At 41.3% G+C, this 257,623-nt stretch overlaps 1 protein-coding gene across 5 annotated transcripts; it reads right to left on the bottom strand.

Moving 5' to 3' along the window:
- Window positions 1–27,495: 27,495 nt before the first annotated feature.
- On the bottom strand, window positions 27,496–241,056 carry TEAD1 (TEA domain transcription factor 1). 5 transcript variants are annotated; one of them, XM_084630088.1, is made up of 14 exons: window positions 240,790–241,056; window positions 239,978–240,109; window positions 166,807–167,060; window positions 91,784–91,848; window positions 87,725–87,787; window positions 87,573–87,635; window positions 75,846–75,980; window positions 75,593–75,639; window positions 74,408–74,469; window positions 72,005–72,129; window positions 52,944–53,117; window positions 34,238–34,378; window positions 32,504–32,656; window positions 27,496–31,702 (listed from the first exon to the last, which is right to left on the bottom strand). In XM_084630088.1, exons 3-14 carry the CDS (start codon window positions 166,952–166,954, stop codon window positions 31,589–31,591), a joined length of 1,290 nt encoding a protein of 429 aa, XP_084486214.1. In that variant the 5' UTR covers window positions 166,955–167,060; window positions 239,978–240,109; window positions 240,790–241,056; the 3' UTR covers window positions 27,496–31,588. The 5 variants fall into 5 exon arrangements, with proteins under 5 accessions (XP_084486214.1, XP_084486215.1, XP_084486211.1 ...); XM_084630089.1 differs by lacking the exons at window positions 239,978–240,109; window positions 240,790–241,056 and adding an exon at window positions 231,343–231,359; XM_084630085.1 differs by lacking the exons at window positions 239,978–240,109; window positions 240,790–241,056 and adding an exon at window positions 167,234–167,249.
- Window positions 241,057–257,623: the final 16,567 nt, after the last annotated feature.

Below are 257,623 nucleotides of genomic sequence, written 5' to 3'. Positions count from 1 at the left end.
CCATTTCCAGAAATGGCTGGCCACTGTAGAGCAGGAAGTTCTTCTCCACAAAAGGACGCGAGCTGGAGAAGACTGTAAAATTGTATTAAACTGTTTGCTTTGCTTACATGCTTTCAGATGTCACCAGTCACTACTAGTTATTTCCCCAGCTCACTCCTGCTAGCTGCACACTGAAGGTGGACTCCCACAGCATGACATCTTCTGGGATGGTGTTACAGCTCACTGTAACCATGGTGGGATGACCAAATCGTCATCTGTGATATTTAGGTTAGGTTGCCAAACTCAGACAGGCCTAGTTTGATCTGCTTGGTATTTGGTTGCAAACCAAGGGCCAAATTCAGCTTGGACTCCAGGGATAAATTTCTCCTTATGGCTAGTCCTTGCTTCAACCTTATTCAGAGGGACCATCTTGAAAAGTGAAAAGGTAGTCTGTGCAATTTTTCATGTCACTGTTTTACTAATAAATGCTTTCTCAATGGGGAGGCACCGAAAAGGTGTCTTATATCCTTAGCCCACGAGCAATGTCAGCTGTTGAAGCATATATAAGAGAGGACCTACAAAAGGAATGAGGTATGTGGTTGTTAAGCCAATTTACAATGCTGGTAAATCCAGCAAATAAAGAGCTAAAGGTTGTGTTCAGGAAATAGTCTTTGGATTTTACCAACTGTAAGATTGTATTTCCTCAGGCAAAACAAACTATTCATGCAAGGAGATGATAGTTTCTTTCATGGAAGGAAGATTTTTCTTTAACTTGGTGCACCCTTTTCACTAGGAGGGCTCAGTGTGCACTGTGTATTCAGAACAAGGAAATTACTTTTTGTATAATTATTACACAGCTCAAGAGTTTCTGTATCTATCTATCCATCCATCCATCCGTCCTCCAGAAATGGCTGTAGAGATAACCAGAAATGAAAATCTTCAAAAACAGAAAAACTAACTCACCTTGGCCCTACACATACATCTTCCCGGGGCCTTCTGGAAATACAATTAGTCACACAATTAAATACAATTGTTTTTCTTTTAAAAATATACCCTATTATTATTGATGATAAATAGTGAAAATGTCGTTTCAGTTACTGCACTGACACTTCAGCTGTATTTTATATTTTACTTATGATCTCTTTGGGATGATGCTTTATGCTTGAAATGGGCATTCTCAGTGATTAGTGTGTGCATCTCAACATACTCCCTCACTGATCCAATAAAGCCTGAGTTTGCTGACCTTCAGGGCATGTTCCTGGGTTTATCTACTTAGCTGGACTTTCCACAGAAAGAGTAATGCCTAAACCAGGGTGAACGGAGAGAATCTCACTGTTGCCAACTCTCATGATTTTACAGGGAATTTCATTACATTTGACATTTAATTTAAAGCCCCAGTTCTTAGAAACAGGTGCTTCTTTCTCAGGAGGCATAGACCTTGTCTTTCTCTGTCTGCTATGCTCAGTGGCCACTAATGCTTCCAACAAACTGGGAGGCAGGTGAGAGACCAGATACTCTGACCCTTTCACAGGTATGGAACACCTCTTTTTAGCTCACTTGGATCCTGGTGGGAATCTGCCAAAGAATCCTGGCAGATTTGAGGATGCCATCATTAATCGGAAGTGCTGCTCTTCTCAGGCTCAAACTATGCAAGATGTCCAGCAGTTTGTGTGGTGGTTCTGGGACATCTTTGAAGGGGATTTGAAGTGACTCTGACACCCTCTTAAATAAGTTCAGAAAGGCTTTAGAATGTTCCAGGTGTGGTGGGAAAGCTGGAACCACTTCCTATTCTGAGGAAGACCAGTGTAGCATCCTGCTGTTCCTATTGCTCTTCGTCCTCATGTTGCTGAAGGTGTACCTCTTGAGGAGGCTGAGGAAGCTCCTCCTGTTCTCTGGGAGCCCTGAATCTCCTTGGGTCCCTTGCCTTATGAGGTGGGTATACTGGGCAATGGTCTCGTGGATCTTCTGGGGCCCAATACTGCCACTATGAGATTTCATCATACCACAGTGAGCAGGGCACCAGGGTGCTGGGTACCAGTGGGTATGAGGAGGTATTCTCTTGTAAGAGAGTAGTGAGATACTCTGGAGACTCACCATGTTCTATCTGGGCTCAATACCTTCAAGGGACTCTTTGGGTCATAGTTCGAGAGTGGGTGTCTGCCTTAACCCTCTCCTGACTTCAGAGATTTGGAGTCTGGATTCAGTGGGGGAGCCCTCCATATTGGAAGAGACAGGGATGACCTGCCTCTACTCTTTGATGGAACCAGTGACAGTCTGGCTTGACCACTACTCATAGGTGGGGACAGAGAGAGGTACTGCAGGAACATTGGTGTCAGCTGACGTATTGGTACTGGGCATAGATGGGGGAAGGGAGTGGGGACTCTGGTTCCAGAGCACTAAAAGATTATCCAGAGCCAAGTAGTGAGCTAGAGTCGAAAGAGTCATTTTTATAGCTCAGGTTGCTAATGTAGAGGGCATCTGATCTGGAGGTATTGATGTGGATTTCAGTGTCAAAGAAGCAGTCCTGGTACTGGAGACTGCTGCTGTTTTGCCCTTTGAGGAAATCCCAGTCTGATACTTCTTGGTGCCAGATGGTCCCATGCCAGAGCATGAAGTTGCAGATGACTTGGCATGGGATGGGATTTCTGCCTCTTTTTAGGGGGTTTGGATGGGGAACCTTCCCTCTTTTTCTTATGGGAGTGTTTATGATTCCCTTCTCCTTGTCTGCCATGGCTCTACTCGCCCAAATCTTTTGGAGCTAGAGGGGAGACAGAGGTCTTGGAGCGTGTGACGTTCCCCTCTGGATTGGTGATCTGCTAGGTCACTCCAATCCTTGCCTCTGGGAGCCAGCGTTACTCTACTCTGCTGTGAGAACCCCACTCCTGGGCTGTTCACGCATAGCCTCTGGCATGTAAGCTGCTCCTTGGATTGTTCAACCGAATGACCCAAGCCAATATCTCCGGTCCCAAACACAACCCTAGTAACCTCCGGCTTGCAGTATCCAGTTATGCCCACTGGATGCTGCAAGCTTATATGAGTTCATCGATTTAATAAAGAAATTGATATGCACCAGGCTTGTTATCCCAGGGGGAGTTCCTGACACACTTCAAACCAAACGCACTGCTTCAGGCAGAATAAACAAACAGATTTATTAATGATAAAGATAGATTTTAAGTGATTATAAGTCAAAACATAACAAGTCAGATTTTATCAAACGAAATAAAAGCAAAAGGCATTCTAAGCTGATCTTAACACTTTCAAAGTGCCCTTACAAACTTAGATGCTTCTCACCACAGGCTGGCTGGTTTCCCTTCAGCCAGGCTCTACTCTTTGATCAGTGCTTCAGTCGCTTGGTGGTAATGTCTGTAGATGGAGGTTGAAGAGAAAGGAAGAGCATGGTAAACGTCTCTCCCTTTTATCATGTTCTTTCTTCCCTCTTGGCTTTGCCTCCTCCCCCTTCAGAGTCAGTGAGCATTACCTCATTGCAGTCCCAAACTGACCAAAGGAGGGGGGGTGACTCACTCAAGAGTCCAACAGATCCTTTGTTGTTGCCTAGGCCAGTGTCCTTTGTTCCTGTGAGGCTGAGCTGGGTTTGTCCCATACATGCCCTGATGAGATGTGAACTACTCCTCTGCTCTTGGGGAGTTTTTGCCTGGTCTTGCTTAAAGCCATGAGGACACATTTTCAGCCTCATAACTATATACATGAAATTACAACCGATAACATAACATTACTATAACAACAATGCTCAGGACATCATGCGCCTTCCAAAGACACCCGACATGACAAACTTTGCATTAGATACCACACAATCATATTATAAGGATGAACATAGGGGTGTAGGGTGTTCCCACAAGGTACAAAACATCACAGAGTGCTCGGGACTGAAAAAGAGGGACCACTCCTACCTATTTCAGGTTGATGTACAGAGGGAGTCTCCCAAGTTAGAAGTTGTTCTTGTCTTTAAGGTCGCCTCCATGAGGAACTTTTGGAGCTGAAACTCTCTGGACTGATTTGTCTTACTTGGGAACAATCTACACTGCACCCGGATGTGGCATGCACTCCCCCAGGCAGTACAGGCAGATGGTGTCATGGAAGTCTGTGACCCATGACTTGAGGAATTTATTGCAAGTATCACAGCTTTTGAAGCTAGGGTCCTTGGTGTACTCCCCACAACTGTTGGAAGGCTGAGGCTTTCTGGGGTGTGTACAGAAATTGCTCCTCACGCCAGAGTGGGGTTCCAAAAACAGGAAACCAAAACTGTATCCTATCTCCTAACTGTGAAACTAGCTAGAAAATGTAAAGACTTTTAAAACCATTTGTCATCAGATATTTGGCTGCGTGTGTGTGTCTGTGTGTTCTCCCGGTATGTTGTCCCAGCTCTGTGCAGATAGCTGGCACAGAAGATCTTGAGCAAACCACCCAATGACCACAAAATCCGTTAAGGTGCAAAGGTGCTTGGTTAGGTTTATTGTCAGCAAAGCACGGTCCTAGCTCCCTGGACCAATGTTTACAGTTACACTAGCACGTGTATGCCCGTGACAATGGACTCAGCTCAGTCAGTGGCGAGATTTTCCACTGCCCCCTCGGCTGGACAAAGACACTCCCTCTGAGATACATCTTTATACACCAATACAAGTTACATATCACTCTTGACGTATTAGGGTGCCACCTATTGCCTTGTACCTGTAGGTTCGATCAAAACATCTATATTCATTATGCTGTCATCCTGACTTTATCCTTAAGATGGGTCAGCATGTTCCTGTTATCTTTGGATAATGTGTTTATCGGGGTGTTCTGGTACCACCTTTCTCGACTGTGCTTGCGTGAGTGATTGGTGCCTCGTATCTCTTAGGAATATGTGTTTTTGCAATATCAGCCCTATGCTTGCCAAATTCTGTGAGCAGGGCCTGCCTTTTGCTCACAACTTAACATTGCTTTATATCTGTGAGGTTTTGACTACTTTAGCTAAGGAGGAACTAAGATGGCGACAGACCAGCAGTGCCCCTTTATTCCCTCATTGCAGAGAATGGGGGGAAGGGGGGGCACATGAACAAATGACATGGACACTGATAGGGAACCTGAAGTGCACTACACATAGGTACAACCACTCAGAGCTGCTGCCTCAGTTTCCCCTCACTGAGGCTGGATCTTCTGATCTTCCAGCATGGTTTGGTTGCTGCCACGACCTGCTGCCATCACTTGGCTCTCTGGCCAAGTCATTTAAAGAAAAGAAGTCCAACCCTTCTGGGGTCTCCAAGTCCAATACAAACATACAAAAAATGTTCCGCTCCCAGTCTCCAGGTGTCCACACAACCCCTCCGTCCTAAGGGCCTGTCAGTCTGTCTTCCCCCCTTCAAACTTCAAACACTCTATAGCCTACCCTCTAGGCTCTGTTCTCCTCTCAGAGTCTCCCTGGCTCCTTTGAGTCTCTACCAAGAATCAACTCCCAGGGCTTCCTTCACAGGCTTCTGTCTTAACCTGCCTGTCATGAGGCTTTGCTCCTTTTCTCTACCTCAGGAGGTGAGCTAAGTCTAAGTGGCACAGGTAGGACTGGACCCATTTCCCCTTCAAGGCTCAATCACCCTGTGACAGCGTTATAATGAAACAGTAAAATGTAAAAAATATATAAAATGTTTTTAAAATGTAGAAGTATAAAAATGGAAAAACATCAAATAAAATTCAAAACAAAATTTCAACAATGTCCAAATAAAACATTTTCTGACATTAAATTATTTTTGTTTAGAATATTTTTCCTGCAGGAATTTTAATCAAAATCTGCACTTTTTTGGAAATGTTTCAATTTAGATGAAAATGGCGTTTTCCATTAAGGACACTTTGACAAATGTTTCTGATCAGCTGTACTGTGGGCCAATGAGAATATTTGAAAATATTGAGCCCTGGCAGAGCAGCAATGGGCCTCTCCCATCCCCCATGTTAGGCAGGTACCAAATCCTTCTGCCACAGCGGGAGATCACTAGAGACAGGAATAACTCTTCTTTTTCCAGGTTTCAGAGTAGCAGCCGTGTTAGTCTGTATTCGCAAAAAGAAAAGGAGTACTTGTGGCACCTTAGAGACTAACAAATTTATGAAGTTGATAGATTTCCACTTCATACGGCTAAATTCAGTGCCTTGCATAATGACAGAAGTTGTTAAATTTGTTAGTCTCTAAGGTGCCACAAGTACTCCTTTTCTTTCTTCTTTTTCCCTTTGCAAGACTTGGGGTAGCCCTGGGATCAGATTCTTTTATGGGATGAAATCCCATTCTAACCCTTGTAAAGGGGAAAATAAAGTCTTGGGAGCAGCATCCACTTTACTGATCAACTAAGCCAGAGGATCAAGGTTCTGTGTTTCCCCAGCTATAGCTTATGCCCAGACCTGAGGCAGGCTATCAGTGGTAGCAAAGGCAGCGTAGAGACCTCTGAACACAGGTCTTGGCTACCTGTCAATTCACCTTCAAATTCCACTAGATGTCATCCTAGCACCATAGAAATGTGCGATATAAACTTGGCTACACTTGCTCTTACAAACATACCACATAACCCCACTGACATGAGTGAGTCAGGTGCAACCATGGTGTAACTTCCTTGGAGTTACACCAGATATGAATTTGGCCCCATGAAACAAATTAAAACGTGCATAGTCATACTTATTTTGCCAAGTCACCTGTTCTGGTGCTGTTCTACAGTGAGACCAAATTCTGCTCTCAGTCAGCCCTGTGCAATCCCACTGAATTCAGAAATTGTCCTGCCAGATCCACATTATGAATAGTCTAGCTCAAATATAAAACAATTTGAATATGACCTTTTCAATTACTGGCGGCATTTTTTTAAAAAAATGGAACTTTCCATTACTACTTCTGACTTGCTATTCAGTGGCAGCTATACGTGCAGCTTCATGATATCTGAGGGTGCGAGAAAAATGAACAAAACAAGCCAAACATTAAATTGCCAACAATAAAGACCACAAGCAATTCGCCATAATTATTGCACCCCTAGTCACAAACTAGTTTCCCTTACCCAGGCTGCTCAACTTCCCTGTTTAAACTGCTCTCATTTGGGCGATATCTCACTTTCATTTTTCAAACAGGGAAACCAAGGCATGTGGTGGTGAAGTGACTGCCTAGGGCCACCCAGCAAGCCACTGGCAAAGCCAGGACTAGAATCCAGCCTCCTGAGTCCTAGTCATAGGTGCTGGAACTAGAGATGCTGGGGGTGCTGCCGCACCTCCTGCCTTGAGGTTGTTTCTATTATATATGGGGTTTACAGTTTGGTTCAATGGCTCTCAGCCCCCCCACTATACAAATTGTTCCAGCACCTTTGGCCCTAGTGCAATGCCCTAGTCATGAGGCCAGACTGCCTCAAGGTGGTCACCCTGAAAAACTTGCCACTCTGTGGACAGTCTCAAGAGAGAGCGCGGCAGGGATGGAGGGACGGGACACGACAACTGCATTATCTTTTCACCCTTACAGATGTTCCCTCCAGGACAGAAGTTATAGTGAAAGGACTGAGGAACCTAGTACGGCTCCTGCCCAGTTTGTATCTGTTTTGTAGCCAAAAAGAGGCACGTGCCTTCCACTGTCTGCTGTCACAGGCACAAAATTCACTTTAAATTAAAATATGCAATTGGCTAACAAATATAGTCTGTGTGGATTTCTGGAGAGTAACAGACAAATAAGTGGCTACTGGTAAATTAAATAATATAATCAATTATAGCAGTAACTAAGTGAGAAATTGTTTAAAATATTATTTGACCTCTTTAAAAATGCTGTAACAATCTTTGCTGTTGTTACAGTCTGAGCTATTATAGGTAGAAACCCAAACTGACCAACTGCATAGTGCATAAGGTGAAACAGGATCACAACCTCCCCACCTTTGTGAACCTAACAGATTTCTCAGCAATGACAATGCCAGTATTTGTAAGACTTTTTTTTGATGGAGGGGGACTGAGTGCTTTGCAACATGAAACTACAGCTAGAAATATTCCTGGCAATAGGAGTCAGTGTAGTCATGCAATCAAGTGAAAGTGTTTTAGCACAATCAAACTGCTCACCCACGAAAAGGGGAAAAGATATACTGGATCTTCACCAGGCACTAGATCAAAACAAAGGCTTTCAACATCTGTGACAGGAAGGTCACCAATTGCCATATGTCGCTCTGATATAGATATGCTAAGATGGACCCAACCAATCAAATGTCCGCAGATTCTTATGTGACCCATTGTCCTACACAATGAATGTCCTGTTGTCACCAGTGATAATGCTATGCAATCTGTTTTGCCATACTGCAGCAAGTAACCCAGCTCTAAGTAATGTAGCACATTTTGCCACAGAGTAACCCCGCTACCACCGGATGCCTTGCAATCTGCTGCTCCACAGAGTGGAAACCCTGCTGTCACATTTGATGCAGCCTGTTGGGCCACAAAGGAGTAGCCTTATTGTAATTAATGCTATGCATTCTGTTTTGTAGTCATGTTGTCAGCTGCTGTCTCGGAGCTATACAGTGGCAGTCCTATACCATCCGCCAACAGCTTTGGCTGTTCAGTATGAATAAAGCACATAGCAGAACAGACCTTGTCTGCAGCAAACTTCCCAAATCCACTTCCCAAGAGCGATCATTCCCATCCTTCATCTTTTGAGTTCTGTTTTCTTCATATATAACAAGACTACCACAGATTCAGATAGCGCAGTCTGACTTGCACCATTGATTGAGGGGAAAATAGAGAAATAATAAGAGAAATAATCGATCACCTGCCTTTATGTGAGGCGCAGTGTCCCCTGCTGCATACAAGTCTGCTGTATGCAGACAGGAATCCAGCCTTACTCACACAAAAATCTTATTGGGAGCTTAGACTTGGTGAGGACTGCCGGAACAGGCCCTTATACCCAATAGTTCATTATAGCCATGGATGATAGCACCACCTATTATTAAGGCTTTCTGACACATCCCATTGTAAAATCCTGTTTTCAGTTGCTTATAACTTTGTCAAACTTCAACCATTTAGGCTGACACTTTACATGGCAGGCAACTGTCTCAGGCTGAATGATTTTTGGAAAATTTCAGTCAGACCAGACCAGCCATTTCTGAGAATGAGTGTAAGGAAAAAATTGTTTTGTGCATTGTAAACATTCTGGGCATTTTCTTCGAACAGCTCTAGCACCCCCATGCTTTGGCGCAGGGTCTTGAAATTTGGCCTTTATATCAGGGATGTGCCTTTTGCCCTCCCCAGGAAAACCTGCTCACATTTGTCGATGTTATAAGCCTTTGAAAAATTGCAGTTCATACCTGCTCAGTAGAGATTTTGATTTTAGCAGATAAAAATCTCCACACGTTCTGTCCTCACTGAGCATGCACCAGCCCCTCACAGTTCCTAGTGCTGCCAAGACTGTGCATGTTCCATTGCCACAGAGTGACTTAGCAGGCTTCCTCCAACCCAGAGCCACAGGGGTGAAGCCATACTTTGTCTGTAATGGCTGCTTCCAAATGCTTTGGGCTGGGGTGGGGCTGGGCACCAGAACTGAGAGCAGGCAGCCTCTCTCTCCTGTGCTTTCAATGACCCCTCCCCCCATCTGTTAGTGTGGCGTTAGGATGGAGTTCATCTGATTCAAATTAGAGGGGCAAAAGCCAGAGTAGGGGGAGGGAAAGGAGTAGATTGGGACAAGGGGTCTGATGAGACTGGGAATGGAAGGGGTAGAAACTGGAACTGGGATCCAGGCAGGAGATTGGGATTGGGGGACAGTGAAGAAATGAAAAGTGGGACTAGGAGTTAGTTGGCTGGGGATCAAGGAAGGAACACTGAGCTCAGACAAGGAGCTGGAAGCAGGGTAGGAGAGTAGGACTGGCTGGACAAGGAGATTGGGACTCAGAACCAGCGAGGGGGACAACAAGGGAGGGGAAATAGTTCTGACAAGGAACTGGGGTGCAGGAGGGAAACCGAGACAGGCTGGACAGAGAGACTGGGACAAGAAACCAGAGAGTAGGGAGTCAGGAACTAGGCTGTGGGGGACACACTGAGACTGGATGAGGAGCCCGAGAAAGAAGACTAGGACTGGGTGCCAGTGGAGGAGAAGAGACCAATTGGACAAGGAGCAGAGGGGGGAACTGTGACTGGCTGGTCAAGATGATTCAACCTGGGTGTAGGTAGGAGGAGATTGGGACTTGGACAGTAAACCAGGAGCAGGGGACTAGGACTTGCTGGGCAAGGAGACTGGCACAAGGATGAGAAGTTTGATGAGGAAACTCTGGGACTGGGTAGCAAGGAGAATGGTAATGCAACAAGGTGACAGGTGGAGAAGAGACAAGACAGGGTTAGGTTGGAGTGGATGAGTCAGAAGGGGTCATACTTGGGAGGAATAGGCAGAAGAGTCTGGACCCACCAGAGCACATTCCCCTACAGAGCCTGTAATGGAGCCCAAGATTCCTGACTCTCACCATTCCTCTGCTGTCAGTTACTATCCATGAAACCAACTGGTAAATTATTTGTCTCATCTCCCACCCAGTGCTGGTGCACATAGAGATGACAACCCATTACTGCTGTCACGGACTCCAATTAGCTCAAGTGACAGAGGGCTGTGTGGTTCCAACTCTGCTTATGACGCATGTGGGTGTTAATCAGAAGCCACATGATGTTAAACAGAAGCCATTCCTCAGTTTGCTTCGTTAAGAACAGAGGAAATTACATAAAAAGAAGTACATTTAAAAAACGTTAAGGTTGCAAGGTCAAGCACTAAAAAGTTAGGAAATTCCAGAATTAGGGTTGCCCATGCAATTTAGCCAATGAAGCAGGGGAACCCTGTGGGAAAATATATGTGATCGTGTAGTTAAAGGTTGTATTACAATGCAGTGGTTCTCAACCTGTGGTTTGCAGACTATGTCTAAGGGGTTCGTGAAAGACTTAGACTGAAAAGAATTCAACTATATATACAGATAATAGATTTCCAAAGAGGTCTGCACCACCATTCAACATTTTTTAGGGGTCCGCAAATGAAAAAAGGTTGCAAAGCATTGTTATAATGGATATGCACAACAGGGGATGCATTAAACTTGCACAGGACACCACAGTTCTGACAGTTTCCTGACTTTTGCGTGCTTGACTTTGCAACCTGAATAATGTTCTTTTAACATTGTATATCATTAGACACACAAAACTAGCTCCTGCAAACCATTTGGGCCTGCTGACATACCATTTTGCAGAAGATCCTTTTCTTGTCTTTTAGATAATTTGCATTTCAGGGTATGCCACATCCCTCAATATAAACAGACTCGTGAATGTTACACAGTTCTGTTAACTCAGGATTTGTGTTCCTATTTTATGCAAATTGTATGGCTAGTGCCCAGATCTGCCTGCATAGTTAAAATGGGCTGGAAAGACAGTGCTAGCAGCAGGACTGAAGATCAGAAAAACGTTACCTCTTTTGGTGCAATTAGCTGAATTTGCTCAGGAAAGGCAGCGAGAGGGAAAAACGTTGATGCTGCAGGTCAGGGCTGAGGTGCCTGGGCAGAACCACTGGGAGAATTTCATACATGTGTCTGATTAAATGACTAACAATAGCTTGACCTCCTCCCCACTTCCTCCTCCTCCTCCCCACTTTGTTCTTCCCCCTCCAGCATGGCCCAGCAGCACTAGGCTTGGGTACCTTTCAGATTTCAGTTGCTATTAAAAAAAGCTAAATTGGGAGCTGTTTAATGAGAAGAACCCTGCCAGGAAGGCACTTGAGAGAAAAACACAAAATGCCATTTTATTCCTTGCTTTTAAGCATAGGACCCACAAAAGGTGCCATGTTAAGAAGGCTAGTGACCTGGAGGAAAAAGCTCTCTAGTCCTTTACCAAGCCCCAGACTGCAACCCCTTGAAGACAAAAAAATAATAATAAAACCAAATGCTCTTTTAAAACTGACTACACTAGGCTGGCCACTGCCACTTTGCACCCTATTTTTCCTCTAAATGTAGCGTGCTAAATTCTGCTGTCAGTTACTGGTGTAACTGCTGACTCACATTACTCCGCATTTTTACTGCACTGCAACTGACAGCAGAAGCTGGCCCAGTGTCTCTTGGAAAATGAAATGAAAAACATTAATAAGCTGTAAGCCCTTAGGTCTATCAAACCAGGAGGTGCGAATTACACAGACAATGGTTGTTTCTCATTGCTTAATTAAAACACACCTCAGGCAAGTGAAGGCATTGGGCTTGATTGTGTGCCTAAAGCATTTATTAATGGCTCCAGAATACATGCCCTGTCATGCCTTGTTATGAATTGTAAAGTATACCAGATACCTTTGTTACCTGTAGAGATGAAAGTAAGTGAGAGCCTGCTGTGCTGTAATTGTTTTAAATCCATCTTCCATCTGAGGGTCCACTGAGCATTAGGTGACACAAACAAGAGCGTGCACAATGAAATAGATGTTGTTTTCATATGAACTGTTTTGCATTTCCCAATGTCCTACAGAAACAAAGCACACCGCATTAAGCAGGTGTTGCACTGCACTACATTCTGCACACAGGGGCTTAATATTGGTATTCAGCTGGGGGGGAAAGGGGAGTGGAGGCCATTTTGTGGAAGTCAGAGAGCATGCTATTGGATAACTGCAAAAGCCTGTTGAGTGAGAATTTATTTTTGGCTCGTTAGATAGCTGGATGCATCAATGCGCAGTGGCCACATTTCACCCTGAGCTGTTCAGGTCCATAGAAATGGCTGATTCAGTGAGAACTACTTCCCTGGGACAGTTAAAAAAAGATGTAATGATGGAGTAAGTCACTGAGTGTTTCTTACTTGATCAATACTTCGCAACACTCACTTTTGATCAGGGTCTCAGTGTTAGATGAGGCACCCCTATTTCTTTGTCAGTCAGAGAGGATGCTCTTCCAATGGACACTTAGGAGGCACATTAAAAAGCTGTTGTACACAGGCGCTGAATTCTAGTTTTCCCCGGGGGGTGCTCCACCCCCTGCTTGCCCTGAGCCCCTACCCCTACTCCACCTTCCCCCAAGGCCCTGCCCTCACTCTGACTCTTCCCACCCTCACTCCACCCCTTTCCTGAGGCTCCCGCCCACCACTCTCTGCCCTCCCCCCAACCCCTCCCTGAGCTGCCAAACAGCTGTGGCTGGTGAGTGCTGAGCACCCGCCTTTTTTTCCCCACGGGTGCTCCAGCTCCGGAGCATCCATGGAGTTGGCGCCTATGCTATTGCATGTCAGGGATACACTACTCCTTCTTTTCTGTTGAATCTCTTTTGTGGCTGACCACAATGCCCCATTTTCTCAAGCCCGTTGCAACGAAAAGCCACCTGTGCTGCTCAAAATCCTAAATCTTTCATCCCAAAGATGCAATACTATGGCCCAGACATAATTTCCAGAGGCTGGGGTGCATTCAGCTTGCCCACTGTAATAGTGTTAAGCCCAGAAAACAAATTGTACTTTAAAATTATTAATATTTTTATTCTAAAATAGGAGTACCTAGAGGCCTCAGTTAGGGATTGGGGATCCATTATTCTAGGTGCTGTTCTAGGTGACACAGGATGTCACCTGGTAACTGCTTAGGAAGAAGTTAGGCTCTGTGACCTCTAGCCAATAAACCATTGAATATAAGCTTTGCTGGACTTGCAGCTATCATAAAGAGGCGCAGTCATCCAAGTAAAAATGGTGTGAGCAATTATGGTTTTAAAAAACATGGTGCACCATTAACTCTGCTCGCTCTGTGAAAGGCAATAAAGCCAAACATGAACATAGCATGCATATTGGTACGGTAGTTACTTGAAGTCGAGAAGTAGTAGTTCATCTATTTTAGCTGATGTTTAAGGGCATTAAGCGCTGGCAATAAGGAGGAGGAGCCAGCTTTCTGCATGTATCAGGGTATGCTCTGAAAACCATGGTAAAGATGATGTACTATGTTCACCAGTACACTAGGTCCCATAAATGTAGGGAGGGATAGGTTAAGAAGGCTAATGTTAACTGATACATTAGCCAAACAGCAGTTTGAGAACCTTTGATCTAAACAGACCATAGCAAGGAAGGGGAAGAGCATGTGAGGAGGAAGACTGAGGATTTCTTTCGTAGCTGAACAACGGGTGAGCCAAATCTTTCAAATGTGCGTGTCTAAACAAATGGACCTCTGTCGAGAGACAGGTTCTTCAATATGAGCTCACTCAAACTTTGTAGCTACTGGGGACTGAGAAGAAAAGTCAAAAGGTTCCAGGCCAAATCCTGCTTGCCTTATGCCAACTGTCCTATTGAATACTTGGGTAAGTAAGGCGGGAGGGCTTTGGCCCAATGCTAGAGAGGAATCAGAAGGTGGCTGCTTTCCTTGTGACTGTTTGTAAAGGAATCTACAGCCTTCCTTTCTGGACGGGTACCCAGAGAGCAGAAGGGTGCAAGCCTTCAAGAAATGATAGGGTAGCAAAGAGGATTCACTGGCCACCCGGAAAACAGAAGAATAACATGAAAGGTAAGAAAATGTTCTCATTTATACAGGACAGATCAGTTACCAGCAACTTTTGTAACTCAATAGTCCTTTTCTTTTGCTTTAATTTCTAGCGGTTAGCAATATATGCACCTTTTCCATCAACTTCGACTCACTTAAACTCATATGTATGTGCATAAGACCATGGGGTGATAGGCTAAAGATAGCTCAGTTCTTCTCTCATTTGAGATCCTGGCAAAACTCCCATTGACTCAGTGGGATCAAGAGTGGGCCCAGAAAGATAAAAGAGGTGAAAACCAGTTGCATTCTTGAGAATTTCAGACTTGTTGACTCTAGGCATACAAATACACAGTATAGAAAATGTACTGTCCATGATTCATTTGCACTTCTTATATGTCTTGATTCCTATTTAAACACTATTTAAAATGGTTCCCTTTAAAAATTTCTCCATATTGATTTCTGCTGAGGCACAAACAAGAAGATACAATCACTTTCTGGGGCTTAACAAAGCTGTAATACAAGGAAGAAGAATGTGCTCTTCCCAGAAGGGAAAGTAGGAGCCTCGAGCCAAAGTCCAAAGGTTACATACTGGAGTAATGGGCTTGCCTAACCTGATTAAACCTAGTACTTCCAGCTAAACAGATTGAGACAAGCGACTCTAATGAAATGACTATAGCAAACCCTTATCAGATTTAGAGTCAGCCACTACTCTGTAGTAGAATGTATTTTCTGCAGCCGGCACCAGGTCAAACTATTATCACTGAGCCATATTCTCCTTGTGGTCACACCAGTGCACCCCTACTCATTTTAATGGGCATGTCTCAGAGGAGACTTTAGAACATGGGTGTGCACCAGTGCATGACCTTATGTTTGGATAAATTTGTGAGCAGCTCAGAACAAACTAAGATGTTCTGTGAAACTGCAATTGTTTTTACAAGAGTGTGGGCTCAACAGTGTGTCATTTGCATAAATCTTAGCCATTACAAAGTGAATATCAACTTCTTTAACTTACTGAGGCTAAAAGCAGAATTATTTTAGTTGGCTCTAATTAAAGGCATCTAGCTATGTACTGATCTTGTGGAAACTTTTTGATTTGTATTTTAATCAACCTTTCAAGACTATTTCTTCACTGGACAGCTGGGGAATCCAAGACCTCCCGAGTCTCCCGGAGACAGTGGTTGAAATCTCTAACACTTATCACTGGGCACCTCTTGGCTCTATAGTTTCTATTAATACAATCACATTTCTCAATCAATTTAGTTGTTATAAACTGGACACTCCAAGACCGCACCAGGCACAGAAGAGAGTGGTGAAAGATGGTTACCTAAACTAGTAAGTCAGCTAAGATACCTTTCATACTAGAGCCAATACTTCTGAGAAAAGAAAAGGAGGACTTGTGGCACCTTAGAGACTAACCAATTTATTTGAACATAAGCTTTCATGCTCAAATAAATTGGTTAGTCTCTAAGGTGCCACAAGTCCTCCTTTTCTTTTTGCGAATACAGACTAACACGGCTGCTACTCTCAATACTTCTGAGACTTACTTTGCTTAGGAAAACTGTGCATTGATTTTGGTGCTGACTAGAGTGTTTTGCACAATTCTCATAGAATACTACAGTCCCGTAAGGGATGTTATTTATGGCTGAACCTATTATAGGGCAGTCAGTATCTTGAAATCAGCTGTTGCCTGCATGATCTGTTGTTTTGACAGTTACTGCATGTCTGGTATCCATCTATATATACACCTGACATTTCTTGTGCCAGCCAAGCCAGGCTAATACAGACTGAGCCCTGAGCACACAGTGTCAGCCTCTTCTGTCCCCCAGCATCTCAGACGACTACTTTTCCATCTGCTTTAAGGCTTAAACGGCTTGGAAAGCTCTTTGCAGGTTAACCATTAACCAGCTTGCTTAAATGGCATACAAACAATGACGCCCCATTTTTCTGACTGTTAAAACAAAGCATTTCAACACACATTACAGGAGGTAGGTTTTCGTCTCTGTCATTTGGTGCCCATGAGGGTAACAACCAATCACACTGTGCATAAACAATTGTGTATGTGTTATTAAACAGGCATCCCCGAATGAGCTCTAACTAATATAATTATATGTGACCATACATGGCTGTTTAGTTTCTTGTTTCCTCCTTCCCCTTCTTTCTGGAAACAAGAGCACTATGTTACAGTGTTACTATAGTACCAGTTAGGTTGACAGAACATTTCTTTATTGTCTTTTCTTCTTTATTGTCCTAGATGCTCTAATTCCATCTCCTTGCTCATCTCTGACATTCCAGCTGCCTCCTGTTACCATGAACCTGTGGTCATCCCTGACCATGAACTCTCCTTCCCCTCCCACATCTGTAAATCTGCCTATGGCTGCTTCCACAACATTTCTCATGTACACTAAGGCCTTGGACCCTCCCCCAAACTTCTGTTAAAACCCTTATCCATGCACTCAGCTCCTCTGGCTTTGGCAACTGCTGATCCCTGCCTCTCTTACTCCCAGCTTCCTGAATGTGCAAAGTGTTGCTCCTACTTCTTCATCCTGTGCCTACGTTAAAGCTGTACCACTGCACTTCTGTCCACTGGCATCTCATTAATTTAATGTCACTGAGAAAAATTGCCTGCCATAGGCTTGCTCCAGCTTGGCTCATAGGCCTTCTCTTGCTTGCTCAGTCTGTTACTTTCAGCAGCTGTCTCCAGTTGATTAGCACAGGCCTTATCTCTGTTCCTCCATGCAATCTCACATTGATGGTGCAATAGCCTTCTTCTCTGAAACTCTTGCAGTCTGGAATAGCTTCCTGTATCGCTCTGCTTCATCAGCTCTCTGTTTTCAAATCACATCTATCCCCCCCTTCCCCCCAGTCTTTTCTCCCTGGCTTTTAACTCTTAGGGCTAGCTTGGGGAAAGGTGACTCATCCTCTGATCCTGTGGTCTCCAGAAATCAAAATGTCTCCCACTGCTGAGCTGCTCTAAATTATGCCAGCTGGAGCAATTCCATAAAGGCCACTTCAACAGCCAAGGGTCAGCTGGAATGCTGTCCACTCCATCCTTATTTTCCACACCATTCCCTACCCTGATACTACCCCTGAGTGGGGGCTAGAGGTGGTATAAAGCAGACCAAAGGGGCCTCAGGTAATATCTTGCTATTAAGATATGACTGAATTAGGGCTGTCGATTAATTGCAGTTAACTCACGTGATTAACTCAAAAAATTAATCTCAATTAAAAAAATTAATTGCAATTAATCTCAGTTTTAATCGCATTGTTAAAAAATAGAATACCAATTGAAATTTATTGAATGTTTTTCTAAATTTTCAAATATATTGATTTCAATTACAACACAGAATACAAAGTGTACAGAGCTCACTTTATATTATTTTTATTACAAATATTCGCACTGTAAAAATGATAAGCAAAAGAAACAGTATTTTTCAATTCACCTCATACAATTACTCTAGTGCAATCTCTTTATCATGAAAGTGCAACTTACAAATGTAGTGTTTTTTACATAACTGGACTCAAAAACAAAAGAATGTAAAACTTTATAGCCTAAAAGTCCACTCAGTCCTACTTCCTGTTCAGCCAGTTGCTGCCCACTTCTTATTTAAAGTGTCACCTGAAAGTGAGAACAGGCATTTGCATAGCACTGTTGTAGCTGGGGTTGCAAGCTATTTATGTGCCAGATGCGCAAAAGATTCATATGCTTCTTCATGGTTCGGCCATCGTTCCAGAGGACATGTTTCCATGCTTCCATGCTGATGAAGCTTGTTAAAAAATAATGCATTAATTACATTTGTGACTGAACTCCTTGGGGGAGAATTGTATGTCTCCTGGACTGTTTTAACTGCAGTCTGCCATATATTTCATGTTATAGCAGTCTTGGAACATGTTGTTAGTTTTAAGAACACTTTCACAGCAGATTTGACAAAACATAAAGAAGAATGTGAAATTTCTAAAGATAGCTACAGCACTCCACCCGAGGTTTAAGAATCAGAAGTGCATTCCAAAATCTGAGAGGGATGAGGTGTGGAGCATGCTTGCAGAAGTCTTAAAAGAGCAACACTCCTTATGCCGAAATTACAGAACCTGAACTACTGAAAAAGAAAATCAACCTTCTGCTGGTAGCATCTGACTCAGATGACGAAAATGAACATACGTCAGTCTGCACTGCTTTGGATCTTTATTGAGCAGAACCCATCATCAGCATGGATGCATGGCCTCTGGAATGGTGGTTGAAGCATGAAGGGACAAATAAATCTTTAGAGCATCTGGCACATAAATATCTTGCAATGCCAGCTGCAACAATATTTAAATAAATGATATTCTATTATTGTTCAATAGTGCAATTAATTTTTTAATCGTGCAATTAATTATGATTAATTTTTTTAATCGCTTGACAGCCCTAGACTGAATATCTCAAGTTCAGTTGGGCTTAAAAGTAATTATATTATTGCAGCACCTAGATGCTTCCTCTGAGCTCAGGATCCTATTGTGCTAGCACTGTACAACTAGTGGTGATCATTGTCCTGACAAGCTACAATCTAAGTACACAGACAGATACAGAATGGGAGGAAAAACTGAGGCACAGAGAGGTGAAGTGACTTGCCAAAGCAAGAGGTTGGTAGAAGAACTGCAAATGGAAACCATAGAGCCTGACTCTCAGTACAGTGGGCTATCCATTAGACCATGCTGCCTCTCTATAAGTGAGTGCTTTCATTCTTATAGCCAACTCTTTTCTATCATTTATCTGCAGGTTATTTACAGTCTTGACATTTTTAACTGGCAAGCATGGTGGGATAGAGTTTGTATGCGAAGCATGACAACAAACACAGTTGTTTTCTTTAATGGCCTTCTCCCATTCCACTATCTGTACCGCCATTGTTATCACTGTCTGGACTTCCTAAGTACTCAGGAAGGACCTTGCCACCCCTTAATCAGTCTGCATTATCTCATCCGCCTGTGGGTCAGCAAAATGTCTGCAAGAGTCAGCGCCATCAGTTAGTAGCATGATGTGCTTTTTCTTCATGGCACTTTTACGATTTTGTAACCACTCTAGCTGCCTGATCACCAGCTGTGCATATTAATCCAGCTGTTACATCATCAGGGTTCCAGTCTTATGGTAGCACAGCCTCTTCCCTCCATGCCCCTGCTCAGCCTACAACTGGAGAGGAGACAGTGGAGAGGGAGCCCTGTGGAGTCAGCAAGTGTAGTAAAGGGAGTAGGAAGGAATAAGGACAGGACCAGGGATTCATTAGGGTAGCAGCAGAGGGCTGGGTATGAAACAAAGCATGCAGCATTGACGAGTGAAGCCTGGATAATAATACTGTAATTAGCTATTTGCTTAGCGAGACCTTCCTGGTCAGGGAAGTAGTAGTGGAAAATACAGCCATTCATATCTAAGGCACCGGGGCAAGTCTTAATTCAGTTTCCACCTGACAGACCCATTACCACAACTGGGACCTCTGTTGCCAGGCTCAGCAGCTAAATAAATGGGCATGAGGCCTGAACTAGCCTCCCATGCCTGTAAGTGGTTCCTGTGGGGAAGCTTGCACATGCATTTATCTGTGCCATGCCTACTGTATTCTGGGGCTCTGACGACTTGGCTAGAGCCTATCACCTCAGAATCTCAAAGCACCTTCCAACATTAATGAAGGCTCGCAATACCACTGTAGACTAGGACTTGCAATTAGTGTTGTTAGAGCTGGGTAAACTGTGCGCACGGAGGTTAGGTGACTTTCCTAAGGGCACCTAGCAAGTCCCAGACAGAGCTGGGACTCAAAGCAAGGCCACCTGCTTCCCGAAGTGTTGTAATCCCTGGAGCAAAGTGAACTTCAGCCTGCAGGTTTGTCAAATTGGCACCCTTCATGGGATGCATGTGATAAAGCTTAACTAGCACATGGCTAATCTCAGGAAAAAGTATGGTAGTGTGTAAGTCTCTAGGCATGCTACAGCTAATTGACTGGTGGCTACCCTTAATGAGCCATTCCCTACATCATTCTAGAAGACTGTGAGCTGCTATGCAAATCAGGCATGACACTTTGTTGCATAATCTGGAATGAGGAAGAATGTTATATGGGCATGCATGTTCATACTACTGGAAAGGGTAAGTATTGGAAAAATCATAGTAACCATTTTATTATTAGTTCACAACTCAATCAATAGGAAGCAACATGCGAGAAGAAACATTAACGTGCAGAACATTGTTCTTGTATGGTTTATTGAACAAGTGCACGTTATAAAACAGTCCAGTGGCTCAGGTGAAAACTGAATTGAAAATGAATTTGCTACAAATGCTTTAGAGAAAATATGATTTCAGTTGAAAAATTTAAAAAAAAAATCAGAAAAAATATTAACTATTTTGGTGACAGCCAAACAAGAGGAAAGAAACAAACATGCCTAGTAAATGTACATTTTTGTTTGTCAAAAGGCCAGCAAAGTGCAAACGGCCTCTCTTCTGAAACAAAGTCACATCCACATATAACTTGGCTTTTCATGCAAAGAAAAAAAAAATCTGCTGTAAGAATGGTGAGAGCCATTTTACTGGAGTGCCTTAAGCAAAGCGCTCGCATGGGATCGTGAGGTGTTTAGCTATAGCCTTTGCATCAGTTAGTTGGGAGCTACTCCAGTGTAAAACTGGTGTAAGTGGGAGAAGAGCAAGGGAATCATGTCACTGACCTTCACTCCCTTGGTGGCCTTGGGAAAGCCTCGTACCCTTTCTACCACCAGCTGTAAAATGGGATCACTGGAGACTAGCAGGAAGCCATCACACTCATGTTCATCTGCAGCTCAAACGAAGGAGAAGCGTGTCTAGCAGTCATGTTAAAGTGCTGCCTCCCCCCTTGATTTCTTAGTACAATATGGACACCCAGGTGTACTGTGTAGAGAAGACAGATATCAGGCCATTGCCCATTAGAGGCTGAATTATATTCTCTTGGAGAGAGGTGAGTATCATCCAGGGCAGCAACATGAGGGTTTGCCAAATGAGTGGGGAAAGAGGAAATACCTGATGGTGTTTGAAGACGGGGGAAGAATAGCAGAGGAGAAAAGCGCTATGAGGCAAAGGGCTCACAGACTGCCCGTACTGGGTATGTTCCCCAATGACTTTAATGGGTGGGTATAGGGCAAGAGCCGGCACAATGGACACTAGCATTTTGGCCCCGGCTTGTGGAACAATTCGTTGACTTCCTGTAACTAACTCCTGCCTCTTCTGTGCAGACCACAATGCACAGGGCCAGCTGTAGGACTGCTGGGGAAAACCAGCAAGATTATTTTTTGTACCTAGCAAATTAATTAAATCATTATGGGAAAGGGTGTGTGTGCATGGGGGGGGGGGGGAGGGATGGCGCTCTGGGACTCTGTCCCTTGAATTTTAGCAACTGTATGGACCCTAGCAAAGTTGCTGGGCTCCAGCAACGGAGTACGATAGCAATGTCTCAAATAAATGGAAGATACGAAGCTGTTAACACTCTATCTGCCATAGGCTTGGGTGTTACATGCCGATGGATTTTAGGTCTTCTTCCCCCTTCATCTATTTAGAAACCAGTACAGAAAAATAACAATGCAACAGCTGCCTAAAACACCCCTCCAATTTCTTTATCCCCACCTTACAGAGCGAGAGGCCGTTTCTGCAGGAAGTACAATAAAAGAGCATAAATTATGTTTATTAACTTAAAAGTTGTGTTTCTTTTCTCATCTTCCATTTCTTAGCTGCCCCTTTTTTTTCTTTTCTTTCTTTCCTTCCATTTTTGGCACATTCTCTCTTGCCCCACCATTTCTTTCTTTCCCCTCATTTCTTACTACTTTTCTCCCCCTCTCCTTTTTCTCTGCTGTCCCTCTTTCTTTGAAAAGCAACATCACCTTTATTCTTGTCCTCGCTGTCATTTCAACCCAGGTTTTGCTCACCACCATTTTGCTATGGTTTTCCTTTCCCGTTGTTCCAAGTCATCTCCGTCTCTTCCCCCCCTGTATTCCATTGTTTCTGAAATCCTCACCCATGTTTCTAATGCTCTTAAAATAGTTCTTAGTACTTCTATAGCACTTTACAACCACCAAACAATTGTCACACCCGCTCATGAGCTAGGTTAAGTTATGTATGCACAGTGCAAAGCTACCCCCAGTTGGTGTGACAGCTTGTGCCACTGTTTCTGCTCAAGCTGGCTCTCACACAATAACAGGAAGGTTGCAGAAGGTCAGGGTTGAGGTGAATGGACAGAGTTGTACGTGGAAGCCATCAGCATCTGCCAGCACCATGCTTTGCTCTGAACAGTCTTATGAGCAAGAAGTTTTCTGTATGATTTACATATGATCTATGAAATCTTTCCATAGACTGCTAGTGTATTGTAACCCCTATTTTCATATAGCTGTGTGTTGTAAGAACTTTTTCTTGCTTTCTAGTTCCTTGACAATGCAATCATATTCACACGGAGAGAACTGCACTTTGTCTAATTAACTAAGTGCCTTGATAAGAAGCCAACTCTTGCTCCTTAAGTACCATGGGCATGGTGACTGATGTGCTCAGAATACCAACACTTAAAATCTCAGGGAAAATTTTCAGAAATGTTGAAGACTGTATTTATTTGTTTTAAGTGGTGTTTTAATTCGGGATCAGGTTGGTTTTGAGGTAACTGCTTCCATTTTCAGATGCTGGAACCATACAACATGGTACAAAAAAGATGCAAGCTAGATAAAAGCAGGTCATGTCTCAGGCTACAGCTTCCCACACAACTCCTCCTCCTTCTTCCTGTTTAGAAGTGTGCTGTGGCAGTATCTGATAAGCAGTAATGGAACGTCTATGAGCCACAAAGAAGAGTGGGGGGCTGGTTTAGTGGGAAGCCAAGGTTCTACGTTTAAAGCGGCAGCAGTGCCGGTTTTTCTGTGCAGAAAGTGTGAGACTAAGGGAGAAATCCTGGTCCCATTGAAGTCACTGGGATTTCACCCTGAGTGTTGTTCATGTACCGTAGTATAGGTTTCACATCATCATGGAGCCAGCGAAATCTTGTCTAGTCTCCCATCCTTCATCTCACCAGGTATTGCTACTAGTTTTTGGAAATCCCCATGAACAGGATGAAAAAAGAGGGTCCTAAAATATTACTGCATGTTTCTAGGAACTCACTTCAGCTCCTGGGAGAAGTAGCTCATCAACCCGTAGAAGAAACACCAAAATCTTGAGCTAACCAGCATGGCAGCATAAGCTGGTAAGGGAACATAATTATTTATTTCAGACACATTCATTACATTTGAATTTTGAACACATCACCATTCCTTTTGGGATTGGGGAGGCTTTTCCTTCATTGCCTAATGGCTTCAGTATTCTTTTCAAAAATTGCTCTGTTGCTTCAGGAAAACAGAATAGCTAAAGGGGGTTTCTTCTATTGCTATATCGCTGAAGTACTTGCCATTCCCTGCTGACTACTTTTTTCCAGAGGTGTCAGCAGGGAATGCTTCTGAAGCTGATTTTCTAAGTTCCCAGTATACAAAAGGTTGGCTAGATTTTGGACGAGGAATTACACAAAATACATTTCTTGAATGTTTTCAAGAAATTCAACAACTGCAATTTAAGTGATACAAGGATTAGACAATAGCAGGTTTCAGAGTAGCAGCCGTGTCAGTCTGTATTCGCAAAAAGAAAAGGAGGACTTGTGGCACCTTAGAGACTAACCAGTTTATTTGAGCATAAGCTTTCGTGAGCTACAGCTCACTTCATTGGATGCATCTGATGTAGCTCATGAAAGCTTATGCTCAAATAAATTGGTTAGTCTCTAAAGTGCCACAAGTACTCCTTTTCTTTAGACAGTAGCAGACATTCTCCAAGCTATCAGCTGGCAATCAGGAGATTTTAACTCTCTGCCCAAATACCTTAAGAGTTTTTACTTTTAATGGTTAGATGTTTAGTAGATCTATTGAGATTGGACCACTGCTCCGTTGAGATAAGCAAACTTGATTATCTTCTTTTTCTTATAGCCTCTTTTCAGTTTTTAGGTGCAAGAGGCCATTGCAAAACTGCATCTAATTCCTCGGTTGCACTGGATGCTTCACACAGGCAGGCTTTGTCCCTTTTTATTATGGCACACATTCATTTAGAACTGGGTCAAGCTGCTTCTCTGGTGCAGTAGAGCATGGCAGATTGTAGAACAAGGCAAGTTGGAATTTACCAAGGTTAGGCCATCAGTGGGTTACTAAGTATGTGTTAATGGAAAGCTGTTAACATCTGTTTTGGTTCAAAACAGCAGGCAGAACCCCCACCCCTGCCCCTGCCCCTCAGCACTTATGGCCTGCATATACTTTCAATGTTTAAAAAAATGATCCATTCACCTGTGGCTGTGATCAGCGGATGAGTGTTGAAATGGAGGATATAAATGGATAGAGAACAGAGGAACTATCTATGATTAATTAATATGGATTAAATGTGTTTATCAGCTCTTAAAAGAAGTAGGAGACAGAAACTGAAATTCCTGATTAGATATCCTGTATTAGTACTGGCCAGCACCACATGCTTAAGAATAAAGTATTAACCCCACCCCCACGCAAACAAGCAAACACACACAGAGACTGGACACAAAGTGCAGCAACAGTGGTTGCCATTAAAACTTGATATTTGCAAAATATTGCTGCTGTGGAAAATGTAGACATTTGAATGGTAACCACGGATAGCCTTAATTAAGTTTTCAGTTAAAATGTACAAAAACAGAGAACTGATGGTGCCGGAAGAGACTGAACAAATATTTCATAATTGTAACCCTCAAAACTACAGATTAAGAAATAATCTCAATATTTGCACACACAATTTTGTGCTCCAATGAATTGCAAGTGCAAATATTAAGACATTTAACTACTCATTTGTATCCACACATCATTACTCATCTAACTGCTAAAAGTACATAGCCATTTATTTTCTATCTGCATAAAGGGAGGTCGGGTTGAGGCCTGGCTGAAAAGGAGGCTCAACGGGGCAGATTTTCAAAGGCTCAAACAAACATTAGGCGCCCAACTTCCACTGATTTTCAGCAGGCGTAAGGTGCCAAAGTGCCATTTGCACTTTTAAAATCTACTCCGAACGGCCAGATTTTCAAAGGCATTTATTTAAATAGGAGTTAGCCACCTAACCTGCTTTCCTTTTCCTAAATCGCACTAGATGTCTATTTGCATCTTTAGGCATGTAAATACCTTTCTAAATCTGGCCCTATCTTACTTTTGAAAATGGGGCTTAGGCACCTGGGCAATTTTACCTCAAATATGTAAGAAGAGTGATTTCCATGCAGCTGAAAATAATGCACCAAACACTTTCATTTTCTTTATTTTCAATCGATACTGTATGAATACAAAGTTTCTAGAAAGCTACAAAAATTCTACCACTTTATCAAGAAGGCATCAAAATGTGTCACGTTGCAAAGACATGAAAACACCTGCAGTAACCGACACAAAAATAGCATTTTTAGAGTGATGAAATAATTGCACTTAACTGTCATGGATATTAAAGTTATCACACATATGTACCGCAAAAGCTAGAATACATTTTTTTTTACAAAGCACTTTATAAAAAAATTCTCTGCACACAAAACCTATAATTTTCATATTACTATCATACTAAAGATAAAGTCACTTTAAAGCCAACACTTAAACATTTTTTAACAAAAAAGGTACCAGTACCTACACACAGACAATAACAAATACAAGATTACTGTACTGCCAAGAGGTTTGACCGAAACTCCTTTTGAAAGCTTCTGCAAATATGTTTAAAAAAACCCAAACATTTGAGCACATTCACTTTTCTCAGAGCTTTCCCTCCCTGTCTAATCAAGAGGTACTTTATCATCAAAAGGCAGGTTCTACATCAAAAGTTACCAGCAGCAGTACAATATTAAAGTAACCACTGACCATATATGAATATGCTTAAGTCACAAACCCAGTTTATACACATTACACAAATAAACATAAAGTGAGAATTCCATTAAGTCATTTACAAATGTGAACAAATGCACATGGCAAAAAAAAACAAAACTGTTTTACATAAAATGTACTGATATTGAAGAATTAAAGGCTATTCAGGTTTTTAATGTTATAAAATTCTTTTGTCTTTTTTTTTCAGGCACATATTGTATTTTTTGTCTGCAGTCAAGAGCCTGAAGCAAAGAGGCCCATAAAAAAACAAAAACCAAAAACACACACACACATTTTGTAAGGAGGTAAGAGGGACACATCTTTTCTTTGTCAGCTGAGTGCATTTAAGAGTTAATTTACACAGTAAAACTAATCACATGATCTCAGCAAGACTGACCTGAAAAGTTAGAGACCAAGATCTCCCAAGTATTTTTTGTACTTTGAATTACGCAGCCTCAATCTTTTCAGAGAGTTAAAAAAAAATATCTGAGAATAATGAAAGATAGGGGGGAAAAAATCATCCTGAGAAACTAGAATCTACTACCATGTATGTTGAGTGACTGGGTACTACATTAATTTTATTTAATGTGGGTCATGTTAGATATTACATCAAACATTCCTGGGTCTGAATGATCCAGTAAAACTTGATGGAAAGCAAGCATGTCTAGAAATTAAAATGGGAAAATAAATAGAAATGAATTAGCTTGTCAAATGTTATATCTGACATCTATTTGTCAGTTACTTGCATTTAATGTTAACAGATACCCTTTCGTTGTTTCATTAAGAGCATATAAAGCAGTGAGTTTGTTGAGTATGGAGCTTTTGCCAAACTGAATGGCTGTAGCTACAGTAGAACAGGAAAGTGGGGAAACAAGCATAAGATGTGTAACTTCTTTAAAATAGTGGTACAGTACCTAAATAAATCACTTTGGAATTCAAGTAAGTAAGACTACATTTGTTAGTAGTAATTCTTTGAACTGCCAAAAATGGTACCATTATCCTTATTTGAACTTTTGTACAATGAGACAGTAAATAATAGGATTAAATTGACTTTGCAATAAACTGTTGTTCATCACAATTGTTATCAAATGTTTCTCCCAGCAGTTATATTTCATAACTGTAAACACATGCTCTACGTCTGGGGTCAAATCCTCTTTACCTTATCCCAGCCTCATAAAGTTCAAGAGGGCTATTTGTGTGAGGAAGGTAAATGAGATTTAGACCTTGGGGGTGGGGGTGGGTGGGAAGTATTTTAGAGACAGGGAACCTGATTTATCACAATATTTACCATATAGTGTCACAATATTTATATATAAAAAGTTAATCTTAGTTTTCATCAAATATTTAAAAATCACGTTAAAATTGTATTCACAACTATATAATCCATTTGCCAGCTTTTAGTTTGGCTGATATTTGTTCTTTCTCTTTTTTTTTTTTTTTAATCTTGCTCCTCTTCCTGTCAGTTTCACTTCTAGTGTTCACTATGGCCCCAATTCACAGAATGTGTCAAAAGCAGACACATTATTTAAAGGAGCTGCCTTTCCTGCACTGAGACAGTGCTTGGAAAAAAAACAGAGTTGGGAATGGTGCTGCACACAGGTTTCCATACAGCACCTTCACCTAACAATGCTCATGCTTAACATTTGGATGCTAATAAGCACATGTCAAATTACATTTACTCCAATTAATTTTTGTTCTGCACTTTCATCTCAACTTTTATGCATCTGACTTTCAGAACACTTGACTTTGTAAACAAAATAAGTGCAAAATTAGGATACAGAAGAAACCTTTACAGATACTGAAATATTAATCAGAATAGAATAATAAAGTCACATTTATCCACTGTCTGAAATTCAGTCGTTTATATGGAAGTCACATTACTCAGATGCAAGACTGGATGAAAAGATGGAAAAGGTGAATCATTGATCATTTTTATATTATAAACAAATCAGTCACTGGGTTACAATGTTGCAAAACTATATCCAACAGTTACATGGCATATAGATTATTTCCCAGCATTATGCAATCTGGTGATTTGCAAAATGACATTAGTATAAATGATGCTCTTTCATGAATGGAGGCCTGTAGTTTTGACTTATTCCAATAAACCAAAGGCATTATGGTGATCACTTAATATTTTTGGTCTCTCTATAAATAGTCGTTATTATGGCAGCACTTTTCTAAGCTGGAATTTCAAACCAAAGGCACTTTCATGCTAGAGTGCAGAAGAGTCACAAATAGTTAAGTATTTGGTAATGAAATTTAAAAAGGCAGCATTATTAATACAATTCATTTTTCACAGAAAACTATGAAGTTGTAACCTTTCATTTTGGTATAGGCATTTAATTGTGTAGTAATGGGTCTGACTTATGCTGAAAGTTGGTTTAGACCAAGTAGTCAAAGAGCTTCTCTGTGGAGGGGGAAAAGATTTTTTTTTTTAAATAGAACCAATTAATAAAACAACATATAGAATCGATGTAAGAGGCTAAAGGTATTTCTAATACAACACTAAGGCACTGCATATTGTAATGCTTTGGCAGCTCTGAATTAAAAAGTTCCTAGAAAAAGTAACAGTAACAAGATAAATTCTTCCAGCTTACAAAAGAGCTCACAGTTTACAGGCAGCCTTTTGGACGACACACTCCACGATATACATTTGAAGGACTTAAGGCTTTTAAGAATGAACATGTGCAGGGTTTAGATCATTTACATAAGTGTAAAGTAAAGACAATGCAAATCTTTTTCCTAATGTTACAAATGTGAACACCAATAAACACTGTGACTTCTTATACCCCATAGTTATGACATATGTAATGTGCCCGAATGTATAAAAAATCTGTACCTGGTTTTGCAAATTGAATTCTATATTTTATACTCCTCAAAGAATTTGTTATAAAAAAATCCATCAAAACCACAATTCGAAAACCTAAATAAGAGACAATTTTAGAACAAAACAAAAGAAGTAGTTTTTGACTTGTAACACCAAGTGCTTAGAATAAAGGGCTACCGTTAGGCTGTTACAATGCAGTGCTTTTCCTGATGTGATTGTTAGTGTTATAAACGTATGAAGAGACCTCATGACATGGACATCACATTTTATGCTTCCCAGAATATAAACTAAAAGATTCATCAGCTCTAATATCCCCAAGTGGATAATATGACAGCTAGACATCACAGCAATCACCCACCTTTTATAGTTAGACAGATCAGAGGTTTTATAGCCTAAGGAATTTCAACCCCCCCCCCGCCCCCCCCGATGCTGGCCTCTTTCTCTAATGTAAATCCTAACAGTATTAAAGATTAACACAATGAAAGGCAAGCATACAACAACTGACAACTTGCTGCACATGACAAATACTGATTGCTCTTCCAGCTGGTATGCTGACTAAGACTATTCATCTATATTTATGTGGCTATAACTGAGGGCACGTTTTAGAATGACAGTGTCAAAAAAATTAAAACTGTAACCAATATATTATACCTGGGGGCAAATTCAAGCTTCTAATTACACATAGGCACATGCCTGAAAACTGCAGCTGAGAGGGGAACTGTTGAACAAATTTCTGTGCCCTACTCATGGCTCCCCAAGACTTACCGAGCCCCTGATACATATGATTATTGGAAGTTTGCAGCAGCCATGCATCTTATCTTGTAACCGATGTTTCATATGTCCTGTTAGGATTTGTGGTTTGCCCAATGGATTGCATTGTTTTAGCCTAGTTATTTCCCATTAAAACCCATTTCTCCTCCCAATACTTTTAATATTAACATTGAATGGGGCAGTGAAAAGGCAGTGGTTGAACGGATGGCAGAGGAGAGGCTGAGTAATACTAAGGACAGGCCGTGCCAATAAGAATCAGAGAACACAGGACACGTGTGTGTCTCCCAGAAAACTATTCACACCTATGACCACATTTTTAATCCTTATTAGTATTAAAATCTCTTCAATTCACTCTATAATAGAATCTTCTCTGAATTACCTACTTTTCAGTTTATTAATCAGAGGGATGAACACTGCACATCTGTGTATTCTGGATGTGAAAGGCACTCAAACCCTAAGTGGTACTGATGGGTGTGTCCCACAAGCCCTGTCTACTAGTACTAAATGCACCATGTCCTGTTTGAGACTGGAGTCAGAACTGGGATAATATATGTGACGGAAAAACCTTAAGAATGAGAAGAGGAAGAACATAACCCTTCGAATCTGTTTTGCCTGATGATGGTTGTGATTTTCTAGCATCCCTACGACATTAAAGCTGATGAGGCTTTTACTGACCTACATATTCTTCTCTCAACCGCACTACTTTTTCTCGCTTGCAATTTACAGATTATTCACGAAGCAGTAATAATGTCAATTGTTTCCCCCTATGTTTGTTAATTTCGGTATTGCAAATTTTTCACTCAACAGAAAATATAGTTGTCCGTATAAAATATAACTGCACACACAAGACTACATACAATGTAAGTCTAAATTTTCAGTATTTACCTACTTATTGCAAAATGAGCCATCAGTTTTTCATTAAATAATCAAATTTCCATATTAGTACAACACAACTTTATATTTTTAAAAATACACTAGATACGTTAAGTATAAGGGATGACGTTCTCTTTCTCTGCAATACCTGTTGGAAAGTTTAATGAATTAGAAGATTAGTTTTAACATTGAGAAAAAAATACAAAATTTGCCTAATTTTAGGACCTGCTTGTTTCTATCAGGCATTTCTTAAGGCTATATTTATCATTTGGTTTCAAACAGAAAAAATGTTTCATTTTAAAAAATAATTTAGCGAATTACATTCGTCCGTATCTTCCACTCTAATTAGTTACAAAGATAATTCTATACAGATTATTAACTTTGTGTACTAATTTACAGTTATAGTTAAAGATTCATTTCCATTTCCCTTGCATCGTAAAATAAGTATTTTATTTTGGAAAAAAACAAAACAAAACCCTAAATAAATTCTTATAAATGCTGTTAAGTTTTCCCCATGGCAAATGCTCTGTCTTACATTTTTCTATCACAATTAAAAAGAGGCCTCCACAGACAAAGGCATTCAGCTCTTAAATACAGTCTTCCCAAAGAACTGTCGTTTACAAATTTGCAGAACACTTAGTTTTAGAAATAATTTTTTACAACTGTACCAGAATTTCACAGCTATAATTATATATGAACACATTAAAAATGACTTCACTAAAACAGGATTTAGAAAAATGCGGGTGAAAGCTGGGCCAGAGGCACTGCCATTTAGTGTTGAGGTTTACAGTCTGTGTTTTTGATAAAGAAAAGAAGTGTAATGAAGTGTATATATAAATAACTGCTCAGTCCTTTACAAGCCTGTAGATATGATGTTGTGCTCCATGTTCACTGTTCGAAACTTCAAATACACAAGCCATGCAGAGTAGGGTTTCTTGTGTATCCCTGTTTGTTACAACCTATTGGGAATGGGGAGGGGACGGGAGGGGAGGGAGAGAAAAGGTAGACAGTAGTGTTATAAACTTGGAAAAAAGGATTTGCACCAAAAGGTATGGTAGGCTTGAAAAGAGAAGAAAATATAATTGTAACTTGGTGTTTCTCAAACTTTAGAAAGCTGAGACCCACTTTAGGCAAATGAAATTGACTATACCCTGTCCAGTCTCAAAATGTGTTGTTAAAAGCCTGCCCACATTTTAGATCTTCATACTGTGCTACTCCTCTCCTTTCTTACATGCTTTGATGAGTATTGAAATAGTTAACAATGTTGACATTTAAAGTATCACCACTGGCAACTGAGTTAGCACCCACTGAAATGAAATGAAAACTTTACACCATAGAGCTTGTGTTTCAGGCTCTCTGCAAACTAAGGCAAACATCGCTGCACTGTTTATACCCGAGTTCTGTTTTGCGGGTTTTCTTTGCAATCATAACACTTACTTAAAAACATATGAAAAAAAGTAAGCTGAGACTCTGGAAAACAACTGAGAGGTTGTTCATGCTCTCACCCCAACAAGCCTTTTGTGTCCTCCCACAGGACTGAGACCTGCACTTTTGGGAAACAATGAGACTAGACTCTATCGCTCTTCCTCAGGTTGAAAAGGACCTAACACTGTGAATAGTTTTACTGAAGTCAATAGGACCACTTGGCCTTGTATAAGTAATGATTTCAGAGTCTGGTCCTTAATTTCCAAGTTAATTGATCCCTGCCAAAACAGAACATATATTTTAGACTCAGTCAGTAAAGAATAGTGAATGCTTACCAACAAAATTGTAAAATTTTCCAATACACTGTTCATCATATATTTCTCTGGTAAATGCTTGAGCTTGTGTATGAAGTTGATCATATATTCACACATTGGAGAGCGGTTTATTCTGTACACAAACCGGCCATTCTCAAACCTTGCATATTCCGTCTAAATAGAAAATGAAAAACATTTAAAGACTATTTACCAACAAACATATTTCTACAGTGATCAACAGCGGGAAGGCAAAATGTTGGGTTGGTTCTCTTTGTTAGTTTGGAAACAACAACATGTACAAAGTAGAGTTGTTGATCTGAAATGCTAGTCTTATCACACAAGTTTCCTTCCATAGCCTAATTTAGGAAATTATATATTGGGTATGTAATCTTGGTTTATATCCAAGTTTATAATTTTAAATCACAGAGGATGAGGACTGTATAAACTAACAAGTGAGTATAAATGCACTGAGAAAGAAACTTCCCAGCAAACTTGATCTTCAGTGATTTTAAAGCCGTTTAAAGATGACTGGGTACAAAGGAAGCAATTTTACCCAGATCTTGATGTCATATTTTAATTACTATATGACTCACTAAGCAGTTGTTTGCATCAGAGGAAGAGAGTCAACTGTGATGGAAGGAGGGAGAATAGACTAGTACCTGGCTCAACAGATTCCACTAAGGGGATGGGTCTGTGATTCAGTGCTTTCCTGCCCTCCACCCCCCAACTCTCTGTTACCGTGATAAATAGTTCTTAATGGCTGGCTGGACTTCTTGGGCTGCTGACTTCAGCCGGGATCGGAATAGTGGAGGTGATGCCAGAAGTTGTTGTTCGATGGTGGTCACCGTTTATGGGGACCACACCAGCACAAGTAGGGCGTGCACAGCAGTTGCTGGCCTTGATAAATGCTTAAATTACAGCTTTAAACTGGAAGTCACTGAGCAACAACTACAATGTAGCTAACAAATATGGGGGGGAGGGGGCTTTTGCTACTTTAAACAAAAGATGCATCATTGTAACATCACAATATGACCCACCCCCCTTACCTAGCCAACTAAACTATACAGTGCTGTGCCTTTACCCCCCACCCACCCAAAAAAAGCAGCCATTGTACCCCAAAGGAAAAACAATGTTGCAAACTTATTTTTTACCCAAAGGCCAATGGTGTTTGTAGAAAGTGTGCATTTCACCAGGTTAAATGACTGTGGGCATGGAAGAAAGCCATCACACTACACATTTAAAACACCCAGAAATCTAGAGAGTGGGAGCTGCTTGCCATCTTAGTAGGGTTCCCAATATGTTACAGGTCTGGCCAAGTGTGAGTCTGAATCGTCATGAGAGTGATGTATCCAGTTGAAAATGGGAGCAAACTTATTTCTGCTTCATTGCTCTTTTGCTGGGAGATGCAGGAATCAGCATTGGCATCAGTTCCAGGCTCCCCAGCTGAAGGTACGTTGCTGTGTTGCCAGTGATTGCCAGGGGAAGGATGGAAGAGGTACTCTAAGTCAGTAAGTAACTGGGATTTTACTTTCGCTAGTGTCACCATAAGCACAGTAATTCAAACTAACCTAAGCACTGTCCGGAAGGAAAACATTCCTTCAAGAAAGATGGGAGGAGGGGAGGAAAGTGAGATAAGAGTAATAAGTAAAATAAATCAGAGTCAATTTTCCATTTTTTACTGCCATTACATTGGCAGAAATGTACTGTATAATATCATGAGTCAGCAGAGTAACATCATCCAGAAGGGCATCCTACCTCTACTTTTTCTACTACTTGCTTTCCAAATGAGCAGACTTTGGTGGAACAGGTGATTGTCATGTTTTCTGAGCTCTCATATTGGCTAGTTACTCCATAAAATGCTCCTGTATCATCTTGAATGTTGCAGTTTAAGTCAGCCTGCGGGGAAAAGTAACAGATGTTGAATATTATCTTTGTCATCTAGCAGGGCCATAGTAATGAGCAGTAATTAACTCCCAGCCTGCCCCCTTTTTACCAACCAAAAGTGGGGCAGGAAAGAGGCAAGTCTATAAACATAACTGCCACAGAGTTAAAGAGAGAGAGAAAAACTTCAGGTGTTCTTTTTTAATAAATAAAAATACATTTCTTTCATAGGTTTAAGTTCAGTGTAACAGTAAAAACCTTAGGGAAGTGATAATTTCTTCAACTATAAGAAGGAAAACAATTGCACACCTATTATTAAAAGACCCATTGTTCCTCTTAACTATAGGCCCATTAAGGTCTTGTCTACACTACAGGGAGATCGATCTAAGTTATGCAACTTCAGCTATGTGAATAACGTAGCTGAAGTCGACATACTTAGCTCTACTTACCGTGGGGTCCACACTACTCTATGTCGACGGGAGACGCTCTCCCGTCAACTCCCCTTGTGCATCTCATTCAGGTGGAGTACAGGAATTGACAGGAGAGCAAGCTGTGGTCGACTTAGCGGGTCTAGTCCCACTAAATCGACCGCTGATGCATCAATCGCTGTGCATTGATCTCCCGGTAAGTGTAGACAAGCCCTAATTCTGCCCATGAATACAGACAATGAATTAACTGAAGTGAATGGAAGTGGCATATATCATGACCCATGGGCCTCAAGTCTGGGCCTGCAAGTTTTATGGGAAAAGCCACACTCCAAGCCTGCTGGCAGTAGCTTACCTGAGGCACAGGAAGCCCAGCCCACCTGCGAGCACCTGCCCCTTCAGTCCGATTGGCGGATTTCCAGAGCATCTGACTGGCCCACTGGTCCTACTTAAGCTAGCAGAAGGAACAGGAAGCTGGGTGAACAACTGGCTTTAGCCTGCTCTGGACAGTGTGCCTTGTGCTTCCTACTATTGGCTCCTGCTTCCCCCGCTTTATCTTCTGGCATTCTGACTCAGCTTGGCTCCTGGCATCTGACTTGTGATTCCTCGCCTCTGGTTTGTCCCCTGCTTCTGACCTTCCAGGATCTTGAGCCAGTCGACTCTTGACTCCTTTCCCATGACAGTGGATTCTGGCTCTGACTACTAGGTCTGGCTGCCCACAACTCAGCCATAGCAGCTTGTCTGGACCTCCTAACCCTGTGGGACGAAGCCCAGTGCAAGAAGGATGGACCCAGCAGCACATCTACAGCCACCAGAAGCACTGGACTTGCCCAAATGGGCCTCTTGCCGCTGGGTGGATGATCAAGCACTGCAGGTTCAAGTTGCACAGTTGACTTTGGACAACCAGCAGGTGCAGGAGCAAGTGAGGCAGGTCAGTGCCAAGAACACTGGTTTGCAAACACAGCCTACAGCATCTTGCCTGAACAGGGGCCTATGATACCCTTGCTCAAACAGCTCGATGGGAACTGCTGATGGCTACAGGGATTCACGAACCAATGCCGCTGTCTGTTTCTGATAGGGCTTCAAATCTATTCCTCTGACTTGGCCAAGGTGGCCTTGTAATCAGCCTGCTGGCAGGAGACCTGTTACACTGGGTATCCCCCATGCTAAAAGGCCATAGCCCCATGCTGTCCAACTGGGCAGCCTTTCTCCAATTGATGTCAACTGTCTTCAGTTACCTGCACTGAGCCTGAATGGCTGAGGCCATCCTGAAGCAGGAGCAAGGGGCAGTAGCCTCCTGTGCAGTGCACTTTTACCACCTTGTGACAGATACAGAGTGGAACAAAAGTAGGTCACTTTCCCGTCAGACATTTGCAGACAGCATGGCCAGGGACCAGAGAACATTGCACCCAGACCCAAGAAAGCTCAAGCACCCACTGGGGCAGTGGCTCTCGACCTCTCCAGACTACTATACTCCTTTCAGGTGCCTGACTTGTCTTGTGTACCCCCAAGTTTGACCTCTGTTAAAATGTACTTGCTTGCAAAATCAGACGTAAAAATACAACAGTCACAGCACACTATTACTGCAACATTGCTTACTTTCTCATTTTTACCATATAATTATAAAATAAATCAATGGGCATAAAACTGTTATACTTACACTTCAGTGTACAGAGCAGTATAAACAAGTCATTGTATGGCGTTTTAGTTTGTACTGACTTCGCTAGTGCTGTTTACGTAGCCTGTTGTAAAATTAGGCAACTCTCTAGATGAGTTGCTGTACCCCCGGAAGACCTCTGCGTACCCCCATGGTACACGTACCCCTGGTTGAGAACCACTGCACTGAGTGAACTATGGAACTCTCCCCACAAATATCACAACTAGGCTGACGTCTCTGAGGCTAACAAGGCAGAAAACTTCCACCACATCAGGACTACAGCCATCACACAGAACTGTAGCGAGGGGCAAAGATAACATTTGGGCAGATATATGTAATGCCAGAAACCAAACTGTCAGCATGGCGAGAATGTTTCCAACAGAACCTGGTCTGGGGGTTCATCTGCAAATCAACTTCACTGGCCGATGCCCCAGTCCTTTTCGTAAAAAGGAAGGACAGCAGCCTCCAACTCTGTTTCAGTTACTAAGGCCTAAATCAGATAATAATCTGGAACAGTTACCTGCTATCCTGTTCCCTGAGTTCTTGGACTGCATGGGAGCTGCCCACATATTCACTAAACTGGATCTTTAGGGAACTTACGACCTTATTTGTATTCACAAGGGGGATGAATGGAAGACTGCCTTATTGACTTGCTATGGCCACTTTGAATATTTAGTTATGCCATTTGGATTGACGAATGTCCAAGCGATGTTCTAGCACTTCATTAACAACGTGCTATGAGACCTACTGGACCAGTTTGTAGCAGTGTAATTAGATGATATATTGATCGTCTCAGACGATCTGGACCAATACACCACTTATATCTGCACAATCCTGGAGAGACTACAAAACCATGGTTTCTATGCTAAACTTGAGAAGTGCACATTTGATCAGGCCCGAACTGAGTTCCTGGGGTTTCATCCTGTCCCTGGAAGGAATCAAGACGGATCTGTGCAAGGTCCAGGCTGTTTGTGACTGAGCACCCCCACCCTCTCTGCAATGTGCAATACATAAGAATTATTTTTAGGTATTGCAAACTTCTACCAGATGTTCATTTTCAATTTTTCTGAAAAAGTCAGGCCCTTAAATGCCCACCTCTGGGAAAACACCCAGTTCCACTGGTCCCCCAAGGCCAAGCATGCATCCCAGCATGCACTCAAGCAGTTGAAGCTTGCCTTCTCCACTGCTCCAGTATTGGCCCACCCAGATGTGACACAAGCTCTTGTTGTGGAAGCCGATGACTCTAGTTTGGCAATCATGGCAGTCCTCTAATAAAGGCCTGGACCCAAGCAAATACTGCACCCCATTGCCTACTACTCAAGGAAGCTCAAGCGCAGGAGAAACTATGAGATCTTGACAAGGAGCTCCTGGCAATTAAGACCACCTTCAAAGGGTGGTGACGCTATTTGGAAGAGGCTCACCATCTAGTCCAAGTGTTTACTGACCATAAGATCCTGGAGTACCTGCGCAGAGCCAGGACCTAAACCAATGACAGCTGCGGTAGGCCCTATTCTTCTCCCAGATTAACTTTACCTTGACCTACCACCCTGGAACCAGAAATTGCAAGGCTGATGCCTCGTCCTGAAAAGACAGTTACCTTTTCCGTAACTGGTGTTCTTTGAGATGTGTTGCTCATATCCATTCAACTTAGGTGTGTGTGCTTGCCACATGCAACTGTGCCAGAAGTTTTTCCCTCAGAAGTATCTGTAGGGGATCAGCTCCAGTGCCCCATGGACTGGCACGCATATGCTGTGGTATACAGGACGCTGCCAATTTCCCCCACCCTCAGTTCCTTCTTGCGGGAAACTACAACAGTGGGGAAGGAGGATGGGTTGTGGAATGGACATGAGTAACACATCTCTAAGAACACCAGTTACGGAAAAGGTAACTGTCTTTTCTTCTTTGAGTGCTTGCTCATGTCCATTCAACTTAGGTGACGCCCAAGCAGTATCCTTTGGAGGTGGCTATGAGTTCACAGACATGTAGATCTCAAGGCAGCTCTGCTGAACCCAATGTCACCCCTGGCCTGCTGAGTGATAGCATAGTGGGCTGTGAACGTGTGCACCAAGGACCACGTCACAGCTCAACAGATGTCTTGGGTCGGGAAGTGTGCCAGGAAGGCCTCCGAAGATGCCTGCACTCTGGTCGAGTGGGCTCTTAATTATTGGTGGCGGAGGGACTCCCGCCAACAACATAGCAGGGCCAAATGCAAGAGGTGATCCATTTAGAAATCCTCTGCATGGACACCAGGAGGCCCTTCATCCTGTCAGCTGTAGAGATGAAAAGCTGAGTCGACTTACAGAAAGGCTTTGTCCAATCTAGGTAGAAAACCAGGGCCCTTCTTACATCCAAAGTGTGAAGGCGCATCTCTTCACTAGTCTCATGGGGCTTAGGGCAGAAGACTGGAAGGAAGATGTCTTGGCTCATGTGGAAAATAGACACCACCTTGGGGATGAAGGCCAGGTGGGGCCGGAGCTGGACCTTGTCCTTATAGAAGACCATGTACGGCGGTTCCGAGGTCAGGGCTCGCAGCTTGGAGACTTGCCTCGCTGACGTCACCGCCACCAGGAAAGCTACCTTCCACGATAGGTGAGACAGGGAGCATGAGGCCAAAGGCTCAAAGGGCAGACCTGTGAGCCTGGACCGAACCAAGTTGAGATCCCACTGAGGGGCTGGGGACTGAACTTGAGGAAAAAGTCTCTCTAGGCCTCTGAGGAACCTGACGGTCATGTCATGGGAGAACACCATCTGCCCCGGATTGGCGGATGAAAGGCAGAAATGGCTGCCAGATGTACCCCGATAGAGGAGTGTGCCAGGCCCTGGTTCCTCAAATGAAGCAGGTAGTCTAAGATCGACTGCACTGAAGAATGCGAAGGGGAGATGCCCCATTCAGCAGCACAGTGGGAGAACCAGCAGGTCCGGTCCGTTCGGCAGGGGCCACGGAGGGATCGCTGACAAGCTTGATAGTGTACCGAACCAGTGCTGGCAAGGCCACGCTGGGGCAATCATGATAACCTGAGCCTTGTCTCTCTTGATTTTTGCTAGGACCTTACTGATGAGTGGAACTGGAGGGAACGCATACATCAAGCTTTCTGCTCACAGCAGGAGGAAGGTGTCTGGAGCAAAACCTGTGGCACCTCCAGTTCTGCCTGGTGGTGAACAAATCCACTTGGGGAGTTCCCCACCTCTGGAAGATCATGCCGACTACCCACTCGTGGTGAGAGGAGAAGTCCCTGCTTAGGTGATCTGCTAGCGTGTTCTTGGCACCCAGAAGGTGACACGCTTCTAGGTGGATTCCATGGCCAATGCAGAAGGCCTAGAGACAGAGTGCCTCTTGGCAGAAGGCTGAGGATCATGCTTCCCCTTGTCTCTTGATGTAGAACATCGAAGCTGTGTTGTCCGTCAGGACTCTGACCACGCTGCCCGACATGTGAGGAAGGAAGAATGTGCACACTCTGCGCACCACCCTGAGATTTTTGATGTTTATGTGTAGCGTCATTTCCTCTGGGGACCACATACCTTGGGTCTGGAGGGTGCCGAGGCGTCCCCCCGCCCCCCGCAGCAGAGGTGCGAGATGTCTGAAACCAGCTCAACTGAGTGCAGAGTGCTGATGACTGGAATCCCTTCCAGGACTTTTCCGGGGTCAGTCCACCATCACAGCAAGGTAAGTACCGTTGAGGGGATGGTAACGAACTTTTCCAGGTGGTCCCTGGACTGGGAGTAGATCGTTGTCAGCCAGGTGGTCTCCTGATCTGGCCTAACTCTGGTTCCTGACTCTTCGTTCTGATCTCCAGTTTGTTTCCTGCTTCTGACCTCCTGGTATCCTTACCCAGCTGACTCTTGACTCCTGTCTCATGACTGAGGATTTTGGCTCTGACTACTAGATCTGGCCATTCGCAACAGCATGCAAGTACTAAGGGCAGAGGCTGATCCATGTGTTGACTGCTGTGAAGAAAAGGAGTAGAACCATCTTTTCCTCTTCATGAATCCTGCCCTGAAAGGAGCTTGTCTGCACCGGAGGATCAGTACCATTGTATTTCTTTTTCCTTTCTGAAAGCAAGGACACCATCACCACAAAGGAAGATGTTTGAGATGATAGAAAAGAGGGGGTACCATAGAGAGAGGATTCCATCCCTGATAATAAGTAATATGGCTTTGATCCAGCAAGGTACTTAAATCCCCTTGACTTAGATGGGATTGCTCCCTTGCTTAAAGTTAGGCACATGCTTAAGCTCCCTACTGAAGTTGGGCCGACTGGAAGAAAACTATTTTAAAAAATAATTATATTTCTTTCGCTATTTCTACACAGAGTGAACATCTATCCAGCCACTCACAGTCTCTATCACCACACTATCTTAGCATAGATTGAGGCTCACAGGTTAAAGAGAAAGAAGAGATCACGGTTCTGTTTGCCTCACTGCTACCTTTTCTTTACTTAAAGCCACATCCTAGTCCGTGCGCACAGCATGACTAAATATATTAGAAAGGGGCATCGTGGGTCAGAGGCGGAGTTCTCCCTCCCAATGCTTGCAGCAGGGAAGCAGCTAGCGAAGCTGCTCTGCCACTGTGCCACCTCATAATCTGGGAGCCATTCTTTAAGGTCTCCTCATAATCAGCCTTAAAACGGCTGATTCAGGGATTCAACACATCCATGGAAGTCCTCACAGCTAGATTTGTTCGTTCTAGCATTGACGCTGGCAACGGTCACATATTCTGTGCCTGTAGGGAATGGGCAGGATTTGCCCCATTATGTAGAAAGTTGTTTACTAAACCTCTCAGAAAATAATAAATTTCCAGGTGTCACAGCATATCTCTGGCCAACTACTGTAAAAGAATGCCCAAGAATCAGCTGAATCTTTGGTGGGAGTTTCAGTGGGCAAATGTACTTTCCACCAGTTTAGCTGTTTAACTCTTAATTCCAGTTTTGTTTTTATTGTTAACAGAGATTTAAGTAACTACTACAAAAATCTCTCCTGGTACTTTCTGAACATGTTCAGGAAGATCAGGGACATCTTCCTTTTTTTTATATGGTTACTTTTTAAAGCCCAGCTTACAAATATGTTTACATATTCTAATAACTGCTTGTTAATCCACACTTCTGATCATATCAAGTCACTTGTGTTCACTATTTCATTTTTAACTAGGCAGCAATTCTTTAAATTCTACTTAGAAGCTACATTCCATTTCTGTGGAACAACCATTTGCAGGCAATATGCCGATAATGGCACATATTGAAGTAATTAGTGGCGGGGAGAAGAAATAGGAAGTCTGATATTACTGCAAGCTTGCTTTGTAAATTAATCAGTGGAGATGCCACTTGAGAGTCACATACAGTAACACAAACAGTCCTATAGTCATGTACTAACCGAAGAGAATTCTATCTTTATTCCTCCTTGTTTCTTGCACGTTTTTCATTAGTTCACTGGTTAATGTTAATACAGTGTTCGTGGTGATCTGTAAGAAACTGTTCTGAACTAAAAGTGATAACCAGTTTGTCATCTTAGCTGGTCCGGAGTTATATTCGAACATGAAAAATAGTGACAGCCATTGAACCATGCCAGGGCTGCTCTACTGGAATATCTTAAGAACAGGTATTTCTTAAAAAATAGTTATCTCATGGTGGATGATAGTAATAATCTCTCAAAAATAGTCATTTCAACTGCCCCCACAGTTACAGTTTTATAATCAGAGCATTTCCTTTCTCCTTCACTTATGTCCAAAGTAAATAAGAAGTCATCTCTAAAATGCTCCTCACGTGTTCATATTGTCAAAAAGGTCAACCACATAGGCCTCACTTTTCAAGCCTAAATAACAAGTCTAGAGACACAGAAATAAGGCAGAGTAATTTAATATCTGCTGCTGTTTGGTCTTAAAATCAGCAAAAAACCCCCACAACCACCACCAAAAACTTTGATCATCATATTTATACAATGATCTTCTGCTTATAGTGTAAACGCTGCACTTTTGGATTTTAAATGTTAAGATCAATGAACTAAAAATATAACTTCACACATTTTCAAACTATTATTTTTAGGTTATATATAAAAAGGACAGTTATGCATTTCATGTTTGAGTTTTCTTTTATCACTGAACTGTAAAGCGCTGAATAAGTCTTAGGAGATGGATCTGCCCTGCTTATAAGCACTTGTTCCTTTTGTACAGCAATGCGCATGCAATATAGCAGATTCACTCATCACTACAATGTATTTTGCCAGCATCTAGCACTGAAAACTTTGTATATCAACAATATCAAGTGTTTGACATGATGCATCACAGCACGTATGGAAACAGAACTGGCTTCAAACAAACAACAACTTTACATGGATCATTGCTCTGTCTCTACAGCAAGAAGGGGATAGGTTGCTTGTGTCATAATGGGTTCGGCTAACCAAAAGGCAGCATTGGCAACAACTGCGGGGAAAGACTCTAAATTCTCCCCGCCAAACAGAGAGAAAAAAGCACTTATTAGTAACATAGGGGTATTTGGGGAGCAACCAGCATAATTTACATGAACATTTAGTAGCTAAAATTAAATGTATAGTGATTTGTTAACAACCTACAGGTTTAACTCCTACTGACTGCAATGTGATGTCATTCATATGCTCACATTATATCTCTCCTCTTTCTCTCGGAACAGTGATCAAAGGCAGAGATTCCAAATTGTGAAGCAATGTTTTCCAATGGTAGCATCTGGGTCCTTGGCACAGAGTTACACTGCAGCTTTGGAATTGCTTCCAGGTCTGCCACATGGTTAGGCTTGTGACGGACAGGCCAAGCTGCTTCCTCCTCCCAGCTGCTCTTCCCTTTGGACTCATTATTGATTCTGAGCCACTAATGCCCTTGTATCAATTTGTGAAGAACTCCTGCAAAAGCACCACATGAGATCGCTGTGCAGAGTGGGCCCAGTTTTAAAAATAAAAGCAGGGGAGGAGGGGAGGAAAGGGAGGGGAACTGCTGCTTTCTTCCATGTCTAATGTCTTCTGAATACATCTGCATGCTGGTTGTAGACTAATCCACATCCCAGATTACATGTATGAACTGCAAATCATTTGCCAATCAGAAGTGGTGAGCGAGCAGAGGGGATTCCAAGTTTTACTTCGTTTGTGCACGCGCACACACACACAATCATATTTCAAAAAGAAAAAACAGTAGCAACAACTGTTTTTGTGATGGAAGAACACAAAGAATTTCTGTGTCCAGAAAGTCGGCTGCAAGCACAGGGAGAGGAACTGTGGGGGGTGATCATGCGTATGAGCCATTTTTGAACACTGACTACATGGGTAAATTGTTTGTTACAGCATATTGCAAAGAGAAGCAGAATTATTTTTCATGCCACAGCTGTTTTAAATAAGAATAGGAATAAACTCAACCATCCTGCTCATGTTACTTACCACTAATTATGGCATATATTTACATCTATAAAACAGTGATTCTTTTTTTTGGAGGGGGGGGGAGAACATAATTTAATGTCCCTTTATTGTGCAGATTCCTTTATTTCCATTCCACATTTGAATTTCAAAAATGTTTAGGACTTCAAAGCATCTTTAAAAGCTTGCCCTAATTATAATATGTATTACTTTCTAATAACTGCTTGTTTGCATTGCAGATTCCTGCAAATGGAGGCATTCATTAAAAAAAATCAATTAATATCACCCAAACATCTTCAGATGAGTTTCATTCTCTATTTCACAGAGTTGCACTGACATATGACCAAGCTTTCATCAGTTTGTAACATAATGCAAACTATTGCAAGCATTTAAAATTAAGGTAGCTAATGTAGCAGAGTAAGAAAGCAATAAAGCCAGACATTAATTTATAATGATTGTTCTTTCCTACTGTGTGACTATCCAGAGACCAGTCTTTCACTCATTTTAGATATATTTAATCATAGGGGTTGTTCTTGTTCCTGCAGAAATTTATGGTCAAAATTAAAGCTGCTTTCCTTGGGCGCAAGATCTGGCCCATAATGCACAACCAAATTACTATTTTTTTTACTGCAGTAGCACCTCAGGATTCTCAACAAGGATCAAGACTCATTATACAGGCACTAAGCACTGTGCAAAGTAGTAACACAAAAAGAAAATCCTTGCCCCAAAGAACTCATAATCTAAGATCCAGCCAAACAAATAGATGAACAAGAGCAGGAAGGGAGTGAGGTTACAGCACAGACAGGTGTGCATGGATACATTAGTGATAACAGTGTGCTTACTAGTAATAAGCGCTTGCCAGCCAAAGTAGTGCTAAATGGTAGTGATTTGTAGGCAACAGAGTAAAGGTGGGAGGATAAAAAATAGGATAAGGTAACAGCTTTACAAATGTTGACATGGGGGTGGCCTGGGAAAAAGCACAGAGGTGTTTGTGGATAAAAGCAGTCATGCAGGCAAGTAAAGCCAGTTAGTCAGGAGGTTGTTATTACTAAAGCTATTACATTTGAAAAGGGTGGGGGGGGAGGGAGGGAGCAAAAGGACTAAATGGTGAATGGCATTAAAGGTGAGGTTAGGAAGCTTGTACATGATGTGGTAGTGAAGGGAGAGCCCCTTCACATAATGTACAAGCTTCTTAACCACACCTTTAATGCCATTTCCTTTTAGCCCCACCTTACCTTTCAGATCTAGTAACTTGATGGATACATGTACAGAGAAGGGAAAGGTGGTTAGCATAATGGGCCAGGCAGATGAGTCTAGCGATAGCATCTGCAACAGCTGTAGACATCAAGGGCAAAGAGGAGTAGATTATAATATTCAAGATGCAAGATAAGGGCCTGGGCAAGTGCTCTGAACAGACAGAAAGGGGTGGATATTTGAGACAAAGGAAGAGGCAGCAAGATTTAGACACAGATATGGAGGAGACCAAAAACCACACCATCCAGATTCTTCACCAAAATTGAGGCTGAGGGCTTGTTTACTTGTCGGTATCATGTTGTATGTCAGATTAAATGTAATTCATATGAAAGAACAAACCCCTGCAGAGAAATATGGTAATTTGCTTTGTAGTTGATACTTTGCAAAGCCAAATTCCACGATGGCCAAGTGTTTTTTATAGATCTCAACCCTTTTTTTTTTTTAGCAAGTCTTTATATCTGTCACAGAGAAAATTATAGAAAACCAATCTGCTGTAAAGCCCAAATCCTAACTGAAGAGGTAAGATAAAAGAAACATTCCTTTATGACTTCATGGCTAAGCCACTTGTCTATGTCCTGGTTATCTATCAACTTGGTCATTCCTCTCTAGTCTCCCTGCCTTGCACCCCACTGCCTTCCTCCTGATTCAAAATACTACAGCTAATACAAAATACTCTTCCTCACCCGCTGCTTGGACCATAAAACCCTCTCTTTGAATCCCTCCATTGGCTTCCCTTCACCTTCCACAACAAGTTCAAGTTTCTCCACTTCACCTCCTCAGGTGCTCACACCACCACCATTCCTGCCTGCCTATCTGCCTTAATGTTTTTCTACTTCCTCCCTCTTACTTTTTGCCCACACTCCCTTGTCTTCTTTTGCCTTCACTCCTCATCAGGCTTTCTTCCATACTGCCCTTAGAAAACTGGCTCCTGAGGCACAAACTGACCACCTTCTCTCGATTCAAATCCCTCTTTTAATTACGTGAATTCCACCAAGCCTAAAAATAGCAATGGAAATTGTCAGTGTGATTAGGCACCTGATCATTTAAAGTAGTGCAGTACTGACATCCGTCCCGTAGGTATCCCGAGTTGTATCTGTATTGTCTTGTTGGCCTGTTTTGATTGTTTACTCTCAATGGGCAAAGAACTAAATAATCCTCTGCATTTTGTACAGGGCTGAGCACACTGTGCTTTAACAGTACGGAGCAGGAGAGGGTGGGAGACAAAGAAATGATGGAAGGGGTACAGCTGCTAAGAAAGGGAGAAAATGCTAAGAATAAGCAGAAATACGCTGCATTAAGGGTACCTGTGAAGAGTTGTATTTCTTAAAGTAGAAATGGCTGATATTGACTCATACGTGTTTGTGTGTGTGTCTCTTTGTACACACACGCACATGTTGAAAAACAGGGAAAAAAAGAACAGGAGTATGGGAGAACTTTTTTTTTTTTTTAAACATTCATGAACTTAAAATTCCACAAGTGTTCTGAGAAGTCAGGGTTGCTCAGCATTTACTGATGATAACCCAGACCTTGCCAGCATTTTAGTAGTAATACTTGTGAATGGGCCAACAGTTCTAGAGCAGCTTCTCTATGGCTCCCATTAAAAAAAAAAAAAAAAAAAAAAGACATTAAAATATTTTTTTCTGTAGAATCATCATATCATGATCAAAATTAAGAAAAGAGAGCTGACAGTTTGCGATCTAATTCTCATGACTAATGACCTAGATGTGTATCGTTCATTTTACATATATTTCTAGCCAAAAAGGACTGACGCAAAGTCTATTCTTACAGGACCACGCATCACGGCTTTTGTTATACACAGAACACTGTTCTAAAACTGGCACATTCCCTTCTGCCTTAGCTAAACCCAGGAAAAAGTAAATCCTCCAACCTCATACAAGTTCATGATTCAAAAACAAATTCTCATCAATATTTTTAATATATAACAAACAAGAATGTTGGTATTACATGTTCTCTAATCTGTATATTATTACACACAAAAAACTATGTTAAAACACCATTAAGTTTGCTTAATTCAGCCCCCTTTTGCTTATGCAGTCTTTAATTATCTGATCACATATTTTTGCCACAGGTTCCTGCCTCCTCTTGTGCACAGTTAATGAGCAGCTATTCAACATTCAATGTGTCCCACTAGGCTTTATTTACTGCATACTATTCAACCCCTGTCTCAAAGACATAATTATTATTAATTTCTGCATGGGAAAAAATGGTGCTGTCATGGTACAGTCTTGGATCTTTACAAACATTAATTAATTTATTTTCCCAACACCAATGTGAGGTGAGGTGGTAATATTCCCATTTAGCAGATAGGGAACTGAGACCCAGAGAGATTAAAGCTAATTCACATGAGATGATTACAGTGGTCCCTTGACTGTTTAATCTATGAACCTATGAAAACTGCCCACTAATTTTGGGTGCCCAATCTGAGATGCCGAGGACCTGATTTTTCAGTGTATGTTACGTCATAGAACAGTTTATATGTTTAAAGCACAGCTCCCATTGACGTCAGCTGCAGCTGTGGGTGCTCAGTAACTGCCACTCAGATCAGATCCCAAATCAGTCATCCAAAAAATGAGGAACACACAATTCGTAAAAAGTCTGATTTAAGTGAGTTGCCCAGCATCACACAGGGACACTGTGGCACAGGCAGGAGTGCTCCAGTGCTCCAGGGCAGTAATCATTCCTTTTAATCATGAGATCATCCTTTATCCTTCTCCAGTTCCTAGCCTCATTCACTACACACATTCCAGCTTCCTCAAAAAATGAGTCTGGTGTCATACAGACAACAGCCTCATTCATTACACCACCCCGATTCATCCCGAGCGCAGGTTCATCCTGTGCAGTTAGTGAGGCATCAGGCCTGTAGAAAAATAGGATGTGATCATGTACTTAATGTCTGTATCATAATGCATATGCAAAAAGGGGCTGAATTAAGGTTGCATAGGTTCCTCCCACTGTGCTCAGCAGACAACCTTAATTCTGGCATTTACTAACTTTTGAGTGTTCAACTTTGCAACCATGAATTTCTTTTACCTGAGTTTTTTAAATGGAATTTTAGCATTAAAACAAAACGAACAAAAAACAAACCACCTAGAAATTTCATCATGTGGAACCATATTTTCACCTACAGGATTCATCATAGGTGCTGGATCCTCTAGATGCACAGCACAGACCTCTACCACTTGAGCTAACAGAGAAATTGATAGTAGTAGTAGCAGGTTGTCATCCTCTTTGTGGACCAGCACCAGAGGGAGACGACAGACACATTTTGCCTGTAGGTTTCACAGATATCTTCTGACTGCAGTGGAATGTTGAGACTCGGGAATCTTGGGTTTCATTCTAGTTTCTGGAGGGGACTACACTGTAGGGGAGGTCACAGACTCTTCTGTCCCTATTCCTTCAAGCCTGATCCATGCCCCAGTCATGTCTTTACTCCTTCCATCTCTGGCTCCTTGTCCCAGTCACACAGGTAGTCCCAGTCAGTCTCCCCACCCCTCGGGCTCCTCATTCCAGTCCCAGTCTCCCTCCTTGGGCTCCTCATCCCAGTTCCCCCTCCATACTCCTCGACCAATTCTACTTGCCTGGCGATTCCCAGTCTCCCCATCCTGGCTTCTCCTCTGATTTCAGTTCCTCATCCACTCGCATTTCCCCACCCAGCTTCTGCTCTTGGTCTCTTTGCTAGTCAGCCCCTGTCTACTCATCACAACCTCCCTCCAACAGGCTCCATGTTCCAATCTACCACCCCCACCCCTCCAGGTTTGGCTCTTATCCCCTCTGCATGCTAGTCAGGCTGTCCTGGCAAGAGAGACAGTCTTCCTGCTCTCACTTCCTGCACCTGATGCCACAGCAAAAATCTCACCCTGAGGCAGACACCTGGCATGGACAATTTCAGCCTGAATAGTTAAAGTTTGGCAAAGATATTAGCAACTGAAAACAGGGTCTTTTAGTGGCAAATGTTGGGGAACCTTAACTATACGTGCACTACCATCTCCACTGTTAATGATTTCAACACCAACTTCTCCCCAACTGTAATTAGGCCTTTAAAACTAGCCCAGTTCCTCTTGGGGCTTTAAAGGTCCTTTCTGGAAAATGCCTATTAAAATATTTAAATTGCCAGTGGTTAGGATAATGGGTGTATACCTCATGTACCCATAAAACCCCACATGTGCGAGTACAGAAGTGTAATTGTAAGCACAAGGTCCAACCTGCATAAGTTGGGACTCTCTTGTACAAGCATGTGTTAGCACAAAGGTGGGGTCTGGTAAGTGAAATAGGGGTACCTATATTGTTGATGGACTGTAAGTTACACCCTCTTTTGAAAATTTGATCCTTAGAGACAATTACCCACTCAAAAAGGGGGCAGCAGAAGCAGAAGTGGTGCTGAGACCTAAGGTTTAGCTGAGTAATGCTTGAAATCCTGGTAATTAACACTGTGTTTTGAAGGTGCTGAATGGGTAGTTTGGTGTTTTATTGCCCATGAGTCCATCCTAGGAGGTACACACATTACTTAACATAAAAAACAACACTGGAATTAAATTGGAATTTAATACCAATTTTCAAGACAATAAAAATCCAACCCCTCTTCAGCAAACTCTGCCCAAAACATGGCTCCATTGAAGTCAACGAAAATTTTATCATTTGCTTTAATAAGACCAGGATTTCAGCCCTGATCTCTGCAAGCATTGGCATTAGCAAAAGAGTAGGGCACATTTTGTTCAATGCATTTTCTGGGTAAATCTGCAATCTGAGGCATGAATTCAGCTCGTGGAGCCATATACAGGCTAGTTTTATCCATACAGCATGGCTAAAAATAGCTGCATAGCTGGGATGGCATGGGCTTTATCATGGGTTGCGCAAGCACCCCGGAGACCCAGGGCACCTACTCTTGTTACTGAAGTCCAAGCTACCACATCTACAATGCTATTTTTAGCCAGGCCAAAGCTGGCATGGATGTGTCTATCCAAGCAACAATCACACCTTGGATTGCCAGGCAGACAATACCTTAAGTGAAATAGCTGGGTAAAGGCCAGAATGGTCCATCATTTGGCAGAGCAACACTCCCACTTGCATACAATGAAGTGAGCTGTAGCTCACGAAAGCTTATGCTCAAATAAATTTGTCTCTAAGGTGCCACAAGTCCTCCTTTTCTTTTTACTCCCACTTGGGGAGCAGGATGAAGTCTCAGGTAAGAGCAGCAGCAGCAAGAGCTATCAGGGAGAAAATAATCCCCCTCTCAGAGGGCTGTGACTAGAGACATTATTTCATGCACGTTTCGCTTCCCTTTACTTTACTTACATTCAATTAAGTTCTTAGCAAGTTCATTTTGAAGCTCAGGCTCTGCTTTAAGCGGGAACATTAATGAAAACCAAGCAGCCCTAATTTATATCTATGGGCATGTTCTTAAAAACTGACATTAAACACCACACTAGCTTTTCAGACCCTGTTGTGAGTGTAATAGTTCGATACAGAATTTCTGAAACTTACTACCGGATGATTTTCCAAATGCTTCCACAACTTTAGTGGTAGAAAACCTTATTTTTAAAACATTACATTTTAATTCTTAGAGCAACATGCACTTGTGAGGCAGCAGGAAATGTCTAACAGGTCAACGAGGGCCTAATGCTAGTCTGACAGACCACACAAGCCACCTTTGTTCATGGACAAACTTCACACGTTCTCATGATAGACCCACTTGATGACCTCACAGTATATTTATTTACATATGCAAACCACAATATAACCATGGCAATACAATTTTTATAGGACTGTAAGCACCTAGTGGCAGGGCTCTTGTCTGCACATGCTTAACATGCTTTTGGTGCTAAGCCCACCACAAATGATCACAACAATTAATGTATGCCAAGTTTATACTTTCAGGGAGTATTTTCCTGGCTTAAAACATGGTTTTGTTTATGTCACTATCAAGAGAATGCTAGAGCAGAACACCTCTCCCCGCCCCAAACCCCCGGTCCTCCTGGTAGCAAAAGCTTCAACATAAATTATATAAAGCTAAAGCAACCCTTTTATTTCCTGGAATATGCAAATCTTGATATGAGGATTTCAGATTTTTGCACCTTTTTTTAACTGCTAAGAAAAAACGGGGAGCAATCTTCTTTACTTATACTTTTCAACACAGTAGTAGTAGTATTGAAAGGCAACACATTATGCTCCTGTAGAACCTCACTAATAGGCACTAATGAATGACTGGGAGTCCCATTGTGAATTACTAAATTTGACAAATCATCAGGGAAGTGGAACACATACAAACAAACCAAACCAAATGTTTTGCATCACAACATGCATTTTTAGAATTCATTTTGACAATTATTTTTTAGGATTTTTCACCCTTATAATAGTTCATAATGTTTAGTCTTGAGAAAAGAAGAGTGAGAAAAGAAGCCTTCAAATATGTGAAAGGATTTTACAAAGAGGACTGTGATCTGAAGTAGAAGTAATTGACTTAATCTACAGCCCTGAAGATTTAGGACAGATAGTAGGAAGAACTTTTTCATATAGGGTAATTAAGTACTGCAATAGGTTACCATGGAGGTTGTGGAGCCCCCATCACTGGAGGTTTTAAAGAACAGGTTGGACAGGGCTGGTCTAGATATATCTGGTCCTGTCTCAGGGCAGGGGCCTGCAATAGATGCCCTCTTGAGGTCCCGTTCTTAGGCTGGATATTAGGAAAAACTTTTTCACTAGGAGGGTGGTGAAGCACTGGAATGCATTACGTAGGGAAGTGGTGGAATCTCCTTCCTTTGAGGTTTTTAAGGTCAGGCTTGACAAAGCCCTGGCTGGGATGATTTAGTTGGGGATCGGTCCTGCTTTGAGCAGGGGGTTGGACTAGATGACCTCCTGAGGTCCCTTCCAACCCTGATATTCTATGATTCAGCCCTACACTTACGATTCTAGGTATTAGTAAATGTTCTACAGTAGATACTGTAAAACAAATGGTGTCTTGCTAAAATGAGATATCATTATAATGGTCTGGTGTTAAATCTTTTAGAGAAGCTTGGAGGATTACTGCCATTTATGTGTGTGTCTCATAGAGTGTGTGATCGATTGAACTGTCCAGTGAAATCCAACCGTATATGTACAGCGATGTACATGGATAAAGTGACACCAATATTTTGGGTATTTTTCAACATTTCTGATATCTAGTTTTTATCTTTCCTTCATTCTAATCCTCTTTCAGCCCCTCCTCACAGCTGCTTTGGGCAGGTATAATTCCTCTGCAAACAGAATTCCATGTCACTGTCCCAAATGTACTTAGAGAAATTGAAGGCAGGTCTGCTTCAACAATGAAGCAGAAATTAAAGCAACCAAAACCATTATACAACAGCACTGGAAATATCACAAACTCTTAGATAATTTTTTAATACTAATTTTAAATATAAGTGTGTTGTGAAAACACTGGCTCATCTCAAGGCTAAAAACTATATTACCTGCCTTCAGCAGAGTCCAACATACAAAACACTCAAAAATACACAGAAGTCTCAGTTTAAGTTGCTTATATTGCTCTTCAATCAAACCACTAGATGGCAGTTCACCATTTATAAACAATGAAACTTATTACCTGTTTGTCAATGGCAAAGGATCGTGTATAACAAAGTGCTGGCAGGCACTACAATTACTACAGTTGTTTTCTAGGAACACAGACATGTTGTGGGAAACATCAATAGAAGTGGCTTTGTGCTAGTGTCCCACATGAAGGATATACACAAACGATAGAGACTCAGCTTCACGTTATTAAGTGGTGACAAAATAAATTCCTGTGTACGTGAACATTTAGAAAGAGTAGGGAAGCACATAATGTGAACACACAGTCAAAATTAACTTCCATGGTATGTCTTACTCACCCAGAACTTTACTAGGAAGAAGGCATTTTGGGGGCCCTTCCCAAACAGTTCCTTTAAACCACCTTTCTTTTCAGGGAATTTGTCATAAATCTGACGAATGTCCACTGATTCAAGCAACGGGTCACTGTAAGAATGGTTGGCATGTCCAATGTGCACAAAGAGGTGTTTATTGTACTGTAAGAAAAAAAGAAAAAGAAAAATCACTATTGTACAAGAAGAACAAAGGTTTATTTAAGATGAACAGTAAGTCTGTGTGTTCATGCTAAGATTAGGGTGCGTTGGTGGATTAGAAAAACCTGCCCTCGTCTACCTTTGGGGCCACGGTTTATTTGCAACATGATTTCCATGAAGTTACTTAGGTGGTCTTGGTACAGTCCCTAGTGAACAAGAGTCAATATCATAAAACCAGTTCTCCAACTGTAAACCTGCTAAGCATGGTTAACTGCAGGTAGGTGTTTACCTAAAAGACCAGAACAGCCAGCAAAGTGTTGATCAGCCCATCCTGAGCACAGTAAGATCAAGAAATTTATTTGAGCATAAGCTTTCGTGAGCTACAGCTCACTTCATCGGATGCATCCGATGAAGTAAGCTGTAGCTCACGAAAGCTTATGCTCAAATAAATTTGTTAGTCTCTAAGATGCCACAAGTACTCCTTTTCTTTTTGCGAATACAGACTAACACGGCTGCTACTCTGAAACCAGTAAGTTCAAGGTCATTAGAAAGAGTGATGGTGTCTGCACCATGCAGTTTAATGTCTTATGTATAGAGATCTTTAGTTTCTGCTAGTGCAACAGCTCCCTTAAATCGTTACATTACAAACATTTCTGTCTTTAAAAAAAAGTGTGCTGTCAGTTGCCTAAAGGAGAGGGAGTAGATTTGTCTTTAATTCCTAGAATTACAGTAAAAAAAAGGAACTAATAGGTCAGCTAGTCCATCTCCCTGCCAGAGTAGGATTTTTCCCTTTGGTATATTCCCCAATGCTTTGTTGAATCCACTTTCAAATGACCCAAGCTTCTACCACTCACTGTGGGAGCTAGTTTCACAGTTTCGCTGCCAGAATGTGTTACTTGATGTTCAACCTAAATTTCCCCCTTTCTAGTTTCATTCCACTACAACTAGTTATAGCCACCACCGGTACCACCCTAAACAATTCCTCTCCCTTCTCAGAAATCCTGGCTCCAATGAAGTCTGTCGTTAAACCCCATATTGACTTCAACGGGGCCAGGATTTTACTCATACTGTTTACACCCTGCATATTTGTCTGAGACTATAGCACATTGTAAAATCTGAAGTGAAAAAGAAGAGGACCTGATACTGTATGATGCTAAGTCCTTCCCAGAGGAGTGCTCCACACCTCATAAGACCAGATGAAAAGATGAAAGGAGCATGGTTGTTTTTTAACCACATAGATCACAAACAACATTTTGCTAACTCAGTTAAAGGGGAACCAATGTGCAGTCACTGAACAGCTGAAAACTTTGCAATATTTGATAGCTACTGGCTACAAGGTGGCAATTTCTAACAGGTAAGCATAAAATAATGTTGAAAACGCAGAGTGGACATTTGCCTGGCTATTTTGTTCACAATACATCTGCACACAAAACAGATTAAAATAACAGTTTCATACCTCAATAAACTGAACATCCAATCAAACCATGTAGCTGGCCTACCAAGCTAACCCATATTATCTCACAGTTTCTTTGTATTACCCTGTTTCCATCTCTTGTCACTTGTCTTACACTTTGACGGTAAGCTCTTTGGAGTGGGAACTGTCTTTTTGTTCTGTGTTTGTACAGCACCTAGCACAATGGGGTCCTGGTCCGTATCTAGGGCTCGCGATAAAAATAAATAATAATAATTGAATGCAACTTTCCCGAACAAATGTGCAAAACCAAGGAAAAGAAAGTAGACTGACTAGAGTTTTACCAACTGTACTTGGACAAGTAAACAAGTAAAACTAGTAAAATCATCCAGAGCAGCGAAATCTGAATTTAGAATACACTGGTGTATTTTATTTAGTGGAGGTGGGGGGGGATGGGGGGGGAAGAGCTTAACACTTCAGGCTTTAATAAACCTAAGCTCAATTCGTAAGATGTGAACATCAGTTATACAGATTTTCCTTGGAGCACTCTTTCAAAATAGCCCCCTCCCTATTTCCTCGGTGTGCACGTGGAAAACTTTCCCAATCTTTGCTTATAGATGCAACAAGCCCCAAAGGGGGAGTGTAGTCAAAATAGGGTGTTTCTACTCTAAAGAGCAAAGCACATAGGTCAGAAAAATAAACAAGTGAATGGAAGGGACTGAGTGCATGAATGAATGAATGCATGAATGAAAGTTTATCAGTAAGGCCTTACCATGAGCAGGTTTAAGTCACATACCAATCATTTACACAAGAATTACAGTAATTATCGTACTATTCAGTAACAATGAGGGATTATCATAACAATATCTTCAGAGTCGCTAGATTTGCCATTTTACTTGATAATTGAATGATAACTGCAGATGAAACATGCTTGCTATACACACAAAATACACACACACTACTTCACTTACATGTGATCTACATACAGTTACACATCATTGTATTATCTTGGAGCACCAAGCACATACAAAAATTAATATATGATATTGTTGGGAACCACTGCTGTTCTTGGTTTACCTTTTAAATGTCTGGTGATCAGGGAAAACAAGCAAGCAAGAACACTGGATTTTAGGTGGTGACTATAATTCAAGATAAATTCACACTGTGGGAAGATAACATATGAGAATTTGGGGCACGTAACTGTAGGCATAGATCTTGCCGGACATGAGTAAAATTTGAGTGCAAGGTTCAACTCTAAACAATGATTTGACAGGCTGTGTGCCGGAGACAGTGTTTCCAGGGCTAGTTGAGATAAGTGGGAACGCGCTGAACTGATTAACTTGAAATGCAGATAAAGGGAGGAAATAAGCAATCGGTCCTTACACAATCTCCAAAGTTATTGGTCCTTACATGATCTGCACAACGTCCAACCCAATTAGATCCAACAAGTAGAGATGTTAGTGGCAAGGAAAAATGTACATAAACTGTCTAGCATGTGACATGCTTGAACTGGAACTGGTATCACCCAGTACTTAAACCCCTGCACCTGGGTGGCCTCGTCCACGTGGTCATAGAGCTGTCACATGCCTAATAAAGTAACTTGAGTGATGAGCAGGAGTCAAATTGAGTTGTTTGGGATCCTGAGAATGGGATAAAGTGTTCTCTCAGAACTGGATGAGGTATTCTGGATAAGCCAAGTGCAAGAAGTCTTGGAAGGAATCCCAACATTATTGTCTTGCAAAATAACCTGGTAAAACATTTCTTCGGACATTATACATTTTTACGGTCTGGAAAATAATGTAGTAGAGTCCTCAGAATCCAAACTTAAATCAAAGAGACGTTATGTATATAGGACTACAGAGCAGATCACAGAGCCTTTATGCTGCTTAAATATAAAAGCAAAGTTAAAGACAGCTGTAAAGTTACTCTAGTTGCCTGCAGATCTTGCCAAAGTACCAGATGCTGCTGTAGCAAAAATTCTGACAGGATATAGTGGCACAGATGATATGACGTCACCTGAGAATATTCTTAGGACGTAAATGTTTATTTTGACATTGCATGTGTGATTATTTTCCGCTTATGTTGCTGTAATTCCTACATGAAATAGAATCATTACTAATCTAATTAGATAAGGCATATTTCTACAGGCTCATAAATGACACCACAATATTAGGCACAAGACAAATTTGTTATATGGGCGGTCTCCATGAAAAGTGTGTATATATGAAAGCGATGAGGTTAAGTTACATGGCTATATCTTCTGAGCCTATTAGTGTTTGAAAAGATCAAGAACATCTTCATTGTAAGCAAACTTCACTATTATTTCAGGCTGCATATTCCAGAATTATTGAAGTACATTAGTACTGAGGAATTTGCCCATGCCACAGTATTTAAAGGATTTACATTTGACATATACATTATTATATACTTTAAATACTGTAAACCACAGTGGGTCAAATCCTGTGTTTTTTTTAAGCATAGCAACTACATCAAAGTTTACAGACTACATTCCTGAGCTATTTCATCTGCAGAGTCTGCATTACACTCCATGCCCTAGAGATGGCTGCCTTTTACTGAACTCCTTCCCTTAAAAAATTCTAAATATCTGAGGAATGCAGTAAAGCCATGAAAAATGACTGCTGTCAACTAATACCACGAGAAAAATTAGAATCCACTTAGGAATTTAAAGGAACCAAGACAAATCGCCAATGTCAGAGGATGCTAACGTACAAGCTGCAGCAGAACAAAGACAAATCACCTACATTTGTTTTACTGTTCAATACATATACTGGCTCTTGTGAAATTATGTCCTTGTGTTCTACGGTTTTGCTCTTACATTCCACAAAACTAGGAGATGTGAGCTGCTACAGCTCTCTCTGATGCATTCTTGTGCTCCACAGTACCGGGGAAGGGCTCCCTGAATCTCATGCAACACAAATACACGTCTATTAAGCAAAGTTCTTTCAATTTCAGTGTCAAGATGCAGGCTGCACTGTAATTTGACATACACATACTCTCAAAGCATGAAAGCATAGAGTTTCAACCTGCAGCCTTCTACCATAGAACCAGTTGTTCCAACTATATCTTACAAGGCTAGATTGTGCCAGTTAGGCACAGCCTAGAGAGAAAAGAAATGTGGAGGTAGCACTGTCCTAGAGGATGTACTGGAAAGCATTCTGCTTACCTGAATTCCCTGGTCACAGGTGAAGCACGCTCACTATGAAAGCCCTTTGTAGGATACAGCCTCACGTCAGAGCCATAGATCCACCTCCTCTATGCCCATTTGGAATACCATGCACCTTTGGAGGAACAGGGAGGACACAATCCCTGCATTTCCTTGAACTTAGGGTCTGCAGAAATGACTGATCCTTAAAGGGGCCACACAAAGAGATGGCTCCTTGCTCCTTCCTCCCACTCCATACCCACATAAAGGCCAGACAGGCCTCAACCATCAGTTGTGCAGAGGCAAGATCCCGTGATCTTGTCTCACCCAACCTGGGACAGTTAGAAATACCTCACAAGCCAGGCCACTCCATGAAATTGACAGGCTCTTGCAAGTTTGTTCCAGCTCCAGTGGCCCTGATGACAGTGAAGCTCCAAGTTTTCAGGCGGAAAGGTCATGCATGCAGCAATGAAACCAGGGAGATTGTCTATCATTTCAGCCACAGCAACAAGGCATTCGGTGAAACTGCCATCATCAGCAGTAAGGAAGGGAGAGAACTGGATTAACTGGTTCTGTGTCTTATGGATCAAAACAAAAACCCAACAAAGCAGCTCTCTCAAATGGCCCTGTGCTGCATGTCTTCTATCCCTGCTGAAACAAAAAGAGGCCCTCTCTGTTCACTTTGGGTTGAATGTACTCTACACCAGTGGTTCCCATTGGGGGCTCGCGAAATATATCAGGGGGGTCTCAGAAAAAAATTCTGTAATGGCGGACAGAGCCGTCCCTAAGGACCCTGGGTGCTGGGACTGGCAGCCCGAGCCCCGGGACCGTGACTTCCTGGCAGAACAAGTTTAAGCTTTGTTGTTGTCGTACACTGTTTGCCTGGACTGCTCAAGACCTGAATACTTGTGGGAGGAACTCTTTAATTGAGTTGGCTTCTTAAATACCTTCATGCTGTTTCACATCTGTTACTCCTTGATGAAACATGTAGAAGGCTTAATCGAAGTGATATGAGCTACAAAAGTGAAATCTTGGAAGAGTGTTGCCGTTTTCATAATGTAATAAAATTAATAATGTAATGATAAATAATAATGCAATAATAAATGGTGTGTAATAACTGTGTCATAAAAAACCAAAATTATTTCCAAGATCACTGCTTCTATCATTTATGCTTAGGTAAGGGAGAAAATCCCTGGAAATATTCATTTTTAGGAGGGGGTTTGCGAGATTTGATATTTTTGTGAAAGGGGTTTGCAGGGTGCTAAAATTTAGGAACCACTGCTCTACACCAAAGTGAGCAATGGACTAAACTGGAAGCTCAGAAAGAAAGGGTGGGTGAAAGGCTCATGGTCTCGCTTGGCTCTGCCCAAGACACTTGGGGTATGTCTACACTGTGATAAAAGACCCACAGCACAACAGCAGGTGGTCTGGGTCAACTGGCTCAGGCTCGTTGGGCTTGGGCTGTGGGGCTATAAAATTGCAGTGTAGTTGTTCGGGCTTGGGCTGGAGCCTGAGCTCTGGGACCCATCCCACTCAAGGGGTCTCAGAGCCTGAGCTCCAGCTCAAATGTCTACACTGCAGGGGTTTTATTGCAGTGTAGACATACTCTTGATGAGGCAGCAAACAACCTTGTTCTAGTGGCTGGGGTTCTATAGATGTATCCTGTTTCGTGATCTGCTGTAGCTGAGATGTCTATCTACAAGGTACTACTGCTTGTGTCAGGTTAACAAACTGTACTATCGGAGGAAAAAGGAACAAAATGGGATAACTAAAAAATAATCGCCAAGACAAGAAGAGTCTGCATGCTACTGTAACCTGCATTGCCTTGGCTCTGAGGCATGGCCTTATCGGTAAATCTGACACCCTTTAATTTCCTGCTGATGTGAGAAAATAACTTACCCTGCCAAGAATTCCCTTTATTTCTAATAAAATTTTAGTGACTAAAATGTTCATTCCCACAGATTTAGCTTTCCACGGAAGGGGATCAGGACAGAGTTGGCCTAGCAATATTTTAACATAGCACGGGGGGCTGGTAGCACTGCCTATTGTTAAGGTTGCCTAGCACTTCCCATTCTAAGAACCTGGTTTCCATTGCTTATAACTTTTTCAGACTAACTATCTGGGCTGAAATTTTCGATGGTGGGTGTCTTGTCAGGATGAATTGTTCTGGAAAATTTCAGCCGAAACCTGTCAGCCATTGCTGACAATAGGGCTAAGGAAAAATACAGTGTTTTGCCCATGTTAAAAATATCCCCCCAAACTTCTTCGGAGAAGCTCTAGCACCCCCATGCTTTAAAGCAGGGACTTGAAATTTGGCAAGGGGTGGCCTTTGTGTTAAGCACATGCCCTTTGCCATCCCAGTGAAAATCTGCCCAAATTTGACCAAGTTACAAATCTCTGAAAAAATGCAGTTTGCACATGCTCAGTAGAGACTTCTTAGATTTTTAGCAGATGAGTAAGACTTTCCCTGACATTCCCGCTCTGGTCTGTTGCGGGCCATGCCAGGTCAGGGTCTGAGCACCTGAACTGAAAGCAGGGGGCCTGTCTCTCCTTTGCTGTCATTGGCTCCTCTCCTGGCAGGGGGGCGAGAGCCAGATCTGCAGGGTGGGGCAGGAACAGGGGAACAGAGTGGGACAGGAAGCTTGGGGGTAGGACAGAAACTGGAAATGAGTGGGATAAAGAGTAGGAACCAGTTAGCTGGCTGGGAGGGCGGGGGGGGGGGGTGAGAGGGGGAGGCCTGACTAGGAAACAGGGTAGAGGGGAGAACCAGGACTGGCTGGGGACAGGGACAAAGAAGCAGGCGGGCACTGAGATTAGATGAAGAGCCTGGGGAGGGAGATTGTGCCTGGGAGCTAGTGAAGACTGGAAATGACTGGAGGGGGAGTTGGGGTGTGACTGGAGGCCAGGGTAGGAGAGAGAGACAAACCGAATGAGGAACTGGGGAGTGGCAGAGAAATTTGGACTGGCTGGGCAAGGAGACTAAGAATGAAAAGCTGGGGGAAATGGAATGACTGTGCAAGGAGACTGGGACTGTGATGGGGAGTTAGGAGGGGTGAAACTAGATCTTGCTGGGCATGGAGATTGTGGAATGAAGACAACAACTGTCTGTATGAGGACAATGGGACTGGGGCCAGATACCAGGGTTAGAGAAGAGACAGGATAGGGAGCAGGTGGGGGACAGAAAGGGTCCTGTTTGGAGAAAACAGGTAGAAAAGAGTCTCTGCTCACTAGATCACATTCGCCTCCAGAGCCTGGAATGGACCCCAAGATCCCTGATCCACTATTCCTCTGCCCCCTCTAGTGCTGGGTCCACAAAAAAGATGACAAGCTACTATTGCTACCAATTACTCCGGTAGCTTAAATGACAGAGATCTGTGGGTTGAAAGGTTCCAAGCCCACTGAAGAACCATGGCATTAAGATGATGGCACTGGATGGAATTTCTGTTGTTTCAGGTTTGCCTTTTAAAAAAACTAGGGAATTACACACAAAAAGCCCCTCCTTTAATTACAAGAACATTATTAAATTTGCAAAGTCAAACAACTGCAATTTAAGAAACAAGCTAGATCCTACAGCTGTGTTTGGCAGGGTTAGCGCATGATACAGTGCTCCTGGCTAGCTACCAAGGTATAATTATTTGCATTTATCCCCACACTGATACACTTCCCAATTCACATCTTGACCATTAGTGAGAATCAACAAGGGTTCATTGTAATTTTACATCCCTAAAAACCCACTTCCATTATTTGCAATCCTCTCTTAGGAGTTTTTGAAATAAAATATCTCTGCTGATTCCACTTTCCACTTGTCAGCCGTGGTCCCCTATGCATCTAATGAAGTCAAAATTAATATGGTTATTTTTACTCCCTGGGTTTTGCACAAGCACCAATAACGATCTTGGCAGAGCTCTGGAAGCAGTGTTTGCTCACTAATTGTGACTGCAGAGCAAGCAGGGGGAGCCAACAAAATTGATTTTTTTTTTTGGGTAGGTTCTGCCAAAAAAAAAAAAAAATGGTGGTTATTATTTTATTTTGAAAATGTTTACCAACAGTGACAGATTTTGAACAAGAATGATGTGGATGATCTTTCACACCTGGTCACACTAACTTTAAGGAAGGCCAACTTTGGAGAATTAGTTACTGCCATGTCTTTCTACTCATTCCCACCAATATTTGCATACTGGACAACGAAGTTTGGGCACCTATGGTCACAATCCTGCCACAGGTAGAGGTAGTCACAACTATGCAGGTAGATGCCCTACACTTGCACAGACCCCCTTGAAGCCAATGGGGCTCCATGCAGCCACAAGGGGCTGCTATCAAATAGCCTGTTTCAGGATTATATCAATACTAAACCAATGGGAACTGTCCGTTCTGAGCACCTCTGAAAAAATCAGGGCACTTTAATTTAGATGTCTAAATACAGAGTATTTTGACAATTTACTTATCAAAGTAAAGTTTTAAAATTTTACAGAGTATGACATATGTTCATTTCACAGTGCAGACGCATACTCACTATACACGTCAACAGAAGTGAACTCCATATTTTTGTGTACTTAATTCAACTTTATATTAAAATAAACTTGAATCTAGAGTCCACCACACTAAATTAATTCTTTTTAAAAGATTGATCCATCTACATTTAAGTGTATTTGCTCTTCTTTTTATGTAAGAAGGAGGCTAGACAAAGAGTTTCATACAACCAAAAAGTTGACATCTTTGATATGCTGCCTATCAAGAGTACAAGAGGATAAACTTCAAACACAGCTTAAGATGTGTTGATAATATAACGTAAGTAAACTCCTGAGCCTCTGCAACATTTTACACAGTTAAAATGGAGAGAATTTTTAAAATGTCATTTTTTTTTTGTCATCAGCTGAGGTGGTTTGGTTAACTTTTTGCATTTTATTGCATTTGCACAATGAGAACAGGTTAGCAGTTTCACTTTTATGATCCATTTCTAGTCAGCTTCACTTTGTGGCTCTCATTCACAATGCTCTCTGACTCACAATACTACAGGATAATGTTTAAATGCAAAAGCCTTGTTTAAAAAAAACAAACTCGGAAATAAAAAATAAGAGACATTTCCATTAAGATTATATCTCCCTACCACTGTTTCTTTTTAAAACAAATTCTGATTTTTGGACCTAATGCTATTACCCCACATTACGGGTAGGTGGGTTAATTTGGAAAATTTGCTCTTCATGCTATTCTTTGTAGCTGTAAGGAATTTTAGATGTAAAACTGTTTCAAGTGCTGGAAGTTGCTGTGAAAGCAGTCATCACAGTTGAATGCTCAGGAGAGAGGGAAGAAAAAAAAATTTTTTTGGAGGTAGACTGACTAACAGATACGTAATCAGATCAATTTGGGCTGCAACAGGAGACTCAGACAGGTAATATATATTTAGGAGAAGGTCTATTGTATTGAAATTATAATAATTTAACTTTTTGAGTCTTTGCATGTTAGAAACACCTGTGAGGAAGACAATAGTTTAGGCTCTCTCTAATCTGCCTGAGGATTCAACTTCTGCTTGTTAGAGAACACATTTACTTGGTTTAACCATGAATAGAAATTTGTTCTGAACTTCCCAGGAACTCTTATAGTGAAACCACAAAGCACCTAAGTAAAGAGATCTTAGGCTGACAGTAACATACTGGTAAATATGATCATTTAATTTGGTGAGGTTCCAAATATACAGAGTTGGAATACAATTAAAGAAAAGTACTTTTTCTCTTACAAAGTGAGATTTCTCTGACAAGGTGAAATTCTATAGTTTGTTTGTAAGGACAAAGGACCACCGAACTAATAAACGACCAGAGAATTTGGAAGAAAAAGCAGAAGGAATTTGGCACGTGTATGTTTAGTTGTTTTTCACATTAAAGAGGGAGTCACTTTATTCATCCGGAGCTGCAGAATCAATATTCAGAGATGTTCCAAGTGTGGCATCCTACATCTTACCTTGCAATTTCCAAAAATACCGAAAGCTAAAGTAGGCTAATTATTTCCATTCTATAATTTTAGAAGGTTTTTGCTATTTAAAATTTCACCTTTAAATGGAATAATTCTGTGATTTGGAAAAAGAATCCTCCAAGGGACAGGAGTCTATGGAGCAGGTTTGAAATCTACTAGAATACTGACCCTGAATTCATAGAACTGCCTGATAGTTACAGGCTCTTGTACTTTTACATGTTCATTACCATTGGAAGGGCACCAGAAATCTTTAATGCCCCAGCCCTGCAATAAGTTCTGTGTGGATACACTTTTAAAACACACTGAAGTCAACAGGACACTGTTCAGGCAAATAAGGCCTAAAGTAAAAAATAGTACTTAATTCTATTTACTGTGAAATATTACTGGTAAAAAAGTACTGAAAGACTATTTCATGGGTTGCCAAACTACCCCACACCTCCCTACCACCATTCTCCACCTACTAGACTGGGGGTGGGAGGAGCTCAGGACCTCTGCTTGCAGCAGGGTGATAGGGTAGGGGCTTCTGCCCAGAGGGGAGGGAGGGTCTCGGGGCTTTAGCAGGAGCAGGGCTGAAACCCCAAGCCCCGCAGGTGCCTCCCCTGGGGCAGAAGCCTTGAACCCCAGCAGGCGTGCCCTGGCTCTCCAATTTCTGAAGATTGTCATATTCGGCACAGAGGGTCAGTAAGTTTGGCCACGCTTGGACTATTTCAAGGACGGAGTAAATTGTTACATGATTCTGGTTTAAAAGCTTCTGTAGATTCTTGTTTAAAAGCTTACATATATTCATTAGGTCAAAAGAGGAACAAAGCAGTACAACAACCTAAAACTTCATTGCTTAAAACGTACATAACTATTGTGCACTTCTTGTTTGTAAATTATTTCTATATTAGGAAAAAATTAACACTGATTTCCATACTAGCAGATTCCCATAGCAGAGATAAAGAGCCACAACTGCAGACACAATCAGAATGTTGTGAAGCAAAGCTAAACAAGGTCAGGGTGTAGGGCTGGCATTTCGTCTCCAGGGATGGCTTTGGAGTTTGTTGGAAAATTCTCTGTCACTAAAAAAAAAAAAAAATCCGAAGTGCCCAAGATAAATCCAGACTAAGTTTTATCAGTTGTATTTCTTGCAAAATCCAAAGAGTTCTCGGGTCATTATGTTGCCAAGGCAGAGTGCTCCCTAAAATATATATTTTTAAGGCTTTGTTCATTCTCCTTTTCAATGTTCTGAGCAAGGAAGCTTCCACTTTTGCCCTTGGGAGACTGTTCCATAGTCTTTGGACTATTCTGCATGCAATTATTTACAGTAGGATCCAGATAATCAAACCATATTAATGGTAAACTATCAGCCACCCTCAAAACTGTAAGTAACGAAGTGGGAGCTCTCACGTTTTCCCCATGAGAAGAGGACAAATTAAGTGAAGCTGCCAGAGTGACACTTCAGGAACAGCTGGATGAGCAAAGAAGCACAGCACCAACCCCTTTTATTACACAGAGCCTGCCCTCCCTGGCTAGCTTTGCGGTTCCTCGCCAACCTCTTATGGATGGCTCGTCACCCTTCCCCTCTGCTGGTTAGAAGAGCTGCAACTCCTAACATTCTGCTGACAGGCCGATCAGCTAGCTACAGCTTGTGCCCTGCTCTTCCCACACTGCTCCTGTCATTCTCCTACACAGCTTCTCCCAGGTTGTTTGATGCTCCCACTCTTCTCCCTTCAACCCACCTCTCTGGCTCCCTTCTATCTTCTCTCCTTTCAGCCTTCTACTATTACTCCACCTCAGAGATTTTTGTCCTATTATTCCTACCCACTTGCCTTCTGAACCCTCTCCCATTGCCACTGACTCGCTGCCCAACACACAAATGGTTGAGCATTCAAACTCTGGTATGAAGGGTTAACATTTGAATTGGGCAGAAATGGAAGGAAACTGCCACAGTGGGACTAAAGAATTATATGACTTTGGGTTTATAACTGACAATAAATTTACTTTTTTTGTGCCTTATTTTTGTAAAATACAAATACTGAAGCAGCTGGTATTTTTTTTTAAAAGAAAGATACAAGTAGTTTCATAATACTGGTACTCTAGTTAACCATTCAGGTAAATGTAGTGCATTGAAACCGTGGGAGCTCCTTGCAATGCACTCCCAATCAAAGGCAAATGCTTGTGGGGTTCTCACCCCTACATGGCAGGAACTCTACAAGATATTAGGCTACTCCAAAGAGGGCTTTGTGGTATTTATCCAGGCTTTCTTCACCACTGTTTTTCAATTCAAGTCTCTAACTTTTCTCTGTAATACAAGTGTATGTGTTACATTTCCCAGAAAGTCTGCACCTGCCTGGAAAATGAGAGCTCAGAGGCCTCTGCTGAGCCTTAGTCTCACTTGTACTGTACTAGTGCAATGGGTTTCATGCTGAGCTACTGCACGTAAAAATAATACTTAGGACATGACTTTTTGATACCCACAGTTGCCAGAGCAGTATGTTTTGACCATCAGTAGTCGATTATGTTGCAAATCTATTCACTTAACTCAGCTGGTTTCATATTATTAATTCCAGTGGTGTGAGTGCAGTGCACATATAATCTGGCAAAAACCTATTTGGTTAAAGCCGTTCTATTCCTCAGAGGGAGGACAATGTTTACTTTGTCAGTGAACTGCTCTATTATTCATTTTTTGAAACTGTAAGATGGCCTAGAGATACAAATGTTGTATGCTGTATAAAACAGACATGTTTTCCAAACTTTGATACATATCTATTAAACTAAATGTTACATCTTAATGTAGAATAATAATAATTCCATTATGAAAATGATATAAAGAGGATGTTTCAATTACATGGTTTTAACCACTCAGAAGTTAGGAAAGAAAATTCATTTCTTTAACTTTGCCACCCTGTGCATGTGCATCATGATGCTGTTTTTAGTTACACAATCACATACTATTTTTCAAACATACATTTTCCCTACAACTTTGGAGACACATGTGCAACATCATCTATTCCTGTGTGGCATTCTGTGTATGCCAGAGCCCATAAATCACTAATATACTAGGTGTACAGTGAATAAGCCACGGACTTCTATGCTGTACATCTTACAAGGCTGCATGAAGACAAAACCTATATGATGATATACTTCTTTATTAGGAACTTCTTAAGAGGAGGCTTTCTTGAGAACCTCCATAAATACTTGCAGAAATGTAAAACAATTAGGTCAACAAGTGTCATATTCTGACCTTATTTTCTCAACACACTGGCTCACATTTCTGGGTAGAGTGTGGATGTGGGAGCGATAGGTTTACCCTTCTGTCATGCACAGACCATCATCTCCTTTGATTTGCAATGACAGGGCAATGGAACTGGTTTGCTGGTGTGCCTTTGGAAATTGATGGAACTTAATGAGTTATCAGGCAATCCTGAGAGATAAGACTACTCTGACAGATCACTCTATGGGTTGGTAGCACTTAATGGTAAATTTTGGCCTCTGCTAGAGATACAGTAACCATGAGATTTTGTTGGTTCATTTGAAAACTCTAGAAAGGGTGGCTGGAGCTGCTCTGGAGTGGCCCTGCTCCTATCTCACTAAGAGCCCAAAGGACAGCTGTGAGCAATTGTCCTCTGTGCCAAAGGTTCTCTTGTGTGGGTGTTGCAGGGATCTACAACTGACACCTTTCCTGTATAGTGTGAATATGAAGCCCCTGGAAGGACAATGTCTGCGCTGCATTCAGTATGGCACCCAGCTCTATGACACCATCACATCTGAGCCAGCCAGAACATTTGAGCAAATTACCCATTTAGATGGAACTGGGGCTTGTATGAGAGTCTTCTCTCTGTGAGTCTGTCTACATGAGGCTGACAAAGTTGGTGGGTTGAGGGAAATGGCTGGAAATATTGGCTGCACTGCTGTCAGCACCCTTCATTGAGGAAGTGTGACTGTCATTTGTTCAAGTTGGGAGTGGTGTTGGATCTTGGATACCCAGGTAGCTCCTGCAGCCAAGAGAGTTGCAGAAGCTGAAGCTAGTACAGAATGCTGCATCCCACTTATACACTGGGAGCAGGAGCACTTTATAACCAGTGCTCTGTGATCTTACTGGGGCTCCCACTAAGTTTCCAGAGGGAATTCTCCATAAATTGGTTTTAATCTACAAAACCCTAGATGATTAGGGACCTTGTTACCTGAGAATCCACCTTTCTCCTCATGAAATACAGCCACCAATGAGACTAGCAAAGACACTTGGGTGGGCGCTCCCTTGATACAAAAGACAGAAAGCTGCTGATAGTACATTGTCTGAGAAGAGTTAATGACTTTGGAACTCATTCTCAGACTTGGTATTCCAGAGTCTGGATTTGTGCATGCTGCCAGGGGCATCTCTTTCCCCAGGCTCTTGAGGAGGGGAGTAAGTTGTTATATTTATGGGCAGTCCTCTTGAATGTTTTTAAATTATGGTATAGGTGCTCAGAGCACAGGATGGGGGCCTATAGATATTGTATCTCTATACATTTAAGAAAAATAAAACATTCAGCATAAATTTACTGCAGGAGTAATTCCACTGAGTTCATAGTCTCTAAGGTCAGAAGGGACCACTGTGATAATCCACGCTAACCTCTTGTATAACACAGGCCCGAGTGATTCTCTGAAGTAATTCCTATTTGAACTAGAGCATCTTTTAGAAAAACATCCATTCTTGATTTTAAAACTGCCAATGATAGAAAATCCACCACAACCCTTAGTAAGTTGTTCTAATGGTTAATTATGCTCACTGTTAACAATTTACACCATATTTCTAGTGCAAATTTGTCTAGCTTCAGTTTCAGCCACTGGATCTTGTTATACCTCTGTCTGCTAGATGGAAGAGGCCATTGTAAAATATTTGTTCCCCATGTAGGCACTTATAAACTGTGATCAAGGCACCCCTCAACCTTCCTTTGTTAAGCTAAATAGATTGAGCTTCTTGAGTCTATCATTTTAAAGCATGGTTACTATTCCTTCAATCATTCTCACAGCTCTTCCCTGAACTCTCTCCAATGTATTAACATACTTCTTAAATTGTGGAGACCACAACTGAACACAGTACTCGAAGTGCAGCTGCACCAATGCTAAATACAGGACTCCTTGCTCCTACGCAAGATTCCCCAGCTGATACATCCAAGGATCGCACTATAGCCCTCCTGGTCACAGTGTCACACTGGGAGCTCACATAACCCCAGAATCTTTTTCAGAATCACGGTCTCCCAGGATAGAGTCCCCCATCCTGTAAGTACAGCCTACGTCATTTGTTCCCAGATTTATACAGTTTACCATTCCCTCTCAAGGAAATCACTCCTGATTTACACTGAGGTAAAGGAGCTCAGAGTCTGACCCCCAGAGTATATTAAAGCCACTGCATTAGGCAAGAACATAGAAACAAGGGTGCTACTTTTGATCCAAATGAATAATGGAATTGATGGAATGCATAACCAGGGGGATAAAAAAACAATAGTATAAATATACAAAAGTTAGTGGAGTTACTCTGGATACAGACCGGTGTAACAGAGTAGAACTGTCCCTCTCTCTAAATACAGACACTCCAGTTAAACCAGCATGCCAAAATATGACAGTTAGCAACCCAACATATGGTCATATATTTTAATATCTCACTGCTAAAATATATTGCACTTTTTAGTTTAATGTTTCTCTGTTTTAAGGATTCCTTTGATGTAAGGTTGCTGTACTATGTCTCTGATCTCTATTATGCAGTGTAAACACTCCCTTGATAACATCACCTAGCTATAGCCCATAAATTCTATGGTTTCCAGAACAGAATTATAAACACCATGTAACAGCTCCATGCTACTCCAAGCTACTGTATTTTACCAGCAATCTGAAGAAGAAAGGACTGTCTATACCACATGCTCATCAGAGTATTTGCTTTTCAGCAATAATCTCAATAAAAATTCACAGGTTCAACAACATGTTTTTCCACTGCAAACTGACACAAGCTCTTTTGATTCATGGTGTTTTGTGACATGCAGTAGGAGAGTTAAGCTGATAAGTTTTCATGGCAAAGACACAACACAGTGATTAATATTAGGAGCTATTTCATCAAATGAGCTCACTAATGGTTGGATTAAATAAGAAATATTACACTCAGCTCCATGGACTTGCCTGAGATTTTGCAGTGCAGAATCTAGATATTTTTTAAATATTGAATTTGGCACTGAGAAACGGACTGAAGTCAAAGCAAGCACCATATTTAGATCTCTAAACAGGTAAGCTTTACAAACTACTCAACTATTCTTGCTCTCTTCATCGGAGCAGAAATTTAAACAAGTTTAAAATCAAATTAGGTTAGGAAGGTTTACGCTCAGCATTTGTTTGAAGCAAAATAACTTCTTGTCCAAATGGCTGTTCCTTAAAAAATATAAACTAGGTGACTCAGTGGAATGATATGCTCCTGGAGACTCAAACTGAAAGCAACAGAAGTGATTATGCTCTTTTCTTGGTATCTAGAGAAATTTTTGCCCAAATCACAAAAGCCTGGGTTTAGCAAAGCACCTAAGGACATGCTAAATTGTAAGCATGTCCTTAAATTATATCCCTGTTCCAGAAACAACTTAAACACAAGCTTATCTCTAAGTATGTGCTTAAAACCCATTGATTTCAACAGGAATTAACCACATGCTTAAGTACACCTCTACCCCGATATAACGCTACCCTATATAACGCAGGTTCGCATACAATGCAGTAAAGTTCCAACACGCTGCTCTGAGCAGCATGTTAAGGGTGTTGGGCTGGGGCCGAGGGACTGGATAAGGGGCAGAGAGTCTTGGGGGTGGTCGGGGCTCCCCCCCAGGGTCTGGGAGGCAGGAGCTGTGGGGGGGCACTTTTGGGGGCCCTGCAGGCCCAGAGTGGCCCAGGGGATTAGCAGGGGGCCGGGAGCAGCCCGCTCCGCTTCCCTCGCCCCGGCCTCAGCCATGTCGCTCTGGGGAGGGGGCTTGAGGGAAGGGATCCCACCCGTAGGAGGCGGAGCAGCCTGGCCCCAGCCTGCTCCACTCCACCAGCTCCCAGCCGCAGCGCTCCGCTTCCCACTGCAGGTGAGTGTGGGACCTTTCCCCAACCCCCCAGCGACATGGCTGGGGCTGGGGCAAGGAAAGCAGAGCAGGCTGGGGCCGCATTGCTCCACTTCTCGCCGCCGGTGAGTGCAGAGGACGTCCTTTCCCCAATCTCCCCGCACTCTCCAGTGGCGGGAAGCGGAGCAGTCTGGCCCCAGCCCGCTCCACTCCACCAGCTCCCAGCCGCGGCGCTCTGCTTCCCACCACAGATGCGTGCGGGACCTTTCCCCAACGCCCCAGCAACATGGCTGGGGCCAGTGCAAGGAAAGCAGAGAGGGCTGGGGGCGCGTCGCTCAGCTTCCCGCCGCTGGTGAGTGCGGGACCTTTCCCCAACGCCCCAGCAACATGGCTGGGGCCAGTGCAAGGAAAGCGGAGAGGGCTGGGGGCGCGTCGCTCAGCTTCCCGCCGCTGGTGAGTGCGGGACCTTTCCCCAACGCCCCAGTGACATGGCTGGGGCCAGGGCCAGGAAAGCAGAGCAGGCTAGGGCTGCGTCGCTCCGCTTCCTGCCGCTGGTGAGTGCGGAGGATGTCCTTTCCCCAACCTCCCCGCACTCACCAGTGGCGGGAAGCGGAGCGCCGCGGCTGAGAGGTGGCGGAGTGGAGCAGGCTGGGGCCGTGTTGCTCCGCTTCCCGCCGCTGCTGGTGAGTGCCTGTTGGGGGGCGGGGGATGTGAATAGGGGTCGGAGCAGTCAGGGGACAGGGAGCAGAGGGGTTGGGTAGGGGGTGGAGTCCTGGGGGTGATTAGGGATGGGGGTCTCTGGAGCGGGTGGTCAGGGAACAAGGAACAGGGGGGCCAAAGCAAGTTCAATATAACGCGGTGAGATATTTTTGTCTCCTGAGGACCACGTTATATTGGGGTAGAGGTGTACTTTGCTGAACTGTGAACCAAATCACCATGCAATTTTGTATAACTGGAAGATTGGGTCAGCAAGCCATTAAGACTGGACAGCAATGAGGCACACTGACATAGCTATGTAGTGCAGCTTGCAGTGAAGCTGAAAGGAGGAAAACATGACACAGCCCCTCACTTTCATAAGCAATAGCTTCTATAAAAAAAAGTTGAACAGGGAAAAATTGTACTGTAATCGGAGTAATATTACAGTGCATTTATCGATATCTATCATAGCAGCCTTGAGAAATATGGCCTCAAAGTGACATCAGTGCCAACAGTGGAAAGCATGCAGGAAGAGGCTAGAAATGGGTAGGTATAACTAAGAAGAGCAGAGAACTATTTAAGTTTACTGGGCATTTCTTTGGATAACACCTACTGATTCTGGGTCTCTCTGTTGTTCAAGAAAAGCTGAGAATTCCACCAGTCTGAGTTTGGTGGTACCAATAGATCGACCCTGCCAAGCGGGAACTGAGGGTGCTGGAGCTGATGCAGGCTCAAACCCTGAAATACAAAGTATTATTGTTATGTACAAGTCAGTCAATTTCTCAACTTCCATTTTCTATATTAAATTTAACTAGGAGCCATAGGGATCTTCTTAATTCAGATTAAAAAAAATCTAAATCAACGTGGATTTATTGTTTGTTAAAGGTAAACAACATGGAAAGATGAGGATCCAACCTAGTGATCACAGTATCAATGTGGTTGGTCAATCTAAGGACAGTGTGAAACAAAAGTGGAGCTTCCTTGATTTATCTAGCTAGCGTGTCACTTTATAATCTTTGCTTAAACCACGATATGCATCTGAGGAAGTGAGCTGTAGCTCACGAAAGCTTATGCTCTAATAAATTGGTTAGTCTCTAAGGTGCCACAAGTCCTCCTTTTCTTTTTGCGAATACAGACTAACACGGCTGTTACTCTGAAACCTGCTTAAACTATATTATTGTACACTTTACACAGCATTACAACTGACATTTCATTGGCAGCATGGTCATTCATAGGTAGCATGGTCTAATGGGAGTCAGGAGACCTGGGTTCTATTCCTGGCTCACCACTGACTTGCTGTGTGACCTTGGGCTTTCCTCTCCTGTTCCTCCTCCCACTCTTGCCTATTTACAGTGTAAGCTCTTCAAGGCAGGGCTCTTCTATGTGTTTGTGCAGAGCCTAGCACAGTGGGGCCTTTAAGCACTACTGCAATACAAATAATAATTAATGTAGGGAGATGAATCGTAACTTAAAGTGAGAATAAAGGGTCAGTGACTGGACCCATTATGAGGAAGCATGTCTACCATCAGAACTGATTCACCACAACTAAAACTGTAACTGTTCTCCTCCTTCAAATTGTGGAAAGTCACAAAAGGAGAAAGAATAAAGAAGGAGTGGAGCAACTGACCAGGGGAGATAGACAGACAAGACACCACAGAAGGTAGGGCAGAGCTAATCCCCTGAGATTTGAAAACCAAGAACGCATTTCTGAAGTGGGTTCAGAGAGATGGACAACAAGCCAGTGAAGGTGAAAGAGGAGTCAGGTAACACGTACTCCCTGGAATGGGAATCTGACTGTAATTCTTCTGCACCTCAAATCTAGATAGCGGAGATTTAGGAATCCTATATAAAAAGGGGAATTGCAACAGTCAAATGTGAATATGGATTTTAGTAATGCTGAAAATTCTGGCAGTGTTCTAGCAGTGGCAAGAAACAGATTCCAAAAGGAGATGTGAAAAACTAAAAGTTGAAGATGACTCATAATTTCTGGCATCGGGAGCAACATTACGTAATTTAGGAAAAATGAGACAAGAGTGAGATATGCAAAACTACAAAGGAAAGTTTTTACTTGGAAAGATGGCTAGCATCTTTCAAGTAATCTGTAGTAGGAAATTATAATGTAGAGAAGAATGGATAGAATCGAGAACAGCCAATAAATGACAAATAAAGGGATGAGGAAGTTTCCTGAGGGACACAGTTTGTTGACATTTGCATAGAAATAATGCACATTATTGAAACTTAGAATGAAATGTACATGAGATGACAAATTAGGGGAAAGATCACAGGCATAGTTTTGGGCAATCATAGCCTTTTTTGCTTTGAGATATAAGGCTTCTACCAGACTAAGGAATAGCTAGCAGAGGAGAGTTCTAGTGGCACTGGCTTCTAGGGTGACCAGACAGCAAGTGTGAAAAATCGGGACGACGGTGGGGGGGTAATAGGAACCTATAAAAGAAAAAGACCCAAAAATCGGGACTGTCCCTATAAAACTGGGACATCTGGTCACCCTACTGGCTTCTAACCTGAGATGCTCAGGAAGGAGAGAAAGATCAATAGTGTTTATATCGGCAGTGACATGTTTTATGCCTTGGGGGACTGAATATAAATTATTTTGGTACAATTTTAGTTCTGATTTTAAGTAAATGCAATTTACTTTCCATGAGTGAGGGAAGCAATATTTAGCCCTTAAATTGCAATATGCAGCCCATTACCCAGTATCTTCTTCATAAGTCATTTTCTTGCATCACATAAAATACCACCAGGTGATATACTTTAGTGCCACAGGAACTGCTGGCATGTATGGCAGTGCTTGGACTAGGAGTCCCTTTTTCCTACCTAAGCAGTGATTTTTCTTCATAATTTATCAATTGCTTGTCCATTGATGTCTGGAAGGGACATATGAGACTCTGGACACAGATTAGTGGGCTCTGTGGGGCTCACAAATTAACACAACACGCTCATTACTTTTCCTTATGCAATTCAGCTCTGTTTAAAGGAAGCTAAAAAATGAAGTTACCTGAAATGGGAGCTGTGACTGTTGGCTGAATAGGATATGCCTGCTGAACGAATGGCTTCACACTGGAAAAAATAGTTACACAAAATCACATACTATACAATTCACAGTTCATTCAGTTAGTTATATAGCACAAGGAAATACATTGTTAATAATATTTATACACCCAGATGTCTCTTTCCTAATAGGCATATTTAAAAGATAGTCAACAAACAGGTTATGAAGCAAGGAGGGGTCACCCCAAACGTAAAACAGAGCCTGATTCACAAGTTACTGGGCTTGACAGTGTTCACTTTAGTCAGTGGTTCTCAATCTATTTGCCATTGTGCGCCGCAGATGCAGCTCTCTGTGTGTTATGAGGACTGCATCCACATAATATATATACTACCTGTATGGCCCTGAGGATGTCACATGGGCTGCAATTGTGTGCTGACTGGACTGCAAGAGAGTTGAGAACCACTGACTCAGGTAGTAGGGAAGAATAATTCCCTCCACTGCAGGAATGACTGGATAACAGTAACAGAGGTCACACTAGATGATCATAATGGTTGCTTCCGGCCTTCTGTGAATCCAAATCCCACTGAATCCAAGAGAAAGACTCCCACTGATTTCAACGAGCTTTGGATAAGGCCTATAAAGAGAGCTGGGAGGAGGTATTCCACAGATCACGCTTTCCTGTAGGGCTGGGGCTGAATAGTCAGGTTTACAAGTCTCTTCTCTACATGAAGTTGCTGTTACCAAGGGGCCATGCAGCTTCAAACCCCACTGAACAGGGCCAGGCCTTTCATCTAGTTGTGGCTCACATGAAATGGTCATTCCCTGCCCTACAGAAAAATAGATGTCTGAGCTATCTTCCTCTACATCTCCCCCCATGTCCTGTATATAAAATGAGTGAGGTAAGATTTGTGTTGGAAACACACATATACATACACACAATTTATAGTGCAAATCTATACCATGGGGTGATTATTGTCCACAGTTAATATTCAGCTTCTGTCTTACAGAGTGTTATCACTTGTAATGTTTTAACAGGAGCGATAGGAGCTTTGTAACTGAAAAGGTTAATATAATAGTCTAATCTTCTATTTTAATCTTGCTAAGTATTTGCCTGAATAATATCCTCTGGCAATGAATTCCACTGACGAGTTACATACTGAATATAAAAGCATTCTTATTTTTCAGACTTACTCTTGTGAGGATCCCGGCTGCCCTGTTTGTATCATTCCTGGCCAAAACTAGACAGGGGGTGGGGGGGAGAAAAACAACTTTGTAATTGCCTTCTTTGTAGACTAATTTAATATATTTATACACAAAATTACTTATTAATTTTGCAAACACAGATGTAAGTACAATTTGCGCATAAATCCATTGATCTAGCCTTTATTTCCTACTGATCGTTGTTAGGAAATAAACTTTTTATTGGCATCAGTTAACAACTTACCCCGGGTGCACCAGGAAATGTAGGACGGGGAATTCCTGGCAGGCCCAACTTGTTGTGTATAGCAGTAGCTGATACTATCTGAGCGGATGACATTGCTGCCATGTGCTGGAGTGCCTTGTCCTTTGCAGTCTGATCCTTTAACATGACAATTACATGGATTCGTAAAACATTTGGCACAGCAAATCCTGTTAAATAAGTGCAGCTACAAGCACATAAGCCAAACTTAAAAGGCCACAGAAATCAAAAAATAGAAAACCATGCAGAAAAATATAGCATGAAGGCTAAAATACACTCAAATTTCCTCAAAGCAAAAATCTTCTCTCAGAGATGCATGGCAGAGCTGAATTCTCTCAGTCTGCTCTCCTGACATGCAGAGAACTCTGGAAGAGCAAATTGTTCCCCAAGTTCTGCAAATCAGATCCACATAGGCAGATCCCTTTGCAAATGCAGTGCTTCACTGACTTCATCTAAGCTTTGTCTTCAGTAGAGGTCTCCATGTATGGCTCTGATTGCAGTACTGGGACCTATGAGAGTTGAGCTCAATCATGCGGATCTGAGAGAATTTGCCCTTAATGAAAACTTTTAAGGAGAACATAGAATTACAGTCACTTGAAACAGGGCATTATTTCTCTTCATGTTTATACACAGACAAACATTTCAAATTCTGATATCCTATATATATATATATATTTTTTTTTTAAAAATCATCACAAAAACAAGGAAATATTTGGTAACTTCCAATTTGAGAAATTTCCATTAATAATTTGCAGTGCTTCCAAAACAACAACAAAACCTGCTTTCAAGCACAGAGACCTGGCTTTTTAAAAAAAATTGTTTGAGTATAGATTTAGGAAAGTGGATGTATTAGGACAGTAAAAATAGGCACACAGTAAATTTTGTTACTCAATGGCCAGATCACATTCCTCGTTTGTAAATACTGTATTAATAAATGCTACTGTTTAGGTCCATGACTTACAGTGAAGGAACACAAGCAATAATAGGCAAGTTCATTTTTACAAGCAAAGTAGCAAGCATGCTGGCAAGGGATGCATGCTTTTATATATGGTACATGAATGTGCATATATGTTCCCTCTAAAGCTTATATGTAGTGGTATTATAGGTGAGCAGTTTCTTCCTTTGAACAGCTCCTTTAGAAACAGCACAGGCTGAGAATACAGTAAAAGCTAGCCAAAAAATCTGCCAAGCACAGCTAACGTATATAATACTTGGTTTAGTTAAAATACTTACCATGCTTGTTACCTGGATACAACAACAAACAGGTTGTTAAAATGCTTGTGTATAACAGAAGATTTTAGTAAAGTACTTCACAGCGTAATAAGAGACAAAGGAAGAGCGGTTTGCCAAATATTACATATAAGGTATAACCAAATAAATAATTTTCACCGAGGGACTGATTCATTAAAAGATAAAAAAGTAAAAACACTTGGGGAACTATGCTCTTCTCCACTGCAGAGAGCAGCAGATCTTGGGTGGTGGGTACTGGCCCTTCAGCATGTTTCCATGGCCTTGGTGTGATCCTATGGAAGCGCCTCTGTTGGATGGAGCTTTGTATATTTTGGCCTCTGCTGGTTTATAAGGGACCTGACGGCAGGTGGAGCAGGGGAGTAGCTACTCTCAGCAGCATTCTCCCTTGCACAACCTGCAGGTTTATAGGCAGAAATCCAATCAAATGTTAATGCTTCTTGAAGCAGCATTAACACCTGTGGACCCATCCATAACTGCTCCTGCACAGCCACAGGGGAAGCAGCTGAGAGCAACACGGTTCCCGTAAAAACCAGGCTGTCAGGGAGAAAAGGACAGTGGAGGGGACACTGGGACTCTGAGGCTCCTGAGGTCTCAGGAGATCTGCTATTGAAAAGGCTGACTCCACTAACAGTCCTGCACAGTGAGAAGGAATCTTCTGACTGAAAACTCTAGTAAAAATATAATATGGCCCTCAGACAACGTGTGTGGTATCCTTGATTTCTGACTTGGTGAATATAGATTTAGGGGCTAATCCTGCAGCCTTTACTCAGGCAAAACCCGCACTGAAATTTTGAAATTAGTTGGTTTGAAAGAACCAACAATTACCTGCACAGCCTCCTCTCTAGGTATGATATATCCAGTGCCTTCACATAAACAGTGCAGCCAATTCATGGGCTTCTTTTTGAATTCCCAAATATACATTGCTCTGCTGTTATATGGAATTTGCTCCTCTGTGAATCTAAACTCTACTGGGGGTTAAATATTCAAATGCTCTGTTTGGGATATAAATGCCTAACTGGGCATTGCTCAAGCCCACAATGAATTATGCTCTTACAGACAATCAAAAAAAAGAAAAAAAAAAAAGAAAAAAGCTTTTAAAGATTTCTATTTTCCTACAGGAGTCGCACTTCAGAGGAGCAAGTCCAGAAATAGCACGTGTCATTTACCCTTTACTAGTGATACGTCTGACAATCATGAGTTGCAGGAGCTGTCATAGGGGCTGTGCAATGAAGAGAAAATTTGTGTAAGTTATCGTGGGGGACGAGAACGGGTAATTTAAAAAAAAATCTGATTGTGAAGAGCTAAGTGTATGTGTGTGTGTATATATACGAATAATAGAATGTACTGTTGCTATGTGCATTTAAACACCCTGCATTTCATCCCAGAGGTGCATGCCTTTCTGTAGTAGCAATGCATTTCAGTCTCTTTGACTAGTTACATTTTGAATTCTGCTAGGCTGGAAGAAGACAAGATCAGCACTGGCAATGCAAGAATAGCCCTGAGGGCAAATGTCTCACAGAGTTATAAAAGTCTATATAAGTTCTTCAACTGGTTTCAATGGAGCCACACCAATAAACATCAGCTGGGAGTCTGACCCTAGTTTAGGATTCTGAGTCTCTGGTCTGGCATAGTTTTTTAGCTGGTTAGAAAGGAAGTTTTTTCCGAGTTAAAAAGTTGCCTGGCTTAACTTCTCTTTCATTTCAAAATCAAATACTGTACAAGTAGACAAGAGGCTCCGATTTCCATTGGTCCTGAGCACACATAACTCTAGCGGAAGTCAATGAGAGCTACAGCTGATTGACACCTGTAAAATAGAGCCCAAGACACTCATCTTTCAAAAAATCTCCATTTTAAGGTTCATTTTTTACTTGGATCAGAAAATGAAGCACTAGCCATATTTACCTTAGCTCACCTAAAAATAAACAAAACTAAATAAAAAATTGCAACAGAATGTATAGCCACATCAATTCTGCATAACCAATACAAAAGCGATCACATTGTCACTAATGAAATGCAGACACTTCTGGGGTGAAATACAATAACTAATTAATAATACATAGCAATACTCAGAACAGTTTAGGCAGAAAGTGAAGAATACTATATCCAATTAAAATAGCAGGGGGAATTTAGGCAGGCAGATTATAGTAATTACCCAAATTGGAATTTGGCCAGGACACATGGCCTACTCTAACAGAGAATGCCATGGGATCTTTAATGACCACAAGGCGTCAGGACCTTGATTTTACATCTTATCAAAGACAGAGTGCCTCAGTTATCCAGTGTATAAATTTGGAATAGCCCTACTGAAGTCAGTGAAGTTACAAATATTTACACTGGGGTAAATGAGAGTAGGATTTGGACCAGAATATCCAGGAGCACAGATATTGGTTCAACATAGACTCAGAAGAAGAGGTTCCCTACAGCATTATTAACATTAATTCCTGCAGCAGCTTAAGGTATTTCTTGGATGAGTCCCATCTGGTACTGACCTGCCCTTACCCTACTTAATTTATGAGCTCTGATGGGATTACTGGTGCCCGAGAATGACACTGAAGTAAATCATGGATTTCACTTTTAAAAATCCTCTCTTCTTTTTCTCCCATTACCAAATTCTTGTATTTTGTGATATACAGTTAGAAGAACTAGACTAGATTTAGAGCTCAGTCATACCAGTAAAAATCCGGAATTGTATTGAAATCACTAGATTTTCCATTGAGCTCAGAATTTGTCTTGCAATTTTTAGCTGTCTCCAACTTGAAGTTATAAGCCTTTTGAAAGATTTTGTGTGTGTGTGTGTGTGTGTGTGCGCGCGCACGTGTGCACACGTGGACAAGGGGTAAATTGTCAGAATCTAACAAATGGATTACACAACTTTTAATGAACCAGACCCCTAGCGTTTATGTTACACACATTATTTTGGAATGTGGATCACTGTCACATTAACAGAGGACAATTCTCCAGAATCATCCACTTTACATCCAAATTACAAATTTAAATACATTAAAAGAAACATAGGGTAAAACAAGTTTTACGTAACCAGCACATTAGGATTTGTGCTTGACTTTCTTTTAATCCAACATAAACAACAGAATAATCAATCAGTTTACTGTAGTTCTACTAAAAGAAAAAGGATCTGTTATCCTAGAATGATAAATGGGGCTTTCAATACCACATTGACTAGATGGATTTTGAAAAAATATCTAAGACATAAGAAAATTAAGGGCAACAAAAGATCATGTGAATTCAAAACGCCCTAAAACCTATTGAATGATTTTTTAAGACAAAACTTTTCTTGTAGGAGAAAAACATGATGTGGTGAAGAAGAAACAGCAATTTTGCTCACAAAATGGATTTTACAGTGTAGCATAAGACACTGACATAAAATAGTTTCCTAATAAGTAATTTTGCAGATGTTATTTCTGCTCATATATTATATTGATTCAAATAACCTTTGCAATTATTAGCTGTAGCTCAAAAAAGATAAACAAATCGTGAAACTATACAATTTTTCTGGACAAAAGAGAGAGAGCACTTGAATGTTTCTAGCCCTGCTCTCCAATTTGCTTATTATTAGAGAAGACAGTAGTAAATACAAAAGCTGGCTATTTCAGCCAGGCAATAGCTAATGCCAAGAAGAGAATGCGCATTCAAAGCTGTCCCAACTTGCTGCCTAATGAGTAGCAATTAATCCATTTTATTGTATTTCAAAATGCTGAAGACTCCATTCACATCAAAGGGAATTTTTCAAGGCTTTTATCATTGTTCATTTAAAACGTATAGAGCTATCTTTAGCATTCTATCATTGTCAACAATAATATTTTTTTATCCCTCAGTGTGGAATGTAGAATAATGGATTTTAAAACATGTAATACGTATGAACTGTAGGCATTTTAATGTTTCTTTTTTGCTTCTCTTTTAATTAATCTTATACGATGAAAGAATATCTAAAATCAAAGTCAAAGATAGGAGTGGATTCTGGTGTATGGACTTTTACTTGAATTCTGTATCCTTGCTCTTTATTTAGGCAAAACTCCCACTGGCTTCAATAGTAGTTTTTCTTGAATGCGGCGTGAGGATTCAGTTCACCATTAGCATGGAGAAGGGAAAGTAGAATTTTTATCTGATAAAGCTGTTTCTGCATCTCAGATATACCAGTTCAGAAAGATGGGTTGCAGCATTTCCTGTCTGAGTGACAGTAACCATCACCAAGAGGAACTGCCTCTGAGTTTTGTCTCCAAGAACATCACTCTCCCACCCTCTCTTGCCTCTTTCTCCAGGAGGCTTCCATAACCTTAGAAACTGTTTAAAGATGCGGGTGGGGAGGCTAAGATCCCTAAAAAAACCCTACAATATTTGAAATCCTGGCCTAAAGGAAATAGGATGCATTCCCCTCCCTGGCGAGATCTGTGGGACACTTCAGATTGGTGTATTTGAGATGCAGTAACAACGATTACAGGTAAAAATTTTCCTGCATGCTAAGATTCACCAATCCAGAGTGATTGTTGGCATAGTGCCAGGTAAATTATTACAAGGACAACCATACTGCACCCTCAAAAATACTTTCCGTTGAGACTTTCCTCTCACTATTCAGGAAGAGGACGCTGGCAAACAGCCTTTACAAGGAGTGGGTAAGAAATATTATCTGTCAGGTAAGCTTCAACAATATGCCAGCCAATTCCTAGAGTAACCATAGCTTTGCAATCTTTACATCCAGTCCTAGGATACTGGCAGAGGACGAACAGCTAATTGGATGCCTTAAATTCCTTAGCAGGAGTGCCAAGTACTCTATCACTGGCTGGATCTTCAAGCAAAGGCTAGGTAGGTAGAATGATCTCTTGATTTAAATTAAATCCTGAAGGCATCTTGGGAACAAAAATTATTTACTGCCTACTTTACAACACTAAAAAAAACAGGAACTAAGGTCACTGGGACTGCTCCCAGAAGTCCAACCCAATAGTTATATGGAAAGAAAATTATTAGCCGTGAGTGGGCCACAGCCAAGGCCAGTGGATCCACCACTACAGAGTTCTATAGGCCTGAAGCTCTGGATCCTAGATGTCTACTACAGACCACCAAATTAGGAGGAGGAGGTGTATGAGATACTTCTAGAACAAACAACAGAAATATCCAAAACACGAGACCTGGTAATAATGGGGGACTTAACTAATAATATGGCAAAACAGAACTTTTTGTTCCGGAAAGCGGATAAAGTAACAAGGGGGACAGCTACTTTAGACTTGTTTCTGACCAACAGGGACGAATTGGTAGCGAATCTGAAGGTGGAATGCAATTTAAGTGAAAGTTATTATGAAACAACAGATTTCATGATTTTAAGGAAAGGAAGGAGTGAGAGCAGTAGGATAAGGACAATGGACTTTAAAAAGCAGACTTTAACAAACTCAATGTACTGGTCGGTAAGGTCCCATGGGAAGAAAATCAAAGGGAAAAAGAGGTTCAGGAGAACTGGCCATTTCTCAAGGAGCCAGTATTAAAGGCACAACTACAAACTATACCAGTGCGAAGGAAAGATAGGAAGATAGTCAAAGGTCAAAATGGCTCCATCTGAAGCTCATTAATGACCTGAAAATCAAAAAGGATTCCTACAAAAAGTGGATACATGGACAAATTGCTATGGAGGAGTACAGAAGAATAGCACAAGCATGTAGGAACAAAATCGGAAAAGCTAAGGCACTAAATGAGCAAGGGACATAAAAGGGAATAAGAATATATTAGGAGCAAGAGAAATAGGAAGGAAAGTAAAAAGAAAAGGAGGACTTGTGGCACCTTAGAGACTAACAAATTTATTTGAGCATAAGCTTTCGTGAGCTACAGCTCACTTCATCGGATGCATTCAGCTGGAAGTTTAGATCCTCTGCTTAGTGGGGAAGGAAAGCTAATAACTGATGACATCAAGAAAGCTGAGGTCTTCAATGTCTATTTTGCTTCAGTCCTCACTAAAAAGATTAATGATGACCAGATACACAACACAATTAATATTAACAAATAAGGGAAAGGAATGCAAGCTAAAATAGGGAAAGAACAGGTTAAAGAATATTTATATATAAGTTGGATGTAGTCAAGTCAGCAGAGCCTGCTGAAATTCATTCTAAGGTACCTAAGGATTTAGCAGAAACAATCTTGGAACAGTTAGCGATTATCTCTGAGAACTCCTGGAGGAGTGAGGTCCAGAAGACTGAAGAACGGCAAACCTGGTACCTATTTTTAGAAAGGGGAACAATGAGAACCTGGGGAATTATAGACCTGTCAGCTAACTTTGATACCTGGAAAGATACTGGAACAAATATTAAACCATCAGTTTGTAAGCATCTGGAAGACAATAGGGTTATGAGGAATAGCCAGCATGGATTTGCCAACAAATAATCATGCAAAACCAATCTGTTTTCTTTCTTTTACAGGGTTACTGGCCTAAAGAATGACATGGGGGCAGGGGGAAGCTATGGAGATGATATGTCTTTATTTTATGGATTTGATATATCTTGACACAGTCCCACATGACAGTCTCATAAGCAAACTAGGAAAATGTGGTCTAGATAAAATTACTAAAAGGTGAGTACATAACTGGTTGAAAGCCCGTATTTAAAGAGTAGTTATTCATGGTTTGCTGTCAGACCAGGAGGGCATATCTTGTGCGGTCCCACAGGGGTCAATCCTGGGTCTGAAATACTATTCAATATTTTCATTAATGACTTGGATAATGGAGTATAGAGTATGCCTATAAAATCTGCAGATGACACCAAGCTGGGAAGTGTTACAAGCACTTTGGAGGACAGGATTAGAATTCAAAATGATCTTGACAAATTGGAGATTGATCCGAATTCATCAAGATGAAATTCAATAAAGACAAGTGCAAAGTACTGGGATGCTCTAGTTTACTGGGTCCTGCCACAACACAGAAGGCTGGACTTGACAACTGGAAAACAGAATCATAGAAATGTAGGGCTGGAAGGGATGTCAAGTAGTCATCATTTCAGCCCAAAATGCCTATAGGAATAGCAACAAAGCAACTGCACAGCTGCTTCTCAACATGCTACCAGATTTTTGCAAGAGAATTTTGTTAGTGGAAGCATATTTAGGGAATAATCTTGTGGCAAGGCAGGAGAAAAGGAGACCTAGGAGACTAAGGCCATCAGGCATCTCTGGCTGAACTGGTAATTATGGACAGACAGAAGGGATATTTGGATTCTTTCCAAAAGCAAGAAGATTCTCCCCTCACACTATAGTTGAGAAATGTGATGCTCAGATACAGGTTGTCTTAAATGTCTGTTGGTCTCCTGAACACTACCCATAGCACATTATATAAAAGTTATCTTTGGCCTTTGGTCAGTGCTGGACCGCTTGATTCACCGATAGGACAACTGGATAATACAAGTATGAGATACAGGATAACTGCATTCCCTTGTTATCCCAGATACTCTGACACTGGCTGTTTTTCATGTGCTGGCTAATACTAACCCAAAAGATGATTTTACACGGGATGATCTGGTTATAGCAAAATACAAGTAACTGGTCTTTACTGTAGCATGGACAATGGAATGTAAAATCAGGGATGCCAAGAAGTATCCAATCCTTCTTCCACCCCAAACAAATGACATTTCCCTAAGGTAATTTTCAGCATATGTTGGGAAGCATGGGTGGTTAGATATAGAAATTTTAGTTGTTCCATAAATCAGGTAATTCCACTAATACAAAATCTCTGGAGGAGTGAGGTTTCTTCTAAGGTCCAAAACAATCGGTTTCTTCCTCTTTCTGAGTGAGTTGTTTCAGCTACATGAGGAGGTAGAGCGGTAGATGTGTTCCTCACCAAGATTAGAGTATTTGTATCATCATCTTCTTCCTCAAAATTTCAGCCCCTCCTTTTTTTTGTGTGTGTGGGAGGGGAAGTGGCAGCTCTAATTTGTTTGAAGATGATTGTGCAGGTAGAGCAGGAGCCATGTTATAGACACAGAAATGTCAAGTGCAACCAGATGGCAGTGAGGGGCCATCTGCTTGGGCAGAGTCTTGGCTTCGCCCCTCCCCCTCCTCTTTCCCTTCAAGGTGCTGGACACTCTTCTGAACAAGGAACTTGAAGAGAGGTGTCAAATTGTGTCACTTCCTCCTAAAAGCCAGTCATATAAGGACGGTATTCTGAGTACAGTATAAATACTTCCCTTGAGGCAGTTAGGTGGGGAATAGGCAGAGTCTTGGCTTTGCTCCTTCCCCTCAATGTGCTGGCAAGCATACCTGAGCTTGCATGTGTTAGTAGGAGGGGGCTGGTCATAATTTGCTGCTGCTATCAGTTAATTTCTCCACTATGGAGCAAACAGAGAGTGGAGGGAACTGTGCCTCTCAGGGACACATTTCCTTCCTTTTGCCGCCCCTTTCACAGGGTTTGTTGTGAAAATTGAAATTGCCCTTTTAAAAAATTAATTTCTCCAACCTTGCTGTGTAATTGTTACACAGACTTGAAGTGAATGTCTTCTGTAGAGCAGCAGGGATAGTGAGACCTGAGTGTGAAGGGAATTCTTAGCACCAGAAGGGTGAAATAATTTTCACTAGCCCGTTGCTTGCTACTCAGCTCAGGTAGAGCTGCAATCCATCAATCTGCACTGATGGATCTGAGAGTGTGGGAATTAAAGAAACCATTACACAATAAGTTGTTGTACTAACAGACTGTTCATTCTTTACACAGCTCCTTAAAACCAACAGCCTTAGCAGGATACTTTTCTGAGCTCAATTTACGGTAAGTGTCTAAAGAAAGTCAACTAGAAAAGGAGACTTTTAAGTATCACTGGAGTTTAGTTTTTTGCCTTGCTCTGTGAAAAGCTTCAGTAGGAATCGTACAGCAGGTGCAGTAATAAAGAATATTTTTGTTTTAAAAATAGTGTCTTTTCATATTTGATGGTATTTTAGGGTCTGGACAATTTTTTTTTTTTTCAAGTTTTCCAAACACGATGGCCAATTTTTTAGTTAGGTTCCTAGCTCTATATTTAGGTATTTCAATACGTTTTCTGATTTTCAAAGTGCTGAGCACTCACAGCTCCTATCTATGTCAAGGAGAGCTTCAGGCGCTCAGCACCTCTGAAAATTAGGCCACTTATTTAGATGCTTAAATATGGATTTAGGTACCTAACTTTAAGCACTCAGTTTTGATAATTTTGGCCTAAATTGCTACATCTCTCTGTATTATTGCACCTTTGGTTAAAAAGCAGTATGTTTAAGTTGCCTTAGTTCTTCATCAACCCCAACTGCTTAGCCAGTGCAGCTAAAAAGCCAGCCACCACAGCCATACAAGCTTGCCAGCATGCTGCCCACTACACACTGAAGACCAAATGCTTCTATCACGTAGGCCTGTTATAAAGCCAGTCTGTTATTTACATATTGCAGTTCCAAGATCGTGGTAAGCTTCCCCAGCACTCACCACTTTGTATTGTGAAATTATTTTCTGAAATATTTTGCTTTTCAGCTAGAACAAAAACATGATTTGTTCTCATTCATAGCCGGGGTGGAGGTGGAGGTGGGGGGAGGGGGGAGGGAAGACAACCCATAACAACTCAGAAAAAAGAAAGGGGGGGAATAAAAGATTTATAAGTTGCTTTGCTTTTTGTAAACAAAAAAAATTTAAAAAACTCTAAAACCTCCTTGCATTTCTAAGTAATGTGAGGTAACTTTAAAAATGTAACACAAGATCTCCCTTGGAAAATATGCAAAGACCCTTATTAAGCATTTCCAAGAGGTTCCTTTTAGGTTTGGTAGATCTTTCACGGAAAAATGGGGACATGTACAATTCATCAAGTCAGATTAAACAAACATATTTATATTCCCCCAACATGATGCTGACTGAAAATCTCCAAAGATTAACTAAGATAAATAAAAATATTTTACTTTGAAAGGAATATATCTTCAGGGAATCATGTACAGTAGTTAATTTAAAGTTATATTAGACTGTACTGTGGAAATTTCAGCCTGCAGTTTCTAAAGCAATCTTAATAACTATACTGTCTGGCTCTTAAAGTAAATAATCTATTTTTAAGTATTTTTGAAAGCATTTCAAAAGCACAGATTAAAAGCATTTTGGAACAGAAAAGAAGCATCACAATCCCAATTACCGCTGTGGAAATGTTTTTTGTGTACAAGCGCACAAAAAAAACCAATCCCTCCTTTTATTTAAATACACTAACAATCTAGCACTAAGCTGTTAAAAAAATAACGGGTTAAAAACAATCATGTTTATGTGCTGAGTAGTTACAAAGAGTAGCTCACTTTGTATCTAGAGAGTGTTAAAATTTTTAATATGGATGCTAGTGCAGAAATCAGAGATTAAACACAAAGAAATGTAAACAGCTACCACATGCAAGAAAACTAGGTTACAAGAATCACAGCACCAGGCATTCACCAATCACCATGGAAAACAGGAAATGAAATGCATAGCAACCACAAGCCCAAAAGCAGAAAAGCGCATACCTTCAGCTTGGAATGAAAATCACGAGATTTCCTTCTGGCAAGAACCTGAATGTGACTAGACACCTGCAGGGTAGGGGAAGGGAGGAAAACAAAGGAAAAGCCTGTAACCATGGAGATGAAAAGCCCCCTACAACTGGGCAAGCCAAACGTACCTTAATGGCGGCTTGAATTTCTCGAACTTTCTTTCTTGCTAAGACCTGTATGTGACTAGACACCTACATTGTTCAGATTTATAAAAAAAAAAGAGAGAGAAGAAAAGAAAAAAGAAAAAGAAAAACAAAAAGGAAATCAAATTTAAAATATCTTTTTAAATTACTTTTTTTTGTGGGGGGAAGTTATTTACATCTTCAGTAAGCTCTGCTGTTAAAGATACCACGTTCCCAGCCAGATGCCTAGCTCTTAGCACCAAGGCTTAACAACACAGGCCATCATTGCAGTGACGTGACTAAGGAGAAAAAAGTTTAATCAATCAAGTTATATAGTCTTTTACAGGAGAGAACCAATGACACTGTTCAGAATTAGGTGTGGACCACCTGCTCTTTTGTTACAAGTCATACAACCCCTACAGACAGCCAAAGAGTCTTTGCTCATGCAAAGAGTCACTCCTTGCAAGAATAAGGACTAGCCATATTTATAGGGTTTGCAGAATCAGGCCCTTGTAGCATTCAGCATTGAATGAGAGACTCTATTTGACATAGCATCAAGAAATATTACCAATAATTTATCGCGTTCTATGACTTCAAATGATTACACTAAGGCTGTGTTTTGAGCGCATTAATAGCGCTACATTTGTTAACAACTGATAAAATATTGACACACTATAGGTCTTAAGGAACCATGAAATAATGCTACATTTCTTTGTAATATGAATATCAGTCATGTTTCTAAAACATTGATAATAAGTGCAGGCAACTCCTTTGAAGTCAATTTATACCAGGTCTGAATTTGGCCCACTGTCTTTACATGCACGACATCAGTGAAAAATATGTGCAAGCATGAGACCCAGTCCCGCACTGGATCAATTGTACTGGAAGTTTTGCCTGACTGATGAGTGAGAGATTGGGGGCCATGTTTTGCATTCATATTTTCTCAAGTATGTGTTAAAATCTGTTGTGATGATAATGGATTAAATCATAAGAACATAAGAATGGCCAGTCTGAGTCAGGCCAATGATCCATCCTGCTCGGTATCCTGTTTCCCAACAGTGGCCAGTGCCAGATGCTTCAGAGGGAATGAACAGAACAGGGCAATTACCGAGCGATCCATCCCCTGTCATCCAGTCCCTGTTTCTGGCAGTCAGAAGTTTAGGGACACCCAGAGAATGGGGATGACCATCTCGGCTAATAGCTATTGCTGGACCTATCCTCCATGAACTTTTCTAATTATTTTTTGAACCCAGTTATACTTTTAAATCCTGCCAAGTTGCTGAGCAACCAATCTAAACAGAAGCTGAGGGCACTTAGAACAGAGATGGGCAACCTACAGCCCACGGCCCTTGAGCTCCTATCCGGGGAGGCTAGCCCCTGGCCCCTCCCCTGCTGTCCCCGCTCCCCCCGCAGCCTCGGCTCAACATGCCACTAGCGCTCTGGGCGGTGGGGCTGTGAGCTCCTGCCAGGCAGCGCAGCAGGGTGGCTGGCTCCAGCCGGCCGGCGCAGCTGCCAGTCCTGGTGCTCTGAGAGGCACAGTAAGGGGGCGGGGAGCGCGGGAGGAGGCAGGTTGAATAAAGGGTAGGGAGTCCCAGGGGACAGTGAGGGGCAGGGAGCCGGGGAGGTTCATAGATCATAGAATATCAGGGTTGGAAGGGACCTCAGGAGGTCATCTAGTCCAACCCCCTGCTCAAAGCAGGACCAATCCCCAATTTTTGCCCCAGATGGCCCCTTCAAGGATTGAACTCACAACCCTGGGTTTAGCAGGCCAATGCTCAAACCACTGAGCTATCCCTCCCGCAATAGGTGTTGGATAGGTGTGGGAGTCCCAGGGGGCCTGTTGGAGATGGGGTGTGGATAGAGATTGGGGCAGTCAGGGGACAGGGAGCAGGTGGGGTTGGATGGGGGTGGGGTCCTGGTGGGGCAGTTGGGGCATAGGGTCCCGGGAGGGGGCAGTCAGGGGACAAGGAGCAGCGGGGGTTGGATGTGTCGGGGATTCTGAGGGGGGCAGTCGGGGGTAGGAAGTGGGAGGGGGTGGATAGGGGGTGGGGGCCAGGCTATTTGGAGAGGCACAGCCTTCCCTACCCGACCCTCTGTACAGTTTTGGAACCCCGATGCGGCCCTCAGGCCAAAATGTTTGTCCACCCCTTACTTAGAACCTCCAGGAGTTGCTCAGCCCCCTGCAGGGCCCAATAACAAAAATTGCTAGAGAAACTTCTCTACCACCATATTATTTGTATTACAGTAGCACCTAGAGACCTGAACTAAGATCAGGAACCCAATGTACTGGGTGCTGTACATACACATAGCAAGAGACAGCTCCTACCCTTGAACAGGTTTGAATCTAAAAAGACCTGATAGATAAAAGGAGGGAGAAATGAAATATTACTAACGTCACTTAGAAAAATCCTTTTGTTGTGGTACCTTAAAGCAACTCATGTTTGTTAGGAAAAAAATGTATTGTAATATGTAAACAAATTCTGATCCCTGAGGGCCAACTTTCCTAGGTTTCTTAATGAAGCAGCCCAGGAACGAGAGTCTGTAGTTATTCAGACTAGTAAGCAGGTTGATAATTCAACATACATACATAATTTTCACACGTGGTAATTTTTGTTTTCAGTTTCACAGGATAATGGTGTGAAAGGTTACACGGTACGCCCAATTCTGCAATTTCAATTTTTTTAATTTTAATTTGTTGAGAAATTCTCAAAATTCTCAGTTTGGTGAAACTCAAACTGTGTCAAAATATTCATGATGTATTCATGTATTTTATTTATATATATGGGGAGGGGAGGCAGAACCTCTGGTGTGCAAATCAGCATATCTCTACTGATTTAAATGGAGCTAGGCTGATTTACCCTGGCTGAGGATTTGGCCATGTGCTTGAAGCCATTGAGTTGTACTGTACTCTTAGCTGCACCTGTGCAACCTCAAGTTCATGGGGGTTGCCCAGGTATAACAGAAGAGAACTTGGAGCTTTAGTCCTCTGCTATGGGTTTCTTTGTCAATGTGTTGTTTGTTCCTTCTCTATGAATTGCAGTTTCTCTCCTTCCTCATGGCTTTTTTTCATCCCTTGTACTTTATACTGCTTCCTAATTGACAAAGAACATCACCAGGGGGAAAATGTCACTCAATTCAACGTGCTTTAAATACAAGCATTGGCAGCAGGCCACCTTCGTTTGTGCTGACTCAGCATTACTTTTCACCACAGTACAAAACACGCATTGCAAGTCTGCATAAAAGCCTCCCCCCCTCCCCCATAACACACAAGGAGACCTGGAAGCTCCTGCTCAAAGTTAAAGAAGGAAAGGGACAGTGTAATTTGCAAACTTTTTACACTAGTGAACCAGTTTAGTAACTTCAGCACAAACTACACAAAGGTTATGTGTGCATTTGTGAGATGGCTAACCACTGTGAATATAATAATTAAAGGATCTAGTCATATGTGATAACTTAACTGATATGTGATAATCTTCTGAAAAAGATTAAAGACTGGTTAGAGGTTTATGCTGACTTATTTATGAACAAATCTTATTGTGGTTACAGAACAACAGCACCCCTAGCTCTTATTTAAACTACTCTATTTCACCCTATAGCAACCACGGACCATGAATAGGGAGCATGAGTAGAATGAGTCCACTGAATGCTCATTATTTATTTATTTTCCATATCCACAGCTAGTAACTTTCTTGTTTAGGTGAAGTGAGCGGACATTTAATTTTCCATTATTCACTATATGAAAACAATTGTTAAATTCTATATTTTCTTTATATGCAAATGGTGCAAGAATTAATATGGCTTATGTTAGTTTGACTTCTGAAATGTTCTTTTCATTATGAGGTAATAGCTACATATGTAGAGAGATTAATATGGAATGTGCCCAATAAATGGTCACTGAAATGATGAACAGATCAAACAATGGATTTTTAAAAAGCACATACTTAATCATAACAGTGAAATCAATGCATTATCTCAATAGAGCTGAATCACCATCAGCCATTGCAGCCAAAAATGCCATGTTTTGTCATTCGCTGACATGCACGCTTTCCAATTGGGTTGTTTTACCTGTTTCCTGGTCCGTGTCTTCCCCGTTCTAAGTTTGATGTATCTGGCTATCAATTCATTCCTACCTGAAATGAAGAAGAATTTACAATGAGGGCCAAACAGCCACAATTCTGTAAATGGAGCTATCAAACTGCATGATTTAAAAATATAAGCTCTACAAATATAAGGATAATCTGATTTTTATATAATCTGATTTTCATTTATAGAAGTGGCATTCATCAATATTTTTACCATTTACTTTTCTTTCCCTAATACAGTACATTACAGACAAGATATGTGTATATAAATAAAATATAATCCTACTTGAGTCCTGCAAACACATTAATGGAAACCCCAGCTAGACAGTGAAAATTTGAAGACACATGTCCCAGTGACTGTGCAGCTCCCTAGTGGCTGTAATCCTCGATCCCCCCTGTGTTAGGAAAGGGTTCCCGCTTGCTGTGAATTTCTCAAGTTCTGCTCTGTGACTTTAGACAGTCACACAGGCCAAAATTTTCAAATGTGAGTTTATAAACTTGGACATCTAAAGGAGCAGATGATTTCCAGAGGATCTAATGCCTCTACAAATTCTAAGCTGAAAATCTGGTCTCTTCTTTAGGTCTCCTACTTTTGGAATTCAGGTGCGAGCATTTTGGCCTTAACTACTCTGTGTCTGTTTCCCATGTTTAAAATGAGGCTCAGAAAATATATCCACCTTACCAAGGTTTTGAGATGATTAGATAATTACTTTGTAAAAGTGCTTTGAGATCCTCCAATGAAAGAAGCTACGATCCTGATTCAGCAAGGTACTTGGGCACACACTTAACTTTACGCAAACAAGTTCTTGCATTTACCTGCTTAATTGAGGACTGTCAGCACTTACTTATTATTTTAAAACTCTAGTTTGGTTTGAAACATACTCTTTGAACACAGGATTTCAAAGTCTAAAGTTGGTCTGCTTTCTCAGCCAGAGAGCAGGGTGTTTAATGAAAGTAAAATTTTCTTTAAAAATCTCCCTCCTAAACATTACTGACATCAAGGTTAATGAAGTTTCTATGATGGCCTATTCATTTTCACTTTATATTATATAATCTCTATTTTACTTCTCATCATGTTGAACAAATGTTATGCTAACTTAGAATCATATTTCTGTTAAACACAAGGTAAAGTAAGCAAGGTACCAGTGACAATGAGAGGACTTAAATTAAGAGGTTTTTTTTAATTGCAGGTTGAAGACTATGGTATTAGAGACCTTAAATCTCACCACCTTCTGGGTCACTTTGAAGTTAACTAGGAGGGTCTCTGACTAGAAGGTGCAGGTAGGTGTTATGCCCATATCAGACAAGTATCCAAATTTGTATTGGTTTGCTGTTGTGGGGGCAGATACAGACATTTTTAAATAAGGAACCTGCATTGGAAGGGGCACCTGTTAAATGGAGCATGTAACTAGGGCCACACACAAGTTTTTGGGGCCAGGGTAAAATTTAAAACTAAATCAACCAACCCAAAAAATTATCAGTGCAAAAACACTGAGGGAAGGCTGGAAAGGGGGAGCATGTCGGAAAGAGAGCCTGCCTCACACTAAGCTACTGGCCTGCGGGGCTGGGCCTGGCTCCACATAGGTGTTGCAACCTGGCACATGGGATCAAAGCACCACGCATGATGGGCAGTTGGCAGCCAGACCAAACTTGAGTGAGAGATATGTGACTCGGTGCACAGGGTTCCGGTTGAGCCAAATTTGAATGGTGCTGTGACCCTGTGCTCCAGGTCATGAGCCCATTTACTCAAATTCCATGGGCTTGGGGGCCCTCGCAAACAGTGAGTCCAGGGGAAACTACTCCTTTTGCCCACCCTCTCTGGGAGGTCCTACACATAACACAATTATTTAACTAGCCAGGAAGGGGAAATGGGCCACTATGGTCTAGTTTTGCTCTGAAGCACCAGTTCATGGAGAAAACAGCACTAAAGTGGAAAAACAATTAAAAGATCATCCAGAAGTAAAAGGTGGGTGAGTGGTCAAGAGACTGAGGCCTGAGCAATGGGAAAGAGCAGAGAAAACACAAATAAAATAATAGTTCCAACACACTATATTGCAGATGCACCAGGTCAGCAGCTTAAAGCAACCTTCCTGCAATGGTTTGGTACCCTTACACATCCATATTGTCCCTATATTATGTATAGGGTAATACAGTGAGTGAAAACTGCTGCGAAATGAAACGAGAACAAGGAGGGTGAAGGATTATCACTGCCTTTAATTAGGGAACATGAACAGTGCAAAGGCTCTGGAACCTGGCAAACTTCAGGTTGCAGTGTATGGTTTATCTGCTTGGCCAGGACTTAACAGAGCTAATGTGTCCCTCAGTGTGACAAGCTGTGAGGAAATTTTACTTGATTTAAGTGCACCTTTTGTTTAAACTAGGGGAGGTGCCCTGCTGTGGAAGCAATGGGGGCCACGTATATATCTTTCAATAAACACATGAATAAAATACTCAGGCCCAGTTCTTCAATGCAACAAGGTAGAAAAAGTTGCCCTAGAGGGACAGCTGGTGATTCCCATCATGTAAGAAAATCCTTAGTGTAAAAACAGTGTCACCAGCTCTACAGCCCCACATTCTGCATTCCTGACAGGCTTGGTGTGGGGGTAAGAGTGCTCTCATCAATCCTCAGCCAATGAAGTAGTCTTCATGAGATCATGGCAGTTGGCCTAAGTCACACTTGAGGAAGGGGCTGTTAAACAACTTCAAAAGATATATTTGTACCACTGTGTGTAAATATATTTAAAACATGGCCCTTTACTTATCTAGAGTGAGTTTTTATACTAGGATTAGGCATTGCCTTGAAAATGGAGTTTAGAATGAAAATGGTGCTGGTATCTAGGGGTTGAAAATTTTACCCAACACACAACAGCTCAAGAATTAAATCTAGTCACCTGGCCTAAACTCACCAGCACCCCAAGTCATTCCCCCATTCTAAACTATCACCAATGGGAAAGCCACATTTTCCTTGATCAGAGTCAGGGTAAAGGCAACAGAAAGATGGCTTAGAGCCATTGAGCATGAACTGAGCAGAGCTGATTGAGCCCTAGCTGCCACCTGCCCTTAGGAAAATTTCACTAATCAATAAGCATGAACAATAACACTACTTAATACACACAAATTACACATTCACTGCATATCTAGAATTGCAACCCCTCAATATTAACCAAATTGTTGAAGCTGAGATGCAGTAGTTCACCTGAAAGAAATTTTAGCCATTTCTATTATTTCATTTAAACACTGTTATAATCTGTACATAATTCTCCTCTGATCTAATATTGCCACACCCAAGTATTAAAACATAAGATTTTTTAAAAATTGTCATGATTTTTAAGTCAAAGTTGGTTTGAGCGTTTAGTGGTCATGTTTTCAAGCTTTTCTCCTCAACCCTGAGGGCTAAAAACTTTTCTTTTTAAATGAAATTTGTCATATAATCACCTGGCAGGAGCTGAAGCTTTTCAAAAAAATCCACCAAATATTGCAAGGTTAATACTCAAACGCTGCCCCTAATCTGACTCCCATCTGCACACAAGCTAGCTGGCCCATCCCAGGGCCTTCACAGTTTGGTTGTTCTGTCTCATGTTAGGATAGCTTGATTCTTGCATGAGTGTCATTATTTGAATGTAGTAATTTGAGCTAACAGTTGTATGTAGTGAGACAAGCCCTAAGAGACAAAGCATACAAGATGACCAAGACCTTACAAATCTTCTAATGGCCATAGTTTTCCTCCAGGGGAGAAATGATCCCCAAGTCTAATCAGGGAAAAAGATACTTCAGCCTTAGAAGTCTCAGTAACATACCAATATCAGTCTAGCCAGTGTTATCTGAGAAGCCTTAACTAACTAAGCCTTTCTTAGACTCCACCTGTAAAATAAACATTACCTAACACATGAAAGGAACTAGGATTCTCCAAATAAAAGTTTAGGGACTTTGTGTTATCTGCCAAGCAACACATTCTCTCTTTTTCTAAAATCAGACTGGGTCAGAAACTGACCAAAGAAAAACGCTTCTCTCTTGACTGACATGGAAATGGAGAGAATTTTAAGGAAGCAAAGGCAGGACAGGATCCTAAAACACACCCTGTCTTTGTGAAGTAGCAAGAGACCGAAACAAAATGGGACTCAAGGAACCACCTACATCAGACATTAGAAATCTTAGGAGTTGCAAAGTGTCCCTGATTAGATATGAATGTGCTTCTCCAAGAAGAGTACGTTTGTGGTACTGTTTTCTCCACCCTTCTCCTAAAGGTGAAAAATAATATATATGGAGATTGCCAAGTGGAAAAGAAACCTCACGCTCATGAACTAGAAATCTTCTATTCCTTCTTGTCTTCTGTTATGAGCCAGTCTCCTCCTTGGAATTTTTTGGTTCAGGTATCAGACAGTCTTGGGAAGGTGCCCAGTGAGATGAAGCACATCTCCAGAGCAGAGGAATCTTACTGAGCCTATTCCAAGGGATATGAAGAACGGGAGGAAAAGCCTCCCTTCCTCAGAAAGGACCAGGACTGTGGGGGATTAAATTTAATTTTTTTAAAAGAATGTTTGATGTGGGTTTGTTTAAAAAAGAAAATCCAAGCTCATAGGCTTCTTCCATAGTCATCTGTAAAATAAGCTCAATTTAAAAAAAAAATTACAAATTGTCCATTGGTTGATACAGTGGAAGATACATTTTAAAACTAGAGCAATATTTTGTACTCATTCTAGAAACTACTTGGAAAATGGTAGCATATCAAACTTTTCTGCCTGCAGAGTTAGGAAGACATCAATGCATTAGTTATATTTGGAACAAATTTGAAATATTTCTTTCACAGCCATGAGGGTTAGTGACTTTTTTTTATTTAAATGAAAGATTAAATTACATGAAAGTTGACAGCACTCAATCTGAAGAGATTCCTATTCTCCATGGGAAACCAGAATTTTCAAATCCTTCTGATATAAGCATGCTTTACAATGCAAAGAAAACTCTTAATAATTGTGGCACCAAGCAGACACTGATATTATGCAGCATATATTGACACACAAAATGAATGGAGCAACATTCTGTTTTCAAAATATTTTTATATTAAAATAGTTGTAAAAATAGTATTTTCCATAATTCACACTTCAGCTGAAAGTCACACACTCACACTGAAACTATGGATGCTCAGCTGCAGATGCTCAGCTGGGGTAAATTGCCACAGAGCTATGACAATTTGTACCAGCAGTGGATCTGCCCCATAAACTGGCAGGCCAAGTTTCATTCCACTCTCTAGGCATGATCTATCATTCCAGTATTATGTTAAAATCCCGTCGAGTTACACCAGCGTAAAACTGGAAGCAACACAGGGATAAACTGTGCCCTCTAGCTTTATAGCTGCAGGGCAGTGTGGAGTTTTGCAATTCCTTTATTTGGAAAGTTAATGACACAAATTAAAACACTGCACCCAAAGCCCACAATAATAGCTGCCTTCAAAATGTGTGTACTAATAATAAATAATATATTAAGTACAGAAAATTAAACCATTTAATAACTTGAAAACGGGTAGTGAATTAAAAAAAGTTCTCCTATTCAGTAGCAAAATACAAGTAGCTAGAAGGAAAAAATATGCAAACTTGAGATTCCTCTTTTTATGTGACTATATATTGTTAATTTCCCCAAATAACAAACGGTATTTCAGATACATGCATGGGTATTGCTCTGTGTTTAAAACCTCATTACAAACATTTATCTACAAAGATTTCATACCCAAAATGGTATTCTCACCATGGCCAGGATTTTCAAAAGTATTTCGTGGTTTTTGGGTACCTGAATTTTTGACTGCCCAAACAGAAGCACCTACGGAGGCCTGAATTTTAGAAGTGCTGAGCACCCAGCCTTAGACCAAATCTTGTTGTCAATGGGAATTTTCCTTGACTGAGGACGCAGTGCCAAATCCTGATCACCTTATGCTAGACCTCTTACAAACTTCACTTGGACAATTCATGTGAATAAAGGAAGCAGGATTTGGCCTCTTTGTTTTGTCGTGCAGGAGGGCCTGCTCCAGATACCACCAAAGTTAATGAGAGTTTTTTCACTTACTCCAGTGGGAGGTGGATTGGGCTCTATTTGTGGTTTTGCTCTACGAGAGCTTGATTCTGAGTACACTTGATGTCAGTGGGAGTTGAGGGTGCTCAACACCTCACATGAGTAGTCAGCACTTTGCAGGATTGAGCCCTGAACTTTTCCACTCCATTTTGCAAGCACAAAATGAAGCTCTTGGAGCATTTGCCCAAAAGTTTATGTGATGTTTTCTAAAGACATTGTAAAGCTAAATTAACTAACAAAAAGTGTCTTGGAGATAAAAGAGCTGTAAAAGTCAATGACTGGTTAAACAGTTTAAATGCGTAAGTAAGACATCCTCTATTTAAAAGTTATGGGCAAATCTATTTTAAGCTTTTAAAAATACTAAGGGCAGGTGTTTAAGTCATCCACATACTGAGTTTTAAGAAGGCTTAGAGTAGGGGGTTGGGCTCTGCTTCCTATGCAGGCAGCATTTTGTTCAGACAAGCTTACTGCAGAAGGTCATGTGACATAGGCCAAATAAACAGCATCTGGGGATTTTCAATTACAGACCTTCACCCAGCATGCCTGCACTGTAATCTCTACCAGATGAGGCTCAGGCCTCACTATTTTCAATAATTCACACACTGTGTACACATAACATGACAATAAGGGCATTCATGCAACCGCCTGATTCGCACATCAAAGCTCCCAAATGGCCAGCTGTAAGCATGCTTACTGCTGAATAATTCATTCTTTTCACAGGCTTGAAAAAACGCTCAGCAGGAGTTGGCAAGCTTGTGTTCTTTCCTGTGTGGTATGCTAAACTCAAATTTTGAAAGAGGTACAGGCCCACTAAAAAGAGTCAGAGATCCAACCATTTGAATATACATTTGTGAGCATTCAGATGGCCGATTTAAAAAAGCAATCAACTAAACAAGCTAAATTTCCAAGTGGAGGAGAGGGAGATAAGATGAAAAAGCATACACATTTCTGGGGCAGGTGTTTATTAAAAATAAAACAGCTCTTCTAATGTAAGATTTCTGTATTGCATAAATCATACGAACATGAATATCTCAGGCTCATCAGATGCTTAACAGTTTACAAATTCAACGAACTTAACATTTCCATATATCTAGCATAGTTTTTTTTACTGTATTACAACATGGGTTTTATTTCACTCGTACATAAAACACGAAATATGCAAAATCACGGAAGCCAACCTTGAAAGTCCTGAGTAGGGTTCTCATACAACTGGACATAAATAAGTCCTTTCTCTGTTTGAATTTTTAACAACTTATTTGGAATTTTGCAGCTATATATTTCTAAGCATTCAGCTCACTATGTCTTTTGATAATACTGACAAAATAGTGCACAAAATTTTGCAGATTCTAATTACTTTTTGCTGTTACTTTTATATATACTAAAGCACTATTTCGTAAAGAAATAGCCTGCTCCATAATATTAAGTTTTCTTATCTGTCAATCAACTCCAGCACCAGCAGGATCAGCTAGTCATGACCTCCCCTCATAGCAAACACATGCTGCTTACCAGCTGTGGACTGTGTATTTTTACACCCTTTTCTCTATCATTCAGAATGGTTTCCTCTTAATCACAATAATCCCAAAAGTGCTAAAACATATCAATCGTCCTTTAAGCCCTGCCTACAAAAGGCCAGCCGTCCTGCCTTTATAGGCTTGTCCGACAGCAGCTGATACTTCATTCAACTACAAATCCAATTTAGCAGTTAACAAGAGGTTTAGCATCACTGGAAAAATATTGGTGTTGATCCTGTGCTCTTAAGTCAGCAAATATTCCTCTGCCATATTGTTTTGCTTTTTCTGTCATATTTGCATTTCAGATGAATTTCCCAAAGGGACTCCAACAGAATGTAACCTCTGAGCTGACAATATTTATAGCCAATCAAATAGAGATTTTTCAAATTCATTTACAAGTTACAGAAATATAAAGCTATTAATATTCCAAGTGTTTACCAGTTGTAACATAATTATTCTCTCAAAACCATACATCACATTTCATATAGATTAACTGTACAAAAATTATTTGCTATATTCCTGTGGTGAAGTAATCTTTCACTTTTATATGGAAGATAATTTAAATTTCCAAATTATCTGATGAACACAATAATTTAAATTCACTGCTTTTGTTTGTTATTTAAAGAGCACCAGAAATACACACAGTACTTCACAAAACAAAGACAGAGTCCGTGTCCAGGGAGTTTACAATTAAAGGGCCAGATTCTGAAATGCCATTCTGCAAATCAACAGGATCACATGCTTAGGTCTAGATTAGCACTTCACAATGCGAGTTGGGGCAGCACATAGTTGTGCTGCCCTAGAAACAGAATAGGGACCCGTTTTCCCCTGGTTCCACAGGGAAAGTAATCTGCACCATACCAATACCTGGCAGAGAATATTCATTCCTCTGTGCTCACTCATCATTGCAAGGCTGAAACCAACGTTATGTCCATGTCTCTACCTGTGTCCTCTCTTGTGCAGACGGGGCACAGTGGACTAATGGCTGCTTTCTCCTCTATGTTGCAACCTGTGTAGTCTGCCAACATAGGGAAGTAATGGGATGTCTTACATACCCTTATTCCCTCCATAGACACAAGCCAGCTCATGAGTGAACCCACAAGGATGTGCAGAATGTGGCCCTAAATTTATACAGGAACAACAGGAGGAAGAGATAGACATAGGAAGGAGTTGTGAGAACACTATGATCATGGGGTACTTAAGGTGGTTGCCATTTGTGTCATGAGAGTCATCTAGTTAGTTTTTATATTAAAAAAAAAATAAGATTACAATAAGCCTTTAAAGTTTAATTATATGAAATGAACTGCTAGGAAAGTGTACTGTAAAAATGGGTACCCCAGCAAGACAGAAAAAGGACAAGGCACAGGAAATAGAATAATAAAATAATTCTCCTGGGTGTTAATGGACTAATATCCATAACGTAATGAAGTTCTAATACAATTATGTTCCTAAAGAAAAGAGCCTTTTGTGATTTTTGGTTATTTAAAAAAATACCAAAACCCAATAATCTCAGATTTAAGCAGAAACACAAAATAATTTACAAAGCAAAAGGGAAATGACCTACCAGGAACATGGAAAAATTATCCTTTTAATATTAGGCCTTGCACTCAATAGCTTGTTATTTATCCCAGCTTCAGTTTTAAAGACTTAAAAAAAAAATAACCACAAACACATCTGGTTCAAAAAGGTCTTCAGTGACACAAATGAGATTCATTGGACTCTGCTTGGCATGTTTTCAAATCATGGAATATTCCATAGAAGCAATGTTTATTTCATGTGGGTTTCAAATTTTATTCTTTTCTTTTGGGTCTTTAAAGCACACCCAGAATAAATATTTCAAAGACAGCAAAGAATGGTATAGGGATTTTGAGTTTGTTTAAATTCCAATTCATTAGATTAATATTTTTTCAGTGTCCCAACAAAAGAAGCATTTATAATTTGCCTGGCTTAATTAAAATACAAACATGACAACAAAGCTATATTGAATTTCATTTGCCACCTTGTAATTATATAGTTTGCTACATACTATAAACTGTATTTTATTACATCCATAAAAATGCATTTAAAACAAATGGAAAATTTATAGGTTTCAGAATATACAATGAAAGAGAAAGAAATCCCCAAACCTGCCCTTTGCACCTATCTGAATCTGCTAAACGATGTTTAACAGATTATATAAAACATAAATGTCCTTAATCTGACATATTCAAGAAAAGAGCTATTATTGTTTTTGTTACTATGATAGGAAATCTTAGCAACCTAGTTGTGAGCAGCTTACGTGATATTCATGTTACCTTAGTGTACGTAGAATTATTGTATTGCTTTCTGTAGCAGTGCTGATATTGCATGGCACAAACAGGTTCAAAAACAAGATGACTTTTGACCAAAGCTACTAGTAAAAAGTCTGATTTCAACAGAAATCTTTCAAATGTACAGACAATAGACTGGCTGACCTGTCATGCATGATGGATGAGTTAAAAGGATTAAAAACCACTATTTGCATCACAATAGATAAAAATTAGCAAAATAGAATTTCTCAGTAGGTGGTTTCAGTTCCGTTTGTTCCTTGAGGAAAGAGAAGGTCCATTTTTAGAGGAATTACAGTTGATTTAAATAATATTAATTTGCAGAGGTTAACTTTTAGGTGCGGCTTTTTCGTCTGTGGGTAGTCCTTAAGAATGATGAAGTAAATGTCACACTAACAGTTAAAAAAGCAACATTTTTAGCGCCATATGAAATATTTAAATTCTGGGGTTTTTTTAACATGACAAAATGTTTTAAGATTATATTTAAATTGTATATGTTGGTTTTTGAAATTTGCTCTTTAATTTTTGCACATACACAAACTGCATATGCAAGAAAGTATTAAATACCAAGGAATGTAAACTGACCATAATGCAAATATATTCATTTAAGAAACACTCATTCAGTTATTGTAAAGTTTGCACATAGTGTTTCCTTGAGTTCCAAATCCATGATTATGACTCAGCAGCTGAAAAAGGTGAGATGTTCAAAATAATGCATATGTATTTCTTTCACCTAGATTTATAGCACATGGTGGTAGCTTCTAGAGATTTGAAAGCTCACAGCACAAAACAGCATAATGAAAGGCTTGCTTTTCACTGTAACTTCAAGAATTAACATTAACAAAAGAGAAAATATATATGACTAAGATAACAATGAAAATGCATATGGTATGGAAGTGCTAAAAGTGTTGATACAACAACAGAACACACCCACTAGGGTGAAGCGAAGACTCCTACTGAGGCCACTCCTGCAGAAGGGAATAAAACAGAGGAACTCAGGCCTGTACTAAGGTGGTTGTGAGAAATCTGTCCTTCCCCCAAGACTGGTCAGTTAAATATGAGCACACATAGTTTCAAAAGTAATGGAGCATGGATGACGCATACAAAGGTTTAGCAGCCAGTGAGCAGCAGGTTTGAAAAATAATGTCATTGCACAGCCAAATCTGTCCTTGCACATATGTTTACACTCCCAATGGTGATCCATGGTCACTCTAATTGGTAACACATTCTGCTGTATATTACAGTGACATTAATGCAGAACAGAGTCATGGCATTATGGAGGTAGATTTCTTCCAAGGACGATATTACAAATGGAAAAAACTGTGACATGACTTTTCAGTTCAGCATTTACTATAATGAGATTGTAAGAGAGCTGGTCACTTCCCTTGTTTAGCGATTCCAAGTCTGACCAAATGCAATAGCTCTTTAAACAAGGCAAATATCAGATGCCTCAGCTAAGGACTGTTATGTCTATCTTATTGCTGGGGGGAGGAGTGGGTGTTAATTTACATAAGATTGATGACAGTGTGAGTTGCCTTCATTTCCAGCTCCTCAGATTCTATAGTCCTGGCTGTTGCTCACAGTTGTTTGCAAAAGCTGTTTATTTAGCTTATGAATTATTTGGTGTAGTGAAGATGTTTTGTGTTCACAACAGGTGCAAAGAGATATTTAAACATACCTTATGTCAAGTGTTTTGGACTCCGTTTACATGTGATGACAGGTTCTGACAGCATATGGGCCAAGTTGAGAAACATTTGACCAAGGTATGAAAGATACTGGGAATTATCCAACCCTTGGTTTTCTAGTTATTTCACAGGCAAAAGTAACATCTTGTGGAGATTTTATAGCTAGAAACATAGTTTGAGCTTCAAGTATAAAAAATATTTGCTCCTATTTATGAACCTACATGAGAGATTCACAAACATACTTAAACTAGGGAATATTTCATCTCTTTTATCCTAAAGAGAAAAAGGTTAGACTTTGTCTCTACTTCCATGTACAATATGAGCCTTTCCAGGATAATTCTCTATGTCTGCTTCCTTAATACCAGCCCTACACCATTAACCCCATCCTGTGCCATCCGATATAAAATAAGCAGCTGCAAGGCATCCCTGGACGTACTGCAGGATTCCATCCTGAAGGGAGAGGATTGATCCTTTTGTTACTTAGGTAAGGAAACTTAATGTGCTGTTGCAAAACTCAAGATGCTACTCCTTACTGTAAAGTGTGGCTGTGAGAGTTAGCACTGCAGAGCTAAGTAACTAATATTAAAGAATTAATATTGCATTGGAATGTATTTTGGCAAGGACTGAAAATGTTTCTCTATACCTATTAGCTACATTGAAAAATACCTGCATTTCCACACCCCTTTTCTCAAAGCCAAACTACCGATAGCCACACCTCTTGTAATTTAAAATAATACACGAAGAATGTAATTGTTTCCAAATAATGTATTAGAATCCCCTAGTTTGTGGCTTTCCCACAGAGACCTACTCAGTAAAACAGCAACATGAAAGATCAATGCTATTTCCCACATGATATATCTCCCTTCCACTTGCGTTCCTTTCAGCATGGTTATCACACTAAATGGTTTTAGCAAACAGTAACTAAAAATCCTGACAGCAACAACTGATGTTTCAAGATGAGCGGAAGGATTCCATTTAATAGTTTATATGTGCCTTACTGGGGATGGGGTAGCGGTTGAATCAGATCAAGGACAGGTGATGGACTGTTCCAGTATAATCACCCTTGTTAAGATCACCAGAACTATAGTAGTTACGCTGGCAGGAGCTGCAAACATGGTAACCTTATTTAACAACATCATCAACAATAAAGAGGAATTTAAGTATAAATGCAGAGCTTTGGAATGGCATTATACATCTATATAGATTGGTCAGTTACAGATCTTTTGTCCCTCTCAGTTTGCTCCTGTAATCTTACTTTTTACTTACTTCGTCAAATAATATAGTGACTTGCAGCCTTATTGCATACGGTGATGGGGTTTTGTTTGTTTTTTAAACCTGTGGTTTGTAAGTTTTCTAGGTATTTTTCCTCTTGGAATTTGACACTTTTTAACCTCAAAACCAGTTAGTAAGCAAACAATCTAGAACAGAAAAATTAATCCTTCCACCTCCTTCCCTGCTCCCCACTTGCTCCTGCGTGGTAGTAATCTGCTACTTGTTCCTCTATCACACACTGATTCAGCTGTGCAGAATTTTGGCTCCACCCATTCTCTTCCCCTCTCTCCACCCCCTTGCTCACCTTTATACACCACACCCAGTGAGGTTGTTTGGGGCCTGAGAGGGTGTGTGTTAGTTCCACTTATGCACCTGCATGGCTGCACAGGCCAGGGCACAGTCTAGCTCCTTAATCAGAATCTTACACATTTTAGTACTAAAACAGAAGGTCAGATTGACAATGATTCTAGTTACACTAGTGTAAATCCAGAGTAGCTCCACTGACTACAGCAGAGTTACTCTGGATTCACAAGGAGATTGGAATCTGCTTCATACATACCAGATTAGTATGCAAGTCTGCAAATATAGAAATAAAGATCAAGCTACCTTGCCGTGTCCTAGCATACAAACCAATGCATATACTTATTTTTTAAGATTAAAGTATGCACTTAGCTTTGCAAAAATATTTGTTTTATAAACATCTATACACTTTATCATATTACATTTCAATCTTTATTACTGTGGTATGTACATGGGTCATAAACAGAGCTGCTCTTTACATTTCTCCACAGATTCCATAAGAATTTTACTAGTGTGTCCATTCTCTTCTGCCTGGAAACAGAAATCTATCCTTTAAATATAGTGTGTTATCTGGCAGAAAGAGCAACTGATAAAACAATAGATCTATCGTCTACAGCTTAAGAACGTATTGTGCCAGCCACCACTTGTACCTAAGCCACTGATGTACAATTCCTAACATGACATTTTAGAACACACTAGGTTTTCTATATTGGGAGATTTTAATAAATAAATATTTCTATCCATAGTTCTCCCAAGGCATCCGACATGATGATGGGTAGAACTATCATAGTATACACATATAAGGGGGCTGAATTAAGGTTGCACAGACAACCTTAATTTTGGCATTTCCCTACATTAGAAGGCTTAACTTTACAATATTAACATTCTTTTAACACTGCATGTGTGTACACACGTACACACACAAGTTTGAACCATGGTTTGATTCTCTTTAGGACATAAAAATGACTGAAATAAAAACATGTTTAGTTACCTTAAAGGCTCACAGAAGCTTATATAAAGGCACTAAAAACAAGAAATTTAAAACAATATATTTATTAAGAGCAAAATGAAAGATTGTTTCTGGTGCTGTTGATACAATGATGTGTTTTCTGTTGGGAAAATTTATAGTTACGTTATTCCTGTCAAGCAGGGTAGTGAGCCACAAGGATTTCCAGATGCCATGTGTGAAGTTTCTCATTTCCCCAACTATAGCGAAGTACGCTGTCACACTAATGCAAACAAGCCTTTAAAAAGTACCTATCATTAAAACATGTGTGGCTCAGTTGCCTGGACTTCAGAAGAACCACAGCTTTCTTTAGAAAAAGTCCTCTGGGGGACTGTGCCGCAGTGCTCTCGTAGGGCCTAATCCTGATCTCATTGCTGCAATACTTCAGGATGTGTCATGTCCCTTAATGCATGCTTAACAGCACTGGTGGGGAAAGTTTGTCCTAGTGACTGGATTTAACTAGGGTACCTCTGGCTTTCAGAAAGTCAATCAAAAGGATGGAAGGACTGAAAAAATAATTCATAGAATAAACTGCAAATATGATAATGTGAGTTTAAAAGGGACCAGCCAAAGATATGCTGAAAACTGTTCTAAAAATCCCTTCAGACCTCAGCTTTCAAGTCTCTTGTCATGTGTGATTACAGTTTGCCACCCAAGAACAGAACTACCTGGCACTTCCCTGAATCACAGAGATATTGTAACTCCAGTGTACAAGAGACTGAACTAAACGCAGAGGAAAACAAACAAGTAATGAGTCAGCGGAAACAACAGGCCCACAAGAAATGGATGTTCAAAGGCGAAGACCATCACCTCCTCACGAGGAAAGAGACACCCAAGGAAAGTGACTTATGACTATTTGGGACAGCTACACTATCAGACATGGAGCTCACAAATGAGCGAAGTAGCTACAGGATCACTGTAATCAATGATCTTTCCAAGAGCAGATGAGATTTTGCCTTCCAAAGCCTTTAACATGAATGTCAGAAAGTCTAGGACAAAGTATAACATTTTATAGTTTCCCCACATTTTAAAAATATATTAGTTTCATGTATTTAAATGTCTAACACAACATTTCTAAAGGGGAGGGACTGATGAAGGGCCACAGAGGAATGAGGCCAAATTTCAGTGCTGGTGCTTATTAATGAAGAGTGATAGTCATGTCCTCGAAGCAAGTTTAAAACTATGTTGAATTGAACATCTGGCGAAAAAGGAAAGTTAAAATGGGAGGAGTAGTTCAAAACTGGAGCTATCCATTGTGACTCCCATCTAGGAAGCCAGCAGCAGTCAGAGATTGAATGAGGGCACAAAAACCTGGCCTGGGAATTTTACTGTGACTTTTCTTCCTCACTGAGTTAATTGTCAGAGGGTCAGAGAAACCTAATATGAAGGGGTTTTCATGGCAAACCAAGGTTAGGAAGAGTTCTGCACAGACAGACAAGCACTACCTGGAGAAGTGACTTGAAGTAACTCACTGTTATTGTAATAAATCCTGTTCAGCTTCCCAAGCGTTTCTGCACCTGCTAATTCTTACCAACACTCCTTCCATTCAGAGTGCAACATAAACCTCAGCTACCAAAAGGACATGAACACTCCTCAGAGCATTATAATAACTGGATGCAAAGTAAATCCCGTAAATGATGTTTTCTTAATCATATCTCCTATCAGATGCATTGGTTGCTGTTGGTATATAGATGTTTCTAAATGAAATATCTATATAGTAAGTAATAAGAAAAAAAAATCTCAAGAAGTTCCCCATTTCAGATTAATGCTTCAAAAGAAGGGGACTGATTCCTTCCCTGTGTGTGCAGGCACAACTGAGAACAGTAGAGGCGTTCATGGTGTTTTCCTTTAACTATGTCTGTGGGACCATGTACAGTGTCCATATCTTATAAAAAAAGAAGTATTGCCAATTGCAAATGGTTCCACGCACCGAAACAAAGGACCACTCTGTGTGGTGAAACACCTTTTTACTATGCAGATAGTGCATATTGTTGCCTTGTTCTGGCATTATCGATCAGCATAACTAGCCCTATTGAGTACCCAGCGCATTCTCCTACCTAGCAAAGAAAATTCTGCTTGATTAGGTTCAAGTGCTGCCTTGTCAGTACCTGTTAAACTGGTTATGCTGACAAGCTGACCTAATAGGGTGAAAATAAAAGTATACCATCATCAGGCTTTGACCATAACTGTTTTGGCTTCTCTTTTCTTGTTTCAGGTGTACTTCCATTTCCACGGGATTTATTAAATATATTGATCAAAATTTAGGTCAGTTTATCAAAGTTTTTTTATATATGTAAAAATAAAATTAGATTTTTTCCATTTAATATTGTTTCTGCTTTATTAACTCCCACTATTATGAGTAGTCCTCTTGTTTGCTCCAGCTCTAATCTGGGCAGATGGGTCTTTTTATTCTCCGAGAGAAAACTTTAAATGCAGAATATTTACATCTGCAGAACTGAGATCACTGAACGATGAAAACCACATCAATCTCTTCATTCCTAAATTCTTTCTGATTGCCTGAAACATGAGTATGTTTCCCAAGGGTGGGCCCCCTTATTATCTATACGAACAATGCCACTTTCAACTCGGAGTTTCCTTGATATTTTTCCCTTGGGGTTTGAGTTTGCCCACCCAGCCACGGTTCCCAAACCCAATATGGCTTTGACAAGAGCTGTGTTACTTGGGCCTCTCTTAAATACCCTCTGAGTGAGAGGGTCCATAATACAGAGACTAAGTGTGCAAATTTCCTCTAGCTCTGTATGGAACAATTTGAACTGCTTTGCCTGGTAGGTTGAGAAGAAGAGTATCATGAGGATCCTGACTCCCCGCACACTAGCCCATCATCTTCACAGCCAAGACCCATAGGACAGGTGCTCTCTCTGCTTAAAGGAAGAGAGAGAATTGTGAGGGCCTAAATATCCAGATATTTAAAAGACATACAAAAGTATACTTAAAAATTTAGACCAGCATATCCAGGACCATAAGCAAAAATCTCCTGTTCACCAGTCATTTTGTTTAAATATCTTATGAGCACCCTACTAGAGAGGCATAAGAGAATGTTATCACAGGATCAATGTCTTCTACTTAAAAATGATAAGTCTCCAAAAATGTCTCCATTTGGTCTCTGCATTTAGCTAGTAGCAGAAGACTAATATTTTGTGCCAACATTCCATCCCATTAACATTATCTCTTAATTTAACACTGATTTGTCACATTTTCTATGGCTGAATTGTACTTGTATCATAGCTGATAGTAGGTTTTAAGAAATATTCCTAAGTTTTTAATGAGCTATGGTGCTCAAAGGTAACAAACCAATATCACAGGTCATAGACATACATGTACAATTCCCCATATAGATCTGCCAATGTGTCTCATATGGATCTCTTCCAATTCTGTGAAATTCCTCTGCAGAAACTTCTGTCAAATTGTGGGCTGGTCGGAAATTATTGACAAACGTTCAGTCAGCACCAATTCAAGACAACCAATCCCTTATCACAGAGCTCAGATCAAATTTGAACATAAGACCCAAATGTTTAAAATATGTATGCTTGAGTCAGAGCTATGGATGAGTTGGGTTTATGTGTGTGCACCCCAGCTAAGCCCATCCTGACTTGTAGCTGCTTCTCTTTTCCTTGTTGTACAAAGAAGAATAAATGTAGTCCTGCTCACAGATTATGGTCTTTTATATGATGGCTATAGATGCTGCTGAGACCTCTCTTACTATGGTTTGGTATAAATGGTATAAAATATTTGGGGAGTGGAAAATATGAATCATTTGTACTTAATATCAAAATGCTTATGGATAAGATTAAGATAATGAAATTGTTGGCCTTAACTCACTCAATAAAAGGTTATCTAACTTAGATGGGTAGGGAAGAAGAGACAGAAAGACACATACACTCAGCAGAAAGTAGCATTAAATTAACCATCATACTATATTTTAATCTAAAAATCAGTGCAAATTATACAGAATAAGGATTCAATTAATCCTACAATTATAACATTTGGGCCAAATCCTGCATTTCTTGTGAATTTACAAGTCCCACTACAATTGAAGTCAGCGGCATTTTTGGTTGTGTAGAAAATACAGACTTGCACTTCAAGAGAGCACGTTTTACAAAGATCACTTCCATGAAAGAAAAAACATCTGGCAAATAACAGTTTCTTTTTTATACTGAGTGAGACATTCTTTATCTCATGTTATTGACTTTCTGCTATGACATATAGAAACATAAGCCATATTAACATGACTACTGTTGTCAATGTGGAGAAGAAAAACTATCTAAACACTGGTTATTGGAGATTCAGAATATGTCAGTAAATAATCACTGGTATGCAAGTCCACCAGTGCAATTTACAACACAGAATCCACCAGGTCCACTAACATATTATGATAACCTTGACCTTACCACTAGGCAGACCTCCTTATTCAGGAATAACATCCTATTGCAAAAACAAGTTACTGTAGAGAACCAGATGGTAATGTAACATAAGGAAATGTAACAGCTGTTGTATTCCAAGGAATATCCCAACTTAAGCAACCTCTCATATGCACATCCAAATGCGGCGGAAACTGACACTGATCAAAATAGGAATAGCACCCCAAAAGTATGATCACCCAATATTCTCTTCAGTATAAGAGGGGAGTGTTGACTTCTTGGTCTAGTAATAAAGTCTGATCCAAACATGGGGCAGTTTGTAACGCTTTCTAATAAAACAGACATAGAATCATAGACTATTGTTAGGGGGCTTATTCCTTCACCCGCTTACTTCCCTGGTCCTTCTCACATGAACAGAGAGCAACAATACCCAAAGTCCAAAGGTGCAAACAATTCAATATTTATTGCGGTGAAATTCCAGCAAGCATGATTCCAGTTTCCTTCCTTAGTGTCCCCCTTCCCAGCTCTGACACCACAGAGCCTTACCTGTATCCCTGTTCCCATTCCCCACCTTAGCAAAACTTGATTCCAATTTCCCCACCTCCGTTCCCTGTTCCCATTCCCCCCCTTAGCAAAACATTATTCCAGTTCCCCACCCCCATTCCCTGTTCCCATTTCTCCCCCCTTACTTCCTGATTGACTGCAGACTGTATAGTAAAACTTGAGTTCTGCTTAGCTAAACCGTAACCAATCATTTTACTGAAATTTAACTAACCAATCCTAACATATTGTAACATGATTATTTAACCAATTATATCCTACCACCTTAATTAGTTTACACCCAGCAAAATTAATTATACAGCAGACAGAAACAATCACAGAACCAGACAGAGAGCATGCAAATAAACAATAGCAAAGTGGGAACTATAATGACAAAACAATACAGAAGTAAGGATTTCACAGCTACATCTATAAAGACATAAGGGTTTCCCAGCTGTGTCTATTGATAAGTGAGTTCTTACCAGACAGAAAACTATCAAACTAAATTTCCTTTTACATCTTCTAGGCTCTTCCCTTTCTCTGGAGGTGATAGGCACTATCAGGACAGGACTGTATTCCTAACAGCCCAATAGCACCTTATTTCAATGCCACTAGTTTGGAATGTAAGGATGTGAACATTTGCTTCCCAGCTTCTGGGAAGATCTTAGCCTAAGAACAGGGCCTCAGAATGTCACAGTGAGAAAAGGCCTTATACAGTCAGACAGTGATTTTGATTCTCTCTTTTATACCTCTATAACTACCTAAGTGATAAGAATACACCTAAATTAGAGTATAGGCCTTTACAGACAGGCCTGAATATCTATATCCTAACAACTATAAGGGTTGGAAGGGACCTCAGCAGGTCATCTAGTTCATCCCCCTGCTCAAAGCAGGGCCAATCCCCAACTAAATCACCCCAGCCAGGGCTTTGTCAAACCTGACCTTAAAAACCTCTAAGGAAGGAGATTCCACCACTTCCCAAGGTAACGCATTCCAGTGCTTCACCACCCTCCCAGTGAAAAAGTTTTTCCTAATATCCAACCTAAACCTCCCCTACTGCAACTTGAGACCATTACTCCTTGATCTGTCCTCTGGTACCACTGAGAACAGTCTAGATCCATCCTCTTTGGAACCCCCTTTCAGGTAGTTGAAAGCAGCTATCAAATACCCCCTCATTCTTCTCTTCTGGAGACTAAATAATCCAAGTTCCCTCACGCTCTCCTAATAAATCTTGTGGTCCAGCCCCCTAACCATTTTTGTTGCCCTCTGCTAGACTCTTTCCAATTTTTCCACATCCTTCTTGTAGTGTGGGGCCCAAAACTGGACACAGTACTACAGATGAGGCCTCACCAATGCCGAATAGAGGGGAATGATCACGTTCCGCGATCTGCTGGCAATACTCCTACTTATACAGCCCAAAATGCCATTAGCCTTCTTGGCAACAAGGGCACACTGTTGACTCATATCCAGCTTCTCGTCCACTGTAACCCCTAGGTCCTTTTCTGCAGAACTGCTGCCTAGCCATTTGGTCCCTAGTCTGTAGCAGTGCATGGGATTCTCCCAACCTAAATGCAGGACTCTGCACTTGTCCTTGTTGAACCTCATTAGATTTCTTTTGGCCCAATCCTTCAATTTTTCTAGGTCCCTCTGTATCCTATCCCTACTCTCCAGCGGATCTACCACTCCTCCCAGTTTAGTGACATCTGCAAACTTCCTGAGGGTGCAATCCACATCATCCTCCAGATCATTAATGAAGATATTGAAAAAAACCGGCCCCAGGACTGACCTTTGGGGCACTCTGCTTGATACTGGCTGCCAACTAGACATGGAGCCATTGATCACTATCCGTTGAGCCCAACAATCTAACCAGCTTTCTATCCACCTTATAGTCCATTCATCCAGCCCATACCTCTTTAACTTGCTGGCAAGAATACTGTGGAAGACTGTACCAAAAGCTTTGCTAAAGTCAACGTCCAATGCTTTACCCTCATCCACAGAGCCAGTTATCTTGTCATAGAAGGCAATTATGTTAGTCAGGCCGATTTGCCCTTGGTGAATCCATGCTGACTGTTCCTGATCACTTTCCTCTCCTCTCCTCTGTGTGCTTCAGAATTGATTCCTTGAGGACTTGCTCCATGATTTTTCCCAGAGACTGAGGTGAGGCTTGACAGGCCTGTATTTTCAACCTTCCAAAATGCCCTCTTTAGACAAAAACTAGCTTCTTCTAGCTATACAGCTCTAGTGGGGCTGCACCAGGCATACTGGGTTCAGTACCAAAAAATATGGACACTTTGGAGACAACTGGTAGAAGAATAGTAAAATTATTAGTGGGTTCTGAAGAAAGATTAAAAGTCATCTGGAGCATGTAAAACTAGACTGGATAAAACAATATAAAATGTACTGTAGGGAACAATCCTTTATTAGCAGGGGGATGGGCCCCAATGTCCTACAAAAGTCTTTTCCAGCTGCAATTTAAAAAAAAAATTGTATAAATTCCTCCCTGTATGGTTGTTGGTATATCAGTTTTGGTCCAGGCTGTGGTATATTCAAATCATGGTATCACAGCTGTCCTCTGGAGAATCCAAAACAGGAGATAAATGCCTCTAACACAATCCTTGATGAGAATCCCACATAAACAGTGCAACCCCTCTGTAATATATCAAACAACAACAACATCAAATTCCAGCATACTCCATTAGTCTGAAGAGTTCACCCTCTATATTGTTGATAATTCTACAGCTTCTCCAAGAGAGGGGTGGGTACGATGACATTTTCTGGAGGAAGTCCTGCTATACCAGTTCTGCCATTCACTTTTTAATCCTTTCCAATCACACGCCTCTTACTCTGCCAAACCCTGGCTAAGGCCCACATCATAGAGAAGTTCCTCCCCTCTTTTATTTCAGGCTTTATTCAATGAAAATGTTTGCCACACACAAAGAGCAGAGGGAGAGTAGGAGATACTAAGGGACTTTCTTTCTAAGTCCCTTCCAGAAAGCAATAGTGCAAGTCAGTATTATACCAACAATACATTCATTGCTTTTTTCACATGTCCTGACAAGTCAGCTTTTTTATTTGGATATATATTCTGCTGTCCTTACTCATTTTGAGTGATATCTTACTCCACAATAAATCCCATTGGTTTAATGGGACTATTGATGGAATATGGTACTGCAGGGGGGTATCTGAGTAAGGGACGTCGAATCTGTTGTCTTTTCATCCTTTGTTATCTTTTTAAACAAGTTTAACTTTATAACGATTGATGCCAGATTTAAAATGCTCTATGTAAAAGGCCTGGAAGCAAAAACATCAGCAGTCCTTTCATCTGCTTTACTTTACACATTAAACCACGATCAACCAAGTCCATTAAGGCATCTAAATGTGACTTTCCACGGGTGTTAATTGGAAAGAAAAAAAAACCCACCCAAACTTTGAATGTGGACGTTGATGTATTTCCATTACTTAGACCCTACTGATGCCACAATCTCCCACTCTTATAGTTTATAAATGTTTGATTTAAAATATAGCCATTTTATCATTTGTACCACATTTACCTCATCTTACCACTATTCTGACTGGATGAGAAGCTAATGTAGCCTACACCGTCTGGTCAATTATTGCATGGACACGAGGGACCAATTAATGCCATCCATAAAAGCCTGAATCATTCTGTCAATTAACTAGAACTAACTATGTCATCAGATATATTACTGGTGAGCAAGTCTATTTGGTTGCAATATATCTTGAAGGAGAGCAGTATCAAATGAATCACAATTGACTTGGACAACTGCTAGCATAATTTCAGAAGATGAAAAGACAAATGTGGTAGTTATTAGTGGTCCCCTGAGGAATTACAGCCAAGCAATTGTAATGTGCTAAGACTGTACTAGCAGGTGCCCACAGCACAAATCAGGCAGAGGGTTAAATCAATATTTTCAATTTCTTAGGATCAATCCAGTGTTTGAACGAGATGGAAACTTGTTAACAATTGGCAGAATGTGTAAATGAAAAGTCAAACTTCGTATTATTTGTTAAAAAGGAATCAGTGCACTGCATCATGCCCTTGGCACAAGGTAATGCTTTCATGATCCAGTTGCTTGGGCATTCACTGAAAATCAAGCAGTTCTTAAATTTTAATAGAGTGCAAAAGGTTAGTTTTAATATACGCTGAACATTCAAGATCTTTAAAAATGATTGAAGTGTCAATAGAAAAGTTTCTGAGCTGTGACAACAGTATAGTTATTAATGATTAGTGCAAGAAGGAGGGAAAAAAACCTTGATCGCTTAGGAAAAAAGTCCCACCAGGAATGCAGCTTGACATCTTATTGACATTTATTCTGTTTCATATGGAAGAGTCCTAGGATCACTAAGTGGTTCTTTTGACAATTAAACATTAAAGGAAAAAGAAACTTTATATAAATTGATTCCATTAAGCACTGCTGAGTTTAAAGTCTCGTATACAAAGAATCAAAGACTTTGCATCAGATTCTTTAATTTTAACACCAAGATATACAACTGATTCTATACTCTATTATTGTTTCACAAAGGAAAGTCTAAAATTACTCTGACAGTCAGGTGGGATTTAGATGAACTTTTTTTTTTTTTTTTTTGGTAAAGAAGTGTTTGGGGAAACATTCCTTCACGCCTACCCTCTGTCCATGCACACACTGAACATATGGAATTTTAATGCCGATCTTTGTTAAAATCAGTACTAGTGAATGACATTATTACTTTCACCACAAAATCCTAAAAATAGATACATACCTTAACCCTTTGTGCCCACAACTTTTTTCAGATGAAAAACATGAGTCTTCAGTTTGTAAAACCAAAACTGTTTTAGTCAAAACATTGAAAAAAACTATGGTAATTAAAAAAATGGAAATTTACCAAACTACAGTTTTAAAATGTGTTACCCAAATTTCAAATAGATGTATTTGAAGCATTTGATATTTATATCAAAATTTATTTGATATGCTTCCCTACATATTTGGCTGGCAGTGGGAATTCCCTGAAGTTTGAATACTCTCAGTGCTGTACCAGATGCAACAGTAACAATTGTTTTCACGAAGAGTTGAGTTGGAAGGGCATGTCTGCCACAACACCCTCATAACACCTCTACACTGACACAGCCTGGGTTGAATTACCATTCACATGGGCCCCCCAGCACAACAGAGACAGTCCTTTTAAGGGTTGGAGGAGTTGTGATGCAGCCTTAGTAGGGCAGTTTCATTGATGCAGCCATGCCAGGAAGTGAAAGGGGGGTATCTGAGGCCTTGGAGACAGTATAGAGATATGATCTGCGGGGTGCCCATTCCAATGGGGGGTGGAAGATAGACAACCCTTCCCCCATCTGTGGAATGATTATGGGGAAACTATACAGGAAAACTCTTGCGGAACTGTCTGCAGCAGTGTGATCTAGCCCATATCCAGTGACCTTTGAAATGAATGGGAGCTTTTCCACTGATTTCAGTGGACATTGTGATCGGGCTCAGAGTGTCTTGAAAATAATCTCTAGTCACCTAACTGAGAATGCCCTGGATTATTAAAATGAACAGACTTGACAAAGTTATTTGTTCCTTACCAAGTGTCCTGAACTCATCGCGGCCAATGAAAAGAGATGGGTCAGGAAAGTCAGTTGTCACTTTTTGATTCTCAGACCTTAGGTCGATGCTTTTGTGTTTGAGTTGCAGCAGACATTGTAAGATAGTGTGGACATTTAAAAAAATACTCATTAAATTAAAACCAAGATGGAAACATCAATAAAATATTAATTATAATACAAGCAGAACTGGACATTTATAGAATGCCTTTCATCTCCAAGTCTCCCAGAGGACATTCAGAACCAGTGAAGGGAAATACTTCTTCACACAGCACATGGCCAATCTGCGGAATTTGGTGCTATGGGTTTTGTTAAAAGTCAATAAAAAACTAGCAAGAAATTAAGTGCATATTACTTTTAAATGAAAAAAAAAAGGAAGATTTGATTACATCACAACTTGGCTCACTAAACATTATATATTCAGCCCAGTTTTATTCAGAGCATAATGCTTTATGCATGAGAAATGTTACCTAACTTTACACCACACAGATTAAGAACAACAGAGAGTGTATACATTGCCTTGTTTTGGACGCAGTGAAATCAGAGAACCGGCACCTTTAAGTTCAGCTAACAAACACAATCATTTGAAACCATGGTTCAGCAAAAAGGAGCCAATAAAAATGGTGTAACCTGAAACCAACCCACGCACTGCCCAAGAGAAATCTACTGCTTGTCTCACTCTCTGACACACCCCTGTAGCTCTTCTAGAAAAGCAGTGCCCTGTTCACAAGACAAGAAGCTAATTGATTCATTCCTCTTCTGTACGAGCAGCTATAAAATAAGTACATAAAGAACAATATGAACATACAGTTCAGTTGACTACATGAAAAGACTAACAAACAATGTACTGATCATAGAACAAGAGCAGCGATTGTTTAAACCAGATGCCAGAGTATGAAGAATGCATAATTTAGGAACTTGTGAATCATACATCCAAGAGTAAAATGTATCTGTTGTGGAACAGCAAGCAGGCTTTATGTTCAGTTATCATTAACATTGTCACTAGAAATCTAAGGAGTTGTGCAGAGAATATAAAGACTGGCTAGTCTATACGCCTCCACCTCATAAACAACCTTCTGCTACCCCACAATCCCCCTGGCTTCATACTACAAATGAACAGATTTTGATCTTTAATAAAAGTATACCTTTTTGTTCTACCTAGAAATTTAATTTCTGCAAGTTCGTCTATACCAATCATCTGCAACTAAGGAGTTTACTCAACGCTGCCAACAACAGGTGAAAACAGAATAAATCTTGTTGGACTGAAGTTAATATAGTACTTGCTGGTGCCTTTTCCTCAGTTTGATTTATTTCAGAGCTGGACAAACCCTTCTGGTTCTGACCAAATTACTCACCAGACCTAATGGAAAACATCGCCATGACCGAAAGCAGTCACCAAGGTTCTATGCAAGAATTCGCAGAGGCCTACAGGGGTGGAATACATACTACATAAACATAGGAGAACATACCCTTTCTACACTGTGCCATCTACCAACCCAAGGCTAGAGGACTAAAGAATGCATAATGTAAGTACTTGGGAATTGTACATCCACCAATAAAATGTGATGAAGTGGGGTAGGAAATTTACTATCCATTACATGTAAGACTTATCTTTCAACAAAGAAGATCTTCTTAAACTGTATGAGGAAAGAAGAGAAATTTGATTATTTGGTTTTTGCATCTCTTAGAAGGGAGCTCACTCTGACACCTCTGAATCCTAAGGCTGTTCTACAGACTACACGCGGACTGTTGAGAAAAAAAGGTTTATTTTCATCTTGCATAGGGAAGCCACCTAATACCTAAGAATGGGCTGCGCTGTACATGGACACTCAGTATCCTAAACTCAAACCTGTATGTTATTGTTAAAGTTTTATGTTTTTTCCAGAGAAAACAACATTAAAACTACGTAGAATACATATTTTTGAAAAACTCTACTTGAGGCTCCAAAATTAGAGGAGTAATACATGGCAGCAAAGAGATTCTGAACAAATTTCTGAAAGATCATTGAGCCTAACTCTCCTCTCACTTATGCTGGTGTGAATCAGGAGTAATTCCATTCAAGCCAATGGACTCACAGTGACGTAAAATTGGCATATGTGGGAAGAGAATCAGGTCCAGCATCTTTATCAGACTTCACAAATATAAGGGCATGTAACTCAGATTCCGCATAATTAAATTTAGCAGAAACCAGGGGTTCTTTATCAGGTACTCAGAGAGTTAACATTTTGATCAAATCTGAAAAACAAGTACATAAACAAACAAACAAACTTACTTTCACAGAGACACCTACAAGTCTGACCCTTGGACAGATCAATTTAGCAACTCAGAAAGATGAAGACAAAAGAGAGTGATCCCATGAACTTTACTATTGGATTTGTCAAAATCACTTAAATACCAAGGGTGAAATATTGGCCCCACTGAACTCTCCGGGACATCAGTGGATCCAGGATATCACCCCAAAGTCTCAATTCTCCCGTCACAGGAATTTTGTGGAGTGGAAGGAAATCAGTCCCAAATATTTTTACGTTGATGGATCTTTGGGTCAAATTCAGCCTGGAAAAAGTGAGTACAACTCATCGAAGTCAAATTAGATACAGAGAAATATATTACACCTTGTACCTGGTTCTGATCCCACACTGGTGTAACTCCACTGAAATCAGCTTGGCACAATGCAAGTGATATCAGAATCAGATCCTGGATCTTTTATTCTCCCTATCTACTCTAGCTAAAAACTCTGTGCCACAGATGGCTATGGCATGCACAGTTGGCCATGTGGGATCTAACAAGACTTTGAATTTTAACCGTTACTAATTCTCTGCACCTTAAACCTGGGTTTGGGTTCAGGACATTAATCTTTAATACACCTCAGGTCTGATTTTCTCCCACACAAATTTTACATCAGCATCACTTTACATCAATTGACTTTTAGTTTTGTTGCTGATTTACATCTTTCCATGTGAACAGAGAATCAGGCCCTTGAAGCTGTCTTCCAAGACGCTGTATTATTCTTCTGTTTGGGGGGGAAATGTTTATGTCCCTCAACAGGCTACCAGCTTGGAATACCAGACTGAAGAAAGAGAAAGAAAACAGAATGATCAGAGCTTCACAATCATTCCTTCTTTCAAACTGATGACTGTGACCAAGTGTCCTCACCACACTCCTATTTCCTTTTCAATCAGTCTTGACAATCGACTTCTTCTGGTCTTCATTGGCTTCAGCGTGATCTGTCTTGATCTTTCTACATCAAGTTACTATGGTGCTTATATCATCACAAGTTCAGGGGGAGATAAATATAGGAAACAGAAATCCCTTTTTTGAGAAAGACGTATGGTATATAGTGCAATTCCCAGTATTTTAAAACAAGCACCGTGCAGCCATATCATAAGCTGAGAGTTCACATGGTTCAAACAAAATACCCAACTGACACATCTCCATATGAATAAAACAAGAAATATTTGAAAATAAAGTCAGACAAATTTGAAATTCTTGAATCTATTGCTAGCAGCAACCACATTGTTGAATACTGTCACAATCTATTATTTGCCACTTATTATTTGTGCTCCTCACCAATATTTTTACATAAGATAAAAAGAGAATTAAAATCTATTTTTCCAGAACGAAATGCTTAGAAAAGCATAGCCATAGCTCCACAGAATCTCTTTCCCTACCATCATATTAGTGTCACGTTTAAGTTATTTTGCCATGTTGCAGCTGTCGTTTTGGTTTTACATGGTGCTATAACAACATTTTTAATTAAAATGAAATATAGCAACACTTCTGAATGCTAAATACTACACAAAGGACATGAGTACCCAATGAGGTTTTAGCAAAGATTTCCTGCCTTGTTTATTGTATAAAAAATTTCAAAAGTACCATAACTAATATCAGTACTAAATTAACTATGATCTTTTCATGGCAAGTTTAATGCCCTACATTCAATTAGGGCAGCCTTCAAAATGTCTTTGTAATTTAGCAAAATGAAAAGGAGTACTTGTGGCACCTTAGACACTAACAAATTTATTTTAGCGTAAGCTTTCGCGCTCACAAAAGCTTACGCTCAAATAAATTTGTTAGTCTCTAAGGTGCCACAAGTACTCCTTTTCTTTTTGCGAATACAGACTAACACGGCTGCTACTCTGAAATTTGTAATTTAGATACAGTTTGTGTCCAGCATTCAAGATTAAAACGTAGCTTTATATATTCTGAATCCCATTTAGGAGTGGGGGAACTGTAAGGAGCCTGTGGCTAGACAGGCTCTAAATTTTTATGTCAACTTAGAAGATTTTCATATTCCTACACAACTGGTCCTGAAAATTGCTCTGTCCTGACTCCTGGTCATATAATGTGCTGAACTAATTGAGTGAATATACACATGCCAGTCAAATATCGATTTTGTCTGTAAGGCAATGTAAACTTTCAAAAATTCACATTGCAGATTGCTATATGTTGTCGATGAAGATGCTCTGTATGACAGCTGTAGCATACAAAGCATGATCCAGGACATAGCATGATAAATATCAATTTAAATGGAATATTAGAGTAAACCAGTAAAATCCATTATAAACAGATATCAGTGAGAGATGTCATCTCCTGATGCTCCTTCACAGAAAGAAGTAAGCTCAGCAGCTTACAGTTGGGGTCTCATGCAATCTGTACATTTAAACCAGACGTCACCTTTTCTGTATAAACTGAACTTTGAACAAGTATACTCCAGGGGAAGTCCATATATTATTGGTGGAATAGAAGATGCTGAAGAACAGAGCTTTTCAAATTTAAATAGAAACCCTAAATACACAAAGCATACACTTAGCTAATCGGATCAATTGCAACTCACCAGCGAAGCACATTCTCATTATCAAGAACGATGAAATTTTGTCACCTCTCAGTAGTGTGAGACCCAGCTTCAGGTGAAAAGTAAAGGATGGATGTCAGTGAAGGATGTCTTCCAGACACCACACGGCAACAAGTTTTTGTGTTTTTATTTTACAGAGATATCCCCTGTGGATTTTGATTTGCTAAAGCTGGTTTCATCTTACCGATTCTCTCTCAAAAGACATCCACTCTTTCAATGATGGCAATCCTTTTTAGAAAGGGTCTCACTGTCAATGCACCAGCAAGGCAGAGGCTCAGTTCTTCAGAGCCTCAAACAACCTGGCAAGACTTTAATGCATTTTAGTGGGGGGAACCAGACTCTCTCATAAAGAACTATATGGATAAATCTCAAAATAGCCTTTTTTTAATTTTACTCTTAAGCAACGATTTGCTGGTTTTGCTATAGAACACTGGTAAAGAGACAGAGGTAAATCTTTTTCTTTAAAGAGACATACAGATAACATTATTTATCAACAATGTTCATTTCAAAACCATGCTTAGGGAACTCAGACATAGAGCTGGGCCAATAACTCCGATGTGCGTACCAAGCGGGAGGACACACTTACAGTTTATGAAACTGAGCATTTACAGTCTGTTAGAGGAGTCATACTTAAAGATCAGAGGACATTGGTTCTCATCCTGGCGGTTGTGGACTCCCAGGGAGGGGGCATGGGAGATCACAAACAGGTCCACAGTGGTCATGTCCACCCTCCCTTCCTTTATGGCAAGACGGAAGGTGGGTCCCAAAATGATGTTTGTTACATGGGATGAAGTATGGAAAAGGCTGAAAATCACGTTTATAGCAGGAGACCATACTCCATATTGTAATCTGTGTAGGTATATTAACATACCTATAATCTTACTTCTGCCCTCATTTATACCACACCAGTCACATGACGGACTGTTGTTCTCTGTGTAACTAAGGCAGAGCTGAGCCCAAAATATCTAGTTTGAAACTGTTAAATTACGTACAGCAACTGATCTACTGTATATGTAGAAATTAGCACATACAGTAATTGCCAGATAATTACATGATTGAATTTCTTTTTATTGTAAACATTATCATAAAAGCTGTGGATGACTCAGCAGTCATATTCTGAATTGCTTTCACAGTGTAACATTTATGCAGTCCACACAACATATAATCACGGCTTGCTCTCTGGCCTACATAAATGCACTCTGAAAGGAATCAATTAAATGGTACCACACGACAATTACATAGCTCTCTGCGTCCTGTGAACCATGGGGTAACCAATATTTGGATAGGTTTTATCAGTTTTGGCACCTGTGGAAACAGAAGAAGGGCTCTAGCATTGAAGACCACTCAAAAGGATGACATGATTGTTAGCACAAGAGGGCAGCGTGAAACTTGTCTCAGTGCCAACAACCATACAAGGCTTCTGTGCCACTGAAATCCTACTGGAGCCTAGGCTCTGGAGATACAGAGTATCCTTACCAACTAACTAAGATGGGAAGTACGTCGGGTGCGAGAAGGGAAGCAGCATAGGGAACATGAGCTAAAACAAACAACAGAGGGGTCAGGAGAGTACACCATAAAGTGAACCATAAGGAATACACAAAGTGAAAAAAAACAGATAGGTAGAGTGTTCTTACCGAAGCAGCTGAACCCATGTATAGTGATCTGGGGTTGGGATCAGACAAGCTATACTCAGACTGTCTGCTATGGGACAATTAAGTACTCAGGCATTTTCTGTTTATGTTCAGACAAACTCAGATATTCATTTACCATTGAAATTTACCATTTACCATCATTTACCATTCATTTACCAAATTGAAACGACCACAGCCATGCAAAAGGGTGGCCCAAGTGTTGCATTGGGGTAAAGGGAGAGATGAAAATATACCTTCTACGATGCTTCTTGCTAACTATCAATACTAACAAAAATCCAAGAAAAAAACAGGTAGAATATGTTCAAAACAGCATGAGAAATACTGTGCCTGTATCAAAGTTTGGAACAGCTTTACAAAACTGTCAGTAAAGTTCACTAAAGCAAAACTAAAACACAAGCAGCCATGGGATAGTAGCTCATATGATAGTAGCTGTATCTAAAGTGCAGTGTAACAAATCTGAGTGAGGGAGTTCAGTTCACTATGAGAGATCATGTAAGAAACGGTGTTATTGAAGACTTGAGCTAGGTGGTGCAGACGGAGCATTCTCTAATGGGCATTAGTTGAATCTCTGTGGCTTATCCATGGAAATGAAATTATTGGACACAGGACACAACCACTCAATATACCCAAGCAGATACCCAACTGACTACTACTAACCAGACTTGCCTAATTTTGGAGATCAGGTACTTGATAGACTCTAACTGCAACAATATCCCCAGTTAACTGAACATTTTATATTTGATTGAACTGAGGAGAACTAAAGTTTCAGCTTCAACAATTTGTAAGTTTCCACAGTGCTCAACAAGATATGACCACAATGAGTTAGGAGAAAAGTGGAGTGCTGACCTGCACTGTAATATCCATACTAGAAGTGGGAAACAGATATGCAGTTATCAGTACTTTGGTTATAACGCTTAAGCTGATTCAACAAAAAAGATATACAATTCACTGGACTCCATCAAGGGTGGAAAAAGTTAACATGTTTTAAGATGATAAATGCTGGAATTCTGGCAAAGACAGAGATTAGGTCCATATGTTGTGGGAATGTAAGCAGGTTAACAGATCCTAGAAATTAGGAGTGTAGAGACTAAATATGATACTTAAAACCAACATACCTAAATATTAAAAAATATTTCTTTTAGTTGATTTAGACTTGTTAGTAGATCTAAGGAAGACACAAAGAAAGGTTTATTACTGAGGAAGGCCAGCGGCAAGAAACCCTATTACCTCTAAAATGGAAGAATATGTAATATCTTAGCATTTTAAATTGTGTGATATCCTAGAGATATGGGTATTGCTACACTGGTTTGACCAGTGGTTCATTTAGTCCAATATCCTGTCTCTACTAGTTGCCAGTACTAGATGCTCCAAAGGAATGTTCAACAAACCTTGTGATGGAATAAATTGCCCACAGGGGAAGTTTCTTCCAGCCCTCATCATTTTATGCCCTGAAGCATATAGGTCTATATCCTTTATAAAATGCTTATCTTATGTAACTGGATGCTCCCATTATCCGTGTAAATGTCTAAACCCTTTTTGATTCCCACTTAGTAGTGAAAAAAGGTTCATTGGTCCATAAATCTCAGGGCAATCGCAGACTCCCTTTTTATAGATAAACCTGCTACCTTCCAGCCCTCTTGGCTAGGGTGATCATCAATCCCTAATGGAGCAGGACAATCATGAAATGTACATTTCAAGACTCAGTCCTGGTCTGAATGACTCTGGGACAGCATCTGTCCTGGACTCCCTGTGACCCTGCTCAAAGCTCAAGGGTGGTGGCAGCCTTAGCCCCCCTCACCCTCAGCATGATGCCCTGACCCTGCTTCTCCTATTCCCCCTGAGGCCCTGCCCCTGGCCAGGCCAGAAGCTGGACTCTGGCAGTAGTAAGAGTACTTAGTGCGCCCCAGGGAGCAGGGACCCGGGCCAGGGAGCTGTTCTTGGGACCCCCCCGCCATCCAGGGCAGGTTGAGGGTCCGGGTCTCCCCACAGCGGCCGGGGCTCCCTGGGTGGCTCTGACTATTGCCTGGCTCTGACTTCTGGCCTGACCAGGTGATGGGGCTCCTGCACGTGTCCCGTTTTTGCATTTTGAAAAGGTGGTTACCCTACCTCTGGCACAGTAGCTAAAGTTTAAAAAGAGATTGCACAGTTTTGTTAAGAGCTAAGCCACTTCATTTTCCAGTTGCTTCAGAACTCTTGCATGTAGACCTATCCAGTTGTGGTGATTTGCTGCTACTTCAAGTCAAATTCTGCAAACATTTATGCACTGGATTAACTTTATCCATTAAAATCAATGGGATGACTCGTGTGTGTAAAGCTAAATGGCCATCTGAAAGTTTCCAGGACCGGGGCCTAATTGATTGATTTGTTCCAGGGCTCCCCCTCCTTTTTTGATATTTCATTTTCTAACAGTTCCTCATCTTTATCATCTCACTAACCTAAGGCCAGAATGTGGCCTAAGCTGCATACCGGTGCAAGGGAGTAAGTGGGTGTAAGGAGCCTCTTATTCCCTTGTGCTGTACTGATGCTTCCTGTACGAAGAGGGTACCAGATCTTGCAGAGCCACTTATGCCACCTCCCCTCCCCAGCACACACACACACAGGTGAGTGGGAAGAGTGAGAAGAGGTGAAGCCTTGAGTTCATCCCCATAGCATACTCCATCCCTGGGGCAATTGGGAGACTGGGGGGGAGAATGTCATAATCAGCCCTGCCCCACCCCCAGCTGTTTCAGGGGCAACTGTGCTCCCTCGGAGTAGCCCCAAGATGAGTTCAGGGTGGCTCATCCAAAATTCCTCCTGGACCTCTCACTGCATGATGGTCCCACTGCTCAAATGTGCTTTCAAGGCACCACCTAGCCCTTTATGACGATCTAATGTAAGTTCAGCTGTCAGCATTTTCTACGTTTACCAGGAGAGATCTGTACTCAGAATATAAAAACCTTCATATTCTAAACTCCTTGATCACTACTAGCTGCAGCTACAATATACAACAGGTTTAGGTCCAATATGGAGGCAGTAGAAATACTTTGGGAACCAATCCGACCCAATGAACTATATATGTTTAAAGTAAGGTAGAAGCAAAAAATGGGTGTTTAGTGTACTACGCACTAGCTTTTCAGGCATGAGACAGGTTTATGTTGAACATTAATTCTGAATGGAATGAGGTTGCAGTTACAGCTGTCTTTAATAGTCTACATTATAAAAGCACCACAGATTATATGCCCTAATAGTGATTTCTGATCAAGAGAAGCCAAGAAGTAACTCTGATGCATTTATTGAGGGGGGTGGGAACTAAACTACCTTAGGAGGTGGTAAAAACAAACAAATCAACAGAGTGGTCCAGGAGTGTCAAGAGAACACAGTGGCAAAGCGCAATTTAAATGGTTATGATGACATACTCAAATCAGTGACAGGGAGTTTGCCATACATCTTCCTTTGAAGTTAGTGACAAAATTCCCAGCACTGCTCTGGAAAGCTCAAACTTAGAATTTTCACGGTGTACACATCTTTTATTGCTGCTTAGCAACAGTGACACCCTCACCTCCACTCCAGAAGAGTAAAAATATTCAAGGGTCAGATAAATTATTACTCTTTAATCTGCCTGGTGCGAAAAGCTGTTAGAACGAGCAGTTGAATTAATATTAAAATCAGTTCAGTTAAGAAAGTTTACACTTCAAAATTAGGATACCTTATTACTATTCATTTGTGAAGCACACGCCATGTGCTCATTGCTGCACTAGGGCCTGATCTCATATGGACTGAAGTCAATGGCAGTCCTTCCACTGATTTTTATGGGGTTTAGATCAGGCCCCCAGACACAAATTTCAGATAATCCTAGCTCCAAATATCTTAAAAGCTAAACAAGGCAAACACAAGGGACCCACTGGGAAGCCCAGAGGAATGAATGACAAGAAATTTTGTAAATTTATTATTAGTATTATTGTTGGTGGCACATTGAGGCCTCTGTGTCCAAGTGACCTTCTGGAGATAGTTTCTTATCAGCTACCTGGGTAGGTAGATGCAGAAGGGATTAATCCTATAAAGTTTGGGTTTGAATACTATAGGGCTTTTGAACAGTCACAAGGCTTTATAATCACAGTGGCCTAAATTGTTACCAGCTTTTTGTGGCCACACAAATGAAAACAAAGGAAGACAAGGTGCCCTTTACTACCTTGCATGGGATACCTGTACCACAGGTGGCAGCATGGCTAGGGAGCAGACTCTGCCGTGTTGCTACTTCCCCTTACCAGCACAGGTGGGTGGGATTGAGTGCTACAGGGTGCCCAGGCTCCATCCCCCAATGCACACGAGGTATAGGGTATAGGCCTGGCCCAAATTACTTCCTCACCGGAGGAGGGGGAAGCCAGGTACCAAGTCACAATCTGCATCCCAGGGTAGTGCAACTAAGCTCTCCCTTGCTCAGGACAGACTGTAGCTAAAAGAGCCACTTTGGGTACATCCAATTTACAGCTGGGAGTGAGCCTCCTCTCCTGGATACGCAGCTTTCTGCTAGCGGGGCTCGAACTAGCTCCCTAAAAATAGCAACATGAATTCTGTCTCAGGCTGATGATTGGGCTTTCAAGCCTATCAGGTCGGGTTGACAGCCTGAGTTCCCTCCCCCGCTGGAATGTCCACATGGCTATTTTCAGTGCACTAGGTCAAGCCCCGATAGCACGTGTCTATATGCCTGAGCTAGGAGACTTGCTTCCAGACATATCTTTAAGCGCTTGCGGTATGTTGTTGTGCAAATTATTGCCCCAACGGTGCAGCTGCAGCTTTTAGTCTTGTGCTGACAATGCAACTCAGATATTATGCCAGCATACCCCTACAACATACCCCTGTATTGGAATCTCACTGTAAAGTAGTTGTAAATGTTTATCTTTGTTATGTCATGCCAGCATGTTCATTTGCAAGATATTGAGATCAGTATATCACTAAGGCTTAGTGTACACTTAAATGTTTTGCTGGCATAGCTATATCGGTTAGACGTTTGAAAGAAAAATCACACCGCAAACCAACAGCTGTGCTGGCAAAAGCGCTAGTGGAGATGCAGCTATACCAGCAAAAAAAAGTCCTTTTGATGATATAGCTGATTTTGTTTAGGGAATTGATATAAGCAACACTGGCAAGAGAACACTGGTATGGGCTGTGTCTCCATTAGGAAGGTTTGCCTGTATAGCTGTACAAGTATAACCACACTAGCAGTCCCTTTCTAGTGTACACAAGGTGTAACAGTAACAAGGATATACTTCCATCCCAGATCTCAAAAAGCACATTTATTCCCTTTCAGGGGTGACTTAATACTTAAAGTTTAGTTGAAAAATGGAGGAAAAGTAGGGATTTTGAATTTGTAAGAAAACAAAACATTTGCTCCCCAGTATAAGCAGGTGCAGAATGAGAGGTGCAGAAAGGATCAACCCAATTAATTTAATGTACCATTTTTTTGAAATGGTACAGTTACTGTAGTAGACCAGCTGGGAATCTGGTAAGACTTGTTAATGCAGTTTGCAACTCACTAATGCTAATAAGAACATAATCAGTAATTTACACATCTGTCCAAATAGCACAGATACATTCAAGTATGCAGGAAACAACACTCATATTGCTAGCACTTTAAAGGGTCCAAGGGCTACTAAACAACTGTTAACACATGGGGCCTCATTGCCCACTTCCTTGAATCTTGTGAAGCAGTACACCTGTGCAAAGTGGGTATAAAATGCTACAGTTCTGAATTGCTAAGCAACAGAGAATCAGGACCACGGCATACTATACAATAGTAATCAAGATCAGCCCCATCTCCTACTCTTGACCTTGACTTGAACTTCAGTGACTGGGAAGCCAAAACCACCAAATAAATCAAGAATTCTTAAGTCTCTACATCTGGCCACCACTTTTTAAACCAGGCTTATCTAGAAAGCCTCTTGAATCCACAGGAAATGCTGGCAGAAGAATCAAGCAGTGTATGTTAAACTAGGACGCAGTCAGGATGGCCTGAAAAAGATATGACTTAGGAAATTTCACGTGTTGCTGAAAGATCCAAAAAGCATCATCTCTTCTCTCTTCACTCTGCTACAGTCTAATATGTGGCTAAACTTTTGAGAGCAAGCTGTGGCTGCAGTTTAAAACAGGAAAGATTTTCTCCCTCACCAACTTTCTACGCCTAGCACAAGTAATTGAAATGCATATCTGTTTTTAATATCCTTTGGTGAACCGTAAAATCAGTGAGGACACAGAAATAATCCTTTCTTTGGTCAACTGTCTGTGATTTTACTGAACCTTAAGTTATCTCCTAAAAAGCAACTTGTCCTGGCAGCAGTTGATGATTAAAGGCCACAGTCACCCCTGGATGTCAATGGCCCCTCACTTTTTGATGCCAAAATCCATAACATTCTATCATTTTTTGAGCCAATCAGGAGTGCACAATTCCCAGACTTCACCAAAAAGACATGGTCCCATGGCGAGCCACTGCATGAGGCAACCAGCAGGCCTCAAAACCCATATCTTGTGTAACTCAGATATGTAACATCCAGCACCTATGCTCCCTTGTGCACATCATCCTTATGCTACTGGAGCTGTGGCAGGCCACATTTTTATTGGCCTCCCAACACATAGTTGAGATAGCTGAGTCAGCTATGACCAGAAGTGTGCACAAGCAGAAAATATGGTCTGCAGGAAGACAGCTACCTTATACAGAATGGGGGAAGAGTTGGAGAAGAGCTACCTCACACAAAATGTTCACTCTTTTAAACTGATGTAACTAAGCTAGAAAATTCTGTATACATTCTGTAAACTCCACTGGCATGCTATGGGGAGGAGGGTCACCACAAGCCACCATGGCATGGAAAATAACTGTGCTTCCAGTGTTGATAAAGACTGCGTGATCTTGTGCGTGTGTGCAAGGGAGCTCAGAGGTGGCTGAGCAACACAGCTTAGTCCAGTCATTCCAGGGAGACTGAGACACTGTGAATTTGACAACATTCAACCATGCCCCTTATGTACCATCAAGAATTCACTGCTACTGATGAGAGAATATGGAAGCTCCAGAATAATCAGGCAGAGCACAGATCAGTCCAACTCATTGCTTACCTTCATTTTACCCTGTATCAATACTAGTGTTGTTATTTCTATTATGGTGGTACCCTAGGATCATGGATCAGGATCTCACTAGGCTAGGCACTAAACAAATACAGAAGAGAGACATGAACCCTTCCCAAAAGAGCTTACACAGAAGCATTGGGTGAAAAATCTCATTATTGACAGATTAATGACAACCTGGCACAGTGACCACTCATATTCATGTGGTATTGTGCAGAATGGGAGCATATAAGCCCTTGTAATTAGCCTGGAATAGCTAATATATTGTTAAAATTACAAAGGTAAAACTGTGGATTTACCTATACTGTAGTATTATATAAAAGCATACTGCGTATGAAATGAATATTTAAACACATTTAAACTTTGCACCTCCTAGAATAAATTTTACCCTAGGATGTGCAGACAATTCCCACAGAAGCCATTAGCAGCCCTCTATATGCATTTTCTGCAATTTACAGTCAAACTATCAAGAGTTTTCATTCTCAGACCAGGCCTTTTAAATAACATCTATAGGTGTATTTTTTCTTTTGAAGCCAGGATTACAGATCCAATTTAGTTTCATATTAATACAAAAAAAAACAACAACCCACATTGCTAGGTTACAGGACTTTCCTTAGCTCAATAGCAATATTTATTTTATATATTAATGACTAAAATAAGATTTTCCTCAAATTAGTGCTTCTGTTTGACCGTCTATAATTTAATCATTAAGTGTTGGTCACACACAGTTCTAAACTGAGTCACATAACTTTTATAATTGCCACAGGTTCGTATGATAACGGTAATAAGTATTTTACGATGCATGAATAAATTACATTTGCACGCGTAGCTTTTAACTGCGTAAAGACAATCTCACACTATTGTAGTTCAATGTCTCCCAGAGGCCATCCAAGCTTGAGAAGCCTATTGCTATTCAGTACAATCTTTTGGATAGTGCAGGCACTCACATGATCTCTATGTACAAGTCAAGAAATAAAACTAGAAAGGGCTATGAAAAAAAAGGATTATGAGCCAGATACTCAAGTGGTATAAATAAGCATGGTTCCATTGAAGCCAACAGGAGCCACAGTAAGTTGATTTACACCAGGGTGAGGATCTGGCCCTATACATTTTATCTAGTGATTTTGATTATAAGCGTGCAGAAGTTCTTTTAATTGTTGTCTACGCTGGCTGCTGTGCCTTCAATACCCCTGGTTAATGATCTAAAGTGCTACTTTGTATGCTCCATTAGAATATCGCTCATGTGCAGTTTCATATTCTTTATTTTTCTTGTTTGAATTTTTACATATTGTGAACAGCCTTACTTTTAACTAGATCCTTACCACTGCCAGACTGCATATTGATCTCTTTAGATCTAATCCTACATTCTTTATTCAAAGAAAAGTCCATTCACTGAATAAGGAAAACAGGATTGATCCCTTTACTGGATTTCTGTAAAGTATGTCTAAATTCAAATTTCACAGAAGCAGGAAAAACTTTGGACTGATTTTTTTAAAGTATTTTCATTAGGTTAATAAAAACAAGGTAACCTCAGATGATCAATAGCGTACAATGTACTAAAAAGGCTTTGAAAAGAAGAAAAATTAGTCTTACAATAAGTGTTACAGGTTGAAACTACTGCAGCAGGTGTTTAAGAATTCCATTTATGGTATATGCACTCAAATGAAACAGCCATAAAAATAAAAGGAAACTGTCTCCAGTTTTCATATAGTTACTGTATTTTACCAGTTACTCTCGATTTTTTATTTGCATTGACATACACAGGTATACATCATGTCACTACAGCAAATGGCAGCTTTGTTTGCATCTAATAACTACAATGTGTGGGTAAAAAAACAGCTCCCGCAAAAATCCCTAGGGGCAAATTTCATTGTGAGCATTAAATAATCGTTACAATGTGAAATTGGTCAGAGTTTTGTCATTTAATATCTCTTTTTTACTTCAAAAAAAGAAGATTCTTTTCAAAAAAGGTTTCAAAAAAACCCTATCGGCTTACTAGGCTTTGATGAGGATTATGTTCTTCAAAAAATGGCCAATGTGAGGCATTTCACTATTTTGTGATTGTTAAAGGGACACCATCAACTTCAATTTTGTTTTTAAATCCTTTTTAACATTGTTATACGGTATTTCTTCTCCTTTGTTTAAATTCACTCTTTTTCTGTAAAGGAAAATCTGACTCTATGGGAGAAAACAGAGCAACTTCTGATTATACACTAAAAAGTGTCAAATTAACAAACTTGGGGAAAAAAGAAGTAGAATGTTCTTTTGCTAAACTCTTTTCCTAATCTAAAGTCATTTCTGATTCCTATGTAATAGTAGGTACCACATTTTCAAATGGATACAAATGGAATCTTCAAATTAATGGTGTACTTTTAAATAATGCTTACTATTTAAAGGCTGTTCTCTTATTTTGTTAAAAGAAACCTGTAACCAGCTAAGGAATATTCATGTATCCTTGAAGCTACAAAAACATCCATTAATAAAAGTGCTGCCACAGATAAGTCATCGATGTAACTGTATTATTAATTATTATTATTTGTATTCCAGTAGCGCCTAGAGGGCCCAATCAGGGATCAGAGCCTCTTTGTTCTAGAAGATAAATAAATAAATTGCAGCAGGGTCACAAAAAGCAAGGCCATGAGGGCTAATTGCTGCCAACTACAGCCTTGGCTAGCACCAAGTAGGAAACATCGTGTGGACGACTTTCTTGTTTGACTTGCCTCCCACAGCCTGCACCCAACGGTTTTCCCCTCCTGCAAACGGGTCCTCAGCTGTTGGAAAGGCAGCCGCATTCTCTGCACTTCGCTTCACAGAGCATATGCAGATCCAAACTGACGACAGCTGAAATGTGTGTCATTATAATGCATTCTGTCATAACTGTGCAAAACACAGTAATGTTAGAAAGCATTTATCAAAGATATGACAGGACTTTCAAATTATGCTGCTGCCTTTCAAACCACTGCTTAATAAAAATGTGTGAAGTGATGGAACACTCTATTTAGTCTACACCACAAGCTGCAGTGGACTTGTTTTCTTTGGGAGCAGTTTTTCAAAAATTAACTTTTGACTGGAGTTCAGATTTATAATTACAGAAACTACAGCTGATGGATTTTCAAAATGATGCAACAATATAAATATATGAATCTATTATTCTTAAACAATTGTTGTCACTTGCTTTCCTTTCCCAAGAGAGGCTAAAATTCCTTTGTCCACTCACTCTTTCCATTCAGATTGAAGCTAATGGGAGTCAGGACTGCAGGAATGGACTCTCAGTGCAAAATACTGTCATTGTTAAAATATTGTTATTGTTCCAGGGACAACTCACCTATGTATTTACTTAGACTGCAAACTCTTTAGGATAAAGGCAATCTTTGTTTTGTGTTTATACAGCACCTAGCACAACGGGTCCATGACTGGGGCTCCTAGATGTTGTCCTCATACAAATAATAAATAATAATAAAAATAATTTATGCTTTTGAGGCCTGATCTAAAACGCACTGAAATCAACTGATTGTTGTGGGCTTTGGAACAAACCCTTGAGGCTGGACTCTAATCCTAGTGAATTTGGTGGCAAATTCCCACTGATCTCAGTGATTATGGGATTAAGCCTACTGATCTTGCTGTTGTCCTAGTACTCAATCTAGGCCTCAGTTCAGCAAGGAACTTAAGCACGTGCCTAACTTTTTAAGTGTCCTTTTAACTAAAATCTATCTATAAAAGCTAAATTATCTGTAACGTGTCAGTCACTGAGATAAAACGATACTGAATGTAAAACAAAACAAAACCAAAAAAGTACATTTTGCAGTTAGATTAACTATGAAGGACTCCACTATTTACCAATGTGTTTACATGTCCTTAGTTAGAATTCAGTGGATTTTTGTGTGTTCTGTTTTGTTTCCTTTTTGTTGTTGTTGTTTCTTATGAACTGTCCGCTCATTTTCCCGTCTGTACTGTATACTGCCTCATCAGAGTTATGAATATATTGTTTACATTTTGGTTCCACTGATTAATCCCCATGTGGTTTAAAGTTCCCATATATTTGGTACCCTATTCCATATTTTCTCTTTACACGAAACGAATAAAGCCAAAAGTCAAACATACCTTAACTTCTGAAGTTTCTTCCCCAGCTCTCCAATTATTTATTTCATTCCCATATTCTGCTCTGGGTACATGTGGTTTCAGATTTCACAACCAACCTTGATATATGAAACCCCTTTCAGAGCACTTTAGAAAATCCTGTGACATATGCACTGCCACTACTGACTTTCCCTATACTCTCTTCAAAATGCATGTAGGATCACAGATGTCTGTCACTTTTTAACCTAGACTGTCACTTTAAAATGCTGGCGCCTAAACTCTTAGTTTTTCCTCTTTCTATTGCTTATATTGTTCCTCATCATATATAAAGCAACAATGGACTTTTACCAGCTACTAAGTATTCTGTATGCAGCAACAGTCTAAACCAATTGTGAATTTGTTACAATGATCACAGGGTTAAACTCACCCAACATCCACCAGCAGTGATGCTGCAGCAATGGAAAGAGACAACTTCCCTTTTGCTCTGGGATCTGAAGGAACCAGGACAATCCAAAAAATATTTCCCCAGGAGGTGGTCTGACCAGAACATCATGGAATATGCTGATTTAGCACATTCCTCACTGCAGCTTCTACTTGCAGGGCTCTAGGCAGATTTTACAGCTGCCTCCCCGGTAGAACCCCTCGCATGGGCAGGAGGGAAGCCTGGAAATGGGCCCATTATCTGGTACTTACTCATGGTGTAGATAAGTTCATAGTCATTGTAGGGTACGAGGGGAACAGAACTTGCAGCTAAAGCAGAGGAATAAGAGTTGCTGGGAGAAGCCAGTGCTCAGCACCTGTAAAAGCCTTGTGATTGTCATTTAGTAACCTAAATATGGATTTAGGCGCCTAACTTTAGACACTCAGGTTTGAAAATTTTGGCCGTTGGTTCTATGTCTAAGTTCTACCATAGATTTCCTTTGTATCTTTGGCATGAAGTTACTTCACATGTGTGTTTGTGTTATATGTATCTTATGCGATAGGGGTTGCATTCTGGCTCCATAGGGGAGATAAAGAGTTTCCTCCTGGAACTTAAATCACCGGGAAGGGGGAGTGGGGGGAGAGATTAATACAACTCCCTAGGCAGGTAAAAAGTCTGGAGAAGCCTCACCCCCCTTGGGGGAATTGCATAGACTGGTTTAACCTGGATCCACAGGCATGCAGGGAGATGGCTCACCTTCACCCGAACTAATAACTGACATGAGACTGTGACCCAGACGGACAGGCCCTGCAAGAGGGCCTGAAGCACTTTGGTCTGCATGTGGAAGATGGGTGACACCTGGTGAGCCAGGCATATGCTATTTATTGCTTTTAGGGTATATTTTTTTCTGAATAGACACTACTTTGCTTTATGGCTGGTCCCTGATTACGCCTGTCACTGCACCTGAGAGAACAGGGCTGCAGGTGCTGAACCAGGTCAGACTTGCTGAGGTGATCGCAGAGAACTGCAGGAAAAATTACAGCCTGAATCCCTGGTCTTAAAGGAGAAAGTCATGGGACTCTGCTCTGAGAAAGATGGCGGCTAGAGGCCTGAAACCCAAATGGGATGTCTTCAAAGAGGCCACAAAGTGACCAAAGGTATAGTTACCTCAGAAATTGTGACCCCTCAGTTACCCCATTTGTAAAATGGGAATAATGATTAATTCTCCTCACCCGGCTGTAGCGCAGCTGAATTTATAAATGTCTCTAACATGCTTTTAGATGCTAACAAAGAAAAGCCTACACACTACTTCAGCCCTAGAAGTTAGTGAGTCTGTCCATATCAGAGTACGTACACCATTACTAATATCTCCAATATAGACCTGCGCTAATTAGTGCACAGTCTGTGTTCTGCCTCTCTGCAGAGGCTTGAATTTCACCCTAAGTGAGGCCTTAGCAAGCATAGAGGCAGAAAGCCCAGAAGGAAGCAAATATATCAGACTCTTTTCCTGTGGTTTTTAGTGACTAATTGGTCTCATCAGACTAGTCACTTTTTAGTGACTAATTGGTCTCATTTTGCCTTACCTTGGTACCTATATTTCCAGATAAGGGCTTGTCTACATGGGGACCCTCAGGAAAGTTAAGTCGAATTAACTTTTAAAGAGGATTAGTTAAACCGCATCAAACCCTTGTGAGGCTGCTCTTATTCAGAATTGAAGTGACTTTAATTCAGTTTAGCTTAATTCACTTCAAAATTAACTAAATTAATGTCACTTTAATTCTGAATAAGAGTGTCCACACAGGGTTTAATGCATTTTAACTACAGTACATTCCTGTTTATCTGAAACCCTATTATCTGAACCTCTACATTATCTGAATCCCTTCTTTGTCCCTCAGCATGAGATAAATGCCCTCTGCAGAAGCATGTATCTCATGCTGGGGGAACAAGGAAGGGATTCGGATAATGCGGAGGTTTGGATAATAGAGCAGAAACCCCTATCCAGAATGTGAGGAGGAGCTCCCAGCTGCACGAGAGGCCACCCAGCTGAATGGCTCTTATGGAGTGAGTGAGCAGAGATGTGACAGCGGAACTGAAGAGGGCTTCCTGTACTGCTGCGGGGTCGTGACACCAGATCCCTGCAGGCACAAGAAACAGGGAAAGCTCCAGTCCTGGCAGGGTGAAGCAGGGCACAGTCATGGCCAGGGGTCTCTGCTCTGTCCTGCCAAGACCTCAGCTAGCCTCCCTCCCGCACCTTGCACCTGCAGGGATTCGGTGTCACCAGCCCTCTGGCAGCGCAGAGTGAGTGGGCAGAGCAGAGACCCCCCCCCGGCTAGGACTGCGAGGAGGAGGATGACAACAAGCTCCAAGTTGCAGAGGAGACCACCCAGCTGCTGAATGGATCCTGCCTTCTTGATTATCTGAACTCGCGATTATTCAAATAAAATCCGTGTCCTCCATGCTATTCAAATAATCAGAAGTATACTGTAAATCCCCTTTAAATGTACAGTAACTCCTCACCTAACGTTGTAGTTATGTTCCTGAAAAATGCGACTTTAAGTGAAACGATGTTAAGCGAATCCAATTTCCCCATGAGAATTAATGTAAATGGGGGGGTTAGGTTCCAGCGAAATTTTTTTTTTGCCAGACAAAAGGCATTATATACATTTTAAACAATTTTAAACAAGCAATTTAATACAGGTATAAGTTTTAAACAATTTTAAACAAGCAATTTAATACAGGTATAAGTTTTAAACAGAGGAGGTGCCCCTGCCTTACCCTACACAGGCACAGCCCACTGGCACTGGAGCCAATGAGTCAGGCAAGGAGGCTGAAGGTGGTGTAGGCTAGGAGATGCACATTGCGCAGCAGAGGCAGCTTCCCCTACTCTGCAAGCACCAGGGGCGGGGGGCCTCAACCCTCAGCCCGCCCACTCCCTCCCTTCCCCCAAAGCCCCATCCTTGACCTGCCTCTTCTCCCCCCACACCTCCTCCCTCTTTACTTCACATGCTCCGTCCTTGCTCCTCCCCCCTCCCTCCCCTCCCTTCTAAACGCCACAAGCCAGCTGATTGCCGCGGGCAGGAGGCGGGAGAGGAGGGGGAAGGTGCTGATCCGCGGGGTCTGCTGGCAGGCGCTATGGGAAGGAGGGGCCGGAGGCATAGGGAGGCTGCCAGCTGTGGAGAAAGCAGGCAGCCAAACAACATAAGAGTGGAGCATTGTACAACTTTAAACGAGCATGTTCCCTAATTGATCAGCAACGTTAACAACTTTAACCGGGATGACTTTAAGTGAGGAGTTACTGTACACCTTTAATTAATTTGGATTAACTTTCCTGAGTGCCTCTCTGTAGACAAGCCTTAAATATCAGGGCTTGACTATACAGATGCTTAGGGCTTGTCTACACAGTCAGGTAATGCGCACTATGGGACAGTGATTTCTAAATCGCACTAATCTATTGCAAATTAGTCTGTGTAGGCTCTCCTGCTGCACACTAAAGGTTTCCTAGTACACTTTAACATAGTACTATTTCAAACTGCTCTACATTAAAGCTCACTAGAGAAAATTTAGTGCACCAGCAGGGTCTACATGGACCAATTAATGAGCAACACATCAGTGCCCTTGAGAAATCACATCCCCATAGTATGCATTATGCCCCCATGTAGACAAGCCTTTAGTTTGTGGCAAGCTGGGTTGTAAATTTACCTCACACTAGCGTGCTGTGAACTAACTGTCTGTGTGGACCCTGCTGCCACACACTAAAAGTTCTCCAGTGCACTTTAATCTACTCCCATTTCAAAGCAGGGTAAATTAATCCACACGAGGGAATTTTTAGTGCACAGCAGACAGGTTCACACAGATAGAATCATAGAATATCAGGGTTGGAAGGGACCTCAGGAGGTCATCTAGTCCAACCCCCTACTCAAAGCAGGACCAATCTCCCATTTTTGTCCCAGATCCCTAAATGGCCCCCTCAAGGATTGAACTCACAACCCTGGGTTTAGCAGGCCAATGCTCAAACCACTGAGCTATCCCTCCAACAGATTTACACCCCAGCTTGCTCAAACTAAGTGTTCGTCTACACGAGCCCCCAATCAATGTCATTTATTGTTCTTTCTGCTCCTTCACAGACGGTCATCTTGGATTTTGTCTCAAGATGGCAATGCTGTGAATAAAATCAGTTGCAGCACCTGTTTTCCTTATTGTCTTCTCCCGTGCCCCCAAATAAAATCAATTAGAGTTAACCCCCCCAGATAAATATATAGACAGAGAGAGAAATAAATAAATTATGATATTGATGACTTGTACTAAATCAGAACAAAGCTATAAAATAAATTTCAAAATTAAAATACTTAACTAGCCTTTGGCTGCCCCCAGGATTCAGAGTCTAGCAGGGAAAGTAGTGTTACAGTATGACTTTCCCCACACCATCATTTGTGTGCTGAGCAGAGCTGTGGCATACCTGAGGATGTAGCCCCTTCTGGGGGAAATTATTTAGGACAAAATTTTCAAGAGGCCACTGAATTTGTATGCCTCACTTTTGTATGCTCAGATTGAGACAGCTTGAGCCTGATAGGTGATGACTAAGGCTAAGATTTTGTCATGGGTATTTTTAGTAAGTGTCACGGACAGGTCGCAGGCATTAAACAATAATCATGGAAGGGCAGGCCCCGTGATGTGGAGCTGGAGCCGAAGCTCTGCAGCACAGTGCGGGGCTGACAGCCTGAGCCCGACCGCCCTGGCCTGATGTTGCGGAGGTCAAGTAAAAATCAGGGAATCCATGACCTCCATGACCAACTCGGAGCATTCGTGATGACGACCAGCAGCTATTTCAGTGAGAGTAGTGGTTGCCCAGACAACAGGGCTGATACAGTGACCTGTGGGAAGAATGTTGGGTTTGTCACACATAACATTATATTTTGGGACACACGACAATACACCCAGAATTCATTTCAGGGGGGGAAATACCATTAAAAATGAACCAAAAAATGGTTGGCCTCAGCTTAACCTTCCAATATTTTGTCATAAAGTGGCCTCTTGCATACCTAGATGCAATAAAATAAAAATAAGCAGCTGGCAAAATTTCACAGAAAAGCTAAAATCTAGAACTGGGAACTCTCCCAAAATGCAACAGCAAGACTATAGGCAAAAAAAATGTCATCACTTTCACACAACATAAGAACACCCTTACTGAGTCAGACCAATGGTCCATCTAGCTCAGTGTTCTCTCCTACGACAGTGCATGTGCCAGATGCTTCAGACAGAACAAACCGAACAGGGCAATTACTGGGCATTCCCTGTCGTACAGCCCCAGCTTCTGGCAATTGGAGGTTTAGGGACACCCAGAGCACAGGGTTGCATTCATGACCATCTTGGCTACTAGCCATTGAGGGACCTGTCCTCCACAAACTTATCTAATTCTGGTTTGAACCCAGTTATACTTTTGGCAACTTCAGAGGCAGTGGATTAGATGTCTCATTATGTAATTTCCAAAAGGAGATGGTTCTCAGGACAAAAATCTCACCCTAACTTGCACTGTTGAAACTCCATTGGTTTCAATGGCGCTGCACTGCTATAACACAGAGGACAAGCTGGCCTTTTCTGTGCAACCTGGTATAACATTTTTGTCCAGTCAATTTTGCTCAGCATTTTAGCTTCATTTTTTTTAACAACTGGCAAGACAATTTTCTACACAGAAAACTCTGTTAAGATTTATATCCACTTACTTCAGGTTATCTTTTGAAGTTTAATCTAAACAAGCTTTGAAATCAAGGTTTGCCTGTAATAGCCAGCCCACCACTTCATTCGATTGTCTGGTACAACTTTCAATTCTCACAGGCAATTTCACAATTGCAGAGTATTTCACACTATATGTTTTAAAGTTTAGTGCTATAAAAACTCTGAGACCTGCATTACAGCATATAATTCCAACTCCACTTGTTTAACCATGAATTTTCAGGTAATTTAGATGTTTGGATAACAGGAATTCTTTAAGGTAACCTGTCTTGTTATTCTTGTCACAAAAATGTCAGAAGCACTGCATCTAGCTAGCATACATTCAGACTCATGTAAACACTCTACATATTTTTTTCTAATTCCCTAGTACTGTAGTCAGAAAAGGTACCATACAAGGGCTGATTCTGCTCTCATTGACTTCATTGGAATAACTCATGATTTATTATACCAGGTGTGAGAGGCGAATCAGGCACCCAGAGCTTCATTATAGCTCCTGTAAGTCTGAATCATGTTAGAGGACAGGGAGGAGGTTACCAGCCCAAGCAACAGTGTATGGCGGCATTATATCTTTAAAAGCATAAAGTGCATCCAATACAACACCTGCGGCTGGCCTGGGTCAACTGACTTGGGCTCTCCGGGCTCAGGCTGCAGGGCTATAAATTTCCAGTGTAGACATTTGGGCTCAGGCTGGAGTCCAGGACCTGGGACACTGTAGGTCCAGCCTGAGCCTAGACACCTACACTGCAATTTTAATGGCCAGCCGCGAATGTTTTACTGCAGTGTAGACATACCCTTGGGTGCTTGTGTAGGGAGGTACTCCCAGATTTGTAAAAAGAGCGCTTCCCCTGAACACTGCTCTGACAGCACACTGAGCGGCAGGGCTATGGTCCAACCTTCCTGGCCAAGCCACCCTCACAATGAGAATGCTAGCACTGCCATCAACACTAGCTAGGCCTTTTTCCTTACTCACTAGTCCTGTAGCCATTGGCCTAATTATTGCACACACACACACGCATGCAAGCACACACACAAACCTCTGAGCTGGAGTGGGCATAATTTTACCCTAAAAATGCAACATCAAAACCAACAGCGTGAACAGACTTAAAAGTGCAATCTTTACTAATATTCTTAGCCCCCCTTACTGCTTTATTTAAAATTTAAAGCTGTACTTCATATTGTTTTTATTTGTGTGGTTAATCCATAGCTTGGAACGAGTATATGTAAAAACCTTATGATTTGCTACAGCATGCCGTTAATCTGCAATCTCTTCTTTGTTTATACATATGCTCTACTTCAAAGAAAAATATGCAGAGACAGAAAAGCCAGTTTGAAAGCAGATTTTAAACATTACTTGCTTTTAGCAAGTTTGATTAATTTCTGATTCTGATCAATTTTATCTATAAGAAAGGACTAATGAAGCCACCGTGCTGATATACCTAGCAAGATAAGTGAGCTGCCAACTTTGTAATTCAAGACTTTGTTCTTTTCTTTTTCATAAAAAACAAGCAAACAAACAAACATTAAACAGTTAATGCAACAGCTCTGAAATAGATGGTAACTTTTTATATTAAAAAGGATTTCCAGTGGACAAGATTTAGGTGGGACCACAGGCTTTCAATCAAAGCTTCCTTTATTTCTAAGAAGCTGTGTACCGTAGGAGGTTAAGGTTATCACATAATAGGTGACTCTGCACAGCTTTAGAAATAGACAATATATGTCTTATTTTCAAAAATGTGTAACTTAGAAAAGCTAGAGTACAGAAAGTTTTAATCCTGTTAGCTCTGCAGACTCAATACAGCTCTGGCAAAGGGAGTTGGATTCTTTTTCTGTGTCACACATCAACACCCAATGGTTGTTAACCATTCACTTGAAATCCAGTCAGCTTAAAAAAAAAAAGAATTAAAAGTAGTTTCAGGCACTATACCTGCCCTTGAATCCCCCTGTAACCATTTGTATCCGTTTTCAAAAGTTTCTCTCTGCCCTTATAATGAACAAAAGCCGGTTTTGTGTCAGTGGTACTACACAAATTTACACCAGCTGAGGATGGCATTTATTTTTTAAAACAGAGACCCTTCCCACAGTTTTGCCACCTGTCAAGGTCCATTTTAGTGGTGTGTGCTAATGGAATAATGATGAGTTTTAGCAGATTTTTCTTCCAGGTTATTAGAGACTTCTACTTCTAGATATTGTACTTCAGATACCCAGGAAGTCTCTTTAGGAAACTGAGTCATGGTTTCTGAGCTTCTGCCAAAACAAAGTAACTTGCTAAAATTCAGACCACATCCTCTAAATTCACTGTCACTTTCAGTGGTTCCAGACCAGGGTAAGGTCTGTGAAAGTGACTAGTAGGGTCTTGCACATTTAGAATTACTTCATCTTTGAGGTTGTCATCACATATCCCTTTATTAGTGTTTCTGATTATTCCCACTAAAAGTCTGATTACCAAGTCAAATAGCATGCTAAAGAGGGGACAGCCTCATGTGGTGCCCCATGACAGAGTGAAGGTAGTAGACAGTTTGCCATTGTTTACCAATGAGGCTCTTTATCATTTTAAATTGGTCCCCGCTTCAGCAACTCCAAGGCCAACCTTGCTCACTCATTCGTCCAGTTCTCGCACAAGTGCCATTGTTCTTTTCTCCATCCTATCCCTGAAGCATGGACAACACTCCCTGGATTACGCTAAAAAGACACTGAACTGTCCTCCTTCATATGCCTTCTTGACACCCTCTTCTACTGACATACCTACAGTGAAATGCCTGCTGCTAATGCAGCAGGGATTACTGACAGCAAAATTTATTTTAATTTATATTCTATAAATAAAAATGTTGAATGTCTCAAAGCCACCGTAATGTACACAGTCTATGTAACCATGGGTTTCTATAACTATTACCCTCATCCCTCCTACCTGCTTTTTGTGATACACCCACTTATGCAACTTGCTTTAAAGCTGTAAACTGTTGGAGCAGGGACTGTTTCGAACTCTGTGTCTATAACAGTCCCTAGCACAATGGGGCCCTTATCCTGACTGTATTCTTCTGGCACTGCTATAATGCAAATATTACTGCTACTACTACTACTACTAATAATAATTAATAATTAACCTGAAATATCATTAATGTAACAGTGATATATCAATGTGGCTGAAGAATAACTTTATGTCAACTTTTCTTGAGAGGCTGTACAAAAACCGCTGAATAAATAATTAATATCAGCTTGCATTTACATAGTCTCTTTCATCTCAAAGGATCCCCAAACACTTTACAAACTCAATTGAAGGATCACTTCACCCACCACATCTAGGATGAAATGCAACAGCTGCTTATCAGTGTATAACAACAGTACACAACAGTTAAGGCAGGAAGTGAAGAATATAATAGCCAGTTGAAACTGCAGGGGGAATAGGGTAGCCAGAATGCAATTGTAGGAACAGGAATTTGTCCACCACACGTTACAACTTCTACAACAAACTGGCTCACATTCTGTGAATGTCAAGATGTGAAATACCCCAATTTAAATTGGCATCTCCTCCATCACAAATACTATATGCTCAGAAAAAAAAACCCAACAATCCACAAATAGATGTCCAGTACTAACTTTACTATACAGTTTCCAATGCTATTAGCCTTTTGAATACATTCCAGATTAAAATGATAGATCAGTATTCCATTAAGCTGTAACTAGCCTTTAAATAACATAATTTCACTTTTTCCAATTAAACCTTTTGTGTGTATAAACTAACAACTTGATAGCCAGTCTGGGTCACTTAAAATACTTAAAAAACACATTAGCACCAAACTGAAATTGGTTTATAACAGCTGGGTCATATAAATATATTTCCATATCTTTTTACCTCTATTTTAATGGTTAATATAAATATCCAAGTCAGCCTTCAGTCTCCCTAGTAATCAGCTATACACAGCTGAGATATGGATTGTCTGGTTTTTAATTTACTATATAGAACCAACACATAGACTTTCTTCTTAGTTATGCTAAAATAAAAGAAAACAAAGAAGCGTATAATGTTCAAGGAGCAGCAGACTAATATATGGTCATACCCTCTCAATGAACAAGCTACGGTCTTTTGAAGTGGTATGACTCTAAAGGAAGTGAAGTCTCCTTAGACAGTATGGAAGGTGCTGTAATTATAAAGCACCTTTGGCTGGGAGATTACTAATGAGAGTGTACTATGAAAAGGGGAACATTAAATAGGTTAGACTACATACTGTAGAAAAGGTTCATGAATAAGGCTGTATCTGAGAATGCAGACTATTCCTGGCAGGTCATATGCTTTAAAATTAAATTAAAATTATGGTAAACGTCAACTTTTGTTTCCACAGAACTTTTTAAATGTTTTTGGTTTCACACAACAGGGCCCTGTTCAGAATCTTGCTGCCATGGTGTTTTTCTATCTTGACAATTCACTTCCGTGAACAGGCATGCAGCCAACTCAAATGAGACTCAATGCAGTGAAAAGCCCTTCAGGTAAACAGTGTGATAAGCTAAACTGCAAAAACTAGACAATGTTTTTGGACTATGAGGCAGTTGCTATGGAGACAGTTGCTAATTAACTGCATTCAGCCAAGAGAACAAAAGGTTTAAGGGCAGACAGGACTCTGTATCTTAGAGTGAGCAATGCATAACATCTTACGCAATCTGCACATCTCTCATAGCTCGAATACCTGAGGCCTTTGCTTAGGTTGCAAAATACCTTACGAAATGACAAGTGTGTTTTATTCATTTTAATCTGAATTAATTCTGCAATAGCCACGACCTATCAGAACTTAAAAAACAAAACGAGAATCCATACATAAAAGTTATGGATATCACAAATCAAAATGTATAAAGTCAGAACTATATTGAACATTTACACTTTTTAGGTTCATTCAAAGTTACTTCTTTCACATCTAATAAAAAAGGTAAATGAAAATCACTTCTAAGACAGCATAATGCACATGATTTATTACTCTCTGTTATGTGCTAAGAATGATTAAGTTTCAAGTTTAGTGCTCAAAATAATGAATCCTTCATCTCCTCCCCAAACTAAACTGTCAGAAACATGCTGGTTGGAAGGGAAGTTCCCTTGCCTCCACTTGATCTAAGCATATACGTACTCTGAACTAAATGGCTTATATGTTGGGATGGGTATTTCTTGTGATTTATTATTTCTACATTTCCAGTTAGGCCTATATGGCACTTTACAGACAAAGGACAACATTTTCAGAAGTGCCAAAGTGACTTAGGAGTATATGCCCCATTTTCGAAAGTGACTTGGGCTCCTACATGCCTAATTCACTTTTTTTAATTGCCGTTAGGTACTTTTGAAAATTTTACCCAGATGCAGTAAGACAAAATTTCAGCTCCAAAGACTTTACAATCTAAGGACCTGATTCTGATCTCACAATAAATCAATGACTTCAGTAGAGTGACACCAGTGTAAAACTGGGTCGAGTGAGATGAAATTCAGACCCTAAGTTACACAATGTGTATAGGGTCAAAGTTGTTGGGTAAACGTCCTTTAAGCCTACAATTTCAGTTTCTTCCATGGACGGAAGACCTGGTACATTGTAAAGAAAAGGCTCAATCAGCTGTTAGTAAGACTAATAGATTCTTCACAATAGATAACTTGGAAAATATATCCTTTACTGATTCATTCTCCCCAGAAATATTCTTAATTTTAAGATCTAGACATTTGGACTGACGGGTCAACAATACACTGCTGCAACACACTGCTGTCTCATTTTCATCAGACCCAAACATGGTAGCATCTTTGTTGGATCATATTAAAGAAGTTCTGTATTAAAATCACAAATGAGTTTGGTTCCCCAGAGTTTAAATTCCAGGGTATTACTAATTAAGAGGTCTCTTGGTTTTTGGTACTGTTTCTCTCCCTCTATGTGTGAAACTTGCAAGCTGCTAACTGTGTTAGTACATTCTAAGACAGAGTCTGTTCTCAAAGCAATTCACAAGAGAGAGAGACTCAAAGCAATACTCTAACAACAGAAACAGCACCCAGAGACTCCCCACCCTTTTGTTGTATTAACAATTGTGATTAAAATAGAGATAGAGGATGTATGTGGATGGATGCTTGGTGTGGATAATAACTGAATGATCAGGGAGGTGCCAGCCTAAGAATCCAGTGTCCATCGGCTGAAGAAGGTGTCAAGTGGAAATAACCAGAGGACCCCACCCGGAGGGCAGACTGGAATCCACCCAACAGCCTCAAGAATGGGAGAACCAAAGAACAAGATAACATCTTGGAGCCGTCAGGAATGTGCTATCTGCTGATTGATTCAGCAACAGCATGATGAAGCAATTCCCATAGACTGGCATAGGAAGAAATTCCTATAAAAATAGACTCTAAAAAGTGAGAACTTTGGGGTCTGATTCTGCAAACCAACTTCCAGGAGCATCAGATGAGCATCTGACAAGGCCCTGCTCCCTCCTCATGTCCAGGCCACCTGGCCAGTGGCTTGGCATGAGCAACTCTAAGGCTGGTAACTATGATAACAACCTTGCAGAACCTGTGTGTGTGTGTGTGTGTGTGTGTGTGTTTGTATGAATGAATGTGAGAATAAATATGAGATTGAATGGAATGTTATAGCTATAACTAACTGCTTACTATGATTCTTTCTGTATTCACAATAAATGTGGTATTTTGCCTTTTTCCCTTTAATAAGATCCTGCTGGTTTTTATTTTATTGGTACGGCCTCCGAGAAGGTAGCAGGAAAAACAGATTAAACCAGACCTGCTGGCCTCCGAGAACGTAGCAGGAGACCTGCTGGCCTCCGAGAAGGTAGTAGGGAAAACAGAATAAACCAGACCTGCTGGCCTCCGAGAAGGTAGCAGGGGACCTGCTGGCCTCCGAGAAGGTAGCAGGAAAAACAGATTAAACCAGACCTGCTGGCCTCCGAGAAGGTAGCAGGGGACCTGCTGGCCTCCGAGAAGGTAGTAGGGAAAACAGATTAAACCAGACCTGCTGGCCTCCGAGAAGGTAGCAGGGGACCTGCTGGCCTCCGAGAAGGTAGTAGGGAAAACAGATTAAACCAGACCTGCTGGCCTCCGAGAAGGTAGCAGGGGACCTGCTGGCCTCCGAGAAGGTAGCAGGGGACCTGCTGGCCTCCGAGAAGGTAGCAGGGGACCTGCTGGCCTCCGAGAAGGTAGCAGGGGACCTGCTGGCCTCCGAGAAGGTAGCAGGGGACCTGCTGGCCTCCGAGAAGGTAGCAGGGGACCTGCTGGCCTCCGAGAAGGTAGCAGGGGACCTGCTGGCCTCCGAGAAGGTAGCAGGGGACCTGCTGGCCTCCGAGAAGGTAGCAGGGGACCTGCTGGCCTCCGAGAAGGTAGCAGGGGACCTGCTGGCCTCCGAGAAGGTAGCAGGGGACCTGCTGGCCTCCGAGAAGGTAGCAGGGGACCTGCTGGCCTCCGAGAAGGTAGCAGGGGACCTGCTGGCCTCCGAGAAGGTAGCAGGGAAGAACAGGTTAACCGGACCTGCTGGCCTCTGGGAAGGTAGCAGGGGACCTGCTGGCCTCCGGTAAGGTAGCAGGGGAAAAACGCATAGATTAAGCTATGATTTCAGAATCTAGGCTGTGTCACTTGCTAAGTAATACCAGCAGTGACAAAGAGATTGAAATATCCATGTTAAGATGTTTAAAAGAAAACAGGGTAAGCCAGTACCAGAGGGAGGAATGGAGTCAGAAGGAACTCCAACCTTACCTTTTGTTAAAGAAATTACACCTTTTAAACAAATCCTTCAAAAATGTGGGCACAGTCCTTGGACTAAACAAGCCCTAGCTGATGTCTGCACTATTTCGGACCTAGAGGATAGATTGGCTCAGTATATCCTCATATACAAACCTTCTAGTGCTGCCAAAAGAGATGCAGCAGCAATTTGGTTGTTGTGGGAGGCATGTAAGGATTCTTCCCTCCGCTTGTCTTCATGTAAAGAGGAAAAGGCACAAATGGAAAAGGGAGCAGACAATTGGAAGGTGCTGGCTACAAATACCCAAAGCCGGCTGAAAATAGTGAAAGAGGCACTCCAGGAATACAAAAAGAGTGAAAAAGTTAACTCTGCAGAGGCTGGAGGGAGGCAGGTAAAGGGGGAGAAGGTCCTATGTACGGCACCCCCAGGCATAATTACAAAGAGAAAAGAGAGTAAAAAAAAAAAAAGTTAACTCTGCAGAGGCTGGAGGGAATTAAGCAGTTAAACTTTGTATTTCACCCAAACAACTTTTAACCGAAAATGTTAAAAAGGAAAAGTGTTAGAGCATTCTTGGTTTCTTTGCAGCCATTCTGAAAGAAAAATGAGCCCTTTTCCAAAGGAATGTCTGTAAATTAGCCAGGCAAAAATAAACTATCTGATTAAAATCATTTGACTGGACAATTTAGTCAAATTTGCTAAAAGAACATAAGAGGGTTCTATTGGAACTTAACTGCCCCAAATGTATAAAGGGACTGTAAGATGTAAAAAACAGAGCAGTGTGGAAGGGTATGTATCTGTCTGTGTGTGTGTAAATATGTAAAGTTCTAAGGACCAGTTAGTTTTGTTTTTGTTTTAAATAATGCCACTAAAAATCCATTTGACTCTTTAATTCAAAGTTGCAAAACTGACAGACCTTTTTGCTAGACACAGGTAATTAGTGTTGTTTGGCTTTGGGATTTGGCATTTAACCCTTAAAAGGTAACTCAGTGCTTTACAAAATTTAAAATGTTTTTAAGTTGTGGCTGCAGCAGGGCAGTCAAAATCAGGAGAATATAAAAAAAAAAAATTTGGATTCTTTTTGTTTGTTTTTTGTTTGTTTGTTTTTGTAACAAAATAGCAGATGAGAGTTGTAGTAAAAAAAAAATTCAAAAAAGACAGTGCCTCTCTGAAGCAACAGCAGGGGTGAGGTGCACAAAACAAAAAGAAGCAATGTTAGAAACACTGAGTCTTAAAATGGCTCTGAGTAATCAGACTGTCACTTTGATAAAGGTACATGAAAACTCTGTAAGCAAAAAAAAGAAATAGTGACACCTTATGTAAAAATGGATCTGGATAATGTTATAGAAGTTAAACTATGGAAGAAATGTGCATTTGCCCCAGAACATGTGCAGGGTATATTGTAGAAGGGGCAAAAGAAATGCAAACATACCATGCTACTTAATTAAAATGCTATTAGGGCTCCAAAGGGAGCCACAATAGGTTGGGTTTTCTTTTTCAGATTGCTGTGTGTTTTGGAAGCAGAAGTTAAAAGTAATCAAAACTCTGGTGAAAGTTGATTGTGTCCCTTTTAAGATAGAGTCTCTGAGCTGCTGATGGCTTTAAATCCAAAAGCAGGAAGTTTCTGTGAAAATGCAAATTACCTAAATGATAAAGGAAGGAAAGAACTAGCAGCACAAAGGAGCTGCAGATAAAGGACATACCTGGTCAGCAAACAAATTGTCTAAATAAAAGGCATGGGATAACAAGATAATTTTAATAAATTTAATGATAATAAGTATCCCTGTAACAACGTATAGTGTGTATGATTTTTGGAAAAATCCTTTAAGGTCGTATGGTAATGATGCTTCTCAGTTATTACCTGTAAATAAAACTTAAAGCTTAACACAGCAGGAAAAACATTATAAACTTGGTCTGCTGTATAAGAAGGAAAACTCAGGGATTTAATGACTAAACAGTGGGATAATTTCCCCATAACCCTTAAAAGATAAAAGCCTTTGAAACCTGGCCTGCCTATAGAACAAAAACAGGAAAATATGGGGGCAATTTCTCTGTTTTGCCTGCAATCAGCAAGGGTATTTGTAAGAGAAATATTTTAAGCAATAATCTGCCACCCCAAAAGGGGTAGAAACATGTTCTTTTTGTCTTTCAGAAAATCAGGAAAAGCTGTCAGCTGAAAAGCAACCCAATACCACGAATCTACTGTCACAATAGAAATTGTGTTCTGTGTTCTATGTTTTGTCTTGTGTTTTGTGTTGTTGCTAGCACTGTTGTGTGTTTAAAAAAAAAAATACTGAAGACCTGCAGGAACTTAAAAATAAATTAAGCTTTCTGTCCCAGCTACAGGACAGCCTGATACAAAAACAAGTACATGCCAAAGTAGACTTGGTCCAAATTGGTCTGGGTAACCTAAAAGGCCAATGGAATCTTTAGTAATGGCTTAATACTACCACATGGCTTATCCATAAGAAAAAAAAATATTAGAAATAGGAAACTACACAGGCATAGCTATGGGATGCACTGAAATGCAGATACTTGCACTAGCTACTTTGGAACACAAAATGTTCTGGGTCATATTGGGAAATATTAAGGGTTTGATGCATTTGTTAAAAAAGAAAGAGATCATTGTTTGACACCTATCAATATGAATGGATGCAATATGTTTCCACTATTGTAAACCAGACTTGTTAATGGGAGAAATTGTTGTCAAAATTGCACACCAACAGTCCCTGGAGGCAAAGGTATTGAAGGTTAACCCACTCCCCATATTACACATGGGATCCTTTTGGCTACCCTGGACCTTGAGCCAGTGGGCTGGGGAGGGAGGGAAGCTATTGGACACTAGAGGTTGTACCGAATGGACTCCTCAAAAGTGGGTGTGCCTCACCTTGCCTGTTTCCCCAGAACCTTGTAGTAAAGATACATCACTAGGATCATGTATGTGGCATGAATTGGAATCACAAACTCAAATTGCCTCACAGTACTTTCTCTTGAATAGGCTACATAGAAAGTGACACTGACGATTATAAATCTTAGTGTCAAAAGGGGGATTATGTTGGATCATATTAAAGAAGTTCTGTATTAAAATCACAAATGAGTTTGGTTCCCCAGAGTTTAAATTCCAGGGTATTACTAATTAAGAGGTCTCTTGGTTTTTGGTACTGTTTCTCTCCCTCTATGTGTGAAACTTGCAAGCTGCTAACTGTGTTAGTACATTCTAAGACAGAGTCTGTTCTCAAAGCAATTCACAGAGAGAGAGACTCAAAGCAATACTCTAACAACAGAAACAGCACCCAGAGACTCCCCACCCTTTTGTTGTATTAACAATTGTGATTAAAATAGAGATAGAGGATGTATGTGGATGGATGCTTGGTGTGGATAATAACTGAATGATCAGGGAGGTGCCAGCCTAAGAATCCAGTGTCCATCGGCTGAAGAAGGTGTCAAGTGGAAATAACCAGAGGACCCCACCCGGAGGGCAGACTGGAATCCACCCAACAGCCTCAAGAATGGGAGAACCAAAGAACAAGATAACATCTTGGAGCCGTCAGGAATGTGCTATCTGCTGATTGATTCAGCAACAGCATGATGAAGCAATTCCCATAGACTGGCATAGGAAGAAATTCCTATAAAAATAGACTCTAAAAAGTGAGAACTTTGGGGTCTGATTCTGCAAACCAACTTCCAGGAGCATCAGATGAGCATCTGACAAGGCCCTGCTCCCTCCTCATGTCCAGGCCACCTGGCCAGTGGCTTGGCATGAGCAACTCTAAGGCTGGTAACTATGATAACAACCTTGCAGAACCTGTGTGTGTGTGTGTGTGTGTGTGTGTGTGTGTGTGTGTTTGTATGAATGAATGTGAGAATAAATATGAGATTGAATGGAATGTTATAGCTATAACTAACTGCTTACTATGATTCTTTCTGTATTCACAATAAATGTGGTATTTTGCCTTTTTCCCTTTAATAAGATCCTGCTGGTTTTTATTTTATTGGTACAACATCTTTGCTTTCCCATTGTCTGGTTGAGATTGGTACTTGTCTGAAAGTGAGCAGACTGAAGCTTTCCCAATTAGAGGGAGGTGGTGCTGGTGTGGTGGAAAATGATCTTGAGATTCACAATTTAGGGAAGCTTTTGGGTCTTTAATCATTTTCCATTCTCTCTTCCTGGATGTTTGTAAGCATTCCTCTTTGATCTGCATCTTGCCACTATTATCTATGCTTTTGTGCACTCCAGACTGGATTATTCTAATGAGCTCTATGTAAGGCTACTTTGGAAGGCTACTCAAAAACTTCAGTTAGTGTAACATACATTTTGCCTGATTTAGTGGTGTTGTCTTAGTAAAGAATGCCCTACAGCAATTGTGCATCACCCACACAGCCTTTGCATTTGCTTACAAGTGCAACTCAAGATGTTGAGTCTGATTTATGATGTCCTATATAGTTTTCAACCTGCATTTCAGAGGAACCATCCCTCTTCTCATGCAGCCCCATGACAGCTGAGATCCCCTTATTAACAGTCCGTAGATGGTTGGCTATTTTCAGGGGAGGGCCTCCCAAAGCGGAAATTATTTTTCCCTACCTCCATTTTGAAACAGCCTGAGATATTTTTCATTTAAGGCATGATGCAAGGCCTATTCCCCTCCCCCCGCCTTTGCTTGGGGGTTGCAGATTAGAGTAGTTGGGAAGGTAATTGTAGTAGGCAAATCTCATTTTTACTTGATATACTGGGCTTTAGAAGCCATGTTATGCTGAATGAACATGCAACCAGAGATTTATTTAATAGGAGCATTTTATATATCTCTATATAATTATAATTCAGTGTAAATCCTTCAAGGCAAGGATTGTCCCAGCACAATGGAGCTCTAATCCCAACTGGAGCCTTTGGGCACTATCATAAATAAAAATGGTTTACTATTACTACTCCTCCTCCTAAGGAGAGAAATACATTGTTTACTTCCTTTGATCTTTAACAAGTCTTTTAAATGACAATTTATACACACGCATAATATTATCTGCGATTACACTACACCTGCTTCCATATGTTTTGTTTTAATTTACTGAGCTAGCACTGTTGTCTTGTGTGCGGGTACCGAGGGGATACAAACGGAGTTGTGTTTTTAGCACAACTCTTGTAATTGAAATCTGAAACTATACCCGACTGTTCCCTGTGATACCTAGTTCCAGTGATATCTATCCTAAGTGACGGCTCAAGAGACCAACAAAGATCGATGAAGGTGACTTTCTAATAAAGGTGGAACCTAAATGTACTTTATATATATATATATATATATATATATATATATATATATATGCGCGTGTGCTCTCTCTCTAAATATAAATATAAATGTACTATATATATATATATATATATATATATATATAGGGATACTATGGGATGGTTTCTTAAAGTCTGAGTAAAAGTAGCATGTTTCACAGTTTTCATTTTTATGACATTTCAGGAACCCACAATAGGCATTTTTATGATTTGTGTCCTAATGTTAGGATTTGAAGTTGACTCCTTCTTAAGAGGCATGGAATAAGTTCACACCTCATTTGACGCTATTACTTTAGCCAGTCTCGTTGTTCTCTGCACACTGAACAAGTAAGCAATGCACTAATTTAGTACATGAGGGCTTAAAACTTTTTTTTAAATGACATTTTAAATTATGGGGCGCCTGCAAACAGATCCTAAATCTGCATGGCACATGGATTTTCAACACCAGCCAATTTAGATTGCCCCTCTACATCCCTTGCACCATTAATCACTAGCCCACATTACTGTACTTCATATTTCTTTTACATAAACAGAGGTCTGCAAGATTTTTAAACTCCTGCCTAGCAGGTAGAAATTATTAGTTATTGTACGGCAAACTGAATTTTAAACATAGGGACCCAATTCTGTTCTCAGTTACACTGTCATAAATCTGGAACAACTCCATTAGATTTACAACAGTGTAACTGAGGGGGAAATTGAGACCAACATATTTTCTAAACCAGTAATTAAAGATCAGAAGTTTAGCCTGGCACATGCCATAAGGACTTAAATGCACCATGCAAAAAGAAAGTAAACTATTTTCACTGCTGCAATGAAAGTTATAAGGAAAAAATATACACTCCTCTTCCAAATATTGCAGGATACTTTAACACCAGGAGAAATTTTTTTTTAAAGGAGACTGAAATTACCCTATTTTCAGTCCATATAGTAAACAAAAGAAGGTTGCTTAAGGCAGTGGTTCTCAAAGCCGGTCCGCCGCTTGTTCAGGGAAAGCCCCTGGCGGGCCAGACCGGTTTTTTCACCTGCCGCGCCCGCAGGTTTGACCCATTGTGGCTCCCACTGGCCGCGGTTCACCACTCCAGGCCAATGGGGACTGTGGGAAGCGGCGCGGGCCAAGGGACGTGCTGGCTGCCCTTCCCGCAGCCCCCATTGGCCTGGAGCAGCAAACCGCAGCCAGAGGGAGGCACGATCAGCCGAACCTGCAGACGCGGCAGGTAAACAAACCGGTCCAGCCCTCCAGGGGCTTTTCCTGAACAAGCAGCGGACCGGCTTTGAGAACCACTGGGTTAAGGCACTGGACTAGGACAAGTCAATCTCTCTGTGCTTTGCTTCCCTATTTGTAAAAAGAGTACAAAAGGGTATAATAAACCTTCCTTAGTCTCTCTCGTCTGCTTAGACTGCAAGCTCTTCGAGGTAGAATCTCTTTTTCCCCCATGCATAGCACCTGGCAAAATGCTGCCCAGATTTGGCTGGGACCTCTAAATACTACCATACTACGAATTATAGATAATAATAAAGCACACAACACATTCCTTGCATGTCATTTTAAAAATTGCTCATATTAAAATACTGTTAACAAATAAAAAAAACCTGATACGACAGAAGTATACCATGAATAGAGAGTCACAGAAATTAACAACTGAAGAGACTTATTAATCTACCCATCCCCACCTTAAGAACATAAGAACATAAGAATGGCCTTACTGGGTCAGACCAAAGGTCCATCCAGCCCAGTATCCTGTCTACCGACAGTGTCCAATGTCAGGTGTCCCAGAGGGAGTGAACCTAACAGGTAAAAATCTAGTGATCTCTCTCCTGCCATCCATCTCCACCCTCTAACAAACAGAAGCTAGGGACACCATTCCTTACCCATCCTGGCTAATAGCCATTAATGGACTTAACCTCCTTGAATTTATCCAGTTCTCTTTTAAACCCTGTTATAGTCCTGGCCTTCATAACCTCCTCAAGCAAGGAGTTCCACAGGTTGAAGAACTTCCTTTTATTTGTTTTAAACCTGCTACCCATTAATTTCATTTGGTGGCCCCTAGTTCTTATATTATGGGAACAAATAACTTTTCCTTATTCACTTTCTCCACACCACTTATGATTTTATATACCTTTTATGATTTTATATATTTCATATCCCCCCTTAGTCTCCTCTTTTCCAAGCTGAAAAGTCTTAGCCTCTTTAATCTCTCCTCATATGGGACCCATTCCAAACCCCTAATCATTTTAGTTGCCCTTTTCTGAACCTTTTCTGATGCCACTATATCTTTTTTGAGATGAGAGGACCACATCCGTACGCAGTATTCAGGATGTGGGCATACCATGGATTTATATAAGGGCAATAAGATATTCTCCATCTTATTCTCTATCCCTTTTTTAATGATTCCTAACATCCCATTTGTTTTTTTGACTGCTGCTGCACACTGTGTGGACGTCTTCAGAGAACTATCCACGATGATGCCAAGATCTTTCTCCTTATTAGTTGTAGCTAAATTAGCCCCCATCATATTGTATGTATAGTTAGGGTTATTTTTTCCAATGTGCATTACTTTACATTTATCCACATTAAATTTCATTTGCCACTTTGTTGACCAATCACTTAGTTTTGTGAGATCTTTTTGAAGTTCTTCACAGTCTGCTTTGGTCTTAACTATCTTGAACAGTTTAGTATCATCTGCAAACTTTGCCACCTCACTGTTTACCCCTTTCTCCAGATCATTTATGAATAAGTTGAATAGGATTGGTCCTAGGACTGACCCTTGGAGAACACCATTAGCTACCCCTCTCCATTCTGAAAATTTACCATCTATTCCTACCCTTTGTTCCCTGTCTTTTAACCAGTTCTCAATCCGTGAAAGGATCTTCCCTCTTATCCCATGACAACTTAATTTACATTAGAGCCTTTGGTGAGGGACCTTGTCAAATTTCTGGAAATCTAAGTACACTATGATCCCTGGATCCCCCTTGTCCACATGTTTGTTGATCCCCTCAAAGAACTCTAATAGATTAGTAAGACATGATCTCCCTTTACAGAAACCATGTTGACTTTTGCACAACAATTCATGTTCTTCTATGTGTCTGACAATTTTATTCTTTACTATTGTTTCAACTAATTTGCCCAGTACTGACGTTAGACTTACCAGTCTATAATTGCCAGGATCACCTCTAGAGACCTTCTTAAATATTGGCTTTACATTACCTATCTTCCAGGCATTGGGTACAGTAGCTGATTTAAAGAACAGTTTACAAACCATAGTAAATACTTCTACAATTTCACATTTCAGTTCTTTCAGAACTCTTGGGTGAATGCCATCTGGTCCCGGTGACTCGTTACTGTCAAGTTTCTCAATTAATTCCAAAACGTCCTCTAGTGATACTTCAATCTGTGACAATTCCTCAGATTTGTCACCTACAAAAGACAGCTCAGGTTTGGGAATCTCCCTAACATCCTCAGCCGTGAAGACTGAAGCAAAGAATTCATTTAGTTTCTCTGCAATGACTTTATCATCTTTAAGTGCTCCTTTTGTATCTCGATCCTCCAGGGACCCCACTGGTTGTTTAGCAGGCTTCCTGCTTCTGATGTACTTAAAAACATTTTGTTATTACCTTGTGAGTTTTTGGCTGGCTGTTCTTCAAACTCCTTTTTGCCTTTTCTTATTACATTTTTACATTAATTTGGTAGTGTTTATACTCCTTTCTATTGTTACCTTGTTACAGATTGTTTCCTTCTATATATTCCCCAGGTCTTTGACAAAATTAGTTTTTAAAATTACTCAAAACAATGGTGAGTCCCTCACAAGATTATTCAACATTCTAATAGATAGAGCCCTGTGAATTTTTTTAAGGGGAGAGGGGACGAGTGGGTTGCACTCTGCCATGGCTCCCACTGCCATCTTGGCCGGGGTGATCCAGGCTGAGGTCCCTTCTCCCTGCCTGCCCAGGGACCTGTTATCAGGTACCAGGCTGGACTGTCTGTGGGGAGCCGTGGGCTGGGATGGGGGCTCAGGCTACCAGGATGAACCCAGTGACTAGCTCCTGTGGGCAGAGCAATGGTGTCTCCACTGAGGTGCTGGGGCCTCCATTCCTCCGCTGTGGTGGGATGGGATACTCTGCCAACACCCTGGGCTCACTCAATGTCACCCTGCGGCTGGATGGGGCATACCTAAGCACTGCGGGCAACAGAACTTTCTTCTCCTCAGCTCTCTATTTCCACCCCACTTCTTCAGCTGGATGTCCAACTTCTGGGTCGTGCACACACAACCCTGGAAGCAAGGGGCAGAAGTGACTTGTCTCCCTTTCACCACGGAGACACAGTGGATAGAGCAGATCCAGGGTGCTATCGCTGCTCTATCACAGTTGCTGCCCAGATGTCAGCAGCAATGGGCAGCTGTGGTTGTGGAGGCCAGCACGGTGGGCTGTGAGCACTGTATTTAGTTTTTTCCATTGTTTTTTGTTTTATTTTGTGTTATTTTGCATTTGTGAAAAACACAGGCCTCCACTAGATAACACTCAGTAAATTCTCTCTTATATTTAACCTAATTTTATCTTTACTTAACACCACCCAATCACTCCTACCTCTATTTTCTCTTTCCCATTACTATGCTCTTTCACAATATCCATTCTGCTAACTTCATTAGTCAGATTCCACCTGGTCTATGCTGGGCTACCACCCGTGTCAACCTAGCCGAGGTCACTGGCAGTTTACAGCTATGGAAAGTGGCTACAATGTTCCCTCTGGAAGGTGGACTGGAAGAGGCCAACCCAGCCCCAAAAGTGTCCAAGAAATCTACTAAATCAGCTCATCTCCTAATCAAGCTTCACTGGCAACCTTACTATGGAGCTTCAACCATAACTTGCCACTCCTTCCTACAGAGGAAAATCCTGAGCGAGGGCACCTTCACCTTCTCTCCAGGAAGGTGAATTTCCCTGGGGAGCAGTGAGATGCAATTCCCTCTACCTATATTTCTACACAAGCGGCGGAACAAGTTTGGGAACCACTGAATTAGAGACATGAGTAGTCTATAAGGAGGCCACCATAAAATACAAACACTGACTATACCCAGGAGACTCCTCAAAGGCTTGACCTATATAGTGGTGGTTGTGGGAATGTGCTAATTGCTACAGGAGCATCGCTGAGCCTTCTGAATAGAGGATTCAAGTGTTGACTGGAGTCCGCTCTATGTAAAATCCCGACAGACTGTTTTACTGCCACCCTTAGATGCTGCAGAGAATAGAAGGAAAATTCACTATTCTCTGGGGGTTTCTATTTCCTTGTGAATTCAGGGGCCATCATTCTTTACAATCAACTTCATTGGCAAAGCCTGAGCCAAGACAGTAACATCAGTACCCTACATTTTAAAAGTGTATTCAGTTTGGCACCAGCATATTTATGTTCACTCTTCCCCCTCCCCCACTCTCCAAGATTATTTTTCTAACAAAATATAGCCTTTGCTTTAACTGGTATAATAATTTTAGAGTGCCCAGGGCTAGAAGAGGCTTTGGGGGCTACTTGTTCCATTTGAACATGCTCCAAATTGTTTGGATCAAAAAAATGTTTAACCCCTTAATTTAAAACATACTTTCAGAGTAAAATCAACTGATGATGTCCACTCTTCAGTGTTGCATTCTACTATTCAAGACTGACTGTGCTGCATTATATTATGTGTGTGATATTAAAAAATTCACACAATAGTATGAATACGGCTGCTCTGAGGGCCTCTCAAAAATCGTGTGTGTAAAATCATGAGGCAATCCCTGTAAGTAACATTTAAAAATAAATATTAGTTCTGCGTAACATGGCCTCAGGAGCCAATGCAAAACCATCTGACCACTGTGGCATTTGCTCTGGGAAAGTTTTCTAGAGCTCTCTATCAGATGCTGTGGGGTAAGATGTGGGGTGGTGTAGATCAGGGGAAAATCCCATTTCTCTGAGAGACTGCACTTCCCACAAAGATCAGCGATTCGGTGAATGCTCTTCACTTTTCCATTTCCCCTTTTGACCCGTAATTCTATTTGTGGCCAGCCCAGCATCAGGCAGGTCCAGTGGAAAAAGCTTTCAGGTGGAGTTCTCCCATCCACAAGGTTCCGGTGCCTGTGTTTTGACCAATCATCTCGATCGGTCCAAGTTCTGTGTTACATGAAAGGCTGGCAGTGAGTCTATTTCCAGAGTGCCCCCTTGATTACGGATGTCAGCCATAGCAGTGGTGTTGTCAGGCTAGTTTCTGACTGGTTTTCCTTTCAGTCAGTCCTGAAAGCACAACAGTGCTCTCTTTGCTGTTCATGTCTCTCTCTTGTTGAAAGACTGAGTCAGGCTCTCCCACCGCTACCCCCACTTTAACATGGCCCTCTTCCTTGAGACACTCATTAGAAAGCATGTGCCCCTAAACTGGGACATTCGTGTCTACTGCAAAACCCAATCACTCTACACATTCTAGTGGTAACACCTAACCCAAAGAAAGTGGTTATTGTAGCCAGGTCTGAATTTTGCGAGACAGGTTTGACCAATATTTGAATCTGGGAGGATGCCAGTGTCAGCTGATATGAAAGGAGAAATCTCCACAGCAGTTTCATACAGAGGTTATCAAAGAGATCCTCATCCAGGTTATCTGTTACAATCCTTAAAAGCCTGTGGGGCTCAGACTGTGGCACCGTTGTTCCTGAATGGTCTTCTTCTGGACTGGAAAAGAGTTCTGACCTGTAGCGTTTTTAAGAGGGACCCCACTTATTGCAACGTAAGATCTCAAAAGGAAGAGTGCTTTTTCTACTACAATCACTATCCCGCTGGGTTTTTGCACGTATCCATTCGCTCTCATGATCTTTTCGATACTAGGCTACTGATTCCCCCTGGTACAGCAGACCTACCTATTTTAGCTATCCAACACATGCCCTCCCCAATGTTACAAACTAATTTCTTAAGAATAGCTTGTTGCAAACAGCTATCTGCAGTTACAGGATCTCAGGTTAAAGTAGTAACATCAACCTTGGCGGAAAAAGGGACTGAACTTGTATAAATCACACTCAACAATCTTTTAACAAATGTCCTGGATATTCAAGTGAGCTCATATTATTTTAGATACATTCCACTAAGCCAAAAAGGAACTCCTCCCATTCGCAAAATGTGCACATTTAGGTCAACACATTTTTAATATTTACATTTTCATAAAGAGAAAAATTGCTCTGATCGCCATTTTGCATCACTAGGAATGGATGTTGAGTGATGCTAGCCTCTCAGATTCCTGAGATGAACAAGCCACCTTATCATGCAGAAAGTTAGTCTCTGCTTGGTGCAGAGTGAGAGAGAATTCAGATGAAAACTCTGCTCTACAGATGGGTACCAAACATTGCAAAACCTGTTGAGAGATTGCACAGAGTTGGCCTGACATTCTACTTCACAATACAAGGTTTATATAGGGCTTTCAGCATCTGCTTTGCATAACTAAGTAGAGAGGGAATAATATGGCAAAAAGGGATAAGACTTCTAAAATGAACTCCCAAATATTATCCTGCACTTGCTTGGTGCACAATTCAGTAGCAGCTCTCCTTTGGAGTATGTTATTCCACATTCCTGGTTCGACATAGCCAGTGGAGGCCCTCAGTATTTATGTCATGTATGATTCTTCAACCCACAGATTAATTTCTTCCTCTGTCTTCTCCCACCTGCTTCATAGGTAGGAGCCCTTATCTTTTAAGGCAGTGCTCTTCAGGCACTGCTCACACTGTCATTGAAGGTGGAAGCTGGCAGCAAAGAGGAAAAAAAAACTTCTCTAGATCATTGAGTTCTACCTCTCTGTCCCAATTCCTGGTTAGAGAAACATTTAATCCAGAGAGACCAAGGTACAAAAACTAAACTGGTCTCCCATGTGGCCAGAACAAAGCACTACTACTACCGAGGTCACACAGTCAGCTCCACTTTCTTCTTTAAGAACAGAAATTATATTATGTAACCTGCCTTCCTGAATAGGCAGTATGATGATGCAATACAATGAACAATCACAGGATTGCAAGAATGTTTCTAGACAGATTTGTTTACAATGTAAGTAACCTAAATAGTAACTTTCATAATAGGTGTCCTATCTCTGGTGCATTTTGTGTATGTTGCTGTGAGACAGAAAATACAAGAGCACATCTTTGCACAACGATTGCAATAACAGATGAATAAACATGCAACCTGACACCCCACATCTGCTATTTCATCATTCCAAATACCTTATGCACATTCAAATATATTTAATGGAGTGGAAACTTTATAAGGTAGTAATATCTTTGTAGAAGCAGTAACTGGTATGGAAACTTTCAAATTAAAAGCAAAACTAAAAAATAATTGTTAACAAGTTAGTATTGTTTCATTAAGCTATTCACCTAATAGTTTCCTGATAAATACCTAGACAGAGGAAGGGAAGGGTATTGACCTACAGTGTCACATTAGCCTTACAGAATAGGGCTTTTTGCTGGTGTATTAGTTGTGAGAAGTTCCATTAATATTAGTGTGGTGCTTTGGAGATGAAAAGTGCTGTTATAAATCTTGCAATATTCTATTTGCCTAGGCAAAATATTTTTATTTGATGAGTGAATAAAATACCATTAGTTTTTTCATTACCATCTTGGTAAGGACAGACCCATAGCTTTTGTGCCTGGACTACTAAATTTATATAACAGTTTTTCAAGGTTGCAATATACTCTTACAACTTTACATTGGGCTTATTCATCTTCGTAGAATATGTAAACAGCTTGATTACATTTTTCATAAAACTATTAATAAATTCGTCCAGTAGTTTTGTTTCCTACACAGATACATTTGCTTCATCACTCAAGATTTTTTTACAGGATACACTGATTTTTTTTAATTTAAAAAATTAAATATCATTTTCCCTATTATATACAACAGCCATCTTTGCTATCTTGAGGATAAGTTAATAATATTGTTAGTAAAGTATTTGCATGTCTACAGGAAGTATCACACTTAATGACTATTCTGAATTACGTTTATATCATCCCCAAAGTGCTACCAAAGATATATCTTAATATAGCTACATTTTAGCTGAATGAAAACAAACACTCTGGATCAAATTAATTCCCGCTGTAACACCACTGACTTCAGGGTTGTTACACCAGGGATGAATTAGAGTTGCATTTCACTGCAGAATCTCTGCAGCCTTCATTCTTCTAATCTTTCCATAACAGTCTTTGCAGGAACAGAGACAAGTGCAGGCAAGTATCCTGCCAATAAGTGAGTTAACAGGAATCGCTACAAGTAACTAAACTATCAACTGGTGAAGACCAACAATTTGAACTAAGTACTAACACAGCTAGTGTTCTGTAATGGATTATGGGTTTTACAGAGTTTTAGAACATAAAGGTACAAATTCATGACTGTTTATTTGTGGGAGGGGAAATAAGTCCTGCAATATCACACTTCCTATTAACAAACAGTATTTGTATTTTGTCAACACTTTTCTTAATGCAATGAAAGACAAAAACAAAAAATTCCTCACACACTGAAGGCCATGCATAGCAAATATGAGTAAGGTGGGTATAAGAGTAGCCGATTTCTTCCTCACTTATTTCTTCAAAAAGTGAGCAGCAGATGTTCAGCAAATATGAGTAAGGTGGGTATAAGAGTAGCCGATTTCTTCCTCACTTATTTCTTCAAAAAGTGAGCAGCAGATGTTCAGCAATTTTCAGTATGAGGTCCTCCATTCTGGATCAAACTTTCATATTCACCTCCATTTTCCAACCATAGTCACTTCTTTATTAGTAACAATAGAACCATCACTGAGGAAAAAAAGATGGAACTTATGGGTGGTACTCTTCTGCAGAAACCATTTTCTCTATTTGTTTGGCCATTACTGGCCACTCTCTTTCTTTTAGGAATTTCCTAACCAATATTCCTGGCATGAATACTAACCTAAAATAGGTAAGTATCTTTAAGTTTTACCCAATTATTTCCCTGAGTCAAAGTTCAGGAGTTTCCGAATGCTGTATGGTTTCCATGATGGAGTGGGGGGGCCATAAAGCAGCTAAGCCCTAGTCTACATTGGAGCGGGGGATGGGGGGGAAGGAATCGATCTAAGTTACACAACTTCAGCTACGTGAATAATGTAGCTGAAGTCGACGTACTTAGATCGACTTACCGTGATGTCTTCACCGTGGTGAGTCGACTGCTGCTGCTCCCCCGTCAACTCTGCCTGCACCTCTCAAGGAGCTGGAGTACAGGAGTCGATGGGAAAGCACTTGGGGGTCAATTTATCGCGTCTAGACTAGACGCGATAAATCGACCCCCGCTGGATCAATCGCTGCCTGCCGATCCAGCAGGTAGTCTAGACATACCCTAAGAGAAGGCCAAGGCACAACAGAAGACATCACTGTTTCCTAGCATCTCACATTTCTTTTCTCCATGGATCCTCTGGATCTGCAGTAGTGAGAGGACAAATCTTCCTCCCAACCCAAACCACATAATCCTTAAATCCTTCTTCTCTGTGGGGTGCAATACCCAGAAAAGTTCTATGATCGTCTTGATACAGTCTCATGGGTTACTTTTCATGGAAGGGCTGGAGTAGAGGGAGAATGACCTGGACCAAAGAGAAAATGAAATGGCTTTGATCCACTACTTCAAAAAATCATCACAAAAGTGTGGAAGAACAGCTGAAGAAAACCAAGTCACATTCACAAGACACAGAAGCCAGGGATATCCCTCAATGCCAGAGGTAGAATTGACACAGCAGCCCACATTTCCTTCTTCAGAGAGGACAACCCACACACACCTTTCACTGCACAGATGGGATTTACAAAAACCCCAGTAGTGCCTACATACCCCTGAAGTCAAAAGTAGTAAGTAAGTAACGAACTCACACCCAACCAAATTCATGAGCTCCACTCCTAAGGACTGCTCAAGATAATCACAAAAAGAGTCGTGAAGGAATTCTGCCTTCTGCTGAAACTAAAATATCTTATTAAATCTACAGCAGAAATTGTTTAAAAACCTTTCACGAGAACAGATTCCTCCCTTCTTCAAAACATCCCTTGTTTGAAAAGGAAAATCACAACTGCCCTAACTTGAGCCCATCACAGAGAGATCATTACATTTGTCTTTATAGAAAATCATATGTATTATAGTGTCTACATTTAAAGGTAATTTCAGTTGGAAAATGAAATGGTGCTTTCTTGATCTTTTGTCTTGCATGGTTCATGGATTACAGACACATTACAAAATGCCCCAACCCTGCAGAAGCTTTGAAATATTGTAATGTCTTTCTCGTAAGAGAAATAAACTTGGTATGCCACTAAAAGGTATTAAATTATTTTCATTTTGCCACACAGAAACTAAAACACTTATGCTGTTTTGATTTCAAAATCCTTGGAGAACAATTATGCTCTTAGGACCATAAGACTCTATTATAAAGTCCTCAGAAACCTAGCATGACTTCAATAAATCCTCAAAACACGACAAAGCAGTTACTCAGCTTGAAGAATGAAAACATGAGTTCATCCACAAAAAAGTCAGGATGTAAATAATTCTGCATTTCCTAACATACTTCTTCTTCAAAATTATGGCAACATTTTAAATCAAAGTAGCTATACTGTATATGTACTTAATGTTCATATCAAATTAATAGTAAAATATTTTATTTAGGGTATGTAATTATATTTAAAAAAACAGTTCTGTATTTTATATAATGACAAATAGATGTGGCAGATATGGTTTCAGGCATTTATTGTTAATTAACTACACATATTTACTGCCATCATTTTCTATAAATATAAATATATATATATATATATATATATATATATATATATATATATATATATATATATTTAGGATTCAGTACAATTGTCTTCTTAAACCTACAGTGGGAGATTGTTAAAAAGTAAACTCCTTACATGTACAAATGTGTGAGTTTTCATTAAAACACAAAAATTCACATTACAAATACATTACTTCCTGTAGAAGGGGATCTAAAAAGAAAAAATACATTTCAGAAGTCATTACTGTAAATTACCTATGGATTATGGGACTCTGATTTAAAAAACTGAGTCAACATTATTTTTGGCAGACAAGAGTGTCCATGTATAAGTACAGTCTTTCACTATAAATATATAATAAACATGTTTGCAAGTATATCTCTAACTCATTCCAGAAAAAAAGCAAACTATTAATTAAACGAATTTTTCATCCTTTTTTAAAGAGTAACAACAAAAACGTTTCATTCAAAATAGAAAGAAATCACAGGGGAAGGGGGAACAACGAGAGGAAAAAACCCTATATTCTCAGCTTAAAAAAATCAATCCAGCAGGAAAACAGGGCCTAGAAACTTTCTGCCAACAGCAGCTGAGATGCTTCATCACAAGTCTATTTTTCCAGACATTATGTTTCATTTGGCAGCAAGGGTCACATGACAGCTGCAAACTAACGCCTTAAGGTTTGTTTCTGCCTCGCTGTGACACTGACAGGCTGTGAGAGACTCCCAACGCCACAGAAAGACATTTTTTTCCTTGTTTCCATTACATCATCCAACCAGTACTGGGGGAGGGGGCACAGCTGGTGGCAGCTGCAGTACCATCTGCTTTCTCCTTACAGTGCCTGCTAGTTTGCTCTGTAGGTTCCTACTGATATTGACGGAGAAGGCACTGTGTTAAAGACACAACATGCCATTATGTGACATATATTTACAATTATTTAGGAACAAATTACTCTAAAGATCAGGAAAGCTGCATCAATGCATCAGGTAGACTCCTGATCATTTTTAACCATAACAGTACAAACCCACAAACACCAAAACACTCCATGATTAATAGAATCAAAGTGCACAGGAACAACCCACCATCTGCCTTTTACCACATGAACAGCCAAAACTAAAACTCTACACTCAGCAATATTTGCAGAAGTTAAAAAAAAAAAAAGAAAGAAAAAAAAAAAAAGAAGCTAACCTAAGTCTCCAAAATCAGAGATTAGCTGGAGTAAACTGGAAAGACAAAACTAAACAACACTGGGATAATATGCCTAGGTGTCTGTATTCTTAAATGGACTATATTTAAGAAACACTATCAGAACATCATATAATTTAGCAGTTCACAAAGAGAAAAAAACCTTATGTCACTCATTGAGTGGACTGTGGAAGTGAGAAGAAGTTTATCGCTTCTTTATTAAAGTGCTATACATTTTATTGTGCAATCACTGTATTTCCAGATAATGGTTCAAGTTTTTATTTTACTGCACCATTTATTGAAAAATGAAGAGTGCTTACATATTCTTTATGCACAAGGAGTCACACTTCTAAAAACCTCCTTTTAAGAATTCTTATTCAGCCACATTGTAGATACAGCTGCAGAACTGTAAATTTAATGATTGTATCTTTTCTACCAATCACAAACTGAGGTCTGGAAAGATTGGTAACTGAATGCTCTGGAACTCCCTTAACTTCATCAGAGTTCTATCTGATTTACACTGGTGTATCTGGAGATAAGAATCTAGTCTTTTGTCTTGATACAAGTTTGGCTGTGTACATCTCATGGGACAATTATTTCAAAAGGTTAAATTTGCACTACTTACCATACATTTTGCCTTCATCTGATAAGATGATTTTCCTCCTCCCACATGGTGGATAGATAGCTAGAGCCTCCTGAAAGCTCTGTTCAATGTCAGGGCTCCAGACACCTTCTGCATCATTGTCAATAGGTTTATCTGCAGAATCACTCATTCTTTCAATGTCTTCGGCAGGGCTTTCGCTGCCGCTCCAGCTGCTGGGCTCAATGATGGTGGCTGGGGTCTCCAAGCCTAAGCCTGGAGTCTTAAAGAAAATAAACCTAGAAAACAAACAAACAAAAGATATTAAAGATATGGAACTTAACATGAACATTCCTTGGCTACTCCCAACTCTAAAGTAACTTGCACAGAACTTGCCATCAATGGGCACAATGTGAAAGTGCTATTGTGATTAATGAGTTTGTAAAAACCCAATAAAAAGTAAAATACAAACACAATTCCATCCCGAAACATCTGTAGAATGAGTGTCTTGAAACAAAAGCCATTAGCCACACTTCACTTTTTCTGCACCACTACATGTAGGAATAGGGTATCAAGTTACTTTTTAAGCATAGTGTAACGTGGTGAATACATAACACTAGAAAAAAAATCAGTTGAATGTAATATATTCAATTTTGATTTTCATTGGAAGCCTTAAAATAATGGGGCAGATCTTCAGCCGGCACAAATTCGTGTCGCTCCACCAACTTCAGTGGAAGTACATTTGTTTACCCCAGCGAGGATCCAGCCCATTGAATCTAAAAAGAAACATGTTAAATAAAATAAAACAACAAATTTCTCTCCGATGTCAATGGAGTTAGTAGAACTGCACCAGGGATTAAATCAGTCCAGTATGGTTAACAGAGAAATACTGAGATGTTTAGATCTTACCAAATGAATAACACAGAGTCTGAACTATACATAAGGGGAAATCTTTAAAATGATAATACCAGAGAAAGGAATAACTACAGAAGATATTACACATTTAATCTATTTTTTAAAAGTCTCTGCCATGGAACTACATCAGAACAAAAATTACAAGCTTCAAGTTACTGAATCAATTTAATAAGAAATAATTCAATATAGCAGCACCTGCTAACACCACTACAGCTACAGATCTGTCAGTGTTCCTTTGATATTTTTGAGAGAAATACAACTCTGCTATAAAGGTTTGCTTCAGGCTAAAATCTGCAATACCTGACCAAATTCATTGCTGGTGTAACTCTTTGGAAGGCACTTATGCAACACTAGGAATGAATTTGGCTCAACATGTCTAGGCATACCACATTTTTATTAAGGAAAAAAAAAAAGACACTTGGTGACTTTCGTTATATACACAGGAAGGGAATTTAAAAAAAACGAAATTAAATGAAACCAAACCTCTCTTAACTTCCAAACTCAGTTATTTGATTTATTTTGAAACGAAGGACCATGATGTGCAAGTGGAGAGAAGGGAAATCAGACACCTCTACAGTACAATCCTAGTTCCCACAAACCCTTCTGCAGGCTAATCACAGATGAGGGGTATGGCAGGCTAAGCAACATTCATCTTCCTGCCTGCATCCCACAAAAACAGCAGGGGAAGGTCACTATAACCAGAGGCTGTAGCAGCTTTCCTGAGGCCATCCCTCCATTTTGAGGAACTCCCTTACAGAGGCACTACTGATAGCAGCACTGTTTGGGGAGTGTCAGTCTGTAGGACCCAATCCAGGCAGAGGTGGATGATGCCTTGGGAAAATGTGGAATCAAAACTAGAGGTGGTCACTCTATCCCACATTCAATGGCTTGATTTTCAAAGGTACTGAGCATTTGCAACTTCCTCTGATTCCAGTGAGAACTGAGGTTGCTCAGGACACCTCTAAGGATCAAGCCGAAAGAAAAAAATTTCACATCCATGTTCTTTTCTACCTGAAGGCCTTATTTAGCCCCATATTGGTTTTAAAAATTTCATCACAACATCAAACATGTTTGTGACTGCCTACCATTAATATCAGGATTAATCTATGCCTAGAAAACCTTTTAATAAAGCAGTATTACAGGCAGAGCAGGCAGCAACGCAGAGGTTAGTAGCCAACTGAAAAATGGTATACAGCACAGCAGTGTGAGAGCACAAACTTCGGCCAACATCAGGGCAAAAACCTACTCTCAGAAAAAGTACTATGGGATCTCTGTCATCCACAGAAAGCAGATGGTGCCTTGATTTTTATATAACATCCAAAAAAGAAAGAAACAGAAACACCACAAAAGGTTGAGGGGCTGGTTTTACCCCGACAAGACTCACACTTTGTGCTCAAATCACCGACCTATTCCCTATATCAGCAACATCTACACAAAAGTGTTGGGCGAGAACTGAAGAATAACTAACCATACCCAGCTGGAATGCCTACTACGTGGGGAATTGTAGGTAAGTGAGAGTAATCATATTCTAATTAGGGTAATGACATTCTACTAAGGACAAGAGTTTTATTAACACTTGTCATAAATATAAAGGGAAGACTAACCACCTTTCTGTATACAGTGCTATAAAATCCTTCCTGGCCAGAGACAACATCCTTTTACCTGTAAAGGGTTAAGAAGCTCAGCTAACCTGGCTGGCACCTGACCCAAAGGACCAATAAGGGGACAAGATAGTTTCAAATCTTGGCAGGGGAGGGCTTTTGTTTGTGCTCTTTGTTTACATGGTTGTTCTCTCTTGGGACTGAGAGAGGCCAGACAGAAATCCATCTTCTCCAACCTACCCTAATCCAAGTCTCCAATATTGCAACCAGTATAGGTAAACCAGGCAAGGCAGATTAGTGCATCTTTTGTTTTATGTGAATTTTCCCTGTGTTAAGAGGGAGGTTTATTCCTGTTTTCTGTAACTTTAAGGTTTTGCCCAGAGGAGGATCCTCTGTGTTTTGAATCTGAATACCCTGTATTCAGGTAAACGTATTTTCCATCCTGATTTTACAGAGATGATTTTTACTTTTTTTTTTTTTTTTTATAAAATCCTTCTTTTAAAGAACCTGACTGATTTTTCCATTGTTCCAAGATCCAGGGGTTTGGGTCTTTGATGATTTTTTAACAAATTCATTAGGATATTACTCTCAAACCTCCCCAGGAAAGAGGTTGTGTAGGGCTTGGGGGGATATTTTGGGGGAAGACGTCTCCAAGTGGTCTCTTTCCCTGTTCTTTGTTTAAAACGCTTGGTGGTGGCAGCATACTGTTCAAGGACAAGGCAAAGTTTGTACCTTGGGGAAGTTTTAACCTAAGCCGTTAAGAATAAGCTTAGGGGGTCTTTTATGCGGGTCTCCACATCTGTATTCTAGAGTTCAGAGTGGGGAAGGAACCCTGACAACGCTGCTCTTGCAATAAATGAATAAATAAATAATAAATCGCATCAGATCCTTGATGGCCTCTAGCTATCAACACCTCAGGTTTCTATTTCATCTGAAGAAGTGAGCATCTCCAGCTGCACAGCCCTAATGACATACCGGGGCATTTCTTCACTATAGACTAAGAGGGGACACATGTCAACTACTAGATCACCAGTGCCATTTCCTGAAGCATGCAGGTGAGCCACATAGGTCTCCCATTCTAGTTCAACTGTGTTCCGCTTATAAACTCTGCCAGGCACATAACCCAAAATCTTGACCACTCCCATAGAAAAATTATTCTGAAGAAATATCTAGGAAAACATTAAGTAGGCTCCAAAGTAATTAATGTTACTTGATATTCATGTTGGACCTCTCATTGCGTCTAATGATGATGTTTCAAGTGACCTTCGGTCTCCCTTTCCCATCCCTTCCTACCTACTCGGGTCATCTTCAAGCAAAACTACAGCTTCTACAAATCAATGTTTAGCAGCCTCTAAAGCGTAGGACAAGCATGTGTTTCTTGTCAAATGTCAGTATGGTGGGGGAGGGGAGCAATCTGTTGGAAATAAGCTCTCATGTACTGAAGGAAGCTTTTAGTGAATTCCATTTTTGTGAATGCTGACACAGCAGATCAAGCCAGCAGACACAGAAGGGAAAAAACAACTTGTATCCCAACTAGTAAATGATTCCCTCTTATTTCAGGAGAATAATGAACTACTCAGTTAAGTCACTTCCATCTCTACACCATGTATCAAAAGGCCATTTTACTTCATATTATACTTTGAATTCTAAGGCCTAAACCACGACGAAATAATTCAGTGTCAATGTTCCAGAGTTCAAAGTGACTATGTGAGGGATCACAATTTATTTGCCGTTAGAAAAGTGATTCTACACTCGTATTAGGTGCAGTAAAACTAATTTTAAAAATTGGGAATTTTGTGCCAATTCCTGGAAAAACATATTCCATTCATGCACTTCTTTGATATGTGTAAATTTCAAAGCTCAAAGTAACACCTTTCTATGCAAGAGGATTTAATTAACTGGAAACAGCAAGAAAAAAAGAAGAAGCTATATACATGTACACTCACGCACACTCTTAAACCAGGATGAATGGCTCCACCATCGTTCTCTAACACATCACAACTCATCTACCTTACCCTTTAAATAATACCCATCACTTTCATGTGCCTCACTCCCTGCCAAACAAAACAAAAATTTAAACCCTCAACACTGATCCCCAAATCCAGACAAATATGTTCTTTCAATTCTCCTTTTTGTAGCTCCTGGTGTTGTTTTAGATGCCTCTTTTCAGATTTCCCTTTCAGTTGCTGTGTCCCGTTCCCTGCACCTTTTTTTCTGTATTTCTGCTTCATTCCCATTGTGCAGATAACCTTTTAGCTGCAGGCCACAGTAACCTCTGCCTGACCATATCTTTCCTACATTTGCTCTCCCCTAGGTTTGTCTGCTTCTTCCTCTCACCTGTCAGTCAAACCTAACCATATTGATGTCTTCATGTAGTTACGCTCTTCCTGCATGAGAGCTGAAATATCAGCAAGGCTGTATATTTGGTACCCCACTCCCCATCCCAGAAGGAGTACCATTTTTCATTAAACAAAATAGAAAATCTCAGAGGGCCACATTGAATTGAATTTTATAAACATATTTTAATGGCCATTATCAACCCAGCAAAGCTTCATAAAGACATAAGAAATGGTTTTAGTATATAGCTAAATGTAATGTACATCCACTCATGTTTAGCTTGTTGGAGCTTTACTTAGAAAAATTCCAAGAAATGAGGGATAACTTGTATAATACCTCGTCAAAAACAATCAGTCAACTTACATTCTGGAATTTCTCACTGGAAGAAAGGTTTTGATCAGCTGAGTACAGGAAATCAGATTCAAACTCTCCGTTTTTATGCCCCTGCTTTTATCACTGAGCAGTGCAAACACAGGCCTGGTCTTGGAAGCTGCCATTCACAGGTAGACAACTAAAGTCAATAGAGCTCCATAAAGGAGCAGAACGACTTGCAGGATTGGGGCTACAATGTGCAAAAGATCTTTCAGCATTTCCACAGTAGATTGGCACAAAAAGAAGTCTAAAATGCAGGGTTTGTCAGAGTTGGATAATCTTTTACACTAGCCTGGCAAAATTCAATTGTGATTTTTTTCATTCAGTCGAGCTGATGTGAATTACCAGCATATAGATTCTAAATTGTGCTTTTTCACTGGCATATTGTAGCCAAAACCTGCTTTATTGAAATAGGGCTGATCCTCTCCAAGTACCAGAATGGGGAATCTGGAAGGAGTAAAAACTTGAATTACTTCAGAGAACTGTATAACTAAGCTGATAAATATGATTATACTGCTCCATGTAGTCCTTCTAAAAACTCTCATCTCTACCCACCTAGGATGTTTGATAGAATCTTTTTGACGCAACCTACAATGGTGTCTTCACAGACTTTTAACATGAGAAAGGATCATTATGATCAGCTAGTCTGACCTCCAGAATAATGTGAGACATAGAATTTTACCCAGTAATTCCTTCATCTAGTCCAATATCAGCCCATGTCAAGCTGCCCCTTTTGGATACTTGGGCTGCTGTGCTGAGGTCTCACCACAGGCCTGTGTGCTCTTAAGCTTCCCTTGGTCTGAGTAAGCTGCAGTGCTGTCTCCTTTTCTGGTCTCTTCCCAGGCACAGACTACCTGTTAATCCTTCATGGAAGTCAGACCTCATGATCCAGCTGCCCTAGGACCAGTGCTGACCTCCCAGGACACTCCAATTGCATAAGCACACCCTCCGCAGAGCTTCAACTTTGTGGGCTCTCTGGTTTACAGTTCATCTGTCCACAGACAAGATATTATGTGTTATGTGCTGCAACTCCTTGCAAAATCTTACAAAGCCAATCACTTTACGTTAGACAGCAAAAGAAACATACAGATCTAGACAAAGCAACAAACAACGATATTCCATTCCTTGTTTCGCCACTCTAGCATGTTCTTCAGGAATGGGTTACTGTCCTTTCAAAATTCCGAATCCCCTCTGCTGCAACTCTCTCCTTATGAGTTCGCCCCTGGAACATGGAGTCTGTTCTCTCTCCCCTCTAACCAGCTGGTCCTGCAGTCAAAAAAAGTCCCATCTGTCAGGTGCCCACTTGGATCAGCCTTGTCAGGTGATTGTGACGTTCCCCTGGTGTTATCTGGACCAGAGATCTGCTAGGTCACTCCAATCTTTGACTCTGGGAGCCAGCCTTATTCTGCTCTGCTGTGAGAACCCCTACCCCTTGGCTGTTCGCACACAGCTTCTGGCTGCTTAGATTGTGCAATTGAATGACACTTGCCAATATCTCCTGTCTCAGACACAACCATAGGAACCTTCCTCTCGCAGTGTCCAGTTATGCCCACTGGATGCTGCAAGCTTATATGAGTTCGTCAATTTAACAAAGGAATTGATATGCACCAGGCTTGTTAACCCAAGGGGAGTCTCTGACATACTTCAAACCGAACGCATTGCTTCAGGTAGAAAAAAACAAACAAATTTATTAACTACAAAGATTGACTTATAATCACTTAAAATCTAAGCACAGCAAGTCAGATTTGGCCAAATGAAATAAAAGCAAAATGCATTCTTAGCTGACCTTAACACTTTCAATGCCCTTACAAACTTAGATGCTTCCCACCAGAGGCTGGCTGGTTGCCCTTCAGCCAGGCTCTCCCCTTTGATCAGTGCTTCAGTCGCTTGGTGGTGTTGTCTATAGATGGAGGTGGAAGACAGAGAGAATGGAAAATGTCTCTCCCTTTTATCATGTTCTTTCTTCCCTCTTGGCTTTGTCCCCTTCCCCCTCCCTCCCCCCCCCCCCCGTCTTCAGAGTCAGGTGAGTATTACCTCATTGCAGTCCCAAACTGACCAAAGGAAGGGGGGTGACTCACTTGAGAGTCCAACAGATCCTTTGTTGCTGCCTAGGCCAGTGTCCTTTGTTCCTGTGAGGCTGGGTTCAGTTTGTCCCACATGCCCTCATGAGGTGTGAACTGCCCCTCTGCTCTTGGAGAGTTTTGCCTGGGCCTGTTTTAAGCCATGAGGACACACTTTTCAGCCTCATAACTATATACATGGAATTACAACCTATAACATTACTATAACAACAATGCTCAGTGCATCATGAGCCTTCCAAAGACACCCAGCATGACAAATTTTGCATTGGATACCACACAATCATTTTATAAGGATGAACATGGGGGTGCAGGGTGTTCCCCTGAGGTACAGAACATCCCAGTGATAAAAGTTCCACATCATATGATGCATTGATCAGTTCCCAGCCCAACTGGCCAGAACCAGTTTTCTTGGTTTGGCCACCTTTAGCATACACATTGCATTGCCCTGGAAGACCTATTCAGATGTCAGAGTCTTGACAGTCCTGTCACCAATCCAGATGTGCAGGCACCACTCCCATGTCTCCTTAGCACAAGGAGTATGACACCTGAACACAGTACAGATAATCATAAGGACCTAAGCACACATACTTGAATTTTTTTCCTCAGGCCATTTCTGAGTTGGTCAGTCCTCTGCAGCGCACTGAAATAAGTATTCTGCCCCGCAGCAAAAGGTCAGTTTAATGTTTTCAGTGACACTCGATGACAGTGAAAATAATGCAGCCTCAGTTATCAGTACAAAGTGTACCTCTTTGGTGGGTCAGTGCATCATAGCTTACTACTTAATGAGTAGTAGAACAGAATACTGACAACTCCCACGAGATACAGAGAACCCTGAGTGATTCTCTCAAGCTCTGAGCCTCATGTACAACACTTGGGCAGGGAAGGATGCTCTAACAGAGTGGTTTTCAACCTGTGGTCCGCAAACCCCTGGGGGTCCACAGACTATGTCTAAGGGACCCGTGGTCATTACCACAGAACAGTGGTTTTCAACCTGTGGGCTATGTTCCAAAGGGGTCCACACCTCCATTTGAAATGTTTTAATGGTCTGCAAATGAAAAAAAAAAAAAGTTGAAAACTAATGCTCTAACAACCCAATGCTTGCCTCCCAAAGTCGGGGTAATGTCTAAACTGTGCTTCTGGTAGGCCTGATTATTAAAACCATGTACACAATGAGGTACAGACTTAGAAGAAATAAGCCAGTGTTTATACATCATCATTAAAAATGCCTTTACAATCGACCAGGTGGGATTGACACAAGATTTAAACACCAGAAACACAGGCCTTTTTTTAATACTCTATTTTGCTTTAAAATGGGAAAAAATAATGCTTACAGCAGGTTTTGTGCCTCTATAAGTACAAGTGGACTTTTCCTACTCTTTGAAGCAGTCACATGGCATTGCTTTTAGGAAAATACTAGATACTCCAATAATAAATGTCTAACTGATTATACATAATTTATCTTTATGAGGAAACGTTATAATGATGAAGCAACAATAAAGATGTAAATCATTTACAGAGCTTCCAAGGGTGAAATCATTACATTAAAATGACTGTATTGTATTTCTGTTACCGGGTCCATTTATCAGCAATAATTCCTTCCAAGGAGAAAGAACACCGGGAGAGAGTAAAAGCCTGTCTCCAACACAAAATATTCATTTAAAACCCAGCCAGACAAATTCAGCAGTTCACATAATGTTTGCCATTAAAATGAAATACAAAAGTTCTTCCTTGAATGTTCAAAAGCTGTAGAGACAGCAGATGAATTCATCTGGGGGTCTAGAGCTTACACCTACTTGGTTTAGACTGTCAGGATGTTTCTGGGGCTTATCTACACTCAAAAACTGCATCACGGTACCAACGGAATAAACAGGATGTTAAGCACGAATCAGCACCCAATGTAAAAAAAGATTTTGCATATTGAACATCATCTTAGTAGGCCATGGTTAATAGCTGATATGATACTCAACACAACAGTCCCCGTCCACACTCAGGTGAAATTCTGGCTTCACTGATGTCAATGGCAGTTATGTCACTGATGTCAAAGGAGACAGGATTTTATCCTGAACCTTAATCATGTAAATTACCACATGTTCAAACACCGTGTCATTTTCCAGTGTAAGCGAATGCATGGGGAGTAGTCCTTTCCTCTGGAATGCCCTGGTACCCACCACCCAGGCACACTGGGTACCCCAAACTCCCCCTGAAACTCAAGGAATGCAACGAGTGCAAGGAATAGAGTCAGGCCCAGTAGGTCAACATCTGCCCTTTGGAAATTTTAAATGAATTAATTAATTAAATAAATCAGCAGAAGGACAAAATGCTTCTTTATGAGTCAATTGCAACATACTTTTAGGCTGCAGAGCGAAGGATAAGATTTGGAATTGCTAGAATATATTGTGACTTGAATATATTACACACCTTTCAAATAAAAACAAAAACTGAAAGCTAAGCCCAGCAGCTGCTCACTCTTTCTAGCTGATGCAATCTTGGGTGGCCTCTCCGAAAATGGCAGCACAAACAATGGCTGCAGGACACAGGCTCAGAGCCCTATATCTAAAGTGTTCAGTTGGGTGTCATCTGCAGAGATGCTTGACTGCCTCTTGCAAATACTGTCCCTTCATCCACACCACTGTTCCTGTCCTAGCTTGCATGGCAAATCAATGGGAATGACAATATTTAATTTGTCATTCGTTCTAGTATTTCTTTGGAGTTGGAATAAAAGTAAGATTTAAAAAAAAAAAAATTCTCCTAGCCTCCTTCTAGGAAGCACTAGCACTAAGAGAAGAGCAGCAAAATATAGCACTGCAAAAAGGCAATCACACAGGTCACATGACTGAGACTAAATCCAGCCTTTGGCTGACTGCAGTGCTCTCTGACCTCTCGCTCTCTTCTGGCTCCTGCCCTCCTGTGCACCCAGCCGCCGAACGTTTTCCAGTGGACATTCACACGTAGCCAGCAATCCAAATAAGGGATGATTTTAGCGCAGTTCAGCCAATTTATTTGATTTTCGAGTCCTTGCTGATAATTACGCTGCAAGAGAAACCATTCCTCCTGCAACTCGGTGAGGTAACCTGAGGGCAAGGCTCAACTGAGCTGCTGCCCTTTGCAGCGGAAGCAGACCGTGCACATGTGCCATCCATTGAAAGCTTTGGCTTGTGAACAGCAATGGCAATACCCATTACAAATGTAATACCATGACATGTCGGCCCCAGCTGTAGTCCCTTTTTTTAAAAAAAGCAAACAGTGCTACACAGTGGAGCTAGGATTATTTTTATAAATATTTCTACCTTTTAATAATCTCCCCATTTTTAGAAGAATATACAGTTTGCAAAAATCTACTTTCAGTCCTTCAGGGTCATGTCTTCGTTTGCTTGCTCCCGATGTCGGACTAATTGGCCCTTCACTCTGTGACCAGCTTTTTTCTTTTTCCCCATTAGCTTGTTTTTAGGTGGAAAAGTATTTTCAGCAATAGCTGTAACAGATGTGTGCCTATTGTGAGTGATGCTGTGCGTGTGTCGGTGGGGAGGGACCTGCTTGAGCAACTTTATGTAAGATCAGTCATAAAAGGAGGAAGAAATCGCTATTTGAAGGGGGGTCCAATCATGCAACATAAAACCCTAGTCTATATAAAACATTTTATATATTAAATATTCTGTAAAAAAAAAAAGAGTGACAGAAGAGGCACAGTGAAGTAAAAGGCCTATACAATTTACCCACGTGCCTTTTTTTTTTAAATAGGACATTGACACAGGATTAACTCTTCTCTGAAATTTTTCATGGCTAGCGACCTGGTTTTATAAAACAATCAAGCTGTGAGTTTTGATACCAACTCCTACATCACTGAATGGGCCAAATTCACCACTGAAAATTGGAGAGAGAGACGGGCATACTTTTATTCCTGGTGTGGATATGACCCCTGCTTTCCAGATGTTACCACCAATCACCCTTTTTTTTTTTAGAAAGGTAAATTGTAGATGAAAACCATAATTGGCCACATCAGTGCAAAAACTTAAAAAGACTTAAGGTTGCATAAAGAAGAAACATGCTAAAGAAATGGAAACAAAAATCTACATAAATCAAATAAAAAAGCAACAGGATAATAACAACTTGATCTAAATTGTCATACACCTAAATGTGTCTCAGCAGGTCATTTTTCCTCAACATCTCTTAACCAGAAAATATACCTGAGCAGGCTAATTATTTGTAACAAAAGCAATGTAACCTAATAAAACTTTATAATGGGTATGCTGTCCACCACAGCTAAAGCCCTATCCAGTCAAACATGTTGGAGAAAGCTAGAATTTCTTATGTCCCATCATTCTTCCTGCTTTCGTCTGTTTCTCCAAGCCAGAGATTTAGCAGGTTCAGCCACTGAAAAGAGTTCAAGGTAGTTTTTTGTGTGGGGCCACAACTAGATTTGGCAGTTGGGACACCAGTGGAAGGGGGGTGGGGGGGATGTATAGCTGGTGATGAGATTCCAGCAACTGTCAGGGGCAGGTGCAGTCTGGATTGGCAGCTGGGGAGGGGGTCAGGTCATGCTTGGGAGGAGTGGGGAGTTCAGTCTGACAGCTAGAGGGGAAACTTGGTCAGGCCATCTTGTGAATATGTTGTGGGTGGATGGGGAAGAGAGTCTGGGATCACTCATTAGTGCTGTGCATATGAACAATGTAATAGTTTAATGACTCTTAGCTAATCACAGCTGTAGCATCAACATAAAATACAGTATCATTGAGTTTTGCTTTCTTCATCATCAAAATTCTAGCTCTAATTTTTGGACAACCTTTTGTTTATTTCCCCAAAAGTGTGATTTTATTAGACATATTTGACATTGACAGGACCCTACACTCCATAATCTTGACATGAAACATAAAGACAATAAATACTAGGAGAATGGTTATCTGCAATTGTGCTGCTAGCCTGCATAGATGTTAAAGCAAGTTTTAATGTTAAATAAAGAATATTAACATACAAAAATTACTCTGCAATTAAACATTAAGGGCTTCTTCAGTCTTCTCTCACACCAATTTCACGTAGGGTATAAGATAACTACACTCACTTGTATTTGCACAGGGGTTCTTGATCTTTTTCTTTCTGAAGCCCCCTCAACATGCTATAAAAACTCCCCGGCCCACCTGTGCCACAACAAATTTTTTCTACATATGAAATCCAGGGCCGGCATTAGGGTGTAGCAATCAGGGCAATTGCCTGGGGCCTCACGCCACGGGGGCCCCATGAAGCTAAGTTCCACAGGCTTCGGCTTCAGCCCTGGATGGTGGGGCTCAGGGCCCCATACTTCTGCCCCACATGGTGGGACTTCGGCTTTCCGCCCTGGACCCCAGAGAGTCTAACGCTGGCCCTACTTGGTGGACCCCTGAAACCTGCTCATGGCCCCCCAGAGGGCCCCGGAACCCTGTTTGAGAGCTGCTGATTTAGTGGATAGGCTTCTGAATTGGGACTCAAGAAATTGAGTTCTGTTCCTGGTTCTGCCACTGGGTTGACAGTTATCCTTGAGAACATTGCTTTACTTCTCCTTGTGTCAGTTGCCACATTTATAAAATGTGGATAACACTATTTCCTGCTTTTGTGAAATACTTTGAGAGCAATGGATGAGCTAAGTATTATTAATTATTATTACAATTACTGACCTCTGTGGAGTGACTTTTAATGTACATTGCAGTGAGAGGAGAATCAAGGCTTAACACTAAAAATTAACAGAAATTTAGGGAGAAGGCTAATGCTGTTTTAACTTAACATGAACAGACCTAAAACTCCTACAAAACTGATCACAACTTGGTATCTTAAGGATATGTGAGCTCTAATGTGAATTTCCTTGCTTATCAATACACATCTCCAATGAATGAGTCAGTGCAGCAAGTGGAAAGGGGAAAAGGCAGCACATTTATTCAATAAACAATTAGCAACTATACATGAACAGGTAGCCCATGCAGCACCATAACTTTATTCAGCCCTTGAGGACATAACCTCCTAGTAAGCATTGGACAAGCTGGATGTGTTGTCCCCAGCTGTCTACAAATCCCACGCCACTTTCTGCTCATGGGTGAGGAAATCATTCCAGCAGCAGGTGCAGAAAGATTTCAGGGCCCGCTCCTGCACTGGATGGCTATATAACTCTTCTGGCAGTCTGCCAACCACCATCCATAAGGCCTACCATCCTTTAAACCAACCGCCTGATCTAGCCTCTCAAATAGGCCATTGTAACTGTCTCATACCCATTTGAACCAGCTTACAGGATAATATGCAGAACACCAGAAGGGCACATGTCCCTTTTTTGTGGGTTTTTGCTATTGCCTGAGTTACAACCCAACACGTATGCATATGAGTAATTTTACATGTATGAGTAATCCCCTGAGTTTAATGGGACTGCTCACATTTAGGTTTTTGCAGGATTGAGACCTTAAATATTTCCTTATGGAGAAGTTTGGGGGGAAATATTAGAAACAATTCTGCCTAGAGGTTGATATTGGAGGAGAGTGTGGTTTAGTGGTTAAAACACAAGACTGTGAGACAAAAGTGCAAGGGGCGAAATCTTGGCTCCACTGAGGTCAATGGCAAAACCTTCAGTAGAGCCAGGATTTCTATTACCTACTCTGCCACTAACTCTACATAGAAACATAGGAACTGGCATAGGATCAGACCAGGGGTCCATCTAGACCAGTATCCTGTCTCTGTCACTGGCCAGTACCAGGTGCTTCAACTCATGTTAAGTCTAAAAAACACACTGTAACTAACTATAGTGTGTGCACAAGTGTAGTAGTCACTTATCAAATGGAACAATATCAGCTGGTTTTGTTTTCCTACTGCTAAACAGAACTAGGCAGTGTTAGGGCTAATTACCTGCCAATTTTTAAGTCTGAGTTGTTTAGTTGTACAGTGCAAAGTAAGCCTCCTACACCAAGAAACAACATTAAAAACTCACTGCTTTTGCATTCCAAGCTGTGCTCTTACCCTTTAGTCATGTCACCCTTTCACTATGCACCCACCACCCATTCTACATGCAGGGAATATTGTGGCATCATCTAGACTCCATTAATCCATTACCTGATGTTAAAAATGATGTATCAATATATTCTGTTCTTCCCTAATACAGGTCAATTCATCTCTGACCTCTTAGGGTGCATTTCATCTGGGAAACAAAAGAAGAAATTACTCACCTTGTGTAGTAGCTGCAGTTCTTCAAGATGTGTGTCCCTATGGGTGCTCCACTTCAGGTGCAAGTGACTGGAGATTTTTCCAGTGCCAGTTGCCTCCTTGTGCCAAACACTGAGGCTAGAGAGGGATGCGCGGTCAAACCACCCTCATTTCCTTCTCCACCCAAATGTCTCCACAGAGGACAGTTCGAAGCAGAGGAGAAGGAGGAGCAGGTTGCAGAACACCCATAAGGACACACAACTTGAAGAACTGCAGTTACTGTACAAGGTGAGGAACCTGTTCTTCGAGTAGTGTCCCTATGGGTGCTCCGCTTCAGGTGGCTTCTGAGCACTGTCCCCAGAGGGAGGAAGGAGCTTTGGAACTGAGTCCAGAACTGAAGATAATACTGCAATACCTAGTGCCACATCAGATCTGACACCATGGATTCAAGTGTAGTGCTTCAAAAACATATGTACTGAAGCGCATGTGGCAGCCTCACATATCTCAGATAGCAGTATGTTCTTACACAGTGCTGTGGATGTTGCTTGAGACTTGGCAGAATGTGCTAGCACCCTTTGAGGAGGTGGTCCTCAGCCCCCGTGTTCTCATAACAAGTGAGAATACATCCAGAGATCCATTTTGATAGTCTCTGAGCAGAAACTGTGGATCCCTTGGATCTATCCGCGAAGGAGAGAAACAGCCTGGGTGACCTTTGAAATCGCTTGGTCCCATCCACGTAGAAGGCCAGAGCCCTTCTAACATCCGGGTTATGAAAATAGGACTCCTGCAGAGTTATGTGGCTTCAGGAAAAACACTGGTAGATGAATAGACTGGTTAAGGTGGAGCTTGGAGACCCTTATGTAAGAATTTAGGATGTGAGCATAAAGAAACCTTAACCTTGAAGAATACGGTTAAGGTGGGGGATCTCCCATCAAGGCACCACTCTCCCCAATTCTATGGGCCGATGTGATGGCTACTAAAAAGATGGTACCCACAGATAAGTGGAGTAGAGAAAAGGTTGCCATTGGTTCGAATGGATGTTTCATAAGATAACTGAGTACCAGGTTGATGTCCCAGGTCAGGGTGAGGTCTCTATTTTGTGGGTAGCAATTCCCCTAACTTATCATAAACCTAGATGATACAGGATGAGCAAATATGGAAAACCACTCTATAGTTAGATGAAAGGCTGATATTGTGGCCAAATGGACCTTAATTGACCTAACTGATAACCCCATTCTCTTCAAATCCATCAGATAATCCAGGATGACTGAAAGAGGCACAGATCCAGGTAGGAAGCAGTGATGTCAGCACCAATGGGAGAATCTCCTTCATATCTGCAGGTAAGTAATACAGGTTAACTTCTTCCTACTATTCAGTAACACCTGTTGCACTTCCTCAGAGCAGGAGGATTCTAATCCCATGAACCATCGAGGAACTACACCTAGAGGCAGAGAACCCCTAGACTGGAGTGAAGCATGCGACCCACATCCTGTGAGAGGAGATAAGGAGTGATTGGGAGCTTGAGAAGTGGATGGATGCATAGATGAAGCAGGTAAGGGTACCATGCCTCTCTCAGCCAAGTTGGTACTATAGTGATAACCCTGGCCCTGTGCTGTATGATTTTATTCATCACCCTCAGTATCAGTGGAGCTGGAGGAAATGCATGAAGCAGATCCTTCTTCCAGTTCCAGCCAACCCCATATTTGGAATATGCTGTGGGACTGAGCCTGATGGTACTGAACCAGGGTGCTTACACTGGCCCGCTTTGTCCCTGTCCCTGTCAGAGCCACGTCTCTCCCTCAAGCTCCGGGGCTTTCCGGATTTGCAGGTACTGGAGGAGTCCTTTGATTCCATGGCACTGAGCCGAGAAATTGAGGCTTTGGAGACCACAGATCTCAACAGGCTTTTTCAGATGAGAGTCCATACTTCTTTTTGGGGAGCTCTCTCAGATGCCTTCAACGGGGTAGCCTAATGCAAGGTGGAAGGGGAGCTAGATCTGTCCAGAGACAAATGTATGCAGGGGAGGGAAAGGTGGGCCTTCTAACCAGACTCCGATGCTGGTCGAAGTAGGCATTCTGTCATTAACAGTTGAGCTTAATCTCTCTCTTCTTCCTGGCCCTCAGTTTGAGGGCTATGCAGAAATTGCTCTTCTGGGAAACAATGGACACGTTTAGAATTGCCATTGCTCACAGGTATAGCTTCGCGGGATGAGAGGAGTGTTCGAAGCTTGGTGAGCCAGGCAGGCCCTGCCAGGAAGGCAAAGCTCCCCAGGAAGAAAAGGAGGAAGGAAAAACAACAACCCTATCCTCTTACTACAAACACTTACCAACTATAACTACTACTAACAATTAACAATACTAACAAATCTTCACAAACTACTATACGAATACAAAATAGCCAAAACAGTACACTCCAGACAGGCACACTACAGCTTCATCTCAAGCAGTGGTGGTAGAGAAGGAACTGAGGGCAGTTCGCCCATGCATCCCTATATAACCTCAGTATCCAGCATGAGGAGGCTTAGGGCGCGTGTGTGGGCTGAACAGACACTGCTAATTAAAAATCTGCGATCTAGGGCTTGAGAGGTGCATGCGTATCTGAAGTGGGTCACCCAAAGGGACTCTAATCGAAGAAATGTCTGTTGTTCATCAGGACTTGGGCCTCGTACATGGAAGTGGAAAACACTGTCTTGCTGAGATACCAAAACTATCCCATGCTGTGGCCATCTTTAATTACTAAACATTTTAAATAAATGCTACAATGACCAACTATGGCATTTCCATAACCCAGTATAACAGTTATGTAGTTAGTCTGCACTTCTCCTGCTGTAATTGCTTGCCGGTGAAGCAATTGCTGTCTCAAGCACTGACTTATGTTTCCCATCTATTTCATCTCCCTGTTGCCTGTGTAGTTTTGTCCTGCTTCTGAGGTGTCAATTTACCATAAAAATAACTCTGCTGGCATCCACGAGGACTGTGAATTCACTGGACCCTGGAATTAAAGGAGATGGCACGAAGTAGGGAAGACATAAATTTGCATGTGAAGAGCCGCACTTTTTTGGGGGGAGGAGAGCAGGGGGAAATTAAAAAATAGTTCTGAATTCTTCATGGCACATCTGAGACACCAGATTACAGTAGCCTTGTAGGTGGGTGAAGCCACATACACATCTAAACTAAGAGGATCCATTCCTTATCTGGGATGCCACTGTGCGTAGCTGCTGCACCTGGAGCTAGTTCCTGAAAAGGAAGTGGTAGACTGTTCCTTACCTGAGAGGGTTAACCATGCTGGGGATTCTCAGTTCTGGCTGTGGGGTGGGTCTGTTCATTCACCACTGGAACTAGCCTATAACTCTGGCTGGGCTTCCCCTAGATGTTACAGGGACAAGGCTATCTGAAAGAATGAAAGAGTCCGAGGGCAAATAAGCTTTGTGGCCCCTTGTTGTCCTCTGCCTGGCCTTCCAGCTCCATTGTGTGTTGGCTGTCCTCCTTCTGGATAGAAATCCTCAGGCTCAACCGGTAGTGATCAACGGCTCGGTGTCTAGCTGGCAGCCAGTAAGCGGAGTGCCCCAGCCGTCGGTCTTGGGACCGGTTTTGTTTAACATCTTCATTAATGAGCTGGATGATAGGATGGATTGCACCCTCAGCAAGTTCACAGATGACACTAAGCTGGGGTAAGAGGTAGATATGCTGGAGGGTAGGGATAGGGTCCAGAGTGACCTATGCAAATTGGAGGATTGGGCCAAAAGAAATCTGATGAGGTTCAGTAACGACAAGTGCAGAGTCCTGTACTTAGGATGGAAGAATCCCATGCACTACTACAGGCTGGGGCCCTACTGGCTAAGCAGCAGTTCTGCAGAAAAGGACCTGGGGATTACAGTGCACGCGAGGTTTATAAGGCCCGGCTTGAGAAAGCCCTGGCTGGGATGATTTAGTTGGGGTTGGTCCTGCTTTGAGCAGGGGGTTGGACTAGATGACCTCCTGAGGTCTCTTCCAACCCCAATCTTCTATGATTCTCTGGCCTTGCGGACAAAGGGGTGAACTAGATGAGTGTGCTCTGGAGCACAATATGCCTTTGATGTAGTTAGCACAGGCACCACTTATTTGGGCACTATATGATGTTTTGACCACATTTGCTTTGCTCCTCTTTCCACCCCACATTTCTCTGCTGGGGATATATGTCAGTCCTTGGTCCCCGCTCTGCTCTCTGACCCCATCAAGTGAGGCCTACGTGCTCCCTGCTGTCTGGAGCTGACACTTCGCTGAAGGCCCAGGCTTCTTTTATCAGAATAGGCTCATCTCTTCATCTAAGCACCTGTTATCATAGAATCACAGAATACCAGGGTTGGACGGGACTTCAGGAGGTCTTCTAGTCCAACCCCCTGCTCATAGTAGGACCAATCCCAATTTTTGCCCCAGATCCCTAAATGGCCCCCTCAAGGATTGAACTCACAACCCTGGGTTTAGCAGGCCAATGCTCAAACCACTGAGCTATCCCTCCCCCCAATCTGGTAGCATAGTTACAATTGTAGGGTGGAAAGGAAGCTTTTAATGGAAACTTCTTTTAATAAAACTCTAAAGAACTGAGATTAAAAAGTGTGTAGGTTTAGAAAAATGAAAGGTAATATTTACAAACTGCGCTCTAAAGGGAAATATTTTTTGGCAAGCTTAGTAGAAGAGAAATAGTCTCTGATTACTAGCATTTCTGAATTATCTTAAATTGCACAACAATTTGTTGTTGAAAATTACGTCTGTTTTTCATAATGTCCTCATTTACACAAAGCTTCCATTAATGCAATGGAAGCTTTTATCATTAGGGAACTGAACTCTTTCAGTATGGCTTTTATAATATGTTTTAAATTATAGACTATGGGTGGTTTCATGTTGATAGCTGAGATTTTTAACTTTTCAATTTAATTCACTACCACAAAACACTATTAACTGTCTCACCTACCACTTTAAAATTCAAAGTCTCAGTCCTTTAAGCCCTTGAAGTGCAGGTCTTCCACTGAAGCTAATGAAATTTCTGGGTTTGTACGACCAGTCAGCTTGGCAACTCTCAGGAACACTTAACTACCAATCCTGCTATGTACCAATGAGGACTGGGAATAGGGTCTCCTGGATTCTATTTTTTGCTCTGCCACTGACTTGTTCTGTGATCTCTGGCAAGTTATTTAACCTCTCTATGCCTCTGTTTACTTATATATGAAAAACCACAATATCGACAACTTTCTGAGTTCCTGGGAAGTTCAAGGCCCAATCCTTTGTCCTTGAAGCCAAATAGGAGTTTTGCTACTGACTTAAATGGAAGGGACCCTTAATGTTTTGAAATCCCTGGATGAAAAGCACTGTGGAAGTGCACATTATTTATTTTTATCATTATTCATTAGTGTTAAGAATGGGAAGTGGATGACCCCAGAGAAAAAGAAAAAAGAAAGAAAAAAGTCTGATTTTCTTAATCAAATTAGCATTTCTGCAGCTGACATTTTTTAATTTCATCTGACTATATGAAAAATATTCACTGGTGGTGAACATTAAAGTAGAAGCAAACTTGGCTGCTGGTAGAGAAGTATTATGATCTAGAGCCAAGAAGGACATTTTCTTTTTCACATTTTTATTATTTTTTAAGATTGTATGGCTTAGTTGTCAGTCAAAAAACATAACTGCCAAAGACAGATGGGAGGGTGGATCTGAGCACAGGATTTTAGATCAACAGGTATGTTTCTTTTATGTAGATGTAATGAATAAGTAAATTTGCAGTCTGAGCTCAAAAGCGGTAGATTTCCACAATGTCTACAAGATGTATTATACATGTGTCCAACAGAATGCTTGAGTTCAACATTTAAACAGAAGAAATATTAATAAATTTGATAAATTCTCAGGTCAAATTACATATTCACTCATAACCATTTTGTACCAGTAGCCCTGCTTGCCCTGCATTTATGGTCCCCTCTATTAATACAGTCAAACAAAACCCTGCCCTCTTCATCATGTACATTATTTATAACCCACCTGCTGTAATAAGTGCTTTAATTACACAAGTTTAATTGCCAACCCCAAAAATACTCTGCCAAAAAACTAAAACGGCCACTACCATAACTGGCACCAGAAAACCTTAATAATACAAATGTTATCCAAGATACAACACAACGCAAATTAATAACCAAAACCAGATCAAAACAAAGCAGAGAACAAACAGTAAAAAAAAGTTAAACCAAAATAATCAGCAAAATGCTAGACAAATGTAATGAGCCTTTCATTTGCGCTGTTACAAACATGCTCTAGATCTGTATATAGGTAAAGAAGGGCTTGTCTACCCTTACAGCTCCACTGTAGCACTGAGTGAAGACGCGACCTCCCTGAGAGGCTGTAGCTGTGGAGATGGGAGAAGCCCGCCCGTGGACATAGCACTCTCCACACCAGGGATTAGGTTGGTATAACTAAATCGCTCAGGGATGTGGAAAATACACACACCCCACAGCAGATGTAGTTATGCCAACATACGTTGGTATTGAAGACCAAGCCTAGTTCCTAGCTTTTTAAGGACCATTAAAGCTAGTTCTTGTGTGCAGCAAATGGCTTCCTCTATATAGCTCTTTACAACACCCATCAAAGTCAGACTCTGGCACACCAGCAAGGGGACCACATTCCAAGAAAAGGGACTCTCAAATAACAACATCCAGCTACTGGCCATGGAGAGATAGATGGTGATTATACTTTCAAAATGCCTACTAGTTTGAATGTTTTTACACGTTCTTCTATTATTGTTCATTATGAATGTTGTTGGAGCCCCATCTGAGATCAGGCCCCCCTTTACTAGGAGACAGTCCCTGGTCTGATGGGTTTACAATCTAATCATGCAAGACAGACAATGGGAGGGAGAAAGGAATCATTATTAGCTCTTCTGTTACTGTTGAGCATTTCCAAACTGACAGAAACAATTTAAGTGCAAACTGTGTACCATAGGGACGGGTTGCAAGAGTATCCTGGACAATCTTAATTCCGGTATTGGTGATTGGGCCCCTGCAGGAGGTTTCTCCCTGCCCACCTGTCACCCTTGTCCTCCAGAACTTGTCATTGGGCTCCTGCCCTGTGAGCCTCCCCAGGCACCCCCAACATGATACCTGAGCCAGCTGCATGACTTCAGTCAGTCTGCCTCTGAACTGTGCCCAGAGAACACCTGTACACACTCGTGCTTCATACCATCCACTTCCTGGCCCTCATGTCCTGCCCTGACACCAAGTAATGGGACCTGTTGCCACCTGAGGAGGGCAAGGAACCCCAGTGGGCCAGTCTGTACTCCGCCCTGGTTCCACGGCCTGCCAGGGATATTAGTTGGCAGCTCCTCCATGGAGCCATGAGCATAGATGTGTACCTAGTGCAGTTCACAAACTCTGACACCTGTTCCTTTTGCAATTAGAGGGAGACCCTGATGCACATCTATGTGAAGCATGTCAAGTTGCAGCCCTTCTTCCAGTTCCTCCAGAACCTCTTACTGAGGTTCAGGCTGCACTTTTCCCCACACCTCCTGATCTATGCACACCCCACAAAGCCACAGGACTGCCTTGTCAACCTCCTCCTGGTGCTGGCTAAGGCAGCCATCCATCATACCAGGAGGAGGAAGCTGGAAGGGGGATGGTACTCTGAAAGGTGGGGCCTATTTCCATTCCTTTCATTCAATCATGTTTCCAGGTAGAGTTCCTCTGGGCAGTATCCACTGGCTCCTTAAGACATCTTTGAGGAGCAATGGGCGCTGTCTGGGGTTTTTTTGCTCAGTGTACCTCTCTGGCTCCCTCATTTTTAACCTTTGACGTCACTCCCATTCCTGTTTTCTCCTTCATTGTACCAAGTACCCAACTGCAGCCTCGGCTTATTGGTTCCTCCCCATTACTTGCGGGGGTGGGCCTTTAGTTTTGGGCAGTCCTAGATCCACCTGTCCCAGTCCTGCAAATAGCATAGGTGATCGGGTCTCAGGTAACCAAACCACAAACGGTTCAGTGCTTTCAAGGTAATAACCAATACATCCATGAATTTGAGTGAATAGGGAGTTAGATCCTGCTTCAGCAAATCACTTAAGCATGTGCTTAAATCCATCCTTATTTATCAATATGTAAGTACGTACTTAAATGCTTTGCTGTCTGAGACTTGGAGCACCTGTGTTGTGACCAGCCCATAAAGAGCCTGGCAGCATTTTGTTGCAGCTCAAATTTCTAGGTGGAATTCAATGGTAACCCTACATAGACTGTCCACTTTGCCTGATGTACATCCAGTCTGGAGGTGAGAAAGGTGTCACGAACTGTTTCAAGGTCTGCATGAGAAAGGAGGCTGAAGCTTTACTTAAAGTTGCCCCAGTGCAGGGAGCATACTGGAGGTGGGGCTGGGGCTGGAAGGGACATGTTGGGGCAGGGCTGCAGTGGATCCAAGGACCACAGGCAACCAGGACAACCTGCTGTAACTTAGTCAGGCCCCCAGGACAGAATCTAAGCTACACCTAGGTCCCAGAGGAGATCAGGAACAGAAGTGCAAAGGTGGCTTAAAGCCCTGCCTCCTTTCTCTGGGCTGCAGAAAAGAATCACTTCTCTACTCTCTACTACATGAGGATCACTGGATCAAGATGCATATGTACTCTCTGCAGCCTACGCCTCCATAGCAAAGAGTATTGCAGACCTCTGAACTTCACTTTTAGCACCTTTGCTTTAAAGCATTCAATAACATGTTAACTGAGACTTAATCTGCTGTATTTCATATTGTCTTGCCGGTAAGAGTTAGGCCCTGATCACACAAGCTGTTCTGCATGAACAGACCCCTGCCCAGAGCCCTAGTGGGGCCCCACATGGGCACACAGACCTGCCTGCACAGAGCAGCTTGCAGCATTAGGGCCTCTATTTGCCCATTTTTGCAATTATTAAAATCAATCTGAAAAGAAACTTCTCTTCCAATGTCTCCTTAACAGAAGTATTTTCCTGGTAAATGGATATTTCCTTCTACAACAGTATATCATATAACTGGTTCAAAGTGTGAAACTACACAGGCCACATAAAGCCATTTGTTTTCTTGGAAAAATGACATTAGGCTACAATTTAATAATTTGACTTACTAAGCGTTTGGTAATTTCTTAACTCAAATTGTTGTGCAGTGCACCAGTCCCCACATGATTCTGATATGTTTGCGCAGCACCACTACTAGTTAGCATCATGACCCACAAGTCTCAAACCTAGGTCTGCAGGGATCCTGGGGGGGTCATCACATTCCAAGCCTCCACCCAACACCTTACAGGTGTGAGCTAGAACTGGGACTCCTTGGAGTCCTGCTCAGACAGAAGGCTCCACCCCCTTGACTCTGATGGGTGGAACACCAAAGCACTTGCTTGGCCCGCTCTTCCTACTTAAACTGGAAGGAGGCATAGAAAATCATCTGTACAACTGGGCTTCACCCTGCTTTGGGCCCTTTACCCCATGCTATCTACTCTTGACTCTGCCTTATTCCTGGTATCTGACTTGTGGTTCCTGATCTCCAGCTTGTCTCCTGACCTCCTGGTTTCTTAACTCTGCCTGACCTCTGGTATGTGACTCTCAGTTCCTGACCTCCTGGGTCAGAACCCTGACTAGTGTGCAGGTCTGGCCCTTGCCCTATGCTAACCACTAGACCCGGATGCCTATGTACCTACTGTCTTAGGAAGTCTGCAGAGCACCAGCAATGTCCTCACTGTTATGATCCACTGAAGTTCATGTATGTGAGTTACTATTTCTTGTATCCAAGTGAGGGGATGACTGCCTGAGCCCAGAACTCTTTGGTTTAAGCATCACTTTCTTCTCATTGCTGAACTAATCAGCAACCCCTTCCTCCAATGGAAGAAATATTTAAAGCCATTCTAACTGATGATAGCTTCCCCACAACTGTACATGGCCTGCCCTGCCACTCAGAATAGCCACAGTGCAAAGCATTAAGGCCCCTTCCATCTCCAGCTCACCCCTCCCCATATCAGCATGCCTTTATGTCAGGGGCCGCAAGAGGGATGCAGCACCCTGTGCCAGGAGAATTCTCCATGGGGCCACTGCAGTTCCTTTACACTTTGACGGCTAGCTGCTGCCTCAAGGGCTTGCAGGGACCAGAATCAGAGAGAAGGATTCTAGAAACCACTTGGATAGGAGGATTAATTTTTAACTCTGATTCTTGTTTGTTTTCACATGAATATAGTCACACAGACATACACACCCCTGAAGATCCCTGGGAGCTACTGATCACCCCTAGAAAAACAGGTATTCCATGTTTCCAAACTGACCCTATTCTATGGAAGTGGAGAGGGGGTCAATAACTACGCTGCGTCTGTAATCTAGGGACTCAAAATGTAAACAGCCATTGTTTCAGTGTAATCACATGGGTTGTAGAGATACAGTTTGCAAGAACAAAGCAGTCAGAAATCCATTTTGCTATTAGAAATGTCTCAGATGTTAATTTAGTCAGGATGATTAAAAACTGGCTTACAGGGAGCTAGACAATTAATCACTTAGGACTCAATCCAACGTCTCTCCCTGCTGTCCTGCAGAGGTTCTGTAAATCTCCTTTGCTCCACCACCACAGAATTAAATTACAGGTCAGTGAAAAACACTTCAATGGAACCCACAATTAGCCATTTCTGGCTACCCCCGTTCTTCCCAATGGCAGAGTCTTTGGTAGGACTGCCATCATAGTGAGGCTCCTGAGAACAATATCAGGGAATATTATGGAGTACGGCTAAGATTTTGTCATGGATATTTTTAGTAAAAGTCACGGACAGGTCACGGGCAATAAAGAAAAATTCACGGAAGCCCATGACCTGTCCCTGACTTTTACTAAAAAAATCCATGCTAAAATGTGAAGGGGCTGGGCAGCTGCGGTGTGGCTGGGAGCTCCAGGGACCCCCCCATTCATGGGGGCTCAGAGCTCCAGGGTCTCCCTGTCCATTCCTCCCCCTGCCCTCCCATGGTGGCTGGGGAGCTGCTGGGGAATCCTGCTGCCCTGCCACAGCGGGTGGGAAGTTGTGGGGTACCCCCACTGCCCATAGCAGCTCCAAGCTTGGGGGCCCCTTGCCTCAGGCAGCAGGGGTACCCCACAGCTCTCTGTAGCTCCCAGCTGCCGGGGCTGAAGTCACGGAGGTCTTTGGAAGTCACAGATCTGTGACAAAATCATAGCCTTAATTATGAGCTCATAGTCTCCACCTAACAGACTGGTTATTTCTCAGAGAAACCAGGAAGGGTCAGATGCAGAAGAAATTTAAAATTCAGCCATGCCCTCCTCAAGATTACTCTTCCCTAGGTATTGAGTGGATTTCTGAAGTCAGCCAGGGTGAAGTTTCTAATGGCCATGAGACTTTACTGCTCTCTTTGGAAGCCAATGATTAATATTTGAATTAAGTGTCTCTCTCATTAAATTTCGGACAAACAGCTCAGTCAGGAAAGAGCAATACGAGGCCCACGTACGGCTTAAAGATATACTGAAGGGGAGAAAATGTCTCAGCACTGAGTCAAAGAATTAAAGCCCTGATTGTGACATTTCCTGTGGTTTGTCCACAGGCGAAGAAGTGGGGGACAATTGATGGTAATCAGTGAGGATCATACGGGCTGTTCCTCTACATTGGTTCACCCACAGGCTAAGCAGATGTTTTGTAGGAGGAGGAAAAAGTGACTTTGCAGACAGGGAGAGGATTAGGCTTAGTCCCATGGTCATCCTCCTCCTCCTCCTCCCCCCAAGGGCAATAGGGAGAATATATTGGCCCAAGTCATTTGCAGCTATCTAGTTTATTGAGATTAAGGAATTTTAAGAGCTTGTCTACAGGCTGGGGTAATGCGCACTATGGGGAGTGTAATACAACACCATCGTCACCCCGAGTGCCAGGGGCATGCTGGAGAGGACCCTGAAGGCAGCCATCCACTCACTGTACATTGAAACCCTGGAGAGTAAGCCGGACCAGAGTAAAGCCTTCGAACTGACCAGCAAGTGGGACACCAGCAACCACTTCCTCGCCGGGGGCGGCTTCACCCGTTTCGCCGACTGGTGGTTCATCCACCGCGCCCGGCTCAGCTGCGTCCCGCTCAACGGAGCCGTCCGCCACGGGAACCGAGACAAGTGTTGCAGGAAGTGCGGCTACTCCAACGAGACCCTGCCCCACGTCCTGGGCAGCTGAAAGCCCCGCTCCAGAGCCTGGCAGCTGCGCCACAACGCCATCCAGAACCACCTAGTGAAAGCCATCGCACCGCGCCTGGGGGAGGTCGCCGTGAACTGCGCCATCCCCGGTACTGACAGCCAGTTGCAACCTGACGTGGTAGTCACCGACGAGGCCCAGAAAAAGATCATCCTCATCGACGTCACGGTCTCCTTTGAGAACAGGACCCCGGCCTTGCGCGAAGCCCGAGCTCATAAGCTGGAAAAATACACCCCCCTGGCCGACACTCTGAGAGCGAAGGGCTACGAGGTGCAGATGGATGCCCTGATCATCGGAGCCCTGAGCGCTTGGGACCCCTGCAAAGAGCATGTGCTGCGGACCTGTGGGATCGGTCAACGCTACGCACGGCTCATGAGTCGCCTCATGGTCTCGGACACCATCCAATGGTCCAGGGACATCTACATCAAACACATCACCGGCCACCGACGGTACCAGGAAGCGTGAGCCGGTACGACATCGTGCATCAACTATGGGAAAGGGTCTGAGAGACTTTTTCCATTGGACCATATGAACTGGAACCATAAACTCACTGAACATTAAATCCCACCAAATGAGGGTAGATCCATCCTCATCTCGTATCCACTCATTATACTGAACATACCCATTATATGGACAAATACCCCTCTATCTCAATGTCTGTACTTTGACCCATTAAACTTTTACCCCCAATCGGGGAGATTGTAGATTATGTATTCCTTATGCCACCCACTCCTAAACTAAATTTCGCACCCCTTGATAATCTGTACCTTGATAACCAGAAACTTCTATGCTTAAACTCCGTACCATTTTCTTTTTACTTCAACATTATCTTAATAAAATTATTAAATCTAAAGCACACTAACATGCTGCACATTAACTTGGCTGAGCGCAGGCTCCTGGTGTGCTCTCTATGTTCCCTAATGTACTTTTACATAGTGCTGTTTCACTAGTATTTGTCTTTAATTTAAAAATATTTTAGACTGTGCAAGGAGCGAGAGGGGTCCTGTCCCCTCTCCTACTGAGTAATGATATTCTGCTCAGTCTTGTGCTATTCCAACTGCATTACAAAAAAAAAAAAAATGCATCTCTCTGGTACCATTCGAAACAAAGCCTCCAGGTTGCTGAAACTTAGGGCTTTGGTAATCCCTCCCTCTTCTCTTTACTCTGCCTCCAGGCTTCAGCTTCTTGCCTGTTACATGTTGTTTATTCTGTCTTGTTCTTATGAGTTTGGACAGATTCAGACTGAACTATAGTCTTAACACTCAGCAATGTGGACCGTTTTGTTCGCAATCTTATCCAGTCCAGTAATGAAACTGAGACTACAGACAATGTTATTTGTGATAAAAAGATTTATCTTGCATCATTTAAAGCTGTCCACATCCCCCATTTCAGAACTGTGTCTGAGGTAGTGTCCCCGCACTGGGCTTTCAGGAGGTATGTTGTGGTTTTATATTTTTGCAATTTCTTGTTAAGGTCCTCTGTAGACAGCAATATTCCCACTTCAACTTAGTAGGGCTGATCCTGTTGCTATTAGCATTTATAGCAGAACTCTTGATTGACTTCAGTGCTCCTGGATGGGGCTCCAGGTGGGATTCTGCTCTGAAAAGCATCTGTGAAAATGCCAATGTGGGGGTCCCATGTTTGTTGGCTCTCAGTGACTTGCATATCAGACCCGATTAGTTTACTAGTAAAACACTGGTTTCCACCAATAACTAGTACAATAGGCTTAGAAAAGGATGAGTTCTAGATCCCCAATCAGCAGCAATAAATATGTAACCTGAATTTACTGGATAGTTAGCAATTCGGTAGCTACACAAGCTACAACAGATTCCAGTTTCCTCTGCCGTAACCTGGTTGGCTCCGGATGACATAAAAATGGATTATTGTTACTAAAGAAGGTAGAGCTCTGAAAACACACAGAACAGATAGTGCCAGTCTGCTTTACAAACAAGACTTGTAGCCATTTCTAGAGTTGCAACTTTACTTTCATATTTTCATCCCACTAAGGGATCTTATGACAAGTGTTAATTACAAGCTGAACATAGGGGTTGAGTGGCATAGGATCAGGAAGCTACAACTGGTTCCCTGCACTCTCCACTGCATCCAAACAGAGCTAGGACAGGGTAGAAAATCCTTTCCTCTCTTTCCTTTATTAATCTCTCAGCAAATTCCATGCTGAGCCAGGGTCAGGGCAACTTGTCTTGGCACATCTCATGCCTTGCCTGCTCCCTCCCCATATATGGATCACAGAGCTAGCATAAGGCTCTCAGCAGAGTTCAGAATCAGGAGTGAGTGGTGCTGCAAGGACAGGGCTTGCTACCATACAGGCAGAGGGAGATGTGTGCATGAGGTTCCCTTCCGCCTGGGATGATCTGGTTCTCTTTTATCTTATTGTACTTCCCCCATACCCAGAATCATAACTTGTAACAAATCTTCCCTGATTTTGTAACACACGTAAACACAATCACAGGGTTTGGGGTTTGTTTGTTTGTTTGGGATTGTTGTTTTTTGGAGGATGGGGGTCAGCTATTATTAACTTTACATTTTTGAAGAGCTAATCCAAGTCTCCCCCAATCATTTATACTTTGAGTGCTTGAACATAATTTAACATAGATCACCTGGGCTGGCATGTGCCACCTTTAGTCATGCTGAGTAGCGCATGCACATGCAAGCGGTCCCACTGAAGTGCTACTCAACATGCGTAATCGTGAAAGACTCAGACCCTAAGTGATTAACAGAGGTGCTGATCATGTATAGCTCCTATTAGCTTCAGCTGCTCACCACCTCTAAAAATCAGGTCCAAGACTAAAATGATATCCTGTACTAGTGGCTCCAGTATTTCAGACAAATCACAACCCTGCTTAACCACAGCTTTACAATGAAAATGCTTGCTTAGTCTCATTCAGCTGGCAAGGCATGAATATATATATTGTTTAGGATATGTATCACTTCAGCAGGGATACAGAATATAATGGAAAAGTATAGTGTACATTCAAGGGGACAGCTGGTGGTAGAAGCTTGTTTTAATTCCTCAAACTAAAGAGCTTTTTCAAACTTTGTCAGTGATTTTTGTTTCCACTGTGGACCACGAACATTTAATCTCTGCATCTTATTCCAATAACGCTGCTCTGATTTTCAGGGAGCTTGGCTTCTACAGTGGGCCTAACATGGTTATGAATTATTTGCATCAGGCACTTTTCCAGGCATGCTTTAAAAAGCTCACTTAAGCCTCTGAAATTTTGCCAGTCTTTTCTGTCTCTTACTAAAACATTAGATTTCTTTCCCAGTCACTTGGAACAACCTGCTCAGTAAGTATTTTGTTATTAAGTGAGAATCTCTTCTATAAAATCCATTCCAACATTTGAGTAGGTAGATCTCAAATCACACAAAGTTTAAGCTGCATCTTTTCCCTTTCTCGTCAAACAGTGTCTTTCTTCCTGGAATTTTAGTATTATAAGTTCTGCAAGCAACTATTCTTGGAGCTAAAATTAGGAAATGTCCTTTCCAGGCATTTAGCACTGCATCTCTAACTGTGAGCCACTGGCAGTTTCAGATAAGTTCCAGTTGTTTTTCTATTCCATTCCTTTTTCCATTCTTGAAGCTGGTTGTTCAGGATTTTATTTTAGTTTTTACTTGTTTCTGCTATATAAATTACTCATTCTAATCTGATACTCTCTTTCTTGAGCTCCCTCTGTAAGGTTTGCCTGTTCTAGGGGAAGCAAATTTCAGATCTTCAAGTAAATGTTTTCTTGGGCTATTCTTTCAATTGTCTATATAATTAAAAAGAGATGAGAGTCAGAATAAAAGGGATATTAACATGCTGATAATAATTGTGTCTCTCTCTAGATATATCGTATCTATGGCCATTGCAACCAACAGGGCATCATCAATTTATACCATCTCAAACTGTCAGATTCTATTTAAGATTTACCCTGGGTCCTCACTTTAGAACCTCTGCTATTAGTTTCACTCTTGAAAACAGAAGTGATGGATGTTGTAATGTCTAACTTTTCTTTTTTTAAATAAGCGAACATTAGGTAATGGCGTCAGCAGAATTCTAAGGATGTTTTTGTTTCCCATGGAAAGAGAAGACTGTGATGGACATGATAACACAACATGCTCAGAATTTTACAAATAGCTCAGAAGCAAAATCCACAAGTGATTATTTAAACCCAAAAAGAATCTAATTTCTGAGTATGGATGACTATGTTGGCCTGCCTGGCTTCTATTCTGCTCTATCTGCTATCATTTTTGTTGCCTCATCCTACTTGGACTCTTATCCAAATATCTTAACAAATGTTTTTCAGCTACGTTGTTCAAAAACATGTGATTAGTTGATACTGTTCTATTTTTCATGGAGAAGCTGCTAGTTCTGATTAGACTGTGTCCTATTCTAAGTTTCTACAGTAAGTACAGTATGTTACACTATTGGTTGGGTAATAAGGTTGTGCTTTTATTAGCCAACTACCTTACTACTTGTGCTGAATTTGGGGGTCTGGTTTACCTCTCATGCTGATGCAAGTCAGGAGTAACTCCATCTCAGTCAGTTCCATCAGCCTAAAAACTGTAACGGTGGTGAATCGGGCCCTTAGGTTCTCATCAGATTCTGAAGCAGCGCAGCATTGTTTTGTAGACCGCGCTTACCCAATAGTTTATCTGGAGCAGCAAAGTGAATAGACCAGGATTTACACCAAACTCACCCTACTGTGACTGCTAGAGAAACACTGCAGGCCTAATCTACTGCTTTGGACCTCATGTAGTCATTAACACCCGGGCAATGAGAGTTGAAAGTGAGCACTGGGACATCAATGTCAGTGAATGAAGGATTCTAATCTGAATTCTAATTCTGCATCCAGTTTGCACAAGAGTAAATGATTACTGAAGGTGCAAACCAGTGGAGAATCAGACCCCTTTGTACAGGAGCAGTGACCCAGGCATGATCTTGGGAGAACTACTGTCATGACAAAAATTTTTTTTTATGGTGAAAAGGATATGCTCATTCAGAATGCAAATCTATCTTCAAAAAAATAAATATATAAATAAAAAAAAGCCTAGGGTTAACCTGCTCTCAAAAAAGTTTTTAAAAGATCAACACCTCTAATACTATTCAGTGATAGTTTATGGTGAGGGGCAAAAAGAGAGAAATGAGTAACTGGTTATTAGCATCCTAACTGATCCAAACCCCATTAACTGATGTTTTTCATGGAAATTCTGGCTAGATCAATTTTGGCAAAGGATGTTAGACTATTTTTGGAAGCTTTAAAAAACACGCACTGCCTCTGCTTTTATCCTTAAACAATACAGTTCTTTCTATTTATGAAATAAAGCAAAAGGGATCTGCTTAATTCCAACTAGCTTTAACGTTACAAAGGCCAGTGTAAAAGCAGCCAGGCAGGAACCCTGTTTAAATCCAACACCAAGAAAACCTTTCCAACATCTTACATCAGTTAGGATAATCCGAGTCTTTTGATGTTAAATCCCCAAGAATCATATGGAAATCATAAAAAAGCACAGCATTTAAAACAGAAAGAAAATGCTGATAAAATAATTTTTCTTTCTTGATACTTCTAATCGGGGTTGGTTGCACCAGGAGTTAACCAAATTCTCTGCAATGATTGCGTCACTTGTAATACAAACAGTTTTCACTTTTGTCTGGTAGGGAGAGGGAGTGGACTGTCTTAAAAGTAACCTATCTCCAGAAGAACTGCTGGACTGAAAACTTAGGTACTGCAAGGGTTCACACGATACACACTGACACTACGGTCAGTACTTAAGGCAGCATTTAAGGCAGACTATAGAACCTTCCACTCCAACACAGGACTCTTAACTGAGCAAAAGGAGAATCTCCATTAGATACACCTAGAACACATCAACTGTAGGCTGACCTCCAGATTTTAAGAATCGCATATGCTTGAGCAACTCTGGATGGTACAAAGGGGCTCCAGACATGTGACCCACCCATTAATGGGAGTTACACACATTAAAAAGAAAACACCTCCAGAGCTGCAACATTGTAAACCGGCATTCGCCCTCCAGTTTGACCTGTTTCTGAAAACATTCAAGATTTTCTTCAAAATGTTTCACCTCTGGGAAGTTAGAGCAAAAAAATAGGTAACTATCTTTGATGTCCCTGAAAACACAAGGCAGCTTTTCATGATGCATTTAGACGTTCAACCACATTACTTTCCCCAGTGAAGTCTCTTGTAAGTCCCGATTGCCTAGTCTGTATGATCAAGAGGTCCAGGGCAACCATTTTTACTTGATATCACAGTGGGAAAAGGTTGCACTCCAAGAGCTAATTAAACAAGAGACTACTCTGCCCCCAATCCAATCCTTTGTCTGTCAGACTAGAACAAGCTAAGGCATACTAGCTTGTACATTCTCCACTTAGAGAGAACTGATAACCCACCACAGAGGAGGGCCTTGATTGTGAACTCACACCAGTGTAAGTTAGGAGCACTTTTACACACATATAACTCCATTGATTTCTGTGAAGCTGCTGCAAGAGAAGAATGGGGCCTCATTTATGATGCAAACATGTGTCTTTGCTGTCCCTAGACTGGTAGTACTAGAATCTAGAATTCCTTCCACTTTTACTGAATGGGGAATGCTTATTAATGGAACAGTATTTGAGATTCCCTGGTCTCAGAGTAGTGCTCAAATAAATTTGTTAGTCTCTAAGGCGCCACAAGTCCTCCTTTTCTTTTTTCAGAGTAGTGTAGTTTCAGAAAGGGGTGGTCTTCAAGAAAGAGTTTAGTTATTGCATCACACATGGGTCTAATCTCTCTGGGTCAAATCCTCAGCTAGTGTAAATAAGCACAGCTCCTCTGAAATCAATGATTTACACCAAATGGAGGAAGCCCTCTATGGGTATGTGTACACTGCAGTAAGACACCACCTCCCAGGTCAGCTGACTCAAGATTGGGCTGTAGGACTAGGAAACTTCAGTGTAGACGTTTGGACTCAGGCTGGAGCCTGAGTTCTCGGACACCGTAAGGGGGAGGTCCCAGAGCTCAGTCTCCAGCCCAAGTCTGAACATCTACACTGTAATATTATAGCCCCAGAACCAAAGAGAGCCAAGTCAGCTGACACGGGCAAGTCTTGGGTGTTTTATTGCAGTGTACACATACCCTCACTGTTCCTGACAATGGCCTACACTATCATTAGATGCTAGCTCTACTATCTGAAACTCCTCACCTAGGAACTGATTATTTGATCATTTTCATGAATATCTCATGAGTTTTAACATCAGTAAAACTGTAAGCTCTCTGGGCCAGGGACTGTCTTCTTGTTCTGTTTACACAGTGCCTAGCACAATGGGGTTCTGGTCCACGACTAGGGCTCCTAGGCTCTATGATAATGATTATAAATAGCAATAATAATCTTCAGAAAATGTAGACTGTCTAGTGTTAGCACTGGAAACAGAGGTGGTCCTACATCTGGTGCGGGAGCATGGAAGGATCCTGCAAGACTAGTCTCATGAGAAGGCTGGCGCATCAACCTATGGCTGAACATGGGGAAGGGTCTGCACAGCTTCATCAGCATTAGCCATTTCCCAACAATGCTGCAAACCTCAGAAAACAGCTGCTTGAAATTTTATCTTGAATGTTTCCAAGCTACCGGGACTTAGTAACAATTGGCTGGGCAAAGTCCAAGCCATTTCACCAACAGTCTGCTATAAAAAATGAAATGGCAAAAACTTTTGCACAAAATTTCATGGACAAATTTTTGCTATGTTCTCCCAGCCCTACATATACCACTTTGTGTAGCAGAACAATGCAATGAAAAGGCTAATGCAATTTCTCTTGCATTGAGTAACACCAATAGAAGCCCTTAAGGGAACTGGTTCTACTCTTACCACTTGTGCATAAGGTGCTGTATCAAGGAAATGAAGAGGAAGAAAAGAAATCAGACAAAAATTAGCTTTAGAACCTTGTACTGTCATTTTAATAAACTGAAAAGTAAGCAAAACTGTTCATGTTTATACAAGCAACTTGACTGCACTGTAACAGAAGACAAGGGTATGAAACTATGTCCTTATAAAGTAAAGCTCATCTTTTACTTATCTAACAAAGAGAAACATAGAGAGTCAGAGGCTGCTGAAGGGGTGGGGGGAAGCCAATATTAATGCCAGCAAAATGGAAAACAAAGTTTTACAAAGATAAGAATATTTGCAGACTGGATAGCACCAAACTAACCACTGCTTATTCTTCTGTAAGAAACAAGAGCACATACTGAATACGAGTCATTCTTAATGTTACACACAGTATACATCGGAGGGAAGCCAATGAACTTGTCAGTATGAAAATGGTTTAAGTGATATTAAATGAGGATGAATGTTTCTGGCCTTGAACATTCCAGTAATGTAAATTCAGTATTTACACCTCAATCTGGTTTTCACATTTTTTGCTTCACTATCAGTACTTTACAGAAGTTCCTGTAATGGCTTGAGGTTCTTAGTGTAAAATAGTAATTAATGAATTATTAGTTAATTATAGCTTCCTGAATTTCAAAAGGTCAAAACTTCTAGATATCCTTATTTTTGTGAAACAAATCCTGTAGTTCTAAGTGCAAGAAAATTCAAAGACAATTCCTTATTAGTTTTGCTGATGAAGAATGTTCAGTCTGTTATAGAATCCACAGAGGACTTTAAAGAAGACTTGAGCACACACACACACAAAACACAACCGAAAGCTAAAAGTAAACCTACAGCAAACTTCTGGATCAGTATTGACATCACCCACTCAATGAAATCAGACACCAACCAATCAGGCACCATTAGACTGGCAGTACAAAACAAACAAAAGCTGCTCCACAATGAGGGAGGGAAGTGGAAGAGACTATTGTTCCAAAGGCTTTTAAATGGTGATGCTTTAAATATTTCTTTTGACAATGCCTGGTGCAAAGCCTTTTAAAGGAACAGGACCCTCCCCCACGCATACTCTGTTAAAGGAGAGTTGGGGTTGTTCTCATTGCTTTCAGTTTTCATTACTTTTTTAACAATGTATTTATTGCAAAACCTTTAAAGAGAATAGTACCTTCCCTGCACAGCATGTGTTAGAGGCAGCATTCTTTGCAGGATTTCCAGAAGGGCTCAGCACCAGCAGTCAGAGCCAGTTTTTCACAACAGTTTAGCATGTTGGGTGCTGAACTCTTTGGAAAATCTGGCCTTTATATAGGCACCTTCATGGGAGCGGAGGTCATCAGAAAATCTGGCTCCAATTGTGGTTGTTGAGCACTTGAAAATCTTCCTCAAGGACTGTTCTGCAGTGAAACCACATTTTTTTACACACATATATATATACACACACACACACACACTTTATGATAGTTTAAAAGTCTATTAAATAGCAGATCCTCTGCCTCTCCAGCTGAAAAGCGTCAGCTCGGTTTTTTGCTTTGCACTGTTGAACCTGCAGGTGTTAAAATTCCAATGCAAAATCCTTTTCGCTTTATTCATACAAATAGTTCCATACTTAGATAATTATGGTGAGTAGGACTGGATCCACTGTGTGACATCACTGCTGAACCTGATATATGGCCCAGTGCTCCTTGGACACGCCAAACTTCCACTGAACTCAAAAGAGTTCGGATCAGGCATATACTTCACCAAACCATGTGTGCTTTTATTTTTAAAAGGTTCAGCTCAATTGTGTATGAAACTAGTTGGATGACTTCAACGCTCCCAGTATTTCCCTGAAGAAAAAAATGCAACATGTGTCTACACGCTACAGTTTGGACTGGACCTAGTTGTGGCTTTTCCACTGCCAACTATGCTGTACAGTGAAGGGCACTGAGACAGGTAAAACATTCCACCAGAAGCAATGAATAATTTCATGGACCCTGGCATTCTATAAGTAAGGAACATTAGTCAGTTACATGTCTTAAACAAAATCGGAATTTTTCTACCCTTGCTGTAAGAACTGGTCCTAAAGTGCATGCAAATAATGAAATATTGTGTAATAGATTATTATAAATGCCACAGAACTCTCAACTCTGGGCCAAATTTTTAAATATTTTGCATGTGCCATAGTTTATGGTTTGCTACAAAACTCCTGTCAAGCTACCCACACAGTACACCATATACTGTTTAGTTTTGACACATGGTTATAAATTTTCTTTTTGCAAGTGTTGCATTCCAGAAATAGTTTCTCCTCTTATAGAACGTTACTGGAATTCTGCATTAAAAACAGTCATGAAAAAAGCAGATCTTGTCTCAGAAGAGAGAACCAAACCAGACATCTACATTCATTTGATTTTTTTTTTAATTTTTGTAACTGTTCATCACTTACAAGTCAAACATCCATTTTAAATATTTTACAGATGTCAGATATTCTGCGAATTCACACACTGGGAAGTTTGCTTATTTACCTCCACTGCAAGAGCAACTTGCAGGGTTCAGTATCAGTTTCTCTCTGAAGTTGGATTTGCTATTTCAATACCTAACTGCTATTTCAGTGCTTAAAATTTTTACTCAAGAGGCCTAATTCTTGAATCCCTGCTCAGAGCCCACATAAGCAAGCCTTGTGTAGGAGATCTCTGCATGGTCAGCAGGCAGAATCATGCCAAACCTTAAAATGTAGAGCACCGGTGTATGCTACATACACTATATGGAGTGCAGTAGTACCATCTGTGTCCCCTCCCTCCCATACATGGGGGTCTGAGTCAGTGAATCCACATAGTTGTGGAGCTGCTGACCATTCCCCCAACTACACTCACTAACATACTTCTTTGTTGGTATTGTTACCCACTGCAAAACACTACTCTGTCACACATACTTCTGTAGCATCTGCACTGTCTGCCTCCCACCCTCTTTGTGCAGGTGAACTGTTGGGGACAAGTATGAAGGCTGGAATGATAAGGTAGAGTTTTCTTGCTCAACATACTATTTTATTCTGGGCTTTTATGGCTCCTTAATTCTACACACTATAGAAATAGGCTCCATATAAAAACCCAGTATACATAGAACAGCTGCAACTCTACTGCATTTAGGGTCTTCTTTATCCATAAAGTTAAGGTTGGAAGGGACATTAGGAGTTTTACAAATCCCCTTCTTTTTTTTTTTTTTTTTAAATATAGACACAAAATATCAGACCTAAAAATTATTCCAATACCAAATACAAATCCTGAAAAATAAAACATCTCTCTTAGCAAATACAGAAAAAAGGAAATCCGCTCTGATTGACTTCCCAGGTATGTGGACTAAGTTTTCATCGAAGTTTAAAAGATGACAGGTTTGAGAGGGGTAGCCATGTTAGTCTGTATCCAAAAACAACAAGGAGTCCTTCTGGCACTTTAGAGACTAATAAATGTATTTGGGCATAAGCTTTCGTGGGCTATAACCTACTTCATCAGATGCATGGAGTGAAAAAAAGAAGGCAGGTATAAATATACAGCACATGAAAGGATGGGAGTTGCCTTATCAAGTGGGGGGTCAGTGCTAAAGAAGCCAATTTAATTAGGACGCATGTGGCCCATTCCCAACAGTTGACAACAAGGTGTGAGTATCAACAGAGGGAAAATTATTTTTTGTAGTGACCCAGCCACTCCCAGTCTTTATTCAGGCCTAATTTGATGGTGTCAAGTTTGCAAATTAATTCCAATTCTGCAGTTTCTCATTGAAGTCTGGTTTTGAAGTATTTTTGTTGAAGAATGGCCACTTTTAAGTCTGTTATTGCATGTTCAGGGAGATTGAAGTGCTCTCTGTGAGAGTGAGGGATTGTCCTTCAGGATAGAAGGATCCTTGATGATGCGCTGGAGAGGTTTTAGTTGGGGGCTGTAGGTGATGGCTAGTGGTGTTCTGTTACTTTCTTTGTTGCGCCTGTCCTGTAGTAGGTGACTTCTGGGTACCCATCTGGCTCTGTCAATCTGTTTCTTCACTTCCCCAGGTGGATATTGTAGTTTTAAGAGCGCTTGATAGAGATCCTGTATGTGTTTGTCTCTGTCTGAGGGACTGGAGCAAATGCAGATGTATCTTTGGGCTTGGCTGTAGACAAAGGATCGTGTGATGTGGTCTGGATGAAAGCTGGAGGCATGTAGGTAAGTATAGCGGTCAGTAGGTTTCCGGTATAGGGTGGTGTTTATGTGACCATCGCTTGTTTGCACTGTAGTGTCCAGGAAGTGGATCTCTAGTGTGGACTGGTCCAGGCTGAGGTTGATGGTGGGGTGGATTGTTGAAATCCTAGTGGAATTCCTCAAGGGCTTCCTTCCCTTGGGTCCAGATGATGAAGATGTCATCAATGTAGCACAAGTAGAACAGGGGCACCAGGGGACAAGAGCTGAGGAAGCTTGTTCTAAGTCAGCCTTAAAAATGTGGGGCCATGCGGGTACCCATAGCCGTGCTGCTGACTTGAAGGTATAAATCATCCCCAAATCTGAAATAGTTGTGGGTGAGGACAGTTACAAAGCTCAGTCACCAGGTTTGCCGTAACATTATCAGGGATACTGTTCCTGTTGGCTTGTAGTCCATCTTTGTGTGGAATGCTGGTGTAGAGAGCTTCTACATCCAAAGTAATGTTCCCTCTGTTGATATTCACACCTTCTTGTCAACTGTTGGGAATGGGCCACATCCACCCTAACTGAATTGGCTTTGTTAGCACTGACCCCCCACTTGGTAAGGCAACTCCAATCTTTTCATGTGCTGAATATTTATACCTGCCTAATTTTTTTCACTCCATGCATCTGATGAAGTGGGTTATACCCCATGAAAGCTTATACCCAAATAAATTTGTTAGTCTCTAAGCTGTCACATAGATTCCTCGTTTTTTTTAAAAGACGAGATGCCAAAGAATTGTCAATCCCTGGAGATGTTCTCCAAAGTATAAACACAACTGGAGCTTTAGACAATTCAGAATTGATTTAATCTACTTTCTACCTACATATTAGACACCTCCTAGTTATAGTTATTCTACAAGTAAAGTAACTCTACAAGTGGGGAAGAAATAATTAGAAGAAACAGATGGTGGCCTAAACCAACTAAACTCCTATCATTTCTGTACAATTTCTTTGTTAATAAATGCTTGCCAGCATAATCCCCAAATTCTACATCCTGGATTCAAGATTTTAACATTCCCCTCAAGGAAAATCAATGGTAGAGAGCACTTAAATACCCCTTTGGAGCATATGCTATAGACTTTCCAGTTGGTTTTCAGTTTTCACAGATCTACATTTACAATGATCTAAAATGTGATCATCAGTCACCTTCACTCATACATCATGTACAGAGCTGTCACTATATATGCCAACTATGACCCACCAATTCATACATTCCAAGCTGACAACTGACATTGTTTAACCCTTTAATCTACACTGTGTGAACCCGCCCACAGAACCAACTTTCTGGCACTAACTATACGGAACACAATTCTATAGTGGGCAAAGTGCTCAAAAATCTACTGACTGTGCCCCTTTCATATGTGGCAAGGTAAAGTCTGAACCCATTTTAAATAAACACCAGATCAGCAGAATTGGTAAAATCATCTATAAACCATGGGGCACGTATATAACCACCCTTTACCAAATGGTAACTACTGATTACCTCAGCTAGTGTAAATTGTCATAGCTCAACTGAAGCCAATACCAGTGATGGTCAAGTCAAACTGTTGCCCAAAATGCAATTAATATGTAAAATAAAAATTAGATGTGAGAGAAAGTTTAGCACCAAGAATTCTTAATTACTAAGAGACAGAAGGAGATTATATACATCTCCTTGTATATATCGGGAAGCATGTCCCTGCAATGCCCCAGGAGCAGCTCAGAAAAGAAACTGTGACTCAGACAGAAAGAGGGGATGAGTGGGTTTGTTAACTGGCACCCTCACTTGCCCAGATCCCCCAGCCTCCACCCTATAGGGCTGAGATAAGTATGTGCGTAGGAGGGAGGAGGGGGGATGCATGGGTTTACAAGGGCATGTGCATGCATAAAGGCCTGTATAGGAAAACTGAGGTGAAGTGCTATTTTTATTTCAATAAAAATAATATTTTGATCCTCAAAATGTAGAGAAAAAATACTCCAAAAAGAAAAAAAGAGGAGGACTTGTGGCGACTTAGAGACTAACAAATTTATTTGAGCATAAGCTTCATGAGCTACAGCTCACTTTATCGATGCTCAAATAAATTGGTTAGTCTCTAAGGTGCCACAAGTACTCCTTTTCTTTTTGCGGATACAGACTAACACGGCTGCTACTCTGAAACCTGTCATATACTCCAGTCATTCTTGTTTATTTTCATGGAATATGCTCCTCAAACAGCCATTCCATGTCGCTTCATAAAAATTCCATTCCAGTGCTTTCTCCCATAACCTACCTACATAACTGACATTATCATAGGCTAATGTCTCCCTTAAATGGAAAACAGCATTTAATTTCATACTAAGTGTGCATCAAATTCTGCATCTGGACACTCCCACAACTTCCACCAACTCAAATATTCTACTTACCTTGCTATCTAAAAGGGCCACCTAAATGCCCAGGAGTTGAGAAACCCACATAAAAAGAGTGGGTCACATGTCTGTGCTCTAACTTATTGCCCAGAGGAAAAATACTTCCACTGGACTAGATATCAAATGCATTGCCAACAAATCACAGGTGTACAAAAGGCTAATGCAGGTGAAAATACAACTGCATGAGCTACAGAGGCTGATAACATTATCCCCAGCATACTAACTCCAATTGCACTGCAATATCTATTATTTATAAGGTTCTGCCTCCTCCCACACCTACTACTGTTTTAGATATTTTCAACAGAGGACCATTTACACCTAAAATAAATCTACGTCACTATGTCTCACTTCCTTTCCCTCCACAGCTTGCTTATAAGGTGTATGAACTATTCCAGAATGGTTTTCCCCTTTTTAATAGGAGCTAGTTTTCTTTTTGATTTTACAAGAAAGAATTTTACAGTCCAGAGAGGATGAGTCATCAGTTAATCTTTGTCTAGTTGCCAAAAACCTGCCCCTCTTCATTATGAATATAAAGATAAAAGCTCTTACACTACATTAGCTGGCATACGCCCACACAGACAGTACAAATAAATTAATTGTGCCTGGCCTCAAACATCCAAAGAGGTGTAGTAGCAACTCACTCCATCTTGTTTCATTAACAAATTAAACTGAAATGGAGCTTCAACAGTTCTCTTATGTACGTAAACTTGGCTGTTACACAAAACATTTTTGTGTACAAATACAGATACAATATTTTATATAAATACAATGATTCTTCTAATATTTCTTATTTGGAAAAGCAAATTATATGAATGCCAACAAAAATCTTCAGAAAATGCTGAAGAGCCTCTAAATGTCAGGTTGAACCCTTTGGACATTCCTACAGAACTACTCAGAAACTTCTAAAGAACTATATCCAGTGCTGGGGGTTACTTAGGTGCTTTTGAGAGATGTATGTACAAGTCACTATTTTTATTTTAATAATTCAGCTCTACAAAATTTCTAATCACCCAGTTGCACCTGCCAAGTAAAGTATCAGTCATAAGGGTAACGGTGAGTAAACACATTTTGTGTCTGAACTGATACATTTTCAAAATACTTTGGCAAAGTTGCATTACTTAAGAACATCAGGGCTAGTTTACTTTTTCTCCAAACATATATTTAAAAAAAAAAATCCAAAGAGAATGCAGACTAAAAATCACTGTATAATATAACTATAGCTGAACTACGGACCAGTATTACTGGAATAGGTCAACATTTTTCATCATCAAACCATGCTGCAGACAAACTGTGCTCCTTCTGGAATGCTCACAATCTTTAGCATGAGAAAGTTATACAAGAACAACCTGAAAAACAAGTTTAACACTACTTAGCCACAAGCTAGGATTATACCCTCAAACACACCTTCTAAGATATCTTAGGAGAGCTTTGCTTGTGCAATCCAGTTAAATGCAATTTGTTAAAATTGCTCTGTGATTTTCTTTATCCTTATACTGTATAATTTAAGTAACCTGCATTTTATAAGTTCAAAGAATCTGCTTTTGGTAATTACATACTTTTGTCTGTCTTTATGTCCTGAAAAATGAAAACAGTACCGGTGGAGGAGGTGCTGGGTGGGGAGGGACAAAATTGCTTAAAAGCCCACTGCATGTTTATTATTTTACGTAAATTGCTCATAGTTTGTCCCTAAAGCACCAATGAGAATAAATTTAAAAAAAAAAACCCACCAAGGCCAATAAGTGATCTTTGATATTTCACTGTTACTGCTACTGCTGTAGCTTCTTGGGCTCCGATTTCAGGGTTGGAGCCAGGAGGAAAAAGAGGGCAATGGTGTTCTTATCAGACCAGCACAGAGCTGATCCCATGTACCAGCAACTCCCAGCAGGCAAAACTCTCAATGACTTCCATAGGGTCAGGATTTCACCCTCTGTATTTTGGATGAGACCTAAAGCAGAGGTTCTGATCACTTGTGGTCATTAAAGATCGCCTGGCATTTTTCATAAGAGCAACAGGGTACTACTGTCGCTTTGATATTCTGGCTAAATTGAATCTGGATAACTACATTCTACTTACCCCAATTCCTCTCGAAGTTTCAATTCTTATCCCAAATTAAAGACAATATTTCGCTTCACTTCCTGTCCTGAAGTGGTGTTGCTATAATGCTGCGCAACAGCTGCCAAATTCCACTCCACACAGAGCTGCTTGTCAGAAGCAGCTGAAGAGGTTCCAGTGTATTCATTATGGGCCAAATTCTTCCCTCAGATGTGCAGATGCAGCTTCACTGACAAATGGGGTGTGTATGTATCTGTGTGTATGTATGTATCTGTGTGCAGAAGCTGACCCCTAACTGTCAATGCATACATATTTTCAACTACAGAATAGTTGTAATAAGCTGCTGGTACAGGGGTGCCTTATTGGCAATCGCATATGAAGTCTTCTAAAAAACAACGCAGGTTTAGCAGCTCGCAGTGTGGACAGCTTATCCCCAGGAGAATGGCAACACGTGTCAGATAAAGTAATACTAACCCGCTTCTCCGAACGGTACTTCAATCAATAAACAACTTTCTTACAAGCCTGCTGTATGAACGATTGCTTTTATTTAGGCTTGCCAAAAGGGCTATATAAATCACCTTGTCAACCTGTGGCCCACAGGCCAAATCCGGCTAGCCACTGAGTGGGTGTCAGCTGCACGGGCTGCCAGGGCTTCCCAACTGAGGTGCCAGCCACTGCAGTCAGAAGGGAGAAGTGCCCCCTCAACAATGGATGTGGCTCTGAGGCTACTCAGCTCCTTCCTCCATCGTCAGAGGCAGTCTCTTTCCCTGCTGCCACTTGGCAGTGGAGTCGTGGGGAGGAATTTTAGGAGACTTGGGAGCAGAGGGGGAATTATTCTCTGTGTAGCGGGGACAGGGTATTCTCAGCAGAGCAACAGATGGTACAGGAACCAAGTGGCTTGGAGACTGGATCCTTTCTTCTGTGGGCAGAGGCCAAACACTGGCTGCCAGAATTTAAGAGAAACTGCTCCATGTTTCCTTCCACGCCATGCTCCTCCGTGGGTGGGTATGTTCTGGTCCACAATTTTCATAAGCCTTAAGCCATCTTTTTATGATACAAACCCAACTCTTTCCTTATCACCAAATTACAAGGGCAGATATACAGTATTGTGGATTAGCCACTCTGTCTGGTCATACAAATATATTAAACACAGTGGTCCCTTTTGTTAGTAAAATAAATCCAATTTTAAGTTGTGCAGCCACCAACCTCTCGCTGTAATGAGGCACCATCCTCAACAAGACTCAGCCGCAGCCCATTACATGCAGACATGCAATGTTTGATGTGTAACTACCAATCTCCTTTCCTTTATGAGGTTAACACTTGCCCTAGGGGGTAACTGTACAGGACTTCAGATGAGTGACTCCCTTTAAAGGCAGTAAGAGTCACCCAGCCAAAACCACACATAACTCAGACAATTTACCCCTTTGCATTATTTAACTGCAGCCTGTAATGCGAAAGCATCAGTTTAAAGGCACAATACTGCAAAGTTACACTTTTTAGTCACCATGTGCTGCATAGATACACATTTATTCTTTGAACTAATCCTGTATCGTAATCAGATCTTGCCAGTGCTCTAGGCTAGGCTGGACCAGCACATCTCTGGTGGTCAAATCAGTTTTTGCAGAATTGAGGTTTGCATTTGTTTTTTAAAAAAACCTTCTTGGTCTCTTGGTTGATTGAAATGTGACCTAAGGCAGCATAATCTTGCTGAGGCTACACAGGGAAGTGATGGGCTGAATTCTCCACTGTAGTCAGTGGAGTTAAACTCTAGTAAATCTGGTCTAGCGTAATTAAGGTCAGAATTTGGCTCAGTACCTCCAAGACAGGTGTAGAATGCCCCCATTTATCTTAACCAGGTGTTGACTCTGGAGTCTAATGATAACACTGTTGATGTTTAAATTGCTGACTGCTGATATTTGGAGGAAACAGGGGTGGGGGGCAGATCTTAGGTAGACCACTAATCCCCTCCACTTCCGTGCCCCCAGAAAAATTTGACTTCACACTCCTCTCACTTAGGAGTAGCCCCACTGAAGTTAAAGGAGTTACATCAGTGTAGAACACACATAAGTACACAGAGAATCAAGCCCATTGTTCTGAGCCAGCCAATCACAGGCATTTCCAGCTCTGCCTTTCCATTTTAAGAGAATAAGAATATAAAATTCTCAATTCTGCTCTCTTCAGAGTCCAACCACCTCAAAGAAAGTTGGGGAGGTTACAGTTACAAGAATTAACTACGTTTAATTATTGTACTATTGTAGGGAAAGATGTTTCATAAGAGATTTTTGTTTTTATTTTCAAAAATATGCAAAAATAAAGAAATAAAATAGTGAAGTAGAAATCAAATCACGTAGTACATAGAGATTTCCTTTCTGGCTGAAACATGACAAGTAATGACATTTAAACCTAATAATTGGGCTTAGTGTATCCACAGAACAGTAATTTCTCCTTTCACCACAGGCTACAAGTGTAAACTTGTTTTCTGGTCAAGGAGAAATTTGTGCTGGGGGAAAAGTAATTCCACTGTCCATTCAATCCTGGAGTGTCTCATTTCCATAACGCATGGACTCTTTGTCAGTTAGGTTAGGTTACCTAGGAGTGAAAGTTATGTCTCATAATCCTAATTCAATTGCATGCTACACACCATCTGGTGACAAAATCAAAGCTAATCTGATTTTTCTGTTTTAAAAAAATGTATAGTCATATTGTACCCCGTATACAGAACGACAGAGGAATCACTTATTCAAATCTGATTATTTTTATATAGTTTACAAATCAATAGGAACTCTCAATTTGTTAACCTGGACGAGGTTTTTGAGCATATGTTTTATCACAAGGTCAAATCCACTGATGGGGTTTTCCATTAATGGTTACCACTAGAATGGCACATTTAATCCAAATAACGTCCACCTTTTTGACCCTCTTCTTCTAATTTCCATGAACAGTGAAATGAATAGCATGACAACTAAAATAAGCTAATGCAGTTGCATGCCCCAGATTTAATGCCCTTCTACTACAAGTGGCTTTATAAGGAAAAGTCTGCTAGGATTTGGTTGAAAGTTCTCAAACATTTCCTTAGAGCATAGGGGTCTGGTCCATGTAGCGCTCACTGCAGGATTAGGACCAGATACTGCAGTTTCAGGGTTTCCAGTAGATTTGCTTTGGTCTTTTCATTTTCAGTCTTAAAATAATAATCAAAATAGCTTCACAGGGTTGCCAAAAACCATATCCTTGCAAGATAGGTTAAAACAAGAATCAGATCTGCTGGTCAAAGCCAAAGCTTTAATACGAAGTACATATACAATGAACCTGATGTAAGAACAGAGATCAGTCTCCTATACACTCAATCTTTGCCAGACTATTTTAGTGGGTCTAACTTCTCCATTAACACAAATTTGAGAAACCTCAGCCTATCTGTACACATAAGACATACCAAAAACATTATCAAAAGGGGTGAGGAGAACAAATTACGATTTCTGCAAAAGTCAGATTTTTCTGGAAAGTCACATATTACCAAAAGAGTATAATACACACATAAATGCATAGTACTTCAACACGTTCACATACTCATGCTCGCAGCTAAATAGCATTTTTTCCCTCCATCCATGTTTCTATTTTATCTACCCAGAATGACTAACAACTTTTAAGATTTTCTAACTTGGAAGGGGCAAGGTTTTTTAGCACTTTCCCAGCTCTTCACCATGAATTTTAAATATTTCCCCATTTGTCTTGCAAAACCAATTTTAAAATCAGTCTTCTTACTCCAACGTCAGTTAGAAGGGTGTTGGATTTACACTGAGGGCCAAACTGTCCCCAGAGGATCACAGAAGGTCCCCTAACACATAGACTCATAGAATATCAGGGTTGGAAGGGACCTCAGGAGGTCATCTAGTCGAACCCCCTGCTCAAAGCAGGACCAATCCCCAATTAAATCATCCCAGCCAAGGCTTTGTCAAGCCTGACCTTAAAAACTTCTAAGGAAGGAGATTCCACCACCTCCCTAGGTAATGCATTCCAGTGTTTCACCACCCTCCTAGTGAAGAAGTTTTTCCTAATATCCAACCTAAACCTCCCCCACTGCAACTTGAGACCATTACTCCTTGTCCTGTTCTCTTCTACCACTGAGAATAGTCTAGAGCCATCCTCTCTGGAACCACCTCTCAGGTAGTTGAAAGCAGCTATCAAATCCCCTCTCATTCTTCTCTTCTGCAGACTAAACAATCCCAGTTCTCTCAGCCTCTCCTCATAAGTCATGTGTTCCAGACCCCTAATCATTTTTGTTGCCCTTCACTGGACTCTCTCCAATTTATCCACATCCTTCTGGTAGTGCGGGGCCCAAAACTGGACACAGTACTCCAGATGAGGCCTCACCAATGTCGAATAGAGGGGAACGATCACGTCCCTCGATCTGCTCGCTATGCCCCTACTTATACATCCCAAAATGCCATTGGGCTTCTTGGCAACAAGGGCACACTGCTGACTCATATCCAGCTTCTAGTCCACTGTCACCCCTAGGTCCTTTTCCGCAGAACTGCTGCCTAGCCATTCGGTCCCTAGTCTGTAGCTGTGCATTGGGTTCTTTCGTCCTAAGTGCAGGACCCTGCACTTATCCTTATTGAACCTCATCAGATTTCTTTTGGCCCAATCCTCCAATTTGTCTAGGTCCCTCTGTATCCTATCCCTGCCCTCCAGCGTATCAACCACTCCTCCCAGTTTAGTATCATCCGCAAATTTGCTGAGAGAGCAATCCACACCATCCTACATTTATGAAGATATTGAAAAAAACCGGCCTGAGGACCGACCCCTGGGGCACTCCACTTGACACCAGCTGCCAACTATACATGGAGCCATTGATCACTACCCGTTGAGCCCGACAATCTAGCCAACTTTCTACCCACCTTATAGTGCATTCATCCAGCCCATACTTCTTTAACTTGCTGACAAGAATACTGTGGGAGACCGTGTCAAAAGCTTTGCTAAAGTCAAGAAACAATACATCCACTGCTTTCCCTTCATCCACAGAACCTGTAATCTCATCATAGAAGGCGATTAGATTAGTCAGGCATGACCTTCCCTTGGTGAATCCATGCTGACTGTTCCTGATCACTTTCCTCTCATGTAAGTGCTTCAGGATTGATTCCTTGAGGACCTGCTCCATGATTTTTCCGGGGACTGAGGTGAGGCTGACTGGCCTGTAGTTCCCAGGATCCTCCTTCTTCCCTTTTTTAAAGATTGGCACTACATTAGCCTTTTTCCAGTCATCTGGGACTTCCCCCGTTCGCCATGAGTTTTCAAAGATAATGGCCAATGGCTCTGCAATCACATCCGCCAACTCCTTTAGCACTCTCGGATGCAACTCGTCCGGCCCCATGGACTTGTGCAAGTCCAGCTTTTCTAAATAGTCCCTAACCACCTCTTTCTCCACAGAGGGCTGGCCATCTACTCCCCATGCTGTGATGCCCAGCGCAGCAGTCTGGGAGCTGACCTTGTTAGTGAAGACAGAGGCAAAAAAAGCATTGAGCACATTAGCTTTTTCCACATCCTCTGTCACTAGGTTGCCTCCCTCATTCAGTAAGGGAGGGAGGGAAAAGAGAAGGAACCGGTGAGGGTTCAACATGCCCTGTCCACCCTTAGCAATCTTCTTTTTTGCTTTGATAAATTTCATTTCCACCATAATCTCTCGTCAGGACAATGACAGGGTTTCTTCCTACAGCAGCTCAATGTTGATAACACCCCACAAATAAAACAAGAGAGGTTTGTAAAGGCTCAGTTAAGCCTCTAAGGGACAATCCGAGGTTTGAGGTGGGGAGAAGCTGCATACAGTGTACAGTGGCAGTTTACGTGGTCCTATATGCCTTCACAGGATGCAGCACACACACACCCCAAGCAATCGGCCAGGTCAAACACTGTGTTGCAGGGGCTTAGGAAAGCAGCAATCCACAAACTTCAGAGAGCACAAGGATTGAAGCTGTTCCCCACCTCTGCAAGGGAGAGGAAAGTTGGGGGAGCTGTACATCCTGCCCGTCCCTCCTTGCACTCCTGTGGAGCAGCAGGGCACAATCTGACCCTAGATAAACAAGATACCACTTCACAGAGTGGGAGGAGGTTTTCAAGTGTGGGCTCTATCTTCACAACCTAAGAACTATTTCTCCTCAACCGAGTCTGCCATGTGGCGGCTGGCTGTGCTGTCCACTACATGCTATTACTAGATTGGCTTTGGATAAAGTATTTAAATATCTGGCAAGCTTTTTCTTCAATGAAGACAATGCATGAACTAGGCAATTGTATTTTCAACTGAATTGCCTGCCAGAAAAGTACACAGCTTCCGATAACAAGAAAAAAAAAGAAGTGAGGTCATCTCGGCCAATTACCAAAACCCACACACTTCTTTTTGTTCTGTATGCTGCACCTCCATGCTTTGTCCATTGTGTACTCTGAACTCTGAGTGGGCGGTGCATCCTTATCCCGACAACATTTAAACCAGTGGACACTGTTAAAAATGAGGGTAAAAGGGTTGGGGAACAAAACAAAGTGTCCCTGAGTTTCATTGTATTTTGGACCTTATAATTAATTGGAGTCCAATATCCTCTTTACAGTAAGAAGCCAGACCTTATCATGGTATTTTAGGTACTTAGCACTCCTTGGTAAATTAGATTTACGAGAGTAAGGATGCTCTTGCAGGCCTCAGGAAATCTGAGTTCAAATCTTGATTTTCCCACAGGCTTCCTGCGTGACCTTGAGCAAGACACTTAATCTCTGCGTGCCCGAGTTGTGTTCCTGAGTTCTCAACCTTCTGCTTATATATTCTATCCCTTCCTATCACCGTTGCTTGTCTTGTCTATTTAAAAGGTAAGCTCTGAAGAGCTGACAATGTCTCTTAACTACGGTTTTATACCAACCCTAGCACACGGGGCCCAATCTTCACTCTGGATGCTACTGTAGTACAAATAAAATGCTGATAGTAATTGTAATGATCTCCCACTCACTGTTCTTAAATCAAGAATCTGGAAAAATAGTGTTAGAAGTTTCTCATTGTAGCAACAACCCTTTTCATGTGCCTCAATTGACAAATAGCTCATCTGATTAACTTCAATTTGGTTTTGGTTTTGGTTTTTTAATTTTCTACTGAGAAGCCTCCCTAGTGACTCACGTGTACTGGCCTAGCTCTGTACAGAAAAGCGCCTGAGATCTGTTCTCCTCTAATGAAATTTCAGGTCACCAGCACTCACTGGACCCCTATTTTAGGCTCTTTAGAACCAAAGGTGCATCGCAACTTTCCTATTTAAAATGTTAATGACTTTTCCAATGTAATTGCAATCAAGTAAACCTTGATCCTGCGTACTAGATTTCAGCTAGGGAAAGTCTGAACTCCTCAATTCACATGATGTCAAAATTTATGATTCACTTCAAGTTCAGTAGAAAATTTCTACCTTGACCTCAGGTCTAACCTACCAGTTTTGTGGCTGACATGACTTTTTTTTTTTTTTTTTGGGGGGGGGGGGGAGGGAGGGGGTGATTTATAATGGGACCAAAATAAACTGGCTTATAACAGGGACTCCATCACATCTTTACTTTGGAGCAGCTGCCACTGCTTCACAATAAGCAACAGTTCACTCTAAACCTGTACTAAGAGCATCACAGAAGGAACACTGTGTTTATCCTGCTTATGTTATAGCAATTTAAGAGCAGCGAAGGCTCTGCAGAGTACACAAGGGGTGCTCTTTACTTCTCGCTTTTTGAGTCAATTGCAACTTTACCCACTGCTGTAGATTGGCTCTAAACGTAACTGGCCCACTCTCAGATGACATCAACCTTCACTGTTTAACAGTTGAGGCCAGCAAGCCAGCTCACTTTCTTTCCTCCTCAGGAGGCTTAGTTGGCCGATGTACTTTATTGAAGACAGAAAGCTTATAAGCATGAATAATGTACCACTCTCTTGGTAAATCCAGTCCACCAGCCCTCACTGGAAAAGGCAGTGAGAGAGTAAGAATATTACATTCCACCACCAAACTTTAACATACAGTTCACTTACACACAATACTTACATTTACACTAACCGAATCGCTATCAATAGTGCGACAGCTGCAGGAGGCATATTCTGAAGTAACTTTCCTGTATCCATTATTTATTATTCAGAATTAATTCTGAGCGTCACTCATTGAAGTTAACGGGCAAACACACCATCTCCTCGCTTAATGTAGGCGACGACAAGAGTGACGGGAGTTACAAAACGAACAGTTTTACAGTCGTCTGACCAGTTCCTCGACTTACCTTTCATGGAACACCTCCACTAGTAATGATATCACAGACCACTCATGAGCAAACTTCATTCACAGCCCTCTTGGTAGTACAGATGGACTGGCCTCCCTCCACTCAAGAATGTGGTTTCTTGAACAAATGAAAGGCCGATTACTCAAGTCATCTTCTGTTCCTTTTGGGCCTGCCCCTGCTCTAACCTGAATCTTTGCAATTTTGCCAAGGCTGGTACATTACAATGAAAGGGCTAATGCAAGTACAATCTAGGCACCAGTTTGGATTATTTCTCATTTTCAGTTGCTCAATCGCTACAAAATTGAATGGTTCACTAAAGAGCTTTGCATCCTGCAAGCTTGGATAAGATTAACAGTTTTTCTCTGTTCTTCTATGGTGCATTCAAAACTGTTTCCCTGATGCCACTGTCCTGGCTGAAAACTTTATAGCTCTTCCCCAGGATGTCCATTGCACTCCAACTCTTTATCCCTCCGCTTGTCCTTACAGGTGGCATCACACCGTGAGAAGCGGTGCATAGGAAAATGCAGAGGAATGAAGGGAGGCCTGCACAGCTGTATTGGAGACTTCCAAAAAATATTTCCTTAACTGGTTTAGAAACCTTCATTTGCGCTGATCTTTGTAGGGGGTGGGGAGCAGGCAGAAGGAATTGTATAACTTCAATATACCTTTAAAGAGAAGAAGTTAATAAGCCGAAAGCTGGGTTCCTCATGCCAACAGGGAGGCTGTAATCAACTGCCTCACTTTATCACCAAAGACCTCTCTCCCAGTGACATACTGCTACCGCTGCAGGCAGCAGGGGCACTAAAGTGAGAGTACCTTCATAAATGGTTCGGGTTGGGACTTTGTTACTTGAGAGACCACCTCTTTTCTCAGGTCATGTGGCCCCAGCTGAGATCAGCAGACGTGCTCCAGCTCCTTCACTATGAGTGAGAGCGCACTGCCGGCAAGGTGTTCTCTCTGGAAGGAGTCGTTCATTTTTGAACTCACTCTCCACTTTGTTCCACCAAAGTCCAGATTTGTTAACCTTTTAGACACACTGCACAGCCCACCTTTTCGCCATAAAGGAGGGTGTAAGCTATCTGAGCAGTTTATATTGTGCTGTTTAATGGATGGGATAGGTGGACACCTATACTTGGATTTTAGAAGGAGAGAGAGAAAGGGCATTCTTAATAAAGGCCATGGGGCTCTGAAACATTGGCCTGAAATTAACTCCAACTTGATGGTCTTCTATGTACACTACAAAAGCCTCACAGACAGTGATTTAGCTGTGATTTATGGCTGCCTGAGCCAATTCATTATTTGTATATAATTACTTTTCTGCTGGTGTGTCATCAGTTGTGATTGTAAGTTTAATTAATTGTTAGGGATCTTAGAGCTTTATTGTATGGATGTTTTTTATTGTTTAAATCTAAAGAAATAAAATAAATATATTTTATTTAAATCTTTGGAATAGGAAGCACGCAGATGATTCTATGAATAGCCTTTGATAGGGACACTAGGGTATCTTCCCTTTGATGCAGTCCTGACTGGCAGTTTCTGTTTGCTCTTTCTGAAGACTATCAACCCGTCTGTGAGAACTAGAAGCCAGCCTTTAGCTCCAGAAGGACTATTAGTTTCGTCCTCTAAGAATGGGTCTTCACTCAAAATAATAATTAGCATTTACAAAATTTTTATAATTAAATAATTAAGTCTCACTACATTTGTGATACAGCTCAGTAAGTATTACTTAGTCCCATTTCACAGATGTAGGAAACTGAGGCAGAAAGAACAAATGACTTCCCATGGTCAGAGCTGGGATTAGAATTCAGGAGTTCCTGGCTTTCTACTCTGCACTCAGATACACTCTCATTAATCAGAGCTCTTTGGTTCACAAGACCAAAAGAATCATGGAAATATTGTGTCGGGGAAAAAAAAAAGGGGGGGGAGGGATTTTAGGAAATTTCCATTCCAGAAACATTTATCCATTTTCCATCTGGGAATATCAAAAGACTTCACAAATATTAATGAATTCAACTTAACAACATTGCTGTGAGATGGGTAATACTGTCCCTAGACACACACAGGTACCGTAACTTGCTCAAGGTCACGTACATCTGTTAAGAGAAATCAGAGCAGGATTAAGGTCTCTTTACTCCCAGGTCAGTGCCCTACCCATATGGTCATTATTCTTCCAAGGAGCAGTAAAGAGAGATGTGTTCACTATCAATCATAGAAAAGTGAGACCATGAGACCAAGATGATGTGTTATCTAGTAAATTTAAAAACTCAACTGACAAGAACTGGCAGGTAGACCCTGAAATTTTTCTTTAAACTCCACTTTTTCTGCATCTAAAGAATTTTATTAACTTAAATGTTTATTTTTAGTTCTCTTGCCTTAACATGGGAACGGTAAGTACTCCAATGCGCCAATTAAAGAGTATTGTTCCACTGAAGCTTCTGTGAACACCTCTGTATCCTCTGCTGCAATGTTATTTAATTATTTCCCTCAGTAATTCTGCTCAGAGAATCAGAACACACATTTCCACGCCTTTGACAACAACAGTACATCATAGACAACAGTTCTCCTTCCCCCTTCCAAACCACAGGTATGTCTACACTACGAAATTAGATCGCATTTATAGAAGTCGATTTTTTAGAAAGCCATTTTATACAGTCGATTGTGTGTGTCCCCACTAAGTGCATTAAGGCAGCAGAGTGCGTCCACTTTCGGAGCGTTGCACTGTGGGTAGCTATCCCACAGTTCCTGGAGTCTCTGCCGCCCATTGGAATTCTGGGTTAAGCTCCCAATGCCTGATGGGGCAAAAACATTGTCGCAGGTGGTTTTGGATACATGTTTTCAGTCACCCCTCCCTCCATGAAAGCAACGGCAGACAATTGTTTTGCACCTTTTTTCCATCAGGCACCATACTGCTTTCAGCAGACGGTGCAGTAGGACTGCTAACCGTTGTCATCAAACGACCGCTTCCACTGCCACTCTGCTCTCCTGATGCTATGAATCCACCTCGCAGGTCCTCTATATGATCGTCATCATCCACCGCTTCCACTGCCACTCTGCTCTCCTGGTGGTCTCGCAGGGCCTCTTCCGCTGCAACTCTGCTCGGCTGCTCGTCTTGCCATACCACGGCAAGCGTGCAGCTCGCTCAGCTGTTGTGTCCTGGCAGCAGACGGTGCAGTAGGTCTGCAAAACTCATCATCCAACCACCGCTTCCCCTGCAACTCTGCTCTCCTGCAGAGGCCATACCATGGCAAGAATGGAAACCACTCAGATCACCATGGCAGTTATGAGCATTGTAAACACCTCACGCATTATCATGCAGTATATGCAGAACCAGAACCTTCAAAAGCAGGCGAGGAGGCAATGGCAGCGCGGTGACTAGAGTGATGAGGACATAGACACAGACTTCTCTCAAACCATGAGCCCCAGAAATTTGGCCATCCTGGTGGCAATGGAGCAGGCTCATGCCATGGAACGCCAATTCTGGGCTCGGGAAACAAGCACAGACTGGTGGGACCGCATAGTGTTGCGGGTCTGGGATGATTCACAATGGCTGCAAAACTTTCTCATTTGTAAGGCACTTCCATAAAACTTTGTGACTTGCTTTCCCCTGCCCTGAAGTGCAAGAATACCAAGATGAGAGCAGCCCTCACAGTTCACAAGCGAGTGCCAATAGCCCTCTGGAAGCTTGCAATACTAGACAGCTACATGTCAATCGGGAATCAGTTTGGAGTGGGCAAATCTACTGTGGGGGCTGCTGTGATCCAAGTAGCCAACGCAATCTCTGAGCTGCTGCTATCAAGGGTAGTGACTCTGGGAAACGTGCAGGTCATAGTGGATGGCTTTGCTGCAATGGGATTCCTGAACTGTGGTGGGACAATAGACGGAACCCATATCCCTATCTTGGGATCGGAGCACCATGGCAGCCAGTACATAAACCGCAAGGGGTACTTTTCAATGGTGCTGCAAGCACTGCTGGATCACAAGGGACGTTTCACCAACATCAACGTGGGATGGCCAGGAAAACTACAGAACCCTCGCATCTTCAGGAACCCTGGTCTGTTTGAACAGCTGCAGCAAGGGACTTACCTCCCAGACCAGAAAATAACCATTGGGGATGTTGAAATGCCTATAGTTATCCTTGGGGACCTAGCCTACCCCTTAATGCCATGGCTCATGAAGCCATACACAAGCACCCTGGACAGCAGTCAGGAGCTGTTCAACTATAGGCTGAGCAAGTGCAGAATGGTGGTAGAATGTGCATTTGGATGTTTAAAAGCACGCTGGCGCAGTTTTCTGACTCAGTCAGACCTCAGCGAAACCAATATTCCCATTGTTATTACTGCTTGCTTCACAGGATCTGTGAGAGTAAGGTGGGAATGTTTATGGCCGGGTGGGAAGTTGAGGCAAATCGCCTGGCCGCTGATTACGGGCAGCCAGACACCAGGGCAGTTAGATGTGTGCTGCGCCTCAGAGAAGCATTGAAATCCAGTTTCATGGCTGACCAGGCTATGGTGTGACAGTTCTGTTTGTTTCTCCTTGATGAAAACCCATCCCCTTGGTTCACTCTACTTCCCTGTAAGCCAACCGCCCTCCCCTCCCACTTCGATCACCGCTTTACTGCAGAGGCAATAAAGTCATTGTTGTTTCAAATTCATGCATTCTTTATTAATTCGTCACACAAATAGGGGGATAACTGCCAAGGTAGCCCAGGAGGGGTGGTGGAGGAGGGAAGCACCGGGTGGGGTGGGAGAGGAGGGGAGGAGGGAAGGACAAGGCCACACTGCACTTCAAAACTTATTGAATGCCAGCCTTCTGTTGCTTGGGCAGTCCTCTGGGGTGGAGTGGTTGGGTGCCCAGAGTGCCCCATCCACCCCCGCGTTCTTGGGCATCTGGGTGAGGAGGTTATGGAACTTGCGGAGGAGGGCGGTTGGTTACACAGGGGTTGCAGTGGCGGTCTGTGCCTTTCCTGCACCTCAACCATACGCCGGAGGATATCAGTTTGATCCTCCAGTAGCCTCAGCATTGCATCCTGCCTCCTTTCATCATGCTGCTGCCACCTTTCCTCTTGATCCCGCCACCTCTCCTGTTGCTCCCGCCACTTGTCCTCGCGTTCATTTTGTGCTTTCCTGGACTCTGCCATTGTCTGTCTCCACGCATTCTGCTGGGCTCTTTCAGTTTGGGTGGACTGCATGAGCTCAAGGAACATTTCATCGCGAGTGCGTTTTTTTTCACCTTCTTACCTGCGCTAGCCTCTGGGACAGAGATGCTAGTCGCAGCGTTGAAACATTTGCAGCTGCGGGAGGAAAAAAAGGGAGATTAAAATTGAAAAAGACACATTGGCCAAGTAAAAGGAGGGGCTGATGTTTTTGGGTTAACCAGCAGCACAAACCCAAATAAACCCCCCCCCCACACACACCCAATTCTCTGGGATGATCACTGCACCCCTCCCCCCACCGCGTGGCTAGCAGCAGGGATGATTTCTTTTCAGCCACAAGCAAACAGCCCAGCAGGAAGGGCCACCTATGAATGTCCCCTTAATAAAATTCCCCTATTTCAACCAGGGGATGAAGGATAACACAGAGTGATAAAGAACGGCTGTTGCTTGAATGCCAGCAAACACCGGGACCACACGCTGCCATGCTTTCTTATGCAATGATTCTGGACTACGTGCTACTGGCCTGCCGTGGTAAAGTGTCCTACCATGGAGAACGCAGTAAGGCTGCCCTCCCCAGAAACCTTTCGCAAAGGCTTTGGGAGTACCTCCAGCACAGCTTCACTGAGATGTCCCTGGAGGACTTCCACTCCATCCCCAGACACATTAACAGACTTTCCAGTAGCTGTACTGGCCGCGAATGCATCTCAAGTCTTCAGGGCAAATTAAACATTAAACATGCTTGCTTTTAAACCGTGTGTTATATTTACAAAGGTACACTCACCAGAGGTGCCTTCTCTGCCTTCAAGGTCCTGGAACCTGGGTTGGGAGGGTACTGTCTCCAGGGTAATAAACAGTTCCTGGCTGTCAGGAAGAACTGTTTCTCCGCTTGCCTGGTGTGCGCTAGCATCTTCCTCGTCCCCAAAATCCTCATCCCTGTTGCGTGAGACTCCCTTGCAAGAGTCCACGTACAGGTGTGGGTTAGTTATGGGGCACCCCCTAAAATTGCATGAAGCTCATCATAGAAGCAGCATGTCTGGGGCTCTGACCCTCAGCGAGCGTTTGCCTCTTGGGTTTTTTGGTAGGCTTGCCTGAGCTCCTTAAGTTTCACGCGGCACTGCTGCGGGTCCCTGTGATTGTCTCTGTCCTTCATGCCCTTGGAGATTTTTTCAAATATTTTGGCATTTTGTCTTTTGGAACAGAGTTCTAATAGCACGGATTCGTCTCCCCATACAGTGATCAGATCCAGTACCTCCCGTTCGGTCTATGCTGGAGCTCTTTTGCTATTCTGGGACTCCATGGTCACCTCTGCTGATGAGATCTGCACAGTCACCAGTCACGCTGGCCAAACAGGAAATGATATATTTCCAATATATAAACCTTGACATAGAGTATTAAGGCATCAGTACACATTTAATGTGGTATTACTAAACTATATGTTATGACCAGTATTTATAAAAAAAAAAATAGGGTATTTTCTACACTTTTTATAATAGACCCTTAGCTTAATTACTACATGTAGTGTCAAGGGCAAGAACACTTCCTACACAGCACCTGTCACCAGTCCACCAGATAATTACATACCACTGACCTTCATATACAGCACCGTGGAAATTTTGTTACTAGAAACTGAATTGCATTTCATACAATACTGCACTATAACTATGACTTATTATAAAATGTATGCTTACAACAGGAATAATTGAACCAACTGAACTATTTATAATTTTTAGGACAACTAAGAACCATTTCACAATGTTTGCAACACACACACACACCTTTGCTGCCTTGATAGAAGACAAATGTTACTAAGATTCACAGTAGAATTGAAAACACTCCCTGAAGTCATAATGGCAGGGTTATGCAGTATGCCATTTAAAAGCTATTCACCAACAATGTCCTCTTCCTTTTCGCCAGAATCCTACTGTATAAATTCAACTGAAGAAAGTCCATTCATTGAAATTGTGGTTCTCAGTAGCCTAGAACTGGAAAATGTAAAATGAAATAACTGAAGGACACGTCGGTGCACTTTTTATTTGCTAGTAAATGCTAGAACAGGAGACAGAGTCAGGCCTTCACAGTGCTGCACCATTCTGTGCCAATGACTTTCCACGGAGCGTGGGAAAAAGCAGGCTGGTTTACCACCACAATTGAACATACGTGCCCCACCACTCAACTCCACGGCAGCTCTGTACATTCTCTCTCTTTCGCTTCTTCTCTTTTTAAATCTACAAGAAAAGGCTGCAGCCTGGTATAGCCCACCCCACCCCCTATTCCCTCCCAGTCCTTTTCAACAGGGAGAGCCTGAGAATCACCCAGCTCCTTTCCAAGCCATAGAGGTCTCATAAAGAGTAGTCATATGCATGTATTGTGTGGGTTTCCATTTTCAAAGCAGTGTACAAACAACAGCTAATTTATCATTCTCCCAGGAGCAAATTAGCCACCTTTTTACAGATGGAAAAACGTGGAGGTTTATATGATTTGGCCAAAGTGAAACAGCAAATCAAAATGCTGGTTTCCAGACCCAGGCCTAACCCGGCGAACCACAGTGTGATCTCTGTCTTTAGTTTTCCCATGGCAACCCCACTCCAAACTGACCCTCAAGCCTCAGGCCAGAAACTCAGGAGGAGAAAAAGGAGCTGGTCAGCCACACAGCTGAGAGATTATATGCCCGATGTGGTTTTTGGAAATTGCACACGGTCACCGAGGAATCCTGCCAGTTGTTGTCACTATCCTCTCCAACCCTTTACTGCTTTTTCCTATCTTCCCACTAAATTGACCCAACAGCTGTCAGTGGGTGGACATGTCCCCAGGACCATTGTAAAAGGAATTATCTTTCCTCTCACATCTCCACAAGTCAAATAATGGGAATAGCAGCAAACATCAAGAGCTAGCTATCCATTACCAGTAAGGATTCTGGGCCAGGCACTCTGGCGAGGTAGATCAGTCAGTAAGTGGGACGCTAATGAAGAAATAAAATCTCCCAAACAACTTTTGTGATTTTCCTCAAAACAATAAAGAGCCATTCTACCCTGGTAAAAGATCAAAGTTGTATTATTTCAGGCAGACAGGCTTCATTTTGGCAACGAGTGATCAAAGTTGGGTTTACGGTGGAGATATAGTTTCAGAATTAACCACAAAAAGGCTAGTACCTCTCCGTAATGCAAATGACAAGGAAGCCATGTGACAGCACTCACTAGCGCCATTTGGTTTTAAAGAATCACTAGAGGAATAATTTCCATGAACTACTTCCAAGTTACATGGAGTTATTGCTTTAAAAAAAGACGTGTCATATAAAACTCAGCTGGCATCAACAATTGATTCCTATCTATTAGAACAGACATAAAAGAGCTCCAATCCATCTGGTGGGAAAGAGACTTTGGGGGAAATCCTGGCACCACTGAAGTCAATAGGAGTTCTGCCATTGTTGTCAACAGGGTCATGATTTCACCCCTTAACTTCAAAGGCACAACGGGGATAAATTAAGGAGAAAAGTTATAAAGCGAACAGATGCAACACTGAAGCAAGAGCAGTTTAAACTCTTGCATGTCAGAGCAGCATGAAGGGTAAGCTAGACTGGAGAGAACAGACACAGGTGGCATTGCTGAGAAGTTCCCTGTAAATCGTCACATTCTGGTCACAGTGCCATCCCAAATGAAGTCAATGGCAAAACTCCCACTGATCTCAATGTCAGCTGAGTTGGGCATTCTTGAGACTCCATCACAGGAAATAAGAATCTATCAGAGTACACCGCTGCCCGGAAGGATGGCCTCGAAATGTGGTGGAAAATCATTGAATATTTTAAAAGTGAGGGTTTTGCCAAAAGTTGTTGATTTAATTTAAAACGAAAGAAAAGTTGGGTCCTCCTACTAATAAGGGAGACTTTTGTTGCTATCGTGACACCACTTTCACTGTTGCCACTGTTTCTCTCAGTCCACGTTGCACCTCCAGCCTGCAAAGCATCTTCCCTAGACCGGACTGCTGAGCAGGCAGATCATGGATTAACTGTCATTCGATGTTCTTTCTGACATTTTGTTTTGTTGTTATTTTTAAAAACAAAAACAGAAAAGAAAAACATGGGCATGTTTTCCTTTGCTCTGGAAGAGCCTCTGCAGGAATTTTAAAGACCAGACTTTGTCAGAAGCTACGTGATATTTAAAGTGTCCTTGCGGGCATGAATACACACACGAGCACACATACGCACACAGGTTAAGATTAAAGGCAAGTCTTTTGGAGGAGACTCACTAAAAATAAAAATTCTTCAACAGGAAGAGTCTGTTTAATGTAGGATTTAAGCAAGGCTCTTTCATTTGCATAGATCACTTAGGGCAGCAGCAATTCATGAAATTCTCCCATAAAATCATGTTACATTTTGTCTAAAGTGACACATTCCTCACAGATCACACTGCCTTTTCTATGCTGTTAATAAGATAATCTGTTACATGAGGCTTACAAATCCATTTAAATTGATTTTAATTAATGAATCAATCACTGGCCAGTGACGACTTGGTCTACAGACAGTAAGCAATTCAAAGCCCCAGGCCTCTAATCCCAAGCTGAAATTCACATTAGAGTTGCTTCTCAGATCGTTACTTCACACATAAAATGTTAGATTTAAAACACATATAAAGTGTGGGCAAAAAAGTAACCTGCAAGCTTATGTATTAAAATTCAGGTATGCAAAACCTTTAAAATAGGAAAACGATACTAAAACATCCTAATTTCCTTAGAACTGAAATAATTAAAGACAAACAAGTCATGTAACACATGACTAACTTGCTTCTAAACTTTTCCATCATAATAGGAACATGATCCTTATTCCATTTTAAGGGCTTTTTAAATTATTGTTATTATTTTTTAAACAATCAGTTGTTTAACACTGGATGATAGAGAAAAAAATTGCCCATTATGTGGTCACCAACACGAAGGCTTTTCATGTGCTCTTTGATCCTGTACTGTGCAAATGCACTGTTCATCAGTGCTGCTAAAACACGCAATTTTAAACGAAAAATACCCCAAATCAACATTCACTAGTGGAACAGTGAGCATGTTTCCTAGCACACTGCATAGCTTTACAGTAAGTTAAATCCAAGGTCCAAGTGACTTGACAGCATTACCTTAATTGTCATCGGATAAACTGTCTTCGGTACATCCGTAGCAACAGAGCTGTTTGGTTGGGATGTTCTCTGCAACTGTGGAAGTTCCCATAAATCACTGGCAGGAACCCATGCCTACAGCAATCCAACCGCCCACCGAAAGCTAGAACTGGAGAAACCACAGTAGCACTGCACCTCCCTGGGGATGATGCCAGGTTCCTTCTGGGTTTCAATCAGATGGGAAAACTGAATGGACTACACTGGCCTACAGAGTAGAGCTGTTAACCTTGCAAAGCATTGTGCCTTTCAGGGCAAAGAAACTTACCTGCCATGAGAGAGACTGCTATACCTCATGACCTCTCACCATCCCTCAAAATTATTTATGTCTGGGAAAACCCCTATGACACAGCTCCTCCTCATTCACCGGGGCTGCTGTAACCCTCAGCAGAGAAACTGCCCCACAGAATGCTTCACAAAATAAGTGGTTTATTCACACATTACTTAAAGCAATAAATAAATAAATAAATAAATAAATAGGTTAATTCTTGAATAATCATGATGCCTAATTAAATGAAGAGCTCAATATTTCTTAAGCTGTTGAAAACTCTAAATTGTTTTTAAAAGATTACTTCAAAAGACAAATACTTGCTTTGTAGGATTCTTTTTTTTTTTAACAAATTACAGTACTTTAACTTTTACTTGTTTTTAATTAGTGCTGTATTTGATCATTTCTTTATATTCCAAGTAACCATGAGGACCATTCCTATTCTCCAGACCTGCATTATATGTTTGTTATGGCAGGGCAATTTTTTGGAGATAAGAACAAAGAAGAAGAATGAAAGATAGGTAGATGCTGGGTTTTTTGGGATGCTAATTATTTCCCTTACAGCGTTGACGACTGAAAGCCAAAATGTAAAGATACCAAGCTATCTTTCAGAATATTTAAGAAAAATATAATAGGCCAATTCTTTCCTTATCTAAATGCATTCAGATCTGAATTGCAAGGCTGAATTTCACCCATTCAGTCCGGGCAGGTAAAAATTACTTTCACCTGAACAGATGTTGAAGTATCTGTGGTAGTGTAGACACTTCATATTCAAAGAGCTGGATTCTGTAGCCAACATGGCTGTAGCGAGATAGAGATAATCAATGTGTCCTTGGTTATGAGGAGACAAACAGTTTTCACAGCAAAAAGACAGACCAAAAAACAAATCATGTGTTTTTGTTTTACAAGTTCCAAGTTTGTTTGGCTGGGGTTTTTTTAAAGTTCCCTTGGAACACTGAAGCAGCATAAAATAGTTTGTTACAAAAGAATAAAGATAAAATAACTTAAATAAACATTTCAAATGCACTCTTAAAAGTTCAGCCTTTCTGCATTGCTGTTTGTTATTCTTCTGATAGCACTAAAAATCTCCGCAACATCAAAGATTTTTGAAAAACTGGTAGAAGGGTTTTGTCAAAGAATTTTGCCCACTGCATTTTACATTCTGAATTTTACTGCTGAAAAAAAAGAGAGAGATTGCTGCACATAATCTAGTATATGCCAATATATCCAGACATCCAAATCAAGACCACAAATTATAAACAGTTTCAGCAAATTGACTTGAGTGCCTTTGTTCCTCAGACGTACATCTTCCGATTGCTTACAAGAGCAGCATATACTAACCACTAATACCGCCATAGCCAGTACTGGGAAAGGAAGTTATTGAAGCCTGGATTTCCTGCATTCAGTTGTAGCCAAGAACTGTGTGGCTTGTATAGTGGTTTCAGGAACTGACTCATCTAATGATTCATGGATAAGATACTGGTTTTAATATGTTTTTGATCATAAAACTCATGAATTCAAAAACCAGTCTGAATGATGCTTAATTTCTATTTTAAAGGAAGAAAAATATTTTAGAGGAAAAATATTACCTAAACAATTACAAATGTTTTTCACTATACACCCATTTTTACTTTCCTAACAGTGACTCAAAATACATCTACAAAAAATGCCTCCCAAATTAGGGGCAAAAATGTGACCACCTTCCAAGAGAATGCTGACAAGGAATTCAAAAGCCACAATCCAAACCTAGTATCTTTGCTGCGATCCTGACCCATCTAAACTTCCCAGAAGTGGAGGACAGGTGGGATATCAGATGTATTTTTAGATATCATCCCCCCACGTACAAAAATATCTACAGCCACATTTTAATCAACAAACTCTAGTGTTGCTATTGTTGATACATGATTTATGTAACCATGTATAATCGGGGACCAGCTGGTGACAGTAAATTGGGGAAAGTTCCATTTTCATAGCACTGCAATGATCAATCTGAAAGTAATGGCTACAGTGCTAGTCAACTGGATCTTAAGCTCCTGAAATCGTTTGTGCAAATACAGAATTTGCAGCCAGTCATCTTTTTATTTTATTATTTATTCCATAGAGGAAAGCATGTTTGCTAAACTATCAAAAACATTTTTGCTTGCAACAGAAATCTCATCAGTTCGCTGTAACCTGAACTGCCAGCCTCTTACCTAAGAAACAGCTTGAGAGGGAAGCTTAATTCTGCTCTCATCATGTATGGAAAAGTACTGGATTACTTTTTATTTCTGAATGGCAACTGTAGCTACACACATGCGGACGTAGAGTGTCGGAGGGGGTGTTCCTTTGCCTTTGTACACATTCAACATGCACAGGACTCGCACAGAAAAAGAAAACAAAATGCAAGTTGCTTTAAAAAAAAAAAAAGCAGTTAAAACAGTTGACAAGAAAAGGCCAAAGTGCGCTCAGTGGCTGGCAGTCATTTTATGGCTATAGTCCTACAGCAGATTTACTTAGATGACGTCAGTGGCTCCAATCCAGCTTTTTCTTTAGTAGCATTTACCACTTGCCTCTTGAAGCCTCCACTATGCTACAGAGCAGTAGACCATAATCAAAATTCCCTTTGTGAAATAGAGTTTACCTCAGGGCACAGAGGCCTTGCTAGCTGAATTGCAGGCTCTTCACCCCGTGCTGCATGCCCAGAAATAAATAACCTTCAATACTGTACTTTCCTTAATAGAGAAGAACCATTAAAAGCAGCCTGTTACCTAAAAAAAAAAAGGATTATTTAATTTGTTTCCAAAATCTCACAGGCCAGGACATTAGTTAATTTTCCAAACATACCATGATTTATAATAATTCTGTTACTCTTCAGTCCTTTTCTGTATTGTTTCTAGAGGTTTTGCAAGACTGAGTTATGTGGCATTGTTTTGCTAACAAAACATATAACTGATACTGCAACCTAATAAATAGGAACTGGATATGTAAAGTTGCATATTTTAAACCTTGCCTTTACAATATGCCCTTTCAAATCCATATTTTGTAACTGAATAATGGGCATGCACTAAACATTCCAAGAAGTGATGAAAGAAATTACTATACATAAATAATAGTAAATTTACTGAATGAAATAGATTTTATTTGGCACTACGGATTTGCTATTGCACAACAAAAACTGTATCCAAGCAAGGGTTGGGAAAACCCACTTAAGTAGATACCAAATTAACTCAAACTTCCTGGGTTCTAAAATTTAACCACGAAAATCAAACCATGTAAAGACTTGTCTTACTTGTTAAGAAAATACAGATGTTACATTTTAATTGTCCCATCAGTCCAACATGGGAGATGACAAGATGGGTCAGTGGACTGAAGACTGAATAGCAAGCCGTTCATCTGTAAGCACTTAGATACAAAGGGTGATTCGGGCATTGCAAAACCCAGTGTTGCAATTCCTAACTTTTAGGGGCCCTGCCACCTCACAGAATCCATAGCCTGAATTAGGCACCCAGGCTCCCTGTACAATCAATGGGGAGAGTTAGGAACAAAAGGGAATTCACAAAAGCCAGCAAGCTGAGTGGGAGCCACCTAAGCTAGCCAGTAAGAAACACTGAAGAGGTGGGGGTATCCTAATCCCTGCCCCCAAGGGGAGCTAGGAACCTAGCTCCACTTGGGATTCACAGCCATGAACCTCCTCCTGGAGTTAGGTGCCTAAGCCAGGTAAACCCTTTCTCAAGGGAAACTGAGGCGATCCACTCCCCCCTTATGCCCTGGTAGTTAGAATACTCAACCAGGATGTGGGAGAGCTGGGTTCAAATCCTCACTATATCCTATAGATCAGAGGTTAGGGCACTCACCTGGGAGATATGGGTTTAAGTCTCTAAATTATTTAGAGGAGGGATTTGGACCAAGGTCTTCCACATTCACTTGTCATTTGGTATAAGCAAACCTCTGAAAATCTGCCCTACATACATCAGATCAAGTGAGGGATTACTGATCAAATCTGTACCAGGTTGGAAGTTCTCAAAAGTTGTTACTAGCTCAGCAGAGAGGCCAAAGGCAGGGAATTATGCTTTTACTACTAAAGGTGTCCCATCAAGTTAGTACTCAGGCCATTGTGATGGGGATCAGTCAAGGGTCGCTGACTGATCTATACTTGGTCTGTAAATATTGTCCTGCTTCCTGCATTGTCAATCTACCACATTCCCTGAGAACTATTTTAATTTAGAATTGGTTTTACAATTACATTGTTTTTAAACTGCGATTACAATACAGGAAGCAAGATAGTGTATCCCTTCTCTTTGACCCCTTCTAGTCACTGAAGGGCAGAATCAGTGAATTGGTTTAAATGTAGGGTATAAGTTCCTCTGGGCAAGAACCTTATCCTCTTACTGCTCAGTAACATGTCATGAGCACCAAAGGCACTATAAACAAAGTAATGCATGCTTAGAAATAATCAGTATTCGAAAATAACTGTTGTGATCAGGACTGGCTAAAGAGACCAGATGGAGAAAGCATGAAAGTAACTGGAGAAGAGAACTGGGGTGGGCAGAGGAGAGAGGAAGGGAGTGGTGAGACTGACAGAACAGGAAAAATGGCATCTCACAGAGAGAGTGCCTAATAAAGAGAAGCCCAAGAGCAAAGAAATGTATGTAGAAAGAGAGAAGGGGAGCCAAGAAACAGAAGACAGAGACATGGTGCCCTTTAAGCAAAAAGAGAGATGAAGCCATAGAGGCAGAAGCAGGAGAGGAATGTGTGACAAGGTCAGAAGCAATGCAGAAAGATCCAACCCTGAGGACATCCACCCAGCTTTGAATGGATGACTCTGTTAGAATTGTTATTTTCCTGCTGCAAGAGGCAAGCTGATTAGAAAAAACTGAGAATGAAGGAGTTTCCACAGAGCCTTGCAGAAGGTTTTCAGTCGATCTTGAAAGCAATATTCAAAAGATCTAGTCAGTGCCTTGGTATTAACCAACAAATTTTGCCAGGCTGATTTGTTTTAAGAATAAAGATGGAATCAGGGATGTGGGAAATGAAATGATTTTCAGATGTTTACAGAATACTTTAAAACTGCAAGTTAGTTGCAGGACACAGTTTTTGTTTTTTTAGAAAGGAAATTGTTCATAATAAAAGAACACCGTATTTCCTTTCCATCATTACTAAATGCAAACCTACACACACTATTTTTTAAATGGGGGGCGCACTCTCCATGCTACTGTGTGAATTTACTTCCTGTTTTCTTTTAGTCTGCTCTGACATTTTCTCATGTCAAGACTAAAGCAGCATTCCCAAATTATAATCTCATGACTGAAAGCAAAGACAACAATGTAAAGAATGCCCTGGCTAATTCCAAAAACAAGCATTATTGTTCAACAGCATCACTGAGATTCCACCAAGGGAATAATTGTGATGCCTATAAGGTTAAGGAATAATCTGGCACCAAAAATACCCAAAGCCCATAGTGGTTGGTGATTCAAACATGAAGCATATCAAAACGCTATTGGTAAACTAAATTAAAGATAGCTTATCTGAAGCATATACTAGCCATATGGTGCCACAACTTCTGTTGCCTGTTGCTGGCATAACAATAGGCTACTGCAGATTTAGACTGGAAGCACTATTTGACAAACTGTCAACAGCATTTTTTTAAGAGCTCTAGGGCAATGGCTTGCTCGTCTATTTGCATTTTTTTTAAACAGGTGAACAAAGAGTAAACCAGATGTCAACTTTAGAAATCGAGTTGCCTGGTTTGGGAGATTTAACAGAGGCAGACATACTGCTACAGCTCAAATCTAGACAATGAGCTTTTCTAAAAAACACTCTGGCCTAGGGGAGTGGCTATTTAAAACACTTAGCTTCTTTTATTTCAGCACTATGGAAGTGAATTCTGCTCTTAAGTGCCAGCTCAAATGAAGTCATTTTGTTTCACTGGGGTTTTCTTTGCATTTTAGCAACGTAGCACGTACTGTAGTAAAAAGGGTAAGACGTGATCTTTTTTTTTTTTTCAGACTTGTCTTTTCCTTTTTAAGCTTGAAACTTGATAAACAGACAAACCTAATGCTGTGGTCCTTACAAAACAAACAAGCAAAAAACGCACGTGAAAGGATCATTCAAGTTTAAGTTAAATGTAAGTTATTTTCCCCTCATTTAAGAACTTTTAAAGAGGTTTGAAAGAACTGGAATTTTTACAACCCTGTCAAATGCCATAAAGGCAAGGTGTGAATAGTGATAGATAAGGATGATTTACAGCGGAGCCACAGCAGAAGTGACAGATTCACATCTGCTTTACACTGAAGAATCATGAGGATCTCGTACTCTTCCTTTTTTTTTTTAATGCTGCAGTTATATTTCTTACCTCTGCACTGTTTCAGAAAGTGTCTTTTTAACAATATGGTTATCCACTTACTTCATTTATCATTTCAAGAAATGTGACAAAATAAAAAATACCGTTTATCAATAGGAGGTAGAACCACCTAAGGTATCCAATTATGAAAATGTGTTTTGAGTTGTGTGTGTATGTGTGAGAGTGAGATAATGAGATACATAGATAACTATCTGTTCTAATAATCTTATTTACTTTGGTAGCCAGTTATAGGAATACATGTATTTTTTTACTCATACTCAGCTAAGTATATAGCATTTTTAGATTATCTTTTCAAGTTGTTCTTGAACATTCCAGTTTAAAAAAAAAAATAAAAAATCTCCTTTCATGTTAAGTTGCGACTGCACTTGAACTCCTTCCAAAAGCCAGAGCTGTACTGAATTATGATAATTAGAAAGCTGTGTGCATAAAAGGCAGCACAGTTGATGCATTTAAAAAAGTTCATGCCAGAGAATATACGTTCAATATGTTCTCACATAATTAACATTTCCCATCATTAGCAGCAGTTTTCAGTTTATGTATCTGTAAAAACAGCAGCATTTGTCATTTTTTTAGATTCTCGGTCAATAGCATTTTAATCGTTTTACCCAAGATCCTGAATTTTTCCCCCCTCCACATACACTGAGGTTCCAAATTCTGTCTTTTGAAACCAGAGATGTGCTAGCAAACAAACTTTCATTTTGGGTTTATATGCTTCTGCTACAACCTACAGTGCACCTCAGACTAAAATGTCTAATGAAGACCTAATAAGAGCTAAAAATCTAAGAAAGCCACTTGGACCCATACGACAGGATGCAGAAGTGATAATCATGTTGTTCCAGTAAATGGAGGCTAAAATTCAAAGAACAAGAAGTTGTAGACCTTTTATTGGACTAGCTCCAAAATAAAATGGGCTGCTTTTGGGGAACCTTCATATAATTTGGAGGCGCTGAGAAGGAAGATCTGCATCTCCGCAATGAGTATGAAAGTTCCCCTGAACATTTCAAACTTTAAATGGATTTTCATAATGTTCTTGATGAGTCTACAAAAATGCATGCAACAAATAAATGCATACAGTACAAGATTAGTGGCTCAGTGTCCGTGGAGCAAACATACTCTCCCTGTGTAAGACAGCTAGTCAAATAAATTGTTATGGATTAGACTGTGGCAAAGACTTGTAAACAAACAGACAGTTCTGCTTCACAAAGATGACATGGTGGCCTTTTGTCTTTGACAATATATGTTTTTTAAAGTTGCCTAACCTGTTTTCCACAAAAGGTGAAATCCTGGCCCTACTGAAGCCAGTGGCAAAACTCCCATTTGACTTCAGTGGGATCAGGATTTCACACAAAGACCTGTATGCATCAGAAGAATTAAATCAGCAGAGTTCTGTCTGTATTTCTAAGTGATTGATTTGGGTGCTGGAATTTGGAACTGGTGTTTCAGTGCACTGAATTAGGCGCTTTTTATGTTTTGGAAATGAGCAATCATAAAATTCAAACACAAAATTACGCAAGGAAATAATATTCCTTCCTCGTTCCACTTACAGAAGTCAAAGGGAGTTTTGTGCAAAAACTGAAGTAAAGGATAAGGCCCTACGTGGACGATTTATTACAGATTTTTTTTTTTACTTTGCAAAACATGTCATTAGTTGTGGCCTAGAATCAGTTGGCTTTACAAGAAATAATGTAATTGATTCATTCAGGTGGCACAGGCTATCATTTAAATAGTACAGTATTTGTGTAAACTGCAACAGAACCTCTAATAGCACTCTGCAGCTTCCCCTTAGCCAGCTGATTGACTTCTCAAGTCTGGCGCTGGACTAAAAGTTTGTCAAGCATAACTAAGCTTTACAATAGTAAATGATTGTAGTTTAGCAATATACAACCTTCATACTCAAGGCAACTAATAATAATTTCCTTGCAAATTACTACAAAGTGACGAAATGGTAATTAAATCCCAAACCCTGTACATTTAGATCCTCAAATAAGTTATTATTTACTCGTATAAATAAAGGCCCCTTGCACAGTTGGTGCTTTCAGTGTTATGTTTGGATCTAACAAAGTTGGTGGAGTTACTGTGAACTTGCATCACTGTAAAAAAGTCAAACTTTGCCTAGAATCTGCATTTTCTGTCAAAACAGTACTGACAGGACTGATTTGACTCACTGTGACTAGAAATGCATCCTGTACATTTTATAACTAGGTTATCAGATGCGGGTACCCTGCTTAAGTCACTGCTGATTAATAAAGATGTAAAAACATAACTATTACTTTTTGATTTTCCATTTAGACATCAAATATCATACTATGCCAAAGGACATAAAGCATATGCTGTAAATATCTTAGCATTTGATACTTGTGTGAGTCGTCCCATTGACTTTAATGTAAGAGAGGGCCTGATTGTACAAACCTTTAAATTCTAAAATAAGGGAATAGCTTTCAAAAGATAGTGTCTGTGTTCTACCATCTTATATGTAATATTAGACATAAAATAACAATGTCAAAAAGAGGGCTGGATTATAAAAATGGTATATATCACAAAAGGTACATTCAGTTATATTTTTGAAGGACACAAATTTTAAGGCAACACTCTCTCCGTAAATAAATACACTGAAAACTGCATAAAGAAATTTAATATTTTTGGAATAATTCCATGTGATCCTTAAAAAAAAAAAGTTATTTCTACTGAAACTAATCTGACTGCATAGTCATTTTGACATTTGGGTTTATTAATGACAATTATACTATATTACAAAAAATGAAGTTATTAACCACCTTCATCTTTTCATTAAGTAAAAGAGGTCTCTCTTACACTTTTGCTTCTCTGAAGCATTAAGGGTCTATAATAAACTATTTTTAATGTTCTGAGTCTTGAGGGACACTTTATAGTTTTGCTATAATCATTACTTTAAAAAAAGAAATTTAGGGTTCTTGCTTCCTCCTAATTGAGCTTGACTTTTATCAGTCAAAGACCACCAAAGCCTACGAACCACTCTAATACCATCCAAAACCAGTACATTGTCCTGGCACACACAGAGAGAGAGAGAAACAAGTTGCAAATTATACCATACATGTTGCTCACAAACACATACCACAATATAAACAAACAATCTCAACTGGAAATTCACTGAGGGCCCAGTTCCCACTTACATTTAGATTGTTCCTTTCCACTCTAAATTAAACTTCATTAAGCAGAAGCTGTCCTTACTAAAGCTCACATGAAATCAAAATTTCTCCCTGCTTTACTCCTTGTGTACATTCTATTTTAGCCACATTCTGCGCTCTGACTGAGAAAGAAGTGTGCATAATGTCAAGCCATATTCCAAATTTGAAGTGATGTTGTGGTTTGCTTTTTGTGGTGTGAAAATATAAATATTTCAGCTAAATAGACCATTTGAAATTGTAGTTCAAAATATATTTTGTGTGCGTTTAATAAGAAAGTACTATTATAAAGAAAAACTATGAAGTACATCACTTACAACCAAAATATCTTTGCTTGATCAGCTGGTTTATATCAGCATCAGATAAAACACAGAACTACCCCTACTGCTTTAAAAAAATACATTAGGACCTCATTCAAAACCAGCACAGTAGAAAATATACATTTAATGAGCAATAATGAAAAAGAAACAGATCTGATAAAAAAAACTGGAAGTTTAAACATAATTCTTTCAAAAAGGGAACATTCTTTAAGCAGCTATAAATTAAAAATGTGTCCCCATACACAAAATCTCTAGTTTCCCTTTTTAAAGAATGTTTACTGCATTAATAATTCTGGCATTTCTATTTGAAATCCATATATATCATCCTCAAAAAATAAAGTAATGTAATCCTGGTGTCTGTATCATTTTTAATAGTTTTAGTGTGTACCACCACCACAGTCTAATGCCCCTGTAATGGTATTCCCCAACTATTTATAGAGATAGCAATACACTATATACTGCATTCCAAATTTAGGATTCTATGAAAAATCCTGTATTTGGGATTAAATCCCAAAGCAATTATAATCACTAACTGTGTTATATTGCACTGTATATAATACTCCATGTTGTTTAGCTGAATTTTTCCACAGGATGCATTAAGTTAATAGATGTACATACCAAGATGGACTGTAGTATCTGAACTTTCAGTAAAAGAATAGTGTTTTAAAATGATATAGCTGCTGTGTGTGACAATCTAGACAGGAAAAGCAAGTATCACTATACAAGCTAGTAATAAGCAACATTGTTTCCAAACTTAATCAATACAGAGGGAAAGGAATTTATTCTTCCCAGGACAGGAATACAGCTGTATAGCTACTTTTTTCGGGTGCTGTACCATCTCAGTTTGGATTTCATATCTATAACATTTTACATCAGAAAATGTCAGTGACTTCTGACATGCTTCCTGGCCCTGACTTTGTTAGATGGTGTTCGGTAAGGAAGTTTTAAAAAATCGGGAACCATTTACATTCAGAAAATGTAAAGCACAACTGCTCCCTAATATTCCAGCACTTATTGAGGTCACTTTTCAGTTCTTCAAATCAAAGGCAGGCACTTGTTTCTAATAAATTAACAACTCTCCTGAGAAACAGGGGTGGCTGGTATTTCATTGTTTCATAAATATTTTTATACAGTGATTCCATTCAATTTAAAACAGATTTCAAGAGAGGAGGGGGGAAACCATGAATGGGATTAACACAGGTAGGAGCTTGAACTTTTCTGATGGATGAAAACAGAAATCTCTTTCTCTTTCTTTTTGTTTTAATTTTGTTACAAAGGCTGTAATATAACTTTTCCCCTCCCCCTTAAAAGTGTACTTCCTTTGCAAATTTTACTTCTGTGAACAAAGGCTGCCTTTGGATCAGCACCGTGGGCATCTGCAGAACAGATCTCTTTAAAAGGTTACGGATAAATAAATAACCCTATGGTTCCTACCGAAAGGAAGTTTTCCAGGCACAATCTCTTCAGTTTTGTTGTAACCGCGACTTTGTCTTTTTTGGATACAATATTTCTGCTGACTCCCGAAAATTTTCCACTTGAATGTGCAATTAACCAGCAGCAGCAGCTCTGGAGAAGGAGAAGAAGCAGCAAAAAAGAACATTCCTTCTTTCATCTTTTAGAGGAAAAGAAAAGGGGGGAAGGAAAACAAAACTCGAGGCACGAAACCCAAGAGCTCTCTCGATTCAGAGCGAGTCACTTTTGCAGGGCACAACGCTGGGAGAGTTTGGATTATTATGAGGATTTTATTTTGCAAGCCACGGGCCGCTCCTAACTTCTTCCTTCTTCATGAAAAATGTGAAAAATGTCAAAGATTTGTGTGTGTGTGTGAGTGTGTGAGCGAGCGCCAGGCTGCAAAGCAGTGACTCAGGCAACTAAGTGAAAGCAGCAGCAAGGAGCAGAGAGAGAGAGAGAGGGAGAGGGAGAGAGAGAGAGAGGAACAGGAGCAGCCGCCTGTTGCAGCTCTGGCTACAACCCCAAAGCAGCAAAAACTCCATTGGAAACAACTTCTTCCCCCCCTCCCCAAGTCCCTTTCCTTACCCTCCTCCCCAGATCACCTGCAGGGATTGGAGGTGGGGGTTGGGAGGAGAAAGAGGGGGGCCATAGTTGCCTATGTAGCTCTCCAAGCAAATAAAAGGAGACCCCCCCCGCTCCCAGCCACACAAAGCAAAGGGAGAGAGATGAGCATAGCAGCAGCTCCCTCCGAGCAGCAGCGACCACATACTCGTACATACACACACAAAACTTACCTCCACTCCACTCCACTCCCCACCTTTGCAACCACCACCAGCTCTTTGCAATGCAATTGCAAACTTCGTCCAGCTCCCCCTGGGCTTGGGTTGCTATTTATAGCCCCGTGTTTATTTTTAATCTGCAGTTTCTCTATTTATATCTAGGCTATAGCTGGCTGTTTGCAGGATTATTGAATCCCTTCAAGTGATTAGTTACTGCCCAAGCCGGTGGCGGGGCGGGCTGGGCTTTCGGATGGGCTTGTGCGGCGCGAGCGATGCTAAGAATGTTCGGAATGAGAGAGGAATGAAATGAACGCGAGGAGCGGACTCGCTACAGGGAGGTGGAGTCTGGGCCCGCATCATGCAGGGGATGCAGGGGGGAGGAGCCAGGGAGCAGCTGGTGACCTCATAGGAAAGTCCAGGCGGGGAGGGGGGTTAAGGAGGGAGGAGCCATGGGGAGGGGAGAGATCACATGGGGAGGGGACTGAGGGGGAGTCACAGGAAAAGCCACCTGACGCTGCAATGGGATATCGCACCCATGCCGAGGCATTTGCAGCCAGCCTCGAGAGCTCGGGTCTATGCACCGAGGAGCACAGAGTTGGAGTTGGTTTGCAGGGCGGAGGACTGCGCCGAAAGGGGGGTTCATTGCAGCCTGGATTGGCTTTGCTCTAGCTGGGAGGGTCCAGGCACTTTTAAGAAGAGTCCCTGCAAACTTTCTCTGGTTTGTTTCTGCAGGTTTGCACAGTTTTGCCTACAGCAGAGCTCAGATACGTACCAAGTGAAATCAGAGCCTGAAAAAGTTTGCAGGAAGATCCCCTTCAAATCGAAACCCACGTGAATGATTTCAAAGTTACAGGGGAAAACTCAGCCCAGCGTTTTGGGCATTGCCGGAGTTTGGGGTCAAACCCACTGGCTTTTTTTTTTTCTTTTTTCAGAGTTGATCTGAAATAATAAAATGGTCCCCGTTTCTGGGTTTTTTTAGGAAAGTTTTGCACAGCTTTAGTTTTGAGGCCAAATGCTATGTAGGTGTCTTTATCTTTCTCATATTAATGCAATCCATTCCTCCAAAATACATTCCCTGGAGCATTACTGTAATACATATCTTTCATAGTTAACAATCCGAGTTCCTTATGGAAATAGTTGCTGAGTGCAGGCTAAGCTGTTGTGCTTGTGAAAACTTGTATATGCAAAAATAAAATGGGTAACTGGATGCTTCAGTGACCCTTTGTGAAAGAAATTGCTTCTTTTATATGTGCAAATGCCATTTTTATCCACCTTTGAAGCTGCCCAGCAGGGCTGCTACTTTCTGAGAATAGCCAGGATGAGTAAGAAAAATTGCATTAGGACGTCAGAAACATTGCAATGTGGCATCATTGTGCAGCACTAACATGTTCACATCGCAGTACAACATCCTGGTGCGCTGGTCTGCTGGTGGGTGGAGTTCACCGTCTAAATTCCATCTGTTATATTTTAATGCAGCTGCCCTGTAAAATTCAGAATGGATGATGAGTTGTTTCTCTCTATATACACACAATGTGTCTTTTTTTTTTTCTTTAAATCATTCCATATTCCTAACCACTGACACTCCAGGAGAGCCACGCTGTTCTGGCAGGCGCCGTTTTAGCCATCATTCGCTCATGGCTGAACCAGGGACTTCCAGAGCTAAAGGCATAAGGCGCTATCACTCGAGCCAGGCTCTCAGGGCGAGAGCTGTGACTGGTTCATATCCTCTGTGGATCAGGCACAAAGGGATGCAGAACAAGTACGGACCTGTGGGTTACATTGGCAATACCAGCTCTAACCTATTAGAACTCCACCACACTGAAAATCAGTCTTGTAACTAATAGCAAGTCCCCAAAAAGAACTGGTTGGACATTTCTGAACTTTTTGAGATATTGGCAAAAAATGGGGAGGGGGAGGAAATTGCACAATTTGGGGAGGGGGGTGTTCAATTTTTAACCAACTGCTGGAAAATTTCACTTAAAAAGAAAAAGAAAATTATGTTGACATTTTCCTTTTCTCCCCATTTTCAATCAGTTCTATCATCATGTTACTTAGCTGGTTAGGCCCAGATCCACAAAGGTAGTTAGGCCCTTAACTTCTATTGATTTAGGAGCCTAAATACCTTTGTGCATCAGAGCCTTAGTACCTATGCAAATTTAATGATTCATAATTGCAGGGTGACTAAGCTAAAAGTCTCTGCCTAGGCCCTAAGTTTATTTTACTAGCTGTGTCCTGAAGCCTGAGTCAGTCAGAGTAGAGTGCTAACTCCTAACATAAATATGGTAATGTGTTACCCTTTCTCCCCTAACAAACCTGACTCAAGAGTTCTTTACTGAATATTACCTGGTTATAGAAGTTACCTCAAACCAGAGATGAAACAATTTCTTCCTCCATGTCCACTGGATTTCCAAGGATACTTCTCAGAAATATGGCACCAGTTCAGTGAGATGTGACATTTATCTCATAGCATGGGGCTTACAGATAAAACACCTTAAGTATTGCTCATGTGCTCCTCCATGTGCAGGCCCCAGAAGAGCATTGTAGGTACACATGAAAGGGAGATGGAGAGGATTTGGATCCTGGATTATCAGAGCTTGAAAACTCCACGCACCTCTAGAAGTTCTCCTGGGGGAGCGCAATCAGCTTCTGCAGAATCTAAACTCTCATCGGGGGTGGATACAAGGCAGGGGGGTAGTTTCTTACCCTTATGGTTGTGGACCAAATATAGACCAATGCACTGTCATTGGCCTGAGCCTGCAGACAGACCACCCCAAAACCTCAGCTGCCATTCAGAGCCTTCTCAAGCAGCAGTAGAATGAAACTGACCTCATCATTCCTGTCAATTTCTCTGCTGACCAATAGATGCAGTGAAAGTTGGCAGGATACTGGTTAGCTTTCAACCTTCTTCAACTTGGCACTCAAGTTCTTCGCAGTAAAGGAGGGCTCTAAAATCAGAGACTGGGGAAAGTCTAGAGATCCTACCATCCCTACCCCACACTAGCAGTAGCCAGGCGGCTGTAGATGATAATGGGATGACCAGAGAGAGAGAGAGAGAGACAGAGAGGATGCTTCTTTTCAAAAGCCTCATAGAGTTGAGGTAGAGAGAGCTTGATGTTTGACACTTAACAGATAATGACCGATATGGTATATGGAATCACTTCCAAAAAGCATACATCCCAGATCCTGAAGTCCCAGTAGAGTTGGGATAACCAGATTTTTCAGAGTAAAAAAATGAGGACACTTGTCCTTTGTGGGGTTGGGTAGGGTCAGGCATGTGTTCACAGTAGGGCTTTGTCAGCTGAAGAAGAGCAGAGAAAGAAAATAGCAGCAGCTCCTATTCTCCAACCTCAGCCAAGTAACACTGCTGTCATGTGAGGGTAGACTCGCTTGGACGCTTACGGGGGCTGAGGTCAGGTAACAACGTGGTGTGGAGGTGATGTAGCAGGCACATTTGTGCTCAGCAAGCCTGCTCCCACAATCTGTGCTCAGTGATGAATGGCTTCTTCAGGCGTGCAGGGAATTATGAAAACTAAGACTCAGGGACATTGGGAGAAACCTGAAAATACGGACGTTTCTAGTTTCCAGAGACACATGCTCATCCTAAATAGGGCAGAGATGTGAAAGAATGTAGAGATACCGACTAGGGAGTGGGAGATATAGCATGGGGGGAGGGAGAGAGAGAGAGATTTATGGGGGAAGATAGTACAAAGAGAGAGAGATGGCTAAAAAGATAGAGGCATAAACATACTCTAAGGGGGAGGGAGACAAGGAGAGAGAGACTAGGGAAAAGGAGGGGAAAATGTATGAGTGAGGAAGGGAAGGGAGGGGTAAGGAAGAGAGAGTAAGAGCAGGACGTGGAGGACTTGAGAAAGGAAAGAAATGGGAGCATCTCGGGAAGAGGGAGAAAAAGAGCAATTGGAAAAAATATTATGAAGGCAAGAGAGAAAGCAATAGTAAAAAAAGAAAAGGACGAAGAGGCACAAAAATAAAAATTGGAGCTGGAAGGAGAGAAAGAGGAATAAGGAAAAGGAAGGAATAAGGAAAAGGGAGGAGAAAGAATAAGCAAAAGTTCACACAACTTTAAGTTTAGAAAATGTTTATTTTGTTTACTGGTTTCAGAGTAGCAGCCGTGTTAGTCTGTATTCGCAAAAAGAAAAGGAGGACTTGTGGCACCTTAGAGACTAACCAATTTATTAGAGCATAAGCTTTCGTGAGCTACAGCTCACTTCCTCAGATGCATATCGTGGAAACTGCAGCAGGCTTTATATATACACAGAGAATATGAAACAATACCTATTCCCACCCCACTGTCCTGCTGGTAATAGCTTATCTAAAGTGATTTCCAGCACAAATCCAGGTTTTCTCACCCTCCACCCCCCCACACAAATTCACTCTCCTGCTGGTGATAGCCCATCCAAAGTGACAACTCTTTACACAATGTGCATGACAATCAAGCTGGGCTATTTCCTGCATAAATCCAGGTTCTCACATCCCCCCCACCCCCATACACACACAAACTCACTCTCCTGCTGGTAATAGCTCATCCAAACTGACCACTCTTCAAGTTAAAATCCAAGTTAAACCAGAACATCTGGGGGGGGGGGTAGGAAAAAACAAGAGGAAACAGGCTACCTTGCATAATGACTTAGCCACTCCAAGTCTCTATTTAAGCCTAAATTAATAGTATCCAATTTGCAAATGAATTCCAATTCAGCAGTTTCTCGCTGGAGTCTGGATTTGAAGTTTTTTTGTTTTAAGATAGCGACCTTCATGTCTGTGATCGCGTGACCAGAGAGATTGAAGTGTTCTCCGACTGGTTTATGAATGTTACAATTCTTGACATCTGATTTGTGTCCATTTATTCTTTTACGTAGAGACTGTCCAGTTTGACCAATGTACATGGCAGAGGGGCATTGCTGGCACATGATGGCATATATCACATTGGTGGATGTGCAGGTGAACGAGCCTCTGATAGTGTGGCTGATGTTATTAGGCCCTGTGATGGTGTCCCCTGAATAGATATGTGGGCACAGTTGGCAACGGGCTTTGTTGCAAGGATAAGTTCCTGGGTTAGTGGTTCTGTTGTGTGGTATGTGGTTGTTGGTGAGTATTTGCTTCAGGTTGCGGGGCTGTCTGTAGGCAAGGACTGGCCTGTCTCCCAAGATTTGTGAGAGTGTTGGGTCATCCTTTAGGATAGGTTGTAGATCCTTAATAATGCGTTGGAGGGGTTTTAGTTGGGGGCTGAAGGTGACGGCTAGTGGCGTTCTGTTATTTTCTTTGTTAGGCCTGTCCTGTAGTAGGTAACTTCTGGGAACTCTTCTGGCTCTATCAATCTGTTTCTTTACTTCTGCAGGTGGGTATTGTAGTTGTAAGAAAGCTTGACAGAGATCTTGTAGGTGTTTGTCTCTGTCTGAGGGGTTGGAGCAAATGCGGTTGTATCGCAGAGCTTGGCTGTAGACGATGGATCGTGTGGTGTGGTCAGGGTGAAAGCTGGAGGCATGCAGGTAGGAATAGCGGTCAGTAGGTTTCCGGTATAGGGTGGTGTTTATGTGACCATTGTTTATTAGCACTGTAGTGTCCAGGAAGTGGATCTCTTGTGTGGACTGGACCAGGCTGAGGTTGGTGGTGGGATGGAAATTGTTGAAATCATGGTGGAATTCCTCAAGGGCTTCTTTTCCATGGGTCCAGATGATGAAGATGTCATCAATATAGCGCAAGTAGAGTAGGGGCTTTAGGGGACGAGAGCTGAGGAAGCGTTGTTCTAAATCAGCCATAAAAATGTTGGCATACTGTGGGGCCATGCGGGTACCCATAGCAGTGCCGCTGATCTGAAGGTATACATTGTCCCCAAATGTGAAGTAGTTATGGGTAAGGACAAAGTCACAAAGTTCAGCCACCAGGTTAGCCGTGACATTATCGGGGATAGTGTTCTTGATGGCTTGTAGTCCATCTTTGTGTGGAATGTTGGTGTAGAGGGCTTCTACATCCATAGTGGCCAGGATGGTGTTATCAGGAAGATCACCGATGGATTGTAGTTTCCTCAGGAAGTCAGTGGTGTCTCGAAGGTAGCTGGGAGTGCTGGTAGCGTAGGGCCTGAGGAGGGAGTCTACATAGCCAGACAATCCTGCTGTCAGGGTGCCAATGCCTGAGATGATGGGGCGCCCAGGATTTCCAGGTTTATGGATCTTGGGTAGTAGATAGAATATCCCAGGTCGGGGTTCCAGGGGTGTGTCTGTGCGGATTTGATCTTGTGCTTTTTCAGGAAGTTTCTTGAGCAAATGCTGTAGTTGCTTTTGGTAACTCTCAGTGGGATCAGAGGGTAATGGCTTGTAGAAACTCGTGTTGGAGAGCTGCCGAGCAGCCTCTTGTTCATATTCCGACCTATTCATGACGACAACAGCACCTCCTTTGTCAGCCTTTTTGATTATGATGTCAGAGTTGTTTCTGAGGCTGTGGATGGCATTGCGTTCCGCATGGCTGAGGTTATGGGGCAAGTGATGCTGCTTTTCCACAATTTCAGCCCGTGCACGTCGGCGGAAGCACTCTATGTAGAAGTCCAGTCTGCTGTTTCGACCTTCAGGAGGAGTCCACCTAGAATCCCTCTTTCTGTAGTGTTGGTAGGGAGACCTCTGTGGATTAGTATGCTGTTCAGAGGTATTTTGGAAATATTCCTTGAGTCGGAGACGTCGAAAATAGGATTCTAGGTCACCACAGAACTGTATCATGTTCGTGGGGGTGGAGGGGCAGAAGGAGAGGCCCCGAGATAGAACAGCTGCTTCTGCTGGGCTGAGAGTATAGTTGGATAGGTTAACAATATTGCTAGGTGGGTTGAGGGAACCATTGCTGTGGCCCCTTGTAGCATGTAGTAGTTTAGAAAGTTTAGTGTCCTTTTTCTTTTGTTCTGGTTTAACTTGGATTTTAACTTGAAGAGTGGTCAGTTTGGATGAGCTATTACCAGCAGGAGAGTGAGTTTGTGTGTGTATGGGGGTGGGGGGGATGTGAGAACCTGGATTTATGCAGGAAATAGCCCAGCTTGATTGTCATGCACATTGTGTAAAGAGTTGTCACTTTGGATGGGCTATCACCAGCAGGAGAGTGAATTTGTGTGGGGGGGTGGAGGGTGAGAAAACCTGGATTTGTGCTGGAAATCACTTTAGATAAGCTATTACCAGCAGGACAGTGGGGTGGGAATAGGTATTGTTTCATATTCTCTGTGTATATATAAAGCCTGCTGCAGTTTCCACGATATGCATCTGAGGAAGTGAGCTGTAGCTCACGAAAGCTTATGCTCTAATAAATTGGTTAGTCTCTAAGGTGCCACAAGTCCTCCTTTTCATTTTGTTTACTGTCATTCTTCCCCTGGCAAAAAAGGAGTTGTGGACTTTAAGTCCTATTGGGAATGCAAGGAGGGTGTGTGTGTGTGTGTGTGTGTGTGTGTGGCCAAACCACCTCTTTCTTCTTCAGTCTGAACACTGGTAGTAAGCATAGGAGAAATTGTCAAACAATATTGTTCAAACACACTGTGCTCTTAAGAGTTTCTAGGAGGCAGAATCCAAAGTGTGCCGAAGGACAGAGGGTTCAACCCTAAGATAGCTCAGTGAGAGATAATACAATGAAATAGACTCACATGGCAAACTTTGGAAGCCGAGCCAGATTTGGAATGCCCCAAAGTTCAGTGGTGTTTGGATCCAATGTTTTGGTTTGGCCCCCTAGAAAGACAGGCTCCATTTGAAAAAATTGAATCTGAATTCTGATTAGAAAGACCCCTAAACTCTGAGGATGTTTAAAGCTAAGGTTTTGACGCAGGTCAATCTCTAAAAAGCAACAAATGAAGCCTCAGAATCAATGTGTTGTTGAACAAGGCGCCCGTGAAAATACTACAGGGCAGCTGTAATATGACGGAACAGCTTTCTACATATTATAAATCCTGCTGCTGAGCTCTGTAAAAGCAGCAGACAGTGCAAGGAGTGAGAACAAATAACAGTTCCGTAGTGAACTATAACAAATGAGTCTAGAGGCAATCAGAACCCGGACCAAGGATTCAAGGTCCCATTGAGTTCAAATAGTGCGGACTGGAAATATATAATTTGAGATGATTCCACTTGCTCATTTCTAAAGGTGAACTGATAAGCTTTTAGAATTGCCATGACCTGAGTTCAGGGTTGTGTGCTTCTCCATGGATCGAATCACTAACACTGCAACAGTGCAGCCCCTATGCTGCGTTAGTGGAAACAATGTTAGAGGAGCATCTCACTCCCTCTGTCCTCTAATTCTTTCAAAAAGGAAACATTCTTTAAGCATTTATCAATTAAAAATATGGACCCATACACAAAATCTCTAATTTCACTTTTCAAAGAATGTTTACTGCATTAATAATTCTGGCATTTCTATTTGAAATCCATATATATCATCCTCAAAAAATAAGGGAATTTAATCCTGGGCTCTGTATCATTTTTAATAGTTTTAGTGTGTCCCATGAGCACAATCTCCTCCTATCCTCTAATACTAATCCAATAGAGGAGCTGGTTGAAAAATGTTTGCAGAATTGTTTTTTCTATTTTGCATCATAAATTTTGAAATGTTGCACAATTATGTAACTGGTTGCGGGGGGTGTGTGTGTGACAGGATACTAACTAACATTAAATGTTGCAGAATTTCCTTTCTAATTTTCTTTGAAATTTTGAACTTTTCAACATTTCCCAGCTCTATTATTAAGCATTTATATAGTATGGCACATCTTCTGTGCACTTTAGGCCAGATTTTTACAGGTATTGTGGCCCCTGAAGATGCAGATAGGCAACTTGTGGAATTTTCAAAGCACCTAAGCTTTCAGTGGGAGTTAGGCACTTTTGAAAATCCCATTAGGCACATAGCTGCATATTTAGGTGCCTAAATACCTTTAAAAATCTGGCCCTTCACTAATTTATCCCATGCTGTTTTAGGGCCTCATCTTGGAATCTGGCATGTAAACTGAGTGGCCAACTTGGAAGTATTTCTTGTCCTGCTCTAGCGTTCCCCATTTTCCAACCTCCCATGCTCTGAGACACAAGGTCCCCAAATCCTTCAAATGATATTAATAGGTGTCAGGTTTAATACAAATAAGAAAAAACAATGAGTACTTGTGGCACCTCATAGACTAGCACATTTATTTATTAAATTTACTAACAAATAAGAAGTACTTTTTTGCACAACATACAATTAACCTGTGGAACTCATTGCCATGAGATTTTGTGATCACCAAAGTATAACTGAGTTAAAAAAATAATTAGATAAATTCACAGAGGATAGGTCCATCAATGGCTATTAGCCAAGATGGTCAGGGATGCAATGCCATGCTTGGGGTGACCCTAAATCTTTGACTGCCTGAAGCCAGGAAGAGATGACAGGAGTGGATCTCTCTAAAATTTCCTTGTTCTATACATACCCCCTGAAGCTCTGGTACTGGTCACTTTTGGAGACAAGATATTGGGTGAGATGGACTGTTGGTCTGACCTAGTATGGGAGCTCTTATGTTCCTCCTTCTCCCAGCAGAATCATTTATGGAGGATGGGATAGGATTTGGTCTTTAAGTGTTAGTGATCACAATAAGCCAAATCCAGCCAAGTCCCTACTTGGTCACTACTCCATTGACTAGGCCTTATTGGCCAAGTAAGGATTGCTAGATTTAGCCCTTTATTTGTAAGCACAGAGAACCTTTGCACAGGATTCTAACACACAATTTCTCTTTACATAAGCATGAGAAATACACAGAGTACACATCGTATAGAAGAAAACAAACACCCTGAATGCAATGGCCCCCACTCTAGCTTAGCCTTCTTTTGGGGGTCCATGGGGGACCATCTGTGATCAGGTAGGCAGAGTCCCCCCTACCTCATTAAGCTCCTTCACCAACTTCCTTCATCTTGAGCTGGTAAAAATGGCTGAAAATGCCAAATAGATCTGCCCTTAACCTTTATAACCTTCTTGTCCCTCTCTCAGGTAACTCCTGGATCTGCCTTCCTAGGTGACTTCATTGCCAGGCAACTTCTTCTCAGACAAACCAGTTCTCCTGGTGGAGTCTAATATCCCGGATGTTTGCATGTGAACAGAAGACCATCCTGGGTTAACAACCCTTTTTTCGCAGCCCTGTATCACTACACCTTGGAACTTCAGTACAACATGTAGGCAAAGAGACCACAGAAAAGACAACTAGCCCCCATATTCAAAATGGAGTTTGCAGTCTGGTAAAGATACATACTGAGAGTTCATAACCTCACATGGAATTCATATATTAAACAGACAGATTCCCAAATCATCACACCATGAGGCTGAATGTCAGTCTTGAGGTTCTGATTGTTAGTATGGGGTTAATTCTACTTGGAAGGTGGCGCAGGCAGGGTCTGAATGATGTCCTAATTTATTTGTATTACAGGAGACTGTGACTAAGAGAATGATTCTCTGCCAGAGAAGTCTGGCACTCAGTAGAGTCCTATTGTTAGCCCCCGCTGAGGATAGAATTGCTAGCATTGGGTTTGGCACTGCAGATGGGAACTGTTTACCCACCTCCACCCAGTATTTCCTTATGTTGGTCTATCCTACTCATCCCATCATCTGGTGTTCTCTCTATTCAGTGGGCACAGACAGTCACCCTGACTAAGGTTACTTCCCTAGAATGACAATTTCCACCCCCATTCCTACACCCAGGGAACATCCAAAGTGACCTCAGCAGTTGGATCTGTTGTCTGGAAACACTTCCAGGTGAGCGCACATCTGGCCAAATCATCCCTGCAGGTGAGTTCTGCAGCAAGAGAAAGAAAAAAGTTTAGTTGTTCAAAACAGGTAATCATTTCTTCTTATGCCTCTTTTTCAAACATTCAAAGTGAAATGTGAAAAAAAATTGTTCCTGGTTTATGAATTGCGGGGTGACATTTTTCATGCTATTTGATTAGCATACCACAGAGGTAATGCCGGCAGCCTTTTTACCATCTGTGTCTGGCTAAGATGCAACCTTTCCTTGCCGGGGTGGACCATGTCATTATAAAAAAGACGGGGGGGCAAACAGGGGGTTCTTTAGAACTTGCTCCTCCAAATGTGATGACCTTCAGGGAACACAGCAAAAGACATCTGTTGGAGGGAGCGGAAGGCATCCCACAATGATGGACTGAGGACGAGCTTTTTTGTAGGTGGCTCACTGGCAGAATTCCTTTTTGAATGGTTTTGTTAATGCTGATAGGATTTTGTTGTAGTAATTATTATATGTTAGGGCACCTAGAGCTTTGTACAGGTATCTTTTTATTATTATTTAAATTGACAGAAATAATTAAATGGTCTAACCAGACAGCTTTACCCCTGCCAAATTTCAAAGGCCTGTTGCAAATAATGGAGGTGTTACACATTTCAGAAAAAGGTTGCAAGAATCGGAAAGTGTTGGGTAACCTACGTATAAATGTCACAACCAGCTCCCTCTTTACTGAACCAAATTCTGCACTCGCAATTGACTTCAGAGAGATCACATGGGGCATAAAGTAGTGCAGAATTTGGGCCTATTCATTTATACCCTACTTAGTTTGGATGCGTGCATTCAGTGTAATACGAGTGTGGCACAGAAATGCTGGTAAAGAATTGAACTTTATTTCCAGCTGCTACTTATCTGACCTAGGTCAGAATTCCAAAGGTTAATTCCCCTATCACAAGGCTGAGGTCAGTATATATTGACTCGAATGGTTCCTGTTACACCCAGCTCCCATAAAGTCACGTGCTGATGGCAGAACTTACCCAAGTATTGAGAAAGGCTACCCAAAACTACTGACCCAAGGAAGTCAGCATCCATGGAGACAAGTATTCTGTGTTCTGCAGAACCAGTTGACTGGAAAATAAAAACCAAAGAAGGAAAGATTTTTAATCCTGTTCCATGCAGAGGTAAAAGTTAAAATAGACATCTATCAGAGTAATAACCACGTTAGTCTGTATTTGCAAAAAGAAAAGGAGTACTTGTGGCACCTTAGAGACTAACCAATTTATTTGAGCATAAGCTTTCGTGAGCTACAGCTCACGTCATCGGATGCATACTGTGGAAAGTACAGAAGACGTTTTTATACACACAAACCATGAAAAAATGGGTGATCATCACTACAAAAGGTTTTCTCTCCCCCCACCCCACTCTCCTGTTGGTAATAGCTTATCTAAAGTGATGACTCTCCTTACAATGTGTATGATAATCAAGGTGGGCCATTTCCAGCACAAATCCAGGGTTTAACTAGAACGTCTGAGGAAGGGGTGGGGGGGGGGGTTGGAAAAAACAAGGGGAAATAGGTTACCTTGCATAATGACTTAGCCACTCCCAGTCTCTATTCAAGCCTAAGTTAATTGTTTCCAATTTGCAAATGAATTCCAATTCAGCAGTCTCTCGCTGGAGTCTAGATTTTTTCTGTTGTAATATCGCAACTTTCATGTCTGTAATCGCGTGACTAGAGAGATTGAAGTGTTCTCCGACTGGTTTATGAATGTTATAATTCTTGACATCTGATTTGTGTCCATTTATTCTTTTACGTAGAGACTGTCCAGTTTGACCAATGTACATGGCAGAGGGGCATTGCTGGCACATGATGGCATATATCACTTTGGTGGATGTGCAGGTGAATGAGCCTCTGATAGTGTGGCTGATGTTATTAGGCCCTGTGATGGTGTCCCCTGAATAGATATGTGGGCACAGTTGGCAACGGGCTTTGTTGCAAGGATAGGTTCCTGGGTTAGTGGTTCTGTTGTGTGGTATGTGGTTGCTGGTGAGTATTCGCTTCAGGTTGGGGGGCTGTCTGTAGGCAAGGACTGGCCTGTCTCCCAAGATTTGTGAGAGTGATGGGTCGTCCTTCAGGATAGGTTGTAGATCCTTGATAATGTGTTGGAGGGGTTTTAGTTGGGGGCTCAAGGTGACGGCTAGTGGCGTTCTGTTATTTTCTTTGTTAGGCCTGTCCTGTAGTAGGTGACATCTAGATACACACACAAAAAACTTACTGTGTATATGAAATTATATCAAACACATGACAGAGGCAGATAGAACAAACTGAACACTGAGGCCTAGCTAGAATATGATCTGTATTATTTTGCTTTTATTTATAACATTCTCCATTCACAGCACAGCAACCCCACATAGTAAATAAAGTTGGGAGAAACCAGAAGTAAGAATGTTGAAGGACACATCAACAGAAAAGTGAAAAGTCAGGGAGGATATGTTCTCTCGTCACCTCTTTCCCTTAAAAGACTCAGACAATGATGTCTACTAACAAGTAGCGAGGCTCTGCTGGCCATCATTTTTCAGAGGATGTTAGCTGTTTGTAGTACTATACATTAATTTGTTCCAGGCACCTGAAAAGTTTAGGTTCTGACCCTGTGAGGTGCTGAGCTTTCATGACGTGGTCCCTGATCCTTTACATGGGCTTAAAGGAATATAGTGCCACTGCTTAATAAGCCAGATTTCACAGATAGTTCTGATCTGATCTGTGTTGTGAAAGGAAGTCTGTAAAATCAAAGCTTGAAAGATTCTGGAGGCACTGTGGGCCAGATTCTGATGAGTTATTCCAGATTTAGAAAAAGGGAGCTGATCAGAATCTGGGCTCCACTGTTCATTTTAACATGAGGGTCTCTTCTACTACTGGTTTTCTCCTCTGATCACAGAGTAACAAACTACATTTGAATTTACACCATCACTCATTTGTCTTTAAAACAATTTGTTTAGTCTATGGGGCCTCTTTTAAACAAAAACTCAGAATTATGTGGCTCTGCAAGCTCCAGTGAATGGACTGGCCGCCAAGAAGCCTCCTCCAATTGCAAACTGGCTTTTTTGCTCATGTGCCTATGATTCATTATCTCCTGTATATATACAGGTCAAGATACAAGTCTCCTCCATGCCGGAGCATGAAGTGGCTCGCACAGATGACGAACCAGTGATCCTAACAGATATGCATCAAGAAAAGCAATGTTGCCAAGAGACGGGGAGAAGCAAACTCACCAATTTCCTTTAATAGCAGTACAGGCTTTACTAAGAGGCTGTGCCAGAAGATGGATGCAACTTGAACTACTGGATAATTTTTATCCTTTGCAGGAGTATAGCATGGTGCCACATTTTCTACCATCTGGGCAGCTTCCAATGCTCCATGTAATCATGACACCTGTGAAGAGAAGAATCTCAAGCTTCTAAACAACCATGTAGGTCTGTATCAAATAGTATGGTGGTTTGTGATCTAGTAGTGGACAAATGTCTACCTTAGACTGGGAGACCTCATTTCACTTGTGACCAAAGGCAAGATTTCAACCGAGTGAACTCAGTCACTCAATCACATACATAGCCTCATATGTTAATTGTTTTTCTCTTAATCCTAGAGAAATTAATTAATTAATATGTAATTGTTTTACTACCAGTCCATGATATTGAAATTTGTCAACAGGCCTTGATTGATGTAGTAATACTTAACATTTCTGAGGGATTTTCTTTGCTCAAAGAACAACATGCATTAACCAATGAATCCTGTGAGGTAAGGATTATCATCTCCATTTTATGGGCCTGGGGATTGATGCAGAAAGGTGAAGTGATCTTCCAGGGCCTCACAGTAAATCAGTAGCAGAGACAGGATTAGAGCTCAGCACTGACTTCCAGCTCTGGGCTTATTTCTCCAGGCCACCCTGCCTTCCTACGAGCATCCCACCTACCACACTACCATACCCATAGGCCCTTTTTGTCTTATTTGTATTTAAACACAAATATATACAGCACTTCACACAGTTGTTGTCATTTCTTGTCACTTTGAAGTTTCCGGCCAGGCCTCAAGACAACTTCTACTTGTGTGAGTGCAGTTTTTTGCCCATATATCATTGCATCCACAGTGAACTGCAAACATAATTGGGAGCCTTAAACATCTAGCTACCTATTAATTTATTCACCTAAGTCCTGTTCATTCATTCACGTCAGTTCATTGTTGTGCAGAATTGCAGGCTCAATTCATTAGCGGTCATCACTGAAAATCAGGTCCTAAGTGAGCCTTAAGTCTATGGTGATAAGCGCAATATGAGAACCTGAACAGTATAGAATAAAATGGATGCATTTTTATTGTAATTAATTGCCTAGTGGAACAGAATCATTTCAGAATTCACACCTCTGACTGTTGGAAAGAATTGTAACCTAGAATGATTGTACTGTTAGCTACAATAGAGCACTCATCAGCATGAACATTATTCCAAGTACATATAATAGGCAGTAGTTTGATTTATTAACAATAATTGTCTCATACACGCAGTCATAGATAAGTGAAGGCTTTCAAGTCACTTTTAACTGCCAAAGGCAAGCGAAAGAAGAAACACCTGATTGTAGTTAGACAAAGTTAGAAACCAGTAACCTGTATTCCCTAGGCAGCGTTTCTTCATCTAGTCTTGGCTACATTGGCAAATGGATGAGCTATGGCACAGCACCAACCCCTGCTAAATACCATTTTAAACTATGGATTTGTGAATATTCCAGTGAAGCCCCTGGTCTGTCGGAGCTTAGAACTCAGGTGCAAAGATTTACCTTGGTAAAAACTCGGGCATAAAGTTTCCTCTGAGAAGGGTGCTCCCCCCACCCTCCCTTTTCCCCTATATTTTACACAAAGTGGTTTAGCTGATCCCAGCGTTAACACTGTTAATAATTAAAAAAAAAAAATCCAGGACATACTATATGTGCTGGGAATGTAGGCTGGTGAAAAGTCACGCCAATGTGGAGAGTCCAAGCAGTGTACTTACTGGCAAAGCAGCTCTGTGGGAATCTGCAGAGCAGCAGAAGGCATCTCCATGCTGGTACTTCTTGGAGGGCAGTGATGGGTGAGAGCCAAGGGAAAGGCCTTGAGAATCCATAATTATGTGGTTCCAATGTCACTAACACCCAACACGAGCAACACAGAGGAGCTGCAACTGTTGTTTCTTTCCATAGGCAGCCATTGGATGGGGAAATCCACTACTAGTATGACAGCCAAGCACACTTCACTCACATGAAGTCACTTTAGTTGTATCTGGGGAGAAATCAATATGAGAGTAATAGTTTCTCAAGCACCTAAGTGACTTAGAAGCCTAAGTACCATTTTCAGAAGTGATGTAGGCCTTTATGAGCCTCAGTTTCATCAACTTTCAGTGAGATTTAGGCTCCTAAAGCTGTGATTTTCAATGGAAGTTAAGAGTTATGTGCTCAGCTCCTTGAGCAGCTAGACTTTTTTAGGTTTCTTTGAAAATCCCAGCCTAAGTGTCTCAGATACTTTTGAAAATAAGACTTAGAATCTTAGGTCACTTAGGTGCTTTTGAAAATGTCACCCAATATTTTCTTAATTCACCCTTGCTCTTATTCTTAATATAGATTTGCAATATGTTTTAGCAGTGTATCAGTTGGTGTCAGTTTTTTTCCTTAGGAGTGAAGAGAACTATGGTAATGGTCCTTTTTCCAGTCTGCACATATCTAATATCTCTTTTTCAGCAGTACAGTTCTCTGTTGGATGTCTGCAGATATTGTGCCACAGGAGTTATGGTGACATAAATATGAATTCTACATATGGAATATGGATAGGCATCCAGAGTGCAACGCACACAAGAGAGTTTTGCCCTTCATTACACACCTTTCAACATCCAAACCTGCCAATGTGTGACATAAGCCATCAAAATGTGTAGCAAATGAATGAACAGTGTGACATATGTGTCTACTTTGCACCATAATTGACAAATTATGATTTATTATTAACCTAAAATCATGTTTTAAGGATGTTTTCTTATGGTAAGATTCAAGTAAACTGGTTTTGCAGTCTGTAACTGTGAGGGGGTTGGGCAGGACAGGGCCTGTAGCAGATTGCAGAACTGGTTT

This window comes from Lepidochelys olivacea (genome assembly GCF_965140295.1).
Source record: "Lepidochelys olivacea isolate rLepOli2 genome assembly, chromosome: 6".
Classification (NCBI taxonomy): Eukaryota; Metazoa; Chordata; order Testudines; family Cheloniidae; genus Lepidochelys; species Lepidochelys olivacea.
This window is presented reverse-complemented; position numbering and strand designations above follow the sequence as displayed.

Excerpts from the sequence above, each read along its gene's own strand:
- TEAD1 (XM_084630088.1), bottom strand. The coding sequence starts at position 166,954 with ATGAGTGATTCTGCAGATAAACCTATTGACAATGATGCAGAAGGTGTC. Across the intron at positions 91,849-166,806 it reads AGATGAAGGCAAAATGTATG|GTAGGAATGAATTGATAGCC; the intron begins GTAAGTAGTGCA and ends TCTTCATTTCAG. Across the intron at positions 31,703-32,503 it reads AAAATTTTACAATTTTGTTG|GTTGTAACAAACAGGGATAC; the intron begins GTAAGCATTCAC and ends CATTCCCAATAG.